Source organism: Oncorhynchus gorbuscha, linkage group LG21 (genome assembly GCF_021184085.1).
Source record: "Oncorhynchus gorbuscha isolate QuinsamMale2020 ecotype Even-year linkage group LG21, OgorEven_v1.0, whole genome shotgun sequence".
In the NCBI taxonomy this organism is placed as follows: Eukaryota; Metazoa; Chordata; class Actinopteri; order Salmoniformes; family Salmonidae; genus Oncorhynchus; species Oncorhynchus gorbuscha.
The window spans coordinates 15,807,133-16,067,758 of NC_060193.1; the positions used below are offsets into that span (position 1 = coordinate 15,807,133).

Below are 260,626 nucleotides of genomic sequence, written 5' to 3' on the forward strand. Positions count from 1 at the left end.
TCGTGTTGAGGGTCAGCGCGGCGAAGGTGTAGTTGCCTACCGCCGGCCTGTCAGGAAGTCTAGGATCCCGATGCAGAGGGGGGTGTTCAGTCCCAGGGTATTTTCTTGGTGATAATCTTGGAGGGGACGATGGTGTTGAACTCTGAGCTATAGTCTATGTACAGCATTCTCACATAGTTATTTCACGTCTTGTCCAGGTGGGAGAGGGCAGTGTGAAGTCCATTTGAGATTGTGTCATCTGTGGATCTGTAGTTTATGTGAATTGGCTGGCTGGGATGATGGTGTTGATGTGTGTCATGACCAGCCTTTCAAAGCACTTCATTAATGACAGATATGTTATAACAATATTCTGATATGAATAGGAGAACAGCAGCCAATCAGTCCCATGTCAGTTGAGTCCTGTTCTAGACCTAACTGTTATGTTGAGGGTCTCATTCTGTAGTCGCTTTTGCAGTTCATGCAGTTTCCTGTTCATGAAAGCACAAATAATATAGAGGAATAACATGAATTTATTTACATATCTAACCATAAAGTGAGTAAGTCAACCTTGTCCTATCTAGAATGACCTATTATCTAACCATAGTCCTATTAAAATAAAATACGGTCTATTACAGTGAAACTGCAGTATTTTAATCTGAACCAGTCCCCCATTGATAAACTGCATCTTAATGATTTATATGACTGATTCTCTGGTTATGGTTTGGGCAGTCATACGCTACGGACAACGAACACAATTGCATTTTGAATTAATAAAAATACCGTACCGAGATCCTGAGGCCCATTGTGAGGCCCATTTTTTTTGTTATCTGTGACCAACAGATGCATATCTGTATTCCCAGTCATGTGAAATCCATTGATTAGAGCCTAATGAATTTATTTCAATTGACTGATTTCCTCATAGGAACTGTATCTCAGTTAAACCTTTTAAATTGTTGCATGTTGCATTTATGTTTGTTCAGTATAGTTCCTCTCTCACAATTTACTATTTCAACATTCTATTAGAAATGTATCATTCTAGTTCCTCTCTAACAATCCACTATCTCAACATTATATTAAAAAGATATCACTCTAGTTCCTCAATCTAACAATCCACTATTTCAACATTCTATTAGAAAGATAATTCCTCTTAACAATCCACTATCTCAACCATTCTAGTTCCTCTTTAACAATCCACTATCTCAACATTATATTACAAAGATATCACTCTAGTTCCTCTTTAACAATCCACTATCTCAACATTCTATTAAAAAGATATCACTCTAGTTCCTCTTTAACAATCCACTATTTCAACATTCTATTAGAAATGTACCATTCTAGTTCCTCTTTAACAATCCACTATCTCAACATTATATTAAAAGATATCACTCTAGTTCCTCTCTAACAATCCACTATTTCAACATTCTATTAGAAATGTACCATTCTAGTTCCTCTTTAACAATCCACTATCTCAACATTCTATTAAAAAGATATCACTCTAGTTCCTCTTTAACAATCCACTATCTCAACATTCTATTAAAAAGATATCACTCTAGTTCCTCTTTAACAATCCACTATCTCAACATTATATTATATTAGAAAGATATCACTCTAGTTCCTCTTTAACAATCCACTATCTCAACATTATATTAGAAAGATATCACTCTAGTTCCTCTCTAACAATCCACTATCTCAACATTATATTAGAAAGATATCACTCTAGTTCCTCTCTAACAATCCACTATCTCAACATTATATTAGATAAAGATATCACTCTAGTTCCTCTTTAACAATCCACTATCTCAACATTATATTAGAAAGATATCACTCTAGTTCCTCTCTAACAATCCACTATCTCAACATTATATTAGAAAGATATCACTCTAGTTCCTCTTTAACAATCCACTATCTCAACATTCTATTAGAAAGATATCACTCTAGTTCCTCTTTAACAATCCACTATCTCAACATTCTATTAGAAAGATATCACTCTAGTTCCTCTTTAACAATCCACTATCTCAACATTATATTAGAAAGATATCACTCTAGTTCCTCTTTAACAATCCACTATCTCAACATTATATTAGAAAGATATCACTCTAGTTCCTCTCTAACAATCCACTATCTCCCCATTATTTCCTCTGAGCTCTACTAGGTTACAGTCCCTTGACAGTCCCAACATGCAAATCACTATTAACTGTTAGGGTCACTAACTGAAATATACAATATCTAATATTCTAATTCAACATATCTGAAGAAAACTGACATTGTCATGAGAAATTAGGAAACACTTTGGCCATAAACTAAATGTAACAGGTTGATGCTCTGCCTGTCTACAGTATTAATACTACACATATCTTTCAAAATAGGATTCTCTGTGGAGAACCATTGTTGAGGCCATGTGGAATATATTCAAAAGGAAATTGACTGAAAGTTATAAGATACTGTCTTCTCTTCCCTATAGCCCAGTAAATCATCATTATAGCCAGTTAACAATATTAATATTAACAATATTCCTTGAGTCTTTCTAATTTACATAATAAAAAAATCCCTATAAAGTCTCTCAGTTTAAGATAGAGATATCTGTTTTTTATCGTGGGTTACGTCTCAATCCGCTTATGTCGACCTTCCGCATCGGTGGTGGAAAGTGGCAGAGGGACAGTGCTGTTTCTCAGGCCAGGAGACATCACAGAAACCGGTCTTCTCACGAAAACGGCTGTACCACCAATGTGCCAACGTCTGTCTGTACCGTCTTCACAGTTTGGCCTACAAACTAATGTGACCCCACTATGGAAATGGGAGACTATCAAGAACACAATGGTGTTCTCTGTCTTGCTCTATGACCCCCAGAAGTGTCACGGGACTCGTTTGAAGGTTAACCTATAAAAACGAATGGAAGTATGGAGGTAGTTTTGTGGCAAAAACGGGGATAAATATGCATCCTAGATACACAATCCATGCCTCAATTGTCTCAAGGTGTAAAAATCCTTCTTTAACCTGTCTCCTACCCATCTACACTGAATGAAGTGGATTTAACAATTTACATCAATAATTGATGGATTAGGTCATTCTATGTCATGGAAAGAGCAAGTGGTCGTCATGTTTTATACACTCAGTGTATTCAGCCTTCTTCTGTTACATTTTCTTATAATATAATAATAATATATGCAATTCAGCAGACGCTTTTATCCAAAGTGACTTACAGTCATGTGTGCATACATTCTACGTATGGGTGGTCCCGGGAATCGAACCCACTACCCTGGCGTTACAAGCGCCATGCTCTACCAACTGAGCTACAGAATATAATCTCAACCCCCCCTTCCCCCATCTCCCAAAATGATTAAATGTTGTATTGTAAACAGATGTTTGAAAACAAATTAAACTATATAAATGAGAGAGAATAAAGAGTATCAGACTCACCTTTAGAAACTTCACTTTCTACTCCAGTATCTTGGTTCTGATTCTGATTGAATGTAACATCGGAGTTGACAATTTCACCAGACATTATCACTACTTTAAGCCCTCTTTCAGAGTGGAGACCAGAAGAGGAAGGCCCTCAACATCACACATGCTCACTCATTCAAATCCCATAAACACTCACGCAATCACATGTGCATGCAAGTGTGCATACACACACAGACAGACACACACACACTAGTAGTACACAAACGTATGCCTCACAGGTGTTCAACTGGCAGCTTCATTAAATAGTACCTGCAAAACACCAGTCTCAATGTCAACAGTGAAGTTGTGACTCTGTAATGTTGGCCTTCTAGGCAGAGTTTGGTAAAGAAAAAGCCATATCTCAGACTGGCCAGTAAAAAGAAATATTAAGATGGGCAAAAGAACACAGACACTGGACAGAGGAACTCTGAACTCACTCCTCTTTCTATTCTGGTTGGAGCCAGTTTGCGCTGTTCTGTGAAGGGAGTAGTACACAGCGTTGTACGAGATTTTCAGTTTCTTGGCAATTTCTCACATGGAATAGCCTTCATTTCTCAGAACAAGAATAGACTGACAAGTTTCAGAAGAAAGGTCTTTGTTTCTGGCCCATTTGAGCCTCTACCCACAAATGCTGATAATCCAGATACTCAACTAGTCAAAAAAAAAAGGCCAGTTTTATTGCTTCTTTAATAAGAACAACAGTTTTCAGCTGTGCTAACATACTCGCAAAGGGGTTTTCTAATGATCAATTAGCCTGTCAAAATGATAAACTTGGATTAGCTAACACATTGCGCCATTGGAACACAGGAGTGATGGTTGCTGATAATGAGCCTCTGTACGCCTATGTAGATCTGCCGTTTCCAGCTACAATAGTAATTTACTACATTAACAATGTCTACACTGTATTTCTGATCAATTTGATGTTATTTTAATGGACAAAAAATGTGGTTTTCTTTCAAAAACAAGGACATTTCTAAGTGACCCCAAACTTTTGAACGGTACTGTGTATATTTACATAATGCTTATTTTTATATCAAAGGAAGAAATTATGTTACCACGAGTAGCACCGTAGATGTTGAGATTAGCGAAATGCAAGACTTCACTCTCACACAGTCACACACAGTATCTGCACATATGCACGGGTTAATTTCATGTTCACAGTCTGGTAGTCACCTGACCAAAACAGAGGAGAAGTTGAGTCTCATGCTTCAACGTTCTTAGTTGTTGTGGAAATTGAACCACTATGCAGTTTACTTTCTACATCTACGTTAAATCGCAGTCTACCTTTAAACTCCACCTTTGTCTTATATTAATTTAGAAATACTGTCTAAGTATTTTACAAAAAGAAACCAGCAGGAATCAGTTTTCAACATTCAAGTCTTTTGTGAAATGTTTTCAGTAGGTGTTATAGGGGCCAGATGAGTGTTCCACCATGGAACTCAAAATAGAAAAGTTATGTTGTAAACCACATTCAGATTGACTTCTACTGATATATATATATATTTTTTTACCTTTATTTTGCTAGGCTTGTCAGTTAAGAACAAATTCTTATTTTCAATGATGGCCTAAGAACAGTGGGTTAACTGCCTGTTCAGGGGAAGAATGACAGGTTTGTACCTTGTCAGCTCAGGGATTCGAACTTGCAAACTCTCGGTTACTAGTCCAATGCTCTAACCACTAGGCTACACTGCCGTCCCATACAGAAGTGTTCCATGTCTGTACTATTATGATGAGATAGAGAGAGGAAGGAATAAGATGGCAGACCAAGTAGACTGAGGGCTTATGCTGTTGCTATGTGACCAACGACCATATTAGTGTCAATATTGTGATCCACTAGAATGTGTAGTTACAGGCCTGTCCCTGAAGGGGGCAATAAGAAACCCCATATGTTTACCTGGCTATACCAAATGAATGAAAATTAAACTTAACACTTTATCCTGGAAACCTAGTCACAGCTTTGAAACACCTCTCTGGTCTGTTGTAATGAACTCCCCACAGCTCCTCCTGAGGTACACACACACATACAGTACATGCAGGACACACAAACCACATACACACATCACACACCCACATACACACAGACCACACACATACACACAAACCACACACACACCCACATACACACAGACCACACACATACACACAAACCACACACACACCCACATACACACAGACCACACACATACACACAAACCACACACACACCCACATACACACAAACCACACACACATACACACAAACCACATACACACAAACCATACACACAGACCACACAAATACACACAAACCACACACACACCCACATACACACAAACCATACACACACACACGTGCACAATTCATGATCAACTAGACTGATCACATAAACAAACAAATTAAAACATATGTTACTACTAAACAGCTGTGTGTGTGTGTGTGTGTGTGAAGGGAGGGGTGGCTGCAACTGGTATATCTATCTATCTAGTTATCTATCTATCTAACTATCTAGTTATCTATCTATCTAACTATCTAGTTATCTATCTATCTAACTATCTAGTTATCTATCTATCTTTCTATGCAAATGTAACAAACGTCTCCACATTCTTATATCAAAGCACAAGCTCTCAACTCATCTCAGGTCTCTATTCTTGTTCCATCCTCCTTTCTTCCAATAATGAGGAAGGAACCAGTGAGGCAATGGAGCTAACCACCCTTAGCTAACAATAAGCAGAAGTTTGTCAAAAAATAAACACGGCTTTAACCGTTACTCTTTTTTTCTCTCAGTCTTCGTACATTTCTGTAGAAAGCTTCTCTCTCTCTATTTCTCTGTGTGACGGTGAAGAGACGTGAACTAATCGATCTGTCATCATATAGGAAGTAGAGGGGTTCGTCAGAAGAACTGTAGTTCAGAGTTCCAGCAGGACAGAATGGAGTCCACCTTGCTCTGTGTGTTACTCTGTAAGTACTGAGTGAGTGTGTTTGTGTATGAACACTAATTACCTGATTTACTAAACCTTTGATGGAAAAAAGGAATAAGACAATCATGTAAATTAAGACAGTTTCATGTTTTAATTTTTTGGTTTTATTCCTTATTGATAAAACAGTGCAAATGCTTATTAGTAAATTATACCAAAATGGGATTGCAGGACATGGTAAGTCTCTGGCCTTTTAAAGCTGCAGTCCGTAATTGAAACTGCCACAAAATGGCCACCCTGTCACTTGCTGTGGTATACAGCTGAGGAATTTTGCTAGGGGAATTCATTCATGTACAATATTTGTTTACACTGATATTGTTAACAAACATTGTCATAAAATAACAGTATATTATGTGTTATATTTTGAATTTATATAGCGCTTTTTAACCAACTGAGGTACTCAAAGCTACTTTACATAGTAGGGGGAAACTCACCTCTTCCACCAGCAATATGTTGCACCCACCTGGATGATGCAAGACAACCATTTGTGTGTCAGAACTCTCACCACACATCAGCTATTAGGTGGAGAGGTGAGGAGAGAGTGCCTTCAGAAAGTATTCATACCCCTTGACTAATTTCACATTTTGTTGTGTTAAAGCCTGAATTCAACATGTATTAAATTGTTTATTTTTCTCACCCATCTACACACAATACCCATAATGACAAAGTGAAAACATGTTTTTAGAAATGTTTGCAAGTCTATTGAAAATTAAATACAGAAATATCTTACATAATTATTCACACCCCTGAGTCATTACTTTATAGAATCAACTTTGATAGCGATTACAGCTGTGAGTTTTTCTGGGTAAGTCTAAGAGCTTTCCACACATGGACTGTGCAATATCTGGCGATTACTCTTTTTAAAATGATTCAAGCTCTGTCAAATTGGTTGTTGATCATTGCTAGACAACCATTTTCAGGTCTTGCCATAGATTTTCATGTAAAGTGAAAACTGTATCTCAGCCACTCAAGAACATTGACTATCCTCGTGGTAAGCAACTCCAATGTAGATTTGGCCTTGTGTTTTTGGTTACTGTCCTGCTGAAAGGTGAATTCATGTCCTGGGTCTGGTGGAAAGCAGACAACCAGTTTTTCTCTAGGATTTTGCCTGTGCTTAACTCTATTTTTTTTCCTGAAAAATTCCCCAGTCCTCGATTGCAAGCATACCCATAACATGATGCAGTCCCCACTTGAAAATATGAAGAGGGGTACTCATTATTAATGTATTGTCACGCCCTGGCCTTAGTTATCTGTGTTTTCTTTGTTATTTTGGTTAGGCCAGGGTGTGACATGGGTGATTTATTGTGTTTCGTCTTGTCTAGGGGTTTATTAGATTTATGGGGTTGTGTTCAGTGTAGTTGTCTAGGTAAGTCTATGGTTACCTAGAGTGGTTCTCAATCAGAGGCAGGTGTTTATCGTTGTTTCTGATTGGGAACCATATTTAGGCAGCCATATTCTTTGGGTAGTTTGTGGGTGGTTGTCTCCTGTGTTAGTGTTTGTGCCACATGGGACTGGTTTCGGGTTTTCACGTGTCTTGTTTTGTATTCTGTTCATGTAACGGTTCTCTGATTTAAAGAACCATGAACTTTAACCACGCTGCATATTGGTCCTCCGATCTTTCTCGCCTCTCCTCTTCGGAAGAAGAGGAGGAAATCCCTTACATGTATTGTATTTGCTCCAACCATAACACTCTGGATTCAGCACAAAAAACAGTATTGCTTTGCCACATTTTTTGCGGAATTACTTTGGTATGTTGTTGCAAACAGGATGCATGTTGTGGAATATTTGTATTCTGTACAGGCTTCCTTCTTTTCACTCTGTCAATTAGGTTAATATTGTGGAGTAGCTACAATGTTGTTGATCGATCCTCACATCCATTTAACTTTAATTTTAAAAAGTCACCATTGGCCTCATGGTGAAATCCCTGAGTAGTTTCCTTCCTCTCTGGCAAGTTAGTGAGGAAGGTGATAGAGGAATTCTAAATTCCTTTAATGTTTTAATTGCCAATACCAATTAGCACTCATTTCTAATTCATTTAATGAGTTGTAAGTTCATTAATTATGCATGAAGTAGATTGAGACCAGTCTTAAAAGCCAGGTTAAAGAGCGTTTTAATTCCAGAGAGTACTAACCCATACACAGATTTCCACAGGTTATAAACTCAAAATGACATCATCAGTTTCCCACGATAGCCCCGTTGTTTTTTTGTTTAGGTCCGGAGATGCTTTCTACTCCCCTCATAAACCAGACATTACAACCTGTCTAAAAGATACAGATTTCTCTCAACAATGGAATAAAACCCAAACATTCTTATCTTGTCTGAAAAGCTTTTTCTCCCCCCTTGACCTTCCCAAGAGGCACAGACAATCAAATTAGTTCTGCTTACATTTTCAGTAACAGCTTAACCAATAACCTTTACTTTTCATATCATAACATAATAGTATTAGAATAAATGGTTTCTAATCATTAACGAATACATAATTGATCATCTAATCTATATTTTCCACTATCAGAAGGACACCTGTTTCTTTCTAGTGACTGGGTGTATTGATACACCATCCAAAGTGTAATTACCAATTTCACCATGTTCAAATGGATATTCAAGTCTGCCTTTTAAAAAATTGTCCCATCTACCAATAGGTGCCCCTCTTTAAGAGATATTGGAAAACCTGGTCTTGTGGTTAAATCTGTGTTCGAAATTCACTTCTCAACTGAGGGGCCTTAAAACTAATAGTCTGTGTGGGGAACAGAGATGAGGAAGAAATGTAAAATCATGTTAAACACTATCATTGCACACATAGTGAGTCCATGCAACGTATTATGTGACTTGTTAAGCACAATTCACTTCTGAACTTATTTAGGCTTGCCATAACAAAGGGGTTGAATACTTATTGAATACTGAAATGCCTGCTTTTCATTTGTAAATAACTATGGGGTATTGTGTGTAGGCCAGTGACAAAGCATCTCAATCTAATACATTTGAAATTCAGGCTGTAACACAACAACATGTGTAAAAAGTCAAGGGGTGTGAATACTTTCTGAAGACACTGTATTATGCCAACTAGTAATGAGGGGGATGATGAGGTGGCTGTGATGGAAGGGGGCCAGGTTGGGAATGTTGCCATGACACCAGGGTTAACATCCCTAGTCTTATAATAAGTGACATGGGATTTTTAATAACCACAGAGTCAGGACAACCATTTAACTTCCTATCAAAAAGACAGAACATTAAGGGAAATGTCACCTAGACTGCCCTGGGATATCCTTAGACCAGAGGGAAGAGTGGCCCCTACTGACCCTCCAAAACCACTTCCAGCAGTCTCCCATCCAGAGACAGAGAAGGCCCGACCCTGCTTAGCTTCAGAAGCAAGCCAGCAGTGGGATGAAGGGTGGTATGCTGCTGGTACTGTAGGAGGCAACATGTAAAGTGACATGTGATAACAAACTACACATGTCATTAAACTACAAATATTTTAGCACATGAAAACATGATCTTGTGAAATAAATGAGACATGGGGTTACAGAATTCCAATGTGATACCATGAAACTAAATGTGATAACATTTTCACAACTAAAACAGCAAATTAAAATGTTATAATTTACAATTTTTTCACGTGAAAATTCAATTCTACAGAGTTAGGTTTTCCCATGTGAAAGTTTTTCACACGTGAAATTGTTGCAATTCACATGTGAGGTGGAAACGTAATTATTATTTTGTGAAAAGGTGGTGTTAATATAAATTTAATACATGTGAACATATGGTTTCAAGGTTTACCTGCCGTCTCTTGTTTTCACATGTGAAAATGTCAGCGCAACATGTGAAAACAGCTATTTCACATGTGAAAATGCAATTTTAATGTGAAAGCGCACATTTCACCTGAGTCTTTTTTGCAAGGTATGTAATTAGATGGTGTAGGAGTTTTAAGGTGGGTGACATGCTCTACATTTGACATGAACACTTCAATATGACCCCACCTGGGATTTGAAACTCAGAACCTCTACATTTGGGGTACGCTGATCTTTCTGCTGCACTAAAAAGTCTGTACAGTCGCATTTTCAGAAGTCCCCCACAGATGAATTGTTCACAAATGTCCATTAAGGTGTGGGCAGGGTAATTGTCGGTATCAGGCTGTGATGCAGTTAACATACTAGGCTGTAATGCAGCCCGACAGTGTGCTCTTGATGGTGCTCCTGTAGAATACTGTGAGGCCCCTTGGGAAAAGGCCGAATTTCATCAGCCTCCTGATGTTAAAGAGTTGCTGTCGAGCCCTTCTCACCACGGTGTCTGTGTGGTTTGACCATTTCAGCTCCTCTAACATATGTACACCAAGGAGCTTTAAGTTTTTGACCATCTCCACGGCAACCCCATTGATGAGGGTGGGGGCGTGTCCAACCTTGTTCCTCCTGAGGTCTGCAATCAGCTCCTTTATTTTGCTGAAGGTGAGGGAGTGGTTGTTTACCTGGCACTACATCGGCAAAGTGCCTACCTCCTCCGTGTATGGTGTCTCGCCGCTGTTGGTAATCAGGCCTACTACTGTTGTGTCGCCAGTGAACTTGATGATGGAGTAGGAACTGGTTGAGGCCATGCAGTCGTGGGTATACAGGGAGTACAGCAGATGACCAAGGATGCACCCTTGTGGGGCCCCTGTGTTGAGAATCCGTGTTGATGAGGTAATGTTGCGTATCTTCACCACCTGAGGGCTGCCCGTCAGGAAGTCCAGGACCCAGTTGCATAAGGAAGAGTTCAGTCCTGTGAGTTTTCTGGTGAGCTTAGAGGGCACTATGGTATTGATGGCCGAGCTGTAGTCAATGAACAGCATCCTCAGATATGCATTCCTCTTGTCCGGGTGTGTGAGGGCTGCTTGCAGTGAAATGGCGATTGTGCTGTCCGTGGATCTGTCAGGGCAGTAGGGGAAATGGAGAGGTTCGTGTGTGTCGGGGAGGCAGCATGTGATGTAGTCTTTGACAAGCCCCTCAAAGTATTTCATAATGATGGAATTGAGTGCAATGGGTCAGTAGTACATACACAGCTCTCAGCCACCTGAAGAAGAGGAATGCATATGTGAGGATTGGCAGGACAGAGAAGCTATGTCTGGTAGGACGAGAGGCGGGGGTGTGTGTCCGTTTGTAAATTACAGCTGGTGCACGATTTCTAATATTGAAGAAGTCTTGAGGTTTTGCTCACCTGAGGTAAAGTACATCATGATAATCTGTAGACCACACTATCTACCAAGAGAGTTCTCATCTATATCATTCGTAGCCACCACAAACCAATGCTGGCACTAAGACCGTACTCAACGAGCTGTATAAGGACATAAGCAAACAAGACAATGTGCATCCAGAAGCAGTGCACCTAGTGGCCGGGGACTTTAATGCAGTCAAACTTAAATCCGTTTTACCAAATATCTACCAGCATGTTGAATGTGCAACCAGAGGGAAAAAAACTCTAGACCACCTTTACTCCATACACAGAGATGCATACAAAGCTCTCCCTCGCCCTCCATTTGACAAATCTGACAATAATTCTATCCTCCCGACTCCTGCTTACTTGCAAAAACTAAAGCAGGAAGTACCAGTGACTCGCTCAATACAGAAGTGGTCAGATGACCAATGACATTGAGGAGTATACCACCTCAGTCATCATCTTCATCAATAAGTGCATCGACGACGTCGTCCCCACAGTGACAGTACGTGCATATCCCAACCTGAAGACATGGATTACAGGGTACATCCACACTGAGCTAAAGGCTAGAGCTGCAGCTTTCATGAAGCGGTACACTAATCCGGACACTTATATCTCACTATGCCCTCAGACGAACCATCAAATAGGCAAAGCGTATAGGGAGGAGGTCAGAGACCTGGCAGTGCGGTGCCTGTTCTTTTTATTTGACTATTTATTACTTTAGTTTATTGAGTAAATATTTTTTTAACTCTATCTTGAACTGGATTGTTGGTTAAGGGTTTGTAAGTAAGCATTTCACTGTAAGGTCTAAACCTGTTGTATTCGGTGCCTGTGACAAATACAATTTGATTTGATATGTGTAGTGTTCCAAAACATTTGATTTGTTGTGGAATCACATGTTTTTTCCTAATGAGGCAATTAAAAGTCATACTCTTTCAGAATGAATGGCTATTATTCATTTAAAAGGGCTAAAATCTTTGTGTAAATTTCAGATTGCACCTTTAAAATAAAGTACAGGAAGTATAAAGTATGTGTTGATCAGTAACATGAATATGGCATGTTGTAATTTATTTAGAGCTAATATTGGTGCAATGTGACTTTCTTTGTTGTAGTGCTGAATACACACATCAACTCTGGACACTCTGAAGATGATGATGGTAGATATTTGTTCACTTCATCAAGCCTCCATCTCTTAATGTTTCATCCTATTTCTTTATATGTGATTTTTAAAGTTGTTTTTGGCTGGACATATTTACAGTTTTTAGTGTCTCGAAATAACATGTGTATCATACTGGTTTGATTTTGTGCAGGAGTGGCGAAGGCTGTTCTGACCATACACCCCAACAGATCCCAGATATTCAGTGGAGAGTCTGTCACTCTCAGATGTGTCATACAGGGGGGAGGAGTCACTGACTGGAAATACACATGGCGCAAGATTGGTCATTCTGACTCCTCCAGTAAGAGGAATGAACATGAGGTCAGTGCTGCTAAGATTTCCGACAGTGGTGATTACAGATGTCTGGGTTCACATCAGCAGCAGGATTCTAAACGGAGTGATGTAGTAAGACTGACAGTGACACGTACGTCATCTTCTCTCTCATTCATCTGTGCCTCCATTTTTATAACCACTTGAATTTGGGCACCATTTTAAGGATGCTGTTTAGTTGTTTTAAAAATTTATGTTTTGTGTTTCTGTAGCTCTGCCCAAAGCTACACTGACTGTAGAACCAAACCCTGTGTTCCCTGGAGAGACAGTTACTCTGACGTGTTCAGTAGAGTCTGACAGTAGCTGGAACTATCAGTGGTACAAAGACAGGAATGATAATGTAGTATCCCAGTCTGGCAGACACACTATAACAGGAGACACTCTCACCATCAATGGAGCAACAGTGAATGAGGGTCCATACTGGTGTCAGGGAGCGAGAGACTCCAGACCCACTTCTTCATCCATCAGTGACCCTGTCACTATCACTGTCAATGGTGAGTAGTGTCATACAGACACTATTTATATTAAGTCAAGCATGATCTGTGTGTCAGTATTCATAGATATGATAGAAAAACAAAGACTTATTTCATTAAAGAAGTGTGGTGATCATACTTTGGAAAGATTGGTGCTCTAACTACATTTAATCATAATAGGACAGATTATATGTATGAAACAACTAACTACATTTAATCATGATAGATCAGATTCTATGTATGAATCAACTAGCTATATTTAATCATGATAGATCAGATTCTATGTATGACACAACTAACTACATGTAATCATGATAGATCAGATTCTATGTATGACACAACTAACTTAATGCGTCTTTCTACAGCTCTGCCTGTGGCCTCAGTGAGTGTCTCTCCTCCGGCTCTCCTCTACTCTGGAGAGACAGTCAGTCTGCAGTGTGTCATACCAGGCTACACAGACTGGAGGTACTACTGGTACAAAAACAACCAACACCTTCCTGATGAGACCAGTAAAGTCATAGATATCACCATCCCCAGCACTCAGATTGGTCAGGCTGGTCAGTACAGGTGTGAAGGGAACAGAGTGTCTAGACCCACATCTTCACTACCAAGTGATCCTGTCACTCTCACTGTAAAAGGTGAGTTACTTTGTTGTGCTTTATTGGTGTTGCTGACTATTTATATTGAGTCAATCAGGGTCTATGTGCCAGAATTCTTAGTTACAATGAGCTCTAAAATGATTGGGACAGTGAAACATGTTCTGTTGTTCTGTTAAGCAATAACAAACATGTTCATTTAGTATAGTACAGAGTCATTGTTAATACACCTATTTCTATTGAGAGGAGTCTGTCCCAAACACTGACTCATAGACTTCATGTTTGAACATAAAGGAAAACATTTATATAGAGGTTTCATCTTTGTATCTGTGCCATTATGGTGTCTGTTACAACACGGGCAGCACATCTACATGTTAATGTTGCATGTGCCATAATCTACCAACTGTGTTACAGAGGACAACCATGTGGGTAGTGGACACTTCAGGAAAAAGAGTAGAGTTTTGAGATGAATAGACAACAGGGGGGTTCCAACCCTCAAAGACCCCAAACATTGACATCTATTTGACCAAAACACTGCTACTACTACTATATACTACTCTACTGTATTGTACCCTGCTCTACTGAACTGTACCCTACTCAATTGTACTGTACTATACTGTACCCTACTCTACTGTACTCTACTGTACTGTCCCCTGCTCTACTGTACTCTACTGTACTGGACCCTACTCTGCTGTACTCTACTTTTCTGTCCCCTGCTCTACTGTACTCTACTGTACTGTACCCTACTCTGCTGTACTCTACTTTACTGTCCCCTGCTCTACTGTACTCTACTTTACTGTCCCCTGCTCTACTGTACTCTACTGTACTTTCCCCTACTCTACTATACTCTACTGTACTGTCCCCTGCTCTACTGTACTCTACTGTACTCTACTGTACTGGATCCTACTCTGCTGTACTCTACTTTACTGTCTCCTGCTCTACTGTACTCGACAGTACTCTACTGTACTGTCCCCTGCTCTACTGTACTCGACAGTACTCTACTTTACTGTCCCCTGCTCTACTGTACTCTACTGTACTGTCCCCTGCTCTGCTGTACTCTACTTTACTGTCTCCTGCTCTACTGTACTCGACAGTACTCTACTGTACTGTCCCCTGCTCTACTGTACGACAGTACTCTACTTTACTGTCCCCTGCTCTACTGTACCCTACTCTGCTGTACTCTACTTTACTGTCCCCTGCTCTACTGTACTCTACTGTACTGTCCCCTGCTCTACTGTACTCTACTGTACTGTCCCCTACTCTACTGTACTCTACTGTACTGTCCCCTGCTCTACTGTACTCTACTGTACTGGATCCTACTCTGCTGTACTCTACTTTACTGTCTCCTGCTCTACTGTACTCGACAGTACTCTACTGTACTGTCCCCTGCTCTACTGTACTCTACTGTACTGGATCCTACTCTGCTGTACTCTACTTTACTGTCTCCTGCTCTACTGTACTCGACAGTACTCTACTGTACTGTCCCCTGCTCTACTGTACGACAGTACTCTACTTTACTGTCCCCTGCTCTACTGTACCCTACTCTGCTGTACTCTACTTTACTGTCCCCTGCTCTACTGTACTCTACTGTACTGTCCCCTGCTCTACTGTACTCTACTGTACTGTCCCCTACTCTACTGTACTCTACTGTACTGTCCCCTGCTCTACTGTACTCTACTGTACTCTACTGTACTGGATCCTACTCTGCTGTACTCTACTGTCCCCTGCTCTACTGTACTCTACTGTACTGTACCCTACTCTGCTGTACTCTACTTTACTGTCCCCTGCTCTACTGTACTCTACTGTACTGTCCCCTGCTCTACTGTACTCTACTGTACTGTCCCCTACTCTACTGTACTCTACTGTACTGTCCCCTGCTCTACTGTACTCTACTGTACTCTACTGTACTGGATCCTACTCTGCTGTACTCTACTTTACTGTCTCCTGCTCTACTGTACTCGACAGTACTCTACTGTACTGTCCCCTGCTCTACTGTACTCTATTGTACTCTACTTTACTGTCCCCTGCTCTACTGTACTCTACTTTACTGTCCCCTGCTCTACTGTACTCTACTGTACTCAACTGTACTCTACTGTACTGTACCCTACTCTATTGTACTGTACTCTACTGAACTGTCCCAGATGACTACCATGTGGGTAGTGGACAAGTGCACAATTCAGGAAAAAGTGTAGAGTATTGAGATGTATAGCGAACTGGGAGGTTACAACCCTCCAAGACCCCAAACATTGCCATCTATTTGACCAAAACATTACTATTATATACTACTGTACTCTACTCTACTGTACTCAACTGTACTGTACCCTACTCTACTGTACTCTACTGTACTGTACTGTACCCTACTCTATTGTACTCTACTGTACTGTACCCTACTCTACTGTCCTCTGATGTAATGTACCCTACTCTACTGTACTCAACTGTACTGTACCCTACTCTACTGTACTCTACTCTACTGTACCCTACTCTACTGTACTGTACTGTACTGTGAACTGTACACTACTCTACTGTACTCTACTGTACTGTGAACTGTACCCTACTCTACTGTACTCTACTGTACTGTACCCTACTCTACTGTACTCTACTGTACTGTACCCTACTCTACTGTACTCTACTGTACTGTACCCTACTCTACTGTACTCTACTGTACTGTACTGTACCCTACTCTATTGTACTCTACTGTACTGTACCCTACTCTACTGTCCTCTGATGTAATGTACCCTACTCTACTGTACTCAACTGTACTGTACCCTACTCTACTGTACTGTACCCTACTCTACTGTACTCTACTGTACTGTACCCTACTCTACTGTACTCTACTGTACTGTACTGTACCCTACTCTACTGTACTCTACTGTACTGTACCCTACTCTACTGTACTCTACTGTACTGTACCCTACTCTACTGTACTCTACTGTACTGTACCCTACTCTACTGTACTGTACTCTACTGTACTGTACCCTACTCTACAGTACTCTACTGTACTGTACCCTACTCTACTGTACTGTACCCTACTCTACTATACAGTACCCTACTCTACAGTACTCTTCTGTACTGTACCTGCCTGTAAGATTGGTGCTCTAACTACATTTAATCATGATATAATCTGTTCTATGTATGAATCAACTAACTACATTTAATCATGATGGAGCAGATTCCATGTATGAATCAACTAACTACATTTAATCATGATAGATCAGATTCCATGTATGAAACAACTAACTACATTTAATCATGATAGATCAGATTCTATGTATGAATCAACTAGCTACATGTAATCATGATAGATCAGATTCTATGTATGAATCAACTAACTACATTTAATCATGATAGATCAGATTCTATGTATGACACAACTAACTTAATGCGTCTTTCTACAGCTCTGCCTGTGGCCTCAGTGAGTGTCTCTCCTCAGGGTCTCCTCTACTCTGGAGAGACAGTCAGTCTGCAGTGTGTCATACCAGGCTACACAGACTGGAGGTACTACTGGTACAAAAACAACCAACACCTTCCTGATGAGACCAGTAAAGTCATAGATATCACCATCCCCAGCACTCAGACTGGTCAGGCTGGTCAGTACAGGTGTGAAGGGAACAGAGTGTCTAGACCCACATCTTCACTACCAAGTGATCCTGTCACTCTCACTGTAAAAGGTGAGTTACTTTGTTGTGCTTTATTGGTGTTGCTGACTATTTATATTGAGTCAATCAGGGTCTGTGTGCCATAATTCTTAGTTACAATGAGCTCTAAAATTATTGGGACAGTGAAACATGTTCTGTTGTTCTGTTAAGCAATAACAAACATGTTCATTTAGTATAGTACAGAGTCATTGTTAATACACTTATTTCTATTGAGAGGAGTCTGTCCCAAACACTGACTCATAAACTTCATGTTTGAACATAAAGGAAAACATTTATATAGAGGTTTCATCTTTGTATCAGTGCCATTATGGTGTCTGTTACAACAACACAAGCAGCACATCTACATGTTAATGTTGCATGTGCCATAATATACCATCTGTGTTACAGAGGACCACCATGTGGGTAGTGGACACTTCAGGAAAAAGAGTAGAGTTTTGAGATGAACATGATAGATCAGATTCTATGTATGAATCAACAAGCTACATTTAATCATGATAGATCAGATTCTATGTATGACACAACTAACTTAACGCGTCTTTCTACAGCTCTGCCTGAGGCCTCAGTGAGTGTCTCTCCTCAGGGTCTCCTCTACTCTGGAGAAACAGTCAATCTGCAGTGTGTCATACCAGGCTACACAGACTGGATGTACCTCTGGTTCAGAGACAACCAACAGCTTCCCAGTCAGACCAGTAAAAGCATCACATTCCCCATCACTCAGACTGGTCAGTACAGATGTGAAGGGAAGAGGAGAGATCATCCCCAGAGGTCACAACCCAGTGATTATGTCACCATAATTGTCACTGGTAAGTTCCCTACAGTTGCTTGTATCACTATATCAGTGTAATATGAGATAGCCAATGTATGCGTCTAATCTCTGTTTCCTCAGCCTTTCCCAAAGCTACACTGTCTGTAGAGCCAAACCCTGCATTCCCTGGAGAGACAGTTACTCTGATGTGTTCAGTAGGGTCTGACAGTATCTGGAGCTATAAGTGGTACACAGACAGGAATGATAATGTAGTATCCCAGTCTGTCAGACACACTATAACAGGAGACACCCTCACTATCAGTAGAGCTGCTGAGTCTGACCAGGGTCTCTACTGGTGTCAGGGAGAGATCCAGTCCAGATCCATATCATCAATCAACAGTGATCCTGTCACTATCACCCTGAATGGTGAGTTACTTTGTAGTGTGTTTTTCTGTCATAGAGATGGACACTATTAATATATTTTTTTTACATACACTGAGTGTACAAAACATGAGGAACACCTTCCTAATATTGATTTGCACCCCATTTTGCCCCCAGAACAGCCTCAATTCATTGGGGCATGGACTCTAAAGGTTTCCAAAGCGTTCCACACGGATGCTAGCCCATGTTGACTCCAATGCTTCCCACAGTTGTGTGAAGTTGGCTGGATGTCCTTTGGGTGGTGCACCAATGTTGACTCATACGAGAAACTGTTAAGCGTGAAAAACCCAGCAGTGTTGCAGTTCTTGACACACTCAAACCGGTGCACTTGGAACCTACTACCAGACCCCTTTCAAAGGCACTTAAATATTTTGTCTTTCCCAGTCACCTTCTGAATGACAAACATACACAATACATGTCTCAATCGTCTCAAGGTTTAAAAATCCTTCTTTAACCTTTCTCCTCCCTTTCATCTACACTAATTGAAGTGGATTTAACAAGTGACATCAATAAGGGATCATCATTTTCACCTGGATTCACCTGGTCAGTCTGTCATGGAAAGAGCAGGTGTTCCTAATGTTTTGTACACTCAGTGTATGTCGACATGGTCTGTGTGCAAATGTTCCCTCTAATGTACTTCAGACAAGGAGGTGACTGAAAATCAGACGCTCTGCCTATTGGCTACTTAGCCTATTCAAGACCGTCTCAAAATACAACACTGCCCCTTTAAGACATAAAAAATAGCTCTTTACCTGACTCCTTTTTCAAAGATGGCTAGAAATGCACACATGTTGTGCTCTTGTAGGAAGCCACCAGTCCCCCATTGTTGAATGGCTCAGATCCATATTTTATGTGGCAATTGCTATTTACATAATAGGCCTACTGCAGCCCTGATAGGTTATGGCGCACCGGTCTGTGTAGGGTATGGGTCTGAGTTGTGCCTGTCAGTGTAATATAATCCTACACCAGTGTGCTCTGCCTACAGGAAAATCTCTTGCACAGTTAGTTTTGCAAACTATGGCTTGCATAGTTCGTGTTGTTTAGGTATGTCATATTGAAAGTGGCTAACATTGCGTTGATTCAATCACAATCCCCAAACTAGATCGCCATGTTGATAGTGTTAGCTAAATGGAAAATCAATCTCATGCTTCTTTGCTTGGGCTGATATTTCTTATGCACATGGTCGTGCCCCGTGCCCGCCTGCGCACAGTTTATAGGGGACATGTCCAGTGTGTATTTAAATCCAAAATATAAGTTACCATATTACTTACTAAAGTAAGACCCTACATTGGAAAGATTGGTGCTCTGACTACATTTGTGTTCATATTTAACTGTGTTTCCACAGCTCTACCCAGAGCATCAGTGAGTATCTCTCGTCAGTTTGTCCTCTACCCTGGAGATACAGTCACTCTGCAGTGTGACATATCAGACTACACAGACTGGACGTACTACTGGTTTATAGACAACCAACAGCTTCCCAGTCCGACCAGAAAAACCATCACCATCTCTCTCCCTGACCAGGCTGGTCAGTACCAGTGTGTTGGGATGAGGAGAGGTCGGCCCCAGATGTCATATTACAGCTCAGCTCTCCCCATCATCATCACTGGTGAGTACATATCTTTACATACATTTATCTAAGGATGAAAAACAATCTGATATGTCAGTCCTTACCTATTCTGCTGATAAGAGTGGGTCTTTTGTACTCATGGAATGGACCGTTTATATAAGTGAGTGTCAGAAGTCCCATCTCAGATTTTCTCTCGCCATGGTGAGCTCACTGTTTGTCTTCAATCTGGACTTTGTCAATTCAGAGCCAATGAGGGTTAATCTAAATACACATATATACACTGTAAATTCTAACTGAATGGAGTCAACATACCTGTCGCGATACGAAACCTTCAGCCCCGCCCCTTGGCCGGCAGCGGGGTGGCTAGAGGTAGTTAGCATCCCGTTCCCTGGATCGGACAGGGCACTATAGGTACTTCAGGGTATCTCGGTATACCCAGGACCGCTCGCGTAGCCCTGCCTCTCTTTCTATATCGAAGCGTTGTCCGCGTAGAGAGGTCTTTTGCCTTGTCACTCTCAACGGTCTAGCTCTAGCTGGGATGTGTGAACCCCACCTTTATCCTCTAGACTCTTTGTTTCACCACTAATTGGTCCTTGAGTTATTATTAAGCACTAGTCCTACCAGTCTCTATATGATTTCCCTGTGGTTGAGTGTTTCCCCTCTGTGATGTATCTAGTTTAAAGTGTGAAGACCTTTAGTCAACTTAGTCTCACTACTCTGCCCGTCGGCTATGTATCGCTTGGAAAATAAAACTTAGATAGATCGATAAGACAATTAAATGAATCACTACTGGACACACCTTCCTCTTTGTCTTTTAATAGTAACTTACTCTGTCATAGAGTACTGATCTCTGTTTCCAGTGTCCCGGTAGCGGGGAGTGTCAGAGTTGTTATCTCCCGTGGCGTTAACTGTCTTTGAGAGAACCGTTTACTCGAGACAAAATAAGACTACCGTTTATTTTTGAAAACACTCTGTTTTTTGTCTTTTACAATCAAACACACTTCAAAATACACAATTGTTACTCGGTCACACACAGCGTTAATCAAAAACATGCAATTGACTTAATGCTCTTATAAAATGCCTGGTACAATGATAACACTTATCTCTATATTAAATACTTGTAATAGTTATTTAATTACCTTTGAGAGATGACGAGGAGACCCACGAGATCAGGAGCAGAGTTTCAATCGGTCAGAGTTCTGTTTAGAATTTAGTTAGTAGCGACTCCCCTCTACTGGCTGAGATTGACTTGGAGTCGGTGCTTTACTAAATTGAGAGATTCAAGTTTGGCTCGGATGAGAGAACCCGCTGGTGATTCCCTGCCCCAAATGGAATATTCAAAAAAGTCTGTGTCCGCAACGAGGTCGCGATACTGAGCTCAATCGAGAGGCTACAGAGAACTCTCTGGATATATTTGCATCAGCACCCACGTACCTGGCGCAAAACCACAGGGTCAATTCAGACATCCATAAGAGAAAGCAAGGGATAACCTTAAGGACTAGAGTGCTCTCAACCCCGTTGAACTACCGCAGTGTCAGTGGCTCGCAACGAGGTCGCGATACTGAGCTCAATCGAGAGGCTACAAAGAACTCTCTGGATATATTTGCATCAGCACCCACGTACCTGGCGCAAAGCGACAAAACAGCTGATCGATAGTTAAACCCGTTGAACTACCGCAGTGTCCGCGGCTCGCAACGAGGTCGAGATGCTGAGCTCAATCGAGAGGCTACAGAGAACTCTCTGGATATATTTGCATCAGCACCCACGTACCTGGCGCAAAGCGACAAAACAGCTGATCGATAGTTAAACGGTATATCGGAGAGTCACTTCTCAGATCCAACAAGTTAGAATCTTAAGTAATTTGAGTCAGGTGTCAATTTACCCGAAGTCAAATGGTTGTCTAAATGAATTCAGAATTCAAGAAGTCAGCGCCAAAGTAATGGCAAATGTCTCTTTATATACCTTTTGATTCTCTGCACCCGATCTGCTGCTCCTCCCATTCCCTCAGAGCAGAGAGGGTGATGACATATCTTACAACAGGAAATACTTTTCTTACAGTGCATATATGGGCCTCTGGTTATGACAGTGCCCATTACTCTAGCAACAATGAGGAAACACTTTTCTTACAGTGCATATATGGGCCTCTGGTCATGACAGTGCCCTTACTCTATCAGCAATGAGTCTATCAGCTGTTCCCATTCAGAGGTGTCACTTGAGGCAGAGGGTGATTCTTCCTGCCTCCAGTCAGGTTCAGTAGTTGGTTGGCTTGAGTCGTCTTCTGGTGGCTTTGCCCAATCCGGTATTTCAGTAGGCGAGGTCATCTCTGTCTCTACCCTTGGTGGGTAAGACAGGGGAAGAGGACCAGGAGGTAGATCCATTTGGCGTTTTACTACATACCCATATGTAAAATATACCTTTATCACAATGTTACAGCAACAGCTGAATTACCAGGCATGTATCCACATAATTTCTGCTCCTCAGCTGTTTCCTCAGCTCTGCCCAAAGCTACACTGACTGTAAAACCCAACCCGGTGTTCCCTGGTGAGACAGTCACTCTGACGTGTTCAGTAGGGTCTGACAGTAGCTGGAGCTATCAGTGGTACAAATACAGGAATTATTATGTATTATCCCAGTCTGTCAGACACACTATAACAGGAGACACCCTCAACATCAGCAGAGTTGCTGAGTCTGACCAGGGTCTCTACTGGTGTCAGGGAGAGATCCAGTCCAGATCCATATCATCAATCAACAGTGATCTTGTCACTATCACCCTGAATGGTGAGTAACTTTGGTGGGCGATTAGAACTGGCTGGCAGTCGGCATTCCAATTCATCCCAAAGGTGTTCGATGGGGTAGAGGTCAGGGCTCTGTGCTGGCCAGTCAAGTTCTTCCACACCGATCTCGACAAGCCATTTATGTATGGACCTCGCTTTCTGTATGGGGGGCATTGTCATCCTAAAACAGGAAAGGGCCTTACCCACACTGTTGCCACTAAGTTGAAGGACAGAATCGTCCTGAATGTCATTGTATTCTGTAGCATTAAGATTTCCCTTCACTTGAATTAAGGGACCTAGCCCAAACCATGAAAAACAGACCCAGGAAATTATTCAACCTCCACCAAACGTTACAGTTGGCACTATCATTTGGGTGGGTAGCTTCCCCTGGCATCAGCCAAACCCAGATTTGACCGGTGGACATCACTCTAGAGAATCTGTTCCACTGCTCCAGCGTCCAATGGCTGTGAGCTTTACACCACTCCAGCCGACGCTTGGCATTGAGCATGGTTATCTTATGCTTGCATGCGGCTTCTCGGTCATGGAAACCCATATCCTGAAGCTCCCAACAAACATTTATTGTGCTGAGTTTGCTTCTAGAGGAAATTTGTAACGCAGTAGTTAGTGTTTCAACCGAGGACAGACTATTTTTACGCGCTCCTCACTTCAGCATTCGGCAGTCCTGTTCTGTGCGCTTGTATGGCCTACCACATTGCAGCTGAGCCGTTGTTGCTCCTAGATGTTTCCACTTCACAATAACAACACTTATAGTTGACCGGGGCAGCTCTAGCATGGCAGAAATTTGACGAACTGACTTGTTAGAAAGGTGGCATCCTATGACGGTGTTGCGTTGAAAGTCACTTAGCTCTTCAGTAAGGCCATTCTACTGCCAAGGTTTGTCTATGGAGATTGCATGGCTGTGTGCTTGATTTTATACACATCAGCAAGGGTGTGGCTGAAAAGGCCGAATCCACTAATTTGAAAGGGTGTCCACATACTTGTGCATATATAGTTTATATGTCTAAAATAATAGTTACCGTACTACTTACTGAAGTCAGATCCTACTTTGGAAAGATTGTTGCTCTGACTGCATTTGTCTTCATAAAACTGTTTCCACAGCTCTGCCCACGGCCTCAGTGAAGATAGTCACTCCACAGGGTCTCCTCTACCCTGGAGAGACAGTCACTCTGCAGTGTGACATATCAGACTACACAGACTGGACATACCGCTGGTTCAGAAACAATGAAGAGCTTCCCATTCAGACCAGAAAAAACATCGCCATCTCTCTCCCTGACCAGGCTGGTCAGTACCAGTGTGTTGGGATGAGGAGAGGTCGGCCCCAGATGTCAAATTACAGCTCAGCTCTCCCCATCATCATCACTGGTGAGTACATATCTTTACATAATTTACCTAAGGATGAAAAACCATCTTTGCTTGATTAACAATCTGATATGTCAGTCCTTACCCGTCCTGCTGATAAGAGTGGGTCGGTTGTACTCATGGAATGGACAGTTTATATAAATGACTTTCAGAAGTCCTATCTCAGATTTTCTCTCCCCATGGTGAGCTCACTGTTTGTCTTCAATCTGGACTTTGTAAATTCAGAGCCAATGAGGGTTAATCTAAATACAGATATATACACTGTAAATTCAGAGCCAATGAGGGTTAATCTAAATACAGATATATACACTGTAAATTCAGAGCCAATGAGGGTTAATCTAAATACAGATATATACACTGTAAATTCAGAGCCAATGAGGGTTAATCTAAATACAGATATATACACTGTAAATTCAGAGCCAATGAGGGTTAATCTAAATACAGATATATACACTGTAAATTCAGAGCCAATGAGGGTTAATCTAAATACAGATATATACACTGTAAATTCAGAGCCAATGAGGGTTAATCTAAATACAGATATATATACACTGTAAATTCAGAGCCAATGAGGGTTAATCTAAATACAGATATATACACTGTAAATTCAGAGCCAATGAGGGTTAATCTAAATACAGATATATACACTGTAAATTCAGAGCCAATGAGGGTTAATCTAAATACAGATATATACACTGTAAATTCAGAGCCAATGAGGGTTAATCTAAATACAGATATATACACTGTAAATTCAGAGCCAATGAGGGTTAATCTAAATACAGATATATACACTGTAAATTCTAACTGAATGGAGTCAACATATGTAAAATATACTTTCATCACAATGTTACAGCAACAACTGAATTACTAGGCATGTATCCACATGTGTTCTGCTCTGTTTCCTCAGCTCTGCCCAAAGCTACACTGACTGTAAAACCCAACCCTGTGTTCCCTGGAGAGACAGTCACTCTGACATGTTCAGTAGGATCTGACAGTATCTGGAGCTATAAATGGTACAAAGACAGGAATTATAATGTAGTATCCCAGTCTGGTTACAACTACATTGAAGTCTCTCACATCAGTAGAGCTGCTGAGTCTGACCAGGGTCAGTACTGGTGTGAAGGGAAAAGTGTGTCTAGACCCACATCTTCACAACCAAGTAATGCTATTACTCTTACTGTAAAAGGTGAGTTACTTTGTTATGTTGTCATACAGATAGACTCTGTTGTTGTTGTTGAGTCAATCATGTTTAATTTATCAAGTAAGATATTGAACCCTGCCCAAGTCTCCTTGCTTAATTAACGGTCATATTTTGTTCCTTCAACTCAGTGCAACAATTTAGAGTTACACTAAGGTAGACATGTTAAAGTGTTTTAGAAACCCTAATCGCGGTATTTTAACTGAACATGTAGGCTGCTCACCTGCACATACTCCTTTTAGAAGTAAGACTTATTTTGTACCTGCAGCCAATCACAATCACTCTCTTCTATCACTCTCACAATCACAGCTCCAGGCATTCCATGCTTTTCTTACCTCTTGTTCTGAGCACCTGAGATTTAATATGCAACCTGCCACACGTCAAATCAATTCTGATTTTGTGTGAGGACAATGTTCTATACGATGGTCCAAAAACTTGACGTATCCAATCGCGGCCGACGTTTTGTAAGCGAACCACTCAATTGTGTCCCTACGTTATATTGGCATCGAACACGCCACCCTCCATAGGAGAGGGGGTGACCGCGACAATGTATTGTTCAAATGCGCGGCTGCCTGGATCTTTAATTTCAAGATGCTTGCTGCCTTCAGTCTCAATGTAGACTTTGATCTGAAGCCATTCTAGTGATTATTGTGATTTTTCTATTCATTGTACATGTTTGTAGGCCCATGTAGTCACATTGTATCTATGATCATATGCTTTCATTTATGTTTTTATATTTATATCTTTAAATGGACCAATGATATCAAGCCACACCCTGCCATAATTACAGACACCTGTGTGTGTGCCCTTTGACACTCCTTTTCAAGTGTTTTACTCCACTAGCCAGCACCTCATCTAAACAGGTGTGTGTTTCTTTTGCCTCCAAGTGAGTCATGTAGACATTTTCTGTGTGTCTGTAGACTATTCTGCCTCACTGAATTTTAATCAGTTATCCACCAAGAGGACATATCATGCATCAGATCAGATTCCTGGTTTCCAGATGCATCACACACGTTTCTTGATTCCAACAGATAGTCGTCCGACGGCCACACTGAGTTCTGACAAAGAGGAAGTATTCGCAGGAGACAGCGTGACACTGAGCTGTACTGTAGAGTCTCCTGGATGGAAGTTTTACTGGTACAGACACAGACCAGACTCTACACCAGTAACCACAACCTCTGGATACTCCTACACACTCAGCTGGGTCAGTGTCTCTGATGGAGGACAGTACTGGTGCAGAGCTGGGAGAGGAGACCCAGTCTACTACACCCTGTACAGTGACCCAGTCCAGATAAACATTACTGGTGAGTCTAAAACAGTTTTATGATAAATGGCTGTTATTGTGGATAGAAAGTAATCTAGGGTATAATATTTTGTCAGATGACTTGAAGCTATATTCATGAGTTGACCTATTGATAAATAAATACATTTCAAATTGTGGAACTGTTTTTTGAGTTGTCTGTGTTGTGTCTATGCAGAGAGGCCTGTTGCTGTTCTGACCCTCCAACCCAACTGGACCCAGATATTCATTGGAGAGACTGTTACTATGAGATGTGACATACAGGGAGGAGGAGACTCTGACTGGAACTACAGATGGTATAAGAATAGTCAGGTAGTGATCCCCTTTAACACAAAGCCTGAGTACAGAATCAGTCCTGTCTACTGGTCTAACAGTGGTTCATATACCTGTGAGGGTATAAAGGGAAACAAGTTCTCCAAGACCAGTGATGCTGTACAACTAACCGTGTCTGGTAAGTCTATCTAATCATGTCAACATCTACATTGGTAAATACAATTATTGCTAAAACTGAAAGTTAGAAAACAGAAACCTGTCCTCTGACTGATCACAGATCAACCCAAGGCTGTCCTGAGTATCTTTCCTCAGTGGATGAACCCTGGAGACTCAGTAATGCTGAGCTGTGAAGTTGACAAGACGTCTACAGGCTGGAGGTTCTCCTGGTACAGGACTGTTCCCTACAGAGCTAGGTTACCCTCCCTATCAGACAAGTCTTACTCTCTACAGCCCCTATCTGACAATGTGACTAGTGAAGACTCCTACACTCTGATCCCTGCTGGTCCTACTCACACAGGAGGATATGTGTGTAGAGCTGGGAGAGGAGACCCAGTCTATGACACACTCTACAGTGAACCTCAGTTTCTCTGGTCAGGAGGTAACCAACTGCATTTAAACTGTATTAAATCATCTTTAAGTCACCCTCGTGTGTCTATATAACTATAGGGTTGACTCTGTCTCTCTTTGTTTCAGATCTGCAGCCTTCAGTGTCTCTTACAGTAAATCCCAACACAACTCAACACTTTACATCAAAGTCTCTCTCACTGAGCTGTGAGGAGAAGGGGAACTCTACTGGATGGAGACTGATGAGCTACAGAGAGAGAAGAGTGAAGTCAGGGTGTGTCTCTACCTGGAGATCAATAACAGAATCCACCTGCACCATCAGATCATTGACAACATGGTACAGTGGAGTGTTCTGGTGTGAGTCTGGATCAGGAGAGTACAGTAATGCTGTCAACATCACAGTAAATGGTATGTCTATAGTACAACACTCAATAACATTTTTACATATTGTAGCGACCCGGCCAGACAGCTGTGTGATATAAGGTATGCTTTTTGTTTGTTGTGTTGGACTTACCAGTACCCAGTGTTTGCGGGGTCCTACATGTCAGTTTACCTGCTATCTGCCAACCACGGGCGAGCCTGAAATGTTCCAGTGCCAGGCATCCTTGTGGTTTGTGGGGTGGCGGGAGGGTTTGGCATGGGTGTGGAAGGCCATGCTTAGCCATTGTTCTCTCTCTTAAGTTTTGCATTAACAAGAGATGGTCACTGTTATTTTAGGGAAGCTGCGAAAATTCGCAGCTTTTTGTTAAAAATCGCGCAACATTTCAGCGCCCTGCTATTCATGCCAGGAATATAGTATATGCATATGATTAGTATGTGTGGATAGAAAACACTCAGACGTTTCTAAAACTGGTTAAATCACGACTGACTATAACAGAACGTGCGTTTCATCGAAAAGTGCAGGAAAATCTGATCACTGAAAATGGAAAAAAATATCCATGCGCCACTTCCAAGGATTGTTAAAGGTGAACCGGATTAAATGAGGTTGAGGTTGCAATAGCTACAGCTTCCACATGTTTTCTAGAGTCTTGTCATTTGCCTACTCTTTGTTTCTTGGTCAAACAGACGCAAGGCAACGCATTTCTTCCGGTAGATTTATCCGGACAGCATTTCCAGACGGACACCAATAGAATTGACATCGCCTCGTGATCAATTTTATCGTTTATTAACGTGTACTAATACCTAAAGTTGCATTACAAAAGTATTTCGAAGTGTTTTGTGAAAGTTTATCGTCTACTTTTTTAATTTAAAAAAATTACGTTACGTTAGAAAACGCTATTTTTTTCCGTTGTTCACACAGTGTTCATAGATCGATATCTAGGCTATATATGAACCGATTTAATCGAAAAAAGACCCAAAATGATGTTTATGGGACATCTAGGAGTGCCAAGAAAGAAGCTCGTCAAAGGTAATGAATGTTTTATATTTTATTTCTGCGTTTTGAGTAGCCCCCGGCTATCGCAAAATCTGTCGTTAGGTGACGTTGAAGTATTTTGGGGGATACAAGCTATCAGATAATAGCTTCTCATGCTTTCGCCGAAAAGCATTTTACAAATCTGACTTGGTGGATAGATTCACAACGAGTGTAGCTTTAATTCAGCACATTGTATGTGCATTTTAATGAAAGTTTCAGTTTTATCAAAAACTATAGGTGGCGCACTTGAAATTTCCACTGATTTATGTTCCCACCTCGGAACCACGGCCCTAACATTATACTGTGACCCTTGATTTATTTGGCGTGGGCTACATTCAAACAGTAGCCTGTGTTGAGTTGGGTTAATAAACTGGGAATTCGTCAACTGAATCCTCTGTCTGGATATTTGTTAATTTATGATCTAGCCAGGTCATTACATTCTTGAACTGAATGATTGCATATCATAAAATACAAGCTCATAAGATGTTGATGTATTGTGAGTGATGACTCCAGATTGACAGTATTATTTATATTATGTGACACAGATGGTGATGTGATCCTGGAGAGTCCTGTCCATCCTGTGACTGAAAGAGACCCTGTGACTCTGTGCTGTAAATACCGGACAATCAAATCAAACTTCAAGCCTGATTTCTACAAAAACGGAGTACTCATCAAGAATGAGACCACAGGAGAGATGACCATCCCTACAGTATCCAAGTCAGATGAAGGATTCTATAAGTGTAAATCTGGTGAAGGAGAATCACCAGAGAGCTGGGTGACAGTGAGAGGTGACAAAATGTGTATGATCACAACGAAGTTACCTTTTTATTATCTGTGTTAAAAACGTGATTTAAGTGTTGATGTTAACTTCTTACGTAGTTATTGCACAATAATAACTTGTTATGGCTGGGGGCAGTATTGAGTAGCTTGGATGAATAAGGTGCCCAGAGTAAACTGCCTGCTACTCAGGCCCAGCTGCTAATATATGCATACTATTAGTGGGTTTCGATAGAAAACACTCTGAAGTTTCTAATACTGTTTGAATGATGTCTGTGAGTATAACATAACTCATATGGCAGGCAAAAACCTGAGAAAAAATCCAACCAGGAGGTTTGTAGTTTTTCAACTCATACCCTATCGAATATACAGTGGGATATTGGTCATATTGCACTTCCTAAGGCTTCCACTAGATGTCAACAGTCTTTAGAACCTTGTTTGATGCTTCTACTGTGATGCTTCTACTGTGATACAGGGGGGGAATGAGGGCTCTGAGTCATGGGTCTGGCAGAGTGCCATGAGCTGACCACGCACGTTCACGTGAGAGAGTTGGCTTGCGTTCCATTGCTGTTCTGAAGACAAAGGAATTCTCCGGTTGGAACATCATTGAAGATTTATGTTAAAAACATCCTAAAGATTGATTCTATACTTCGTTTGACATGTTTCTACAAACTGTAATATGACTTTTCGTCCGAACTTTCGCATGGACTTGCCCGCTCGTCATGAGTTTGGATTGTGTACTGAATGCGCGAACAAAAAGGAGGTATTTGCACATAAATGATGAACTTTATGGAACAAATCAAACATTTATTATGGAACTGGGATTCCTGGGAGTAAATTCTGATGAAGATCATCAAAGGTAAGTGAATATTTATAATGCTATTCTGACATCTGACTCCACAACATGGTGGATATCTTCATGGCTTGTTTGGGCTCTGAGCGCTGTCCTCAGATTATAGCATGGTGTGCTTTTTCCGTAAAGTTTTTTTGAAATCTGACACAGCGGTTGCATTAAGGAGAGGTTTATCTAAAGTTCCATGTGTAATAATTGTATCTTTTATCAATGTTTATTATAAGTATTTCTGTAAATTGATGTGGCTCTCTGCAAAATCACTGGATGTTTTGGAAGAAAAACATTACTGAACAACGCGCCAATGTAAACTGAGATTTTTTTATATAAATATGAACTTTATCGAACAAAACATACATGTATTGTGTAACATGAAGTCCTATGAGTGTCATCTGATGAAGATCATCAAAGGTTAGTGATTCATTTTAGCTCTATTTCTGATTATTTCTTACTCCTCTTTGGCTGGAAAAATGGCTGTTTTTCTGTGAATAAGTGCTGACCTAACATAATGATATGTTGTGCTTTCGTCATAAAGCCTTTTTGAGATCGGACAATATGTGGGATTAACAACAAATTTATCTTTAAAATGGTGTAAAACTTGTATGTCTGAGGAATTTTAATTATGAGATTTCTATTGTTTTGAATTTGGCGTCCTGCACTTTCACTGGCTGTTGTCATATTGATCCCGTTAACGGGATCCCAACCATGAGAAGTTTTTAATATAGTTTGCGATTTACAGACCTAGAAAATATGATCTTTTAACTAAATTGTCAAAAGACCGGCCAACCTGCTTTCTTTTCATGCTCTATACTGTAAAACCATATAACCTCTCTGAGTCTGTCATGTTCTCTCTCCAGTCTCGCCAGTCTCATTTAGTAGTTCGATTCCTGTATATATGTTCTACCTCAGTCTGATGGTGTTGTGCTGTTCCCTCTCCAGTCTCTCCAGTTGTATCTCCTGGATCCTCTACACCAGTCCTAGTAGGAGTGGTTGTGGGTCTGCTTGTTGCTGGTGTCCTACTGGTCATTCTCCTGGTCCTGCTCGTGAGATATCAAAACAGCAAAGGTGAGACTTTTACTATGTCTCATTTAATGGAAAATGTATTATTACGTTTGGAACAAAAATGTCTAAATAGAAATAGGTGAAGAAAGTTCAGTACATAACACAACGTGTTTGTCATTACAGGTTCCTGTTTCAACAGAATATTCTGGTGAGTACAGCTGTCTCTCAAGCATATTGATACATAAAGTATAACATCATCTTTGTGCTTCTTATGCTGAGTATCTCTCTCCCTGTAGGCCCCCTCAGCCCCAGAGCACCAACCGTGACCCCCAACAGGACCAAGGATCTGGGTATACACATCAGCAGCATGGTCAGTATCTCATTCCAAACCTCTACCACTCATCTCTATGTAACCTCATACACTGACTCATAAACATGTACTTTTTATAACATCCAGCTTTGGGGTCAAAATTTAAATTCTGGTGAATTCAGAAAGTAAACCAAATTAATTATTCTTCCTGAATTGACTGGAATATAAATGGAACTGACCCCAAGCCTGATAACATGTCCCAAGGCAACCATCCTAACTAACCTGTCTCTCTCTTCTTTGACCAACAGGTGACGCCAACATCTACGATACCATCAATTCCTCAGACAACAATGATAATGGTAGTGTAATGTAATGTTTTTCAGTATGAATGTGTAGTAGTCTGCTGCTCTTCATTTAATATGACATGTAGAGTTTGACTAAGTGGAGGTGTTTGTGTATTATGTCTCAGATGTTACTGGTGCTTCTGCTGCTGGACCAAGTCATGTGACTTGCACCCAGATTCAACTGAAAAAGTTGGACAACAAAAAGAAAGGTGACTCAACTATGACATACATTTATTTAAAAAATGTGCAGTGTGTCCAAGAAGAGTTAAAAGGTGTGGTATATGGCCAATATACCGAGGGCAACGGCTGTTGTTCTTAAGCATGGCGCAATGTGGAGTGCCTGGACACAGCCCTTAGCCGATGTATATTGGCCATATATCACAAACCCCCGAGGTGCCTTATTGCTATTATAAACTGGTTACCAATGTAATTAGAGCAATGTTTTTTCATATCCGTGGTATACGGTCTGATATACTACGGCTGTCAGACAATCAGCATTCGGGGGTTGAACCACCCAGTTTATACATCAAAATCATGCATGCTCTAGAATGCCCTTCAAGCCAATCAGAAATGAGTATTCAACAATGCCACGGTATAATGTTTTGTATAACTGTAAATGTTTTCTGATATTTTATTATCACCCCCTATGAAAACAGCAACGCCACCTGAGGCAGATTCAGTCTATTCTAAAGTAAAGCCATGCACAGCCCTCGGTAAGACTAAGGACTCGATTCAATCCCTATTGCGGAAGTTCAGTGAAAAAGGGGATGAAGGGAATGGTTGCAGTTTAACAGGCTCCTAACCAACTGTGCTATTTTGTGTTTTTTTTCGCATTGTTTGTAACTTATTGTGAACATAATGTTGCTGCTACCGTCTCTTATGACCGAAAATAACTTCTGGATATCAGAAAAGTGATTATTCACCTTGAACTGGATGACGATTTTTTTCGTTAATGAGTCCGATGCGAAGGACATACTCCATTCCATACTATCCTACTTACAGGACAATAAAAACTGTATCTTATGTTTCACCGATTAGTGGCTGAATGACGACACGGATCATTTACAGTTGGCTGGGTTTTCATGCATCGGCAGGACAAAACAGCTACCTCTGTAAAGACAAGGGTGGGGGGAGTGTGTGTCTTTGTGAATAACAGCTGGTGAGCGATGTCCTATATCTATGAAGTCTAGATCACCTTTACGCCACACACAGAGACACATACAAAGCTCTCCTTCGCCCTCCATTTGGCAAATCTGACCATAATTATATTCTCCAGATTAAACTAATGCAAGAAGTACCAGTGATTCGCTCAATTACTTAACTGGTCAGATGACGCGGATGCTACTCTACAGGACTGTTTTGCTAGCACAGACTGGAATATGTTCCGGGAGTCATCCAATGGCATTGAGGAGTATACCACCTGAGTCACCGGCATCATCAATAAGTGCATCAACGTCACATCCACAGCCACCGTACGTACATATCCCATCCAGAAGCCATGGATTACAGGCAACATCTGCACCGAGCTAAAAGCTAGAGCTGCCGCTTTCAAAGAGTGGGAGACAAATCCGGACGCTTAAAAGAAATCCCGCTATGCTCTCAGACTAACCATCAAACAGGCAAAGCATCAATACAGGACTGAGATTGAATCCTACTACACCGGCTCTGACGCTCATTGATTGTGGCAGGGCTTGCAAACTATTATGGACTACAATGGGAAACCCAGCTGCAAGTTTCCCAGATCCACAGATGCCCTTTCCCACCTGGACAAAAGGAACACGTTTGTGAGAATGCTTTCATTGATTACAGCTCAGCATTCAACACCATAGTGCCAACAAAGCTCCTCACTATGCTAAGGACCCCGGGGACTAAACACCTCCCTCTGCAACTGAATCCTGGACTTCCTGATGGACCACCCTCGGGTGGTAACGGGAGGCAACAACCCATCTGCCACACTGATCCTCAAAACGAGGGGCCCCTCAGGGTTGTGTGCTTTGTCCCCTACTGTACTCCCTGTTCACCCAAGAGTGTGTGCTCAAGCATAACTCCTACACCATCATTAAGTTTGCTGACAACACAAGTGGTATGCCTGATCACCGACCTCAATGATAGAATAGAATTACTCCCTATAAGCTGTCTCATCATTGTCGGTGGTCAGGCATATCACTGTTGTGTCATCAGCAAACTTAATTATGGTGTTGGAGGGGGTGGTCCATCAGGAAGTCCAACATCCAGTTGCAGAGGGTGGTGCCAGGACAACAAACTCTCCCTCAACTTGAGCAAGATGAAGGAGATGATCGTGGACTACAGGAAAAGGAGGGCTGAACACATCCCCATTCACATTGACGGGGCTGGAGTGGAGCAGGTTAGGTTAAGAGTTCAAGTTCCTTGGTCCACATCACCAACAAACTATCGTGGTCCAAACACACCAAGACAGTCGTGAAGAGGGCACAACAACACATTTTCCCCCTCAGGAGACTGAAAAGATTTGGCATGGGTCCACAGATCCTCAAAGTTACACAGCTGGACCATCGAGAGCATCCTGACCGTTTGCATCACCGCCTGGTATGGCAACTGCTCGGCATCTGACAGTAAGGCGCTACAGAGGGTAGTGCGTACAGCCCAGTACATCACTGGGGCCGAGCTTCTTGCCATCCAGGACCTATTTACTAGACGGTGTCAGAGGAAGGCCCAAAAAATTGTCAAAGACTCCAGTCACCCAATTCATTGACTGTTCTCTCTGCTACCGCACAGTAAGCAGTACAGGAGAGCCAAGTCTACATCCTAAAGGCTCTTTAACAGCTTCTACCCCAAGCCATAAGACTACTGCACAATTAATCAAAAGTCCACACAGACCTTTATTTTTACACTGCTGCTACTCGCTGTTTATTATCTATACATAGTCACTTTACCTACATGTACAAATGATCTCAACTACCCTGTACCCCCGCACATTGACTCGGTACCCCCTGTGTATAGCCTCGTTATTGTTATTTCATTACGTTACTTTTTAGTACATGTTTTACTTCAGTTTATTTAATAAATATTGTTTTAACTGTTTCTTTAACTGCATTGTTGGTTAAGAGCTTGTGAGTAAGCATTTCACGGTAAGGTCTACACTTGTATTCGGCGCATGTGACATACGATTTCATTTGTAGATGAAGGCTGGACTGGAATCTCTCAAATTCACTACTATGCTCTACACCTACATTACCTCTCTGAGATCTGATGGTATTGTGATGTTTGGGACAAAGAGACAGAATATGCGATTAGCTAATTTCTTAGGTTGTTGACTGTAAATGTCCACTGTCAGCAGGAGCTGGATCTGTTGACGTGACCTATGCTGAGGTTGACCTCCAAAGAAAGGCCAAAGCCAAGAAGAAGAGAGGTAAGACTGAACATCCCTCCCTCCATATTCCCCTTATCAGAACCTCCCATCTCTTTGACCCCATAGTGGATAAATGTATATATTATTCTGAATATAAGAAAATAGGTAAGACTGGACATCTCTCCTTCCATATTCCAACCATCATAATCCTCACTAACCTCGTACAACCATCCAGAAAGTTTTGCAAGTTTCTCTACACTGTAATACAAGGTTAAATCCTCACACCTCTTTGACCCTGTGTTGAATAGCTGTATATTATTCTGTATACACCTGGATATTTTTCTGGATGTTATTCTGTATATAACTGTTTATTATTCTGTTCATTATTCTAGATATTTTCTGTATATAACTCTATATTATTCTGTATATTACTGTGTACTATTCTGATGTGTATCCTCCTACAGAAACACCAAACCCACCAGAGACAGATTCAGTCTATTCTCTAGTGAAGACATACACAGTCCCCGGTAAGACTAAATCAGCAAATCTATTATAGTGTATGAAACTACACTATATCTCTCATATTCGAGTATATCTAAGTATGTCCTGACAAACTGGTGAGAAATGTTTCTGATCGCATGTTACATTTTTATCATCCATGTGACGAATGTTAGATCATAGTGTTGATGTTAACATACGTTTGGATTTGCACTCTCAAAGCAAATATTATTTTGCAACTAAATTGTCTGAAGATACAGGCTGGCCAATTGGGAAGCAGAATATGCATTAAGCTAATTCCATCCTAATTCCATTGTTGACTGGAAATGTCCATTGTCAGGAGCAGCAAGACCTGTTGATGTGACCTATGCTGAGGTTGATCTCCAAAAGAAGAACAAAGCCAAGAAGAAGAGAGGTAAGTCTGGACATCCCTCCCTCATATTCCCCTTATCAGAACCTCATATCTCTTTGACCCCATATTGAATAAATGGATGTTATTCTGTACATTATTCTGGGTATTATTTTCTTCATGATTCTGGATATAACTATTATATTATGCTGATGTTTATCCTCCTACAAAAACAGCAACCCCACCCGAGGCAGATTCAGTCTATTCTCAATTGAAGCCACGGTCATGCCCTGGTAAGAATAATAGCCATTTGTTATTGATACTAAAATGATATAAATATGGAACTAATGTTCTGATATCATATTCTAATGAATCTATTTGAAGTATATCTGTTTTATTTTTAGGGGATTTTTTTACATCATGCAGGTCCTTGAGGGAGATGGAGGGATAAATAACTTTGTGTGTGTAATGAACTTCGTCTGTTGTTTGAAGAGATTTAGACCGAAATGCAGCGTGTAGGTTACTCATGACATCTAATGAAGAAAATGCTGTACATGAAATAACTGAGAATACAAAACAACAAACGAGTCAAACTAATACAGCCTATCTGGTGACTAACACAAAGACAGGTACAATCACCCACGAAATACAACGCGCACTCAAGCTACCTAAATACGGTTCCCAATCCGAGACAACTAGAATCAGCTGACTCCAATTAGGAATCGCCTCAGGCAGCCAAGCCTAACTAGACACACCCCTAATAATACACACTCCCAATTAATACAAACCCAATACGAAATAACAACATAAAAACCCATGTCACACCCTGGCCTACCCAAACATATAACAAAAACACAAGATACAATGACCAAGGCGTGACAGAACCCCCCCCTAAGGTGCGGACTCCGGGACGCACCTCAAGAGCATAGGGAGGGTCCGGGTGGGCGTCTGTCCATGGTGGCGGTTCTGGCTCGGGACGTGGACCCCACTCCATAAAATGTCCTAGTTCCTCCCCTACGCGTCCTAGGATAATCCACCTTCTCTGCCGACCATGGCCTAATAGTCCTCACCCTGATCCCCACATAACTGAGGGGCAGCTCGGGACAGAGGGGCAGCTCGGGACAGAGGGGCAGCTCGGGACAGAGAGGGGCAGCTCGGGACAGAGAGGGGCAGCTCGGGACAGAGAGGGGCAGCTCGGGACAGAGAGGGGCAGCTCGGGACAGAGAGGGGCAGCTCGGTACAGAGAGGGAGCCCGGTACAGAGAGGGAGCTCAGGCAGGTAGTAGGCTCCGGTAAATCCTGGCTGGCTGGTGGACCTGGATGATTAAGGTTGTCTGGCCGATCTAGAAGATCTTGGCAGACTGGCACTTCTGGCGGATCCTGGCAGACTGGCACTTCTGGTGGATCCTGGCAGACTGGTGACGCTGGGCCGACAGGAGACTCCGGCAGCACAGGAGAGGAGAAAGGCTCTGGCTGAGCTGAACAGGCGGGAGACTCCAACAGCACAGGAGAGGAGAAAGGCTCTGGCTGAGCTGAACAGGCGGGAGACTCCAACAGCGCAGGAGAGGAGAACAGCTCTGGCTGCGCTAAACAGGCGAGGCGCACTGGACGCGCTGGGCCGACTGGGAGCACTGGTGGCGCTGGACAGACAGGAGATTCCGGCAGCGCAGGAGAGGAGAAAGGCTCTGGCTGCGCTAAACAGGCGGGAGACTCCGATAGCACAGGAGGGTAGAAAAGCACTGGCTGTGCTGAACAGGCGAGGCGTACTGGAGGCCTGGTGCGTGGTGCTGGAACTGGTGGTACTGGCGCGAGGACACGCACAGGAAGCCTGGTGCGGGGAGCTGCTACCGGAGGACTGGTGTGTAGAGGTGGCTCTGGATAGACCGGACCGTGCAGGCGCACTGGAGCTCTTGAGCACCGAGCCTGCCCAAGCATACCTGGCTTGATGCCCACTCTAGCCCGGCCAATAGGAAGTGCTGGTATGAGTCGCAGCTGGCTCTGCACCCGCACTGGAAACACCGTGCACTCCATAGCATAACACGGTGCCTGCCCGGTCTCTCTAGCCCAATGGTGAGCACAGGGAGTATGCGCAGGTTTCCTACCTGGCATAACTATTCTCCCTTCTAGCTCCCCCCCAATATTTTTTGGGGCTGTTTTTCCGGTTTCCAACTGCGTCGCCGTGCTGCCTCCTCATACATACGCCTCTCCGCTTTAGCTGCCTCTATTTCCTCCTTGGGACGGCGATATTCTCCCGGCTGCTCCCAGGGTCCTTGACCGTCTAATTCCTCCTCCCATGTCCAAATCTCCAAATGATGCATTCTCTCCCATTGCAACTGCTCTTCACGATTAGCCCTGCTAGGCTCAGGTCTGTTTCCTGACTCAGCCACTCTCTCTCTGCGCTTTCCCCTGTTACCTTCAGTTTTCGCTCTGTATAGCAATGCTTTCCTTCTCGATTCCATCCGTGTATAGCCCTCTTCGCATTGCTGTAGGGAATCCCAGGCGGGCTCTTGCACTCGCTCTGGGTTGGCTGCCCACCTGTCGATTTCTTCCCGTCGTATAATCCCTACTTCTGCCGCACGCTGCTCAGTCTGTGAATCGTGGTGGGTGATTCTGTAATGAACTTCGTCTGTTGTTTGAAGAGATTTAGACCGAAATGCAGCGTGTAGGTTACTCATGACATTTAATGAAGAAAATGCTGTACATGAAATAACTGAGAATACAAAACAACAAACGAGTGAAACTAATACAGCCTATCTGGTGACTAACACAAAGACAGGTACAATCACCCACGAAATACAACGCGCACTCAAGCTACCTAAATACGGTTCCCAATCCGAGACAACTAGAATCAGCTGACTCCAATTAGGCTTGGCTGCCTGAGGCGATTCCTAACTAGACACACCCCTAATAATACACACTCCCAATTAATACAAACCCAATACGAAATAACAACATAAAAACCCATGTCACACCCTGGCCTACCCAAACGTATAACAAAAACACAAGATACAATGACCAAGGCGTGACAGTGTGGTGATATGTTACAGGTACTTGAGGGAGATGGAGGGATAAATAACTTTGTGTGGTGATATGTTACAGGTCCTTGAGGGAGATGGAGGGACACATCATCAGAGGAGGAGCAGGAAATACCTGGGAATATAGATTATTCACACATGCGCGCACAGACACACAAGCACACCCACAGATACACACACACAAAGGATTTATATATATATATATCAACAAATATATTTGATTTAATATTGGTTTAACTGTGTATTACTGCAACAGGTTTTGAAACAATGATATGATGTTATGATTATTATCTGTAGCTACAGCAAGTGTATTGAGTTGTTGTGTTGTAAATCTATTGGCATGTATTGTCTTTGGTTTATTACTTCTGTCACTCAGATGATAGAATACTACACTACACAGCCAAAGGTATGTGGACACACATAAGTGGATTCTGCTATTATAGCCACACCCCTTGCTGACGGGTGTATACATTCGAGCACAGTAATGCGATCTCCAAAGACAAACATTGGCAGTAGAATGGCCGGTACTGATGAACTGTCACTTTCACAGTAGAACCGTTATTGGATGCCACCTTTTAAACAACTCCGTTTTTTACAATTTCTGCCCTCGTCAACTGCAAGTGCTGTTATTGGGAAGTGGAAACGTCTAGGAGCAACAACTGCTCGGCCGCGAAGTGGTAGGCCACACGAGCTCACAAAAGCAAAGTCAGCACAAGAACTGCTAGTCGGGAACTTCATGAAATGGGTTTCTATGGATGAGCAGTCGCACACAAGCTTAAGATCACCATGCACAATGCCAAGCATTAGCTGCAGTGGTGTAAAGCTCGCCACAATTGAACTCTGGAACATTGGAAATGTGTTCTCTGGAGTGATGAATCACGCTTCACCATCTGGGAGTCAGAAAGACGATTCTGGGTATTGCGGATGCAGGAGAACACTACCTGTCCCTATGCATCATAGTGAAACTGTAAAGTTTGGTGGGGAAGGAATAATGGTGTGGGGCTGTTTTTCATGGTTCGGGCTAGGCCCCTCAGTTCCTGTGAAAGGAAATCTTAACGCTACAGGATACAATGACACTCTATACAAATCTGTGCTTCAACTTTGTGGCAATAGTTTGGGGAAGGCCCTTTCCTGTTTCAGCATGACAATGCGCCCGTGCACAAAGCGAGATCTACCGAAGTGGTTTGTCGAGATTGTTGTGGAGGAATTTAACTGGCCTGCACAGAGCCCTGACCTCAACCTCATTGAACACCTTTGGAATGATTTGGAACGCCGACTGCGAGCCAGACCTAATCGCCCAACATCATTGTCCTACCTCACTAATGCTCTTGTGGCTGAATGGAAGCAATTCCCCACAGCAATTTTCCAACATCTAGTGGAAAGATATCCCATTAAAGTGGAGGCTATTATAGTAGCAAAAGGGGGGACCAACTCCAAATTAATGCCCTTGATTTTGGAATTAGATGGTTGACGAGCAAGTGTTCTCATACTTTTGGCCATATTGTGTATATACTGAACAAGAATATAAAACACAACATGTAAAGTGTTGGTCCCACGTTTCATGAGCTGAAATGTTTCATACACACAAAAAGATTTTTCTCCAAAATGTTTTGGGAAAATGTGTTTACATCCCTGTTAGTGAACATATCTCCTTTGCCAAGATAATCCGTATACCTGACAGCATGATCATTACACAGGTGGTGCTTGTGCTGGGGACAGTAAAATACTACTCTAAACTGTGCTGTTTTGTAACACAACACTATTGTAAGGGATCTCGTCCTCCTCTTCTGAGGAGGATAAGCGAGAAGGATCGGAGGACCAAAACGCAGCGTGGTAAGTGTCCATGATGTTTATTTTAAAACATAAACTGAACACTACGAAATACAAAACAATAAACGTGAAATGAACAAAACAGTTCCGTGTGACGACAAACACTGACACGGAAGAGAAACACCCACCACCAGAGGACCAGGCAGCGTGGTAACGGGCAGCAGCAGGAGAGGCAGCGATATTTGGAGAACTGGACTTGGGAGGAGATTCTGGACGGCAAAGGACCCTGGGCACAGCCAGGGGAATATCGCCGCTCCAAAGCAGAGCCGGGGGCGAATAGAGAGGCGGGGAAGTGTTTTTGTAACGAGTGTCGTCGTAGGTGGAAGGAGGTGAGGACCAAAGCACAGCGTGTTAAGAGTTCATGATGAAGTTTAATTAAAACTCAGGACACTAAACAATAAATGACAACGTGAATTTACCAAACCGAAACAGTACCGTATGGCCCAAACACTCACACGGAAACAAACACCCACAAACCAAAAGTGAAACCTAGGCTACCTAAAGTATGATTTTCAATCAGAGACAACTAACGACACCTGCCTCTGATTGAGAACCATACTAGGCCGAACACAAAAACCAACACAGAAAAACAAACAGACTGCCCACCCCAACTCACTCCCTGACCATACAAAAACAAAGAATAAAATAACAGAACTATGGTCGGAACGTGACAACAATGCCATAGATGTCTCAAGTTTTGAGGGAGCGTGTAATTGCCATGCTGACTGCAGGAATGTCCACCTGAGCTGTTGCTAGATAATTTAATGTTTATTTTTCCACCATAAGCCACCTCCAACGTTGTTTCAGAGAACCGTCTTCACAACTACGTGTAACCACGTCAGCCCAGGACTTCCACATCCGGCTTCTTCACCTGTGGGATGGTCTGAGACAAGCCACCCGGACACCTGATGAAACTCTGGGTTTCCACCAAAAAATGTGTCAGAAGCTGTCTTAGGGAAACGTAACTGTTTGCTCGTCGTCTTCACCAGGGTCTTGAACTGACTGCTCTTTGGTGTTGTAACGGACTTCAGAGGGCAATGCTCACCTTCGATGGCACGCTGAAGTGCTCTTCACAGATGAATAACGGTTAAAACTGTATTGGGTATGGCATCCTGTTTGTGAGCGGTTTGCTTTTGTCAACGTTGTGAACAGAGTGCCCCATGGTGGCAGTGTTTTTAATTGTATATTAATTATTGTTTTTTACATACATTTATTTAACTAGGCAAGTCAGTTAAGAACAAATTCAAATTTACAATGAAAGCCTAGGAACCGTGGGTTAACTGCCTTGTTCCGGGGCGTAATGAGTAGCCTTTCGGTTACTGGCCCAACACTCTAACTGTTATGGTAGGGGCAGGCATAATCTATGGACAACTAACACAATTTCATTTTTTATTGGCAATTTGAGATCCTGAGACCCATTGTATGCCATTAATCCGCCCCCTTCACCTCATGTTTCAGCATGATAATGCATCCTATGTCTCAAGGATCTGTACACATTTCCTGGAAGCTGAAAATGTCCCAGTTCTTCCATGGCCTGCATACTCACCAGACATGTCAGCCATTGAGCTTTCTTTGGGATATTCTGGAACGACATCTACAACAGTGTGTTCCAGTTCCTGCCAGTATCCAGCAACTTCACACAGCCATTGAAGAGGAGTGGGACAACATTCCACAGGCCACAATCAACAGCCTGATCAACACTGCCGCGCTGTATGAGGCAAATTGTGGTCCCACCCGATACTGACTGCTTTTCTGATCCATGCCCCTACATTTTTAAAAAGTATCTGTGACCAACAGATGCATATCTGCATTCCCAGTCGTTAGGGCCTAATGAATTTATTAAATACATTGACTAATTTACATGAACTGTAACTCAGTAAAATCTTTGAAATGGTTGCATGTTCAGTTTATATTTTAATTCACTGTATTAGTATATACATTTCACAGAATATTAGAATTATACACTTTTTTTAAAGACTACTTTTACAATATATTTGCTCTTGTATTTCACTTTTTTTTCAATCATCCACAAGAGGGGATGAATGCACAAGTAAACGGTTATAGTCAACTCATCCATACAACCGTCTTTCAGCCTTCCTTTCAGCCTAAAATAGTTTTTGAGCTCCCCAATGTGTGAGTTCAAGGGACAATCTGTGATTGGTACATACACTTTGGGAATCTTGAAGAATATAACCTGCAAATGCCTCGTGAGATTAGTTGCTGTTGCTGTCTTTTTTTTTTTTTTTTTTTTTTGATGTTATAAACATTTTTTTTTTTAAGAGATTAGTTGCCAATAGAGATTTTCATTCATTTTTAAATAAAGGTGTTGAAATGGACATTTCCTCTGTTTTATGAAGTATTTCTGAAAACACCTAGACAAAATAGAATGTTTCAGTGCTCAGTGTCCACTTTCACAGTATGTGAGAAACACCTCAAAACAAAGAGATCACGAAAGGGATCAATAGGGGACATTCACTACAGTATATTAATTGTCATGAATTAACCCAAAAAATATAAAATAATTTTACAGTACAATTTCCAGTTTTACTCTTCCCATCCAGTAATAAATATGTTTGTCATACATTCGAACACAATGAAATGTCAGTGACAAAAACATATTTGATCATGACTAAATGCATGGGATGTAAGGCTATGTGGTATTTACAGGCCCAGCTCTAAGGGGGTTTCTAAAAGACCAGGAACAATTCAGCTTCATGGCTTATCCTTGAAAACCAGTTACTGGTTATAGTTTTTGATTGAATACTGTCTTCCTCATTGAGTCTCTGGTCTGTGGGAGTGACCTCACAACAGCTCTGCCTCTGATGTGTACTGTAGGTAGGATTCTAGCTCGCTGTAGTTACAGTGTGTATTCATTTCATAACAGCACCTGTCAATTTTACTCTATTTGTGGGTGATACTGACAGTTGTGGAAATCTGTTTTCATTGAATCTATTTATATAACTGGTGACAGTGACTCTATTCTCATTTTTACATACTGTCTCTGCAGTCTGTTGTCCAAGGCAGGTAAATGATGTGGTGAGGTGTAGTAATATAAGGTATTACTCGCCTCCCTGCGGACCTGGCATCCTTTCACTCCCTCCTCTCTACATTTTCCTCTTCGGTCTCTGCTGCTAAAGCCACTTTCTACCACTCTAAATTCCAAGCATCTGCCTCTAACCCTAGGAAGCTCTTTGCCACCTTCGCCTCCCTCCTGAATCCTCCTCCCCCTCCCCCCTCCTCCCTCTCTGCAGAGGACTTCGTCAACCATTTTGAAAAGAAGGTCGAAGACATCCGATCCTCGTTTGCTAAGTCAAACGACACCGCTGGTTCTGCTCACACTGCCCTACCCTGTGCTCTGACCTCTTTCTCCCCTCTCTCTCCAGATGAAATCTCGCGTCTTGTGACGGCCGGCCGCCCAACAACCTGCCCGCTTGACCCTATCCCCTCCTCTCTTCTCCAGACCATTTCCAGAGACCTTCTCCCTTACCTCACCTCGCTCATCAACTCATCCCTGACCGCTGGCTACGTCCCTTCCGTCTTCAAGAGAGCGAGAGTTGCACCCCTTCTGAAAAAACCTACACTCGATCCCTCCGATGTCAACAACTACAGACCAGTATCCCTTCTTTCTTTTCTCTCCAAAACTCTTGAACGTGCCGTCCTTGGCCAGCTCTCCCGCTATCTCTCTCTGAATGACCTTCTTGATCCAAATCAGTCAGGTTTCAAGACTAGTCATTCAACTGAGACTGCTCTTCTCTGTATCACGGAGGCGCTCCGCACTGCTAAAGCTAACTCTCTCTCCTCTGCTCTCATCCTTCTAGACCTATCGGCTGCCTTCGATACTGTGAACCATCAGATCCTCCTCTCCACCCTCTCCGAGTTGGGCATCTCCGGCGCGGCCCACGCTTGGATTGCGTCCTACCTGACAGGTCGCTCCTACCAGGTGGCGTGGCGAGAATCTGTCTCCTCACCATGCGCTCTCACCACTGGTGTCCCCCAGGGCTCTGTTCTAGGCCCTCTCCTATTCTCGCTATACACCAAGTCACTTGGCTCCGTCATAACCTCACATGGTCTCTCCTATCATTGCTATGCAGACGACACACAATGAATCTTCTCCTTTCCCCCTTCTGATGACCAAGTGGTGAATCGCATCTCTGCATGTCTGGCAGACATATCAGTGTGGATGACGGATCACCACCTCAAGCTGAACCTCGGCAAGACGGAGCTGCTCTTCCTCCCGGGGAAGGACTGCCCGTTCCGTGATCTCGCCATCACGGTTGACAACTCCATTGTGTCCTCCTCCCAGAGCGCTAAGAACCTTGGCGTGATCCTGGACAACACCCTGTCGTTCTCAACTAACATGAAGGCGGTGGCCCGTTCCTGTAGGTTCATTCTCTACAACATCCGCAGAGTACGACCCTGCCTCACACAGGAAGCGGCGCAGGTCCTAATCCAGGCACTTGTCATCTCCCGTCTGGATTACTGCAACTCGCTGTTGGCTGGGCTCCCTGCCTGTGCCATTAACCCCCTACAACTCATCCAGAACGCCGCAGCCCGTCTGGTGTTCAACCTTCCCAAGTTCTCTCACGTCACCCCGCTCCTCCGCTCTCTCCACTGGCTTCCAGTTGATGCTCGCATCTGCTACAAGACCATGGTGCTTGCCTACGGAGCTGTGAGGGGAACGGCACCTCAGTACCTCCAGGCTCTGATCAGGCCCTACACCCAAACAAGGGCACTGCGTTCATCCACCTCTGGCCTGCTCGCCTCCCTTCCACTGAGGAAGTACAGTTCCCGCTCAGCTCAGTCAAAACTGTTCGCTGCTCTGGCCCCCCAATGGTGGAACAAACTCCCTCACGACGCCAGGACAGCGGAGTCAATCACCACCTTCCGGAGACACCTGAAACCCCACCTCTTTAAGGAATACCTAGGATAGGATAAAGTAATCCTTCTCACCCCCCCACACACCTTAAAAGATTTAGTTGCACTATTGTAAAGTGGCTGTTCCACTGGATGTCATAAGGTGAATGCACCAATTTGTACGACGCTCTGGATAAGAGCGTCTCCTAAATGACTTAAATGTAATGTAATGTAATGTATTAGTCTTTTGATCCTCTTTCATGGTTTTAAAATGACAAAATATCAACCAGTGTGTATGAACAATGCAACTACTAATACCTCTAACACTACCACTACTACTACTGTATCACCATGTCCTACAATACATTTTACAAATATCCGTATATCCCACTGTGTTATTCTAGCATGACTGAACAAAAAGAGAGATGTGTGTCAGTGCATCAATGTGGTGTTGTTGTCAGATACTGTGACAGATCTATGTAATGTGTTGCATGGAGAAGACATGTTGAGCTCTAGAATCTTCTTACTGAATAGTGTTTATTCCTCCTACTTCCATCAGTACACTCGTAACAACCTCATCATTACGAAACTTCTATTTGATCAAACAAGCAGCAAGTAAGCCGTTCAATTATTATTTTTCTTTTTTCTTATTGCCCTCCATACAAAAACAGTGAAAACACCACATGATGGAGAAGACAGATTTTTGGGACATGTATCTGTCTCGTTTCAACTCTTCCTCTCTGGTTTCTCTCAGTCTTGCCCTCTTCATGTAGAGAGGATAGGTTAAGCCTGATACAGAGGCTATTCCTTTTGGGCTGTTGCCTGTGTATATTTTGTAAATCTAGGCTACTAACTTGATATTTGGTACTTTATGGTGTCTTCCGGCGCTGACAGAGATGGCCGCCTCGCTTCGCGTTCCTAGGAAACTATGCAGTTTTTTTTTTTTTTTTACGTGTTATTTCTTACATTAGTACCCCAGGTCATCTTAAGTTTCATTACATACAGTCGAGAAGAACTACTGAATACAAGATGAGCGTCAACTCACCATCAGTACGACCAAGAATATGTTTTTTCGCGATGCGGATCCTGTGTTCTGCCTTTCAAACAGGACAACGGAATGGATCCCATGCAGCGACCCCAAAAAACGACTCAGAAAAAGAGGGAAACGAGGCGGTCTTCTGGTCAGACTCCGGAGACGGGCACATCGTGCACCAGTCCCTAGCATTCTTCTCGCCAATGTCCAGTCTCTTGACAACAAGGTTGATGAAATCCGAGCAAGGGTAGCATTCCAGAGGGACATCAGCGACTGTAACGTTCTTTGCTTCACGGAAACATGGCTCACTGGAGAGACACTATCGGAATCCGTGCAGCCAGCGGGTTTCTCCACGCATCGCGCCGACAGAAACAAACATCTTTCTGGTAAGAAGAGGGGCTGGGGCGTATGCCTCATGGCTAACGAGACATGGTGTGATGAAAGAAACATACAGGAACTCAAATCCTTCTGTTCACCTGATTTAGAATTCCTCACAATCAAATGTAGACCGCATTATCTACCAAGAGAATTCTCTTCGATTATAATCACAGCCGTATATATCGCCCCCAAGCAGACACATCGATGGCTCTGAACAAACTTTATTTGACTCTTTGCAAACTGGAATCCATTTATCCGGAGGCTGCTTTCATTGTTGCTGGGGATTTTAACAAGGCTAATCTGAAAACAAGACTCCCTAAATTTTATCAGCATATCGATTGCGCAACCAGGGGTGGAAAAATCTTGGATCATTGTTACTCTAACTTCCGCGACGCATATAAGGCCCTGCTCCGCCCTCCTTTCGGAAAATCTGACCACGACTCCATTTTGTTGATCCCTGCCTACAGACAGAAACTAAAACAAGAGGCCATCACGTGGACTGGGATATGTTTCGTATTGCGTCAGATAACAATATTGACAAATACGCTGATTCGGTGTGCGAGTTCATTAGAACGTGCATTGAAGATGTCGTTCCCATAGCAACGATTAAAACATTCCCTAACCAGAAACCGTGGATTGATGGCAGCATTTGCGTGAAACTGAAAGCGTGAACCACTGCTTTTAATCAGGGCAAGATGACTGGTAACATGACCGAATACAAACAGTGCAGCTATTCCCTCCGCAAGGCTATCAAACAAGCTAAGCGTCAGTACAGAGACAAAGTAGAATCTCAATTCAACGGCTCAGACACAAGAGGCATGTGGCAGGGTCTAGAGTCAATCACGGACTACAAGAAGAAATCCAGCCCAGTCACGGACCAGGATGTCTTGCTCCCAGGCAGACTAAATAACTTTTTTGCCCGCTTTGAGGACAAAACAGTGCCACTGACACGGCCTGCAACGATTACATGCGGACTCTCCTTCACTGCAGCCGAGGTGAGTAAGACATTTAAACGTGTTAACCCTCGCAAGGCTGCAGGCCCAGACGTCATCCCCAGCCGCGCCCTCTGAGCATGCGCAGACCAGCTGGCCGGTGTGTTTACGGACATATTCAATCAATCCCTATACCAGTCTGCTGTTCCCACATGCTTCAAGAGGGCCACCATTGTTCCTGTTCCCAAGAAAGCCAAGGTAACTGAGCTAAATGACTACCGCCCCGTAGCACTCACTTCCATCATCATGAAGTGCTTTGAGAGACTTGTCAAGGACCATATCACCCCCACCCTACCTGACACCCTAGACCCACTCCAATTTGCTTACCGCCCAAATAGGTCCACAGACGATGCAATCTCAACCACACTGCACACTGCCCTAACCCATCTGGACAAGAGGAATACCTACGTGAGAATGCTGTTCTGTTCATCAACTACAGCTCGGCATTCAACACCATAGTACCCTCCAAACTCGTCATCAAGCTCGAGACCCTGGGTCTCGACCCCGCCCTGTGCAACTGGGTACTGGACTTCCTGACGGGCCGCCCCCGGTGGTGAGGGTAGGCAACAACCTCTCCACCCCGCTGATCCCCAACACTGGGGCCCCACAAGGGTGCATTCTGAGCCCTCTCCTGTACTCCCTGTTCATGCACGACTGCGTAGCCACGCACGCCTCCAACTAAATCATCAAGTTTGCGGACGACACAACAGTGGTAGGCTTGATTACCAACAACGACGAGACGGCCTACAGGGAGGAGGTGAGGGCGCTCGGAGTGTGGTGTCAGGAAAATAACCTCACACTCAATGTCAACAAAACTAAGGAGATGATTGTGGACTTCAGGAAACAGCAGAGGGAACATCCCCTATCCACATCGATGGAACAGTAGTGGAGAGGGTAGCAAGTTTTAAGTTCCTCGGCATACACATCACAGACAAACTGAATTGGTCCACTCGCACAGACAGCATCGTGAAGAAGGCGCAGCAGCGCCTCTTCAACCTCAGGAGGCTGAAGAAATTCGGCTTGTCACCAAAAGCACTCACAAACTTCTACAGATGCACAACCGAGAGCATCCTGGCGGGCTGTATCACCGCCTGGTACGGCAACTGCTCAGCACACAACCGTAAGGCTCTCCAGAGGGTAGTGAGGTCTGCACAACGCATCACCGGGGGCAAACTACCTGCCCTCCAGGACACGATGGTACAGGAAGGCCATAAAGATCATCAAGGACATCAACCACCCGAGCCACTGCCTGTTCACCCCGCTATCATCCAAAAGGCGAGGTCAGTACAGGTGCATCAAAGCTGGGACCGAGAGACTGAAAAACAGCTTCTATCTCAAGGCCATCAGACTGTTAAACAGCCACCACTAACATTGAGTGGCTGCTGCCAACACACTGACACTGACTCAACTCCAGCCACTTTAATAATGGGAATTGATGGGAAATGATGTAAATATATCACTAGCCACTTTAAACCATGCTACCTTATATAATGTTACTTACCCTACATTATTCATGTCATATGCATACGTATATACTGTACTCTATATCATCGACTGCATCCTTATGTAATACATGTATCACAAGCCACTTTAACTATGCCACTTTGTTTACATACTCATCTCATATGTATATACTGTACTCGATACCATCTACTGTATCTTGCCTATGCTGCTCTGTACCATCACTCATTCATATATCCTTATGTACATATTCTTTATCCCCTTACACTGTGTATAAGACAGTAGTTTTGGAATTGTTAGTTAGATTACTTGTTGGTTATTAGTGCATTGTCGGAACTAGAAGCACAAGCATTTCGCTACACTCGCATTAACATCTGCTAACCATGTGTATGTGACAAATAACATTTGATTTGATTTGATTTGGATTTGACCTACTCTCTCACAGAGAGAGAGCTCCTAAACCTACTCTCTCACAGAGAGAGGGCTCCTAAACCTACTCTCTCACAGAGAGAGAGCTCCTAAACCTACTCTCTCACAGAGAGAGAGCTCCTAAACCTACTCTCTCACAGAGAGTATGTCCCTATTCCACATACAGTTCGTTTGTCGCCTTTTTGACCGTACAAAACAAAGGTTGGACCAGGTCAGTTGTTTGTGTGTGTGGGGCTTTTTGTGTTTAACAGAGAGATTAATGGCAATGTTATTTTTGTATACCGTATACTGTAGTTCACTTGGGTCCTGTGTAGCTCAGTTGGTAGAGCATGGTGCTTGTAACGCCAGGGTAGTGGGTTCTATCCCCGGGACCACCCATACGTAGAATGTATGCACACATGACTGTAAGTCGCTTTGGATAAAAGCGTCTGCTAAATGGCATATATTATTATTATTATATTATATTAATATCTCCTTTACAAATCAAATCCAAATCAAATCAAATCCAATTTTATTTGTCACATACACATGGTTAGCAGATGTTAATGCGAGTGTAGCGAAATGCTTGTGCTTCTAGTTCCGACAATGCAGTGATAACCAACAAGTAATCTAACTAACAATTCCAAAACTACTGTCTTATACAGTGTAAGAGGATGAGGAACATGTACATAAGGATATATGAATGAGTGATGGTACAGAGCAGCATACAGTAGATGGTATCGAGTACAGTATATACATATGAGATGAGTGTGTAGACAAAGTAAACAAAGTGGCATAGTTAAAGTGGCTAGTGATACATGTGTTACATAAGGATGCAGTCGATGATGTAGAGTACAGTATATACATATGAGATGAGTGTGTAGACAAAGTAAACAAAGTGGCATAGTTAAAGTGGCTAGTGATACATGTGTTACATAAGGATGCAGTCGATGATGTAGAGTACAGTATATACATATACATATGAGATGAATAATGTAGGGTAAGTAACATTATATAAGGTAGCATTGTTTAAAGTGGCTAGTGATATATTTACATCATTTCCCATCAATTCCCATTATTAAAATGGCTGGAGTTGGGTCAGTGTCAATGGCAGTGTGTTGGCAGCAGCCACTCAGTGTTAGTGGTGGCTGTTTAACAGTCTGATGGCCTTGAGATAGAAGCTGTTTTTCAGTCTCTCGGTCCCAGCTTTGATGCACCTGTACTGACCTCGCCTTCTGGATGATAGCGGGGTGAACAGGCAGTGGTTCGGGTGGTTGATGTCCTTGATGATCTTTATGGCCTTCCTGTAACAACGGGTGGTGTAGGTGTCCTGGAGGGCAGGTAGTTTGCCCCCGGTGATGCGTTGTGCAGTCCTCACTACCCTCTGGAGAGCCTTACGGTTGAGGGCGGAGCAGTTGCCGTACCAGGCGGTGATACAGCCCGCCAGGATGCTCTCGATTGTGCATCTGTAGAAGTTTGTGAGTGCTTTTGGTGACAAGCCGAATTTCTTCAGCCTCCTGAGGTTGAATAGGCGCTGCTGCGCCTTCTTCACGACGCTGTCAGTGTGAGTGGACCAATTCAGTTTGTCTATCACTCTGATCACTACTTTCCTGGGTTATTTGTTTGAACAGTTGGCAGACCTACCCTGTTTGTGCTGTAACGCAAGAACATTCACACACTGTTGACCTCCAAATAGCTCCTAAACCAAATGATAAATGTCACATGTGCCATGAAGTCAAACCTTTGACACCTTTCCACCTTTCCTAGTAAAACTACAGATTCTACTGAAAATGTAAACATGACCGGGTATTGTAAATGCAATATTGACTTTTATCCAAAAACGCCTTCCTCAGATCTTGTCCACCCACAGAAAGACCACAGTGTTGCTGTGTCCACTCCTTTTACAGAAAGAGGAAGTTGACTTGAGATAAACAGGACATGCTAATTTATTCTGTAAATCTTTAAAGCATCTGTAGCTTTCTTATTCTGACTAAAAAACATTTGTGTCACAGCCACAGGAACTGTAGGGAACACTGGACACTAACTTTGGAATGCAATGTTCCGATTGCAACTCTCAACTTAATATAGAGTGTTATGTAGTAGGTAGTTTAGTGTTCACACACGGTTAGGTAACACACTCAGGCACAGGCCGAGGGCATGAGACGTGAAAAAACTACCTCAGCTCGCATTCGGCTCAGTAGGAAAATAGTCTAGAGACGCTGCTGACACTGCTTGTGAGATGCCGGAAAAAAACCTTTTTTTTTAACCGTCCATCGACTCCTGCCGTGTCACCCAAACAAACAAAAACAGTCCCTCAGAGAATGATTGAGTGCACAACTGATAAATAGTTGCTTATAGATATGTCAGTTATGTGGCTAGCTGCCGGCTGAGACTGAGCTTCAGCTGTCTAATGAACAAGTCAACCACCAAACCCCTGAGAGGAGTTAGTTACTGTGGTTTTGACATATTCTCCTAAGCAGCAGTGTGACAGTGAGAGGTGAGAAGAGCTGTGTGTGTATATGAAGGGAGGGGGTGGCTGAAGATGTCCATTTCCTTTGTGGGCAGTGGCACAAATTAGGTTAACTAGCTGGGCCTGCATATATATATATATATATATATATATATATATATATATATATATATATATATATATCTCAGTATACAGAGAAAGCGTTTTTGACCATTTTTGATTCACAAGGGAATTTTTCAGCATGAAAAACCCAGCAGCATTAGAGTTCTTGAAACAAACCAGTGTGTCTGGCACTTGATACCAGACCCTGATCAAAGGTACTTAAATATTTAGTCTTGCCAGTTCACCCTCTGCGTGGCACACATACACAACCCACGTCTCAATTGTCTCAAGGCTTAAAAATCCTTATTTAACCTGTCTTCTCTCCTTCATCTACACTGATTGAAGTGGATTTCACCTGGATTAACCTGTTCAGTCTATGGCATGGAAAGAGCAGGTGTCCTTATTGTTTTGTACACTCAGTGTATGTCTTCCTGTCTGTCTGTCTGTCTTTCCGTATCCATCTATCTGTTCATAGGGCAACATGAAACAAACATCTCTTCTAGTTCCATCCTCTTTCCTCCAATAAAGAGGTTGGGGCCATGTAACTAACTTCGGAGATGGTCAGTGGGACAGAATGGAGAACACCTTGCTCTGTGTGCTACACTGAAAGTACTGTCCATGTATTATTGTCTGTACTGTAATGACTTTCTTTGTCTTTGTTGAATCTACTGTGGACACTGTGGTGAAGATGATGCTAGATATTCATTTATTTGATCAAACCTCCATCTTTATGTTTCATCCTCTTTGTCTCTGTCACTGCTTTTCCTTTCTCAGTCATATTTTATTTTAAAGAAATAGGTGATTCAATTGAAATAGGTGATTCAATTGAAATAGGTGATTCAATTGAAATAGGTGATTGATACACTATTTATATTGAGTCATTCATGATGTATATGTCAGTAATCAGTTGTGTTTGTATGCTCTGTGTAGAAACGTAAAACAAATGTGTTTTATTTGTCTCATGATACTGTAACAAGTATAAGGTAATGGTATTGTGTTCATTGTATCTATGCAGAGAAACCTGTTCTGACCATCCAGTACCCTGGAGAGACAGTTACTCTTACCTGTTCAATCGGGTATAAGAGTATATGTCAATTCCTGACATAATTCCTGACGTAATCCTTGTAAAAAAAAATGCCCTGTTTTAGGTCAGTTAGGATCGCCACTTTATTTTAAGAATGTGAAATGTCAGAATAATGGTAGAGAGAATTATTTATTTCAGCTTTTATTTATTTTATCACATTCCCAGCATGTCAGAAGTTTACATACACTCAATTAGTATTTGGTAGGATTGGTTTTAAATAGTTTAACTTGGGTCAAATGTTTCGGGTAGCCTTCCACAAGCTTCCCACAATGAGTTGGGTGAATTTTGGCCCATTCCTCCCGACAGAGCTGGTGTAACTGAGCCAGGTTTGTAAGGCCTCCTTGCTCACATACGCTTTTTCAGTTCTGCGCACAAATCTTCAATAGGGTTGAGGTCAGGGCTTTGTAATGGCCACTCCAATACCTTGACTTTGTTATCCTTAAGCCATTTTGCCACAACTTTGGAAGTATGCTTTGGAAGATCCATTTGCGACCAAGCTTTAACTTCCTGACTGATGTCTTGAGATGTTGCTTCAATATATCCACATAAATTTCCTCCCTCGTGATGCAATCTATTTTGTGAAGCGCACCAGTCCCTCCAGCAGCAAAGCACCTCCACAACATAACGCTGCCACCCCCGTCCTTCACAGTTGGGATGGTTTTCTTCGGCTTGCAAACCTTCCCCTTTTCCTCCAAACATAACGATGGTTATTATGGACAAACAGTTCTATAGGTTTCATCAGACAACAAGACATTTCTTCATGTGCAGTTGCAATACGTAGTCTGGCTTTTTTATGGCTGTTTTGGGGCAGTGGCTTCTTACTTGCTGAGCAGGTTATGTCAGGTTATGTCGATATAGGACTCGTTTTTACGGTGGATATAGATACTTTTGTACCTGTTTTCTTCCAGCATCTTCACAAGGTCCTTTGCTGTTGTTTTGCGATTGATTTGCACTTTTCGCACCAAAGTACGTTCATCTCTAGGAGACAGAACGCGTCTCCCTCCTGAGCAGTATGATGGCTGCGTGGTCCCATGGTGTTTATACTTGCGTACTGTTATTTGTACAGATGAAGGTGGTACTATCAAGCATTTGAAAATTACTCCGAAGGATGAACCAGACTTGTGGAGGTCTACAATTATTTTCTGAGGTCTTGGCTGATTTCTTTTGATTTCCCATGATGTCAAGCAAAGAGGCACTGAGTTCGAAGGTAGGCCTTGAAATACATCCACAGGTACACCTCCAATTTATTCAAATTATGTCATTTAGCCTATCAAAAGCTTCTAAAGCCATGACATAATTTTCTGGAATTTTCCAAGCTGTTTAAAGGCACAGTCAACTTAGTGTATGTAAACTTTTGACCCGCTGGAATTGTGATATAGTGAATTATAAGTGAAATAATCTGTCTGTAAACAATTGTTGGAAACATTACTTGTGTCATGCACAAAGTAGAGAGGTTGAAAAACAAGTTTTAATGACTCCAACCTAAGTGTATGTAAACTTCTGACTTCAACTGTATATTGGTCATATTGGTCAATGCTCCCATGTGGCGCACAATGGGATTGCCTTGCAGTTCTCCAGCTGTATCCACAGAAAGCGCACAATGTGCAATGCATGAGGGCAAGCGGCATGGGATGGGCCGCAGAGCCACGCACAGAAGATGGACCTAGCCCATGGGATACCCCGCCACACTGGGTCGCACAGAGCAACACTTTAAGGGGCATTGCACTAATAACGGCACTGACAAAGGAAACGTTCCCGCTGTTCTTAACCTCTTAGTCCGCCCCATCCCGGATCCGGGATCGTGACTACAACCTCAAGCTCATTACCATAACGCAAAATTAGCGATTTCTGAAAATTGCAAATTAAATGAAATAAATATGCCTGTCCTCAAGCTTATCCTTTTCTTAACAATCCTGTCGTCTCAGATTTTCAAAATATGCTTTAGAACCAGAGAAAATCAATAATTTGTGTAAGAGTGGTGATAGCTAGCTTAGCATTTAGCGTTAGCATTTAGCACGCAACATTCACAAAAACCAGCAAAGGGATCAAATAAAATAATTTACCTTTGAAGAACTTCAGATGTTTCAATGAGGAGACTCTCAGTTACTCAGTTGGTAGAGCATGGCGTTTGTAACGCCAGGGTAGTGGGTTCGATCCCCGGGACCACCCATACGTAGAATGTATGCACACATGACTGTAAGTCGCTTTGGATAAAAGCGTCTGCTAAATGGCATATATTATATTATTATTATGTCCAGTTTTTCCTGAAAGATGCTTGTGTAGGACACAACGTTCCGTTTTGTTACTATGCATTTGGCTACCGAAACTAACCGAAAATTCAGTCACCTAAACGTCAAACTTTTTTCCGAATTAACTCCATAATATCGACTGAAACATGGAAAACGTTGTTTGAATCAATCCTCAAGGAGTTTTGTCATATATCTCTTCATTGAAATGCCTTCCCTGGAAGCGTGCATTCTTCTCTGATTCGGATGGAAAAATACTGGTACCTGACTTTTGCGCACCAATTTCCACGCAGACACCGTGCGGGACACTTGGTAATTGTAGGCTCTTATGGTCAATCTTCCAATGATATGCCTACAAATACGTCACAATGCTGCAGACACCTGGGGGAAACGATAGGAAGTGTCCGTTCATTCCTGTCGCATTCACAGCCATATAAGGAGATCATGGAAAACATGCCTCCAGAAATCCTGTTGATTTCCTGGTCACTCAAACATCTTGGTTTTGCCTGTAGATTTTGTTCTATGGCACTCACAGTGAAAATCTTTGCAGTTCTGGAAACGTCAGAGTGTCTTCTTTCCAAAACTATCAATTCCAAGCATAGTCGAGCATCTTTTCGTGACAAAATATTGAGCTTAAAACGGGCACGTCTTTTTATCCAAAAATGAAATACTGCCCCTAGAGTCTTAACAGGTTTTAATAAAATAATGATACAAATACTCTTTCAAAATGCCATTGATTATTTGGTTATGGATCGATGATGAATTACTATGGGAATAAATATCACTGAATTACAGAAATATTTAAACAAAGTTAATGAAGGTAAACAAATTGTTGCTTACTGGAGAATACTCTTTCAAACACACACGGTCACGTTGCACAGCGTCATTATGGCTAATAGCAGGTAGCTGGACAATAAACTTTCCTAGACGGAGGGGTAGGGGGAGAATTCTACCGTCAAATGTATTTCTTAGTTCGGTTGGCTGTATAACAACCGGCCGTGATTGCTGCCTGCCATCCAGGACCTCTACAGGCGGTGTCAGAGGAAGGCCCTAAAAATTGTCAAAGACCCCAGCCACCCCAGGCATAGACTGTTCTCTCAACTACTGCATGGCAAGCGGTACCGGAGTGCTAAGTCTAGGACCAGAAGGCTTCTCAACAGTTTTTACCCCAAAGCCATAAGACTCCTGAACAGGTAATCAAATGGCTACCCGGACTATTTGCACTGTGTGCCCCCCAACCCCTCTTTTACGCTGCTGCTACTCTCTGTTTGTCATATATGCATAGTCACTTCAACTATATCTACATGTACATATTACCCCAATCAGCCTGACTAACCGTTTTCTGTACATAGCCTCGCTACTGTTATTTTCAACTGTCATTTTAGTGTTGTTTATATTTCTTTACTTACCTATTGTTCACCTAATAACTTTTTCTTGCACTATTGGTTAGAGCCTGTAAGTAAGCATTTCACTGTGACAAATAAACTTTGATTTGATTTGATTCGTTGCAATTTCACTTTAATCCACCAGAAAAGACAAAACAAATAATACAACAAAAAGTATTATTGTTATTATTACGTATCACACCCGACCGTGATTGGGAGTCCTTTAGGGTGGTGCACAATTGGCCCAGCATTTCTCACCTTCTAAAAACAGCAATTCATGTTTTGGCCTTTACAAATACTATTTTGGCATTTATTCAGATTACAATCGCTCATTTTAGTTTTTTTGAAAATGAAATAACCTCCAAAATATTGTTATATATTATCAAGTTGATGGCACAGTCATATACTGTAGCGGCACCTACATAAAGCCGAGTGACTCACTCATTCATGGCTTTGGATGAAAATAAATAAGCACCTACATTCTTTCTGATAGTCTTTAATAAAGAAATGTTTTGGTTATCCTGACCTGGACACCATGTACAGTATTATAATAGCCCGTTATGGGCTGCTAGCAGGACGATATACCTTTACCAACACCTCTCTGTATTTTCATACTTTGTGGATGGGGCCTCCCCAGTGGCGCAGCTGTCTAATCAAATCAAATCAAATGTTATTTGTCACATACACATGGTTAGCAGATGTGAATGTAGCGAAATGCTTGTGCTTCTAGTTCTGACAATGCAGTAATAACCAACAAGTAATCTAACCTAACAATTCCAAAACTACTACCTTATACACACAAGTGTAAAGAATATGTACATAAAGATATATGAATGAGTGATGGTACAGAACGGCATAGGCAAGATGCAGTAGATGGTATCGAGGACAGTATATACATATGAGATGAGTATTGTAAGGTATGTAAACGTTATATTATGTAGCATTGTTTGAAGTGGCTAGTGATACATTTTTACATCAATTTATATCAATTTCCATTATTAAATTGGCTGGAGTTGAGTCAGTATGTTGGCAGCAGCCACTCAATGTTAGTGGTGGCTGTTTAACAGTCTGATGGCCTTGAGATAGAAGCTGTTTTTCAGTCTCTCGGTCCCAGCTTTGATGCACCTGTACTGACCTCGCCTTCTGGATGATAGTGGGGTGAACAGGCAGTGGCTCGGGTGGTTGTTGTCCTTGATGACCTTTATGGCCTTCCTGTGACATCGGGTGGTGTAGGTGTCCTGGAGGGCAGGTATTTTGCCCCCAGTCATGCGTTGTGCAGACCTCACTACCCTCTGGAGAGCCTTACGGTTGTGGGAGGAGCAGTTGCCGTACCAGGCGGTGATACAGCCCGACAGGATGCTCTCAATTGTGCATCTGAAGAAGTTTGTGAGTGCTTTTGGTGACAAGCCGAATTTCTTCAGCCTCCTGAGGTTGAAGGGGCGCCTTCTTCACCACTCTGTCTGTGTGGGTGGACCAATTCAGTTTGTCCGTGATGTGTACGCCGAGGAACTTAAAACTTACTACCCTCTCCACCGCATCGCAATGCAAAATGCATTGCTACAGATACCCGTGCCGGTCTCCCGAGTCACGTCATATTTTTCGATACACTGTAGGCCTTCCGTAGGCAACATGAGTCTCACTAGTGTTGAGTAATGTGCTGTTAAAAGTGGTCTGTATTATTTATTTAAATTGATTCCCAATAGGATTTGAAGCAATAGCAATAACTATTTTAGCATAGTTTCGCCATTCTCTGATACAAGCATGGGGACTGTTCTTGATAAATCAATGAGATTTTTATGTTGACTGAAACGACCAGACACACACACACTGAAAAAAGACATTATCCTGATACACAGTAGAGTAGCAGTAGTGTGCGTGTGAAGAGAGAGGGAAGGAGGTGGGGGTGAAGATGTCTATTTGGGCTAAGTGGAACAACTGAGGTTAGCACCCTAGGCTTGAAGGGAGGCCTATAGTCAGTATCTATCCAGCTATCTATCTGTGCATTGTGGGCGGAGAGATGAAACAACCTTCTGCACATTATGATATCAAACTACAAGCTCTGATCTCATCTCAGGTATCTATTCTCATTTCACCCTCCTTTTATCCATTAAAGAGGAAGGAACCAGTGTGAGTCCATGTAGCGAATCACAAAATGTTTGTCAGAAAATAAACTCACCAGAAACTGTTACTCTTTTTTTTCACAGTCTTTGTACATTGCTGTAGAATGCTTCTCTCTATTTCTTTGTGTGACGGTAAAGAGGCGTGAACTAATCCGTCTGTCATCATATAGGAAGTAGAGGGGTTTGTCAGAAGAACTGTAGTTCAGAGTTCCAGCAGGACAGAATGGAGCCCACCTTGCTCTGTGTGTTACTCTGTAAGTACTGAGTGAGTGTGTTTGTGTATGAACACTAATTACCTGATTTACTAAACCTTTGATGGAAAAAAGGAATAAGACAATCATGTAAATTAAGACAGTTTCAGCTTTTTTGTGTTTTATTCCTTATTGATAAAGTGCAAATGCTTATTAGTAAATGGTACTAAAATGATATTGCAGGACATGGTACGTCTCTGGCCATTTTAAAGCTGCAGTCCAGTTTTAGATTTTTAGTTTGTTTTGTACCTTATTGATAATACAGTGCAAATACTTATTAGTAAATTACACTAAAGTTGGATAGCAGCAAATATGGTGTAGGTCTACAGATGAAGGATCTTAATTTGGTCACTCTTTTGTTGCTAAGAATTGTCGTTAACCACAGGAAATGCAGATTTGAACAGTATTGCACTTTTCATGTCGCCTAATTTTGGCCAGCTAATATCCTAACCACCAATCAAGCAACATGTTGGACTAAATGTTTAAATCCGGTTGCATATAGTTTAATTTAAGATCATATATCTGTATATGAGGTGGGGATGAATGACCACCCTACACTGAAGTACCATCTCTGTGAGAACCTGAGCTTGTAGAGCAGATGGTGTGGTGGTGTGGTGAGCATTTAACCAGGTCACCACTCAGGAACTAAAGAGTTGCTCTAACTCAGTGGTTGCTAAAAATACTGTCAATGACGATGAATGCAAAATGCTATATTTGTTGGATGTGTTCTGGTATCAAGTTGTGAATATTGTAAATGGTTGAGAGTTCCGCCTCTACAGATATAGTAAACTGTACTAAGAGATTGATGAGTGTTGACAAGCTATACCTCATGGTGCTATGGACAAAAGAGACTATCAAGACTGAAGACTAACAATGCTATTCATAAGGTTGTCTTTAGCTAACGTGGTACTATCTAGCTAGGCTATTAGCCAACTAGGTGAAAACTAGCTAGCTAGCACCAAAAGCTCACGGCTAATCATCAAATTGCACACGCAAAACCCGGTTCAGCAATGCTTTTCCCCCAAAGTTATTATGGGCCCTGTACCCCATGGGAAACAAACATTCTCAGGCAGCTCTCGATCAAGTCCAGTAAGTTTTGTAAGGTTTTACTGAGTAACGGCCTGTGCTGAGCTTAAGCCACACTCCTAGTCCTCACGGCTAATGAAAGCTAACTAACCGCCGTCTGGGTATAGCCATTTTAGCCGTTGTATTTAGTTCGCCTTGCATTGAGTTGCTTTGTGCCTACTAACTGAACCAGCCCCACTTTGTGGGGATTCGGTCCACGTGAGTTATTTTGCTTCAAGTGCTTGTTTGATGTTACCTCTTTGGCACCACTACCTCTGGTGAGCACGAGTCACCTGGCAACTGATGCACACTAATTACTGTCTACTATTACCAGTTGTGATTTAGGCATGTAAATATTGGTGGGGCCCCAAAAAAAGTGGGATGCATGCCAGCAAAGCCACTACTCAACACAACACTAAACAATACATTAATTGCACTGTAACGGTGACAAACGTACCCCACAAACTGTTAGGGCCTAAATAAAGCTGTCCCAACAGTAGAGTCACAACAGCAGTCCCAACACCTTACCACTGCTACACATGGCTATCAGCATAGCCTTGTCTGGCAGCGAAATAGTTAATTCAGCCTCATTTACTGCATTTAAAAAAAACATAGCTGATATGGCTTACCTGCTTAAACAAATGGTGTCTACTGACAATTGAGATGTATGAACTACAGCATAAGGGGACGACAAGTGGATAAGAGGCAATCCGCAATTTCAATTAAGACATTAATGAGCGAGCTAAGATGGACGTAGTCTATATAACTATTTGTTCAGCACTTTTGAAATGTAGTGACAGAATTCAGAACATGAGCCGTACATACAGTGTTCTCCCCGTACACCAAGTCAGAACTTTAGGATAAATAAAGGGGGCATATAAGCAGACAATGAAAGCTCTTACAATATTCGATGATTCCATTTCTCAAAAACAGGTTATAGGCTACATGTGCACCACCAAGTCACAACAGTAGATGAAATTAAGAGGTGAAAATGGACCACATTATTAGGGTGATGCACATGTTCTTCAAACAGCTTACTACACAACATACACTTAGTATTGCTTTCTTAGCTACAGTATACATATATCCCTGTCATATTACATCGTTTATGCAGCAGCATGCAATGCATTTTTGGACTCACCTTGTTGTGCTGTGTTCACTTGAACAGGAAGCTGGCTCGGCAGTCCTTCGTGGTCAAATTTTGTCATCAAACTTTGTCATCTCTGGAATTATGGCGCTTTCAAGACAACTGGGAACTCTGGAAAAAAAAGGTTGAATCATGATGACATCAGTGATCTTCGAGTCGTAGCTCTAGAAAGAGGCCCGAGTTGGATGAAAGTTCAAAACCTATGTTCCCAGTCGTAGCTCGATTTTCCAGTGTTCCCAGTTGTCTTAAACTCACTAAAGTCAGATTTTGCAGTTCTGAGTTAACAGTTGCTTTGATCAAGGCACAAATCATGCTTCATTGACAGCATGGCCACTGTTGATTGTTTATCATTTTAAACTAGGAAAATAGACCCCTAGTCTTAGACTTGGGACCACACAGCCACTCCCCTGAGTAGCAGGCTAATGATTGCTTTGCAATGCTTGCAGTTAAATTTGCGATTTCCAACTTGTGTAATGTTTATCTCCAAAGGCCGATGAGCATAGACACGTTTTATCTATAATTTCTCTTCATTATTTCTCTTCAGATGACAAGGATTAGAAAAGGATATGCCAGTAGATTGTCAACTTGATTCATGATCATGACTGCTACCTACGATTTTGAAAGGATTTGTCCAATCAAAGCTACTGTACATGATTTGACGTCCTTTTATCTGTGTCCAATGACCTTGAGGCTTCTTGGATGGGCAGTTCTAATGTAACTCTATGGCAGCACCCAAGGGGCTAGAATTTTAGAGCTCTACCCTTAGACTTGGTAGTGAAGTAGTGTCCCCGTGAGTGACAGAACACTGAGCCAATCACAGTACAACGCTCCGTATTTTCTGCTGGCTTGCTCCACCACCACAGAAAGCACTGAGCTAGGCTGAAACCCCTTCATTTTGGAGCTGCCTTACTCAAGAAAACAAAAAAGAGACCATGGTTGTGGTTGAATACTCAAACTAACCACACTAACCTACTATGTGTGATATATATTGAGTATGTAGTATGCTTGTTGGTCATTGTATGAGTTAGTATGCCAAATGTTCCCGGATGTCGTACTACATTTGCCGAATTACGAAGTATACACGCAGTGGACACTATTTCCGTACTTTTAGGGTCCATAATGCAATTCTTTAGAAAATGGGTGTGGCTTCACAACATTTTCAAATTTGAGGAAAAAGGTGGAAAATATGCAGCCGAAGTCCAACAAGAGCGGATACAAATTCATTGCTTTAACTAAATATGACTAAGCTAAGACAATGTTGAGCAATGTAGTAAAGTAATGACTTCTCAAATAAGTTACGCTAAACGTTATTTTGGCTGACAATGTGTTGGCTACGCTATGGTTACGAACCACATAGCATATCATAGCACTTCTGTATATTGCGCTGTAACGTACAATTGACCTTATTTTAGTGCCCAAAAAACGTCATACTTCCAGGTCAAAAGTAATATGAATATCATTGTAAAGTACAATTTCTCCCCTGTCCAGCAAAATCAATGACGAGACCGTCATGCCGCCCGGCTCTGCGTAATTAAAGAAGTCAATGAGCTCTGCGTAATTAAAGAAGTCAATGAGCTCTGTGTAATTAAAGAAGTCAATGAGCTCTGCGTAATTAAAGAAGGCAATGAGCTCTGCGTAATTAAAGAAGGCAATGAGCTCTGCGTAATTAAAGAAGGCAATGAGCTCTGCGTAACTAAAGAAGGCAATGAGCTCTGTCGAGTCTTTTTAAAAATAGCGGCTGGGGAAGTGAAAATTTGTGAAAGGGAAGGGGGAGATTAGCCATGTGGGAAAATAGCTTTTTCACCCGATCTGTCCAACGGTCTCTAAAATGTAAATAAAACACTATAAAGAGTTTGAAAGTGTCATTGCATACCTATTTGAAGATTTGTGTTGAATTTGAATCGGGCTTTTAGGGCGGTGCTAAAGTTATCTTCAGAAGTAAACAGCTGCTGTCGCGGCCTTTGAGAGTCATGATGGCTTGCAACGATGATGTAAAAATGTATGCATTCAGTTGTACAATTGACTAGGTATCCCCCTACCCTGTCCCGTTCTTGTTTTTAATGCGTGCTGTACATTACGCTATGACACGTCACAATTTAAACGTACAGCGTCTGAGGGCTCAGTTATTTAAACTTTTCTCCAAAACGATCGAGCCATTACCATGTCAGTCAACGCTTGGATAGAAACACACCCCAGATGTTGATGCCAACACAGTCGCTACAGTCCCATTAGTTTTCATTGCAGTCTCATTTGAATGTAGCCTCGCAAATTTGTTCCGAATGGGGTTAGTCAACAGTAGGTGACAGTATGTTAGCTAGCTAACAAACTTGTCTACATACTATCTACCTAACTACCCAACATAAATTGACTTGATTATTCACATTCTTACCTAAGTGGTATAGTCTTTGTGCGTTCTCAATGAACATAAATTAGCTCAGGCTATCTACTCTAATTTTAGAGCACTCTGGTCTGAGTGTGCCAGAGTGCAGAATAATTGATGAATTTGCGAATGCTCATCACCCGTTGAATATGGCCGGTGTCAGAAAACGTCAGCAAAAAAGTCTCATTAAATTGTTGCCAGCAGCACAGTTACAGTCACCAATGCTCTGGATAACATGAAAACAGCATAACCAGCTCTGCTGTGGTGAGTAAAATGGTCAGAGTAAAGTGTTCTCTCATTTGTGCCTGGAAGTAGCTCGCCAGTTAGCTTGTGATGTGGGCTTCACTGCTGTTGTGATGGTCAGAACGCTCAGATCAACCCCAGTCCTCTGCCAGTGTGCGCTCTGAATGCTCTGACTTCCAGCATCAACTTCCAGTAGACAGGCATGGTGCTACGCTAGTATGCTCAACTGAAAGGATACCGTTTGTTTACAGTATACTTCCATGGCTAAATAGTAAACTCAGCAACAAAAAAGAAACATACATTTTTCAGGACCCTGTCTTTCAAAGACAATTCATAAAAATCCAAATAACTTCACAGATCTTCATTGTAAAGGGTTTAAACACTGTTTCTCATGCTTGTTCAATGAACCATAAACAATTAATGAACATGTACCTGTGGAACGGTCGTTAAGAGGCCTTTCTACTGACTCTGAAAAACACCAAAAGAAAGATGCCCAGGGTCCCTGCTCATCTGCGTGAATGTGCCTTAGGCATGCTGCAAGAAGGCATGAGGACTGCAGATGTGGCCAGGGCAATAAATTGCAATGTCCGTACTGTGAGACGCCTAAGACAGCGCTACAGGGAGACAGGACGGACAGCTGATCGTCCTCACAGTGCCAGACCACGTGTAACAACATCTGCACAGGATCTGTACATCTGAACATCACACATGCAGGACAGGTACAGGATGGCAACAACTGCCCGAGTTACACCAGGAATGCACAATCCCTCCATCAGTGCGCAGACTGTCCGCAATAGGCTGAGAGAGGCTGGACTGAGGGCTTGTAGGCCTGTTGTAAGGCAGGTCCTCACCAGACATCACAGGCAAAAACGTTGCCTATGGGCACAAACCCACCATCGCTGGACCAGACAAGACTGGCAAAAAGTGCTCTTCGCTGACAAGTCGCGGTTTTGTCTCACCAGGGGTGATGGTCGGATTCGCGTTTATCGTCGAAGGAAATGAGCGTTACACCGAGGTCTGTACTCTGGAGTGGGATCGATTTGGAAGTGGACGGTCAGTCATGGTCTGGGGCGGTGTGTCACAGCATCATCGGACTGAGCTTGTTGTTATTGCAGGCAATCTCAATGCTGTGTATTACAGGGAAGACATCCTCCTCCCTCATGTGGTACCCTTCCTGCAGGCTCATCCTGACATGACCCTCCAGCATGACAATGCCACCAGCCATACTGCTCGTTCTGTGAGTGATTTCCTGCAAGACAGGAATGTCAGTGTTCTGCCATGGCCAACTAAAAGCCTGAATCTCAATCCCAATGAGCACGTCTGGGACCTGTTGGATCGGAGTGTGAGGGCTAGGGTCATTCCCCCCCAGAAATGTCCGGGAACTTGCAGGTGCCTTGGTGGAAGAGTAGGGTAACATCTCACAGCAAGAACTGGCAAATCTGGTGCAGTCCATGAGGAGGAGATGCACTGCAGTACTTAATGCAGCTATTGGCCACACCACATACTGACTGTGACTTTGGATTTGGACTCCCCCCTTTGTTCAGGGACACATTCCATTTCTGTTAGTCACATGTCTGTGGAACTTGTTCAGTTTATGTCTGTTGTTGAATCTTGTTATGTTCATATAAATATTTACATGTTATTAAGTTTTCTGAAAATAAATGCAGTTGACAGTGAGAGGACGTTTCTTTTTTTGCTGAGTTTATATAGTATGTATTATATACTCATTAAGTATGTACTATACAGTATGTTACTATGGGTTTTCGGACACAGCCCATGTTTCTATGCGGCTTTATTAACTGAATGATATACTTTTTACAATGTTTGCAAACTGATATATGACACATTAATGCCAAAATAACATACAAAACAAGCAAAAATGTGAGGCTCATAACAGGTTCTGCCCCACATTGTCAGGCCTGTCCAGTAATCCTGTTGTCCTGGTTTCCAGTGGTTTGCAGAAGTGGATGTCTTCTTTAATTGACCCCCCATAACCGTAACGGACATAAGACCAGGCGCTGTGCCAGGCCCGCCACATCTGTTGACTCATCCAGCTGTAACGTAGAATGTAGAATTACTGACCTAACATTGGATGTGCTCGTGGAAGCAGAACAATGTGTCGTCAACAGGTGCAGGTGTAGTACTGTTCGTAGATATACTACCAGTATAGCTGCTATGTGTCTCTGGATGTGGGCCTTACTTTAACCATTCATCAAAGACAGCCCGTATGTACACTCTCTGTTTTAGTGTTGACTTTCTCTTGGAGAAGAGTGTCAGCTCCTTAAGTACACTCTGTTTTACACTTGTTGACTTTCTCTTGGAGAAGAGTGTCATCTCCTTATGTACACTCTCTGTTTTAGTGTTGACTTTCTCTTGGAGAAGTGTGACATCTCCTTATGTACACTCTCTGTTTTAGTGTTGACTTTCTCTTGGAGAAGTGTGTCATCTCCTTATGTACACTCTCTGTTTTAGTGTTGACTTTCTCTTGGAGAAGTGTGTCATCTCCTTAAGTACACTCTCTGTTTTACACTTGTTGACTTTCTCTTGGAGAAGAGTGTCATCTCCTTATGTACACTCTCTGTTTTAGTGTTGACTTTCTCTTGGAGAAGTGTGTCATCTCCTTATGTACACTCTCTGTTTTAGTGTTGACTTTCTCTTGGAGAAGAGTGTCATCTCCTTATTAAGTACACTCTCTGTTTTAGTGTTGACTTTCTCTTGGAGAAGAGTGTCATCTCCTTATGTACACTCTCTGTTTTACACTCGTTGACTTTCTCTTGGAGAAGTGTGTCATCTCCTTAAGTACACTCTCTGTTTTACACTTGTTGACTTTCTCTTGGAGAAGTGTGTCATCTCCTTATGTACACTCTCTGTTTTAGTGTTGACTTTCTCTTGGAGAAGAGTGTCATCTCCTTAAGTACACTCTCTGTTTTAGTGTTGACTTTCTCTTGGAGAAGTGTGTCATCTCCTTATGTACACTCTCTGTTTTAGTGTTGACTTTCTCTTGGAGAAGTGTGTCATCTCCTTATGTACACTCTCTGTTTTAGTGTTGACTTTCTCTTGGAGAAGTGTGACATCTCCTTATGTACACTCTCTGTTTTAGTGTTGACTTTCTCTTGGAGAAGAGTGTCATCTCCTTATGTACACTCTCTGTTTTAGTGTTGACTTTCTCTTGGAGAAGTGGTATGACTAAACAGGTTGTTCCTTCCTACTCTCTGTTATCCATGGTCCTATGCTCCTTGCAGAATCTTTTGGACGGAGAGAAAGTTCACTGTTGTTCAGGTCCTTTAGTGAAAGACAGTGCAACAGTTTATCCACAGCTGTTGTGTTGTCTCTAAGGACACACGCGTGCAAGCGTGCATGCATGTGTGTGTGTATATGCGGGTGGATGCATGTAAGTGCGTACACGTGTGTGTTTGTTAAGTGGGGGGGTGGCTGAAGTTGTTAAATTTACTTGGTGATCAGTGGAACAACTGAAATTAGTTGGGTATGCTTGAAACCTGACAACTTAGCAAAGGGCCTATAAGCATCTGTTCTATTCTCGTTCCATCCTCCTTTCCTCCAGTAAAGAGGAAGGAACCGGTGTGACATCATGCAGTGTGGGGCCATACAGAGAAGTTGGTCAGAAATTAAATACGCCTTTAAGCACTGCTGTTTTTTCTCACAGTCTTTGTTCATTTCTGTAGAATGCTTTTCTCTCTATTCCTCTGTGTGACGGTAAAGAGGCGTGAACTAGAGGTCAACCGATTTATGATTTTTCAACTCCGATGCCGATTATTGGAGGACCCAAAAAAAAGTCGCTACCGATTAGTCGGCCGATTTTTTAACATTATTTTTTATTTGTAATAATGACAGTTACAACAATACTGAATGAACACTTATTTTAACTTAATATAATACATCAATACAATCAATTTAGCCTCAAATAAATAATGAAACATGTTCAATTTTGTTTAAATAATTGGAGAAGAAAGTAAAAGTGCAATATGTGCCATGTAAGAAAGCTAACGTTAAGTTATTTGCTCAGAACATGAGAACATATGAAAGTTGGTGGTTTCTTTTAACATGAATCTCCAATATTCCCAGGTAACAAATTTTAGGTTGTAGTTATTATAGGAATTATAGGACTATTTCTCTCTCTCTACCATTTGTATTTCGTTAACCTTTGACTATTGGATGTTCTTATAGGCACTTTAGTATTGCCAGTGTAACAGTTGTTATGCAGGTGAATGAGGACCCAAAAGCGACTTGGCGAAAACAGAGTCTTTAATCCAGTTTAAGGAAATAGCAATACTCCTAGACAAATCGGAGCGGTAAATAAAGCATAAGAAACAATTTCACTCGTAATCACGAGAACTGACTGGAGACTCGATAATGAACTGCAGGTTGCCTCGGGAAGGCACTTGACCGTAGCAGACTCAGACACCTGCTCACCACGCAGCATCTGAGGGAAACACGACACGACAGGGCGATACAAAGACACAGCACGGTGAACAGTATACAAGGATCCGACAGGACAGAAACGGAAAACAAGGGGAGAAATAGGGACTCTAATCAGGGGAAAAGATAGGGAACAGGTGTGGGAAGACTAAATGATTGATTAGGGGAATAGGAACAGCTGGGAGCAGGAACGGAACGATAGAGAGAAGAGAGAGAGAGAGGGAGAGAGAAAAAGGGAACGAACCTAAAAAGACCAGCAGGGGGAAAACGAACAGAAGGAAAAGCAAAATGACAAGACAATATAAGACAAAACATGACAGTACCCCCCCACTCACCGAGCGCCTCCTGGCGCACTCGAGGAGGAATCCTGGCGGCAACGGAGGAAATCATCAATCAGTGAACGGTCCAGCACGTCCCGAGACGGAACCAAACTCCTCTCCTCAGGACCGTAACCCTCCCAATCCACTAAGTATTGGTGACCCCGTCCCCGAGAACGCATGTCCATGATCCTACGTACCTTGTAAATAGGTGCGCTCTCGACAAGGACGGGGGGGGGGGGAAGACGAACGGGGGTGCGAAGAAAGGGCTTGACACAGGAGACATGGAAGACAGGATGGACGCGACGAAGATGTCGCGGAAGAAGCAGTCGCACAGCACAGGATTGACGACCTGGGAGACACGGAACGGACCAATGAACCGCGGAGTCAACTTACGAGAAGCTGTCGTAAGAGGAAGGTTGCGAGTGGAAAGCCACACTCTCTGGCCGCAACAATACCTTGGACTCTTAATCCTACGTTTATTGGCGGCTCTCACAGTCTGTGCCCTGTAACGGCAAAGTGCAGACCTCACCCTCCTCCAGGTGCGCTCACAACGTTGGACAAACGCTTGAGCGGAGGGAACGCTGGACTCGGCAAGCTGGGATGAGAACAGAGGAGGCTGGTAACCCAGACTACTCTGAAACGGAGATAACCCGGTAGCAGACGAAGGAAGCGAGTTGTGAGCGTATTCTGCCCAGGGGAGCTGTTCTGCCCAAGACGCAGGGTTTCTGAAAGAAAGGCTGCGTAGTATGCGACCAATCGTCTGATTGGCCCTCTCTGCTTGACCGTTAGACTGGGGATGAAACCCGGAAGAGAGACTGACGGACGCACCGATCAAACGACAGAACTCCCTCCAAAACTGTGACGTGAATTGCGGACCTCTGTCTGAAACGGCGTCTAACGGGAGGCCATGAATTCTGAACACATTCTCGATGATGATTTGTGCCGTCTCCTTAGCGGAAGGAAGTTTAGCGAGAGGAATGAAATGTGCCGCCTTAGAGAACCTATCGACAACCGTAAGAATCACAGTCTTCCCCGCAGACAAAGGCAGACCGGTAATGAAGTCTAGGGCGATGTGAGACCATGGTCGAGAAGGAATGGGGAGCGGTCTGAGACGACCGGCAGGAGGAGAGTTACCTGACTTAGTCTGCGCGCAGTCCGAACAAGCAGCCACGAAACGGCGCGTGTCACGCTCCTGAGTCGGCCACCAAAAGCGCTGGCGAATAGAAGCAAGAGTGCCTCGAACACCGGGATGACCAGCTAACTTGGCAGAGTGAGCCCACTGAAGAACAGCCAGACGAGTGGAAACAGGAACGAAAAGAAGGTTACTAGGACAAGCGCGCGGCGACGCAGTGTGCGTGAGTGCTTGCTTAACCTGTCTTTCAATTCCCCAGACTGTCAACCCGACAACACGCCCATAAGGAAGAATCCCCTCGGGATCAGTAGAAGCCACAGAAGAACTAAAAAGACGGGATAAGGCATCAGGCTTGGTGTTCTTGCTACCCGGACGGTAAGAAATCACAAACTCGAAACGAGCGAAAAATAACGCCCAACGAGCTTGACGAGCATTAAGTCGTTTGGCAGAACGGATGTACTCAAGGTTCTTATGGTCTGTCCAAACGACAAAAGGAACGGTCGCCCCCTCCAACCACTGTCGCCATTCGCCTAGGGCTAAGCGGATGGCGAGCAGTTCGCGGTTACCCACATCATAGTTGCGTTCAGATGGCGACAGGCGATGAGAAAAATAAGCGCAAGGATGAACCTTATCGTCAGACTGGAAGCGCTGGGATAGAATGGCTCCCACGCCTACCTCTGAAGCGTCAACCTCGACAATGAATTGTCTAGTGACGTCAGGAGTAACGAGGATAGGAGCGGACGTAAAACGTTCTTTTAGAAGATCAAAAGCTCCCTGGGCGGAACCGGACCACTTAAAACACGTCTTGACAGAAGTAAGAGCTGTGAGAGGGGCAGCAACTTGACCGAAATTACGAATGAAACGCCGATAGAAATTAGCGAAACCTAGAAAGCGCTGCAACTCGACACGTGACCTTGGAACGGGCCACTCACTGACAGCTTGGACCTTAGCGGAATCCATCTGAATGCCTTCAGCGGAAATAACAGAACCGAGAAAAGTAACGGAGGAGACATGAAAAGAGCACTTCTCAGCCTTCACGTAGAGACAATTCTCTAAAAGGCGCTGGAGAACACGTCGAACGTGCTGAACATGAATCTCGAGTGACGGTGAAAAAATCAGGATATCGTCAAGGTAGACAAAAACAAAGATGTTCAGCATGTCTCTCAGAACATCATTAACTAATGCCTGAAAAACAGCTGGCGCATTGGCGAGACCAAACGGCAGAACCCGGTACTCAAAATGCCCTAACGGAGTGTTAAACGCCGTTTTCCACTCGTCCCCCTCTCTGATGCGCACGAGATGGTAAGCGTTACGAAGGTCCAACTCAGTAAAGCACCTGGCTCCCTGCAGAATCTCGAAGGCTGATGACATAAGGGGAAGCGGATAACGATTCTTAACCGTTATGTCATTCAGCCCTCGATAATCCACGCAGGGGCGTAGAGTACCGTCCTTTTTCTTAAAAAAAAAAACCCCGCCCCGGCCGGAGAGGAAGAAGGCACTATGGTACCAGCGTCAAGAGACACAGACAAATAATCCTCGAGAGCCTTACGTTCGGGAGCCGACAGAGAGTATAGTCTACCCCGAGGAGGAGTGGTCCCCGGAAGGAGATCAATACTACAATCATACGACCGGTGAGGAGGAAGGGAGTTGGCTCGGGACCGACTGAAGACCGTGCGCAGATCATGATATTCCTCCGGCACTCCTGTCAAATCGCCAGGTTCCTCCTGAGAAGTGGGGACAGAAGAAATGGGAGGGATGGCAGACATTAAACACTTCACATGACAAGAAACGTTCCAGGATAGGATAGAATTACTAGACCAATTAATAGAAGGATTATGACATACTAGCCAGGGATGACCCAAAACAACAGGTGTAAAAGGTGAACGAAAAATCAAAAAAGAAATAGTCTCACTGTGGTTACCAGATACTGTGAGGGTTAAAGGTAGTGTCTCAAATCTGATACTGGGAAGATGACTACCATCTAAGGCGAACATGGGCGTAGGCTTGTCTAACTGTCTGAAAGGAATGTCATGTTTCCGAGCCCATGCTTCGTCCATGAAACAACCCTCAGCCCCAGAGTCTATCAAGGCACTGCATGTAGCACCCGAACCGGTCCAGCGTAGATGGACCGACATAGTAGTACAGGATCTAGATGGAGAGACCTGAGTAGTAACGCTCACCAGTAGCCCTCCGCTTACTGATGAGCTCTGGCTTTTACTGGACATGAATTGACAAAATGTCCATCAAATCCGCAATAGAGGCACAGGCGGTTGGTGATCCTCCGTTCCCTCTCCTTAGTCGAGATGCGAATACCTCCCAGCTGCATGGGCTCAGTCTCTGAGCCAGAGGAGGGAGATGGTTGCGATGCGGAGCAGGGAAACACCGTTGACGCGAGCTCTCTTCCACGAGCTTGGTGACGAAGATCTACCCGTCGTTCTATGCGGATGGCGAGAGCAATCAAAGAGTCCACACTGGAAGGAACCTCCCGGGAGAGAATCTCATCTTTAACCACTGCGTGGAGTCCCTCCAGAAAACGAGCGAGCAGCGCCGGCTCGTTCCAGTCACTAGAGGCAGCAAGAGTGCGAAACTCTATAGAGTAATCCGTTATGGATCGATCACCTTGGCATAGGGAAGCCAGGGCCCTAGAAGCCTCCCTACCAAAAACTGAACGGTCAAAAACCCGAATCATCTCCTCTTTAAAGTTCTGGTAATTGTTTGAACAATCAGCCCTTGCCTCCCAGATAGCTGTGCCCCACTCTCGAGCCCGGCCAGTAAGGAGTGAAATCACGTAAGCAACCCGAGCTCTCTCTCTAGAGTATGTGTTGGGTTGGAGAGAGAACACAATATCACACTGGGTGAGAAAGGAGCGGCACTCCTTGGGCTGCCCGGAGTAGCAAGGTGGGTTATTAACCCTAGGTTCCGGAGGCTCGGCAGACCAGGAAGTAACAGGTGGCACGAGACGAAGACTCTGGAACTGTCCAGAGAGGTCGGAAACCTGAGCGGCCAGGTTCTCCATGGCATGACGAGCAGCAGACAATTCCTGCTCGTGTCTGCCGAGCATGGCTCCTTGGATCTCGACGGCAGTGTTACGAGCGTCTGTAGTCGCTGGGTCCATTCTTTGGTCGGATCCTTCTGTTATGCAGGTGAATGAGGACCCAAAAGCGACTTGGCGAAAACAGAGTCTTTAATCCAGTTTAAGGAAATAGCAATACTCCTAGACAAATCGGAGCGGTAAATAAAGCATAAGAAACAATTTCACTCGTAATCACGAGAACTGACTGGAGACTCGATAATGAACTGCAGGTTGCCTCATGAAGGCACTTGACCGTAGCAGACTCAGACACCTGCTCACCACGCAGCATCTGAGGGAAACACGACACGACAGGGCGATACAAAGACACAGCACGGTGAACAGTATACAAGGATCCGACAGGACAGAAACGGAAAACAAGGGGAGAAATAGGGACTCTAATCAGGGGAAAAGATAGGGAACAGGTGTGGGAAGACTAAATGATTGATTAGGGGAATAGGAACAGCTGGGAGCAGGAACGGAACGATAGAGAGAAGAGAGAGAGAGAGGGAGAGAGAAAAAAGGGAACGAACCTAAAAAGACCAGCAGGGGGAAAACGAACAGAAGGAAAAGCAAAATGACAAGACAATATAAGACAAAACATGACAACAGTATAGCTTCCGTCCCTCTCCTCGCTCGAACCAGGAACACATCGACAACAGCCACCCTTGAAGTAGCGTTACCCATGCAGAACAAGGGAAACAACCACTCCAAGTCTCAGAGCGAGTGACGTTTGAAACGCTATTAGCGCGCACCCCGCTGACTAGCTAGCCATTTCACATCGGTTACACCAGCCTAACCTCGGGAGTTGATAGGCTTAAAGTCATAAACAGCTCAATGCTTGAAGCACAGCGAAGAGCTGCTGGCAAAACGCAGTAAAATGCTGTTTGAATGAATGCTTATGAGCCTGCTGGTGCCTACCATCGCTCAGTCAGACTGCTCTATCAAATCATAGACTTAGTTATAACATAACACACCGAAATTAGAGCATTAGGTCATTAATATGGTCAAATCCGGAAACTATCATCTCGAAAACAAGATGTTTATTCTTTCAGTGAAATACGGAACCGTTCCGTATTTGATCTAACGGTGGCATCCATACGTCTAAATATTCCTGTTACATTGCACAACCTTCAAAGTTATGTCATAATTACGTAGAATTCCGGTCAAATTAGGCATCCCAAACTGTTGCATATACACTGACTCTGCGTGCAATGAACTCAAGAGAAGTGACACAATTTCACCAGGTTAATATCGCCTGCTAACCTGGATTTCTTTTAGCTAAATATGCAGGTTTGAAAATATATACTTCTGTGTATTGATTTTAAGAAAGGCATTGATGTTCATGGTTAGGTACACATTGGAGCAATGACAATCTTTTTTCACGAATACGCACCGCATCGATTATATGCATAGCAGGACACGCTAGATAAACTAGTAATATCATCAACCATGTGTAGTTAACTAGTGATTATGATTGATTGATTTTTTTAATAAGATTATTTTAATGCTAGCTAGCAACTTACCTTGGCTTACTGCATTTGCGTAACAGGCAGGCTCCTCGTGTAGTGCAATGTAAAGCAGGTGGTTAGAACGTTGGACTAGTTTAGGTGTAAAAAAAACTATATTTAAAGAAAATCGGCCAAATCGGTGTCCAGAAATCCATATTTCCGATTGTTGTGAAAACTTGAAATCGGCCACAATTAATCGGCCATTCTGATTAATCGGTTGACATCTAGCGTGAACTAATCTTCATATAGGAAGTAGAGGGGTTTGCCAGAAGAACTGTAGTTCAGAGATCATCGTCAGGACAGAATGGAACACACCTTGCCTGCAGCAAAAGCCTCTATCCCATCCTCTGGCTAGGCAGAGTACTTGCCGTGCGGCCCTACCAACCCTTCCATGTATTCGTAATGGCCCTTCGCGTGAGTTGGGTTTGTTCCTTCGTTCATGTTGTCACTCCCTTATTTCCCGGTCTAGTGTGGGGCCTTGGTTAGATGAGTACTTTATTACTTTATGTTTATAGACTCTTCCTATACCCCCTTACCTTGTCTTCTTCTTTTATATATCAATACCTAATAACAGTAGTCTAGTATGGGGCCTTGGATAGATGAGGACTTTATTACTTTATGTTTATAGACTCTTCCTATACCCCCTTACCTTGTCTTCTTCTTTTATATATCAATACCTAATAACAGTAGTCTAGTATGAGGCCTTGGATAGATGAGGACTTTATTACTTTATGTTTATAGACTCTTCCTATACCCCTTACCTTGTCTTCTTCTTTTATATATCAATACCTAATAACAGTAGTCTAGTATGAGGCCTTGGATAGATGAGGACTTTATTACTTTATGTTTATAGACTCTTCCTATACCCCCTTACCTTGTCTTCTTCTTTTATATATCAATACCTAATAACAGTAGTCTAGTATGGGGCCTTGGATAGATGAGGACTTTATTACTTTATGTTTATAGACTCTTCCTATACCCCCTTACCTTGTCTTCTTCTTTTATATATCAATACCTAATAACAGTAGTCTAGTATGAGGCCTTGGATAGATGAGGACTTTATTACTTTATGTTTATAGACTCTTCCTATACCCCTTACCTTGTCTTCTTCTTTTATATATCAATACCTAATAACAGTAGTCTAGTATGAGGCCTTGGATAGATGAGGACTTTATTACTTTATGTTTATAGACTCTTCCTATACCCCCTTACCTTGTCTTCTTCTTTTATATATCAATACCTAATAACAGTAGTCTAGTATGAGGCCTTGGATAGATGAGGACTTTATTACTTTATGTTTATAGACTCTTCCTATACTCCCTTACCTTGTGTCTTCTTCTTTTATATATCAATACCTAATAACAGTAGTCTAGTATGAGGCCTTGGATAGATGAGTACTTTATTACTTTATGTTTATAGACTCTTCCTATACCCCCTTACCTTGTCTTCTTCTTTTATATATCAATACCTAATAACAGTAGTCTAGTATGAGGCCTTGGATAGATGAGGACTTTATTACTTTATGTTTATATATTCTTCCTATACCCCCTTACCTTGTCTTCTTCTTTTATATATCAATACCTAATAACAGTAGTCTAGTATGAGGCCTTGGATAGATGAGGACTTTATTACTTTATGTTTATAGACTCTTCCTATACCCCCTTACCTTGTCTTCTTCTTTTATATATCAATACCTAATAACAGTAGTCTAGTATGAGGCCTTGGATAGATGAGGACTTTATTACTTTATGTTTATAGACTCTTCCTATACCCCTTACCTTGTCTTCTTCTTTTATATATCAATACCTAATAACAGTAGTCTAGTATGAGGCCTTGGATAGATGAGGACTTTATTACTTTATGTTTATAGACTCTTCCTATACTCCCTTACCTTGTCTTCTTCTTTTATATATCAATACCTAATAACAGTAGTCTAGTATGAGGCCTTGGATAGATGAGGACTTTATTACTTTATGTTTATATATTCTTCCTATACCCCTTACCTTGTGTCTTCTTTTATATATCAATACCTAATAACAGTAGTCTAGTATGGGGCCTTGGATAGATGAGGACTTTATTACTTTATGTTTATAGACTCTTCCTATACCCCCTTACCTTGTCTTCTTCTTTTATATATCAATACCTAATAACAGTAGTCTAGTATGGGGCCTTGGATAGATGAGGACTTTATTACTTTATGTTTATATATTCTTCCTATACCCCCTTACCTTGTCTTCTTCTTTTATATATCAATACCTAATAACAGTAGTCTAGTATGGGGCCTTGGATAGATGAGGACTTTATTACTTTATGTTTATAGATTCTTCCTATACCCCTTACCTTGTGTCTTCTTCTTTTATATATCAATACCTAATAACAGTAGTCTAGTATGAGGCCTTGGATAGATGAGGACTTTATTACTTTATGTTTATAGATTCTTCCTATACCCCCTTACCTTGTCTTCTTCTTTTATATATCAATACCTAATAACAGTAGTCTAGTATGAGGCCTTGGATAGATGAGGACTTTATTACTTTATGTTTATATATTCTTCCTATACCCCCTTACCTTGTCTTCTTCTTTTATATATCAATACCTAATAACAGTAGTCTAGTATGGGGCCTTGGATAGATGAGGACTTTATTACTTTATGTTTATATATTCTTCCTATACCCCCTTACCTTGTCTTCTTCTTTTATATATCAATACCTAATAACAGTAGTCTAGTATGAGGCCTTGGATAGATGAGGACTTTATTACTTTATGTTTATATATTCTTCCTATACCCCCTTACCTTGTGTCTTCTTCTTTTATATATCAATACCTAATAACAGTAGTCTAGTATGAGGCCTTGGATAGATGAGGACTTTATTACTTTATGTTTATAGATTCTTCCTATACCCCCTTACCTTGTGTCTTCTTCTTTTATATATCAATACCTAATAACAGTAGTCTAGTATGAGGCCTTGGATAGATGAGGACTTTATTACTTTATGTTTATATATTCTTCCTATACCCCCTTACCTTGTCTTCTTCTTTTATATATCAATACCTAATAACAGTAGTCTAGTATGAGGCCTTGGATAGATGAGGACTTTATTACTTTATGTTTATAGACTCTTCCTATACTCCCTTACCTTGTGTCTTCTTCTTTTATATATCAATACCTAATAACAGTAGTCTAGTATGAGGCCTTGGATAGATGAGGACTTTATTACTTTATGTTTATATATCAATACCTAATAACAGTAGTCTAGTATGAGGCCTTGGATAGATGAGGACTTTATTACTTTATGTTTATATATTCTTCCTATACCCCTTACCTTTGTCTTCTTCTTTTATATATCAATACCTAATAACAGTAGTCTAGTATGAGGCCTTGGATAGATGAGGACTTTATTACTTTATGTTTATAGACTCTTCCTATACCCCCTTACCTTGTGTCTTCTTCTTTTATATATCAATACCTAATAACAGTAGTCTAGTATGAGGCCTTGGATAGATGAGGACTTTATTACTTTATGTTTATATATCAATACCTAATAACAGTAGTCTAGTATGGGGCCTTGGATAGATGAGGACTTTATTACTTTATGTTTATAGACTCTTCCTATACTCCCTTACCTTGTGTCTTCTTCTTTTATATATCAATACCTAATAACAGTAGTCTAGTATGGGCCTTGGATAGATGAGGACTTTATTACTTTATGTTTATAGACTCTTCCTATACCCCTTACCTTGTCTTCTTCTTTTATATATCAATACCTAATAACAGTAGTCTAGTATGAGGCCTTGGATAGATGAGGACTTTATTACTTTATGTTTATAGACTCTTCCTATACCCCCTTACCTTGTCTTCTTCTTTTATATATCAATACCTAATAACAGTAGTCTAGTATGAGGCCTTGGATAGATGAGGACTTTATTACTTTATGTTTATAGACTCTTCCTATACCCCCTTACCTTGTCTTCTTCTTTTATATATCAATACCTAATAACAGTAGTCTAGTATGAGGCCTTGGATAGATGAGGACTTTATTACTTTATGTTTATAGATTCTTCCTATACCCCTTACCTTGTCTTCTTCTTTTATATATCAATACCTAATAACAGTAGTCTAGTATGAGGCCTTGGATAGATGAGGACTTTATTACTTTATGTTTATAGACTCTTCCTATACCCCTTACCTTGTCTTCTTCTTTTATATATCAATACCTAATAACAGTAGTCTAGTATGAGGCCTTGGATAGATGAGGACTTTATTACTTTATGTTTATAGACTCTTCCTATACCCCCTTACCTTTGTCTTCTTCTTTTATATATCAATACCTAATAACAGTAGTCTAGTATGAGGCCTTGGATAGATGAGGACTTTATTACTTTATGTTTATAGACTCTTCCTATACCCCTTACCTTGTGTCTTCTTCTTTTATATATCAATACCTAATAACAGTAGTCTAGTATGAGGCCTTGGATAGATGAGGACTTTATTACTTTATGTTTATAGACTCTTCCTATACCCCCTTACCTTGTCTTCTTCTTTTATATATCAATACCTAATAACAGTAGTCTAGTATGAGGCCTTGGATAGATGAGGACTTTATTACTTTATGTTTATATATTCTTCCTATACCCCCTTACCTTGTCTTCTTCTTTTATATATCAATACCTAATAACAGTAGTCTAGTATGAGGCCTTGGATAGATGAGGACTTTATTACTTTATGTTTATAGACTCTTCCTATATCCCCTTAGTCTAGTATGCCTTGGATAGATGAGGACTTTATTGACTCTTCCTATACCCCTTACCTTGTCTTCTTCTTTTATATATCAATACCTAATAACAGTAGTCTAGTATGAGGCCTTGGATAGATGAGGACTTTATTACTTTATGTTTATAGACTCTTCCTATACCCCCTTACCTTGTCTTCTTCTTTTATATATCAATACCTAATAACAGTAGTCTAGTATGAGGCCTTGGATAGATGAGGACTTTATTACTTTATGTTTATAGACTCTTCCTATACTCCCTTACCTTGTGTCTTCTTCTTTTATATATCAATACCTAATAACAGTAGTCTAGTATGAGGCCTTGGATAGATGAGGACTTTATTACTTTATGTTTATATATTCTTCCTATACCCCCTTACCTTGTGTCTTCTTTTATATATCAATACCTAATAACAGTAGTCTAGTATGGGGCCTTGGATAGATGAGGACTTTATTACTTTATGTTTATAGACTCTTCCTATACCCCCTTACCTTGTCTTCTTCTTTTATATATCAATACCTAATAACAGTAGTCTAGTATGGGGCCTTGGATAGATGAGGACTTTATTACTTTATGTTTATATATTCTTCCTATACCCCCTTACCTTGTCTTCTTCTTTTATATATCAATACCTAATAACAGTAGTCTAGTATGGGGCCTTGGATAGATGAGGACTTTATTACTTTATGTTTATAGACTCTTCCTATACCCCCTTACCTTGTGTTCTTCTTTTATATATCAATACCTAATAACAGTAGTCTAGTATGAGGCCTTGGATAGATGAGGACTTTATTACTTTATGTTTATAGATTCTTCCTATACCCCCTTACCTTGTCTTCTTCTTTTATATATCAATACCTAATAACAGTAGTCTAGTGAGGCCTTGGATAGATGAGGACTTTATTACTTTATGTTTATATATTCTTCCTATACCCCCTTACCTTGTCTTCTTCTTTTATATATCAATACCTAATAACAGTAGTCTAGTATGGGGCCTTGGATAGATGTGAGGACTTTATTACTTTATGTTTATATATTCTTCCTATACCCCCTTACCTTGTCTTCTTCTTTTATATATCAATACCTAATAACAGTAGTCTAGTATGAGGCCTTGGATAGATGAGGACTTTATTACTTTATGTTTATATATTCTTCCTATACCCCCTTACCTTGTGTCTTCTTCTTTTATATATCAATACCTAATAACAGTAGTCTAGTATGAGGCCTTGGATAGATGAGGACTTTATTACTTTATGTTTATAGATTCTTCCTATACCCCTTACCTTGTGTCTTCTTCTTTTATATATCAATACCTAATAACAGTAGTCTAGTATGAGGCCTTGGATAGATGAGGACTTTATTACTTTATGTTTATATATTCTTCCTATACCCCCTTACCTTGTCTTCTTCTTTTATATATCAATACCTAATAACAGTAGTCTAGTATGAGGCCTTGGATAGATGAGGACTTTATTACTGTATGTTTATAGACTCTTCCTATACTCCCTTACCTTGTGTCTTCTTCTTTTATATATCAATACCTAATAACAGTAGTCTAGTATGATGCCTTGGATAGATGAGGACTTTATTACTTTATGTTTATAGATTCTTCCTATACCCCCTTACCTTGTGTCTTCTTCTTTTATATATCAATACCTAATAACAGTAGTCTAGTATGAGGCCTTGGATAGATGAGGACTTTATTACTTTATGTTTATATATTCTTCCTATACCCCCTTACCTTGTCTTCTTCTTTTATATATCAATACCTAATAACAGTAGTCTAGTATGAGGCCTTGGATAGATGAGGACTTTATTACTTTATGTTTATAGACTCTTCCTATACTCCCTTACCTTGTGTCTTCTTCTTTTATATATCAATACCTAATAACAGTAGTCTAGTATGAGGCCTTGGATAGATGAGGACTTTATTACTTTATGTTTCTTCTTTTATATATACCTTGGATAGATGAGGACTTTATTACTTTATGTTTATAATACCTAATAACAGTAGTCTAGTATGGGGCCTTGGATAGATGAGGACTTTATTACTTTATGTTTATAGACTCTTCCTATCCTATACCCCCTTACCTTGTCTTCTTCTTTTATATATCAATACCTAATAACAGTAGTCTAGTATGAGGCCTTGGATAGATGAGGACTTTATTACTTTATGTTTATATATTCTTCCTATACCCCTTACCTTGTGTCTTCTTTTATATATCAATACCTAATAACAGTAGTCTAGTATGAGGCCTTGGATAGATGAGGACTTTATTACTTTATGTTTATAGATTCTTCCTATACCCCTTACCTTGTGTCTTCTTTTATATATCAATACCTAATAACAGTAGTCTAGTATGAGGCCTTGGATAGATGAGGACTTTATTACTTTATGTTTATAGATTCTTCCTATACCCCCTTACCTTGTCTTCTTCTTTTATATATCAATACCTAATAACAGTAGTCTAGTATGGGGCCTTGGATAGATGAGGACTTTATTACTTTATGTTTATATATTCTTCCTATACTTCTTTTATATATCAATACCTTACCTTGTGTCTTCTTTTATATATCAATACCTAATAACAGTAGTCTAGTATGGGGCCTTGGATAGATGAGGACTTTATTACTTTATGTTTATATATTCTTCCTATACCCCCTTACCTTGTGTCTTCTTTTATATATCAATACCTAATAACAGTAGTCTAGTATGGGGCCTTGGATAGATGAGGACTTTATTACTTTATGTTTATATATTCTTCCTATACCCCCTTACCTTGTGTCTTCTTTTATATATCAATACCTAATAACAGTAGTCTAGTATGGGGCCTTGGATAGATGAGGACTTTATTACTTTATGTTTATAGACTCTTCCTATACCCCCTTACCTTGTCTTCTTCTCTATATATCAATACCTAATAACAGTAGTCTAGTATGGGGCCTTGGATAGATGAGGACTTTATTACTTTATGTTTATAGATTCTTCCTATACCCCCTTACCTTGTCTTCTTCTTTTATATATCAATACCTAATAACAGTAGTCTAGTATGAGGCCTTGGATAGATGAGGACTTTATTACTTTATGTTTATAGACTCTTCCTATACCCCCTTACCTTGTCTTCTTCTTTTATATATCAATAGCTAATAACAGTAGTCTAGTATGAGGCCTTGGATAGATGAGGACTTTATTACTTTATGTTTATAGATTCTTCCTATACCCCCTTACCTTGTGTCTTCTTCTTTTATATATCAATACCTAATAACAGTAGTCTAGTATGAGGCCTTGTATAGATGAGGACTTTATTACTTTATGTTTATATATTCTTCCTATACCCCCTTACCTTGTCTTCTTCTTTTATATATCAATACCTAATAACAGTAGTCTAGTATGAGGCCTTGGATAGATGAGGACTTTATTACTTTATGTTTATATATTCTTCCTATACCCCCTTACCTTGTCTTCTTCTTTTATATATCAATACCTAATAACAGTAGTCTAGTATGGGGCCTTGGATAGATGAGGACTTTATTACTTTATGTTTATATATCCTATACCCCTTACCTTGTCTTCTTCTTTTATATATCAATACCTAATAACAGTAGTCTAGTATGGGGCCTTGGATAGATGAGGACTTTATTACTTTATGTTTATAGACTCTTCCTATACCCCCTTACCTTGTCTTCTTCTTTTATATATCAATACCTAATAACAGTAGTCTAGTATGAGGCCTTGGATAGATGAGGACTTTATTACTTTATGTTTATATACTCTTCCTATAGGCCCCCTTACCTTGTCTTCTTCTTTTATATATCAATACCTAATAACAGTAGTCTAGTATGGGGCCTTGGATAGATGAGGACTTTATTACTTTATGTTTATAGATTCTTCCTATATTCTTCCCCCTTACCTTGTCTTCTTCTTTTATATATCAATACCTAATAACAGTAGTCTAGTATGAGGCCTTGGATAGATGAGGACTTTATTACTTTATGTTTATAGACTCTTCCTATACCCCCTTACCTTGTCTTCTTCTTTTATATATCAATACCTAATAACAGTAGTCTAGTATGAGGCCTTGGATAGATGAGGACTTTATTACTTTATGTTTATATATTCTTCCTATACCCCCTTACCTTGTCTTCTTCTTTTATATATCAATACCTAATAACAGTAGTCTAGTATGAGGCCTTGGATAGATGAGGACTTTATTACTTTATGTTTATAGATTCTTCCTATACCCCCTTACCTTGTGTCTTCTTCTTTTATATATCAATACCTAATAACTAATCTTCTGTTAGTTATTATGCTCGTCAGCTAGTAGTCACTTGGAAACTAGTATTGCTATATGTATTGACTTTTCCAAAGATATATTATTGTCCACACAATGAAATATTATTTAGTGCAATCACTTTAACCTATAACCAGGGTCACTTTCTGTTCAGTGAGAGTGTCAAAGGCGTTTGCTCTCCAGATCGTTAATCTGGCCTAGTTGTCAAAGTTTCAAGCTTTTCTTAAGTCACTCTGTTTTTTGTCTTATACACGTTATTACAATTCAATGGTCTTACAGTCCTAATACATTAATAATGCTCAATCAATCCTTAATGTGCTATGCTATGCCAAATAATATTCCACATATAATTTGCATAAAACACTCCTTTTAACTCTTAAACAAAGCAAATAGCTACTTGATGTCAAAGTAGTCCTGGAGGGCAGGTAGTTTGCTCCCGGTGATGCGTTGCGCAGACCTCACTACCCTCTGGAGAGCCTTACGGTTGTGGGCGGAGCAGTTGCCGTACCAGGCGGTGATACAGCCCGACAGGATGCTCTCGATTGTGCATCTGTAGAAGTTTGTGAGTACTTTTGGTGACAAGCCGAATTTCTTCAGCCTCCTGAGGTTGAATAGGTGCTGCTGCGCCTTCTTCACGATGCTGTCTGTGTGGGTGGACCAATTCAGTTTGTCTGTGATGTGTACGCCGAGGAACTTAAAACTTACTACCCTCTCCACTACTGTTCCATCGATGTGGATAGGGGGATGTTCCCTCTGCTGTTTCCTGAAGTCCACAATCATCTCCTTAGTTTTGTTGACGTTGAGTGTGAGGTTATTTTCCTGACATCACACTCCGAGGGCCCTCACCTCCTCCCTGTAGGCCGTCTCGTCGTTGTTGGTAATCAAGCCTACCACTGTTGTGTCGTCCGCAAACTTGATGATTGAGTTGCAGGCGTGCGTGGCCACGCAGTCGTGGGTGAACAGGGAGTACAGGAGAGGGCTCAGAACGCACCCTTGTGGGGCCCCAGTGTTGAGGATCAGCGGGGTGGAGATGTTGTTTACCTACCCTCACCACCTGGGGGCGGCCCGTCAGGAAGTCCAGTACCCAGTTGCACAGGGCGGGGTCGAGAGCCAGGGTCTCGAGCTTGATGATGAGTTTGGAGGGTACTATGGTGTTAAATGCTGAGCTGTAGTCGATGAACAGCATTCTCACATAGGTATTCCTCTTGTCCAGATGGGTTAGGGCAGTGTGCAGTGTGGTTGAGATTGCATCATCTGTGGACCTATTTGGGCAGTAAGCAAATTGGAGTGGGTCTAGGGTGTCAGGTAGGGTGGAGGTGATATGGTCCTTGACTAGTCTCTCAAAGCACTTCATGATGACGGAAGTGAGTGCTACGGGGCGGTAGTCGTTTAGCTCAGTTACCTTAGCTTTCTTGGGAACAGGAACAATGGTGGCCCTCTTGAAGCAGACTGGGATAGGGATTGATTGAATATGTCCGTAAACACACCAGCCAGCTGGTCTGCGCATGCTCTGAGGGCCAGGCTGAGGGCGCGGCTGGGGATGCCGTCTGGGCCTGCAGCCTTGCGAGGGTTAACACGTTTAAATGTTTTACTCACCTCGGCTCACCTCGGCTGCAGTGAAGGATTATGTAGCAGTTAGTCCAATGTTAGTTCCTTCAGCACTGATGCCCATAAGTATTCTTCCGTTGGGGCGTTGGTTTGGTAGGTCTGTTCATACCACTCCTCCTCAGTCTTCCTATAGGTTGGTTCTTGTTTAATGCCCAGTACTTGTAGTTCCCGTGCATTTGGCTCCCTCTGCTGGTCGCATGCTGTTGTGGCAGTTTCTTCTTTTATTCCCCAGTCAATAGTTGTTCTTAGAGCCCATATATGTGGCTCTGGATCTGGACCGGGCACTGAGGGAGGGGTCTGATCTGTTTTGGCTTTTGCCACATGAGTGAGAGTGTTTGTGTGTGAACACTAATAAACTGATATAGTAAGCCTTAGATTGAAAAATAAATAATACATTAATGTAAATTAAGATTGTTTCATGCTTTAGCTTTTTTGTGTTTTATACCTTATTGATAAAACAGTTTAAATGCTCATTAGTAAATGGTACTAAATTAGGATTGCAGGACATGGTGAGTCAGTGGCCATTTAAACTACCACTTAACGTCCACGCTGCCACTTGTTGTAAACGGATGGAGAATGGGGCTAGGGGAATTCATGTACATTGTTTGTTTACACTAACATTGTTAACAAACATTGTGTAGCTTTACCATTTAAGCTCCTCAGAGAATTGCACGCCAAGGAAATTGACATTTTTTGCCGTTTTCACGATGGCCCCGTTGATGAGGATGCCTGGTTCCTCCTGAAGTCCACAATGAGCTCCTTTGTTTTGCTGACGTTGAGGGAGAGGTGGTTTTCCTGGCACCAGAGTCAGAGTGCCTACCTCCTCCCTGTAGGCCCTCTCGTCGTTGTTGGTAATCAGGCCTTCTACTGCCATTTCATCAGCGAACTTGATGATGAGTTGGAACTGTGTGAAGCCATGCAGTTTTGGGAATACAGAGAGTAAGGGAGGGGACTAAGGACACATGCTTGTGGTGCCCCACGTGCAGAGGGCAGCGTGTCATTTAGTCCAGGACCCAGTTGCATAGGGAGGAGTTCAGTCCCAGGGATTTGAGATTTCTGGTGAGCTTAGACTGCACTATGGTATTTAAAGCTGAGCTGTAGTTGATGAACAGCATCCTCACAAATACACTCCTCTTGTCCAGGTGGATGAAGGCCCTGTGAAGTGAAATGGCGATTTGGTCGCCCGTGGATCTGTTAGGATGTAGGCCAATTGGAGAGGGTTGAGTGTGTCGGGGGGGGGGGGTGATCGAGTCTTTGAAAAGCCTCTCGAAGCACTTCATAATGACGGAAGTCAGTGTTATGGGTCAGTAGTCATTCAATTCAGTTACATGGTTTCACATGTGAAATTATATTTCACAAATGCAAAACATGGACATTTCAAACGTGAAATCATGTTTTTTCTGTAATGATAAGCTGAGGCAATTAAAAGTTATACTGTTCAAGGGTGAATGGCTATGTAGAAATCAGAGATTGCACCTTTAAATTAATGTACAGGACAGATTTGGTAATCAGTAACCTGAATATGGCATGTTGTTATTTATTTCAAGCTAATATTTGTGCAATGTGACTTTCTTTGTTTTAGTGCTGAATACATACATCAACTCTGGACACTCTGAAGATGATGGTAGATATTTGTTCTCTTCATCAAGACTCCCATCTCTTAATGCTTCATCATATTTCTTTATTTGTGATTTTTAAAGTTGATTTTGTCTGGACATGTTTTGAGTGTCTCAAAATAACATGTGTAAGGGAATTGTATCATGCTGGTTTGATTTTGTGCAGGAGTGTTCGAAGGTTGTTCTGACCATACACCCCAACAGCTCCCAGATATTCAATGGCTCTGTTCTTATAACCACTTGAAAGTGGGCCTCATTTAAAGGATGCTGTTTAGTTTTAAAAACACATGTTGTATGTTTCTGCAGCTCTGCTCAAAGCTACACTGACTGTAGAACCAAACCCTGTGTTCCCTGGAGAGACAGACGTGTTCAGAGTAACTGATTCTGACAGTATCTGGAACTATCAGTGGTACAAAGACAGGAAAGATAATTGTTACAGGAATTAAATTCCTCTGTTTTAATACCCAATTAAAATGAATCACTCTTTCAATTCATAAGAGTTTGTATGACCCTTATTTGTATAAAATGGACAGAGACCAGCCTTTGAAATCAACCAGATGTGTTTTTCTCGTGAGTACTGAACATGATACATTTTATCACAGGTTATAAACTGAAAATGACGTCAGCGTTTTCTAAATGTTCTGTCTCTTCTTGACACTGATAGAAAGGCTCTATAGTTCTCAAGCCTTCCCACCTCGCCTAGAGCCAAGGTCAGCCTGTGTAGATATAGTTAATAGATATAGTTAATTCATTTCTACCAAGGAACAGACAGTCATTGTTCTAATTCTTGATTATAATTACACACATTATATTCAGTACTAGGATTAAAAAGAAAATTCATACAAATACAGTAACATAATAGTATTCTGATTAGTCAGTCCTGATTGAAATGTATACATAATTAGTCATTATTGATAAAAATTCCCTTAACAATAATGTACTACCCCAGTCTGTCAAACACACTATAACAGGAGACACCCTCACCATCAGCACTCGGCGGTCCCGTTCTGTGCGCTTGTGTGGCCTACCATATTGCAGCCGTTGTTGCTCCTAAACGTTTCCACTTCACAATAACAACACTTACAGTTGACTACAGTTAGCTCTAGCATGGTAGAAATCTGACAAACTGACTTGTTAGACAGGTGGCATCCTATGACCGTGTATAACTGTTTCTACAGCTCTGCCCACGGCCTCAGTGAAGATAGTCACTCCACAGGGTCTCCTCTACCCTGGAGAGACAGTCACTCTGCAGTGTGACATATCAGGCTACAAAGACTGGACGTACCGCTGGTTCAGAGACAACCATCACCTTCCCAGTCAGACCAGTAAAGCCATAGATATCACCATCCCCATCACTCAGACTGGTCAGGTTTGTCAGTACAGGTGTGAGGGGCTGAGGACAGATCGGCCACAGAGGTCACAACCCAGTGATGTCGTCACCATCAGTGTCACTGGTAAGTTCACTATAGTCAGTATCACTATAACAGGTCAATTTGAAACAGCTCTAGTTATGTATCCAGTTTGGAATGCAGTAGTTAGTGTTTCAACCGAGGACAGACTATTTTTACTGGCTCGGCACTTCAGCACTCGGCGGTCCCATTCTGTGCGCTGGTGTGAACTACCATATTGCAGCCGTTGTTGCTCCTAGACGTTTCCACTTCACAATAACAGCACTTACAGTTGACCGGGTTAGCTCTATCATGGCAGAAATCTGAAAAACTGAGTTGTTAGACAGGTGGCATCCTATGACGGTGTCACATTGAAAGTCACTGAGCTCTTCAGTAAGGCCATTCTACTGCCAATGTTTGTCTATGGAGATTGCATGGCTGTGTGCTTGATTTTATACTCATGTCAGCAACGGGTGTGGCTGAAAAAGCCGAATCCAATCATTTGAAAGGGTGTCCACATACTTTTGCATATATAGTTTATATGTCTAAAATAATAGTTACCGTACTACTTACTGAAGTCAGATCATACTTTGGAAAGATTGTTGCTCTGACTGCATTTGTCTTTATATACATTTATGTGAATTCTAACTGAATTGAGTCAACATATGTCAAATATACTTTTATCACAATGTTACAGCATCAGCTGAATTACCAGACAGGTATCCAAATGTTTTGTACATTATTTTCACAGCTCTTCCCAAAACGACTCTGACTGTGAAGCCAAACCCTGCATTCACTGGAGAGACAGTCACTCTGATGTGTTCAGTTACGTATGACAGTAGATGGAACTATCAGCAGTACAAAGACTGGAATTATAATGTAGTGTCCCAGTCTGTCAGACACACTATAACAGGAAACACCTTCACTATCAGTAGAGCTGCTGAGTCTGACCAGGGTCAGTACTGGTGTGAAGGGGACAGAGCGTCTAGACCCATATCTTCACAACCAAGTGATCCTCTCACTCTCACTGTAAAGGTGAGTTACTTTGTGTTTTTGTCATAAAGATGGACACTATTTATATTGTGTCAGAATTCTTCGTTAAAGTATTGGGACAGTGTTGTTCTGTGAAGTCTCCAAACTCCAAAGCAAAAACAAACATATTGTTAAATAAGTTTAGTACAGAGTAATTGTTTATATACACACTGTATTTCTATTGAGAGGAGTCTGTCCTGTACACTGACTCCTAAACTTCATGTTTGAACATAAAGGAAAACATTTATATAGAGGTTTCATCTTTGTATCTGTGCCATTATGGTGTCTTTTACAACACGGGCAGCACATCTACATGTTAATGTTGCATGTGCCATAATCTACCAACTATGTTACAGAGGACCACCATGTGGGTAGTGGACACTTCAGGAAAAAGAGAAGAGTTTTGAGATGAATAGACAACAGGGGTTCCAACCCTCCAAGACCCCAAACATTGACAAACATTTGACCAAAACACTACTACTACTACAAACTTCTCTTCTGTACTGTACCCTACTATACTGGACTCTACTGTACTGTACCCTACTCCACTGTACTGTACTGTACCCTACTCTACTGTACTCTACTGTACTGTACCCTACTCTATTGTACTGTGCTCTACTGAACCGTGCCCTACTCTATTGTACTGTACTCTACTGAACTGTACCCTAATCTATTGTACTGTACTCTACTGAACTGTACCCTACTCTATTGTACTGTGCTCTACCCCAACTCTACCCTATTCTAGTGTACTGTACTGTACCCTACTCTATTGTACTGTAATCTAGTGAACTGGTCCCTACTCTATTGTACTATAATCTAGTGAACTGGAACCTACTCTATCGCACTGTGCTCATCTGAATTGTACCCTACTCTATTGTACTGTACTCTACTTTACTGTACCCTACTCTACTGTACCCTACTCTATTGTACTGTGCTCAACTGTACTGTACCCTACTCTATTGCACTGTACCCTAATCTACTGAAATGTACCCTACTCTATTGTACTGTACTCTACTGTACTGTACCCTACTCTATTGTACTCTACTGTACTGTACCTTACTCTACTGTACTCTACTGTACTGTACCCTACTCTATTGTACTGTACAGAACTGTACCCTAATCTATTGTACTGTACTCCACTGTACCCTACTCTATTTTACTGTGCTCTTCTGAACTGTACTCTACTGTACTCTAATTGAATGTTTTGCACTGTGCTCTACTGAACTGTACCCTACTCTATTGTACTGTAATCTAGGGAACTGGAACCTACTCTATCGCACTGTGCTCATCTGAATTGTACCCTACTCTATTGTACTGTACCCTACTCTATTGTACTGTGCTCCACTGTACTGCACTCTACTGAACTGTACCCTACTCTATTGTACTGTGCTCCACTGTACTGTACTCTACTGTACTCTAATTGAATGTTTTGCACTGTGCTCTAGTGAACTGGAACCTACTCTATTGCACTGTGCTCATCTAATTGTACCCTACTCTATTGTACTGTACTCTACTTTACTGTACCCTACACTACTGTACCCTACTATATTGTACTGTGCTCTACTGAACAATACCCTACCCTATTGCACTATCCTCTCCTTTACTGTACCTTACTCTATTGTACTGTGCTCTACTGAACTATACCCTGCTCTACTGAACTATACTCTACTCTATTGTACTGTACTGTACCCTACTCTATTGTACTGTGCTCAACTGTACTGTACCCTACTCTATTGCACTGTACCCTAATCTACTGAAATGTACCCTACTCTATTGTACTGTACTCTACTGTACTGTACCCTACTCTATTGTACTCTACTGTACTGTACCTTACTCTACTGTACTCTACTGTACTGTACTCCCTACTCTACTCTATTGTACTGTACAGAACTGTACCCTAATCTATTGTACTGTACTCCACTGTACCCTACTCTATTTTACTGTGCTCTTCTGAACTGTACTCTACTGTACTCTAATTGAATGTTTTGCACTGTGCTCTACTGAACTGTACCCTACTCTATTGTACTGTAATCTAGGGAACTGGAACCTACTCTATCGCACTGTGCTCATCTGAATTGTACCCTACTCTATTGTACTGTACCCTACTCTATTGTACTGTGCTCCACTGTACTGCACTCTACTGAACTGTACCCTACTCTATTGTACTGTGCTCCACTGTACTGTACTCTACTGTACTCTAATTGAATGTTTTGCACTGTGCTCTAGTGAACTGGAACCTACTCTATTGCACTGTGCTCATCTGATTGTACCCCCTACTCTATTGTACTGTACTCTACTTTACTGTACCCTACACTACTGTACCCTACTCTATTGTACTGTGCTCTACTGAACTATACCCTACTCTATTGCAAGGGCCTCTCCTTTACTGTACCTTACTCTATTGTACTGTGCTCTACTGAACTATACCCTGCTCTACTGAACTATACTCTACTCTATTGTACTGTACCCTACTCTATGGAACTGTACCTTACTCTATTGCACTGTGCTCTCCTTTACTGTACCTTACTCTATTGTACTGTGCTCTACTGTACTATACCCTACTCTATTGCACTGTCCTCTCCTTTACTGTACCTTACTCTATTGTACTGTGCTCTACTGAACTTTACCCTACTCTATTGTACTGTACCCTACTCTATTGTACTGTACTCTACTGAACTGTACCCTACTCTATTGTACTGTGCTCTACCCCAACTCTACCCTATTCTAGTGTACTGTACTGTACCCTACTCTATTGTACTGTAATCTAGTGAACTGGTCCCTACTCTATTGTACTATAATCTAGTGAACTGGAACCTACTCTATCGCACTGTGCTCATCTGAATTGTACCCTACTCTATTGTACTGTACTCTACTTTACTGTACCCTACTCTACTGTACCCTACTCTATTGTACTGTGCTCAACTGTACTGTACCCTACTCTATTGCACTGTACCCTAATCTACTGAACTGTTCCCTGCTCTATTGCACTGTCCTCTCCTTTACTGTACCTTACTCTATCGTACTGTGCTCAACTGTACTGTACCCTACTCTATTGCACTGTACCCTAATCTACTGAACTGGTCCCTACTCTATTGTGCTGTAATCTAGTGAACTGGAACCTACTCTATTGCACTGTGCTCATCTGAATTGTACCTACTCTATTGTACCTACTCTATTGTACTGTACTCTACTTTGCTGTACCCTACTCTACTGTACCCTACTCTATTGTACTGTGCTCTCTAATGAACTATACCCTACTCTATTGTACTGTACCCTACTCTATTGTACTGTACCCTACTCTACTGTACTGTGCCCTACTCTACTGTACCCTACACTATTGTACTGTGCTTTACTGAACTATACCCTACTCTATTGAACTGTACCTTACTCTATTGTACTGTACCCTACTCTACTTGTACTGTACCCTACTCTACTGTACCCTACACTATTGTACTGTGCTTTACTGAACTATACCCTACTCTATTGTACTGTACCCTACTCTATTGTACTGTACCCTACTCTATTGTACTGTGCCCTACTCTACTGTACCCTACACTATTGTACTGTGCTTTACTGAACTATACCCTACTCTATTGTACTGTACCCTACTCTATTGTACTGTACCCTACTCTACTATACCCTACTCTATTGTACTGTACCCTACTCTACTATACCCTACTCTATTGTACTGTACCCTGCTGTGCCCTGCTCTACTATACCCTACTCTATTGTACTGTACCCTACTCTCTACTACTCTGTTGTGCTGTGCCCCCTACTCTATTGTACTGTACCCTACTCTACTATACCCTACTCTATTGTACTGCACCCTACTCTACTATACCCTACTCTATTGTACTGTACCCTACTCTACTATACCCTACTCTATTGTACTATACCCTACTCTATTGTACTGTACCCTACTCTACTATACCCTACTCTATTGTACTGTACCCTACTCTACTATACCCTACTCTATTGTACTGTACCCTACTCTACTATACCCTACTCTATTGTACTGTACCCTACTCTATTGTACTGTACCCTACTCTACTGCCCTACTCTATTGTACTGTACCCTACTCTACTATACCCTACTATATTGTACTGTACCTTACTCTATTGTACTGTACCCTACTCTACTATACCCTACTCTATTGTACTGTACCCTACTCTATTGTACTGTACCCTACTGTACCTACTGTACCCTACTCTATTGTACTGTGCTCTACTGAACTATACCCTACTCTTTTGCACTGTCCTCTCCTTTACTGTACCTTACTCTATTGTACTTTGCTCTACTTTACTATACCCTACTCTATTGTACTGTACCCTACTCTTTTGTACTGTACCCTACTCTATTGTACTGTGCCCTACTGTACTATACCCTACTCTATTGCACTGTACCCTAATCTACTGAACTGTTCCCTGCTCTATTGTATTGGTTATCTTATGCTTGTGTGCGGCTTCCCAGCCATGGAAACCCATATCATGAAGCTCCCAACGAACATTTATTGTGCTGAGTTTGCTTCTAGAGGCAGTTTGGAATGCAGTAGTTAGTGTTTCAATGGAGGACAGACAATCTTTACGCGCTCCGCACTTCAGCACTCGGCGATCCCGTTCTGTGCGCTGGTGTAAACTACCATATTGCAGAAGTTGTTGCTCATAGATGTTTCCACTTCACAATAACAGCACTTACAGTTGACTACAGTTAGCTCTATCATTGCAGAAATCTGACAAACTGAGTTGTTAGACAGGTGGCATCCTATGACGGTGTCACATTGAAAGTCACTGAGCTCTTCAGTAAGGCCATTCTACTGCCAATGTTTGTCTATGGAGATTGCATGGCTGTGTGCTTGATTTTATACACATGTCAGCAACGGATGTGGCTGAAAAAGCCGAATCCACTAATTTGAAAGCGTGTCCACATACTTTTGCATATATAGTTTATATGTCTAAAATAATAGTTACCGTACTACTTACTGAAGTCAGATCATACTTTGGAAAGATTGTTGCTCTGACTGCATTTGTCTTTATATACATTTATGTGAATTCTAACTGAATTGAGTCAACATATTTCAAATATACTTTTATCACAATGTTACAGCATCAGCTGAATTACCAGACAGGTATCCAAATGTTTTGTACATTATTTTCACAGCTCTTCCCAAAACGACTCTGACTGTGAAGCCAAACCCTGCATTCACTGGAGAGACAGTCACTCTGATGTGTTCAGTTACGTATGACAGTAGATGGAACTATCAGCAGTACAAAGACTGGAATTATAATGTAGTGTCCCAGTCTGTCAGACACACTATAACAGGAAACACCTTCACTATCAGTAGAGCTGCTGAGTCTGACCAGGGTCAGTACTGGTGTGAAGGGGACAGAGCGTCTAGACCCATATCTTCACAACCAAGTGATCCTCTCACTCTCACTGTAAAAGGTGAGTTACTTTGTGTTTTTGTCATAAAGATGGACACTATTTATATTGTGTCAGAATTCTTCGTTAAAGTATTGGGACAGTGTTGTTCTGTGAAGTCTCCAAACTCCAAAGCAAAAACAAACATATTGTTAAATAAGTTTAGTACAGAGTAATTGTTTATATACACACTGTATTTCTATTGAGAGGAGTCTGTCCTGTACACTGACTCCTAAACTTCATGTTTGAACATAAAGGAAAACATTTATATAGAGGTTTCATCTTTGTATCTGTGCCATTATGGTGTCTTTTACAACACGGGCAGCACATCTACATGTTAATGTTGCATGTGCCATAATCTACCAACTATGTTACAGAGGACCACCATGTGGGTAGTGGACACTTCAGGAAAAAGAGAAGAGTTTTGAGATGAATAGACAACAGGGGGGTTCCAACCCTCCAAGACCCCAAACATTGACAAACATTTGACCAAAACACTACTACTACTACAAACTTCTCTTCTGTACTGTACCCTACTATACTGGACTCTACTGTACTGTACCCTACTCCACTGTACTGTACTGTACCCTACTCTACTGTACTCTACTGTACTGTACCCTACTCTATTGTACTGTGCTCTACTGAACCGTACCCTACTCTATTGTACTGTACTCTACTGAACTGTACCCTAATCTATTGTACTGTACTCTACTGAACTGTACCCTACTCTATTGTACTGTGCTCTACCCCAACTCTACCCTATTCTAGTGTACTGTACTGTACCCTACTCTATTGTACTGTAATCTAGTGAACTGGTCCCTACTCTATTGTACTATAATCTAGTGAACTGGAACCTACTCTATCGCACTGTGCTCATCTGAATTGTACCCTACTCTATTGTACTGTACTCTACTTTACTGTACCCTACTCTACTGTACCCTACTCTATTGTACTGTGCTCAACTGTACTGTACCCTACTCTATTGCACTGTACCCTAATCTACTGAAATGTACCCTACTCTATTGTACTGTACTCTACTGTACTGTACCCTACTCTATTGTACTCTACTGTACTGTACCTTACTCTACTGTACTCTACTGTACTGTACCCTACTCTATTGTACTGTACAGAACTGTACCCTAATCTATTGTACTGTACTCCACTGTACCCTACTCTATTTTACTGTGCTCTTCTGAACTGTACTCTACTGTACTCTAATTGAATGTTTTGCACTGTGCTCTACTGAACTGTACCCTACTCTATTGTACTGTAATCTAGGGAACTGGAACCTACTCTATCGCACTGTGCTCATCTGAATTGTACCCTACTCTATTGTACTGTACCCTACTCTATTGTACTGTGCTCCACTGTACTGCACTCTACTGAACTGTACCCTACTCTATTGTACTGTGCTCCACTGTACTGTACTCTACTGTACTCTAATTGAATGTTTTGCACTGTGCTCTAGTGAACTGGAACCTACTCTATTGCACTGTGCTCATCTGAATTGTACCCTACTCTATTGTACTGTACTCTACTTTACTGTACCCTACACTACTGTACCCTACTATATTGTACTGTGCTCTACTGAACAATACCCTACCCTATTGCACTATCCTCTCCTTTACTGTACCTTACTCTATTGTACTGTGCTCTACTGAACTATACCCTGCTCTACTGAACTATACTCTACTCTATTGTACTGTACCCTACTCTACTGTACCCTACTCTATTGTACTGTGCTCAACTGTACTGTACCCTACTCTATTGCACTGTACCCTAATCTACTGAAATGTACCCTACTCTATTGTACTGTACTCTACTGTACTGTACCCTACTCTATTGTACTCTACTGTACTGTACCTTACTCTACTGTACTCTACTGTACTGTACCCTACTCTATTGTACTGTACAGAACTGTACCCTAATCTATTGTACTGTACTCCACTGTACCCTACTCTATTTTACTGTGCTCTTCTGAACTGTACTCTACTGTACTCTAATTGAATGTTTTGCACTGTGCTCTACTGAACTGTACCCTACTCTATTGTACTGTAATCTAGGGAACTGGAACCTACTCTATCGCACTGTGCTCATCTGAATTGTACCCTACTCTATTGTACTGTACCCTACTCTATTGTACTGTGCTCCACTGTACTGCACTCTACTGAACTGTACCCTACTCTATTGTACTGTGCTCCACTGTACTGTACTCTACTGTACTCTAATTGAATGTTTTGCACTGTGCTCTAGTGAACTGGAACCTACTCTATTGCACTGTGCTCATCTGAATTGTACCCTACTCTATTGTACTGTACTCTACTTTACTGTACCCTACACTACTGTACCCTACTCTATTGTACTGTGCTCTACTGAACTATACCCTACTCTATTGCAAGGGCCTCTCCTTTACTGTACCTTACTCTATTGTACTGTGCTCTACTGAACTATACCCTGCTCTACTGAACTATACTCTACTCTATTGTACTGTACCCTACTCTATGGAACTGTACCTTACTCTATTGCACTGTGCTCTCCTTTACTGTACCTTACTCTATTGTACTGTGCTCTACTGTACTATACCCTACTCTATTGCACTGTCCTCTCCTTTACTGTACCTTACTCTATTGTACTGTGCTCTACTGAACTTTACCCTACTCTATTGTACTGTACCCTACTCTATTGTACTGTACTCTACTGAACTGTACCCTACTCTATTGTACTGTGCTCTACCCCAACTCTACCCTATTCTAGTGTACTGTACTGTACCCTACTCTATTGTACTGTAATCTAGTGAACTGGTCCCTACTCTATTGTACTATAATCTAGTGAACTGGAACCTACTCTATCGCACTGTGCTCATCTGAATTGTACCCTACTCTATTGTACTGTACTCTACTTTACTGTACCCTACTCTACTGTACCCTACTCTATTGTACTGTGCTCAACTGTACTGTACCCTACTCTATTGCACTGTACCCTAATCTACTGAAATGTACCCTACTCTATTGTACTGTACTCTACTGTACTGTACCCTACTCTATTGTACTCTACTGTACTGTACCTTACTCTACTGTACTCTACTGTACTGTACCCTACTCTATTGTACTGTACAGAACTGTACCCTAATCTATTGTACTGTACTCCACTGTACCCTACTCTATTTTACTGTGCTCTTCTGAACTGTACTCTACTGTACTCTAATTGAATGTTTTGCACTGTGCTCTACTGAACTGTACCCTACTCTATTGTACTGTAATCTAGGGAACTGGCTCTACTACCTACTCTATCGCACTGTGCTCATCTGAATTGTACCCTACTCTATTGTACTGTACCCTACTCTATTGTACTGTGCTCCACTGTACTGCACTCTACTGAACTGTACCCTACTCTATTGTACTGTGCTCCACTGTACTGTACTCTACTGTACTCTAATTGAATGTTTTGCACTGTGCTCTAGTGAACTGGAACCTACTCTATTGCACTGTGCTCATCTGAATTGTACCCTACTCTATTGTACTGTACTCTACTTTACTGTACCCTACACTACTGTACCCTACTATATTGTACTGTGCTCTACTGAACAATACCCTACCCTATTGCACTATCCTCTCCTTTACTGTACCTTACTCTATTGTACTGTGCTCTACTGAACTATACCCTGCTCTACTGAACTATACTCTACTCTATTGTACTGTACCCTACTCTATTGTACTGTACCATACTCTATTGTACTGTACCCTACTCTATTGTACTGTGCTCTACTGAACTATACCCTACTCTATTGCAAGGGCCTCTCCTTTACTGTACCTTACTCTATTGTACTGTGCTCTACTGAACTATACCCTGCTCTACTGAACTATACTCTACTCTATTGTACTGTACCCTACTCTATGGAACTGTACCTTACTCTATTGCACTGTGCTCTCCTTTACTGTACCTTACTCTATTGTACTGTGCTCTACTGTACTATACCCTACTCTATTGCACTGTCCTCTCCTTTACTGTACCTTACTCTATTGTACTGTGCTCTACTGAACTTTACCCTACTCTATTGTACTGTACCCTACTCTATTGTACTGTACTCTACTGAACTGTACCCTAGCCCATTGTACTGTACTCTACTGAACTATACCCTACTCTATTGTACTGTGCTCTACTGTACTTTACCCTACTCTATTGTACTGAACTCCACAGAACTGTACCCTAATCTATTGTACTGTACTCTGCTGATATATACCCTACTATTTGGTACTGTGCTCTCCTGTACTGTACCCTACTCTATTGTAGTGTGCTATACTTAACTCTACCCTATTCTAGTGTACTCTACTGTACTGTACCTTACTCTATTGTACTGTGCTCTACTGTACTATACCCTACACTATTGCACTGTCCTCTCCTTTACTGTACCTTACTCTATTGTACTGTGCTCTACTGTACTTTACCCTACTCTATTGCACTGTCCTCTCCTTTACTGTACCTTACTCTATTGTACTGTGCTCTACTGAACTATACCCTACTCTATTGCACTGTGCTCTAATCTTCTGTGCCCTACTCTTTTGTACTGTGCTCCACTGTACTGTACCCTACTCTATTGTACTGTGCTCCTCTGAACTGTACTCTACTGTACTCTAATTGAATGTTTTGCACTGTGCTCTACTGAACTGGACCCTACTCTATTGTACTGTACTCTACTGAAGTGGAACCTACTCTATTGCACTGTGCTAATCTGAATTGTACCCTACTCTATTGTACTGTACTCTACTTTACTGTACCCTACACTACTGTAACCTACTATAATGTACTGTGCTCTACTGAACTATACCCTACTCTATTGTACTCTACTGTACTGTACCCTACTCTATTGTACTGTGCTCTGCTCTACTATGCCCTACTCTATTGTACTGTGGTCTACTGAACTCTTCCCTATTCTAGTGTACTCTACTGTACTGTACCCTACTCTATTGTACTGTGCTCTACTGAACTATACTCTACTCTATTGCACTGTGCTCTGCTCTACTGTGCCCTACTCTATTGTACTGTACTCTACTAAACTATACTCTACTCTATTGCACTGTGCTCTGCTCTACTGTGCCCTACTCTATTGTACTGTGCTCAACTGAATTGTACCCTACTCTATTGCACTGTGCTCTTCTGAACTGTGCTCTACTGTACTCTAATTGAATGTTTTGCACTGTGCTCTGCTGAACTGGACCCTACTCTATTGTACTGTAATCTAGTGATTTGGAACCTACTCTATTGTACTGTACTCTACTTTACTGTACCCTACACTACTGTAACCTACTATAATGTACTGTGCTCTACTGAACTATACCCTACTCTATTGTACTCTACTGTACTGTACCCTACTCTATTGTACTGTGTACTCTATTGTACTGTGTGCTCTTCTATTCTGAACTATACCCTACTCTATTGCACTGTCCTCTCCTTAACTGTACCCTACTCTATTGTACTGTGCTCAACTGTACTGTACCCTACTCTATTGCACTGTACCCTAATCTACTGAACTGTTCCCTGCTCTATTGCACTGTCCTCTCCTTTACTGTACCTTACTCTATCGTACTGTGCTCAACTGTACTGTACCCTACTCTATTGCACTGTACCCTAATCTACTGAACTGGTCCCTACTCTATTGTGCTGTAATCTAGTGAACTGGAACCTACTCTATTGCACTGTGCTCATCTGAATTGTACCCTACTCTATTGTACTGTACTCTACTTTGCTGTACCCTACTCTACTGTACCCTACTCTATTGTACTGTGCTCTAATGAACTATACCCTACTCTATTGTACTGTACCCTACTCTATTGTACTGTACCCTACTCTATTGTACTGTACCCTACTCTACTGTACCCTACACTATTGTACTGTGCTTTACTGAACTATACCCTACTCTATTGTACTGTACCTTACTCTATTGTACTGTACCCTACTCTATTGTACTGTACCCTACTCTACTGTACCCTACACTATTGTACTGTGCTTTACTGAACTATACCCTACTCTATTGTACTGTACCCTACTCTATTGTACTGTACCCTACTCTATTGTACTGTACCCTACTCTACTGTACCCTACACTATTGTACTGTGCTTTACTGAACTATACCCTACTCTATTGTACTGTACCCTACTCTATTGTACTGTACCCTACTCTACTATACCCTACTCTATTGTACTGTACCCTACTCTACTATACCCTACTCTATTGTACTGTACCCTACTCTACTATACCCTACTCTATTGTACTGTACCCTACTCTACTATACCCTACTCTATTGTACTGTACCCTACTCTACTATACCCTACTCTATTGTACTGTACCCTACTCTACTATACCCTACTCTATTGTACTGTACCCTACTCTACTATACCCTACTCTATTGTACTATACCCTACTCTATTGTACTGTACCCTACTCTACTATACCCTACTCTATTGTACTGTACCCTACTCTACTATACCCTACTCTATTGTACTGTACCCTACTCTACTATACCCTACTCTATTGTACTGTACCCTACTCTATTGTACTGTACCCTACTCTACTGTACCCTACTCTATTGTACTGTACCCTACTCTACTATACCCTACTATATTGTACTGTACCTTACTCTATTGTACTGTACCCTACTCTACTATACCCTACTCTATTGTACTGTACCCTACTCTATTGTACTGTACCCTACTCTACTGTACCCTACTCTATTGTACTGTGCTCTACTGAACTATACCCTACTCTTTTGCACTGTCCTCTCCTTTACTGTACCTTACTCTATTGTACTTTGCTCTACTTTACTATACCCTACTCTATTGTACTGTACCCTACTCTATTGTACTGTACCCTACTCTATTGTACTGTGCCCTACTGTACTATACCCTACTCTATTGCACTGTACCCTGATCTACTGAACTGTTCCCTGCTCTATTGTATTGGTTATCTTATGCTTGTGTGCGGCTTCTCAGCCATGGAAACCCATATCATGAAGCTCCCAACAAACATTTATTGTGCTGAGTTTGCTTCTAGAGGCAGTTTGGAATGCAGTAGTTAGTGTTTCAATGGAGGACAGACAATCTTTACGTGCTCCGCACTTCAGCACTCGACGATCCCGTTCTGTGCGCTGGTGTGAACTACCATATTGCAGAAGTTGTTACTCATAGATGTTTCCACTTCACAATAACAGCACTTACAGTTGACTACAGTTAGCTCTATCATTGCAGAAATCTGACAAACTGAGTTGTTAGACAGGTGGCATCCTATGACGGTGTCACATTGAAAGTCACTGAGCTCTTCAGTAAGGCCATTCTACTGCCAATGTTTGTCTATGGAGATTGCATGGCTGTGTGCTTGATTTTATACACATGTCAGCAACGGATGTGGCTGAAAAAGCCGAATCCACTAATTTGAAAGCGTGTCCACATACTTTTGCATATATAGTTTATATGTCTAAAATAATAGTTACCGTACTACTTACTGAAGTCAGATCATACTTTGGAAAGATTGTTGCTCTGACTGCATTTGTCTTTATATACATTTATGTGAATTCTAACTGAATTGAGTCAACATATGTCAAATATACTTTTATCACAATGTTACAGCATCAGCTGAATTACCAGACAGGTATCCAAATGTTTTGTACATTATTTTCACAGCTCTTCCCAAAACTACTCTGACTGTGAAGCCAAACCCTGCATTCACTGGAGAGACAGTCACTCTGATGTGTTCAGTTACGTATGACAGTAGACGGAACTATCAGTGGTACAAAGACTGGAATTATAATGTAGTGTCCCAGTCTGTCAGACACACTATAACAGGAGACACCTTCACTATCAGTAGAGCTGCTGAGTCTGACCAGGGTCAGTACTGGTGTGAAGGGAACAGAGCGTCTAGACCCATATCTTCACAACCAAGTGATCCTGTCACTCTCACTGTAAAAGGTGAGTTACTTTCTGTTTTTGTCATAAAGATGGACACTATTTATATTGTGTCATAATTCTTCGTTAAAGTATTGGGACAGTGTTGTTCTGTGAAGTCTCCAAACTCCAAAGCAGTAACAAACATATTGTTAAATTAGTTTAGTACAAAGTAATTGTTTATATACACACTGTATTTCTATTGCGAGGAGTCTGTCCTGTACACTGACTCCTAAACTTCATGTTTGAACATAAAGGAAAACATTTATATAGAGGTTTCATCTTTGTATCTGTGCCATTATGGTGTCTTGTTAAAACACGGGCAGCACATCTACATGTTAATGTTGCATGTGCCATAATCTACCAACTGTGTTACAGAGGACCACCATGTGGGTAGTGGACACTTCAGGAAAAAGAGTAGAGTTTTGAGATGTATAGACAACAGGGGTTTCCAACCCTCCAAGACCCCAAACATTGACAAATATTTGACCAATACATTACTACTACTACTACACACTTCTCTTCTATACTGTACCCTGCTCTACTGGACTCTACTGTACTGTACCCTACTCTATTGTACTCTACTGTACCCTACTCTATTGTACTCTACTGTACTGAACTGTACCCTACTCTATTGTACTGTGCTCTACTGAACTGTACCCTACTCTATTGTACTGAATTCCACAGAACTGTACCCTACTCTATTGTACTCTACTCTACTGTACTGTACCCTACTCTATTGTACTCTACTGTACTGAACTGTACCCTACTCTATTGTACTGTGCTCTACTGTAATGTACCCTACTCTATTGTACTGTGTTCTACTGAACTGTACCCTACTCTATTGTACTGTGTTCTACTGAACTGTACCCTACTCTATTGTACTGTGTACCCTACTCTATTGTACTGTGCTCTACTGAACTATACCCTACTCTATTGCAAGGGCCTCTCCTTTACTGTACCTTACTCTATTGTACTGTGCTCTACTGAACTATACCCTGCTCTACTGAACTATACTCTACTCTATTGTACTGTACCCTACTCTATGGAACTGTACCTTACTCTATTGCACTGTGCTCTCCTTTACTGTACCTTACTCTATTGTACTGTGCTCTACTGTACTATACCCTACTCTATTGCACTGTCCTCTCCTTTACTGTACCTTACTCTATTGTACTGTGCTCTACTGAACTTTACCCTACTCTATTGTACTGTACCCTACTCTATTGTACTGTACTCTACTGAACTGTACCCTACCCCATTGTACTGTGCTCTACTGAACTATACCCTACTCTATTGTACTGTGCTCTACTGTACTTTACCCTACTCTATTGTACTGAACTCCACAGAACTGTACCCTAATCTATTGTACTGTACTCTGCTGATATATACCCTACTATTTGGTACTGTGCTCTCCTGTACTGTACCCTACTCTATTGTAGTGTGCTATACTTAACTCTACCCTATTCTAGTGTACTCTACTGTACTGTACCTTACTCTATTGTACTGTGCTCTACTGTACTATACCCTACACTATTGCACTGTCCTCTCCTTTACTGTACCTTACTCTATTGTACGGTGCTCTACTGTACTTTACCCTACTCTATTGCACTGTCCTCTCCTTTACTGTACCTTACTCTATTGTACTGTGCTCTACTGAACTATACCCTACTCTATTGCACTGTGCTCTAATCTTCTGTGCCCTACTCTTTTGTACTGTGCTCCACTGTACTGTACCCTACTCTATTGTACTGTGCTCCTCTGAACTGTACTCTACTGTACTCTAATTGAATGTTTTGCACTGTGCTCTACTGAACTGGACCCTACTCTATTGTACTGTACTCTACTGAAGTGGAACCTACTCTATTGCACTGTGCTAATCTGAATTGTACCCTACTCTATTGTACTGTACTCTACTTTACTGTACCCTACACTACTGTAACCTACTATAATGTACTGTGCTCTACTGAACTATACCCTACTCTATTGTACTCTACTGTACTGTACCCTACTCTATTGTACTGTGCTCTGCTCTACTATGCCCTACTCTATTGTACTGTGGTCTACTGAACTCTTCCCTATTCTAGTGTACTCTACTGTACTGTACCCTACTCTATTGTACTGTGCTCTACTGAACTATACTCTACTCTATTGCACTGTGCTCTGCTCTACTGTGCCCTACTCTATTGTACTGTACTCTACTAAACTATACTCTACTCTATTGCACTGTGCTCTGCTCTACTGTGCCCTACTCTATTGTACTGTGCTCAACTGAATTGTACCCTACTCTATTGCACTGTGCTCTTCTGAACTGTGCTCTACTGTACTCTAATTGAATGTTTTGCACTGTGCTCTGCTGAACTGGACCCTACTCTATTGTACTGTAATCTAGTGATTTGGAACCTACTCTATTGTACTGTACTCTACTTTACTGTACCCTACTCTACTGTACCCTACTATATTGTACTGTGCTCTACTGAACTATACCCTACTCTATTGCACTGTCCTCTCCTTAACTGTACCCTACTCTATTGTACTGTGCTCAACTGTACTGTACCCTACTCTATTGCACTGTACCCTAATCTACTGAACTGTTCCCTGCTCTATTGCACTGTCCTCTCCTTTACTGTACCTTACTCTATCGTACTGTGCTCAACTGTACTGTACCCTACTCTATTGCACTGTACCCTAATCTACTGAACTGGTCCCTACTCTATTGTGCTGTAATCTAGTGAACTGGAACCTACTCTATTGCACTGTGCTCATCTGAATTGTACCCTACTCTATTGTACTGTACTCTACTTTGCTGTACCCTACTCTACTGTACCCTACTCTATTGTACTGTGCTCTAATGAACTATACCCTACTCTATTGTACTGTACCCTACTCTATTGTACTGTACCCTACTCTATTGTACTGTACCCTACTCTACTGTACCCTACACTATTGTACTGTGCTTTACTGAACTATACCCTACTCTATTGTACTGTACCTTACTCTATTGTACTGTACCCTACTCTATTGTACTGTACCCTACTCTACTGTACCCTACACTATTGTACTGTGCTTTACTGAACTATACCCTACTCTATTGTACTGTACCCTACTCTATTGTACTGTACCCTACTCTATTGTACTGTACCCTACTCTACTGTACCCTACACTATTGTACTGTGCTTTACTGAACTATACCCTACTCTATTGTACTGTACCCTACTCTATTGTACTGTACCCTACTCTACTATACCCTACTCTATTGTACTGTACCCTACTCTACTATACCCTACTCTATTGTACTGTACCCTACTCTACTATACCCTACTCTATTGTACTGTACCCTACTCTACTATACCCTACTCTATTGTACTGTACCCTACTCTACTATACCCTACTCTATTGTACTGTACCCTACTCTACTATACCCTACTCTATTGTACTGCTACCCTACTCTACTATACCCTACTCTATTGTACTGTACCCTACTCTACTATACCCTACTCTATTGTACTATACCCTACTCTATTGTACTGTACCCTACTCTACTATACCCTACTCTATTGTACTGTACCCTACTCTACTATACCCTACTCTATTGTACTGTACCCTACTCTACTATACCCTACTCTATTGTACTGTACCCTACTCTATTGTACTGTGCCCTACTCTACTGTACCCTACTCTATTGTACTGTACCCTACTCTACTATACCCTACTATATTGTACTGTACCTTACTCTATTGTACTGTACCCTACTCTACTATACCCTACTCTATTGTACTGTACCATACTCTATTGTACTGTACCCTACTCTACTGTACCCTACTCTATTGTACTGTGCTCTACTGAACTATACCCTACTCTTTTGCACTGTCCTCTCCTTTACTGTACCTTACTCTATTGTACTTTGCTCTACTTTACTATACCCTACTCTATTGTACTGTACCCTACTCTATTGTACTGTACCCTACTCTATTGTACTGTGCCCTACTGTACTATACCCTACTCTATTGCACTGTACCCTGATCTACTGAACTGTTCCCTGCTCTATTGTATTGGTTATCTTATGCTTGTGTGCGGCTTCTCAGCCATGGAAACCCATATCATGAAGCTCCCAACAAACATTTATTGTGCTGAGTTTGCTTCTAGAGGCAGTTTGGAATGCAGTAGTTAGTGTTTCAATGGAGGACAGACAATCTTTACGTGCTCCGCACTTCAGCACTCGACGATCCCGTTCTGTGCGCTGGTGTGAACTACCATATTGCAGAAGTTGTTACTCATAGATGTTTCCACTTCACAATAACAGCACTTACAGTTGACTACAGTTAGCTCTATCATTGCAGAAATCTGACAAACTGAGTTGTTAGACAGGTGGCATCCTATGACGGTGTCACATTGAAAGTCACTGAGCTCTTCAGTAAGGCCATTCTACTGCCAATGTTTGTCTATGGAGATTGCATGGCTGTGTGCTTGATTTTATACACATGTCAGCAACGGATGTGGCTGAAAAAGCCGAATCCACTAATTTGAAAGCGTGTCCACATACTTTTGCATATATAGTTTATATGTCTAAAATAATAGTTACCGTACTACTTACTGAAGTCAGATCATACTTTGGAAAGATTGTTGCTCTGACTGCATTTGTCTTTATATACATTTATGTGAATTCTAACTGAATTGAGTCAACATATGTCAAATATACTTTTATCACAATGTTACAGCATCAGCTGAATTACCAGACAGGTATCCAAATGTTTTGTACATTATTTTCACAGCTCTTCCCAAAACTACTCTGACTGTGAAGCCAAACCCTGCATTCACTGGAGAGACAGTCACTCTGATGTGTTCAGTTACGTATGACAGTAGACGGAACTATCAGTGGTACAAAGACTGGAATTATAATGTAGTGTCCCAGTCTGTCAGACACACTATAACAGGAGACACCTTCACTATCAGTAGAGCTGCTGAGTCTGACCAGGGTCAGTACTGGTGTGAAGGGAACAGAGCGTCTAGACCCATATCTTCACAACCAAGTGATCCTGTCACTCTCACTGTAAAAGGTGAGTTACTTTCTGTTTTTGTCATAAAGATGGACACTATTTATATTGTGTCATAATTCTTCGTTAAAGTATTGGGACAGTGTTGTTCTGTGAAGTCTCCAAACTCCAAAGCAGTAACAAACATATTGTTAAATTAGTTTAGTACAAAGTAATTGTTTATATACACACTGTATTTCTATTGCGAGGAGTCTGTCCTGTACACTGACTCCTAAACTTCATGTTTGAACATAAAGGAAAACATTTATATAGAGGTTTCATCTTTGTATCTGTGCCATTATGGTGTCTTGTTAAAACACGGGCAGCACATCTACATGTTAATGTTGCATGTGCCATAATCTACCAACTGTGTTACAGAGGACCACCATGTGGGTAGTGGACACTTCAGGAAAAAGAGTAGAGTTTTGAGATGTATAGACAACAGGGGTTTCCAACCCTCCAAGACCCCAAACATTGACAAATATTTGACCAATACATTACTACTACTACTACACACTTCTCTTCTATACTGTACCCTGCTCTACTGGACTCTACTGTACTGTACCCTACTCTATTGTACTCTACTGTACCCTACTCTATTGTACTCTACTGTACTGAACTGTACCCTACTCTATTGTACTGTGCTCTACTGAACTGTACCCTACTCTATTGTACTGAATTCCACAGAACTGTACCCTACTCTATTGTACTCTACTCTACTGTACTGTACCCTACTCTATTGTACTCTACTGTACTGAACTGTACCCTACTCTATTGTACTGTGCTCTACTGTAATGTACCCTACTCTATTGTACTGTGTTCTACTGAACTGTACCCTACTCTATTGTACTGTGTTCTACTGAACTGTACCCTACTCTATTGTACTGTACCCTACTCTATTGTACTGTGCTCTACTGAACTATACCCTACTCTATTGCAAGGGCCTCTCCTTTACTGTACCTTACTCTATTGTACTGTGCTCTACTGAACTATACCCTGCTCTACTGAACTATACTCTACTCTATTGTACTGTACCCTACTCTATGGAACTGTACCTTACTCTATTGCACTGTGCTCTCCTTTACTGTACCTTACTCTATTGTACTGTGCTCTACTGTACTATACCCTACTCTATTGCACTGTCCTCTCCTTTACTGTACCTTACTCTATTGTACTGTGCTCTACTGAACTTTACCCTACTCTATTGTACTGTACCCTACTCTATTGTACTGTACTCTACTGAACTGTACCCTACCCCATTGTACTGTGCTCTACTGAACTATACCCTACTCTATTGTACTGTGCTCTACTGTACTTTACCCTACTCTATTGTACTGAACTCCACAGAACTGTACCCTAATCTATTGTACTGTACTCTGCTGATATATACCCTACTATTTGGTACTGTGCTCTCCTGTACTGTACCCTACTCTATTGTAGTGTGCTATACTTAACTCTACCCTATTCTAGTGTACTCTACTGTACTGTACCTTACTCTATTGTACTGTGCTCTACTGTACTATACCCTACACTATTGCACTGTCCTCTCCTTTACTGTACCTTACTCTATTGTACGGTGCTCTACTGTACTTTACCCTACTCTATTGCACTGTCCTCTCCTTTACTGTACCTTACTCTATTGTACTGTGCTCTACTGAACTATACCCTACTCTATTGCACTGTGCTCTAATCTTCTGTGCCCTACTCTTTTGTACTGTGCTCCACTGTACTGTACCCTACTCTATTGTACTGTGCTCCTCTGAACTGTACTCTACTGTACTCTAATTGAATGTTTTGCACTGTGCTCTACTGAACTGGACCCTACTCTATTGTACTGTACTCTACTGAAGTGGAACCTACTCTATTGCACTGTGCTAATCTGAATTGTACCCTACTCTATTGTACTGTACTCTACTTTACTGTACCCTACACTACTGTAACCTACTATAATGTACTGTGCTCTACTGAACTATACCCTACTCTATTGTACTCTACTGTACTGTACCCTACTCTATTGTACTGTGCTCTGCTCTACTATGCCCTACTCTATTGTACTGTGGTCTACTGAACTCTTCCCTATTCTAGTGTACTCTACTGTACTGTACCCTACTCTATTGTACTGTGCTCTACTGAACTATACTCTACTCTATTGCACTGTGCTCTGCTCTACTGTGCCCTACTCTATTGTACTGTACTCTACTAAACTATACTCTACTCTATTGCACTGTGCTCTGCTCTACTGTGCCCTACTCTATTGTACTGTGCTCAACTGAATTGTACCCTACTCTATTGCACTGTGCTCTTCTGAACTGTGCTCTACTGTACTCTAATTGAATGTTTTGCACTGTGCTCTGCTGAACTGGACCCTACTCTATTGTACTGTAATCTAGTGATTTGGAACCTACTCTATTGTACTGTACTCTACTTTACTGTACCCTACTCTACTGTACCCTACTATATTGTACTGTGCTCTACTGAACTATACCCTACTCTATTGCACTGTCCTCTCCTTAACTGTACCCTACTCTATTGTACTGTGCTCAACTGTACTGTACCCTACTCTATTGCACTGTACCCTAATCTACTGAACTGTTCCCTGCTCTATTGCACTGTCCTCTCCTTTACTGTACCTTACTCTATCGTACTGTGCTCAACTGTACTGTACCCTACTCTATTGCACTGTACCCTAATCTACTGAACTGGTCCCTACTCTATTGTGCTGTAATCTAGTGAACTGGAACCTACTCTATTGCACTGTGCTCATCTGAATTGTACCCTACTCTATTGTACTGTACTCTACTTTGCTGTACCCTACTCTACTGTACCCTACTCTATTGTACTGTGCTCTAATGAACTATACCCTACTCTATTGTACTGTACCCTACTCTATTGTACTGTACCCTACTCTATTGTACTGTACCCTACTCTACTGTACCCTACACTATTGTACTGTGCTTTACTGAACTATACCCTACTCTATTGTACTGTACCTTACTCTATTGTACTGTACCCTACTCTATTGTACTGTACCCTACTCTACTGTACCCTACACTATTGTACTGTGCTTTACTGAACTATACCCTACTCTATTGTACTGTACCCTACTCTATTGTACTGTACCATACTCTATTGTACTGTACCCTACTCTACTGTACCCTACACTATTGTACTGTGCTTTACTGAACTATACCCTACTCTATTGTACTGTACCCTACTCTATTGTACTGTACCCTACTCTACTATACCCTACTCTATTGTACTGTACCCTACTCTACTATACCCTACTCTATTGTACTGTACCCTACTCTACTATACCCTACTCTATTGTACTGTACCCTACTCTACTATACCCTACTCTCTATTGTACTGTACCCTACTCTACTATACCCTACTCTATTGTACTGTACCCTACTCTACTATACCCTACTCTATTGTACTGTACCCTACTCTACTATACCCTACTCTATTGTACTATACCCTACTCTACTATACCCTACTCTATTGTACTATACCCTACTCTATTGTACTGTACCCTACTCTACTATACCCTACTCTATTGTACTGTACCCTACTCTACTATACCCTACTCTATTGTACTGTACCCTACTCTACTATACCCTACTCTATTGTACTGTACCCTACTCTATTGTACTGTACCCTACTCTACTGTACCCTACTCTATTGTACTGTACCCTACTCTACTATACCCTACTATATTGTACTGTACCTTACTCTATTGTACTGTACCCTACTCTACTATACCCTACTCTATTGTACTGTACCATACTCTATTGTACTGTACCCTACTCTACTGTACCCTACTCTATTGTACTGTGCTCTACTGAACTATACCCTACTCTTTTGCACTGTCCTCTCCTTTACTGTACCTTACTCTATTGTACTTTGCTCTACTTTACTATACCCTACTCTATTGTACTGTACCCTACTCTATTGTACTGTACCCTACTCTATTGTACTGTGCCCTACTGTACTATACCCTACTCTATTGCACTGTACCCTGATCTACTGAACTGTTCCCTGCTCTATTGTATTGGTTATCTTATGCTTGTGTGCGGCTTCTCAGCCATGGAAACCCATATCATGAAGCTCCCAACAAACATTTATTGTGCTGAGTTTGCTTCTAGAGGCAGTTTGGAATGCAGTAGTTAGTGTTTCAATGGAGGACAGACAATCTTTACGTGCTCCGCACTTCAGCACTCGACGATCCCGTTCTGTGCGCTGGTGTGAACTACCATATTGCAGAAGTTGTTACTCATAGATGTTTCCACTTCACAATAACAGCACTTACAGTTGACTACAGTTAGCTCTATCATTGCAGAAATCTGACAAACTGAGTTGTTAGACAGGTGGCATCCTATGACGGTGTCACATTGAAAGTCACTGAGCTCTTCAGTAAGGCCATTCTACTGCCAATGTTTGTCTATGGAGATTGCATGGCTGTGTGCTTGATTTTATACACATGTCAGCAACGGATGTGGCTGAAAAAGCCGAATCCACTAATTTGAAAGCGTGTCCACATACTTTTGCATATATAGTTTATATGTCTAAAATAATAGTTACCGTACTACTTACTGAAGTCAGATCATACTTTGGAAAGATTGTTGCTCTGACTGCATTTGTCTTTATATACATTTATGTGAATTCTAACTGAATTGAGTCAACATATGTCAAATATACTTTTATCACAATGTTACAGCATCAGCTGAATTACCAGACAGGTATCCAAATGTTTTGTACATTATTTTCACAGCTCTTCCCAAAACTACTCTGACTGTGAAGCCAAACCCTGCATTCACTGGAGAGACAGTCACTCTGATGTGTTCAGTTACGTATGACAGTAGACGGAACTATCAGTGGTACAAAGACTGGAATTATAATGTAGTGTCCCAGTCTGTCAGACACACTATAACAGGAGACACCTTCACTATCAGTAGAGCTGCTGAGTCTGACCAGGGTCAGTACTGGTGTGAAGGGAACAGAGCGTCTAGACCCATATCTTCACAACCAAGTGATCCTGTCACTCTCACTGTAAAAGGTGAGTTACTTTCTGTTTTTGTCATAAAGATGGACACTATTTATATTGTGTCATAATTCTTCGTTAAAGTATTGGGACAGTGTTGTTCTGTGAAGTCTCCAAACTCCAAAGCAGTAACAAACATATTGTTAAATTAGTTTAGTACAAAGTAATTGTTTATATACACACTGTATTTCTATTGCGAGGAGTCTGTCCTGTACACTGACTCCTAAACTTCATGTTTGAACATAAAGGAAAACATTTATATAGAGGTTTCATCTTTGTATCTGTGCCATTATGGTGTCTTGTTAAAACACGGGCAGCACATCTACATGTTAATGTTGCATGTGCCATAATCTACCAACTGTGTTACAGAGGACCACCATGTGGGTAGTGGACACTTCAGGAAAAAGAGTAGAGTTTTGAGATGTATAGACAACAGGGGTTTCCAACCCTCCAAGACCCCAAACATTGACAAATATTTGACCAATACATTACTACTACTACTACACACTTCTCTTCTATACTGTACCCTGCTCTACTGGACTCTACTGTACTGTACCCTACTCTATTGTACTCTACTGTACCCTACTCTATTGTACTCTACTGTACTGAACTGTACCCTACTCTATTGTACTGTGCTCTACTGAACTGTACCCTACTCTATTGTACTGAATTCCACAGAACTGTACCCTACTCTATTGTACTCTACTCTACTGTACTGTACCCTACTCTATTGTACTCTACTGTACTGAACTGTACCCTACTCTATTGTACTGTGCTCTACTGTAATGTACCCTACTCTATTGTACTGTGTTCTACTGAACTGTACCCTACTCTATTGTACTGTGTTCTACTGAACTGTACCCTACTCTATTGTACTGTACCCTACTCTATTGTACTGTGCTCTACTGAACTATACCCTACTCTATTGCAAGGGCCTCTCCTTTACTGTACCTTACTCTATTGTACTGTGCTCTACTGAACTATACCCTGCTCTACTGAACTATACTCTACTCTATTGTACTGTACCCTACTCTATGGAACTGTAACTTACTCTATTGCACTGTGCTCTCCTTTACTGTACCTTACTCTATTGTACTGTGCTCTACTGTACTATACCCTACTCTATTGCACTGTCCTCTCCTTTACTGTACCTTACTCTATTGTACTGTGCTCTACTGAACTTTACCCTACTCTATTGTACTGTACCCTACTCTATTGTACTGTACTCTACTGAACTGTACCCTACCCCATTGTACTGTGCTCTACTGAACTATACCCTACTCTATTGTACTGTGCTCTACTGTACTTTACCCTACTCTATTGTACTGAACTCCACAGAACTGTACCCTAATCTATTGTACTGTACTCTGCTGATATATACCCTACTATTTGGTACTGTGCTCTCCTGTACTGTACCCTACTCTATTGTAGTGTGCTATACTTAACTCTACCCTATTCTAGTGTACTCTACTGTACTGTACCTTACTCTATTGTACTGTGCTCTACTGTACTATACCCTACACTATTGCACTGTCCTCTCCTTTACTGTACCTTACTCTATTGTACGGTGCTCTACTGTACTTTACCCTACTCTATTGCACTGTCCTCTCCTTTACTGTACCTTACTCTATTGTACTGTGATCTACTGAACTATACCCTACTCTATTGCACTGTGCTCTAATCTTCTGTGCCCTACTCTTTTGTACTGTGATCCACTGTACTGTACCCTACTCTATTGTACTGTGCTCCTCTGAACTGTACTCTACTGTACTCTAATTGAATGTTTTGCACTGTGCTCTACTGAACTGGACCCTACTCTATTGTACTGTACTCTACTGAAGTGGAACCTACTCTATTGCACTGTGTTAATCTGAATTGTACCCTACTCTATTGTACTGTACTCTACTTTACTGTACCCTACACTACTGTAACCTACTATAATGTACTGTGCTCTACTGAACTATACCCTACTCTATTGTACTCTACTGTACTGTACCCTACTCTATTGTACTGTGCTCTGCTCTACTATGCCCTACTCTATTGTACTGTGGTCTACTGAACTCTTCCCTATTCTAGTGTACTCTACTGTACTGTACCCTACTCTATTGTACTGTGCTCTACTGAACTATACTCTACTCTATTGCACTGTGCTCTGCTCTACTGTGCCCTACTCTATTGTACTGTACTCTACTAAACTATACTCTACTCTATTGCACTGTGCTCTGCTCTACTGTGCCCTACTCTATTGTACTGTGCTCAACTGAATTGTACCCTACTCTATTGCACTGTGCTCTTCTGAACTGTGCTCTACTGTACTCTAATTGAATGTTTTGCACTGTGCTCTGCTGAACTGGACCCTACTCTATTGTACTGTAATCTAGTGATTTGGAACCTACTCTATTGTACTGTACTCTACTTTACTGTACCCTACTCTACTGTACCCTACTATATTGTACTGTGCTCTACTGAACTATACCCTACTCTATTGCATTGTCCTCTCCTTAACTGTACCCTACTCTATTGTACTGTGCTCAACTGTACTGTACCCTACTCTATTGCACTGTACCCTAATCTACTGAACTGTTCCCTGCTCTATTGCACTGTCCTCTCCTTTACTGTACCTTACTCTATCGTACTGTGCTCAACTGTACTGTACCCTACTCTATTGCACTGTACCCTAATCTACTGAACTGGTCCCTACTCTATTGTGCTGTAATCTAGTGAACTGGAACCTACTCTATTGCACTGTGCTCATCTGAATTGTACCCTACTCTATTGTACTGTACTCTACTTTGCTGTACCCTACTCTACTGTACCCTACTCTATTGTACTGTGCTCTAATGAACTATACCCTACTCTATTGTACTGTACCCTACTCTATTGTACTGTACCCTACTCTATTGTACTGTACCCTACTCTACTGTACCCTACACTATTGTACTGTGCTTTACTGAACTATACCCTACTCTATTGTACTGTACCTTACTCTATTGTACTGTACCCTACTCTATTGTACTGTACCCTACTCTACTGTACCCTACACTATTGTACTGTGCTTTACTGAACTATACCCTACTCTATTGTACTGTACCCTACTCTATTGTACTGTACCCTACTCTACTATACCCTACTCTATTGTACTGTACCCTACTCTACTATACCCTACTCTATTGTACTGTACCCTACTCTACTATACCCTACTCTATTGTACTGTACCCTACTCTACTATACCCTACTCTATTGTACTGTACCCTACTCTACTATACCCTACTCTATTGTACTGTACCCTACTCTACTATACCCTACTCTATTGTACTATACCCTACTCTATTGTACTGTACCCTACTCTACTATACCCTACTCTATTGTACTGTACCCTACTCTACTATACCCTACTCTATTGTACTGTACCCTACTCTACTATACCCTACTCTATTGTACTGTACCCTACTCTATTGTACTGTACCCTACTCTACTGTACCCTACTCTATTGTACTGTGCTCTACTGAACTATACCCTACTCTTTTGCACTGTCCTCTCCTTTACTGTACCTTACTCTATTGTACTTTGCTCTACTTTACTATACCCTACTCTATTGTACTGTACCCTACTCTATTGTACTGTACCCTACTCTATTGTACTGTGCCCTACTGTACTATACCCTACTCTATTGCACTGTACCCTGATCTACTGAACTGTTCCCTGCTCTATTGTATTGGTTATCTTATGCTTGTGTGCGGCTTCTCAGCCATGGAAACCCATATCATGAAGCTCCCAACAAACATTTATTGTGCTGAGTTTGCTTCTAGAGGCAGTTTGGAATGCAGTAGTTAGTGTTTCAATGGAGGACAGACAATCTTTACGTGCTCCGCACTTCAGCACTCGACGATCCCGTTCTGTGCGCTGGTGTGAACTACCATATTGCAGAAGTTGTTACTCATAGATGTTTCCACTTCACAATAACAGCACTTACAGTTGACTACAGTTAGCTCTATCATTGCAGAAATCTGACAAACTGAGTTGTTAGACAGGTGGCATCCTATGACGGTGTCACATTGAAAGTCACTGAGCTCTTCAGTAAGGCCATTCTACTGCCAATGTTTGTCTATGGAGATTGCATGGCTGTGTGCTTGATTTTATACACATGTCAGCAACGGATGTGGCTGAAAAAGCCGAATCCACTAATTTGAAAGCGTGTCCACATACTTTTGCATATATAGTTTATATGTCTAAAATAATAGTTACCGTACTACTTACTGAAGTCAGATCATACTTTGGAAAGATTGTTGCTCTGACTGCATTTGTCTTTATATACATTTATGTGAATTCTAACTGAATTGAGTCAACATATGTCAAATATACTTTTATCACAATGTTACAGCATCAGCTGAATTACCAGACAGGTATCCAAATGTTTTGTACATTATTTTCACAGCTCTTCCCAAAACTACTCTGACTGTGAAGCCAAACCCTGCATTCACTGGAGAGACAGTCACTCTGATGTGTTCAGTTACGTATGACAGTAGACGGAACTATCAGTGGTACAAAGACTGGAATTATAATGTAGTGTCCCAGTCTGTCAGACACACTATAACAGGAGACACCTTCACTATCAGTAGAGCTGCTGAGTCTGACCAGGGTCAGTACTGGTGTGAAGGGAACAGAGCGTCTAGACCCATATCTTCACAACCAAGTGATCCTGTCACTCTCACTGTAAAAGGTGAGTTACTTTCTGTTTTTGTCATAAAGATGGACACTATTTATATTGTGTCATAATTCTTCGTTAAAGTATTGGGACAGTGTTGTTCTGTGAAGTCTCCAAACTCCAAAGCAGTAACAAACATATTGTTAAATTAGTTTAGTACAAAGTAATTGTTTATATACACACTGTATTTCTATTTCGAGGAGTCTGTCCTGTACACTGACTCCTAAACTTCATGTTTGAACATAAAGGAAAACATTTATATAGAGGTTTCATCTTTGTATCTGTGCCATTATGGTGTCTTGTTAAAACACGGGCAGCACATCTACATGTTAATGTTGCATGTGCCATAATCTACCAACTGTGTTACAGAGGACCACCATGTGGGTAGTGGACACTTCAGGAAAAAGAGTAGAGTTTTAAGATGTATAGACAACAGGGGGTTTCCAACCCTCCAAGACCCCAAACATTGACAAATATTTGACCAATACATTACTACTACTACTACACACTTCTCTTCTATACTGTACCCTGCTCTACTGGACTCTACTGTACTGTACCCTACTCTATTGTACTCTACTGTACCCTACTCTATTGTACTCTACTGTACTGAACTGTACCCTACTCTATTGTACTGTGCTCTACTGAACTGTACCCTACTCTATTGTACTGAATTCCACAGAACTGTACCCTACTCTATTGTACTCTACTCTACTGTACTGTACCCTACTCTATTGTACTCTACTGTACTGAACTGTACCCTACTCTATTGTACTGTGCTCTACTGTAATGTACCCTACTCTATTGTACTGTGTTCTACTGAACTGTACCCTACTCTATTGTACTGTGTTCTACTGAACTGTACCCTACTCTATTGTACTGAACTCCACAGAACTGTACCCTACTCTATTGTACTCTACTGTACTGTACCCTAGTCTATTGTACTGTGCGCTACTGAACTGTACCCTACTCTATTGTATTGTACTGTACTGTACCCTACTCTATTGTACTGTGCGCTACTAAACTGTACCCTACTCTATGGTACTGTACTGTACTGTACTGTACCCTACTCTATTGTACTGAACTCCACAGAACTGTACCCAAATCTATTGTACTGTAATCTGCTGATATATACCCTATTCTATTGTACTGTACTCTACTGCACTCTACCCTATTCTATTATACTCTACTGTACTGTACCCTTCTCTATTGTACTGTCCTCTACTGAACTATACCCTACTCTATTGCACTGTGCTCTGCTCTACTGTACCCTAATATATTGTACTGTACTCTACTGAACTGGACCCTACTCTATTGTACTGTACTCTACTGTACTCTAATTGAATGTTTTGCACTGTGCACTACTGAACTGGACCCTACTCTATTGTACTGTACTCTACTGTACTGTACTGTACTCTATTGCACTGTGCTCATCTGAATTGTACCCTACTCTATTGTACTGTGCTCAACTGTACTGTACCCTACTCTATTGCACTGTACCCTAATCTACTGAACTGTTCCCTGCTCTATTGCACTGTCCTCTGCTTTACTGTACCGTATTCTATCGTACTGTGCTCAACTGTACTGTACCCTACTCTATTGCACTGTACCCTAATCTACTGAACTGGTCCCTACTCTATTGTGCTGTAATCTAGTGAACTGGAACCTACTCTATTGCACTGTGCTCATCTGAATTGTACCCTACTCTATTGTACTGTACTCTACTGTACCCTACTCTACTGTACCCTACTATATTGTACTGTGCTCTACTGAACTATACCCTACCCTATTGCACTGTCCTCTCCTTTACTGTACCTTACTCTATTGTACTGTGCTCTACTGAACTATACCCTACTCTATTGTACTGTACCCTACTCTATTGTACTGTACCCTACTCTATTCTACTGTGCTCTACTGAACTATACCCTACTCTATTGTACTGTATCCTACTCTATTGTACTGTACCTTACTCTATTGTACTGTACCCTACTCTACTATACCCTACTCTATTGTACTGTACCTTACTCTATTGTACTGTACCCTACTCTATTGTACTGTACCCTACTCTACTGTACCCTACTCTATTGTACTGTGCTCTACTGAACTATACCCTACTCTTTTGCACTGTCCTCTCCTTTACTGTACCTTACTCTATTGTACTTTGCTCTACTTTACTATACCCTACTCTATTGTACTGTACCCTACTCTATTGTACTGTACCCTACTCTATTGTACTGTACCCTACTCTACTGAACTGTACCCTACTCTATTGTACTGTGCTCTACCCCAACTCTACCCTATTCTAGTGTACTGTACTGTACCCTACTCTATTGTACTGTAATCTAGTGAACTGGTCCCTACTCTATTGTACTATAATCTAGTGAACTGGAACCTACTCTATCGCACTGTGCTCATCTGAATTGTACCCTACTCTACTGTACCCTACTCTATTGTACTGTGCTCAACTGTACTGTACCCTACTCTATTGCACTGTACCCTAATCTACTGAAATGTACCCTACTCTATTGTACTGTACTCTACTGTACTGTACCCTACTCTATTGTAATCTACTGTACTGTACCTTACTCTACTGTACTCTACTGTACTGTACCCTACTCTATTGTACTGTACAGAACTGTACCCTAATCTATTGTACTGTACTCCACTGTACCCTACTCTATTTTACTGTGCTCTTCTGAACTGTACTCTACTGTACTCTAATTGAATGTTTTGCACTGTGCTCTACTGAACTGTACCCTACTCTATTGTACTGTAATCTAGGGAACTGGAACCTACTCTATCGCACTGTGCTCATCTGAATTGTACCCTACTCTATTGTACTGTACCCTACTCTATTGTACTGTGCTCCACTGTACTGCACTCTACTGAACTGTACCCTACTCTATTGCACTGTGCTCATCTGAATTGTACCCTACTCTATTGTACTGTACTCTACTTTACTGTACCCTACACTACTGTACCCTACTATATTGTACTGTGCACTACTGAACAATACCCTACCCTATTGCACTGTCCTCTCCTTTACTGTACCTTACTCTATTGTACTGTGCTCTACTGAACTATGCCCTACTCTATTGTACTGTACCCTACTCTATTGTACTGTACCATACTCTATTGCACTGTACCCTACTCTATTGTACTGTGCTCTACTGAACTATACTCTACTCTATTGCACTGTGCTCTCCTTTACTGTACCTTACTCTATTGTACTATGCTCTACTGTACTATACCCTACTCTATTGCACTGTCCTCTCCTTTACTGTACCTTACTCTATTGTACTGTGCTCTACTGAACTATACCCTACTCTATTGTACTGTACCCTTCTCTATTGTACTGTACTCTACTGAACTGTACCCTACCCTATTGTACTGTGCTCTACTGAACTATACCCTACTCTATTGTACTGTGCTCTACTGTACTTTACCCTACTCTATTGTACTGAACTCCACAGAACTGTACCCTAATCTATTGTACTGTACTCTGCTGATATATACCCTACTATTTTGTACTGTGCTCTCCTGTACTGTACCCTACTCTATTGTAGTGTGCTATACTTAACTCTACCCTATTCTAGTGTACTCTACTGTACTGTACCTTACTCTATTGTACTGTGCTCTACTGTACTATACCCTACTCTATTGCACTGTCCTCTCCTTTACTGTACCTTACTCTATTGTACTGTGCTCTACTGAACTATACTCTACTCTATTGCTCTGTGCTCTGCTCTACTGTGCCCTACTCGTATGTACTATGCTCTACTGAATTGTACCCTACTCTACTGAACTGTACCCTACTCTATTGTACTGTGCTCCACTGTACTGTACCCTACTCTATTGTACTGTGCTCAACTGAATTGTACCCTACTCTATTGCACTGTGCTCTTCTGAACTGTGCACTACTGTACTCTAATTGAATGTTTTGCACTGTGCTCTGCTGAACTGGACCCTACTCTATTGTACTGTACGCTACTGAACTGTACCCTACTCTATTGTACTGTACTCTACTGAACTGTACCCTACTCTATTGTACTGTGCTCTACTGAACTGTACCCTACTCTATTGTACTGTACGCTACTGAACTGTACCCTACTCTATTGTACTGTACTCTACTGAACTGTACCCTACTCTATTGTACTGTACTCTACTGAACTGTACCTTACTCTATTGTACTGTACCCTACTCTATTGTACTACTGAACTGTACCCTACTCTGTATTGTACTGAACTCTATTGTACTGTACTCTACTGAACTGTACTCTATTGTACTCTACTGAACTGTTCCCTACTCTATTGTACTGTACTCTACTGAACTGTACCCTACTCTATTGTACTGTACTCTACTGAACTGTACCCTACTCTATTGTACTGTACTCTACTGAACTGTACCCTACTCTACTGTACTGAACTCTTCCCTACTCTATTGTACTGTACTGTACCTACTCTATTGTACTGTACTCTACTGAACTGTACCCTACTCTATTGTACTGTACTGAACTGTACCCTACTCTATTGTGCTAACTGTACCCTATTCTAGTGTACTGTACTGTACTGAACTATTGTACTGTGCTCTACTACTATACCCTACTCTACTGTACTCTACTGAACTGTACCCTACTCTATTGTACTGTACTCTACTGAACTGTACCCTACTCTATTGTACTGTACTCTACTGAACTGTACCCTACTCTATTGTACTGTACTCTACTGTACCCTACTCTATTTTACTGTGCTCTTCTGAACTGTACTCTACTGTACTCTAATTGAATGTTTTGCACTGTGCTCTACTGAACTGTACCCTACTCTATTGTACTGTAATCTAGGGAACTGGAACCTACTCTATCGCACTGTGCTCATCTGAATTGTACCCTACTCTATTGTACTGTACCCTACTCTATTGTACTGTGCTCCACTGTACTGCACTCTACTGAACTGTACCCTACTCTATTGCACTGTGCTCATCTGAATTGTACCCTACTCTATTGTACTGTACTCTACTTTACTGTACCCTACACTACTGTACCCTACTATATTGTACTGTGCACTACTGAACAATACCCTACCCTATTGCACTGTCCTCTCCTTTACTGTACCTTACTCTATTGTACTGTGCTCTACTGAACTATGCCCTACTCTATTGTACTGTACCCTACTCTATTGTACTGTACCATACTCTATTGCACTGTACCCTACTCTATTGTACTGTGCTCTACTGAACTATACTCTACTCTATTGCACTGTGCTCTCCTTTACTGTACCTTACTCTATTGTACTATGCTCTACTGTACTATACCCTTCTCTATTGTACTGTACTCTACTGAACTGTACCCTACCCTATTGTACTGTGCTCTACTGAACTATACCCTACTCTATTGTACTGTGCTCTACTGTACTTTACCCTACTCTATTGTACTGAACTCCACAGAACTGTACCCTAATCTATTGTACTGTACTCTGCTGATATATACCCTACTATTTTGTACTGTGCTCTCCTGTACTGTACCCTACTCTATTGTAGTGTGCTATACTTAACTCTACCCTATTCTAGTGTACTCTACTGTACTGTACCTTACTCTATTGTACTGTGCTCTACTGTACTATACCCTACTCTATTGCACTGTCCTCTCCTTTACTGTACCTTACTCTATTGTACTGTGCTCTACTGAACTATACTCTACTCTATTGCACTGTGCTCTGCTCTACTGTGCCCTACTCGTATGTACTATGCTCTACTGAATTGTACCCTACTCTACTGAACTGTACCCTACTCTATTGTACTGTGCTCCACTGTACTGTACCCTACTCTATTGTACTGTGCTCAACTGAATTGTACCCTACTCTATTGCACTGTGCTCTTCTGAACTGTGCACTACTGTACTCTAATTGAATGTTTTGCACTGTGCTCTGCTGAACTGGACCCTACTCTATTGTACTGTACGCTACTGAACTGTACCCTACTCTATTGTACTGTACTCTACTGAACTGTACCCTACTCTATTGTACTGTGCTCTACTGAACTGTACCCTACTCTATTGTACTGTACGCTACTGAACTGTACCCTACTCTATTGTACTGTACTCTACTGAACTGTACCCTACTCTATTGTACTGTACTCTACTGAACTGTACCTTACTCTATTGTACTGTACGCTACTGAACTGTACTGTACTCTACTGAACCCTACTGTACTCTACTGAACTGTGTACTCTATTGTACTCTACTGAACTGTACCCTACTGTCTACTGAACTGTACCCTACTCTACTGAACTCTACGCTACTGAACTGTACCCTACTCTATTGTACCCTACTGAACTACCCTACTGTACTGTACTCTACTGAACTGTACCCTACTCTATTGTACTGTACTCTACTGAACTGTACCCTACTCTATTGTACTGTACTCTACTGAACTGTACCCTACTCTATTGTACTGTACTCTACTGAACTGTACCCTACTCTATTGTACTGTACTCTACTGAACTGTACCCTACTCTATTGTACTGTCCTCTACTGAACTGTACCCTACTCTATTGTACTGTACTCTACTGAACTGTACCCTAATCTATTGTACTGTACTCTACTGAACTGTACCCTACTGTATTGTCTACTGTACTGTACCCTACTACTGTAACTGTACCCTACTCTATTGTACTGTACTCTACTGAACTGTACCCTACTCTATTGTACTGTACTCTACTGAACTGTACCCTACTCTATTGTACTGTCCTCTACTGAACTGTACCCTACTCTATTGTACTGTACTCTACTGAACTGTACCCTAATCTATTGTACTGTACTCTACTGAACTGTACCCTACTGTATTGTACCCTACTGTATTGTACCCTACTGTACTGTACTCTACTGAACTCTTCCCTACTCTATTGCACTGTACTCTACTGAACTCTTCCCTACTCTATTGCACTATGCTCATCTGAACTGTAGAGCCAAACCCTGTGTTCCCTGAAGAGACAGTTACTCTGACGTGTTCAGTAGAGTCTGACAGTATCTGGAGCTATAAGTGGTACAAAGACAGGAATGATCATGTAGAGAGAAAGAGAAGAGGAGAGAGAAGATCCAGACCCACATCATCATCCATTAGTGATGATGTCTCTGTTACTGTGAATAGTGAGTCTTTTAGTTGTTGTTGCTGTTGTTGTTATCTTACTATTCAAACCTATTGAAATACCAACAGATTATCAGCCGTCGACATCACTGACTTCAGACAAAGAGGACGTATTCACAGGAGACAGAGTGACACTGAGCTGTACTGTAGAGTCTCCTGGATGGAAGATTTACTGGTACAGACATAGACCAGACTCTACACCAGTAACCACAACCTCTGGATACTCCTACACACTCAGCTGGGTCAGGGTCTCTGATGGAGGACAGTACTGGTGCAGAGCTGGGAGAGGAGACCCAGTCTACTACACTCTGTACAGTGACCCAGTCCAGATAAACATTACTGGTGAGTCTAAAACAGTTTTATGATAAAGGGCTGTTATTGTGGATAGAAAGTAATCTTGGGTATAATATTTTGTCTGCTCATTGTATCACAACAATTATAGCTATTTTGAAGCTATATTCATGAGTTGACCTATTGATAAATAAATACATTTCAAATTGTGCAACTGTTTATTCAGTTGTCTGTGTTGTGTCTGTGCAGAGAGGCCTGTTGCTGTTCTGACCCTCCAACCTAACTGGACCCAGATATTCATTAGAGAGACTGTTACTATGAGATGTGACATACAGGGAGGAGGAGACTCTGACTGGAACTACAGATGGTATAATAATAGTCAGTTAGTGATCACCTTTAACACAAAGCCTGAGTACAGAATCAGTCCTGTCTACTGGTCTAACAGTGGTTCATATACCTGTGAGGGTGTAAAGGGAGACAAGTTCTCCAAGACCAGTGATGCTGTACAACTGACTGTGTCTGGTAAGTCTATCTAATCATGTATATAATAAATTGGGTTCACTAGAATACTTTCTAAGACTGAAAGGTTGAAACCTGTCCTCTATCAAATCACAGATCAACCTCAACCTGTCCTGAGTATCTCTCCTCAGTGGCTGAACCCTGGAGACTCGGTGACTCTGAGCTGTGAAGTTGACAAGACGTCTACAGGCTGGAGGTTCTCCTGGTACAGGACTGTTCCCTACAGAGCTGGGTTACCCTCCCTATCAGACAAGTCTTACTCTCTACAGCCCCTATCTGACAATGTGACTAGTGAAGACTCCTACACTCTGATCCCTGCTGGTCCTACTCACACAGGAGGATATGTGTGTCGAGCTGGGAGAGGAGACCCAGTCTATGACACACTCTACAGTGAACCTCAGTTTCTCTGGTCAGGAGGTAACTAACTGCATTGAAACGGTATTGAATTATATTTAAGTCACCCTCATGTGTCTATATAACTATAGGTTTGACTGTCTCTCTTTGTTTCAGATCTGCAGCCTTCAGCGTCTCTTACAGTAAATCCCAACACAACTCAACACTTTACATCAAAGTCTCTCTCACTGACCTGTGAGCTGAAGGGGAACTCTACTGGATGGAGACTGAAGAGATACAGAGAGAGAAGAGTGAAGTCAGGGTGTGTCTCTACCTGGAGATCAATAACAAAATCCACCTGCACCATCAGATCATTGACAACATGGTACAGTGGAGTGTTCTGGTGTGAGTCTGGATCAGGAGAGTACAGTAATGCTGTCAACATCACAGTAAATGGTACATCTATTGTACAACATTCACTAATCTTTCATAAATACATGTGTAATAATATATTCAATTCTGTAACTGAATGACTGCATCTCATAAATACAAGCTCATAAGATGTTGATGTATTGTGAGTGATGACTCCAGATTGACAGTATTATTTATATTATGTTACACAGATGGTGATGTGATCCTGGAGAGTCCTGTCCATCCTGTGACTGAAGGAGACTCTGTGACTCTGACCTGTACATTTAGACATCAGGGAACAAATCCTAAACTCAATACTGATTTCTACAAAGATGGAACACTCATCAAGAATGAGACCACAGGAGAGATGACCATCCCTACAGTATCCAAGTCAGATGAAGGATTCTATAAGTGTAAATCTGGTGAAGGAGAATCACCAGAGAGCTGGGTGACAGTGAGAGGTGACAAAATGTGTATGATCACAACGAAGTTACCTTTTTATTATCTGTGTTAAAAACATGTGATTTAAGTATTAATGTTAAAATAGTTTTGGATTTACACTTCCCTAGAAAATATGATCTGTCAACTAAACTGTCAAAAGACGGGCCAGCCTACTTTATTTTCATGCTTTATACCATAAACCTATATATCATCTCTGTCTGTCCTGTTCTCTCACCAGTCTCTCCAGTTTCAGATCCATACAGGAATTGAACTACTTTATTTATTTTACAGAGTCTGATGGTGTTGTTCTGTTTCTCTCCAGTCGTAGCTCCTGGATCCTCTACATCAGTCCTAGTAGGAGTGGTTGTGGGTCTGCTTTTTGCTGGTGTTCTACTGGTCATTCTCCTGGTCTTGCTGGTGAGATATCAAAACAGAAAAGGTGAGACTTTTGAAATGTATCATTTAATATTATTATGTTTAGGATAAAAATGTCTAAATAAAAAGTAAAATAGTTGGAGAAGGTTCAGTACATAACACGATGTGTTTGTCATTACAGGTTCCTGTTTCAACAGAATATTCCGGTGAGTACACCTGTCTCTCAAGCATATTGATACATACAATATAACATCTTCTTTGTCTTCTTATGCTGAGTGTCTCTCTCCCTGTAGGCCCACTCAGCCTCAGAGCACCAACCATGACCCCCAACAGGACCAAGGATCTACCCAGGGTCAGACTCCTGATACTGTTTATACATGTCTACATGATCAGTCTCTCAGCCCAGACCTCTACCACTCCTCTCTATAACCTCATACACTGACTCATCTACATGCACTTTGTATAACAACCAGCTTTTGGGACAAAATCATTTACATTTCGGTCAATTCAGAAAGTAAACCAAATTCATTATTCTTCCTGAATTGACTGGAATTTAAATGGAATTGATCCCATTGATCCCAATTGATCCCTAGTCAATCTTAGGTTAACCAACCTAAAAATCTAAACAAAATATCTCTCTTCTTTGATCAACGGGTGACGCTAACATCTACGACACGATCAATTCCTCAGACAACAATGATAATGGTAGTGTAATGTAATGTTTTCAGTATGAATGTGTAGTAGTCTGCTGCTCTTCATTTAATATGACATGTAGAGTTTGACTAAGTGGAGGTGTTTCTGTATTATGTCTCAGATGTTGCTGGTGCTTCTGCTGCTGGACCAAGTCATATGACTTACGCCCAGATTCAACTGAAAAAGTTGGACAAGAAAAAGAAAGGTGACCCTCAACTGTGACAAATGTAGCAGTGTATCCCAGAGGGAAAAATAATCTAATGTAATGGTACTGAAAAGAGTTGTGTGAGAAAATGGCGCTGTGATTTGAGAACTGAAATACTGATGGTTGTTGTTGCTGCCTATCCTTATATATTCAGCAATAATTGGCTGTTCTGTAATTATTATTTTTTCATGGCAATTTACTACAAAACTGTAATCTACATTTCATGTAGATGTGTATACATAAATATATATTTACAAAATCTCTGCTCTTCCTTCTCCTCAGAAAAGAGAAATGATCCTAAAGACTATCCAGTCTACTCTGAGGTGAAGACAGGGAAAGCCACTGGTAAGACCCATTCTACAGGTTGGTAGTCATTAAAACCTTAGTTCATCATTTCTGAGTTTGGGATGAAGAGGCAGAATGTGCAATAATCTAAGTCCTTCATTTGTTGACTGGAAATGTCCATTGTCAGCAGCAGCAAGACCTGTTGATGTGACTTATGTTGAGGTTGACCTCCAAAAGAAGATCAAAACCAAGAAGAAGAGAGGTAAGACTGAACATCCCTCCTTCCAAATTCCACTTATCAGAACCTCACACCTCTTTGACCCCATAGTGGATAAATGTATAAATTATTCTGTATATAACTGTATATTATTCTGTTTATTATTCTAGATATTCATCTGTATATAACTTCATATTACTCTGTATGTCACTGTATATTATTCCATATATAACTGTATATTATTCCATATATAACTGTATAGAACTGTATATTACTCTGTATATTATTCCATATATATAACTCTATATTACTCTGTATGTAACTGTATATTATTCCCAATATAACTGTATATTACTCTGTATATTATTCCATATATAACTGTATATTACTCTGTATGTAACTGTATATTATTCCATATATAACTGTATATTACTCTGTATGTAACTGTATATTATTCCATATATAACTCTATATTACTCTGTATGTAACTGTATATTATTCCATATATAACTCTATATTACTCTGTATGTAACTGTATATTATTCCATATATAACTCTATATTACTCTGTATGTAACTGTATATTATTCCATATATAACTCTATATTACTCTGTATGTAACTGTATATTATTCCATATATAACTCTATATTACTCTGTATGTAACTGTATATTATTCCATATATAACTCTATATTACTCTGTATGTAACTGTATATTATTCCATATATAACTCTATATTACTCTGTATGTAACTGTATATTATTCCATATATAACTCTATATTACTCTGTATGTAACTGTATATTATTCCATATATAACTCTATATTACTCTGTATGTAACTGTATATTATTCCATATAGAACTGTATAGAACTGTATATTATTCTGTATATAACTGTATATTAGTCTGTTTTTGACTATATTATTCCGTAAATAAGTGTACACTATTCCTTATATTATTCCATATATAACTGTATATAATTCCATATAGAACTGTATAGAACTGTATATTATTCTGTATATAACTGTATATTAGTCTGTATATGATTATATTATTCCATAAATAACTGTACACTATTCCTTATATTATTCTGTATATAACTGTTATATTATTCTGATGTGTTATCCTCAACCCTACAGAAAAAGCAACCCCACCTGAGCCAGAATCTGTCTATTCTCTAGTGAAGCCATACACAGCCCCCGGTAAGATTAAATCAACAATCTATTAAACGGGTATGAAACTATATGTAAGTATGTCCTAACAAACTGGTGAGAAATGTTTCTGATCATGTTACCTTTTTATCATCAGTGTGATGAACTATGGGTTCTAGTGTTGATGTTAACATACGTTTGGATTTGCACTCTCAAAGCAAATATTATTTTGCAATTTGTTGACTGGAAATGTCCATTGTCATCAGCAGCTGGACCTGTTGATGTGACCTATGCTGAGGTTGATCTCCAAAAGAAGAACAAAGCCAAGAAGAAGAGAGGTAAGTCTGGACATCCCTCCCTCCATATTCCCCCTATCAGAACCTCGTAACTCTTTGACCCCATATTGAAAAGCTGGATATTATTCTGTATATTATTATGTATCTAACAGTTATATTATTCTGTATATTATTCTGTATCTAACGGTTATATTATTCTGTATATTATTATGTATCTAACGGTTATATTATTCTGTATATTATTCTGTATCTAACGGTTATATTATTCTGTATATTATTATGTATCTAACGGTTATATTATTCTGTATATTATTATGTATCTAACGGTTATATTATTCTGTATATTAATATAATAATAATAATAATAATAATAATAGTAATAATAATATATAATAATAATAATAATAATAAATAATAATAATAATAATAATAATAATATATGCCATTTAGCAGACGCTTTTATCCAAAGCGACTTACAGTCATGTGTGCATACATTCTACGTATGGGTGGATCTTCAATACCAGACAAAAACATTTCCTTACCCTTCAAACCCTTACACTGCTAGCTCCAGCCCCCTCTAACCAACATGGGCATGTTACAGTTTTACAATAAGGGCATGTTACGGTTTTACAATAAGGGCATGTTACTGTATTACAATAAGGGCATGTTACTGTATTACAATAAGGGCATGTTACTGTATTACAATAAGACATGTTACTGTATTACAATAAGACATGTTACTGTATTACAATAAGGGCATGTTACTGTATTACAATAAGACATGTTACTGTATTACAATAAGACATGTTACTGTATTACAATAAGGGCATGTTAAGGTATTACAATAAGACATGTTACTGTATTATAATAAGGGCATGTTAAGGTATTACAATAAGGGCATGTTACTGTATTACAATAAGGCACAGGCATGTTACTGTATTACAATAAGACATGGGCATGTTACTGTATTACAGTAAGACATGTTACGGTATTACAATAAGGGCATGTTACTGTATTACAGTAAGACGTGGGCATGTTACTGTATTACAATAAGACACAGGCATGTTACGGTATTACAGTAAGGCACAGGCATGTTACGGTATTACAATAAGACATGGGCATGTTACTGTATTACAATAAGACATGGGCATGTTACTGTATTACAATAAGACATGGGCATGTTACGGTATTACAATAAGACATGGGCATGTTACTGTATTACAATAAGACATGGGCATGTTACTGTATTACAATAAGGCACAGGCATGTTACGGTATTACAATAAGGGCATGTTACTGTATTACAGTAAGACATGTGCATGGTACTGTATTACAGTAAGACACAGGCTCAGAATATTATTCTGTATCTAACGGTTATATTATTCTGTATATAATTCTGTATATAACTGTTATGTTATTCTGTATATAATTCTTATATTGTTCTACATGTGTAAGCAATAAGTCCGGATGGGCCTCTTCTTAAGCACAATGCAACGCGGAGTGCCTCGATACAGCCGTTAGCCGTGGTATATTGGCCATATACCACAAACCCCCGAGGTGCCTTATTGCTATTATAAACTGCTTACCAACGGAGTTTGAGCAGTAAATATACATGTTTTGTCATACCCGTGGTATAATGTCTGATATATACCACGGATTTCAGCCAATCAGCATTCTGTATGTAACTGTTATATTATTATGTCCATAACTGCTATATTATTCTGTATATTATTCTGTATATATCTGTGTATTATTCTATACAGTGTTCTGTATATAACTGATATATATATTCTTACATTTACATTTACATTTAAGTTATTTAGCAGACGCTCTTATCCAGAGCGACTTACAAATTGGTGCATTCACCTTATGACATCCAGTGGAACAGCCACTTTACAATAGTGCATCTAAATATTTTAAGGGGGGGGGGGGTGAGAAGGATTACTTTATCCTATCCTAGGTATTCCTTAAAGAGGTGGGGTTTCAGGTGTCTCCGGAAGGTGGTGATTGACTCCGCTGTCCTGGCGTCGTGAGGGAGTTTGTTCCACCATTGGGGAGCCAGAGCAGCGAACAGTTTTGACTGGGCTGAGCGGGAACTGTACTTCCTCAGTGGTAGGGAGGCGACCAGGCCAGAGGTGGATGAACGCAGTGCCCTTGTTTGGGTGTAGGGCCTGATCAGAGCCTGGAGGTACTGAGATGCCGTTCCCCTCACAGCTCCGTAGGCAAGCACCATGGTCTTGTAGCGGATGCGAGCTTCAACTGGAAGCCAGTGGAGAGAGTGGAGGAGCGGGGTGACGTGAGAGAACTTGGGAAGGTTGAACACTAGACGGGCTGCGGCGTTCTGGATGAGTTGTAGGGGTTTAATGGCACAGGCAGGGAGCCCAGCCAACAGCGAGTTGCAATAATCCAGACGGGAGATGACAAGTGCCTGGATTAGGACCTGCGCCGCTTCCTGTGTGAGGCAGGGTCATACTCTGCGGATTCTGCATATTATTATGTATATATCTGTATATTATTCTGCATATTATTCTGTATATATCTGTATATTATTCTGCATATTATTCTGTATATATCTGTATATTATTCTGCATATTATTCTGTATATTATTATGCATATTATTTTGTATATTATTCTGTATATAAGTGTATATATTTCTATATATTACGCTGTATATATCATTGTAATATTTGGCATATTATTGTGTATATATCTGTATATTATTCTATATATAAGTGTATATTATTCTGTATATAAGTGTATATATTTCTATATATTACTCTGTGTATATCATTGTAATATTCTGCATATTATTATGTATATATCTCTATATTATTCTGTATATAAGTGCATATTATTCTGTATATAACCCTGTCCTCTATAGAAAGAGCAACCCCACCAGAGGCAGATTCAGTCTATTCTCGATTGAAGCCACGCTAATGCCCCGGTAAGACTAATAGCCATATGGTATTGATACTAAAATGATATAAATCTGGAACTAATTTTCTAATATCAAATTCTAATGTATCTATTTAAAGTACAGTGGGGCAAAAAAGTATTTAGTCAGCCACCAATTGTGCAAGTTCTCCCACTTAAAAAGATGAGAGAGGCCTGTAATTTTCATCATAGGTACACTTCAACTATGACAGACAAAATGAGAAAAAAATGTCCAGAAAATCACATTGTAGGATTTTTTTATTTTTTTATTTCCAAACTATGGTGGAAAATAAGTATTTGGTCAATAACAAAAGTTTATCTCAATACTTTGTTATATACCCTTTGTTGGCAATGACAGAGGTCAAACGTTTTCTGTAAGTCTTCACAAGGTTTTCACACACTGTTGCTGGTATTTTGGCCCATTCCTCCATGCAGATCTCCTCTAGAGCAGTGATGTTTTGGGGCTGTTGCTGGGCAACACGGACTTTCAACTCCCTCCAAAGATTTTCTATGGGGTTGAGATCTGGAGACTGGCTAGACCACTCCAGGACCTTGAAATGCTTCTTACGAAGCCACTCCTTCGTTGCCCGGGCGGTGTGTTTGGGATCATTGTCATGCTGAAAGACCCAGCCACGTTTCATCTTCAATGCCCTTGCTGATGGAAGGAGGTTTTCACTCAAAATCTCACGATACATGGCCCCATTCATTCTTTCCTTTACACGGATCAGTCGTCCTGGTCCCTTTGCAGAAAAACAGCCCCATGGCATGATGTTTCCACCCCCATGCTTCACAGAAGGTATGGTGTTCTTTGGATGCAACTCAGAATTCTTTGTCCTCCAAACACGACGAGTTGAGTTTTTACCAAAAAGTTATATTTTGGTTTCATCTGACCATATGACATTCTCCCAATCTTCTTCTGGATCATCCAAATGCTCTCTAGCAAACTTCAGACGGGCCTGGACATGTACTGGCTTCAGCAGGGGGACACGTCTGGCACTGCAGGATTTGAGTCCCTGGTGGCGTAGTGTGTTACTGATGGTAGGCTTTGTTACTTTGGTCCCAGCTCTCTGCAGGTCATTCACTAGGTCCCCTTGTGTGGTTCTGGGATTTTTGCTCAACGTTCTTGTGATCATTTTGACCAAACAGGGTGAGATCTTGCGTGGAGCCCCAGATCGAGGGAGATTATCAGTGGTCTTGTATGTCTTCCATTTCCTAATAATTGCTCCCACAGTTGATTTATTCAAACCAAGCTGCTTACCTATTGCAGATTCAGTCTTCTCAGCCTAGTTCAGGTCTACAATTTTGTTTCTGGTGTCCTTTGACAGCTCTTTGGTCTTGGCCATAGTGGAGTTTGGAGTGTGACTATTTGAGGTTATGGACAGGTGTCTTTTATACTGATAACAAGTTCAAACAGGTGCTATTAATACAGGTAACGAGTGGAGGACAGAAGAGCCTCTTAAAGAAGAAGTTACAGGTCTGTGAGAGCTAGAAATCTTGCTTGTTTGTAGGTGACCAAATACTTATTTTCCACCATCATTTGCAAATAAATTCATTAAAAATCCTACAATGTGATTTTCTGGATTTCTTTTCTCATTTTGTCTGTCATAGTTGAAGTGTACCTATGATGAAAATTACAGGCCTCTCTCATCATTTTAAGTGGGAGAACTTGCACAATTGGTGGCTGACTAAATACTTTTTTGCCCCACTGTATGTCTCTATGTATTATTCTTAGGGGATTGTTTTACTTCATGCAGGTCCTTGAGGGAGATGGAGGGATACATAACTTTGTGTGGTGATATGTTTCAGGTCCTTGAGGGAGATGGAGGGATACATAACTTTGTGTGGTGACATGTTACAGGTCCTTGTGGGAGATGGAGGGATAAATAACTTTGTGTGGTGATATGTTACAGGTCCTTGAGGGAGATGGAGGGATAAATAACTTTGTGTGGTGATATGTTACAGGTCCTTGAGGGAGATGGAGGGATAAATAACTTTGTGTGGTGATATGTTGCAGGTCCTTGAGGGAGATGGAGGGATAAATAACTTTGTGTGGTGATATGTTACAGGTCCTTGAGGGAGATGGAGGGATAAATAACTTTGTGTGGTGATATGTTACAGGTCCTTGAGGGAGATGGAGGGATAAATAACTTTGTGTGGTGATATGTTACAGGTCCTTGAGGGAGATGGAGGGATAAATAACTTTGTGTGGTGATATGTTACAGGTCCTTGAGGGAGATGGAGGGATAAATAACTTTGTGTGGTGATATGTTAGAGGTCCTTGTGGGAGATGGAGGGACACTTCATCAGAGGAGGAGCGGGATAAACCTGGGAATATGGATTATGCACACACACACACACGCAAGTGCACCCACGCGCAAGCGCACCCACGCAAGCGCCCTCACACATACACATAAGGATTTATATGTATATATAACAACATATATATTTGATTTAATATTGGTTTTTGTGTATAACTGCAACAGCTTTTTAAACAATGACATGGTGTTGTGGATATTATCTGCAGCTACAGTAATTGTATAAAAAAAGATTAACTATACATTTTGAGAATAATGAAACTGGAAGGGATGATAGATGATCAGGGAAGCAGATCTGATGACACCGAGGTCTGAGGAAGCATTGACGGTCTGATGATCCTATGAACAGAGGGAGCCGCTCAGAGTAGAAAGACAGTCAGGGTCCGTAGCCTCAGCAGCGCACCATGCTGGTGATGCTTAGCTTAGCTGGCTAGCCACTCCTCTCCACTAACTCTATGTAGCACCCACTTGGGTGATGCTATTATGCTGCCACAAAGATGCTGGAAGAATAACATTAGCAGTTAGAGTATCTTATCCATTAGTCCCAGCCATCTCCTCATGCAGTCCTCTCACTTCTTCTGCTTCTCTCCAGTGTTGTGACATTCTAGTCCATTCACATACACATAGTCTCCAAGCTAGCTTGTTAGATAGCAATTGAGCCAAAACTGGCAAATTCGAACTTTAAAATCATTATTGATGACCAATTAATTATGGATTCTAAATTACCAATCAAAAAACAAAAAGCTGATAGAAAAATGGCCAAACAAAAAAACTTAAAGGCCCAGTGCAGTCAAAAAATGTGATATCCTGTGTTGTGTGTATATACACTGAGTATACCAGACATTAGGAACTACTGCCTAATATTCAGTTTGCCCCTTCCCACTCAGTCCACTCCCAGACATTCATAGCATCATTCTTGTTTGACAAATTGCTCTTTGCTTAGAATTTTTTTTGTAAATGTTTTACCACAATCACAGTAAGATTCTTACTTGTTACCCAGAAATTATTTGATATCGAGATAAAAGTGGACCTTTAAAGACCACTAAATATGATTAAATGTACAAAACATTTATGAGAACGATCATCCATGGCTTCCATAGCGGCACCATCGTGGCTATTTTTATTTATTGTTTATGTTGTCAATGTCTGAAATGTATTATCTTTGATTCATTTTTCTGTCATCACATGATATAATAACATTTTTCTTTATGATTTTTACAGAATACTTTCAGTATTATACATGGTTTTTTTCTATTCAACTGTACTTTTTCAATATCTTTGCATTGCGCTTTTTTAATAAACTTAAGTTTTTCATCCACAAGATAGAATGAGTGGATGTTGTCATCATTGTCAACTCTTCCATACAACCTACTTTGTCCAGCCCTCCCTTCAGCCTAATCAAGTTATTGGGCTCGTCAACGTGTGAGTGAAAGGGTCAATCTGTGATTGGTACATCCATTTTGTGACTTTTAAATTAAAGACATGCTCTGGAAATTTGGAGACTACAAAGTACACTACATGACCAAAAGCATGTGGACACCTGAACATTGTTGAACATCTCATTCCATAATTATAGGCATTAATATGGACTTGGTCCCCCATTTGCTCCTCCACACTTCTGGGAAGGCTTTCCACTAGATGTTGGAACATTGCTGCCGGGACTTGTTTCCATTCAGCCACAAGAGCATTAGTGATGTCGAGCACTGATGTTGGCCGATTAGGCCTGGCTCACAGTCAGCGTTCTAATTCATCCCAAAGGTGTTTGATGGGGTTGAGGTCAGGGCTCTGTGCAGGCCAGTCAAGTTCTTACACACCGATCTTGACAAAACATTTCTGTATGGACCTCGCTTTGTGCACGGTGGCATTGTCATGCTGAAACAGGAGAGGGCCTTCCCCAAACTGTTGCCACAAAGTTGGAAGCACAGAATTGTCTAGAATGTTATTGTATGCTGTAGCGTTAAGATTTCCCTTCACTGGAACTAAAGGGCCTAGACCGAACCATGAAAAACAGCCCCAACCATTATTCCTCCTCCACCCAACTTTACAGTTGGCACTATGCATTGGGGCATAGTGCCATTTGGGGCATAGTGGCAACCCATTTCATGAAGCTCCAGATGAAAAGTTATTGTGCTGGCGTTGCTTCCAGAGGTAGTTTGGAACTCGGTAATGAGTGTTGCAACCGATGACACACGATTTTCATGCGCTTACGTGCTTCAGCACTCGGCGGTCCCGTTCTGTGAGGTTATGTGGCCTACCACTTCACGACTGAACCGTTGTTGCTCCTAGACGTTTCCACTTCACAATAACAGCACTTACAGTTGACCGGGGCAGTTTTAGCAGGGCAGAAATCTTTCTAAATGACTTGTTGGAAAGGTGGCATCCTATGATTGTGCCGCATTGAAAGTCACTGAGCTCTTCAGTAAGGCAATTCTACTGCCAATGTTTGGGTATGGTGATTGCATGGTTGTGTGCTTGATTTTATAGACCCGGGCGATTCCCTGATCCACCTCTACGCAGACGACACCATTCTGTATACTTCCGGCCCATCCTTGGACACTGTGCTATCTAACCTCCAAACGAGCTTCATTGCCATACAACACTCCTTCCGTGGCCTGCAACTGCTCTTAAACGCTAGTAAAACCAAATGCATGCTTTTCAACCCTTCGCTGCATGCAACCGCACGCCCGACTAGCATCACCACCCTGGATGGTTCTGACCTAGAATATGTGGACATCTATAAGTACCTAGGTGTCTGGCTAGACTGTAAATGTCATGTTTTGTCATATATTGTCATGTCTTGTCCTTGTGCTTCCTCTTCTATTCGTTTCCCCCTGCTGGTCTTATTAGGTTCTTTCCCTCTTTCTATCCCTCTCTCTCCCCCTCCCTCTCTCCCTCTCTCTCTCTCTCTCTCTCTATCGTTCCGTTCCTGCTCCCAGCTGTTCCTCATTCTCCTAACTACCTCATTTACTCTTTCACACCTGTTCCCTATTTTGCCCTCTGATTAGAGTCCCTATTTCTCCCTCTGTTTCTGCGTCTGTCCTTGCCGGATCCTTGTTTGATGTTTGCTGTGCTGTGTTCTTGTTCCGTCGTGTTTTTGCCTTCTTCAGATGCTGCGTGTGAGCAGGTGTCTATATCAGCTACGGCCTGCGCCTTCCCGAAGTGACCTGCAGTCTGTGGTCGCATCTCCTGTTGTTCCCCTCTTCTGACTAGAGGGTTTCAGTTTTCCTGTTTGGACTTCACCTGTGATAGTATCCAGGATAAACTCTGTTTCTGTTAAGTCGCTTTTGGGTCCTCATTCACCCGCATAACAGAAGGATCCGACCAAGAATGGACCCAGCGACTACGGATTCTCTCTACTCTGCTGTCGAGTTCCAGGGAGCGATGCTAGGCAGACACGAACAGGAATTGTCTGCTGCTCGACATGCCGTTGAGACCCTGGCTGCCCAAGTCTCCGGCCTCTCGGAGGAGATTCACAATCTCCGCCTCGATCCACCGGTTACCTCCTGGGCTTCCGGGTCTCCGGAGCCTAGAATTAATAACCCACCGTGCTACTCTGGGGAGCCTACTGAATGTCGCTCGTTCCTTACCCAGTGTGATATAGTGTTCTCTCTCCAGCCCCACACGTACTCCAGGGGTATTGCTCGGATCGCCTACGTCATATCACTCCTTACTGGACGGGCTCGGGAGTGGGGCACAGCTATCTGGGAGGCAAGGGCTGAGTGTACTAACGAGTATCAGAACTTTAAAGAGGAGATGATACGGGTTTTTGATCGTTCTGTTTTTGGGAAAGAAGCTTCCTGGTCCCTGTCTTCCCTATGTCAAGGTAATCGATCCATAACGGATTACTCTATAGAGTTTCGCACTCTTGCTGCCTCCAGTAACTGGAACGAGCAGGCGTTGCTCGCTCGTTTTCTGGAGGGACTCCACGCTAAGGTTAAGGATGAGATTCTCTCCCGGGAGGTTCCATCCAGCGTGGATTCTTTGATTGAACTCGCTATTCGCATTGAACGACGGGTAGATCTTCGTCACCGAGCTCATGGAAGAGAGCTCGCGTTAACTGTGTCCCCCTCTCCCGACACTACCATCTTTCCCCACTGACTCAGGTGTTGAGCCCATGCAGCTGGGAGGTATTCGCATCTCGACTAAGGAGAGGGAACGGAGAATCACCAACCGCCTCTGTCTCTATTGCGGTTCCGCTGGTCATTTTGTCATTTCATGTCCAGTTAAAGGCCAGAGCTCATCAGTAAGCGGAGGGCGACTGATAAGCGCTACTACTCTGTCCTCTCCGTCAAGTACCTGTACTACCTTGCCGGTCCATCTACGCTGGACCGGATCGGCAGCTTCCTGCAGTGCTTTAATAGACTCTGGGGCGGAGGGCTGTTTTATGGACGAAGCCTGGGCTCGGGAACATGACATTCCTCTCAGACAGTTAGGGGAGCCCACGGTCATGTTCGCCTTGGATGGTAGTCCTCTCCCCAGTATATTATGTGAAACACTACCTTTAACCCTCACAGTATCTGGTAACCATAGTGAGACCATTTATTTTTTGATTTTTTGTTCACCTTTTACACCTGTTGTTTTGGGTCATCCCTGGCTAGTGTGTCATAATCCTTCTTTTGATTGGTCTAGTAATTCTATCCTTTCCTGGAACGTTTCTTGTCATGTGAAATGTTTAATGTCTGCTATTCCTCCTGTTTCTTCTGCTCCCTCTTCACAGGAGGAACCTGGTGATTTGACAGGAGGGCCGGAGGAATATCATGATCTGCGCAATGTCTTCAGTCGGTCTAGAGCCACCTCCCTTCCTCCTCACCGGTCGTATGATTGTTGTACTGATCTCCTCAAGAAGCGTTTTGCATCCGCTCCTATCCTTGTTGCACCTGACGTCACTAAACAGTTCATTGTCGAGGTAGATGCGTCGGGGGTGGGTGTGGGAGCCATTCTGTCCCAGCGCTCCCATACTGACGATGGGGTCCACCCTTGCGCGTATTTTTCTCATCGCCTGTCGCCGTCGGAACGTAACTATGATGTGGCTAACCGCGAACTGCTCGCCATCCGTTTAGCCCTAGGCGAATGGCGACAGTGGTTGGAGGGGGCGACCGTTCCTTTTGTCGTTTGGACTGACCAAAAGAACCTTGAGTACATCCGTTCTGCCAAACGACTCAATGCGCGTCAAGCTCGTTGGGCGTTGTTTTTCGCTCGTTTCGAGTTCGTGATTTCTTATCGCCCGGGTACTAAGAACACCAAGCCTGATGCTTTATTCAGTCTCTTCAGTTCTTCTGTAGCGTCTACCGACCCCGAGGGGATTCTCCCTGAGGGGCGTGTTGTCGGGTTGAATGTCTGGGGAATTGAGAGACAGGTCAAGCAAGCACTCACTCACACTCCGTCGCCGCGCGCTTGTCCTAGTAACCTTCTTTTCGTTCCTGTCTCTACTCGTCTGGCTGTTCTTCAGTGGGCTCACTCTGCCAAGTTAGCTGGCCACCCCGGCGTTCGGGGTACGCTTGCTTCTATTCGCCAGCGGTTTTGGTGGCCTACTCAGGAGCGTGACACGCGCCGTTTCGTGGCTGCTTGTTCGGACTGCGTGCAGAATAAGTCCGGTAACTTTTTTTCTGCTTCTGCTCCTGGCCTTGCTGGGTCTCAGTCTGTCCCCAGCCACCGCATCTCTCCTGCCCTTGCTGTGTCTCAGTCTGTCCCCTGCCACCGCATCTCTCCTGGTCCTGCTCCTGCACTTGCTGTGTCTCAGTCTGTCCACAGCCACCGCCTCTCTCCTGTTCCTGGTCTTAGCCTTGCTGTGTCTCAGTCTGTCCCTAGTTGTTACTCTCCTGGCCTGTTTGGTCCTGATTGCTCTAACGCTTACAGTTCTCTACCCATGTCTCATTTTTATAAGAGTAATAGCCCTAGATTCCCTCTTCATCGTCTCCCGTTACGGTCCTGAGGAGAGGAGTTGGGTTCTTTCTCGGGACGTGCTGGACCGTTTGTTGATCAATGATTTCCTCCGTTGCTGCCAGGGTTCCTCCTCGAGTGCGCCAGGAGGCGCTCGGTGAGTGGGGGGGTACTGTCATGTTTTGTCATATATTGTCATGTCTTGTCCTTGTGCTTCCTCTTCTATTCGTTTCCCCCTGCTGGTCTTATTAGGTTCTTTCCCTCTTTCTATCCCTCTCTCTCCCCCTCCCTCTCTCCCTCTCTCTCTCTCTCTCTCTCTATCGTTCCGTTCCTGCTCCCAGCTGTTCCTCATTCTCCTAACTACCTCATTTACTCTTTCACACCTGTTCCCTATTTTGCCCTCTGATTAGAGTCCCTATTTCTCCCTCTGTTTCTGTGTCTGTCCTTGTCGGATCCTTGTTTGATGTTTGCTGTGCTGTGTTCTTGTTCCGTCGTGTTTTTGCCTTCTTCAGATGCTGCGTGTGAGCAGGTGTCTATATCAGCTACGGCCTGCGCCTTCCCGAAGCGACCTGCAGTCTGTGGTCGCATCTCCTGTTGTTCCCCTCTTCTGACTAGAGGGTTTCAGTTTTCCTGTTTGGACTTTACCTGTGATAGTATCCAGGATTATCGTTTTTCTTAAAGACTGGAATAAACTCTGTTTCTGTTAAGTCGCTTTTGGGTCCTCATTCACCCGCATAACAGTAAACTCTCCTTCCAGACTCATATCAAACATCTCCAATCTAAAATCAAATCTAGAGCTGGCTTTCTATTCCGCAACAAAGCCTCCTTCACTCACACCGCCAAACTTACCCTAGTAAAACAGACTATCCTACCAATCCTCGACTTCGGCGATGTCATCAAAAAAATAGCTTCCAACACTCTACTAAGCAAACTGGATGCAATTTATCACAGTGCCATCCGTTTTGTTACTACAGCACCTTATACCACCCACCACTGCGACCTGTATGCTCTAGTCGGTTGGTCTTCGCTACATATTCGTCGCCAGACCCACTGGCTCCAGGTCATCTGCAAGTCCATGCTAGGTAAAGCTCCGCCTTATCTCAGTTCACTGGTCACGATGGCAACACCCACCCGTAGCACGCGCTCCAGCAGGTGTATCTCACTGATCATCCCTAAAGCCAACACCTCATTTGGCCGCCTTTCGTTCCAGTTCTCTGCTGCCTGTGACTGGAACGAATTGCAAAAATCGCTGAAGTTGGAGACTTTTATCTCTCTCACCAACTTCAAACATCTGCTATCTGACCAGCTAACCGATCGCTGCAGCTGTACATAGCCTATCGGTAAATAGCCCACCCAATTTACCTACCTCATCCCCATACTGTTAATATTTATTTACTTTTCTGCTCTTTTGCACACCAATATCTCTACCTGTACATGACCATCTGATCATTTATCACTCCAGTGTTAATCTGGTGTGGCTGAAACAGTCAAATCCACTCATTTGAAGGGGTGTCCACATGCTTTTGTAAATATACTGTAGTGTATTATGTAGTATGAGCAGAAGTACTGTCTTAGCCTAATTAGTAAGGAAGTCTGGGGGTTTTCTGGAAGCTGTGCTGCACCATTTTCCCTTAATTTTCCCCACATGGGCAAGCCCCCTAGCAATTTGAGTTCAACCAATGAGCCTCAGCCCCTTGCCATATGAGTGACATCTAGCAAGAGGTACATCATGCACCCACAGCAGAGTGAGAGAGAGCAATCTGCACATACAGTGGGGCAAAAAAGTATTTAGTCAGCCACCAATTGTGCAAGTTCTCCTACTTAACAAGATGAGAGAGGCCTGTAATTTTCATCATAGGTACACTTAAACTATGACAGACAAAATGAGGGGGGAAAAAAATCCAGAAAATTACATTTGTAGGATTTTTATTTGCAAATTATGGTGGAAAATAAGTATTCGGTCAATAACAAAAGTTTATCTCAATACTTTGTTATATAACCTTTGTTGGCAATGACAGAGGTCAAACGTTTTCTGTAAGTCTTCACAAGGTTTTCACACACTGTTGCTGGTATTTTGGCCCATTCCTCCATGCAGATCTCCTCTAGAGCAGTGATGTTTTGGGGTTGTTGCTGGGCAACACAGACTTTCAACTCAGAGGCCACTCCTTCGTTGCCCAGGCGGTGTGTTTGGGATCATTGTCATGCTGAAAGACCCAGCCACGTTTCATCTTCAATGCCCTTGCTGATGGAAGGAGGTTTTCACTCAAAATCTCATGATACATGGCCCCATTCATTCTTTCATTTACACGGATCAGTCGTCCTGGTCCCTTTGCAGAAAAACAGCCCCAAAGCATGATGTTTCCACCCCCATGCTTCACAGTAGGTATGGTGTTCTTTGGATGCAACTCAGCATTCTTTGTCCTCCAAACACGACGAGTTGAATTTTTACAAAAATTTATATTTTGGTTTCATCTGACCATATGACATTCTCCCAATCTTCTTCTGGATCATCCAGAAGAGCCCCAGATCGAGGGAGATTATCAGTGGTCTTGTATGTCTTCCATTTCCTAATAATTGCTCACACAGTTGATTTATTCAAACCAAGCTGCTTACCTATTGCAGATTCAGTCTTCCCAGCCTGGTGCAAGTCTACAATTTTGTTTCTGGTGTCCTTTGACAGCTCTTTGGTCTTGGCCATAGTGGAGTTTGGAGTGTGACTGTTTGAGGTTGTGGACAGGTGTATTTTATACTGATAACAAGTTCAAACATGTGCCATTAATACAGGTAACTAGTGGAGGACAGAGGAGCCTCTTAAAGAAGAAGTTACAGGTCTGTGAGAGCCAGAAATCTTGCTTGTTTGTAGGTGACCAAATACTTATTTTCCACCATAATTTGCAAATAAATTCATTAAAAATCCTACAATGTGATTTTCTGAATTTTTTTTTCTCTCATTTTGTCTGTCATAGTTGAAGTGTACCTATGATGACAATTACAGGCCTCTCTCATCTTTTTAAGTGGGAGAACTTGCACAATTGGTGGCTGACTAAATACTTTTTGCCCCACTGTATGTGACATAATACGCAGTTTCAAGGACCACTTTTGGCTCATAAGCGATACTTTCACAACTACTTGCTAAAAAGTATACAAGCGTTGGGGAATCTCTTTAAGAATATATACCCATTGAATCTTGAAGAATGTAACTTAACCTTAACCTCATGAGCTTAGTTCAACTGCTGTACCCTATCAGCTGAAGACCCATTGAGATTTTCATAATGACTTTTTAGGGAAGGGTGTGCCTGAAAAGGACAGTTTTCTAATGTCATATCCTCTCTGCAGCAGTTCTGTTGAGCTGGTTAGTACTGGTACTGTGTATCACTTCCTCTTTACCAAACCAGGAAAAGTGCTGGGGTGGCAACATTTCAGTTTCAAACACATAGCTGACAGCAAAACTCTATAATTGAATGTCTGGCATTACATTGGAATACCCCTGATAATAAAACATAATATAATAGTATATACTATATTAAAATAGTATATACTATTATAGATAGACTAGAAGAGCAATGTCAAAAATGTATTTAATTCATTTTAGAATAAGGCTGTAATGTAACTAAATGTGGAAAAGGTCAAGGGGTCAGAATACTTTCCACAGTGTGTCTGTGTGTGTGTGTCACGGAGACCACCAGACAGGAAGTGACACAAGATGTTACCTGAAACGTAGAAGGGGACCTTTGTCAGTAAGCTAGGACCCACTTCCTCCCAAAAACACACAAGTTGCCGGGTTTTTCATGTACCTCAGCCACACTGAACAATGAGCATGCAGGAGAACTCATGCAAACCTTCTGCAGGCATACGACACCTACATGAAAATCACACAGACACTGTTCTGATACCATCAGCCTGATCTGTACAGTAAAAGACCCCAAACACACCCACTCCTCATGGTCTATCTCTCAAGCTGAGTGAAGGGGTATTTTCAGAGAATGACTATAGAGTGTGACTTCCTTTTTAACTAACATACCGGGAGTATTCTAGAACAGCAGCGCTCCTCAAAGGAAATCTCTTCTTTCTCTTCTCTACTCTACTCAGTGTGTGTTTGTGGGTCTAACTAGCTACCAGTCAATCACTTAGAGATAGTGAGGACGTACAGCCAGAGGAAACAGACACACAACTCCTAACAGAGATGTCTGGTGGTCCCCTCTCCTCCTTCTCCAAACAGGGAATACTCCTACTCTCTATCCTCCACTATGGTTAGTATTGTATGGAATCTTTACTTTCTGTTTCTCATGTTTTGTATCAGTAACATTTGCTTGCATGATAAAGTTAGGATTAAACGGTTAACTTCCTTGTTGCTTTTAACTAACTTTAACCCTTATCCTAACCTTAACCTTTACACTAAACATTATTTTAAACCTAACCTTAACCTTTACACTAAACATTATTTTAAACCTAACCTTAACCTTTACACTAAACATTATTTTAAACCTAACCTTAACCTAACCTTAGCAAGCATATGCTTATCAAATGATAGTTTGTTGATAGTTTGACCATCTGTAGATCATCTACAGTGCATTCAGAATGTATTCAGACTCCTTCCCCTTTTCCACATTTTCATAAGTTACAGCCTTGTTCTAAAATGGAATAAATAAATACAAATGCTCATCAATCTACACACAATACTTCATAATGACAATGCGAAAACAGGGTTTTAGATTTTCTTTTAAATATATTAAATAGTGAAGAAACGGATTCCTTACTTACATAAGTATTCAGACCATTTACCGTGAGACTCGAAATTGAGCTCAGGTGCATCCTGTTTCCATTGATCATCCTTGAGATGTTTTTACAACTTGCCAGTCCACCTGTGGTAAATTAAATTGATTGGACATAATTTGGAAAGGCACACACCTGTCTACATAAGGTCCCACAGTTGTTAGAGCAAAAACCAAACCATGAGGTCGAAGGAATTGTCCGTAGAGCTCCGAGACAGGATTGTGTCGAGGCACAGATCTGGTGAAGGGTACCAAAAGTCTGCAGCATTGAAGGTTGCCAAGAACACAGTGGCCTCGATCATTCTTAAATGGAGGAAATTGGAACCACCAAAACTCTTCCTAGAGCTGGCCTTGGTCATGGAGGTGACAAAGAACCACATGGTCATTCTGACATAGCTCCAGAGTTCCTCTGTGGAGATGGTTGTCCTTCTGGAAGTTTCTCCCATCTTTGCAGCATCTCACCAATTAGGCCTTTATGGTAGAGCGGCCAGACAGAAGCCACTCCCCAGTAAAAGGCACATGACAGCCCTCTTGGAGTTTGCCAACCATCACATTTGGAAGAAACGTGGAGCCATCCATGGTGGTGGCAGCATCATGCTGTGGGAATGTTTTTCAGCGTCAAATACGGGGATGCTAGTCAAGATCGAGGGAAAGACGAACAGAGCAAAGTATCATTTACATTACATTTAAGTCATTTAGCAGACGCTCTTATCCAGAGCGACTTACAAATTGGTGCATTCACCTTATGACATCCAGTGGGACAGTCACTTAACAATAGTGCATCTAAAACTTAGGGGGGGTGGGGTGAGAGGGATTACTTAACCTATCCTAGGTATTCCTTAAAGAGGTGGGGTTTCAGGTGTCTCCGGAAGGTGGTGATTGACTCCGCTGTCCTGGCGTCGTGAGGGAGTTTGTTCCACCATTGGGGGGCCAGGGCAGCGAACAGTTTTGACTGGGCTGAGCGGGAGCTGTACTTCCTCAGTGGTAGGGAGGCGAGCAGGCCAGAGGTGGATGAACGCAGTGCCCTAGTATAAAGAGATCCTTCATGAAAACCTACTCCAGAGTACTCAGGACCTCAGACTGGGGCGAAGACAGCCAAGACAACGCAGGAGTGGCTTTGGGACAAGTCTCTGAATGTCCTTGAGTGGTTCAGCCAGAGCTCGGACTTCAACCCGATTGAACATCTCTGGAGAGACCTCATAATAGCTGTGCAGTGACTCTCCCCATCCAACTGGACAGAGCTTGAGAGGATCTGCAGAGAAGACTGGGAGGAAAGCACAAGTACAGGTGTGCCAAGATTGTAGAGTCAAAACAAAGAAGAATCGAGGCTGTAATCGCTGCCAAAGGTGCTTCAACAAAGTACTGAGTAAAGGGTCTGAATACTTATGTAAATGTGATATTTGAGGGAGGGTTTTATATATACATTTGCACACATTTATTAAAACCTGTTTATGTTTTGTCATTGTAGGGTATTGTGTAGATTTGATGATGGGAAAAACATGTTTTTATCCATTTTAGAATAACGCTGTAATGTAACAAGTGTGGAAAAAGTAAAGTGGTCTGAATGTTACATGTTACATGTTGTTTATACGTTGTTACATGTTGTTTATACGTATGTATATGTTGTTTATACGTATGTATATGTTGTTTATATGTTGTTACATGTTGTTTATATGTTGTTACATGTTGTTTATACATTGTTACATGTTGTTTATACGTATGTATATGTTGTAATAATATTAATAGTTCAAATAATAATAACAATTATAATAATAGTAATAATAATAATACATGTTATTTAGTACATGGTATTTAATACATGGTATATAACGCTTTTCAAGGATCCAAGGTCTCTTACATGTGATGGTTGCATATCCACATAAACTCAGCAAAAAAGAAACATCGTCTCACTGTCAACTGCATTTATTTTCAGCAAACTTAACAAGTGTAAATATTTGTATGAACATAGCAAGATTCAAAAACTGAGACATAAACTGAACAAGTTCACACAGACATGTGACTAACAGAAATTGAATAATGTGTCCCTGAACAACGGGGGGGGGGTCAAAATCAATAGTAACAGTCAGTATCTGGTGTGGCCACCAGATGCATTAAGTACTGCAGTGCATCTCCTCCTCATGGAGATTGTGCATCCAATTTGGCCGTTCTTGCTGTGAGATGTTACCCCACTCTTCCACAATGGCACCTGCAAGTTCCCGGACATTTCTGAAGGGAATGGCCCCAGCCCTCACCCTCCGATCCAACAGGTCCCAGACGTGCTAAATGGGATTGGCTCTTCTCTGGCCATGGCAGAACACTGAAATTCCTGTCTTGCAGGAAATCTCGCACAGAACGAGCAGTATGGCTGGTGGCATTGTCATGCTGGAGGGTCATGTCAGGATGAGCCTGCAGGAAGGGTACTCGTGAGGGAGGAAGATGTCTTCCTTGTAACGCAGAGCGTTGAGATTGCCTGCAATGACAACAAGCTCAGTCTGATGATGCTGTGACACACCGCCCCAGACCATGACGGACCCTCCACCTCCAAATCGATCCCGCTCCAGAGTGCAGGCCTCGGTGTAGCGCTCATTCCTTCAACGATATAAGCAAATCCGCACATTCACGCAGATGAGCAGGGACCCTGGGCATCTTTCTTTTGGTGTTTTTCAGAGTGAATTGAAAGGCCTCTTTAGTGCCCTATGTACCGTTCCACAGGTGCATGTTCATTAATTGTTTATGGTTCATTGAACAAGCATAGGAAACAGTGTTTAAAGATCTGTGAAGTTATTTTGATTTTTTACTAATTATCTTTGAAAGACAGGGTACTGAAAAAGAGAAGTTGATTTTTATGCTGAGTTCAGTTTGTACGTGAGCAGAGGAGCATATATTGATAATGATCCACCCCCACTTCTCTTTTCCTGTAATCTCATCGTGTTCTGCTGAATGTGGGGGAGGAGTGGACTTGAATAAAGTAGAGTATGAAACCCATTAAATAATGAAATCCATTATTATCTATTTGGTGGTGGGGTAAGACTTTAGATTGCAGTCTATTATTGTGTTATTATTTGTGTAGGCACACTGTAGGCACACTGTGTACAGTGTAACATGAGTAATTACAATACTTTCTACACTCTACTTTAATTAACAATAATTACACAGTAATTAGAGCCCTGTAGTGACAAGTGTAACCATTGATCAATGTCAGAATGTCATGTTGTGTATTTGTGTGTTTCAGGTGTGGGTATTTCTCTGTTCAACAAAGCAGTGGGGGACTCAGTGGAGCTGCCCTCAGGCTTAGAAAGGGAAGGTATCAAGTCAATGGAGTGGAAGTATAAAAAAATGGTCATTGCAGAATTTGATGGGAGCATTTCCTTACCAAGATCACAGTTTAAGGGGAGACTAGAGATGAACGACAGTAACTTCAGTTTAATAATAAGAGAACTGACACTGCAAGACTCAGGGGAATTTCTCGTTTCTGCCGCATCAAACAAAGGAGGACAGATTCCAACCAAGACCATCCATCTTCAAGTCCATGGTAGGCTGCTTTGTGCTTTTTCAAGGTTTTATCTTGTATAGTCTTTCTCCTGAAGGTATGGTCCATTTAGAATGATTATCTCTCTCTCTCTTTGTTTCTCTCTCTGTTTCTATCTCTCTCAGAGCCTATATCCAAGGTGGAGATCCAGAAGGAGATCACGCTATTGGCCAACCAGTCCTGTTCAGTGTGGCTGCTGTGCAACGTGTCAGTCGGCTCCAACCTCTCCTACACCTGGGAGAGAGGGAATGAGACGTACAGGGACGACGAGCAGATACACTTCTCTCTGTCACCAGCAGACGGAGACATCAGTGTAACCTGCACTGCCTCCAACTCAGTCAGTGAGAAATCTGCCTCGGTAACAGTAAAGTGTAGTAATGACACAACCACCCCAGGTAACTAAATATCATAATAATGACATTGGGTAGATGTAATATACAGTATTATGTAATACATGTGAGAACATTGGGTAGATATAATATACAGTATTATGTAATACATGTGAGGACATTGGTTAGATATAATATACAGTATTATGTAATATATGTGAGGACATTGGGTAGATATAATATACAGTATTATGTAATACATGTGAGGACATTGGGTAGATATAATATACAGTATTATGTAATACATGTGAGGACATTGGGTAGATATAATATACAGTATTATGTAATACATGTGATGACATTGGGTAGATATAATATACAGTATTATGTAATACATGTGAGGACATTGGGTAGATGTAATATACAGTATTATGTAGTACATGTGAGGACATTGGGTAGATATAATATACAGTATTATGTAATACATGTGAGGACATTGGGTAGATATAATATACAGTTGTAACGGCGTTCTTCGTTTGTGGAAAGAAGAGAGTCGGACCGAAATGCAGCTTGTTTGTTAATCATGATCTTTAATGAAGAAAACGAAACGATACATGAAATAACTCAATACAAAAACAACAAACGGAACGAGAAACCTAATTACAGCCTATCTGGTGAAACTACACAAAGACAGGAACAATCACCCACAAAATACAAAGCGAAACCAGGCTACCTAAATACGGTTCCCAATCAGAGACAACGAGAATCACCTGACTCTGATTGAGAAGCGCCTCAGGCAGCCAAGCCCATACAACACCCCTACTCAGCCGCAATCCCAATAATACAAAAACCCCAATACGAAATACAACAACATAAACCCATGTCACACCCTGGCCTGACCAAATATATAACGAAAACACAAAATACAATGACCAAGGCGTGACAACAGTATTATGTAATACATGTGAGGACATTGGGTAGATATAATATACAGTATTATGTAATACATGTGAGGACATTGGGTAGATATAATATACAGTATTATGTAATACATGTGAGGACATTGGGTAGATATAATATACAGTATTATGTAATACATGTGAGGACATTGGGTAGATATAATATACAGTATTATGTAATACATGTGAGGACATTGGGTAGATATAATATACAGTATTATGTAATACATGTGAGGACATTGGGTAGATACAATATACAGTATTATGTAATACATGTGAGGACATTGGGTAGATGTAATACTGAACTCTGTAGGCTTTAGCATATTGCATAGTGTAATCCAGTAGTTCCCAGCTCCAGTCCTCCAGTACCCTCAACAGTACACATTTTTATTGAAGCTCCGGTGACAAGCACATATGATTCTACTTGTCATTAATCATCAGGCCCTCAATGAGTTAATTCAGTTTTTTTTGTCAGGGCTACAACATCAAATGTGTGCTGTTGGGGGTACTAGAGGACTGGAGCTGGAAACCACTTCAGTATTTCTTAATCCTGGTCCTGGGGACCCGAATTGGTGCACATTTAGGTTAATGCCATAACACTACACACATGATTCCACTAAGGTATGATGATGAGTTGATTAGTGGAATCATGTCTAGGCAAGAAATAAAACGTGGACCCCTTTGGGTCTCCATGAGCAGGTTTCAGAAACACCAGTCTAATCACATCTGTGTTATAGAGTATAATACATGGATGGAGTGGTATAGGATCTACATCATGGTACCAGTAGGCGTCGCTGTGTTGCTGGTCCTCACTGTAGCTGTGGCAGTGAATTACTGCAGGGGGTGCTGTAACACGGGTATGTACAGCATAGGGGTCTCATCCTTACTTAAAGGGACATTTAAGGCTTTTATTCTTAGTATCCCTTAACCCAAAATGTTGGCCTTAGGAATATTATGGATATCAGAAAAAGTGTGTGGAACCTCATAAGTGTGTAATTTATTCATTCTTGGGTATGTTTGTAGATCTCCGGTTTGGTATCTATCTGATTGTTTGATATATTGTTATTGTCATACACAGCTGATCTAACTGACGACACAAGAATGAAAGATGTGAGTATGCATTGCCATTATTATGTATCTGAATGTGTCTAAGCCCATGTGGGTCGTTCCACCCACGGTTGCAAAGGGAGGAAATATTGCTGGAAACTTTCGAAGTTTACCAGTAAACTACCAGAATTTTGGTAACTTTCAAGGTTGTTATGTAATTTATGTAACTAGTGCCCCTTTTGGGTATTTTTGTAATGGCTTTCTTCGTTTGTTGAAAGAGAGTCGGACCGAAATGCAGCGTGGTGGTTACTCATGTCTTTAATGAAAAAAGCGATACATGAAATAACTATATAAATACAAAAACAACAAACGGAACATGAAACCTATTACAGCCTATCTGGTGAAACTACACAGAGACAGGAACAATCACCCACAAAATACAAAGTGAAACCCAGGCTACCTAAATACGGTTCCCCATCAGAGACAACAAGAATCACCTGACTCTGATTGAGAACCGCCTCAGGCAGCCAAGCCTATACTAGACACACCCCTAATCAACCACAATCCCAATGCCTACAAAAACCCCAATACGACAACACAATAAACCCATGTCACACCCTGGCCTGAACAAATCATTAAAGAAAACACAAATTACTAAGACCAAGGCTTGACAATTTTAGATTTTCACAGGTGTCTACAATTATCTCTGGCCCCCTGTGTGGCCTTATTACATGTAAAATATATGAAATCATTAAATAAGATGATTTTAAAATGCAAAAATTGAATCACAAAGCTGTAAAAATATATCTGAAATATAACATTGATGTAAAATATGAGGGTTTCAGCATGAAATATCCTTTATAAGTGAGGAGTGAATATTTCATTAATAACAGAACGACGTAAATGCAGACACAGGAAGAAACTGAGGAAGTGACAGACAGGGGAGGCAATCAATAAGTAATCAAGTCCAGTGGAGTCCCATGAAACACTGACGGCGAGTAACGATGGTGACAGGTGTGCGTAATGATGGCACCCTCGAGCACCAGAGAGGGGGAGCTGGAGCAGGTGTGACATTATATTTGTTTTACACACTTAAAATAAAAATGGTGTCATACTGTTGTCTGTTGTGAAAAATGGTAATAGAAGAGTTACAGAGTTAATTGCTATTTAAAAATAAAAATGTATTACTATATTTTCTCTTGAACCATATGGTCTATCCACTAGAAACTCACAGACAATATGGACACAGCAGAGGTGTAAAGTACTTCAAGGTACTACTTAAGTCGTTTTTGGGGGTATCTGCACTTTACTTAACTATTTATATTTTTGACAACTTTTTATTTTACTCTGCTATATTCCTAAAGAAAATAATGCACTTTTTACTCCATACATTTTCCCTGACACCCAAAAGTACTCGTTACATTTTGAATACATAGCAGGCCAGGAAAATGGTCCTACTCATGCACTTATCAAGGGAACATCCCTGGTCATCCTTACTGCCTCTGATTTGGGGGACTCACCAAACACAAATACTTTGCTTGTAAATTATGTCTGAGTGTTGGAGTGTGCCCAAGGCTATCAGTAAATTTAAAAAACAAGAAAATTGTGCCATCTGGTTAGCTTAATATAAGGAATTTGAAATGATTCATACTTTGACTTTTGATATTTTAGCAATTAGCAATTTGATATTTGAGCAATTACCTTTCATACTTAAGTATATTTAAAACCAAATACTTTTAATCGTCGTATTTTACTGGGTGACTTTCACTTTTACTTGAGTCATTTTCTACTAAGTTACCTTTACTTCTACTCAAGTATGACAATTGGGAACTTTTTCCACCACTGTGACACAGATATATATATAAAAAAAGAATACTATATGTAATATATATTTTTTAAAGTTATTCAAATATAAATGGCCAAATTTACCATAGATTGCCATATATATTCTGATGACTACCAAAATTACTGAAGATTCAGAAAACTTTGGTAAATGATCAGTAGTTTTGTAACCCTAGTTCTACCAATTCAGTGCCTTTTGAGAAAGCGTATCTTGGTCAAAAGAAAGTTTTAGATTTCACAAAAGTTTAACATTCTGTCATAAAAAGCAGGTTCAACTCCCTGAAAACACGTTTTCCAATCTCAAGAGGTATTTTTTTAAATAAATACCATAGTAAGTGAATATTAAGTGTGTTTCCTCCGACACATTGTTGCGGCTAGCTTCCGGGTTAAGCGAGCAGTGTGTCAAGAAGCAGTGAAGCTTGGCAGGGTGGTGTTTGGAGGACGCATGGCTCTCGACCTTCGTTCTCTAGAGTCCGTATGGGGGTTGCAGCAATGAAACAAGACGGTAGCTAACAATTGGATATCACGAAAAAGGGGGTAAATTAAAAAAACGAAAACATCTTCCTAGAAGGCACAGGGTGCACGAAGGGACATGTCAAAATGTTGTATTTTGCCACTTTAGCAAAATTGTATTCATATAAAAATGCAGATTTATGGAATTCTCCACGTAGTCTAAAGGGTACTTCATGTAATATCACAGCCTTTTAAAATTACAATTTACAATTTCTACATAAACTATTATTGGGATGTTCCTCTGAATACTTACAGCTGAAGTCAGAAGTTTACATACACTTTGGTTGGAGTCATTAAAACTGGGTTTTCAACCACTCCACACATTTCTTGTTAACAAATTATAGTTTTGGCAAGACGGTTAGGACATCTACTTTGTGCATGACACAAGTAATTTTTCCAACAATTGTTTACAGACAGATTATTTCACTTATAATTCACTGTATCACAATTCCAGTGGGTCAGAAGTTTACATACACTAAGTTGACTGTGCCTTTAAACAGCCTCGAAAATTCCAGAAAATTATGTCATGACTTTAGAAGCTGCTGATAGGCTAAATTACATCATTTGAGTCAATTAGAGGTGTACCTGTGGATGTATTTCAAGGCCTACCTTCAAACTCACTGCCAATTGTAGACCTCCACACGTCTGGTTTATCCTTGGGAGCAATTTCCAAATGCTTGAAGGTACCACGTTCAGCTGTACAAACAATAGTACACAAGTATAAACAACATGGGACCATGCAGTCATCATACCGCTCAGGAAGGAGACCCGTTCTGTCTCCTAGAGATGAACAACATGGGACCACGCAGCCATCATACCGCTCAGGAAGGAGACGCGTTCTGTCTCCTAGAGATGAACAACATGGGACCACGCAGCCATCATACTGCTCAGGAAGGAGACACAATCTGTCTCCTAGAGTTGAACGTACTTTGGTGTGAAAAGTGCAATCAATCTCAGAACAACAGCAAAGGACCTTGTGAAGATGCTGGAGGAAACAGTTACAAAAGTATCTATATCCACTGTAAAACGAGTCCTATATCGACATAACCTGAAAGGCCGCTCAGCAAGGAAGAAGCCACTGCTCCAAAACCACCATAAAAAGCCAGACTACGGTTTGCAACTGCACATGGGGACAAAGATTGCACTTTTTTGAGATTTGTCCTCTGGTCTGATAAAACAAAAATATAACTTTTTGGCCATAATGACCATCGTTATGTTTGGAGGAAAATGAGGGAGGCTTGCAAGCTGAAGAATACCATCCCAACCGTGAAGCACGGGGGTGGCAGCATCATGTTGAGGGGGTGATTTGCTGCAGGAGGGACTGGTGCACTTTACAAAAATGGATGGCATCAAGAAGGAGGAATATAATTTGGATATATTGAAGCAACATCTCAAGCCATCAGTCAGGAAGTTAAAGCTTGGTAGCAAATGGGTCTTCCAAATGAACAATGACCCCAAGCATACTTCCAAAGTTGTGGCAAAATGGCTTAAGGACAACAAAGTCAAGGTATTGGAGTGGCCATCACAAAGCCCTGACCTCAAACCTATAGAACATTTGTGGAGAGAACTGAAAAAGAGTATGCGAGCAAGGAGTCCTACAAACCAGACTCAGTTACACCAGCTCTGTCAGGAGGAATGGCCTCAACTTACTATGGGAAGATTGTGGAAGGCTACCCAAAACATTTGACACAAATTAAACAATTTAAAGGCAATTTTACCAAATACTAATTGAGTGCATATACATTTCTGACCCACAAGGAATGTGATGAAATAAATAAAGCTGAAATAAATCATTCTCTCTACTATTATTCTGACATTTCACATTCTAAAAATAAAGTGGTGACCCTAACTGACCTAAGACAGGTCATTTGTACTAGGATTAAATTTCATGAATTGTGAAAACTGAGTTTAAATGTATTTGACTAAGGTGTATGCAAACTTCCGACTTCAACTGTATGTATCAACTGGTAAATCTGGAGACTGTCTCTGATGTGCAGGCACTCTTTCGTGGAACGACCCATGTTTGTGTACTGTATTACACTACACTGTGTACTGTAATTGTTGATTGCTGTGTATTTTTTAGCAGTATTTTTGTGTTTTTGTGCAATGTTCATCCATTTTGTTTCTTGGTTTAAGTACCTTTTTCTGCTTTTATTCCAGACAAGAACAAACAGTCAGGTAATGTCCATCTATGAGACCGTAGAAGATCTGGCCGTCCCAATTCTGAAAATGGTGAGGGCGAGACATGGTCATACCTGATATCTTTGAACATAAATGAAATAATACAGTCTCTGTGTGAAAGGGAGACCATGTAGTCTACTTGGAAATTGTCTACATTTCATAATGCTGAAACAGTTTGTTCTTGGTTGCTTTTAACATTTAGCCGCAGACTCTATATGACAAGATCACATTTGGACGCCAGCCAGAAGAACCCTCTTCTTCCTACCAGGAAGTACTGTGAGCTGAACAGGATGTGGTCATAAGCTGGGCTTCTATAGATATAGAACCCTCTGCATCCTCTGCGTCTTCTGCATCCTACATGTGTACCTTCTGTAATAGATGTTACCGTTTCATTTCATCACAACCTGCACATTTCTGTTTTTATTTTCTTACTTGTTCAGAACTGCAACCTTCATCTGTTCATGGTCATTGTGTGGTACAACTTGTTATTTCCAAGAAAGTCTGTGTTACATAACTTTTTGTTAGGTTCTATTGCATTCTATTGTTGCATGAACTGTTTATATTTGTGTATTAATGACTAATGGCAATTCAAAACTATATTCTTAAAGATTGCCGGTGTTTCTGTTTGGAAACAAGTTATTTATGTTTGTATGTATTTTAGTTTAGATGTGTCTATTGTACAGTAAAATGTTTTACATTCCACAGACATGCTTTGTAGAAATCATATAGGCCACATTCACATCAATTCATCATACACTCACAAACTATTGTTGTTGTTGTTGTGTGAAATCAGACAATGAATAGACCTTATTAATACAATAAGACCGTCTTTACATATTGAGAAAAGGGAGAGAACATCCTAATAAATACAACGATTTGTAGAAATCATAAAAATAAAAAAAAGCTAGCCTTTGCTTTCCTGATTAATGTCCTCCTTGCCTGGTCTGTGAGTTTTGGTGGGTGGTACTCTCTGGCAAGGTTATTGTGGTGGCATATTCTTTCCATTTTTTAATAATGGATTTAATGGTGCTCCGCGGGATGTTCAAAGTTTCTGATATTTTTTTATTTATAACCTAACCCTGATCTGTACTTCTCCACAACTTGTCCCTGACCTGTTTGGAGAGCTCCTTGGTCTTTATGGTGTCGCTTGCTTGGTCGTGCCCCTTGCTTAGTGGTGTTGCAGACTCTGGGGCCTTTCAGAACAGGTGTATATTTATTTTTATAAATGTTTTATTTATTTCACCTTTATTTAACCAGGTAGGCCAGTTGAGAACAAGTTCTCATTTACAACTGAGACCTGGCCATGATAAAGCAAAACAGTGCGACAGAAACAACACAGAATTCCACATGGAATAAACACATGTACAGTCAATAACACAATAGTGTGCAAATGAAGTAAGATTAGGGAGGTGAGACAATATATAGGCCACAGTGGCAAAATAATTACAATTTAGCAATTAAACACTGGAGTGATAGATGAGTAGAAGATGAATGTGCAAGTAGAAATACTGGTGTACAAAGGAGCAATACAATATGGGGATGAGGTAGTTGGGTGGGCTATTTACAGATGGGCTATGTACAGGTGCAATGATCTGTAAGCTGCTCTGACAGCTGATGCTTAAAGTTAGTGAGGGAGATATGAGTCTCCAACTTCAGGGATTTTTGCAATTTGTTCCAGTCATTGGCAGCAGAGAACTGGAAGGAAAGGCGGCCAAAGCAGGAGTTGGCTTTGAGGGTGACCAGTGAAATATACCTGCTGGAGCGTGTGCTACGGGTGGGTGCTGCTATTGTGACCAGTGAGCTGAGGTAAGGTGGGGATTTACCTAGCAAAGACGTATAGATAACCTGGAGCCAGCCGTAGTAAAATGCTTCTTGAAATTCTCGATTATCGTAGATTTATCGATGGTGACAGTGTTTCCTAGCCTCAGTGCAGTGGGCAGCAGGGAGGAGGTGCTCTTATTCTCCATGGACTTTACAGTGTCCCAGAACATTTTGGAGTTTATGCTACAGGATGCAAAAAAAAGTCTGAAAAAGCTAGCCTTTGCTTTCCTGCCTGTGCATATTGGTTCCTAACTTTCCTGAAAAGTTGCATATACTGAGATCATGTGACAGAGGCTGGAGTTTTGGTTTGACAGCTCCTATGTTCAGCTCCTCTCTATAGGTTGGCTGGAGTTTTGGTTTGACAGCTCCTATGTTCAGCTCCTCTCTATAGGTTGGCTGGAGTTTTGGTTTGACAGCTCCTATGTTCAGCTCCTCTCTATAGGTTGGCTGGAGTTTTGGTTTGACAGCTCCGATGTTCAGCTCCTCTCTATAGGTTGGCTGGAGTTTTGGTTTGACAGCTCCTATGTTCAGCTCCTCTCTATAGGTTGGCTGGAGTTTTGGTTTGACAGCTCCTATGTTCAGCTCCTCTCTATAGGTAGGCTGGAGTTTTGGTTTGACAGCTCCTATGTTCAGCTCCTCTCTATAGGTAGGCTGGAGTTGTGGTTTGTCGGCTACGATGTTCAACTCCTCTCTATAGGTTGGCTGGAGTTTTGGTTTGACAGCTCCGATGTTCAGCTCCTCTCTATAGGTAGGCTGGAGTTTTGGTTTGACGGCTACGATGTTCAACTCCTCTCTATAGGTAGGCTGGAGTTTTGGTTTGACGGCTACGATGTTCAACTCCTCTCTATAGGTTGGCTGGAGTTTTGTTTTGACAGCTCCGATGTTCAGCTCCTCTCTATAGGTAGGCTGGAGTTTTGGTTTGACGGCTACGATGTTCAACTCCTCTCTATAGGTAGGCTGGAGTTTTGGTTTGACGGCTACGATGTTCAACTCCTCTCTATAGGTAGGCTGGAGTTTTTTTCAACTCCCGAAAGTGTAGGACACAACTTGTTGATGCTTCGACTCCTGTAAAAATGCCCAAAAATAGACATGTGATGTACATACCCACTGGTCAAACACTGGTTGAATCAACATTGTCTCCATGTCAATTCAACCAAAACAATATGTTTGAGGAGATTGAATCAACGTGGAAAAGTGATTGTATTTGCAAAAAAATCATCAATGTAAGGGCATTTCATCTTTTTTTTCACCTAATTTTTCACCTAAATCCAATAGCATGCAGATTTTTGGGGGTTGATTTCATGTTGAATTCACAATAGTTGACAACTGATTGATGTCTGTGCCCAGTGTGAAGTATATTCTAAAGAAAAGCTACTTACTTGTTGAACCTGATTGATAGGCATGTGAGGGACTCTATGATAGACATGAAAAACAAGGCAGTCAGTGATATCTTCTATTTTGCACCTAGTACACAAAAGATTGAGTCTGCATTTCAGCTTGAATAGAAATTCAAATGTGTTGTCATTCAATTCCCACTCACCTCTGAAAATATATGTTAAAAGACATCCGAACAGAAATCCTAAGAGCAATTTTATGATCCCGGGGACGCGGTTCTCCCCCTCCACCACCACGTCAGGCTTTGACTGTTCATCTGAAGACGTAGGGAGAGAAAAAAATAGTATGGTAGCAAGGTAAGAACACAAATAAAGACTCAGATTCCTCGCCCAAAGATTGATGAATACACCAGTTTTTCCTGGTCAGGTCATGTGTTATTGGAATATATACTGGCCCTAGAAATGACTGTACCTTGGCATATCTCCCTCACAACCTTAGAGGCGTTAGTGAGCCCGTTGCTGGCAGTACAGATGAAGATGACATTTCTGTTGGGGCTGTAAGACGCCCAGACAACAGAGACGTTGGCATTGGGACCCCCCCTCCAGAAGGAGCCGTCAAACGAAGCTTCTGGCTCCCAAGAAAATCTGGTGTCCTTCACCGAAGAGGAGCACTGAAGAGCCATCACACAGTGTCCGTCCTTCAGAACGCTGAAGACCTTTTGAACACTAGGCTCAACGAGACGCTCTGGACATTTGAAGAGAAACAAAGGAAGGTCTTGTAAATAGATAACACATTTTACATTAGAAAAAAATGCAATGAAATTTGAATAAAGTAGAGATATCTTTTCTTTTTTTTAAATTCTTTTTTTTAACCTTTATTCTACTAGGCAAGTCAGTTAAGAACAAATTCTTATTTTCAATGACGGCCTAGGAACAGTGGGTTAACTGCTTGTTCAGGGGCAGAACGACAGATGTATACCTTGTCAGCTCGGGGATTCGAACATGCAACCTTTCGGTTACTAGTCCAACGCTCTAACCATAAAAATGAACACTGAAAATATTTTAAAGAATAGTTTTGCCTATAATAGGCTAGCAAACTAGTGAAATGTACAAAACGTGAAATTCCCAAACTCTGGAGGGTGATTTATGCCCAACGAGTTACATTTTTGGGGACTCTTGACATTTTTGGCTCACTTTGCGCCCCTTGAGGCAAATCTTGTATAGATCTTACAGAGTGCTCCTTTAAAACAGGGCACAGTTGTGACTGAGACTTTTACCTGTCACAGTGAGCGGTACCTTACTGATCTGCTGCTCCCCCTGACTGTGTGTGAGGAGAACAGAGTAAACCAGTTCATCCCCTCTCTGAACATCTCTGATCTCCAAGTCACCAGACGAGGTGTTGAGACTCAGTCGACTCTTAAACTTCCCGAACCATTCTGTGTTGCTATTTCTGCTCCTGAATGTTGCGATCCAGGTGTCGTTGTTGTATATGGACCACGTTATCTTGGTGATGTGCCAGGATGGATTGGCTCCAGAGGATAAGGTGACAGACTCTCCCAGGTAGCCAATGGTATCTCCCATCACCACTGAAAAATAACAATCAATCTGTTACTGTAATAAAATGTCCGTTCTGATGGTGGTGTTTACAGGAATAACTAGATGAATCATTTATATAATAGTAATATAACAGTATATGTTTCTCTTTGGATATAAAATAATCACCATCATCAATATTCTGATGGTATTAACCTAAATGACTATATACATTATTAGCTAAATTAATTATTATTCAGCAGAAGAAACTGCAAAGCAGGTTGTATGATAACTGTAAATGAAATGAAACAGGAATAGTATAGATTTAGGACACATATGACATCATTCACATGACCATGTTTTTTAAATCTGGAACTTTCTCTGAGTTTCCTTTTTCTGTTTCGATCATGTGGTGAGACTTTCGCAATACATATCAAATGGAGGATTTGGTATCTTAACCTTAAACACATTGTATCAAAGCTAGAACAATGTTGTCAAGACACAGAACTCTGTGGCCTTTTGAAAAACAGGAAACACATTTTTCCAAATGTATTTGCCTTCTCAAAACCTAAATGCATTCATCCACACTAAATTATACTTCAAAATTGCATATTCATTCAACAAAAGAACACGACTTCCTGCAACAGGATGAACGCAACCATACTTATCTCTTGAGTCCAAGCAGACAAAACAGTATGTTTTAAAAATCCCATTAGATCAATACATTTTTTTTTGCAGTCACTAAATCATGATGTTCAAAATTGGAAGTATAACTATTCAAAGGTGCAACATTATGGGAAATGTCTCTCCATTTTATGCATAGATCACCAAACAATGTCATACACATCAAATCAAATGTTATTACTGATTCTGAAGTATTAAAATAAGAACATTGTGTGCAGGATTCATTCATCGGTATCATCACAATTCAATTCCATGTTTTCAAAAGAAAGGTTGGTTTTCTCGTAGTTTTGTAGACTTTCCATTGGCATATGGAAACACAATGCACAATAGAAATAGAAAGGAAAGGTGCATAGAATGGAGCAACACAACTGAATCTTTAGGCCTCAATCCACACCAAAGCAACGCTCTATAATGGAAGGTCACAATGACTTAGGTGTAACCCACAGTTACATATAGGTAACCCAACTCAAGTCTCTTTTTTGTTACCTTTATTTAACTAGGCAAGTCAGTTAAGAACAAATTCTTATTTTCAATGACAGTGGGTTAACTGCCTGTTCAGGGGCAGAATGACAGATTTGTACCTTGTCAGCTTGGGGATTTGAACTTGAAACCTTTCGGTTACTAGTCCACCGCTCTAACCACTAGGCTACCCTGCTGCCCCATATCTTGTCTAGATCTTTCCATATATTGAACATGGTTTGACACTGATGGAATGATTTACAATTCCATGCAGTAATATTTATTTACTGATTGTCGGGAACAGTGAATAAAATTGCACACATTTCTCTTCTGATGAAAACAATGTGTTTATGTTCTGTGACTAAAACACTTAGCAGTGAATTGTGTTTTCAGTTATGACATTCGTATTTAATATTTTGGAAAAGGTGGTATGCAAGTCAGGGACAAAGTCAAGAAACTGATCAGAAGTTCTATACATGTATTTGATCAGTTGATCATTGCTGTTCTGCTATAGATACAGTACGTTAAACGCGATTGAGAAAAACTATAATACTAGATGTGATATGGACAGAGGGAAGTTGACTGTATACCTTGATGTTTGCTACACACCATCAGTGGTGGAAAAAGTACCCAATTGTCATACTTGACCAAAAGTGAAAGAAAATGACTCAAGTAAAAGTGAATGTCACCCAGTTAAATTCTACTTGAGTAAAAGTCTAAAAGTATTTGGTTTTAAATATTCTCTTAATAAGTGTGTGAATTGGAATAAGTTCTGTCCTGCTAAGCATTTGAAATGTAATAGTACCGTTGGGTGTCAGGGAAAATGTATGGAGTAAAAATGATTTCATTTTCATTAGGAATGTAGTGGAGTAAAAGTCAAAGTTGTCAAAAATATAAATAGTAAAGTACAATATAGATACCCCCAAAAACTACTTTAGTAGTACTTTAAAGTATTTTTACTTAATGAAGTACTTTACACCACAGCACACCATTAGATTTCTTAAAGTGAAAAAGGTGACATCGTGGCAAGTGCCCTCGTCAGGGTTTGAGGTCAATCCCATTTAAATTTAGGAGATCATTTGAAAGTCCAAATCAAAGATTTTCTTTAAATTTCAGTAATATAATTTCAATTGACATCCTAGATTGAAATGGAATTCACCTCAATCCTGCCTCTTGTAGCTAATTTCTGAAAGATGACAGACAATATCAACAACAACAGACATTTATCAACACTACCAAGAAAAATGGAAAAGTACAGTAATCAGCCTACCTGATAAGACTGTTAGGAGAGAGAGAACTAAAAGAGCCTACCTGATAAGACTGTTAGGAGAGAGAGAACTAAACGTTCTACGCGTATCATCTTCAACAGGACTTTTAAAATGGACCCTGTTCGTCTCTGACATAGCGTCTTACTTATAGCGTCAACTTCCTATTTCTGCTATTTACAGCGCCTCCAGAAAGTGTTCACACCTCTTGACTTTTTCCACATTTTGTTGTGTTACAGCCTGAATTTAAAATGGATTCAATTGACATTTTGTGTCACTGATCAACACACAATAGCCCATCATGTCAAAGTGGAATTTTCTTTGTATAAAATGTTATTAAATAAAAAATGTCTTAAGTCAATAAGTATTCAACCTTTTTATGCCAAGCCTAAATAAAAATTAAAATGTGCTTAACAAATTGCATAATAAGTTGCATAGACTTATTCTGTGTTCAGTAATAGTGTTTAACATGATTTTTGAATGACTACCTCATCTCTGTACCCCACACATACAATTATCTGCAAGATCCCTCAGTAGAGCAGTGAATTTCAAGCACAGATTCAAGCACAAAGACAACCGAGGTGTTTCAATGCCTCGCAAAGAAGGGCACCAATTGGTAGATGTGTTAAAAATAAAACAAAATAAAAAGCAGCCACTGAATATCCCTTTGAGGTGAAGTTACTAATTAGGCTTTGAATGGTGTATATATACAACCAGTCACGACAAAGATACAGGTGTCCTTCCTAAGTCAGTTGCCGGAGAGGAAGGAAACTGCTCAGGGATTTCATCATGGGGGTAATGGGGATTTAAAACTGTTAGAGAGTTTAATGGTTGTGATATAAAAAAAACTGAGGATGGATCAACAACATTGTAGTTACTCCACAATACTAACCTAAATGACAGTGAAAAGAAGGAAGCCTGTACAGAATACAAATATTTGAAAACATGCATCCTGTTTGAGAAAGGTACTTAAGTAATACTGCAAAAACTTTGGCAAATAATTAAAATTTTCGTCCTGAATACAAAGTGTTATGTTTGGGACAAATCCAACACAACACATTACCGAGTACCACTCTTCATATTTTCAAGCATGCTGGTGGCTGCATCATGTTATGGGTATGCTTGTCATCGGCAAGAACTAGGGAGTTTTTAGTATAAAAAGAAATGGAATACAGCTATAAGCACAGGCACAGTCCTAGAGGAAAACCTGGTTCAGTCTGCTTTCCAACAGACACTGGGAGACAAATTCACAGAGCAGCAGGACAACAACCTAAAACACAAGGCCAAATTTACAGTGGAGTTGCTTTAAAAGATGACATTGAATGGTCTAGTAAATTTCTTGTTGTTGCCTAAATCGGCTTTGAAAATCTATGTCAACACTTAAAAATGTCTAGCAATAATCAAAAATCAACTTGAAATAGCTTGAAGAATTTAAAAAAGAATAATGGGAAAATATTGTACATTTCAACTGTGCAAAGCTTTAGAGACTAATCCCAAAACACTCACAGCTGTAATCGCCGGCAAAGGTGCTTCTACAAAGTATTGACTCAGGGGTGTGAATACTTACTGTATGTAAATTAGATACTAATGTATTTAATGTTTTATACATTTGCCAAAAGATCTAAAAACATGACTTTGTCATTATGGGGAATTGTGTGCAAGCCAAAAAAAGTAGCGCACACAGTTCTTTGTGAATAAATGATTCCTTAGCATGAACTCGAACTATGAAAATAATGATCAATATCATCCCAATACGAGGCTAGCAGAAACAAAAAGAGGCTCATTTGAGAACTATTCTAGGGCACGTGTTATAAGCCTATCAAGGGGTATAACAGAAACTTCCCTCTCCCACCCCCCCCTTTTCACAGTAGTTAACCACAGTCATTTTCTGTTAAACTTGCACCTGCAAAATGTTCAGTGGAGGAAAAAGTACACAATTGTCCTACTTGAGTAACAGTAAAGATACCTTGATTGAAAATGGCTCAAGTAAAAGTTACCCAGTAAAATACTACTTGAATAAAAGTCTAAAAGTATTTTGGTTGAGTATCAAGGAAGGAAAAAATACAGATACCCCCAAAAACAACTTACTGTAAGTGGTATTTAAAAATATTTTTACTGAAGTACTTTACACCACTGAAAATGTTCAGAGAGGTGATGACGGCCCAGGGGAAGCAGTTGATACACTATTTAACACCATTTATTGATTCATATTAGCAGAATTGAGACGTGTTTGAGTAGAGGAAGTATCTTCTGCGTGACCGGCGTAACACTTCTCGTTTCAACCCCTTTTTCCACAGAACTGACTGACATTTAAACAGCAAATGAATCATGCCCCCCACACACACCCACGCAGAGCTTCCATGACAATGTGGTCTGTAGGGTCTCTCTGCTGACGTGAAACTTCCCTCCTGTTTGCAAACCATGTTGAGGTCAACTCTGCTCTCACTAAGAACATACAGTACATCGTGATAGAGCGCGAGAGAGCAAGAAAGAGCGAGAGAGAAACAGACAGACAGAGAGAGGGGGGGGGGGTTAGGGGTCTTTAAACAACACCACATAGCATCATATCAAGAGATCATTTATTAAAAAGGCTGTAACAATTTTGTCCTAAAATGATCCAATATTAAAACATTTTTTCAACTTCAAATGTCTTTACATCACATTGGTCTTAAAAAACAAGGTTGGGGACTTCACTTCGACATGAAATGAAACAAAAGAAAATGCAGCAAAAAATGTAACTTTACAAAACGTCATGTACCTACATGCATCAGGGTTCATAATGAAATGGTCTAATAAACATACCGTACACATGTAAAAAAAAAGGGATCAAACCATTTATACACAACAGACTACTGTAGCTGTTAGCCGCCAAAAAGGACAAGAGCCATTGTGTGTGCAGGACCTATTAGGACTGTTACTGATATTCACCTCAGCCTGTGAATCGAAACAAATCATTAAGCACAATTTTTCCATATTAGTCACATCTTAGTCACACCTTAGTCACACCACGTACTCAACACAAGAGGCTGCTGAGGGGAGGACGGCTCATAATAACAGCTGTGATGGAGAGAATGGAAAGGTATCAAATACGGAAACCATGTGTTTGAGGAGTTCGATACTATTCCATTCCAGTCATTACTATGAGCCCGTCCTCCCAAATAAGGAGCCACCAACCTCCTGTGACAACGGTGTTTTTATTATTTTGTACTTCTGTGTTTTGGTCACATGTTCAGAACACTAGTCATGTGGTACACTATGGCTGTGTCCCAAGTATCGCTCCTTCCTCAAAGATGTCACTTGACTTGTTCACGTCCCTTCACCGATGTGATGACTGGTATATGAAACATGGTGGAAACTCCCTCTAGCCCATGCCTTTACCAATCCAATGCTTTTAGACTTGTGGGAAGTAGTACAAAATTGCACACTTCAGGAGAAAATAGATGTTATTGGGACGCGCCCCTGTATCTGGACTTGAGTGGGATTTGGCACAAAAAAAAACTAAATAATGTCTCATGACAAGTGGTTCTGTTTTCTTGTATCTGTTCCTCCTCCTTCATTATAAAACCAACACTGGAATACAGATAAAAAGTCCAACATAATATTATCCATTAACGTCACAAAAACATTGTATTTCTTAATAAAAAGAAATGAAAAGCTGGTTAGTGTTTCACCTAAACATTCGTCAGCTGTCTCTTGAAGAACCCACAGTAAGCAGATTTAGTCCAATGAAAATAACAGTCCGTTTATTGGTCTATTCAGTGATATTTCAATCACCTGATTGGTTGATGTAGTAGCTGATTTGCAACTACAGTTTTTACTTGAAACTGGACTTTTCTAGTTATTTTTCATACATGTAAGTGTTCCTATTCACATGTATCTGTTCGTTGAGCCAATACTGCTTAACAGCCCATCAGCTTATTGGTTAGTAACATCAGGGGCGCAAATGAGGTATTAGAAGTGGGGGGGACCTAATTATTATTATGTTCATTTTTGGTCTGATAAACACTCCAAACAGCCTATCCAACCACTCGGAGGTGTCCGCATGGTCCTAACGCACACCGTTGCCTCGTTTTGTATCACATTCCAATGATAAAACTGGGGAGCACAAAATGCAATTTCAGAATGTGTGTGTGTGGGGGGGGGGCATGTTCCCCCGTCCCCAGTGAAAGTTGCGCCCCTGAGTAACATAGTAATGTCAACTTCAATAGGCTGGTTGTGAATTTAGTGCAGTTATTGCCAAGGAATGACAAACATACTGGTCCCAATGACTGTAACAAAGTAACACACACACACACACAGTTAATTAAACAGGACGGCCAGAGGTCTCTCCTCCAGCCCTTGGTGGCACATACATTTCCACTGCTTTGTGTGAAAAGAGATAGCTGTCTAGACAGTGCTACATCTAGGATGCGTCTGAAATAACCCTCCATTCCCTATAAAGTGCACTACTTTTGACCAGGGCCCATAGAAAATAGGGTACAAATGTAGCGTACTATATAGAGAATAGGGTGCGTATATATGCTGTGGATGCAGAACCAAGAAAGTCTACTATGAGTTTTTCTAACCAAAATCCGGGGATTTTGAGAAAACACAGCAATTGTGTTGCGTTGAACAGTCATCATCATCATCGTAAAGGGTTTGGGGTAGCTTTAAATCACATAAGGTGGTTATTACATCGTTATAAACAGAGCTATGAGCTGTATTAAGGTCTGTGTAAGTGTAATAACTCCCTAGGACTCTGCACAGTCTTGGTAACAGTATCAAGCTTACATGGTGTCAACACACTCAAGTCTAGGTGAAGTGTCTGATTGGATTGCGGAATGTCTGATTGGTCAGTTAAAAACAGTAAGAGAGGACCCAGAGAGTTGGGCTCTGAGTAAAATTTAAAATGTGTCACTCTCTCGGTTCCTTTCCCCATCTCATATTCTCTCTAGCTCTCTTCATTCTCTCCTTCTTTCTTTCTTCACCTTTGCGTCTTCTCTCCCGCTCTCGCAGAGGTCAACGCTGAGAGTTGGGCTTTGAGCAAATTTGAAACATATTCTCTTTTCCTCACTCGTATCATCTCTTCTCCCACCTCTATCCTTTAATTTCTTAATTTAATTTTGTCTTCTCTCCATTTCTACACAGAGGTCTCCGACTGCAGCCTCATGACGAACTTGTGGCTCTTGGGGTCGATAAACTCCTCCCCCAGGTGGAGGAATGGGAGGGGCGCCACAGTGACGACCAGGGAGAAGTCGAGTCGGCGCAGGGAGAAAACCAGACCCGGGCGCAGAGCGGACGTCACCGGCTCCTCGCTCACCAGGGTCCACTGGCGCCCCCTACCATTCTCCCGTTGGTACTGCATGGTAGGGCCTGGGGAGAGGTAGCGCTCTAGAAAGGCCTGACAGAAACACACAGAGAGAATGAGATAAGACAGTCTGACAGGGTGCCACATCTTGTCATATCGAAAGTGGGGCAACAGCCATGGGTTCACTTTCACTCAGGGGAATGTTAAGTAGGCTAGATATGATTCATCGAGTGAATCAGGCTTATTCTAATCCCGTTATGGTCATGAATACCTCAAGTTGAATATTAGGTCATGTATGGCTGTTATTTTTAGTGGTCATGTCAAGGGTATAGAGATCACATCAAGAGTGTATGAATCTAAGGGGCCATGTTGTAAGTGTGTAGGGCTTATATTAAGGGTGTAGAGGCTATATGAAGGGTGTAGGGGCTATATGAAGGGTTTAGGGGCTATATGAAGGGTTTAGGGGCTCACCTTGGGGGTCATGTTAAGGGAGTAGTGGTCAGGTTAAGGGTGTAGTGGCTCACCATGGGGGTCATGTTGTGCGTGATACAGAACTGCAGGTGGTTGATAATGCTCTCCATGCTGTGATAAGGCTGCTGGCGCGTGGTCCTCAGGTACTTCTGCATGGCCCGGGCCATGGGGGCGAAGATGGCCTGAGCCGCCTCCCGGGGGTCCATCACCTCACGGGGGTGTTTGGGGGAAGTGGCGGCCGGCTCGTCGTCCTGGAGACGCTTGATGTGCGTGAAAGCCTCCTCTACCGCCACCACCAGCCTGGGAGGAGGTAGGGCATGTGTTATAGATGTGACGTTTTAGACTGGCATACACTTCCTGTATGCCTTGTCTTGGGGGCACCAATGGCAGCCTTTTTAAGCATAAATGGCAAGTCTTAAGTACTGCCACCCCTGTCTGACAAGCTCAGTGTGTCTCCTCTCCTCACCTGGCCTTGCGCTTGCGGACTCTGCGCTCCATCTCTGCCTCCTCGTAGTAATACTCGTTGTGGGAGTTGTCTCTCCTGCGGGCCGCCGCAGCGATCATCGCTCTGGACTGACCTGTCGAGTTATTGGTGCTGTTCTCTGGAGGATCAAGCAATCAACATTAAAAAACTGTGCTATTCATTGAGCAAAGAAATGGTATCACTATTGGAAGACAATAAAGACAGGGGTGAAAAGTGACTGAGGGAAAAAGGGATGAGAGGAGGAGACGAGGAAGGAAGGATAGTCTTACCTTCTCCCAGAGTGTAGACTTTGAAGCCAGAAGTCTTCTTAGAGAGGATGGACTTGGGCAGGTTGAGGAGAGCAGGGTTGTAGACTGGGAAATCACTGTAGTACTGGTCCAGCACCCACACTGCTGCTCTCTGGATACTGGAGAGAGAGACACACGGGAACCTTTAATGACCTGACATTACTATTTCAAAATGTGTTTTATTCATTTAATTAGGTAAGTCAGTTAATAACACATTCTTATTCGTTTGACCTACACCGGCCAAACCGGGACAACTGTGCGCCATCCTATGGGACTCCCAATCACGGCCGGCTGTGATACAGCCTGGATTCAAACCAGGGTGTCTGTAGTGCCTTAGACCGCTGTGCCACACGGGAGTCATCAACACTAAGATCAACATCATCCTCATCAACATTACCACCATTTTCATCATTGTAATTATCCCTTCTGCAACGTATTCAAACATCAGACAAACGTTTAACCTTCAATAGTGGCACCTGTAGCACAGACTACAGGACATATGTGGTACTGCAGCTATTATCAATCACCTGTCAGCTTCAGCGCCCCTCTAAACCCACTAGGGTGGGAAGCAGATAACTAGTGGAGCAAACACAACCTCTCCCATTGGACCATACTCATAAGTGCCATCCAAATAGCTTGATGCAACCTAAACACTCACCATACAAATGACACACATATGCAAATAGCCCCAACAAACAGGCTGATGAGGTAATGCAGGTTTCAGTTCAGCTGACTGAAATGCTAACGGTCTCTGAAACTAGCACCAAAGCTGAGATTATGGTATGAAACATGCAAATTAACACCCCAAAAAATAGCACCTGCAGATACAGGAAAACCACACTAACACACTCAAACACACACATGAACAAACTCACATTCCATGCTTTATGAAAAACTACACATGCACAAACAACATTGATGAAACGTCACAAACACACCCACCTGAGGTGTCCCACGTTGTAGAAGCGACTAGCCCCGTCTGTGGTGCGCACCATCTTGAGGCAGAAGGCAGGCTGCAGGTGTCTGACCTCCAGCAGCACTAAGGCCAGGTACTGGATGAAGAGCAGCGCGTCCACCAGCGACGCCGCGTACCCCACGATACCCCTGTAGTCCCTCTCCCGGGGCTCCAGCACGCGCACGCCGTAGAACAGCCAGTAGGACGCTACGAAGAGGAAGACGAGCGCCAGCAGCAGGCAGCGGAAGACGTAGAGGCGGGGCAGGGTGGCGCCCGGCGGGCGCAGGAACAGAGCCCAGGTGGAGATGAGGAGGACCAGGAGTTTGAAGGCCAGTGAGACGTAGAGGCCCTCGCAGGGCGTGCCGCAGGGCTCCAGGGACTCACGCCACAGCAGCTGGGGCAGAGCCAGGAAGGCCAGGGGAGTGACCAGGGCGAAGAGGCCCAGGACGGCGCCCAACGCAGGGCCCAGGAAACGACGGCATTCCAACGGGGAGGACTCCTCGAGCTCCTTGGAGACGCGGGTCAAGTCCTCGTTAGAGACGCTGTGTTCTGACGTGCCAGTCTGCACGGTGGTGGTCTCACCCCAGTTATCGTCCTGGAGTAGAGAGGTAGAGAGCGAGAGAGAGATTATTTGAGCATATGTTTGGAGGTCATAGGGAGAGGAAATATTACCTGAACAAATGAAACAAGAGGGTAATGAGAAGGAGACAGATTAGAGAAAGACAGAGAGAAAGTCAAGTAAAGGTGGAGGATGACAGAATACAGACAGATAGATTGGTCAGGGTAGTGATGGGAAATGTATTGTAGGAAAGGACTGAACTCTGACCCTGTCATCTCCACGGGTGGACTCTGTGTCCAGTAGAGGCTCTCCGGGGGGCCTGGATGGTGACTGACTTGTCTCCACGACTACTGCCGTCTCTGCTTTTGGAGCGGTGCCTGTCTCGCCTATCCCTGAACATCACACACAGAGACAGAGGGTTAACCCTAATACAGGTCCTACTTCCTAGAGGTTAACCAAACCCCATCGTCTAAAATATCACACACACTCAAAGCTTCTGTAACGTAGGATATGTGGTCACACGCAAGTTAAAGTGCATTTACAAGAGACTGAGTGTGTTTGAGTGTGTGTTCTGTATAAGTATACACTGAGTGTACAAAACATTCCTAATATTGAGTTGCACCCCCCCTTTTCCCTCAGAACAGCCTCAATTCGTCAGGGCATGGACTCTACAAGGTGTTGAAAGCGTTCAACAGGGATGCTGGCCCATGTTCTCCAATGCTTCCCACAGTTGTGTCAAGTTGGGTGGATGTCCTTTGGGTGGTGAACCATTTTCACCACGGGACACTGTTGAGCTGTAAAAAACCCAGCAGCGTTGCAGTTTTGACACAAACCTGGCACCTACCCGTTCAAAAGCACGTCAATCTTTTGTCTCACCCTCTGAATGGCACACATACACAATCCGTGTCTCAATTATCTCAAGGCTTCAAACTCCTTATTTAACCTGCCTCCTCCCCTTCAATAAGTGTAGATGAAGTGGATTTAACCAGGGACATCAATAAGGGATCATTGATTTCACCTGGGAAGTCTATATCATGGAAAGTGCAGGTTTTCTTAATGTTTGCTACACTCAGTGTATACAGTGCCTTGCGAAAGTATTCGGCCCCCTTGAACTTTGCGACCTTTTGCCACATTTCACGCTTCAAACATAAAGATATAAAACTGTATTTTTTTGTGAAGAATCAACAACAAGTGGGACACAATCATGAAGTGGAACGACATTTATTGGATATTTCAAACTTTTTTAACATATCAAAAACTGACAAATTGGGCGTGCAAAATTATTCAGCCCCCTTAAGTTAATACGTTGTAGCGCCACCTTTTGCTGCAATTACAGCTGTAAGTCGCTTGGGGTATGTCTCTATCAGTTTTGCACATCGAGAGACTGAATTTTTTCCCATTCCTCCTTGCAAAACAGCTCGAGCTCAGTGAGGTTGGATGGAGAGCATTTGTGAACAGCAGTTTTCAGTTCTTTCCACAGATTCTCGATTGGATTCAGGTCTGGACTTTGACTTGGCCATTCTAAAACCTGGATATGTTTATTTTTGAACCATTCCATTGTAGATTTTGCTTTATGTTTTGGATCATTGTCTTGTTGGAAGACAAATTTCCGTCCCAGTCTCAGGTCTTTTGCAGACTCCATCAGGTTTTCTTCCAGAATGGTCCTGTATTTGGCTCCATCCATCTTCCCATCAATTTTAACCATCTTCCCTGTCCCTGCTGAAGAAAAGCAGGCCCAAACCATGATGCTGCCACCACCATGTTTGACAGTGGGGATGGTGTGTTTAGGGTGTTGCTTTTACGCCAAACATAACGTTTTGCATTGTTGCCAAAAAGTTCAATTTTGGTTTCATCTGACCAGAGCACCTTCTTCCACATGTTTGGTGTGTCTCCCAGGTGGCTTGTGCCAAACTTTAAACAACACTTTTTATGGATATCTTTAAGAAATGGCTTTCTTCTTGCCACTCTTCCATAAAGGCCAGATTTGTGCAATATACGACTGATTGTTGTCCTATGGACAGAGTCTCCCACCTCAGCTGTAGATCTCTGCAGTTCATCCAGAGTGATCATGGGCCTCTTGGCTGCATCTCTGATCAGTCTTCTCCTTGTATGAGCTGAAAGTTTAGAGGGATGGCCAGGTCTTGGTAGATTTGCAGTGGTCTGATACTCCTTCCATTTCAATATTATCGCTTGCACAGTGCTCCTTGGGATGTTTAAAGCTTGGGAAATCTTTTTGTATCCAAATCCGGCTTTAAACTTCTTCACAACAGTATCTCGGACCTGCCTGGTGTGTTCCTTGTTCTTCATGATGCTCTCTGCGCTTTTAACGGACCTCTGAGACTATCACAGTGCAGGTGCATTTATATGGAGACTTGATTACACACAGGTGGATTGTATTTATCATCATTAGTCATTTAGGTCAACATTGGATCATTCAGAGATCCTCACTGAACTTCTGGAGAGAGTTTGCTGCACTGAAAGTAAAGGGGCTGAATAATTTTGCACGCCCAATTTTTCAGTTTTTGATTTGTTAAAAAAGTTTGAAATATCCAATAAATGTCGTTCCACTTCATGATTGTGTCCCACTTGTTGTTGATTCTTCACAAAAAAATACAGTTTTATATCTTTATGTTTGAAGCCTGAAATGTGGCAAAAGGTCGCAAAGTTCAAGGGGGCCGAATACTTTCGCAAGGCACTGTATATCATGTATGTGTTACCCACCTGTGCTTCCTGGAGCTGCGGGAGTGCGAGGACTTATAGGAGTAGCCTGAATACTGCGACTCGTTGTCCATGTCGGAGGCCGGTGGGCGGGGTTTGCCCCTGTGGGTCCCTCCTCCCCCCGTGCCGCGTTCCCCGGCTCCGCCCAGCTGACTCTTGCGGTGGCTGATGGACTTGGAGGAGAGGGCCAGAGGCAGGCGGAGGAGCTCAACCTTACTCCTGAGGGAATCTATCTTGGAGGCCGGAGGAGAGGGGGAGGACAGACCTGACGGCAGGAGGGAGAGGAAGAGCAAAGGGAGAGAGAAGGAGGGGAGAGAGGGGGGAGGAAGAGAGCGAGAAAGAGAGGAAGAGATATAATACTGTTTATTAATCAAATCACACTTTATTTGTCACATGCGATGACTAAAACAAGTGTAGACCTCACCGGGAAATGATTACTTACAAGCCCTTTACCAACAGCGCAGTTCTAGAAGAGTTAAGAAAAGATTTGCCAAATAAACTAAAAGTTAAAAAATTATAAAAAGTAACACAATAACGAGGCTATATACAGGGGGTACCGGTACTGAGTCAGTGTGCGGGTGTACAGGTTAGAGGTCATTTGTTCATGTAGGTAGGGGTGAAGTGACTATGCATAGATAATAAACAGCGAGTAGCAGCAGTGTACAAAACAAATTGGGGGTCAATGTAATCATGATTAATTGTTCAGCAGTCTTTTGGCTGGGGGGGTAGAAGCTGTTAAGGAGCCTTTTGGTCCTAGACTTGGCGTTCCGGTGCCGCTTGCCGCGCGGTAGCAGAGAAACAGTCTATGACTTGGGTGACATAATATGAACATATTATTACCATGTAATGTATTTTATTACCATGTTAGTAGTCCTATCAGATAGGCATGCTGTCACAACAGGACTGAAGGGGAGGTCGTGGAAAACACCAGAGCTCAAAGGGCTGTAACCTTGATATAGCGCTCTTTAAATAGGATTCCAAACAATAATGTCGGTCTGGGATAGTGTCATGAAACAACTCAGTGAGTTGTCAGCTTGCTTTCGTCCGATAAATTCAGATTATTTCACAGCCTGTGTCACAAGACACACATGGAAGGAAGGATGTTCCATCATTGGGAGCTGGGTTGGAATAAGAGTTGGGTTAAAATAAAGTCCTTTCTCGAAGCAGCTGAAGAAGCCTCACGATGAAGTTGTGGAAGGACTTCAGAGGTTTTACCTCTATGGTATCCCCCTGTGGTACAAACCCAATATTACCCCTCATACGGTAGTTCAGATGGAAAATACACACCATTTAACAGCAACAAATTAGTTTCACCAAGCTGACAGGAGCTTGTTACTGCCTTTCATATTCCTGTTTGTGCATGCACTACACACACACACTACACACACACACTAGAAACACACAGACACTGCATTCCCCTACCATCCCCTGTGGTCTCCGGGGCAACAGAGCTTGGCTATTACTATGGGGATGAATGAGAGACAATGGGTGAGGGGATGGGGGCTTGTTGCCATGGTGACCTGACTATCAACTCCCCACCCTCTCTCTCCCTTGCCTCTTCGTCTAGAAGCACTCGATCAGAAACATTTTTTTCCCATTTTGATTCCGCTAGAATGTGTTGCAAAGACCAATGTCCAATGCCATTTTAGCCAGACCACTATGGCACTGATTCCTAATGTGATAATGTGTAGTGAATAACCACCTCTGCACTCTATTTCTGTCATTCTCACTCCAATTCACTCAACTGTTTATGGGACCACATAATAGGTTTCATGTGAGAGTAAGACATGAGCTCCCTGGTTAAAAACACACACACACACACACACACACACACACACACACACACACACACACACACACACACACACACACACACACACACACACTATTCATACAAATGCCAATGACATTAGCTAGAATTCGACACAGGGTTTGTAGAGGCCTAAGAGGCATGATGTGAGTTACGACCAAACCATTTGAAAAGCAACAAGAACAATGTGAGGCCTTTTGCAGAAACACCTACCCAGAAAAATCAAGTGTGTACCCCGGCATTTTAACCATTGAATGAAATCGCAGAAGAAGAACGAAACGCTTATAAGCGACAGCAACCCACATCTAAAAACAGACGTGGCCATGTATCACTCCCAGGGGAATAGGGTTGTTTTGAGAAGAACTGAGCTACACGAACCTAGCAGGAACCATAGGTCTAATCAAACTAATCACAACAGACAGCTTCAGAAACAGAAGGATGCTAGGAAGTTATACATTGGGATATTAACATTGCTAACAGAGGGTGTAAGTTGATAGTAATGTCAGCCGTAAAGGTTATTATAACTTGAGGATGCCTGGAGCACCATTACTGAATTCAGAGTTCACCCTCTGAACTGTTTAGAGCGGCTGGCATTGCTTCCCAAGCAGCAAGGTATTATTGATTGGTGTGTGGTCATGGGTGTGTGTTGTAGCCTATTGACATTACATGCACTATTATTATCCATTTCCTCTGACCCATTTAACACCAACCACCTTCATTTGACCTTTATTTAACTAGGGAAGTCAGTTAAGAACAAATTCTTATTTTCAATGAGGGCCTAGGAACAGTGGGTGAACTGCCTTGTTCAGGGGCAGAACGACAGATTTGTGACTTCAAAACACTTCAAGATTGTTTTATGGGCTAAAAACAACCAAATGTGGGTTATTTGGTAACCCAGCACTGGTTAAATAGTAGACAGAACATGTTATTTTGACCCAGCCAGGTGGGTTGCGTTGGAATTACCCAAACATGGGTTCATTTAGCCATCAGCTGGGTATTTTTACTCTCACGCTGGGTTGACCTAGCAGCTGGGTCTTTTTTAATATAACCCTTAGGTTCTGTTCAGGAGGCGTGACTTATTAGGGGTGTGTCTTTCAGCTAGCTCTTATTGGTCACCCATGAGAGTAAATGTCATTCCCGTTCTTCATGTTAAGTTTACATAGTGCAAATGCAGACTTTTAAAATTATTTTACACGTTATGGTACACCACCTTATTGTATCACAACAATAGGCTTTTAGGGAATTCATACACTTCTGTAAGGATCATAAAATGTTTAAATGTTCAACCTTGGCATGTGATAACTATACAGCAGAACAGATGAACAGGAATGACATTTAGTCTCATGGGTGGCTAAAAATAACTATCTGAAAGCCACGCCCCTACTAAATTAGGCCTCCAATCTTCTGATCTGACCTGCTGGGTCATATCTCAATAACCTAGCAGTTTTTTTTAAAGAAAACGACCCAACGAAGTGACCCAACACCTGCAACCCAGCAATTAGGTCAACCAAACAAACCAGCTTTTTTTGTGTGTGTAATAGGCTTTAAAAGTTATACAGTCCCAGGTGGCACTGCTGTGTCTGAATGCCTGCGGCTCCCATCCCTTCCACAGGCCTAGATGAAAGCCTCGGTGAGGTAGTCGGGATCTGGGGGGTGGCGCCGCCTCGGCACAGAAGAACGAGGTTAATCGACCCACAGGCTTCATGGGGCCTATCCATTACGCACTGGCTCATTCCGCTGGTTGACACAATGAGCCGCATGCAACTCAACTCAGACACGCAGGAATTACGAAAGGGTGAGAATAGCCTATTTTACTGTAAACCTATTATTGGTGTTTACCCAAAATATTACGTTTCTCGGTAAAGGTTCATACGAGGCGACATGTCAAACCTAGTCTTGAAATAATGTATCAAGTCTCACGCCCATGCAGCACCACGGAGATGTGGGTTGTCGATACAGATTTTAATTAAGGGACTAGGCTACATTGAGTCTGGTTGGAAAACCACAGCATGCTGCATTCATCAACAAACTACTCTAAACCAGTTTTATACATGTGCGCATATTTGGCACACGTACGTAAAAGTGCAATTTGGGTGGAAAACTTAAAAGTTGTTGCCTGGAGACATGCAATTCAAACTCATGATATTCAAATCTGACATTACTTTCTGACAGAACCGCAAATCAAGCCAGATTGGCGCATTACCTGTAAAACAATGTCGACGGATGAAGTTATAATTAAATATGCAAATAAATTGGCCTATTGTCCTTTCCATCAATGCCACTTCATTAATCATAAACAACCAGCCAGCAATTCAAGGACTTGAATTGAAATAAACGGTCTCTGAGTGCTTTAAGAGGCAGTGACTGACAAACCTGGCAGGAGAAAGATGTTTTAATGAATTTTAACAAAAAAAATAACACTCCGAGCAGTTCAGAAAGCTTACCTTTATTTTCAAATGTGCTACCCAAATTGGTAAAAAGGGAATTGTAGCCAAAAAATCTCGACACAAAGAAAATCCCAAACAGTGATTCAAATCAGGCGGCTGGGATGTACACATATCCACATTCAGTTTCCTTCCCAACTACACCTTTCAGGGACGAAGGGTATGTAACGTAATCGCTCTTCAAATACGATATCCTTTTCTCAGATGAAAATCATCCAGGCTATACAAAAACACGAGACGCATCCCATTCTCGGTTTCTGCATCTGTTCTTCGCTGGGAGCCCCGCTGCGTGTGTGAAGACGGACATTCATCACCGAGAGGGGTGCGCAAGACAGTTAAACGCTCCACATGATACGCAAAGCTGTTGTTACATTAATAATCACATAATAAAATTCATAGAGAAAATCCAAGTGTATGTTATATCAGGTAAATTATATCAATTCCATTTCGCAGTTATGCGAAGTCAAAATATATTGCGCTTTTGTTCTGTGGTTCCGTTTAACGGCAAAACAATGCCGCCGGGTATGGGACAAACGCCCGCTCCCCTATCCAAAGGGCGAAAATCCGCTACAAGGTCCCTTCAGCCAGTTTTTATTTTGGTTTCTGTGTCCTAGTATGGAAACGGTTACCCTCTGTCTTTCTGGATAACTAGGTTTCGATTAGTTTTTCATTCATTCAAAACCCTCTTGCTCTTTGCTTTCCAACCGTAAAATCAATGGCCGGCCTCCCTTCACTCACTGGAGTCCTCAAAAACGACGCTCCGCCTCCTTACTCCTCCACCGCCCCTCTCTGTCTCTATCTCCCCTCCCCCTGGTTCTGTTAATTCTCACCTTCACTTTCGCTGGTAGACGGGCCGAGTGCAGGGCATAATCCTTGCTCCCATTTCACCTCTATGAAGGACAATCACAGGACTGCAGTTTGTCCAATGAGTTTTACTACAGACGCTTAGTCCTAATCCTCCCCAAACTGTCCTTTTAATTTAAAGCTGCCTCTGACCCGTGGATGCTCCTCTATCTAACAGATGTAGGCCTATTCCACGTATTCTGTGCTCCAGAATTAGGCCTATGACCCAAAACCCTACACTTATTTATTAATTACATGTCCGAGCTCTTGAATGTAACCAAATATGAATTTGGACAGACATATAGATAGGCATGTGCAGCATTATAAAACACATGTTTAAACACACTTTACTCTGACATGCATTGTCTGCTCGACTGGAAAGTGCCTTAGGCCTACTCAGAAACCTACCACCCATGCATGCACTAGTCCCCATAAAGGTATAATATATCCTCTTCCAACTCCATCATGTGAATCTCAATTGTTTTTCGCTCTCCTCACCTCCTTTTCAAAACGCATGTGACCTTAGACCACTGCTCCCGACCACTGCATCTCAGTGCGAGAGGCATCACTACAGTCCCTGGTTTGAATCCAGGCTGAGTCACATCCGGCTGTGATTGGGAGTCCCCTAGGACAATTGGCCCAGCGTCGTCAGGGTTTGGCTGGGGTAGGCCATCATCATAAATAAGAATGTATTCTTAATTGACTTGCCTTGTTAAATAAAAGGTTAAAAAATATATAAAAACATTTCAATTGGAAAAAGTCTGTGGTTCCTCCCCTCATACACCACATGACCAAAAGTATGTGGACACCTGCTCATCAAACATCTCATTCCAAAATCATGGGCATTAATATGGAGTCCCCCCTTTGCTGCTATAACAACCTCCACTCTTCTGGGAAGGATTTCCACTAGATGTTGGAACATTGCTGTGGGGACTTGCTGCCATTCAGCTACAAGAGCATTAGTGAGGTCGGGCACTGATGTTGGGTGATTAGGCCTGGATCGCAGTCTTCTTTCCAATTTATTCCAAAGGTGTTTGATAGGGTTGAGGTCAGAGCTCTGTGCAGGCCAGTCAAGTTCTTCTACACCGGCCTCGACAAACCATTTCTTTATGGACCTCGCTTTGTGCACAGGGGCATTGTCATGCTGAAACAGGAAAAAGCATTCCCCAAACTGTTGCCCCAAAGTCTAGAATGTCATTCTATGCTATAGTGTTAAGATTTCCCTTCGCTGGAAATAAGAGGCCTACCCCGAACCATTATTCTTCCTACACCAAACTTTACAGTTGGCACTAAGCATTTGGGCATGTAGCGTTCTCCTGGCATCTGCCAAACCCAGATTTGTCCGTCAGTCTGCCAGATGGTGAAGTGTGATTCATCACTCCAGAGAACGCTTTTCCACTGTTCCGGAGTCCAATGACAGCGAGAGTTACACCCCTCCAGCCAATGCTTTGCATTGTGCATGTTGATATTAGGCTTGTGTGCGGTGCGGCTGCTCGGCCAAGGAAACACATTTCATGAAGCTCCCAACAAACAGTTACTGTGCTGACGTTGCTTCCAGAGGCAGTTTGGAACTCGGTAGTGAGTGTTGCAAATGAGGACAGATTATTTTTACTCACTATTCGCTTCAGCGGTCCTGTTCTGTGAGCTTGTTGCAGCCCCAGTATACCACTTTGCTGTTTGCTCTTAGAGGTTGCTACTTCACAGTAACAGCACTTACAGTTGACCGGGGCAGCTCTAGCAGGTCAGAAATGGGATGAACTGACTTGTTAGAAAGGTGGAATCCTATGACGGTGTTGCGTTGAAAGTCATTGAGCGCTTCAGTAAGACCATTCTACTGCCAATGTTTGTCTATGGAGATTGCATGGCAGTGTGCTCGATTTTATACACCTGTAATGGGAGTGGCTGTAATAGCCAAATGTCCACATAATTGTCCACATGATTTTGTATATATTGTGTACCTTCTCCTCCAATGCATTTTGAGAAGGAAGCAGGAGAGAGGACGTGAGCAGTCAAGGAAATACAATTTAGATTCACCCATCATGTTAGTGGACAAAGGTCCGTTTGGATTTCCCCTACTGAATATAATATTTCCTGGCCCTCAACATCAATACTTGGCTTACTTTTCTTAAGCCCTTGGCTCCTTTCCTAGAAGGTGAATAAAGTAGGCCATTCTGGGCAATTTTTCCCAGGTCAAACCAATTGAGGCTGCTCACTGTCACCTCCACAGCTCTCCTCAAAGTGGTCAACTTCAATGATACGGGAGGCCCTAAAAGACAATACATTTGTCGGGCCCTTGAGAGAGAAATTGGCCTGATATTTCTGTACTCAATAGTGGATGTATAATGTGTGAATAAATATGCTTACTGGTAGCTTCATTTGATTCAGGATCTGTAAATGTTCATGGTAGAGTTAGTTTCTTTCTCATATCAACGAAGGTGAGCGAGTTAGGACTCAATCCTTTTTTCAAAGTTATTATTTTTAATGTCACAATACACATGAATCTGCAACACGACTTAATTTTCCTTCTTCGCAGCTAACAACCGCACCATTTATTCAAACGTGAGAGAAAATAAATGTACACTTTTTTTCGTATCTACAAAAATAAAATCAAAAGAAAGGACAAAGGCTTTCCAGGAAAAATACAAGATTGTGATTTCTATATTACATAAGTGAACGAGATGAACAGAGAAAATAATCATTAAAGACATGTGTATGCCCTAGTTTGTTGTGCAGCGGTTTGACAAAGGGAGGAACCATCAGTTCTAACCTCTAAAAGAGAGAGATGGTTAGAGAACTCAAGACAGAAATGTAGGAAAAACACAGACAAAAGACCAGAAGAAAAATAACTAACTCAAAAGAGTTGGGTAAATGAATGTTGAGCTAAGAGACAGAATGAAAGTAAGAGTCTGGAATCGTCCACCATGCCAAGGTAAACAAAAAAATCTGCATCCCCTCTGGAGCCCCAACACGCACTGTAGTGTTACACAGACATATTGTACGCTGACCACACAAACACACACACAGTAGTGTCACACAGACATATCGTACACTGACCACACACACACACAGTAGTGTCACACAGACATATCATACACTGACCACACACACACACAGTAGTGTCACACAGACATATCATACACTGACCACACACACACACAGTAGTGTCACACAGACATATCATACACTGACCACACACACACACTGTAGTGTCACACAGACATATTGTACACTGACCACACACAAACACACACACTTTAGTCCCAGACATATCGTATGCTGACCACACACACACTGTAGTGTCACACAGACATATCGTATACTGACACCACACACAATGTAGTGTCACACAGACATATCGTACGCTGACCACACACACACAGTAGTGTCACACAGACATACCGTATGCTGACAACACACACACTGTAGTGTCACACAGACATATCGTACGCTGACCACACACACACACACACCGTACGCTGACCACACACACACATACCGTACGCTGACCACACACACATATATCGTACGCTGACCACACACACATATATCGTACTCTGACCACACACTTAGAGGGTTAACAGACTTCCTCTCCCAATGAATACAAGTCGTCTGTGCAAAAGGTGTCTTTCAGTCCAAACCTATGCCACTCTGTATGAAGGAACATCCCTTCATGGTTTTTTTGTGCCAGTACAGCAAACACTAGTATTACACACACAATACAGTAGAGCGTTCTTTAGGAAACGATGACGACATGATAGACATCTGTGCATTCATTGAACATGTATCCTTTTTCGTAGTGGTCATCGCTGTATGTCTAGGAGTAGCGCTGCAGACGAGACAACAGCCCTTCAGTAGAGAACAGTGCGGTAGTGGTGTTACCACGGCGCGTTACTGAGGTCACCGGGAAGATGTTGTCGCTACAGACAACCCATCCCGTAGCTTAGCAGCTGTACATACATGCAGGACTTGCTGCATACGTCAGAATGACTGACCGACCACCATCTTGGTTATCCCTTAACAACAACACACCTCTTCCTTCATGGCGTTTCTCTCCTGTGTGATTATCAAACATATGTATCACATAACATGAATGATTTTATGGATGAATGAGGACTGTGCATGTTGTGATCTCTTTACTCCTTCCTTCCTTCCTCTTGGCCCAGTGCAATAAACCTGAATATATATAGCTATATAGACACAGTCCTTCGATCAGCCTCCATGGCAGGCATACTGTAAAGCAACCAGCGGTAGAGAACTACCATCTTGGCTCAAACTAGGTGCAGCTTTGACTCCCAATAGAGCCGGTGATCTGTCCAGTGTCCTATCCCTCACCAATCCAATCAGCTTTGGCGTATGGATACATGAGAGGACGCATTGTGGGTAAAGTGCCGGGTTCCTTGTCCAGTCGTTATTTTGTCAAAACATCAGTCACTTCTCAACTCTCTCCCTTGAACCCAGTGTTCTTTTCAAAGTATACTAACTTCTCCTTCCAATGTAGACAACCTTATTCATTCCATTCAACATTTTATCCTTGACATTACTCAATTTAGATTCCTCTCACTTCTTGTACTCTCTTTGCTTCTTCACACAACTGTTTCATCACTGCTTCTCTCCATTTCCCCCCTTCATCTGTCCATCCTCTCGTCCCGGGACTCTTTCCTGCTCCGCAGAGGTCAGAGTTCACCCTAACTCCATGCTGGGGGCAGCCCCTTGGGTGTCAGGGGGCAGGGGCATCAGTCCTGCATCAATTCCTGGTCTCCCAGGGAAACGCCAACGACACCCCGGTACTTTCTGGATTCTGCTCCCATGAGCAGTGCGTGCTGGGATTGGGCTGATGGTGAGGGGTGTGAGAGGGGGTTAGGGGGTAAAGGTTGGGGTCCCAGTCCATCAGTGTGTGTGTGCGTATGTCTACGGCAGGGTGGGAGTAAGTCCTCGCTGAAATGACAACGTTAGAATCCAGTGGACAGGATCTTCAGCTTGGCTGGCTCTGCTGGGCTCGCCTCCTTTCCTGGAGGGAGAGAGAGAGAGAGAGAGAGAGAGAGAGAGAGAGAGAGAGAGAGAGAGGGAGAGATATGTCAATAACAGAACTGATGTAAACACAGACAAACACAAACCAACAACCAGAAAAGGTCCATATTGAATTTGAAGGTTTAAGAAATGCCTTTATGAAATGTGGTATCCAGACCAAATCTTTCCACAAAACCTCTTCTGTATGACCCTGACCTCTTCTATCTATCCCCTGAACTCACCGTCTCCTGGGTCCCGGTTCAGAAACGGTGTCCTGACGACGGTTGCCTGGATATGAAAGAGGTCACCAGACTCTGGATTGACAGGTGGCTCTCTCAGTGTTTTCAGGAGCTGGTGATGAGCTGTCTCTATGTCCTGGGGGGGGTTATGAGGGGAGAAAACGACAAGGAAAGATTAGCATGGAAATAACGTCCAAGTGTGTGTGTGTGTGTTTAAAACGCCTTACCCTCAGCTGGTGCAGCTTTCTCATCAACTCCTCGATGGTGTGGAAAATGTCATCCACGTTTTTGATTATATGGCTCTGGAGGCTCTTTTGTGATTGACTCTGCCCTTCCTGCCGACTCAGATTTCCCCTCTCCGATTGATTGTCCGCAGACATGATGGAAGCGACCTGCCCTTCTTTCTCATGAGTCTGTACGGGCGATGAAATCACTTCCTGTTCCAGATCAGGAAGTTCAGTGGTGGTCGGGGTGGGGGGGTCGTTGACCTCATCTGTGTGACTCTCGTCCAGCAGTCCCTCTCCCTGCTCCGTAGGCATCGCCAGATAGAACACGTTTCCTGCAGCACAGTGGGTTTACATTTACATTTACATTTAAGTCATTTAGCAGACGCTCTTATCCAGAGCGACTTACAAATTGGTGCATTCACCTTATGACATCCAGTGGAACAGCCACTTTACAATAGTGCATCTAAATATTTTAAGGGGGGAGGGGGGTGAGAAGGATTACTTTATCCTATCCTAAGTATTCCTTAAAGAGGTGGGGTTTCAGGTGTCTCCGGAAGGTGGTGATTGACTCCGCTGTCCTGGCGTCGTGAGGGAGTTTGTTCCACCATTGGGGAGCCAGAGCAGCGAACAGTTTTGACTGGGCTGAGCGGGAACTGTACTTCCTCAGTGGTAGGGAGACGAGCAGGCCAGAGGTGGATGAACGCAGTGCCCTTATTTGGGTGTAGGGCCTGATCAGAGCCTGGAGGTACTGAGGTGCCGTTCCCCTCACAGCTCCGTAGGCAAGCACCATGGTCTTGTAGCGGATGCGAGCTTCAACTGGAAGCCAGTGGAGAGAGCGGAGGAGCGGGGTGACGTGAGAGAACTTGGGAAGGTTGAACACTAGACGGGCTGCGGCGTTCTGGATGAGTTGTAGGGGTTTAATGGCACAGGCAGGGAGCCCAGCCAACAGCGAGTTGCAGTAATCCAGACGGGAGATGACAAGTGCCTGGATTAGGACCTGCGCCGCTTCCTGTGTGAGGCAAGGTCGTACTCTGCGGATGTTGTAGAGCATGAACCTACAGGAACGGGCCACCGCCTTGATGTTAGTTGAGAACGACAGGGTGTTGTCCAGGATCACGCCAAGGTTCTTAGCACTCTGGGAGGAGGACACAATGGAGTTGTCAACCGTGATGGCGAGATCATGGAACGGGCAGTCCTTCCCCGGGAGGAAGAGCAGCTCCGTCTTGCCGAAGTTCAGCTTGAGATGGTGATCCGTCATCCACACTGATATGTCTGCTAGACATGCAGAGATGCGATTCGCCACCTGGTCATCAGAAGGGGGAAAGGAGAAGATTAATTGTGTGTCGTCTGCATAGCAATGATAGGAGAGACCATGTGAGGTTATGACAGAGCCAAGTGACTTGGTGTATAGCGAGAATAGGAGAGGGCCTAGAACAGAGCCCTGGGGACACCAGTGGTGAGAGCGCGTGGTGAGGAGACAGATTCTCGCCACGCCACCTGGTAGGAGCGACCTGTCAGGTAGGACGCAATCCAAGCGTGGGCCGCGCCAGAGATGCCCAACTCGGAGAGGGTGGAGAGGAGGATCTGATGGTTCACAGTATCGAAGGCAGCCGATAGGTCTAGAAGGATGAGAGCAGAGGAGAGAGAGTTAGCTTTAGCGGTGCGGAGCGCCTCCGTGATACAGAGAAGAGCAGTCTCAGTTGAATGACTAGTCTTGAAACCTGACTGATTTGGATCAAGAAGGTCATTCTGAGAGAGATAGCGGGAGAGCTGACCAAGGACGGCACGTTCAAGAGTTTTGGAGAGAAAAGAAAGAAGGGATACTGGTCTGTAGTTGTTAACATCGGAGGGATCGAGTGTAGGTTTTTTCAGAAGGGGTGCAACTCTCGCTCTCTTGAAGACGGAAGGGACGTAGCCAGCGGTCAGGGATAAGTTGATGAGCGAGGTGAGGTAAGGGAGAAGGTCTCCGGAAATGGTCTGGAGAAGAGAGGAGGGGATAGGGTCGAAAGCGGGCAGGTTGTTGGGCGGCCGGCCGTCACAAGACGCGAGATTTCATCTGGAGAGAGAGGGGAGAAAGAGGTCAGAGCACAGGGTAGGGCAGTGTGAGCAGAACCAGCAGTGTCGTTTGACTTAGCAAACGAGGATCGGATGTCGTCGACCTTCTTTTCAAAATGGTTGACGAAGTCATCTGCAGAGAGGGAGGAGGGGGGTAGGGGGAGGAGGATTCAGGAGAGAGGAGAAGGTGGCAAAGAGCTTCCTAGGGTTAGAGGCAGATGCTTGAAATTTAGAGTGGTAGAAAGTGGTTTTAGCAGCAGAGACAGAGGAGGAAAATGTAGAGAGGAGGGAGCGAAAGGATGCCAGGTCCGCAGGGAGGCGGAGTTTTCCTCCATTTCCGCTCGGCTGCCCGGAGCCCTGTTCTGTGAGCTCGCAATGAGTCGTCAAGCCACGGAGCGGGAGGGAGGAAGCCGGCCTGGAAGATAGGGGACATAGAGAGTCAAAGGATGCAGAAAGGGAGGAGAGGAGCGTTGAGGAGGCAGAATCAGGAGATAGGTTGGAGAAGGTTTGAGCAGAGGGAAGAGATGATAGGATGGAAGAGGAGAGACGGGGGAGAGAGAGCGATGCGATACCATCCGAGTAGGGGCAGTGTGGGAAGTGTTGGATGAGAGCGAGAGGGAAAAGGATACAAGGTAGTGGTCGGAGACTTGGAGGGAGTTGCAATGAGGTTAGTGGAAGAACAGCATCTAGTAAAGATGAGGTCGAGCGTATTGCCTGCCTTGTGAGTAGGGGGGGAAGGTGAGAGGGTGAGGTCAAAAGAGGAGAGGAGTGGAAAGAAGGAGGCAGAGAGGAATGAGTCAAAGGTAGATGTGGGGAGGTTAAAGTCGCCCAGAACTGTGAGAGGTGAGCCGTCCTCAGGAAAGGAGCTTATCAATGCATCAAGCTCATTGATGAACTCTCCGAGGGGACCTGGAGGGCGATAAATGATAAGGATGTTAAGCTTGAAAGGGCTGGTAACTGTGACAGCATGAAATTCAAAGGAGGCGATAGACAGATGGGTAAGGGGAGAAAGAGAGAATGACCACTTGGGAGAGATAAGGATCCCGATGCCACCACCCCGCTGACCAGAAGCTCTCGGGGTGTGCGAGAACACGTGGGCGGACGAAGAGAGAGCAGTAGGAGTAGCAGTGTTATCTGTGGTGATCCATGTTTCTGTCAGTGCCAAGAAGTCGAGGGACTGGAGGGAGGCATAGGCTGAGATGAACTCTGCCTTGTTGGCCGCAGATCGGCAGTTCCAGAGGCTACCGGAGACCTGGAACTCCACGTGGGTCGTGCGCGCTGGGACCACCATGCGGCCACGCGGTGTGGAGCGTTTGTATGGTCTGTGCAGAGAGGAGAGAACAGGGATAGACAGACACATAGTTGACAGGCTACAGAAGAGGCTACGCTAATGCAAGGAGATTGGAATGACAAGTGGACTACACGTCTCGAATGTTCAGAAAGTTAAGCTTACGTAGCAAGAATCTTATTGACTAAAATGATTCAAATGATACAGTACTGCTGAAGTAGGCTAGCTGGCAGTGGCTGCGTTGTTGACTTTGTAGGCTAGCTGGCAGTGGATGCGTTGTTGACACTACACTAATCAAGTCGTTTCGTTGAGTGTAATAGTTTCTACAGTGCTGCTATTCGGGGCTAGCTGGCTAGCTAGCAGTGTTGATTAAACGTTGCGTTAAAAGAACGACAATAGCTGGCTAGCTAACCTAGAAAATCGCTCTAGACTACACAATTATCTTTGATACACAGACGGCTATGTAGCTAGCTATGTAGCTAGCTACGATCAAACAAATCAAACCGAGTTACAGAGTTGCAATGAGCACCCGCGGGAACAAAAGTCAAATCTCCATGTTAAATTGACACTACAACTGTGAAATCTTATAGTATGCAGCTAGAGGGTTGTGTTCAGTAGGTATGAATTGGAAAACGTTTTAAAAAATGGAAAAACGAAAGTGAGTGTTCTTATTGGACAAATTCAGGAAGAACCATACGATCTAAGTTTCAAAATAGTTCTCTGGACACGACTCTGGTGTAGTAGTCACAAACCTCAGACAGAGAGACTTGGACCTAATGGAAGATATTCATGAAGGTTTGAAGAGGACAAATAGACTGACGACTGGAGCATTACCCCGTACACTGGCCTCGCCTCTCGGCTCAGGTGATTGGTCAGAGTGGAGGGTGGCATCTTCAGTGATGTCATCAGGGATAGAAGGGGAGCCCACAACCACTGCTGAGGACAGATGGAGTGAAAGAGTGAGTGGAAGTGGAAAGAGGTGATATTGTATGAGAGTGTGACAGACAGAATGAGATCCGAAAACCCGATCAGCTGAATCTAACAGAGGAGTGTGACCATGCAGAAGGTAAAGGAGGAGTGTGACCATGCAGAAGGTAAAGGAAGAGTGTGACCATGCAGAAGGTAAAGGAAGAGTGTGACCATGCAGAAGGTAAAGGAAGAGTGTGACCATGCAGAAGGTAAAGGAAGAGTGTGACCATGCAGAAGGTAAAGGAAGAGTGTGACCATGCAGAAGGTAAAGGAAGAGTGTGACCATGCAGAAGGTAAAGGAAGAGTGTGACCATGCAGAAGGTAAAGGAAGAGTGTGACCATGCAGAAGGTAAAGGAAGAGTGTGACCATGCAGAAGGTAGAGTGTGACCATGCAGAAGGTAAAGGAAGAGTGTGACCATGCAGAAGGTAAAGGAAGAGTGTGACCATGCAGAAGGTAAAGGAGGAGTGTGACCATGCAGAAGGTAAAGGAAGAGTGTGACCATGCAGAAGGTAAAGGAAGAGTGTGACCATGCAGAAGGTAGAGTGTGACCATGCAGAAGGTAAAGGAGGAGTGTGACCATGCAGAAGGTAAAGGAAGAGTGTGACCATGCAGAAGGTAAAGGAAGAGTGTGACCATGCAGAAGGTAAAGGAAGAGTGTGACCATGCAGAAGGTAAAGGAAGAGTGTGACCATGCAGAAGGTAAAGGAAGAGTGTGACCATGCAGTAAAGGTAGAGTGTGACCATGCAGAAGGTAAAGGAAGAGTGTGACCATGCAGAAGGTAAAGGAAGAGTGTGACCATGCAGAAGGTAAAGGAGGAGTGTGACCATGCAGAAGGTAAAGGAAGAGTGTGACCATGCAGAAGGTAAAGGAAGAGTGTGACCATGCAGAAGGTAAAGGAAGAGTGTGACCATGCAGAAGGTAAAGGAAGAGTGTGACCATGCAGAAGGTGGAGTGTGACCATGCAGAAGGTAAAGGAGGAGTGTGACCATGCAGAAGGTGGAGTGTGACCATGCAGAAGGTGGAGTGTGACCATGCAGAAGATAAAGGAAGAGTGTGACCATGCAGAAGGTAAAGGAGGAGTGTGACCATGCAGAAGGTAAAGGAGGAGTGTGACCATGCAGAAGGTAAAGGAGGAGTGTGACCATGCAGAAAGTGGAGTGTGACCATGCAGAAAGTGGAGTGTGACCATGCAGAAGGAGGAGTGTGACCATGCAGAAGGTGGAGTGTGACCATGCAGAAGGAGGAGTGTGACCATGCAGAAGGTAAAGGAGGAGTGTGACCATGCAGAAGGTAAAGGAGGAGTGTGACCATGCAGAAGGTAAAGGAGGAGTGTGACCATGCAGAAGGTGGAGTGTGACCATGCAGAAGGTGGAGTGTGACCATGCAGAAGGTGGAGTGTGACCATGCAGAAGGTGGAGTGTGACCATGCAGAAGGTGGAGTGTGACCATGCAGAAGGTGGAGTGTGACCATGCAGAAGGTAAAGGATGAGTGTGACCATGCAGAAGGTAAAGGATGAGTGTGACCATGCAGAAGGTAAAGGATGAGTGTGACCATGCAGAAGGTAAAGGAGGAGTGTGACCATGCAGAAGGTAAAGGTGGAGTGTGACCATGCAGAAGGTGGAGTGTGACCATGCAGAAGGTGGAGTGTGACCATGCAGAAGGTGGAGTGTGACCATGCAGAAGGTGGAGTGTGACCATGCAGAAGGTGGAGTGTGACCATGCAGAAGGTAAAGGAGGAGTGTGACCATGCAGAAGGTAAAGGTGGAAGGTGGAGTGTGACCATGCAGAAGGTGGAGTGTGACCATGCAGAAGGTGGAGTGTGACCATGCAGAAGGTGGAGTGTGACCATGCAGAAGGTGGAGTGTGACCATGCAGAAGGTGGAGTGTGACCATGCAGAAGGTAAAGGAGGAGTGTGACCATGCAGAAGGTAAAGGTGGAGTGTGACCATGCAGAAGGTAAAGGAGGAGTGTGACCATGCAGAAGGTAAAGGAGGAGTGTGACCATGCAGAAGGTAAAGGAGGAGTGTGACCATGCAGAAGGTAAAGGAGGAGTGTGACCATGCAGAAGGTAAAGGAGGAGTGTGACCATGCAGAAGGTAAAGGAGGAGTGTGACCATGCAGAAGGTAAAGGAGGAGTGTGACCATGCAGAAGGTATGGGTGAAGTGTGTATTATCAAACATTCAGATGTCATTCTGTAGAGTCTGACTTCATTTGATCATATTAGACACTAACGTGGCTCCACAAAGAAACAAGCAGTAATTTAATGAAAATGGACAACAATATTAGGTTACTGTCTAAATCTTCTGTCCTCGTTTACCTTTCCTCACGACAAGCACACTGGGGCACTCCACCTCCGAGGGCGGGGCTTCTGCGTGCTCAGCCTCCCATTGGCTGGGACTGACGCCAAGGAGAGTCTCAGAGGACAGTGGCCTCTGGTGGTCATTGAACGGGCTCCTCTCATTGGCTGCCTCGTTTGTGGGCGTGCCATCTGAGCCGTGACTCCACCCATCTTCCAGGTCACGGAAAATCAGCTGCCTTAGCGTCTCCACTGTAAAGGCAGAAAAGTGGTATTGAATAAGTGGAAAGTTGATTCTCAACCAAACACATTCTAGTGACGCTAGTACATACGTATACAAAATAATATTTGAATATGTTCAAGTCAAGTCTGTTGCTTTCTCACCGTCTTCAAGAGCTGCCTCTGCTACTCCAATTCGTCGCTTGACGTAGTCCTGCCCATCCCCGCAGAAGAAAGCTCCTGATTGGTCCGTTGGTGTGGTGCGTGTGAGCTCGTTATCCTCATCGTTAGGGGAGTCCGTCTCCATGAAAACAACCTGCTCCGTCATCGAGTCGTCTAGGGAGATTAAAGATCATCAATGTGATGAACGACAGAGCAGAGTTGGGGAATGATAGAGAATATTACTGTACAGAAATATCCTACAGAAATAAATATTTATATCTGTAGTCACTATAATCCACTCCAAAAACATACACTTCCTTACTAACACAATTTGTCTCACCTGATTGATAGACATGGCTGCCAGTTGAGACAGGGGAAGCGTTGCCAAGACTTGGGGAGCTGAGAGAGAGATAAAGAAGAGAGAGGGTGAGAGGAGAGAGAGGGCGAGGAATGAGTGAAGACAGATCAATGAGATGGAATCAGTACTGCTTAAGACAACTATAGCGAATGGTCTGCATTGCTATCAGAGTCTACAGATTTTCAATGTTAATTGTTCGAAACGGGCCAGTGTAAGGATTACTCACAAAATAGGTGTGGATCTGTTATTGGTCGAAGGTGAGGAGCCAGCAACCAATGAGATGGTCTTTTCAAGTTGGTCCTTCCAGCTGTTAAAAATATAAATAAAATGGCACTCAAAACGTCCACCAAAGCTTTTCCATGTGATGAGTAAAATGCTGCAGGTTAAAATCCTGAAGAACCTCTATCATGTATATTATCTGTAAACTAATCTCTATTCCTGGTATAGATATGGATGATGTAGATGTGCTCACATGTTTTTCTCTGAGGACGTCCCCGCTACCAGTTCATAGATCTTTCTCTCTGTGGTGCTGATGACGTACAGGGCCTTGTTGTCTGAGGGAATCAGACACAATCAAACCATCATCATCATCACCACAGGGATAATAAAGCCATTATCTTATTATCTTGCAAAATGATTGAGATCCCATTTCCTGTTATTACATTGTTGTTACAGCATTAAACTGTTGACTAAATCTAACCCAGATCACTGATTCATCTATACACAACCATTGGCCACTCCACACTTTGTCCCATAACCCCTGACCTCTAACCTCTTACCTGTGGCCACAGAGCGCACCAGGAGGGAGTCTAGCTGGACCACGGGGCTGAAGGAGGCCTTGGTGTCCCCGCTACCACCTCCTCCTCCCCCCAGCCAGCGGGACGGGCAGCGCAGTAGCAGCCGGTCGTCTGGACCTCTCTGGAGCAGAACCAGCAGGTCTGATAGCAGCAGGGCCTGGATCTCTGAGAGATGAAGGAGAACCAGAACCATACGGTTAGAACCCTTACAGAACACTGAACACTAGAACTTAGAACCTGCAGGTCTGACAGCAGTAGGGCCTGGATCTCTGGGAGGGAAAATAAATCAAGTCAAAGATAGTCACCCAAAAAGTTAACAAGGCACAAATGATTCAACTCCCAGTGTATTATCTGGTTACTGAAGCAACAATACAGCAGAATCAGAACAGTGACTCCAATATGGAATACATGTCTGGGACAGTGTCTCCCGGGGTCTCTCGCAGCTGATTCCTTTTAGCTCTGGACAGAGGAGGCAACAGAATCTAAAGCACAACAGTTCTATCTGTGGAAGTGTTGTGGGTCTTACCTAAAGTTTTGTCTTTATTGACTTTCCAGGTGAGAGGACCCTCATGGATCATTGTCTTACTGGTCAGGTCCAGACTCTGACAGGACAGAGGACATCATCAGAATAAAGCTGTTATACTATGTGTTGGAGGAAGAGACTAACTTTGAAGAGGTGGTCAATACTAACTTTGAAGAGGTGGTCAATACTAACGTTGAAGAGGTGGTCAATACTAACGTTGAAGAGGTGGTCAATACTAACTTTGAAGAGGTGGTCAATACTAACTTTGAAGAGGTGGTCAATACTAACGTTGAAGAGGTGGTCAATACTAACTTTGAAGAGGTGGTAAATACTAACGTTGAAGAGGTGGTAAATACTAACGTTGAAGAGGTGGTAAATACTAACGTTGAAGAGGTGGTAAATACTAACGTTGAAGAGGTGGTCAATACTAACGTTGAAGAGGTGGTCAATACTAACGTTGAAGAGGTGGTCAATACTAACTTTGAAGAGGTGGTCAATACTAACGTTGAAGAGGTGGTAAATACTAACGTTGAAGAGGTGGTCAATACTAACGTTGAAGAGGTGGTCAATACTAACGTTGAAGAGGTGGTCAATACTAACGTTGAAGAGGTGGTCAATACTAACTTTGAAGAGGTGGTCAATACTAACGTTGAAGAGGTGGTAAATACTAACGTTGAAGAGGTGGTAAATACTAACTTTGAAGAGGTGGTCAATACTAACGTTGAAGAGGAGGAAAATACTAAAAACTCTGAAGAGGAGAAGTCAATACTGAACTGTTGAAGAGGAGGTCCAGCCTGCGCTGGATTGGAAAATAGTCGTTGAAGGTGTTCAGTCTCCTGACTACTTCATTGAAGAGGAGAAAATCTAACTTTGAAGAGGTGGTAAATACACGTTGGAGAGGCGGGAGGTCTGTGGAGCCAGCTGTAGGAAGACGTTACACCCAGTGATATCACAACATCAAATAGGACCAGTTAGTTCAAAGCAGTAGCTATTCCTAAAACACTAAGACTAACCTACTCGCATAACTACTAAGACTAACCTACTCACATAACTACTAAGACGAACCTACTCACCTAACTACTAAGACTAACCTACTCGCATAACTACTAAGACTAACCTACTCACCTAACTACTAAGACTAACCTACTCGCCTAACTACTAAGACAAACCTACTCGCCTAACTACTAAGACTAACCTGGAGAGGCGGGAACTACTAAGACTGGAACCAGCTGTAGGAACTACTAAGACTAACCTGATATCACAAACTCAAGACTAACCTAGTTCAAACTACTAAGACTAACATATCACAAACTACTAAGACTAACATATCACCTAACTACTAAGACTAACATATCACCAACTACTAAGACTAACATATCACAAACTGCTAAGACTAACATATCACCTAACTACTAAGACTAACATATCACCTAACTACTAAGACTAACATATCACCTAACTACTAAGACTAACATATCACCTAACTACTAAGACTAACATATCACCTAACTACTAAGACTAACATATCACCTAACTACTAAGATTAACATATACTCACCATAACTACTAAGACTAACTAACTACTAAGACTAACTACTAAGACTAACATACTCACATAACTACTAAGACTAACATATCACCTAACTACTAAGACTAACATATCACCTAACTACTAAGACTAACTACTAAGACTAACATATCACCTAACTACTAAGACTAACATATCACAAACTGCTAAGACTAACATATCACCTAACTACTAAGACTAACATATCACCTAACTACTAAGACTAACATATCACCTAACTACTAAGACTAACATATCACCTAACTACTAAGACTAACATATCACCAACTACTAAGACTAACATATCACAAACTACTAAGACTAACATATCACCTAACTACTAAGACTAACATATCACCCAACTACTAAGACTAACATATCACCTAACTACTAAGACTAACATATCACCAACTACTAAGACTAACATATCACCTAACTACTAAGACTAACATATCACCTAACTACTAAGACTAACATATCACCTAACTACTAAGACTAACATATCACCTAACTACTAAGACTAACATATCACCAACTACTAAGACTAACATATCACCTAACTACTAAGACTAACATATCACCTAACTACTAAGACTAACATATCACCAACTACTAAGACTAACATATCACCAACTACTAAGACTAACATATCACCTAACTACTAAGACTAACATATCACCTAACTACTAAGACTAACATATCACCTAACTACTAAGACTAACATATCACCAACTACTAAGACTAACATATCACCAACTACTAAGACTAACATATCACCTAACTACTAAGACTAACATATCACCAACTACTAAGACTAACATATCACCAACTACTAAGACTAACATATCACCTAACTACTAAGACTAACATATCACCAACTACTAAGACTAACATATCACCTAACTACTAAGACTAACTAATATCACATATCACCAACTACTAAGACTAACATATCACCAACTACTAAGACTAACATATCACCTAACTACTAAGATTAACATATCACCAACTACTAAGACTAACATATAATCTAACAGTAACTTAATGAAAACCACTGGTGCTAAACTGTCAGACTATCAGTGTGTGTGATGTTGTCCAGTAACAGAGGGTACTTGGTGAGTATGAGTGTGAGAGAATCTCTATATAAATGAGAAAGAGAGATATGGAGGCGGATGATGGATCCTACGTACGCTCTGTGTGTTTGATGATGTTGTCCAGTAACAGAGGATACTTGGTGAGTCTCTGTGTCTCAGACACCAGCAGGTCCTTCAGCTGCAGCCTCCTACAGTGAGGACTGGCCTCACACTCCTGACAATACATCCATCAAACAATCAAATCAATTAATGGAAAAGCCATTGTGACTGCATGTATGTGTGTTACCTGGGTGATGCGTGTGTGTTACCTGGGTGATGAGTGTGTGTTACCTGGGTGATGCGTCTGTTACCTGGGTAATGCGTCTGTTACCTGGATGATATGTGTGAAGCGGGGGTCTTTGCGCTGCTTGTTCTTAATGAGTTCCAGAGCCTGAGACTGCTGGCTGCACAGGTGGGACGCCTGCTCCTGAAACTCCTCCCCCGCCACGCCCTCAAACTAACACACAGGTACACACCGATATCCCAGTCAAAACACAACACTACACAATATACACTGAGTGTACAAAACATTAAGGACACCTGCTCTGTCCATGACAGACTGACCAGGTGAAATCTATGATCCCTTATTAAAGTCACTTGTTAAATTCACTTCAATCAGTGTAAATGAAGGGGAGGAAACAGGTTAAAGAAGGATTTTTACGCCTTTTTGACAATTGAGACATGGATTTTAGTTTAGTTTATTAATTCGACCATTTAAAAAAAACAAGCACACATAAAACTTGAAAAAGCCATACGTGCACATGAATAAAATCATGGAGGATAACACACAATACAGTCTGGGACTTATTTCCATTGTGGTCCTCTTGAGACAAGATGACTACTGGACAAGGTGGAACACAGTATGGCAGTGAAATAATACAACAACAAGAGAAGAAGAACCTCCATCTCATCATTCCAGTTACATCATAGGGGTTATTCATATGGGCACAGAAGACATCAAACATATGTTTAAAGCTGCCCAGAGAGGATGTTGTTTTTATGGGCAGAGGCAACTCATTCCATTCTGAGGCTCCAGTATACAAGTATACGTGGATTGTGTATGTGTGCCATTCAGAGGGTGAATGGGCAAGACAAACTATTTAAGTACTTTCGAACGGGGTACGGTAGTAGGTGCCAGGTGCACCGGTTTGTGTCAAGAACTGCAACGCTGCTGGGTTTTTCACATTCAACAGTTCCCCGTGTGTATCAAGAATGGTCCACCACACAAAGAACATGCAGCCACCTTGATAACTGTGGGAAGCATTGGAGTCAACATGGGCCAGCATCCCTGTGGAACGCTTTTAACACCTTGTAGAGTCCCTGCACAACCAATTGAGGCTGTTGAGGGCAAAGGGGGGAAGGGTACAACTCAATATTAGGAAGGTGTTCCTAATGTTCAGGTTCACTCAATAAGCATATGATTGAAAACTATTGGACAGGTGTTATCAACAGCTGAGCCCTCAAACTGACCACTAACAGCGTAACACTCCATCTCACTGATGAACATGCTATAACTCTGCTAAATATGGAAATATGCGACCAATAACATTTGATTTGAAGGGATAGTAAAACAAAGACTGAGGGAGGGAGAGATGACATTTTTGACATTTGAGTCAATTAGCAGACACTCTTATCCAGAGCGACTTACAGTAGTGGGTTGATACATTTACATACTGGTCCCCCTGGGAATAGAACCCACAACCCTGGCGTTGCAAGCACCATGCTGTACCAACTGAGCCACACGGGACTGGGATGATATGATTAGCTAGTTCAACTCACCCTGGCCAGCATGATGTCACCGATGCCCTGAACGATGGGAGATTCCCTTTTCTTCTTCATGGCTTCACACAGGCTCACTGCAACGCAATAACAACGGTGGAACAACGTTGATTAAACAATAAAATCATTGAAGCAACATTGATCAAACACAATAACATTGAGCTTAACGTCAGTGAGACTGACTACTAAATCAAAGACAACGCTTAAACAGTGCTTCTCTACCATGCAGCACCTAAATCTACCAAAACATTATGTTTACACAGCGATGCCACAAACAGAGAACCTTCTTAATGCAACACAATCTTATCAGATCTTTAAATCCACATGGCCTGAATACCTATTGACAGAACTGAGAAACACACACTGACCATGTAGTTGGTAGACCTGAGGCAGGTTGGGGAAGATGCAGGCCAGCTCGTCAGAGCTCAGAACACACCTCATCTTCTGGAAGAACACCTGATCCAACACCCTGAGAGTACGCAGGTGAGACGCCTCTGTCGTCAACAACTCTGAGGAGAGAGGAGAGACGACGGAGGGAGGGAGGGAGGGAGGGAGGAATGGCGGGAGAGGTGAGAGGAAGGGGGAGACACAGAGAAGAATGTAAATATAACAATCTAATAATATTTCCTTCTGAAAATAACAGAATAGAAGTTGTTAGTTCCAGTCAGATATACAGTGGCTATGTTTAGACAGGATATAGGAACAGTTGTAGAAGCATAAGGTTTTCACATGTTCCTCTCAGCCTGAATGTATCCTTGCACATTCCTCTGCTGCTACCCAAAGGTCAAGCAGTGGATGTTTACCGTAAATGACGGCCTGTCGGTCCACCTCTCGGGGACAGAGTGTAGCCAGGACCTGAGGGGCCACTGTCTCTTGCCAGTTGTGACTGTCCACCACGTCGTCCTCTAGGGCTGGGGCATCAGGGAGCAGGGCCACCGGGGACTCCTCAAACCTGCACACGCGCGTGCGCGTGCAGAAGCACACAGAGAGAGATGTTTTAATATACTTCCAGGTCGATCAAAGTTGAAGACCTCAGTAGGTTGTAGTGATGACTTACTGTCGTCTAGACGACCGAGGGGTGTATGGAGGCGTGGGGTTCTCCAAGGATCTGAGGAGGAAAAAAACAATCAGATCTGGTTCTATTTTGTTGTCTTTATTCTGTGCTACAATGCTGCTGCTCAACCTCGTCAGGAGCATGTGGATCCTACAGTGTGTTCCGAAACAGTGTCTGTGTGTGAGTTTGTGCAATGTGTGTGGTTTCAGATGTGTGTATGAGCAAGACGTGTGTGTGTAGTCTCACCGTGCTGAGCTACTGGTGGCTGAGGAGGAGGCGCTGTGGTGTAGGGGTCTCAGGCCCGGCCCCTCTATCTCCTCCCCACAGTCCTCCATGTCCACGTCGCTACGGGAACGAGGGACTGTCTCCACTCCTGAAGACCCGCCCCGCCGACGCCCCTCCCCCTGCGCCTTCAGAGACTCACTACGAGCCAGACGCACCGACACCATAGGGCTGAGAAAGAGACAATGAGAGAGGAAAAGAGAGAGAGAAACACATAAGTAAACATGTACAATCTTGACACACAAACAATTGTGCACAATAGACCTGACACTCTCTTTCTCTCTCTCTCTGATACCTGTCCATGCTGTCCTCTCCCAGGCTGCTGGAGGACAGTCTCTGGAGGTCTCCCTCGTCCCCCTCCTCCCCGGGGATCTCTGGGTCGTTCTCAAACTGCTGGATGATGTTCCTCACACTGCCAGGACGCACTGAGAGGAGACGAGACAGGGGACACATACAGAACATCAAATCAATCTAATGTATTTTATAAAGCAGCAGTTGTTACAGTGTGCTTTACTGATACCCAGCCTAAAACCCCAAAGTGAAAGCAATAACAGTACATCAAGTCTCTTTGAATAAAAGAAAGTGTTTGCTAAATGGCATTTATTATTATATACTATCATGTTTTAAAATAAGCTGAGAAAACACTGGAAAAAAAACCAAGATAAAATAAGATATTCAAAAGAATAAATGACACACCTTCAGTGGGAGACAAGGGGACATGGAACGCTGGGAAATCAAAGTGAAGCAAAAGAAAACATGAGACAAAAAAATATCAACGAGGGTCAAAACGAAGGATGAGATAATGGGAATTAAATCATACTGTTACGATGAAAACAGAATGTGTGTGTGTATGTTTGTCTGTGTGTCTGTCTTGGTGTGTGTGTGTAGTTACTGGACTGGGAGGTGCTCCTGGGCTTGCCGATATACTTCAGGATGGGGTTTCTCTTCCTGTCCTCTCCATCCTTCTCTTTCTTTGCACTGCTCGGCTGTAGAAGTAAACAATAGTAAAGCTCTGATGTAAAACAATCATTTCAAGCACATCTTGGACATTGAGACATTTTTTTTTTTTGCATAGTAAAAATTAAAGCAAACGTTTCTTTTTGGACAAGTGCCTACTGAATATGACCCAGAACACAGTATTCGACCTCCAGCTCCTACCTTCTTGGTCTTGGGGAAAAAGGATAGCCACTTCTCCTTCTCAGTGCTGAGTCCTGGAAACACCCTGGAGTCCCTCAGCTTAATGCCCGAGTGACGGAGGTACAACAGCACCGCAGAGGCTAGAGGAGAACTGAGGAGGGAGAGGGAAGGAAAGAGAGAGGCAGTGTGAGGGCGAGAGAGAGAGGCAGTGTGAGGGCGAGAGAGAGAGGCAGTGTGAGGGCGAGAGAGAGGCAGTGTGAGGGCGAGAGAGAGGCAGTGTGAGGGCGAGAGAGAGGCAGTGTGAGGGCGAGAGAGAGGCAGTGTGAGGGCGAGAGAGAGAGGCAGTGTGAGGGCGAGAGAGAGGCAGTGTGAGGGCGAGAGGCAGTGTGAGGGCGAGAGAGAGGCAGTGTGAGGGCGAGAGAGAGGCAGAGAGGGGAGAGAGGGGGAGGGCGAGAGAGAGGCAGTGTGAGGGCGAGAGAGAGAGGGAGGGCAGAGGGAGGGCGAGAGAGAGAGGCAGTGAGAGAGGGGGAGGCGAGAGAGGCAGTGTGAGGGCGAGAGAGAGAGGCAGTGTGAGGGCGAGAGGGAGGCGAGAGAGAGGGGAGAGAGAGAGGGTGAGAGAGAGGCAGTGTGAGGGCGAGAGAGAGGCGAGAGAGAGAGGCAGTGTGAGGGCGAGAGAGAGGCAGTGTGAGGGCGAGAGAGGGGAGAGGCAGTGAGAGGCAGTATGAGAGAGAGGCAGTGTGAGGGCGAGAGAGAGGGGGAGAGCGAGAGAGAGAGTGTGAGGCAGTGTGAGGGGGAGCGAGAGAGAGGCAGTGTGAGGGCGAGAGAGATGGGGGAGGGCGAGAGAGAGGCAGTGTGAGGGCGAGAGAGAGGGGGAGGGGAGAGAGAGGCAGTGTGAGGGCGAGAGAGAGAGACAGTGTGAGGGCGAGAGAGAGGCAGTGTGAGGGCGAGAGAGAGGCAGTGTGAGGGTGAGAGGCAGGGAGGGCGAGAGAGAGGCAGTGTGAGGGCGAGAGAGAGAGGCAGTGTGAGGGCGAGAGAGGGAGGCAGTGTGAGGGCGAGAGAGAGGCAGTGTGAGGGCGAGAGAGAGGCAGTGTGAGGGCGAGAGAGAGGCAGTGTGAGGGCGAGAGAGAGGCAGTGTGAGGGCGAGAGAGAGACAGTGTGAGGGCGAGAGAGAGACAGTGTGAGGGCGAGAGAGAGACAGTGTGAGGGCGAGAGAGAGGCAGTGTGAGGGTGAGAGAGATACAGTGTGAGGGCGAGAGAGAGAGAGGCAGTGTGAGGGCGAGAGAGAGAGGCAGTGTGAGGGCGAGAGAGATGGGGGAGGGCGAGAGAGAGAGGCAGTGTGAGGGCGAGAGAGAGACAGTGTGAGGGCGAGAGAGAGGTAGTGTGAGGGTGAGAGAGAGGGGGAGGGCGAGAGAGAGAGGCAGTGTGAGGGCGAGAGAGAGACAGTGTGAGGGCGAGAGAGAGGCAGTGTGAGGGCGAGAGAGAGGCAGTGTGAGGGCGAGGGAGAGAGAGAGAGGCAGTGTGAGGGGCGAGAGAGAGGGGGAGGGCGAGAGAGAGGGGGGGAGGGCGAGAGAGAGGCAGTGTGAGGGCGAGAGAGAGGGGGAGGGGGAGAGAGAGAAGCAGTGTGAGGGCGAGAGAGAGAGACAGTGTGAGGGCGAGAGAGAGGCAGTGTGGGCGAGAGAGAGGCAGTGTGAGGGTGAGAGAGAGGGAGGGCGAGAGAGAGAGGCAGTGTGAGGGCGAGAGAGAGAGGCAGTGTGAGGGCGAGAGAGATGGGGGAGGGCGAGAGAGAGGGGGAGGGCGAGAGAGAGGCAGTGTGAGGGCGAGAGAGAGGCAGTGTGAGGGCGAGAGAGAGGCAGTGTGAGGGCGAGAGAGAGAGGCAGTGTGAGGGCGAGAGAGAGACAGTGTGAGGGCGAGAGAGAGACAGTGTGAGGGCGAGAGAGAGACAGTGTGAGGGCGAGAGAGAGGCAGTGTGAGGGTGAGAGAGAGACAGTGTGAGGGCGAGAGAGAGAGAGGCAGTGTGAGGGCGAGAGAGAGAGGCAGTGTGAGGGCGAGAGAGAGGGGGAGGGCGAGAGAGACAGTGTGAGGCGAGAGAGAGGTAGTGTGAGGGTGAGAGAGAGGGGGAGGGCGAGAGAGAGAGGCAGTGTGAGGGCGAGAGAGAGACAGTGTGAGGGCGAGAGAGAGGCAGTGTGAGGGCGAGAGAGAGGCAGTGTGAGGGCGAGAGAGAGAGAGAGGCAGTGTGAGGGCGAGAGAGAGGGGGAGGGAGAGAGAGGGGGAGGGCGAGAGAGAGAGGCAGTGTGAGGGCGAGAGAGGGGGAGAGCGAGAGAGAGAGGCAGTGTGAGGGCGAGAGAGAGGCAGTGTGAGGCGAGAGGGGGAGGGCGAGAGAGAGAGGCAGTATGAGGGCGAGAGAGGCAGTGTGAGGGCGAGAGAGAGGGGGAGGCGAGAGAGAGAGGCAGTGTGAGGGCGAGAGAGAGGGGGAGGGGAGAGAGAGGGGGAGGGCGAGAGAGAGGCAGTGTGAGGGCGAGAGAGAGGGGGGAGGGCGAGAGAGAGGCAGTGTGAGGGCGAGAGAGAGGGGGAGGGTGAGAGAGAGAAGCAGTGTGAGGGCGAGAGAGAGAGACAGTGTGAGGGCGAGAGAGAGGCAGTGTGAGGGCGAGAGAGAGGCAGTGTGAGGGCGAGAGAGAGGCAGTGTGAGGGGTGAGAGAGAGAGGCAGTGTGAGGGCGAGAGAGAGAGGCAGTGTGAGGGTGAGAGAGATGGGGGAGGGCGAGAGAGAGGGGGGAGGGCGAGAGAGAGGCAGTGTGAGGGCGAGAGAGAGGCAGTGTGAGGGCGAGAGAGAGGCAGTGTGAGGGCGAGAGAGAGGGGGAGGGCGAGAGAGAGAGGCAGTGTGAGGGCGAGAGAGAGACAGTGTGAGGGCGAGAGAGAGACAGTGTGAGGGCGAGAGAGAGACAGTGTGAGGGTGAGAGAGAGACAGTGTGAGGGCGAGAGAGAGGCAGTGTGAGGGCGAGAGAGAGAGGCAGTGTGAGGGCGAGAGAGATGGGGGAGGGCGAGAGAGAGAGGCAGTGTGAGGGCGAGAGAGAGACAGTGTGAGGGCGAGAGAGAGGTAGTGTGAGGGTGAGAGAGAGGGGGAGGGCGAGAGAGAGAGGCAGTGTGAGGGCGAGAGAGAGACAGTGTGAGGGCGAGAGAGAGGCAGTGTGAGGGCGAGAGAGAGGCAGTGTGAGGGCGAGAGAGAGAGGCAGTGTGAGGGCGAGAGAGAGGGGGGAGGGCGAGAGAGAGAGGCAGTGGGAGGGCGAGAGAAAGAGGCAGTGTGAAAGCAAGAGAGAGGCAGTGTGAAAGCAAGAGAGAGGCAGTATGAGGGCGAGAGAGAAGGGGGAGGGCGAGAGAGAGAGGCAGTGTGAGGGCGAGAGAGAGAGGCAGTGTGAAAGCAAGAGAGAGGCAGTATGAGGGCGAGAGAGAGAGGGGAGGGCGAGAGAGAGAGGCAGTGTGAGGGCGAGAGAGAGAGGCAGTGTGAGGGCGAGAGAGAGAGGCAGTGTGAGGGCGAGAGAGAGAGGCAGTGTGAAAGCAAGAGAGAGGCAGTGTGAGGGCGAGAGAGAAGGGGGAGGGCGAGAGAGAGAGGCAGTGTGAAAGCAAGAGAGAGGCAGTATGAGGGCGAGAGAGAAGGGGGAGGGCGAGAGAGAGAGGCAGTGTGAGGGCGAGAGAGAGGCAGTGTGAAAGCAAGAGAGAGGCAGTATGAGGGCGAGAGAGAAGGGGGAGGGCGAGAGAGAGAGGCAGTGTGAGGGCGAGAGAGAAGGGGAGGGCGAGAGAGAGCAGAGGCAGTGGGAGGGCGAGAGAGCAGTGTGAGGGCGAGAGGGGCAGTGGGCGAGAGGCAGAGAGGCAGTGAAGGAAAGCAAGAGAGAGGCAGTGTGAGAGAGAGAGGCAGTGAGAGAGAGAGAGAGGCAGTGTGAGGGCGAGAGGGCGAGAGAGAGGCAGTGTGAGGGCGAGGGCGAGAGAGAGAGGCAGGCGAGAGAGAGAGGCAGTGTGAGAGAGAGAGGCAGTGTGAGAGAGAGAGAGAGGCAGTGTGAGGGCGAGAGGGCGAGAGAGAGAGGCAGTGTGAGGGCGAGGGCGAGAGAGAGAGGCAGTGTGAGGGCGAGGGCGAGAGAGGGGGGAGGGCGAGCGAGTGTGAAAAAGGTAACGGGGAAGAGAAAGAAACAGGGGAAAGTGAGAAAGAAAGAGAAACAGACAAAGAAAGGAAGAGAAATGACAAAATGGAGAAGGGTACGTTTACACAAACAAACAAGCATTATTATTCAATCACGTTCCAGCAACAGACATGAGACGCTCCGACTTTTATTACCTTCTGTCGTCTTCGTGCTTCGAGCTGCAACACACAGAAAAACAACTGTTAGCTTCTTCACTCTCGCACTCTTCTGCACAAAAACAACAACCTCTCTTTTAATAAGGTCTCTGGCTTAGTTCCAAAGTGGCTCGGTCCTGTTGAACAAGGTGCAAAATAAATAAATCCTTGCTAATAAAAAACAAGGTGACCTGTTTTGTATCTACCTAGCAGTGAGTCATGTGATAAGAGTGAGTAGGTGTGTGTAACAAACATCATGTGGGTAGGGCGGCCGCGGCTCGAGGTTACCTGCAAAGCCTCCCGAGTGATCAGTGATCACACTCTGACCTTTGGTACGGTGAGATGTTGAGGCTAGTTGAGCTCCCTGTACTGCCAGCTGGCTCGGTCACTGTCCTACCGTAGTTACTGTTTTGCTATGCTAATACTGAACCATCGCAGCAAAGCACAAAAGTAACAATGTGTGTTATTTGTTGCAATCTTAGCAGTCCTACTTACTGTGTCTCCCTTAGAATGCATTGCATATATAGGGGCCCCAGACTTTTTCCTGATAAGGTCACATGGGATAAACATGTTGTATCGTAGCTAGACGGCCCAACTCACAGTATCTCCCAGAGAGCAGTGACCTGTCTGTCCACCACCTGTTTCTCCTTGGCTGGGTCTCCATCCAGGTGCTGTAGGTCTCCCTCTCCAAACAGAGAGCCCAAACCCATCATCTGCTTGTTCCTACACAAACACATGCGCCAGAGCACACAAGGTCAAAGGTCACACAACTTTCAATACACACAAAACAGCTGGGACGAAAAACTGAAAATGATCCAAACCGACCGATCCTCTCGTCGCAGGCATTATGCTGATATCGTTCCCGAGCTGACAAGGTAAAACTACGTCGTTCTGCCAGTTAACCCACTGTTCCCCGGGCAGCGATGACGTGGATGTCGATTAAGGCAGTTTCATATACACACACTGTCAAACACAATACACCCCTCCAGATGATTCAGCTTGACCCATAGACTGTACTGTACCTGTAGTCCTGTATTTGGTCCTGAATGTCAGGCAGCACCTGCTGTTGGAGCTCAGACAGTGGTCCCCTGATGTCCTCCTGGGCATGGAGACGACTCTCTGAGACAGGACACAACACCTCACAGTAAGACTTACTACAGACTGAACTAGAATCACAACCCTGTACTGACAGAGTTAAGACTGACCACTTTACACAACTACCATTACTGGTCATGCGCTGGAGGGGTTTGTAAACTACCAGGCAAATCGAACCCAGTGTGTTAAGGCAGACGGTTGTAAGTCTGACACCATAGAGCTGCAATCAGGTGTTCCTCAAGGATCCATTTTAGGTCCCCTGTGGTTTATTATCTAGATCAACAACATTGGGAGACATATTGAGACATTTTTATGCAGGTGACACTGTTTACTTATTAAGTGGCAACAATTTCCCTTTAGCTTTTGGCAAAGCTCAAACGGCTTTAAAACATCATTCAAAAGAATCTGGAAGATTTGAAGCTTGTTCTGAATTCCTGTAAAACAAAATGCATGGTATTTTCCAAGAGTAAACACTCTGAAAACCATGTAATTAGTACCTTGGAAGGACATTCTATAGAGCACGTCAAAACGTACAAATAACTGGGATGAGAAGTTGAGCTTGTTTTTCCTTTGCAGTCAGAAAATAGTTGATTAGTTGTGCTTTTCTATGGTGATACTGTTCATGTCCTCAAGCTCTATACTGAAAGCTCTTGACTGTGTATCATGCAGCCTTATTTTTGTCACCAATCGCTACAGTGCTGTCGAGTGGACATCACTAGCAACACGCAGGCTCAAACACCACTCATTTTATCTATGCTCTCTTCTAACTCGAAATTAAAACAAGCTCTGATCTTAATCTGTTTTATACTAACAGTCCCAAAAATGTTTACAGAGCATGGAAAAAGGTCATTTCATTACTCAGCCCCCCCTGGTTGTGGAATTCCCTCCCAGCCAACCTAAAACCCCAGGACCTGGTGTCCCTGGAGGAGGTCAAAGGGCAAATAGATGAACAGGTTGTTGAGACATGTAGCTGTTTCTAGTTGTCACCCCGTGTCACTAGATTGCGTTGCCTTCTGTGAGGAAACATGTTTTACTTCACACACCTGCACTGTTTGCTGTTGTATTTGTGCTGTTGCCAGTCTTCTGTCTGTTTTGTCTTACATTGTTGTTTTTTATTGTCTTACATTGCTGTTTTTTATTGTAACCCTCGTCCCCACAGGAGGCCTTTGGCTTCTTGCCAGGCCATCAATGCAAATAACAATTTGTTCTTAATTGACGTGGCTGGTTAAAGAAAGGTTAACTCAAAATAAAACCATCACAGTAACGTTAGTATGTTGTGTTGGATCTTACCGATATCAGCCAGGTACTCTTCTCGTACTCTGATTTTTAACGGCTGAAAATTAAATAAAAAAATGTAAGGAACCGTAACTACAACCGTTACTACAAGAGTACTTTTAAAATCTTGCAAGATTATTAAATGGTCCGGTCTAATTGATTAAGACTAATTCACCAAATGAATTAACTGAATAAACCAATGAGAGACGCACAGCGTCAGGGTCCAGGAAGTGGGAGCAGATCTGAGGCGCGAGGACACGGGCGTCTTTAGGGCTGGAGCCCAGGTAGGCCTCCACCGACAGGTAGAACAGCTGTTGTAGAGAGACGACACACACACACCAGATTAGTTCCCGTGTTAGAGGTGGAACAACAGTCAATAGCAGTCCTTAGGGTCAGAGTACTGACCAGTGGGTTGGGATCCAGTAGCTGGCTGAAGACATATCTCATGAACACTGTCATATGGGCCGGTCTCGACTTGAGAAGCTCTATGTCCTGAAATGGACCGTCCATCTAAAGTAGGGAAAGACAGAGGAAGGGGAAAGAGAGGGAGAGAGACGTAGAGAGAGAGAGGGAGATTCATATAGTTCCACAGATGTGAGATGCAGGATACATAGATGAGGTAAGTGATGTTTGCTGATAAAGACTGTCTCACCTCATTGAGTGCATAGCTGTCGTCCTCTTCCTCCTCTTCCTCGGGGCCAATGATCTGAGTCTTCCCAGCCTGCCAAAAGACAGGTCACAAACGTCAGGATTAGGAAAATAAAACCTTTGGCATGTGTGTGTGTGTAGTTGTGTAGGAGACATTGTTCACATCACTGACTCAGACTAGACGGTATATATGCAGTGCATGTGTGCAAATCTTCTCACTGAATCAGAATGTGTGTGTGTGTGTGTGTGTGTGTTTGTGAGTGGAAGAGTGTGTGTGTGTTGGTATCACCGAGTCAGAGAAGGTGTGTGTGCCGGAGCCCTGTCTCCAGCGTAGGGGGGTCCTGAAGAAGGAGGGGGAGGAGTGGGGGCTCTCACAGGTCTGGGGGAGAAGGGGGTGGAGGGGTGAGAAGGACCATCTCTCCCCTCTCTCTCATCAGTCATTCATAAAGGTCTGGAGCATCTGGTGCTGACATTACTTACCTCAAAGTCTCCTTCACTTGAGTCCACCGACAGCCGAGCTGCCGATAAATGGAGAAATCATATACATTTGTACAGTGGTGGGAAAAGTACCCAATTGTCATACTTGAGTAAAAGTAAATACACCTTGGACACTGATCCTGATAGAAAATGACTCAAGTAAAAGTCACCCAGTAAAATACTACTTGAGTAAAATGATTTGGTTTAAAATATACTTAAATATAAAAAAAATATGTAATTGCAAAAATATGCTTCAGTATCAAAAGTTAAAGTATAAATCGTTTATCATTCCTTATATTACGCAAACCAGAGGGCACAATTTTCTTGTCATTTTTTTTGTTTTACTGATAGCATGGGCTCCAACACTTAGACATAATTTACAAACAAAGCATTTGTGTTTCGTGAGTCCGCAAGATCAGAGGAAATAGGGATGACCTGGAATGTTCTCTTTATAAGTGTGTGAATTACACGATTTTCCTGTCCTGCTAAGCATTCAAAATGTAACAAGTTCTTATGGGTGTCAGGGAAAATGTATGGAGTAAAAAGTACATTATTTTAGTGAAGTAAAAGTTCTCAAAAATATAAATAGTAGAGTACAGATACCCAAAAAATCTACTTAAGTAGTACTTGATTTATTTAAGTACTTTACACCAGTGCATTTGTATCATAAAAACGCACACAACTCAGAGAATCATAGACAAACAAATCCAATACAAACCATCTCCTGCTATTACATAGTTGGACACAGCTTCGGGGCGAGTTCCATCCTTGAGAGACAAAGAAATAACAAATAACAAACGTTATAAACTAAGGTAATGACAATCTAATATATAGTATCTAGTGGGGACATGAGAGATCTAGTTAAGCGTTGTTAGGGGTCTGTTGTCATGCACACAGGCATCTCACCAGATCTTGCTTGATTTTAACCCGCACTTGTTGGGTGCGCCTCTTGGCACTATCGATTCGCTCCTCCAGTGATGGGGAGGGGTTCCGTGACAGCTCCTCCATCAAGTCCTGCGGGATTGGTCGGAGTGACATTATCAGAGGCACTGATAATGGTCAATGATGATTGGTCAAACTAAATAGATACTCTCATAAACAGTGTCCTTACTAGAGGTCGACCGATTAATCGGAATGGCAGATTAATTAGGGCCGTTTTCAAGTTTTCATAACAATCGGAAATCAGTCATTTTTTTACACCTTTAATTCATCTTTATTTAACTAGGCAAGTCAGTTAAGAACACATTCTTATTTTCAATGACTGCCTTGGAACGGTGGGTTAACTGCCTTGTTCAGGGGCAGAACAACAGATTTTTACCTTGTCAGCTCAGGGATTCAATCTTGCAACCTTACGGTTAACTAGTCCAACGCTCTAACCACCTGCCTCACGCCGCCTCTCCTTCCAGTTCTCTGCTGCCAATGACTGGAACGAACTACAAAAATCTCTGGAATTGGAAACACTTATCTCCCTCACTAGCTTTAAGCACCAACTGTCAGCAGATGAGCAGCTCACAGATTACTGCACCTGTACATAGCCCACCTATAATTTAGCCCAAACAACTACCTCTTTCCCCACTGTATTTATTTTATTTATTTATTTATTTAGCTCCTTTGCACCCCATTACTTTTATTTCTACTTTGCACATTATTCCATTGCAAATCTACCATTCCAGTGTTTTACTTGCTATATTGTATTTACTTTGCCACCATGGCCTTTTTTTGCCTTTACCTCCCTTATCTCACCTCATTTGCTCACATCGTATATAGACTTGTTTATACTGTATTATTGACTGTATGTTTGTTTTACTCCATGTGTAACTCTGTGTCGTTGTATCTGTCGAACTGCTTTGCTTTATCTTGGCCAGGTCGCAATTGTAAATGAGAACTTGTTCTCAACTTGCCTACCTGGTTAACTAAAGGTGAAATAAATAAATAAACAAGAAGCCCACCTGTTACACGAATGCAGTAAGAAGCCAAGGTAAGTTGCTAGCTAGCATTAAACTTAATCAATCAAAATCACTAGTTATAACTACACATGGTTGATGATATTACTAGTTTATCTAGTGTGTCCTACGTTGCATATAATCGATGCAGTGCGGATTCGCGAAAAAGGACTGTCGTTGCTCCAATGTGTACCTAACCATGAACATCAATGCCTTTCTTAAAATCAATACACAGAAGTAGATATTTTTAAACCTGCATATTTAGCTAAAAGAAATCCAGGTTAGCAGGCAATATTAACCAGGTGAAATTGTGTCACTTCTCTTGCGTTCATTGCACGCAGAGTCAGGGTACATGCAACAGTTTGGTCCGCCTGGCTCGTTGTGAACTAATTTGTCCGAATTTTACGTAATTATGACATAACATTGAAGGTTGTGCAATGTAACAGGAATATTTAGACTGATGGATGCCACCCGTTAGATAAAATACGGAACGGTTTCGTATTTCACTGAAAGAATAAACGTCTTGTTTTTGAGATTATAGTTTCCGGATTCGACCATATTAATGACCTAAGGCTCACATTTCTGTGTGTTATTATGTTATAATTAAGTCTATGATTTGATAGAGCAGTCTGACTGAGCGGTGGTAGGCAGCAGCAGGCTCGTAAGCATTCATTCAAACAGCACTTTTGTGCGTTTTGCCAGCAGCTCTGCTGTTTATGACTTCAAGCCTATCAACTCCCGAGATGAGGCTGGTGTAACCGATGTGAAATGGCTAGCTAGTTATCGGGGTGCGCGCTAATAGCGTTTCAACCGTCACTCGCTCTGAGACTTGGGGTGGTTGTTCCCCTTGCTCTGCATAGGTAACGCTGCTTCGAGGGTGGCTGTTGTGTTCCTGGTTCGAGCCCAGGTAGGAGTGACGAGAGATACAGAAGCTATACTGTTACACTAGCAATACTAAAGTGCCTATAAGAACATCCAATAGTCAAAGGTATATGAAATACAAATGGTATAGTGAGAAATAGTTCTATAATTCCTATAATAACTACAACCTAAAACTTCTTACCTGGGAATATTGAAGACTCATGCTAAAAGGAACACCCAGCTATCATATGTTCTCATGTTCTGAGCAAGGAACTTAAATGTTAGCTTTCTTACATGGCACATATTGCACCTTTACTTTCTTCTCCAACACTTTGTTTTTGCATTATTTAAACCAAATTTAACATGTTTCATTATTTATTTGAGGTTAAATTGATTTTATTGTTGTAATTGTCTTTTTTGTTTTTTTCATATATTTTTTTAATCGCCCGATCAAAATCGGTATCGGCTTTTTTTGTACCTCAATAATCGGTATCGGCGTTGAAAAATCATAATCGGTCGACCACTAGTCCTTACCATTGCATATTCAGTGGGCCACAACAGTACAGCTAGAATGCAACATATAGAACAGGTATGTCTATATTCCAGATCAGTGTCCATTCTAAGTGGGTTTGATTGTATGGGTTTGCAACATTTCTCCATATTCCCAGGTTTTCCAAAAATCTTGGATGGAGAATTACAGATTTCCTAACAATTCTCTACTGATTCTGGGAATCGTTTAACAGAGACTTGAAACCCTGTGACTTAAATTTGATTTTTATTTATTTTGAATTTTCACTTCCTTGTTTATATTGTCACGATCAGCAAGGCCCCGCCCCAAAATAATTTTCCAAGGCCGGGAAAAACCAGACCCCGCCCGAGCGCACCCCTGAAAACGAGCGCACCCTATGACTGTTACCTGGAGCTCAGCCTCTCCCTGTTCCAACATGTTCCTGAGGATCTGAGTGGCGTGTTTCTGTACATCTAGGTTCTAACACAATGACAGAAGAGGAGAGGGAAAAGAAACGTTAGGCTCCTCCTTGTTGACCCATGTTATACCACATTGGTTTGAACATCTGGTCAGTATTATGGTCAAGCTGGTATACCAGTCAGTATTTGTAAGGCAATGGTCCAGGAACAGTATTTATAAAGTGTCTGAGAATAGGAGTCCATATAATCTTATTCCTTATGATCCAAAATGTATAACTGATCCTAGATCAGTACTCGTTGTCTGAGACGCTTTATGAATACAGACCCAGGTGTGGTGCTCACCTGTAGTGGTTTGTTGATTCTTTGGGAGGGGGTGCTGGTAAGTCCGGGGGGCAGGGGTGGAGGTGGTGGTGGCGGGGCTTCACCTCCCAGTGACGTCCTCTGATTGGGTAAGAGGTCAGCGGGGAGGGGTTGTAGGACGAGGGCGGCTGCTGAAGGGGGCGGTCCTTGAAGTGTCAGGGCAACATACGGCCCAGCTGGAAAGAAAGAAAAATAAAAAGAGAGAAAGAAAGAAGGAAAGGAGAAAGAAAGAAAGCGAAAGAACGAAAGAAAGAGAGAAAGAGAGAATGAAAAATAAAGAAAGAGAAAGAAAAAAAGAGAAAGATAATTTAATAAACAGCTGTTGGCAATGACATTTTACTGACAGCATAGACCTACAGTCATCATAACCTTAACCATCATCGTTACAGAAACCAGTGACACTCACACTTGATGAGCTTCACCACCTCCTGGTGAGACATGGACGACACCAGCGAGCCGTTCACCTGAGAAAGAAAGAGAGAAGGCAGACTAAGTCTGCTGATTGTATTGAGTCTCTGATGACCGAGACAGAGATGGTTTTTAGTTTAAGTTTGAAATGAGGCGTAACCTTTATGATTCTGTCTCCCTCGTGGACCCCTGCCTTGACTGCTGCACCACCTGCATGAAGAAACAGGTGAGAAACATTCCAGAACCATCATATAAGACCTGTAGAAATCAAGTCAGTTACTGTGTGGATGTGTGTCTGACCTGGTCGGACATTCTGCACCAGCTTGATCCTCTCGCCACACACGGTGAAGCCAAACCCCAGCTGGTCTTTCTGTACCACCACACATCTCTGAACCAGACCTGGACCTGAGAGAGGGAGGGGGAGAGAGAGGGAAAGAGGGGGAGGTGAGAGATACGAGAGGGAGATGGAGAGAGACAAAGAAAAGGGAGTTGAAGAGAGAGATAAAGAGGGAAAGAAATAGAGAAGTAGAGAGATGAGAGATGAGAGACAGAGATAGAGAGAGAGAGATTAAGAGAAGACCATTCAAGTCAGTTGGGCATACCATGAACCAGTACTAAACTGCTATATGAAATCACATTTTCAAATCCAATTTTATTTGTCACATGCGCCGAATACAACAGGTGTTACCGTGAAATGCTTACTTACAAGCCCTTAACCAACAATGCAGTTCAAGAAATAGAGTTAAGAAAATATTTACGAAACAAACTAAAGTAAAAAATATAAAGTAACACGTACATAAAAAGTCTATATACAGGAGCTACCGGTACCGAGTCAAAGTGCAGGGTAGAGGTTAGTCGAGGTAGTTTGTACATATAGGTTTGGGTATGCCACATCTGTGCTACAAACCTAGCCTCATAATTACCAGATGGATCCATGAAACATTCATGTAAGCTTGTGAGATCAGATGACTTGTGAGGCTACTACAAACCCCATGTACCTGTGTTCTCAGGGGGGATGTCAGCTGGAGGCTCCCTCTGCTGGCCGCTGGAGGTGTTGCGCTCCGAGTCTCCTATCGTCAGGCTGCTTAGCCTGGAGGGAAAAGCAGGACATGAGGAACATGAGACAAAGTAGGGTGAAGTCGCCCCTAGACGCTTGATCTGGGGTCCATTCAACATTTCCCCCACCAATGGTTAAGGTTAAAACTGGGGGAGGGAAAGCTGATCCTAGATGAGTACATAGGGGAAACGTCACCCCAGAACATGTGAGACACACATAGGCTACACTATTGAAGGAGGTTGTGAGGAAAGAAGGAGAGGGATGTCTGGCAGGAGGATGGGGGGCAGGAGGAAAGAAGGAGAGGGATGTCTGGCAGGAGGACGGAGGGCGTGAGGAAAGAAGGAGAGGGATGTCACGCCCTCCTTCAACAGTGTAGCCTATTTGTGTCTCACATGTTCTGGGGTGACGTTTCCCATATGTACTCATCTAGGATCAGCTTCCCCTCCCCCAGTATTAACCTTAACCATTGGTGGGAGAAATGCTGAACAGACCCAAGATCAAGCATCTAGGGGCGTAAAGAAGGAGAGGGATGTCTGGCAGGAGGACAGAGGGCGTGAGGAAAGAAGGAGAGGGATGTCTGGCAGGAGGATGGAGGGCGTGAGGAAAGAAGGAGAGGGATGTCTGGCAGGAGGATGGAGGGCGTGAGGAAAGAAGGAGAGAGATGTCTGGCAGGAGGACGGAGGGCGTGAGGAAAGAAGGAGAGGGATGTCTGGCAGGAAGGAGGGCATGAGGAAAGAAGGAGAGGGATGTCTGGCAGGAGGACGGAGGGCGTGAGGAAAGAAGGAGAGGGATGTCTGGCAGGAAGGAGGGCATGAGGAAAGAAGGAGAGGGATGTCTGCAGGAGGTAGGAGAAGGAGGGTGTGAGGATAGAAAGAGAGAGAAAGGAGGGCTAGAGAAGATGAGATGGAGTGAGGTAGTAGGAGGAGAGAGTAAAGAGGAGTGGTATAGGGCAGGGACACAGAGTCTGCATCTCAAGTCGCCTTTCCCTGGATCCTATCTCCTTGCCTCCTTCTAGACCATATTGGAGAAGGTCCAAGATCCCCCTCCACTCAGACCTTCTTCTCCAATACATTTTGAGAAGGAGGCGAGGAGACCATTTTCCATCAGAATTTGCAAATAAATTAGTTAAAAATCCTACAATGCGATTTTCTAGATTTTTTTCTTCTCATTTTGTCTGTCATAGTTGAAGTGTACCTACGATGAAAATTACAGGCCTCATCTTTTTAAGTGGGAGAACTTGCACAAATGGTGGCTGACTAAATACTTTTTTGCCCCACTGTAGGTGGGTGGAAGGAGAGGAGAGGAGAGGACACCAGGGGGTAGATAGATGGACAGAGTGCCAGGACTATAGGTGGGTGGAAGGAGAGGACACCAGGGGGTAGATAGATGGACAGAGTGCCAGGACTATAGGTGGGTGGAAAGAGAGGACACCGGGGGGTAGATAGATGGACAGAGTGCCAGGACTATAGGTGGGTGGAAGGAGAGGACACCAGGGGGTAGATAGATGGACAGAGTGCCAGGACTATAGGTGGGTGGAAGGAGAGGACACCGGGGGGTAGATAGATGGACAGAGTGCCAGGGCTATAGGTGGGTGGAAGGAGAGGACACCGGGGGGTAGATAGATGGACAGAGTGCCAGGGCTATAGGTGGGTGGAAGGAGAGGACACCAGGGGGTAGATAGATGGACAGAGTGCCAGGACTATAGGTGGGTAGAAGGAGAGGACACCAGGGGGTAGATAGATGGACAGAGTACCAGGACTATAGGAGGGTGGAAGGAGAGGACACCAGGGGGTAGATAGATGGACAGAGTACCAGGGCTTGGAGGAGAGATCGTGTGAGGAGAGACTGCTGGAAGTGCAGTACTGTAATCTGTGCTTAGTTTCTACGAAGCTCAACAAACTGAGCAGAAAACTCACCAAGCAGCAAAAGGGCTGAAAGCGAAGCGTCAGAAAGAGAGGGAACAATAGAGAATACAGAAAGGGACCAAGAGAGAAAAGGAAAGAAAAGGAGTTTAGGATAAAGTAGAAGACTTAAAGTGGAGAAACACTGACAGACAGGAGATACGGCTGGGAGATGTGGCCTAGCAATCAGATCTCCATTATTTCAAACTTATGGGCAAATCACTATATATAAATATACGTTTTTTTAATGTTCTCTCTAAATAAGCGTTGTTGTACAATGAAAGGTCAAATACCCTGCATTTCAAACAGTCATCAATAATCTAATGAATTCAGGGTTTGTGAAGTTATACCCAGGCTAAATATGAGCTTTCCACAAAAATAAGACCCACTAATAACTGAATGACTTTATCAAAATAGTTTAACCTCTCCAACTGTTTGAAAAACATGTTAGCCTGTCCACCTTGTTCAGATGTTGAAACCAAGTGGCCTACCTTATTCCTCAGAATGAGAACGAGTTGCCAATTCCTTATATAACTGTTCTTTATGCTTATTGCACATTTATAAAACACAGACTAGACAGCTAGTATAACAGTCTTTGGCTAAAATGCTGCTAGCGGTACGTGGTAACCCAATGCAGATTATTCGTTATCCAGAATCAATGTTAATTGATACTTTCGTTTTATTAGTGTCTGTTCTGTGGACAATTTGAGGAGTTGAGACTTAAAATGGAAGAGTTCATTTATCCTCTATTACAGCAAAAATAATGTCTCAATGTGTTTTGGGATCCATATGACCTACTCTGTTGGACCAAACCTCAAATGCAAATAGCGGAAGATGTGATCTCTCAACATTGAAGAATTTGTTCTTAACTGACTTGCCTAGTTAAATAAATGTATAAATAAATTGTTGGCGTGAGGCAGGGGGAGGGGCTTGGTCTGTGTGTATACCATAGAGGAAGAGGCTAAGCTAGAGGTTTCACTCTCGCTAAAATATGTCCAAAATAAGCTGTGTTTCTATAGGCTTATTTTGGACCTAAACTTGTCGCCTGACTTCCCGACTTTGGGACAACGATTCCCAGACAGACAGACAGACAGGCAGACAGGCACACAGAATAATGGGCAGTGAGCCATAAAGGACGTCACATCAAAGGTGATAAAGCTGCCTCCCAGCTGAGAATAGCCCTGTACAGAAGGCTAAGCTGAGGGGATCCCAATTTAACACAACATCCAACAGAGATGCAGAAGCTTACAACTAGGCCTTCAATTAGTAATGGTAGAAGCAATAGGCTAATTAAGCAATAAGCCACGAGGGGCTGTGTGTGGTATTTTGCCAAAGGCTAAGTGCTGTTCTTAAGCAAGACAACGCAGAGTGCCTGGATACAGTCCTTAGCCGTGGTATATTGGTCATATCGTATACCCTTGAAGTGGCTCTTTGCTATTGTAAACTGGTTACCAATGTAATTTGAACAATAAAAAGTTATTTATCATACCCAATCAGCATTCAGGGTTCAAACCACTTTATAATATATTATGTTCAAATATCAGGGTTCTCCCCAGGATGTTTTAACAAGGTGGTACTTATTTATTTTCATTACAAAGTGGCACAGGTAGTCCACAAGGTAGCGCAGTGTCAATCTTGCACAATTTAGGGAGAACCTTGATAATAGTCACTGGCTGCCTATCTGTAGTCACTGCCTCTCCCCTTCTCAAAGCACATTGCATTTCCCTCCCCTCTGATATACTCCCCCAAGGCATTTTGGGAAGGATACAAGGAGAGGACATGAAGAATCAAGGAAATACATTTGTCCCATCTGTCATTAGCACCACCATCACCAGCAGTCAGTCCTACCTGTCCAGTGTTGAGGTGGGGGTGCGGAGACTCATGACTGCAGACGGCTCGAGCGCGTCCGTGTCCTCTCCGGCGGTCCAATTAGGTCACAGCAGGGTGACCATCTCCTTTGTTCTTCAAATTTCTTCCGCAGAGTTCCACAGTGCTGCCGCCTGCCACGTTTCAACTCCTCACGTCAGCTAGTGGGGAGCTTATTCCGTTCAGAGACTGTTCTGAGCACCTTCCTCATGTTTTCACAGGCAATCTCCAAGTACCTTACAGTAGACAGTTGAAATGGGGACCCAGGCAAATTGATACAGTGTTAGAACTATCTAGTGCCACAGGAAAATATTAGAAATAGCTGGTGGGTGGGAGACACCTTCAAGCAAGATGCATGAAATTCAGACACCACTGACTGTGCAATGTCTACTTTGTTCATTCAGTCTTAAGACAGTGTCATTACATAGCAATCAACATGAACAAAACAATTTAACAAAACCATTGTTTTTAAAGGTAAAAGGCTTGTTGTTGTGTTTCCCGTCTATTTTTTTCCTGTTGTTTTTTTTCTCTTTACTTATCGATTGTTTACCTAATACATTTTTTAACTTAAAAATTGCACTCTTGGTTAGAGCCTGTAAGTAAGCATTTCACTGTAAGGTCTACCTACACCTGTTGTAGTCAGCGCACGTGACAAATAAACTTTGATTTGACGTGATAATAATAATTTAACGTCACAATAACTTTTCATCAATTAAGAGCTGGTGACAGTGATGCTTGGTTCGCTGTCTGATATCTATGTAAACAGCTCCTATTCTACTTTCTGAGATACATCAGCTGGTAAGCATCCAAAACGAAGGACACAAATGCAATTCAAACTAGTATCCCAACATTAATATCATTCAAATCTAAATAACGTTTGAAATTATATTATTCTAGTTTATTATGTTGACACTGCCAAGCCAATTAACGTCAGCTAACGTTAGACCACTCTACTCGCATTATCCTCAGTAAATTTGTTTCCATCCCCTGCGAGCTAAATTTAGTTACAGAGTCCTTAATGCTAGTTTACTGGTGTGGCTCATCCAGATGACCAATAGTACATGTTTGTCTGTTTTAAAGAACTTGGCTAACGCTCAATGTGGGTCCAGTGGACTGTTCCGAGGAGCTGGCTAACTGCAACATTGATATTGCACAATTCAACCCGTCTCGTTCAATACATGGTGCAGATTACCTAGCGAAGTGTGCAGTTTGTTATCTAGCTTGTTTGAGAGAAGACTATCCGCTGTAAACAGAATGGCATCTGACCTGACTGGACGTTGCACTGCAACACGACACCACTAGCTTGCAATTGTGGCTAGAAGCTGGAGCCTGTGTATTGCTAGTTAGCAATGCAAAGTTAGTTAGCTACTTTGCCAGGGCTAGCTGTTGGCATGTCAGTGAACGATGCAAGGGAATGTTTCTGATGAACTATCCCAAGCAGACAAGCGACTAGCTTGCTGATGTTATTGACATCCAGGATAAAATGCAGTGATGTTTGCTAGCTAACTAACGTCAGTTAGCGCCTTACATCAAGTTAGCCATAACCATAAGGCTGGCTTACCGTCATGTCAAGCTCTATAGACAAATATTGTTTTGATGTAAATGAAACACTTGCTGTTGCCAACAAAATGCAGCACTCACTTGTGTAGAGAATATTTGTTTTTTGATAAGCTAATAATGTCTGGTTACCTAGTTAATTCTGATAGAGGCCGAATGCCATCCGCGACATCACCTACGCTCTGTGACGGCACAAGCGCGTTCCGTCGTCTATGACGGGGTCTAGCTGAAGCTAAAGAATGAGCCTGCCACTCAAATACATCCGCAAGGTAGAATCTGAAACGCTGCGACTGAGGCCAGTTATCCTTCTTGAATGTCATAATATGTCCAGTGCCCTATTCGTAACAATGTGTTCATTACATTACATTTACATTTAAGTCATTTAGCAGACGCTCTTATCCATTAAACTCGCATTCATTTCTTTATGGAAAGACAGTCCCATTCGATTCGTCGTGGCTTTCCAAACAACTCGCTTCATATGATCAAACTGGTTCATTCCATTAGGTGAGATCCCATTGTCCTATATTTCCTCGCATTCCCTGATTAATCCACATTTCTGATTGCATTAATATGTTCATGTATTTAATTGCAGCCTTCAAACCGATGTTCCATATTATGTTGTTATTAGCTAGCTAGTCCTCTCCCAGACAGTATTTGGTAGTTGTGTATGGATATCAAACCATGTCCGAAGAGCAAGACAAACACAAGACGTCACCAACTGGTCATACTCCAATATTGCAACACTCCATACAGAATGACCGGTCACCAGAATTACCAGTATTGTATCAATACAGCCCATTAACAGCTAAAACGTTTTGTATAATTTGCTGGACCCCAGGCGGTGTAAGATCTGACCTACGTCAGCGACACCTAGGCACAGGAATGCGACCTATGTCTGCAACTAGGGGCTGAACCAGGACACAAAGTTTTGGAACGTTTAGATATGCAGTATGTGTTAACATGCCTCACCGACATGTAGAACAAGGAATCATTGTTGATTCTATTTGTATTTGTATTTAAACTGAGCAATCATGGGAGAAGGGCCTTGGTCCTGGAGGTGACCAAGAACCCGATGGTCACTCTGACAGAGCTCCAGAGTTTGACTCTGTGGAGATGGGAGAACCTTCCAGAAGGACAACCATCTCTGCAGTACTTCACTAATCAGGTCTTTTTGGTAGAGTGGCCAGACAGAAGCCACTCCTCGGTACATGACAGCCCGCTTGGAGTTTGCCAAAAGGCACCTGAAGGACTCGCAGGCCATGATAAATAAGATTCTCTGGTCTGATGAAACCAATAATTATCGGGGTGGCAGCATCATGCTGTGGGGATGTTTTTCAGCGGCAGGGACTGGGAGACTAGTCAGGATCAAGTGAAAGATGATCGGAGCAAAGTACAGAGAGATCCTGAATGAAAACCTGCTCCAGATCGCTGAGGACCTCAGACTAGGGCGAAGGTCGCCTTCCAACAGGACAACGACCCTAAGCACACAGCCAGAGCCCAGACTTGAACCCGATCGAACATCTCTGAAGAGACCTGAAAATAGCTGTGCAGCGATGCACCCAATCCAAGGTGACGGAGTTAGAGAAGATCTGCAGAGAAGGATGTGAGAAACTCCCCAAAAACATGTGTGCCAAGCTTGTATCATCATACCCAAGAAGACTCGAGACTGTAATCACTTCCAAAGGTGCTTCAACAAAGTACTGAGTAAAGGGTCTGAATACTTATGTAAATGTGATATTTCTGTTTTTTATTAGTAATACATTTTTTAAATATAAATAACAACTGTTTTTGCTTTGTCATTATGGGGTGTTGTGTGTAGATTGATGAAAAATAACAATTTAATCAATTTTAGAATAAGGCTGTAACTTAACAGAATTTGGAAAAAGTCTGAATGTACATTATAGCAATCCGTAAGTTTATAACGTGCACGCAACCATTGGTTGATGCATGCAACGTCTAAGCACAGGAGCGCGACCATAACCTACTCTTTAAATACAAGGGGACATTCCAGAACATCGCCGATGGGGGCATGAGGATGAAGGTTTGAATTCATGACTTACTACCAAATGTCGCATGGGGATTTGTGAGTGGGCCACATGAGATTGGTGGCATCTTAATTGGGGAGGACGGACTCTTGGTAATGGCTGGAGCGGAATCTGTGGAATGGTATCAAACACATGGTTTCTATTTGTTTGATGCCATTCCATTTGCTCCGTTCCAGACATTATTATGAGCCGTCCTTCCCTCTGCAGCCTCCACTGGTCTAGGTCCCTCTAGATCTGAGATGTAGACATTAGTTCAGCTTCCTGTGTATTTCTCCCTCGTCCCAGAGAAGAAGGGAGGCTCTTAAAGAGCTCTTCTCTGGCTAATAGACCAAGTAATGAGGGATTTATAGTAACAAGGCATTAGGGAAGCCAGGCTTAGAGCTAAACACACTGAAGAGGAATGTGTTGCTGAGAAGCATATGATGAGGATGATTGTGAAGTATCAGACTGATGCTATCAGTGTACGTTGCATTCAGTTAATTCAATGAAAACATTTGATGAGTATATTAAACGTGAATCAAACTCTGCGTCCCAAATGGCACCCTATTCCCATATACAGTGCACTACTTTTTACCAGGCCCCATATGGCTCCGGGTCAAGAGTAGTACCCTATATAGTGAGTAGGTTGTCTTTTCAGACACCGGCAATGTCTAGGAAGGCTAGTCCGATTTAGGAGAATCTTAGCTTTGGCCCAATGAAAAAGGATGACGCTGAGAGACTAGTGGTGAGCTGTGAGACTGACACCAACGCCACCAGAGGGCGACGACGTCAGACTGAATGCAAGGAGTGCATCTCAATTGTAATTCCTTGACTCCTCGCATCCTCTCTTCTTGCCTCCCTCTCAAAATGGAGGAATCAAGGAAATACAATTTAGATTTACCCCAGGGCTTTCTATCTCCTCATTACTGTGTGTATACTGACTAGCCTAGTACAAGTTACAGCTGGAATAGCTTTCTCTGACTGTCTTATCTTTTTTTGTGTGAGCACAAGTGTACTGGAGGAGTAGAACGTGATCAGGAAAAGGAGATGAGGTGATCAATTACTAGACCTAACACTAAGGAGCTGGGTTTTATTCATTAGTGCACACCACAGCAAAGTGTTTTACACTGTAGTAGGTGCATGGCATGTACCCGACCGCAGCAAAACATTTTGCAATGGACAACAAAAACAAGGGTTTCTTGTTGGACAAGTTGAGGTAGTCCCTTCCAATGTTCCCTTTAAGCTGCGCACGTACTCGGGTGTGCAGCTTCCCAGGGACTGCTGTGCAGAAGAAATATAAAGCCAAGCAGAGAAGCACGAAGTTCTGGAGTTTTCCCCATTAGTTGACAATACCAACATTTCCCTTTACTGTGGGAATTGTAATCGAATCAACACAATATTAGTCACTTTCAATTCAACATACCGAAACAAAACAAAAACTATGCAAGGCTTAGTATGCAAAACTAACTAGACAAGAAATGTTGTTGTAGGCAGAACGCATCAGAGTAGGATTCTATTGCATTGGCAGGCTTGGCTCAGGCCCGTACTCTGCACAGACCAGTGCGCCATAACCAATCAGAGCTGCACTAGGCCTATATGCAAATAGACCATTGCCAAATATGGATTTGTGCCATTCACTTTGAACTGGACGGTTTTACTGAATGAGTGGTCGAGATTATTATAACTTGGTTTGAGACCAAAGCAAGAGCTGCATGTAGCCACGTGCATATTTGTTCATATTCTTTGCTAGGTAGTGAGTTATTAGCACAGTTATTGCTAATTTGTAGTCAGGAATATGGGAGTGATTGCTTCCTACAAGAGCCCAAAACGTGCACATTTCTAGCCATCTTTGAAAAGGGAGTCAGGTAAAGTGTTTCTTTGTGTCTTAAAGGGGCAGCGTTGTATTTTGAGGCCTGCTTGAATAAGCTAAGTAGCCAATTGGCAGAAGGTAGCATAATTTGTCTTATTCTCTGTAATACTATAATGGACGTAATAAATTAATTGTATTTGGTAAAGGGGTTTCTTGCATCAAACAACACAATGTTTTCAGTCACCTCCTTGTCTGAAGGACAAGTGGATAAACAGGTTAATGTCAAGCCTTGCATGTTTTTTCTAAAGTCTCATGGAATTAAGGCCTACATTGAATAACACACATTGGCTGCTACTGTAGGCTGAATGATGGAACCGCTATTTCCATGTTCAAATGTTACATGATACATTTTATCCATTGTTTTTATGGTAGGCCACTCTGCTAGGCCTAAATTATGATCAAATACCCACAGTAGCGCACTTGACCACTGTTAAAACAGTACATTAAAGCGGGTACAGACTCAGTGTTCACAAACATGTGCTGGAAGTTGCACAGAAATCTCGCAAGGTTCAAGTTTGCGCTCAGCAGACCTGAAATTTTCTCAGTGCCGAAACATTAGAGGGAACATTGGCAGTGATGACAGTAGATATCACTATAAATCAATGATCAAACCAAGATGGCGTAGCAGTCAGACGTATTTGTCCCATCGTGTCTTGTCGTGTCCCATGTATATATATTTTTCTTCGCATATCTTTTTATATATTTCTAAACCCTTACTGCAAAATACTCTCCTGCAACCCACCTCACCCAATGTGGTGTGGACCTGCTTTTTCTCTAAAGTATTTTTCTCTGCCTCTATTACTGGAATCTCTCCAACATAAACTAGCCTCTTCAAAGGGGGAGACACTCTAGACCCAAACTGCTACAGACCTATATCTATACTACCCTGCATCTCTAAGGTCTTCGAAAGCCAAGTTAACAAACAGATTACTGACCATTTTGAATCACATCATACCTTCTCCGCTATGCAATCTGGTTTCCGAGCTGGTCATGGGTGCACCTCAGCCACGCTCAAGGTCCTTAACGATATCATAACCGCCATCGATAAGAGACATTACTGTGCAGCGGTATTCATCGACCTGGCCAAGGCTTTCGACTCTGTCAATCACCACATTCTTATTGGCAGACTCGATAGCCTTGGTTTCTCAAATGATTGCCTCGCCTGGTTCACCAACTACTTCTCTGATAGAGTTCAGTGTTTCAAATCGGAGGGCCTGTTGTCTGGACCTCTGGCAGTCTCTATGGGGGTGCCACAGGGTTCAATTCTCAGGCCGACTCTCTTCTCTGTATACATCAATGATGTCGCTCTTGCTGCTGGTGATTCTCTGATCCACCTCTACGCAGACGACACCATTCTGTATACTTCTGGCCCTTCTTTGGACACTGTGTTAACTAACCTCCACACGAGCCATACAACTCTCCTTCCGTGGCCTCCAACTGCTCTTACACGCAAATAAATGCATGCTATTCAACCGATCATTGCCCGCACCTGCCCGCCCATCCAGCATCACTACTCTGGACGGCTCTGACTTAGAATACGTGGATAACTACAAATACCTAGGTGTCTGGCTAGACTGTACACTCTCCTTCCAGACTCACATTAAGCATCTCCAATCCAATTAAATCTAGAATCGGCTTCCTATTTCGCGACAAAGCTTCCTTCACTCATGCTGCCAAACATACCCTCGTAAAACTGACCATCCTACCGATCCTTGACTTTGGCGATGTCATCTATAAAATAGCCTCCAACACTCTACTCAGCAAACTGGATGTAGTCTATCACAGTGCCATCCGTTTTGCCACCAAAGCCCCATACACTACTCACCACTGCGACCTATACGCTCTCATTGGCTGGCCCTCGCTTCATACTCGTCGCCAAACCCACTGGCTACAGGTTATCTACAAGTCTCTGCTAGGTAAAGCCCCGCACTATCTCAGCTCGCTGGTCACCATAGCAGCATCTACTCGTAGTACACTCTCCAGCAGGTATATCTCACTGGTCACCCCCAAAGCCAATTCCTCCTTTGGTCGCCTTTCCTTCCAGTTATCTGCTGCCACTGACTGGAATGAACTGCAAAAATCACTGAAGCTGGAGATTCCCATCTCCCTCACTAGCTTTAAGAACCAGCTGTCAGAGCAGCTCACAGATCACTGCACCTGTTCATAGCCCATCTGTATACAGCCCATCTATCTACCTCATCCCCATACTGTATTTATTTATTTTGCTCCTTTTGCACCACAGTATCTCTACTTGCACATCCATCTCTTGCACATCTACCATTCCAGTGTTTAATTGCCATATTGTAATTACTTCGCCACCATGGCCTATTTATTGCCTTAACTCCCTTATTTGACCTAATTTGCACTCACTGTATATAGACTTTTTTTTCTACTGTATTATTGACTGTATGTTTTGTTCGTTCTGTGTGTAACTCTGTGTTGTTGTATGTGTTGAACTGCTATGCTTTATCTTGGCTAGGTCGCAGTTGCAAATGAGAACTTGTTCTTCAACTAGCTTACCTGGTTAAATAAAGGTGAAATAAAAAAATAAAAAATAAAAATGATGACAGTAGATATCCCTATATATACATGGTGACAGTCAGTGGAACTACAGTATATATAAATGAAAATATGTCAACCAATGCTCTAGACTTCTAAATAGCTCAGTGGTTTTCCTTATTCAGTCTTGTTCTTAGGGAAGATCAAGGGTAGGATTAATGTGATTGGTTGGATGAAAGGTCAACAGTCAGTGGGTGGAGCTTACAGCAACCAGTGAGAGTGAAAATAATAAAGGCCTTACTAGGAGTCAGATTAATTTAAAGATTTAAAGTTGCACACTAGGAGTCAGATTGGTGGTGGGTGAGGTGTCATGCAGGTGAATGAGGACCCAAAAGCGACTTGGCGAAAACAGAGTCTTTAATCCAGTAAAGCAAATCTACAATCATAAGACATAATTCCACTCGTAATGACGAGAACAGACTGGAGACTCGATCAAGAACTGCAGGTTGCCTCGGGAAGGCACTTGAACGTAGCAGACTCAGACACCTGCTCACCACGCAGCATCTGAGGGAAACACGACACGACAGGGCGATACACAGACACAGCACGGTGAACAATAGACAAGGATCCGACAGGGCAGAAACGGAAAACAAGGGGAGAAATAGGGACTCTAATCAGGGAAAAGGATAGGGAACAGGTGTGGGAAGACTAAATGATTGATTAGGGGAATAGGAACAGCTGGGAGCAGGAACGGAACGATAGAGAGAAGAGAGAGAGGAAGAGAGAGAGAAAAAGGGGAACAAACCTAAAAAAGACCAGCAGGGGGAAAACGAACAGAGGGAAAAGCAAAATGACAAGACAATCTAAGACAAAACATGACAGTACCCCCCACTCACCGAGCGCCTCCTGGCGCACTCGAGGAGGAATCCTGGCGGCAACGGAGGAAATCATCAATAAGTGAACGGTCCAGCACGTCCCGAGACGGAACCCAACTCCTCTCCTCAGGACCGTAACCCTCCCAATCCACTAAGTATTGGTGACCCCGTCCCCGAGAACGCATGTCCATGATCCTACGTACCTTGTAAATAGGTGCGCTCTCGACAAGGACGGGAGGGGGAGGGAAGACGAACGGGGGTGCGAAGAAAGGGCTTGACACAGGAGACATGGAAGACAGGATGGACGCGACGAAGATGTCGCGGAAGAAGCAGTCGCACAGCGACAGGATTGACGACCTGGGAGACACGGAACGGACCAATGAACCGCGGAGTCAACTTACGAGAAGCTGTCGTAAGAGGAAGGTTGCGAGTGGAAAGCCACACTCTCTGGCCGCAACAATACCTAGGACTCTTAATCCTACGTTTATTGGCGGCTCTCACAGTCTGTGCCCTGTAACGGCAAAGTGCAGACCTCACCCTCCTCCAGGTGCGCTCACAACGTTGGACAAACGCTTGAGCGGAGGGAACGCTGGACTCGGCAAGCTGGGATGAGAACAGAGGAGGCTGGTAACCCAGACTACTCTGAAACGGAGATAACCCGGTAGCAGACGAAGGAAGCGAGTTGTGAGCGTATTCTGCCCAGGGGAGCTGTTCTGCCCAAGACGCAGGGTTTCTGAAAGAAAGGCTGCGTAGTATGCGACCAATCGTCTGATTGGCCCTCTCTGCTTGACCGTTAGACTGGGGATGAAACCCGGAAGAGAGACTGACGGACGCACCAATCAAACGACAGAACTCCCTCCAAAACTGTGACGTGAATTGCGGGCCTCTGTCTGAAACGGCGTCTAACGGGAGGCCATGAATTCTGAACACATTCTCGATGATGATTTGTGCCGTCTCCTTAGCGGAAGGAAGTTTAGCGAGGGGAATGAAATGTGCCGCCTTAGAGAACCTATCGACAACCGTAAGAATCACAGTCTTCCCCGCAGACAAAGGCAGACCGGTAATGAAGTCTAGGGCGATGTGAGACCATGGTCGAGAAGGAATGGGGAGCGGTCTGAGACGACCGGCAGGAGGAGAGTTACCCGACTTAGTCTGCGCGCAGTCCGAACAAGCAGCCACGAAACGGCGCGTGTCACGCTCCTGAGTCGGCCACCAAAAGCGCTGGCGAATAGACGCAAGAGTGCCTCGAACACCGGGATGACCAGCTAACTTGGCAGAGTGAGCCCACTGAAGAACAGCCAGACGAGTGGAAACAGGAACGAAAAGGAGGTTACTAGGACAAGCGCGCGGCGACGCAGTGTGCGTGAGTGCTTGCTTAACCTGTCTTTCAATTCCCCAGACTGTCAACCCGACAACACGCCCATAAGGAAGAATCCCCTCGGGATCAGTAGAAGCCACAGAAGAACTAAACAGACGGGATAAGGCATCAGGCTTGGTGTTCTTGCTACCCGGACGGTAAGAAATCACAAACTCGAAACGAGCGAAAAACAACGCCCAACGAGCTTGACGGGCATTAAGTCGTTTGGCAGAACGGATGTACTCAAGGTTCTTATGGTCTGTCCAAACGACAAAAGGAACGGTCGCCCCCTCCAACCACTGTCGCCATTCGCCTAGGGCTAAGCGGATGGCGAGCAGTTCGCATCATAGTTGCGTTCAGATGGCGACAGGCGATGAGAAAAATAAGCGCAAGGATGAACCTTATCGTCAGACTGGAAGCGCTGGGATAGAATGGCTCCCACGCCTACCTCTGAAGCGTCAACCTCGACAATGAATTGTCTAGTGACGTCAGGAGTAACGAGGATAGGAGCGGACGTAAAACGTTCTTTTAGAAGATCAAAAGCTCCCTGGGCGGAACCGGACCACTTAAAACACGTCTTGACAGAAGTAAGAGCTGTGAGGGGCAGCAACTTGACCGAAATTACGAATGAAACGCCGATAGAAATTAGCGAAACCTAGAAAGCGCTGCAACTCGACACGTGACCTTGGAACGGGCCAATCACTGACAGCTTGGACCTTAGCGGAATCCATCTGAATGCCTTCAGCGGAAATAACGGAACCGAGAAAAGTAACGGAGGAGACATGAAAAGAGCACTTCTCAGCCTTCACGTAGAGACAATTCTCTAAAAGGCGCTGTAGAACACGTCGAACGTGCTGAACATGAATCTCGAGTGACGGTGAAAAAATCAGGATATCGTCAAGATAGACAAAAACAAAGATGTTCAGCATGTCTCTCAGAACATCATTAACTAATGCCTGAAAAACAGCTGGCGCATTGGCGAGACCAAACGGCAGAACCCGGTACTCAAAATGCCCTAACGGAGTGTTAAACGCCGTTTTCCACTCGTCCCCCTCTCTGATGCGCACGAGATGGTAAGCGTTACGAAGGTCCAACTTAGTAAAGCACCTGGCTCCCTGCAGAATCTCGAAGGCTGATGACATAAGGGGAAGCGGATAACGATTCTTAACCGTTATGTCATTCAGCCCTCGATAATCCACGCAGGGGCGCAGAGTACCGTCCTTCTTCTTAACAAAAAGAACCCCGCCCCGGCCGGAGAGGAAGAAGGCACTATGGTACCGGCGTCAAGAGACACAGATAAATAATCCTCGAGAGCCTTACGTTCGGGAGCCGACAGAGAGTATAGTCTACCCCGAGGAGGAGTGGTCCCCGGAAGGAGATCAATACTACAATCATACGACCGGTGAGGAGGAAGGGAGTTGGCTCGGGACCGACTGAAGACCGTGCGCAGATCATGATATTCCTCCGGCACTCCTGTCAAATCGCCAGGTTCCTCCTGAGAAGTGGGGACAGAAGAAATGGGAGGGATGGCAGACATTAAACACTTCACATGACAAGAAACGTTCCAGGATAGGATAGAATTACTAGACCAATTAATAGAAGGATTATGACATACTAGCCAGGGATGACCCAAAACAACAGGTGTAAAAGGTGAACGAAAAATCAAAAAAGAAATAGTCTCACTGTGGTTACCAGATACTGTGAGTGTTAAAGGTAGTGTCTCAAATCTGATACTGGGAAGATGACTACCATCTAAGGCAAACATGGGCGTAGGCTTGTCTAACTGTCTGAAAGGAATGTCATGTTTCCGAGCCCATGCTTCGTCCATGAAACAACCCTCAGCCCCAGAGTCAATCAAGGCACTGCATGTAGCACCCGAACCGGTCCAGCGTAGATGGACCGACATAGTAGTACAGGATCTAGATGAAGAGACCTGAGTAGTAGCGCTCACCAGTAGCCCTCCGCTTACTGATGAGCTCTGGCCTTTACTGGACATGAATTGACAAAATGTCCATCAAATCCGCAATAGAGGCACAGGCGGTTGGTGATCCTCCGTTCCCTCTCCTTAGTCGAGATGCGAATACCTCCCAGCTGCATGGGCTCAGTCTCTGAGCCAGAGGAGGGAGATGGTTGCGATGCGGAGCAGGGAAACACCGTTGACGCGAGCTCTCTTCCACGAGCTTGGTGACGAAGATCTACCCGTCGTTCTATGCGGATGGCGAGAGCAATCAAAGAGTCCACACTGGAAGGAACCTCCCGAGAGAGAATCTCATCTTTGACCACTGCGTGGAGTCCCTCCAGAAAACGAGCGAGCAGCGCCGGCTCGTTCCAGTCACTAGAGGCAGCAAGAGTGCGAAACTCTATAGAGTAATCCGTTATGGATCGATCACCTTGGCATAGGGAAGCCAGGGCCCTAGAAGCCTCCCTACCAAAAACTGAACGGTCAAAAACCCGAATCATCTCCTCTTTAAAGTTCTGGTAATTGTTTGAACAATCAGCCCTTGCCTCCCAGATAGCTGTGCCCCACTCTCGAGCCCGGCCAGTAAGGAGTGAAATGACGTAAGCAACCCGAGCTCTCTCTCTAGAGTATGTGTTGGGTTGGAGAGAGAACACAATATCACACTGGGTGAGAAAGGAGCGGCACTCCGTGGGCTGCCCGGAGTAGCAAGGTGGGTTATTAACCCTAGGTTCCGGAGGCTCGGCAGGCCAGGAAGTAACAGGTGGCACGAGACGAAGACTCTGGAACTGTCCAGAGAGGTCGGAAACCTGAGCGGCCAGGTTCTCCACGGCATGGCGAGCAGCAGACAATTCCTGCTCGTGTCTGCCGAGCATGGCTCCTTGGATCTCGACGGCAGTGTTACGAGCGTCTGTAGTCGCTGGGTCCATTCTTTGGTCGGATCCTTCTGTCATGCAGGTGAATGAGGACCCAAAAGCGACTTGGCGAAAACAGAGTCTTTAATCCAGTAAAGCAAATCTACAATCATAAGACATAATTCCACTCGTAATGACGAGAACAGACTGGAGACTCGATCAAGAACTGCAGGTTGCCTCGGGAAGGCACTTGAACGTAGCAGACTCAGACACCTGCTCACCACGCAGCATCTGAGGGAAACACGACACGACAGGGCGATACACAGACACAGCACGGTGAACAATAGACAAGGATCCGACAGGGCAGAAACGGAAAACAAGGGGAGAAATAGGGACTCTAATCAGGGAAAAGGATAGGGAACAGGTGTGGGAAGACTAAATGATTGATTAGGGGAATAGGAACAGCTGGGAGCAGGAACGGAACGATAGAGAGAAGAGAGAGAGGAAGAGAGAGAGAAAAAGGGGAACAAACCTAAAAAGACCAGCAGGGGGAAAACGAACAGAGGGAAAAGCAAAATGACAAGACAATCTAAGACAAAACATGACATGAGGAGTGTAACAAGCAGGTTGCCATACACAAAGGCCCAAATTTCAAATCGACCCCTAACCTCTACACCCTATGGGACTTGTGGAGATCTCACTGGATTTGACAGGTGTAAGCAATATGGTAATAGCTCCACCTCGCCCTGTAATAGGCTAGGTGGAAGGTACACCATATTGCACCTTATACCACACAAATGTCCACAAGTGTATAGGGTCTAGGGCTTAGGGGGTCGATTTGGCCAATGTCCCTGTGCATAAACTTAACCAATCATATATATTTCTTCCCTTGAGGGAGATCTGCTCTTATATCAATATGATTGGAATTGCTTGCTTAAACTCAACCAATCGCATTTCTTGCCTAAACTTAACCATTCACATTGTGTCTGCCCTCGAGGTAGAGATGCTCTAAGAACAAGATATTGTAATGTACACAGAAATATCCATCAGATTGTGAACAAGTAGCTTGTTTATTGTTTTTGCAAGCAATTCAATCAACAGAGTGGGGAATACATGCCAGGTCACAGTCCCACTTTAATCATTTAAAAGAGTAAATACCAAAAAATATCACAGTGATCCACAATTTCACAATTGAGCTGATGGCACACTGATCAATCAAAAGATATTAAGCTGTGAGAAATCTATCTTGGTAAATAATATTTTATGAGCCTCTTCTCAGTCTCCAGTTGTTTCAACTTATACAATGTTATAATGACATGTTATAATCATTCATATTTTATATAATGTCATGTTCTCTTTTTGTGTGCTCTTTTTTCCAATTTGACTCATTACATAATTTAGATTGATAGGAAAGTATTTGTCTTGTAATTATTTGAAAATATCAGACATTCAATTAAACATTTGCTGCTGTTAACTAGGACCTGTTATAACGTTTGATTTCTCTGAACATTTTTTATTTGTTTGAAGATTCAGTTCTGCTGCTACTGCTCCTCCTCTTGCTCCCAGTGCTCCTCCTGCTGCTACTGCTCCTCCTCTTGCTCCCAGTGCTCCTCCTGCTGCTACTGCTCCTCCTCTTGCTCCCAGTGCTCCTCCTGCTGCTACTGCTCCTCCTCTTGCTCCCAGTGCTCCTCCTGCTGCTACTGCTCCTCCTCTTGCGCCCAGTGCTCCTCCTGCTGCTACTGCTTCTCTCCCTTCTCCTATTGCTGCTGCTCCTCTTCCTCCTGCTACTGCTGCTCCTGCTACTGCTCCTCCTCTTGCGCCCAGTGCTCCTCCTGCTGCAACTGCTTCTCTCCCTACTCCTATTGCTGCTGCTCCTCTTCCTCCTGCTACTGCTGCTCCTGCTACTGCTGCTCCTCCTGCTGCTACTGCTGCTGCTGCTCCTCCAGCTAATCATACTAATGCTACTCCTTATCCTCCTAAAGTTATTAGTGGCATTGCAATAATTTAGAGTACTAATGTTAATGGCTCTGCAACTCCAATGAAACTCCTAACATTACACTTGCTGCTACGTTTTTCAGTGTTTTCTGAAGTTTCTTCCACGCTCTTCTCTTGGCTTCATTTCTGTTCTCTTCCCTCAACATCTGTCCATTTGACTCCTCCTCAAGACTCTTTACCTTTGCTTGTATGTCTCCCTCCATTTCTTGGAGCATCTCGTTGGTGTAGAAGCCTCCTCCGTTCTCTCTCACCATCTTCTCTATGGTGTTGAGTAACTCTGCTACTTGGTACTGGTAGTTCCTGTACTGACCCTGCTGACTGTTGTTCCAGAATTCATTATCAATGACGTGACAGCAGCCTCCACATTTCTCCACGAGCTCACTCAGGTTCTTATTAGCTATCACAAAATTCCCAATGGTTTTTACATTTCAGCTGGTAACCATAAGTGAAGAGAACTGTGGCATATTTGAAGTCCTCTGGTGAAAAACATTCCTCAATTTTTGTGATGACTTGTTCCTCGTGGACTGTGTACCTGTCCACTCTAAGCACAATGAGGAAGGCATGTGGCCCCGGAGAACACTCTACAATACATCTCACTAGTTTAAAAGTTAATAAACAAAATGTATAAACAGTAAATCTACTAAATTACATGAATCAATTGCTAAAAGAACTACAGGCAATGAATAATACTCACCCTCCATACTTGACAATAAGTGCAATATTTTTCTGTCCAAGTGTGGAAACTTGTATTTGTTTGATCCAAAAAAGTGGAGAAATGTAAAAGCTCTCTAAGTCACTTTTTTTTCCTTTCTGTTAAGTTGTATCTGAAGATTAAGTTCAGAGAAAATGTCCCACTTTGTTAACTTAATTGATCTTCCTAGATTATCAGGTGTGTCTTTAGAATACCTTGACGGTGAGACTCCTGTACACTTCTTATTTGTCCTGAGAGACAATGACCAAAAATATGGCTTAGTTTTCTTTATTTACTTACCCCAGAGCAAGCATTAGCATTGCTGTGGGATAAACAATGAGAGGGGTAGGAGCTATGGCAGCATGTTTCAAAGAGCATGACCAAGTCCTCAATGTCACTTCAAACCTTCAAAGTATCATACGTTTCACATATAGAATATTGGAGGGTATTATATGAATTCTGGTGGATATTATAGGAATTCTGGTATAACTACTTTTCTGAGAATACACACCAATACAGGACTATGTATGTGTACATTCAAAGAGTAGCTGGTTTCTGTATTGCAGATCTACCAAGTATTCATACCACTTATGTACATACTTTAATGAGCTGTTTTGACAGCAACTATGCATACATCTAAGGTCATTTAGAATTTGTATACAGTAATACCTGTTATACAATTAGGTATTATCAGAGGTGAGTACATAAGGGACTCCATCTCTGCAGGTGATCTGTCTCTCAGGTCAACATTACTGCTACCGGTCCCGGTTCACCCTCTGGGGGTATCGGTAACTTGTTATGTCTCCAGAGAAAACTAGATAAAAGATCCTATTTATCTAAATACTATAGGTGGAGACAGGTGTTTTTTTGGGGGGATCAAAATAAGTCCATATTTATACTAACATTGAACAACCGTTTAGATGTATTAAGAACAAGTGGATTTATTCATGTAAAATTGAATACAACACCTTTGCGGTGTGATCAAAAATATGCCTTTGAATTCAAAATGACCCCAGTCGGTAGCTTAAGGGTTAATTGCAAGACCAATCTATGATTGGTGCATCCATTTTGGGACTTTTAAATGAATTACATAAACCAATTGATTCTCAAAGAACACAACTTATAAATGCCTCATGAGCTCAGTTCAACTGTCATATCCCATCAGAATCCAACATTCACACTTCTTTTACACCATATGAAACAGAGTTTATTCGCTATATAGAAGAAACACAGTATCGGTGGACATTAGCAGAGCACCTCAACCAGACACTCAGACTTTGACCGGCTGATCAGATCACAGATATGGCGGTGTGCAAATGACTTTTCAAAATGCCTGTGACGTAGCAACGGTACATCATTAATGAGACAAACTCTCTCACGAAGTGACGGCAAGCAGCAAGTTTGTTTACAATCATCTAGCACTTAATGGTGTGAAATACATGAATACATAAACACATACATAGGTGACATACATACATAGCTCAGTTGGTAGAGCATGGCGCTTGTAACGCCAGGGTAGTGGGTTCGATCCCCGGGACCACCCATACGTAGAATGTATGCACACATGACTGTAAGTCGCTTTGGATAAAAGCGTCTGCTAATGGCATATATTATTATTATATTATTATTATATATACATACTCAGAACTGCATTGTTGGTGAAGGGCTTGTAAGTAAGCATTTCACCGTAAGGTCTACCTGATGTAGACGCATGTGAAAAATAACATTTGATATGATTTGACCTATTGCACTTCACCCTCAACTGACACACATCATCATTCATGAAACTTATAACCAAAGTTGTACCCCTGGCTACTCCACCTACCTACACCAATGATGCCCCCTAGTACCAGACTCCACAGCTCACAACAGTGGCACACAGTCAGCGCAGGAGAAGGCTAACATTGTCATCTTGTGTGACTCCTCCAACAGCAAGTTCTTCAGTGAAAGATGACTATTTGAAGGGTAAAAGGTTAATACGATCTAGTGCCCAACAACACATTCTGCCCTGGGACTCTGCCCTGTCAGAACGCACCCTGGGAGAAACCATTCACATCATCATCCATAAAAGGAACAAGTGACATCAGCACAGGAAGGATTACATTTACATTACATTTAAGTCATTTAGCAGACGCTCTTATCCAGAGCGACTTACAATGTAGCCAAGGTTTTCACCCAAGTGGCAATAACAGCAACACACGAATACCCCACTGCCAAAATCATCCTCTACATTCTTCTGCTGAGAATGGACTTCTGTGCCCATGTACAAAATCTACCTACAGTATAGGACAAAGGTGCCCTTCCCCCAACAGGTCTGACAAGTTTTCATACATTGTGCTGCCATCCTGTTAGAAGGTAACAGTTTATTTTATTACAATGGTTAAATTGGATTTTCATTGTGTTCAATGGTGTTATTTGCCCCCTAGTGGCGCTTTCTGGTACTTAGAAAGACGAAGCAAACAGGAAGTACAGAATTAGTTTTGCACGCATAGAAGCAGCTACAAACAACGCTAAGGTGCAGGTCTTTCAATGTAGTTATTTCTTGTCACGCTTCAGCCTTGGAAAAATATTTGTTTGTAAGTTCGATTCAAGCATTTATCTAATGATGATAATCTTGTTATTGATAGAGTTGCTTACATATCAATGTTGGTTGCATTTACTCACAAATTGCAAGGCCTTTAATGTATGTCGTTAGCTGTATTACTTTGCTCATGCGTCATGCAAACTAATTGTAAAATATACAATACTGTAGTTTTGTTACTGTTTCTAGTGTAATATGATTTGTTATTCTACATAGATGGTTATACATTATTAGAGTAATGAAAGGAGGCAATTACCATATGGTTAACAATTAGCTATATGGTTTGGCATCATGCCAGATGCATGGTACCTTAGCGCGTGCTTTGTATTTATGCAACTTCAAATGTTTAACGTACAGCTACAGTATGTCGGTGTGAATTGAATACTAAAGTATATTCTTTTCTGTATTTTGCAGTTTCACAACATAAACGTTTTCAATATATTCATTCAAGAAAAGTCACGCCTTGGGAGTTTTATTGAAGACTTAGTTGTTAGCTATCTGTCTAGTTTTGCATGGGAACGCAACTCAAGGGCAGAATATACATTCATAACATATTTTGAATAACGGCTTTATAAAGGGAGAGTAACTTCCTTGAGTAACTTCCTTGAATAACTTCCTTGAATAACTTCCTTGAATAACTTCCTTGAATAACTTCCTTGAATGAGACACAGGGACAATTGTTCAGTTGATCAGATCAGTTGTTCAGAAAAACTGCCTACTGAGCCGTAACACCACTGAGACGCAAACATAGTTTATTATATAGCATAAACACTCATTTAGGAAATATAATATGAAACACACAGTTTAGAAAGTGGAAATACAGTATTAGTGAACATCACTATAGAACCTCAACCAGACACTCGTCATGCATAAACTGTTCATTTGGAAAGTATTCAGACCCCTTGACCTTTTACACATTTTATTCCCTCATTAATCTACAAACAATACCCCATATAATGATGAAGTGAAAACAGATTGTTAGAAATGTTTGCAAATGTTTTAAAACAAACAAATAAAACAGATAACTTATTTACATAACTAGACCCTTTGCTATGAGACTCGAAATTGAGCTCAGCTGCATGCTCTTCCCATTGATCATCCTTGAAATATTTCTACAACTACATTGGAGTCCACCTGTGGTAAATTCAAATTATTGGAAATTATTTGGAAAGGCACAGACCTGTCTATATAAGGTCCCACATTTGACAGTGCACGTCAGAGTAAAAATCAAGCCATGAAGTCAAAGGAATTGTCCCTAGAGCTCCGAGACCGTGTTGTGTCAAGGCAAAGATCTGGGAAAGGGTACCAAAAATGTCTGCAGCATTGAAGGACTCAAGAACACAGTGGCCTCCATCATTTTGAAATGGAAGAAGTTTGGAACCACCAAGACTCTTCTTAGAGCTGGCCGCCTGGCCAAACAGAGCAATCAGGGGGGGAGGGCCTTGATCAGGGAGGTGACCAAGAACCCAATAGTCACTCTGACAGAGTTCCTCTGTGGAGATGGGAGACCTTCCAAAAGGAAAACCATCTCTGCAGTACTCCACCAATAAGGCTTTTATTGTAGAGTGGCCAGACGTGAAGCCACTACTCAGTTAACGGCACATGACAGCTCGCTTGGAGTTTACACCAAAAGGACTCTCAGACCATGAAACAAGATTCTATGGTCTGATGAATCCAAGATTGAACTCTTTGGCCTGAATACCAAGCGTCACATCTGAAAGAAATCTGGCACCATCTCTATGTGACACTCCCCATCCAACCTGACAGAGCTTCAAAGGATCTGCAGAGAAGAATGTGAGAAACTCCCCAAATATAGGTGTGCCAAGCTTGTAGCGTCATACCCAAGAAGACTCAAGGCTGTAATCGCTGCCAAAGGAGCTTCAACAAAATACTGAGTAAAGGGTTTGTAAATGTAAATGTGATATTTCATTTTTTTTTTTTTTCACACTGTATAGATTTATGAGTAAAAAAAAACTATTTAATACATTTTATAATAATGCTGTAATGTAACAACATGTGGAAAAAGTCAAGGGGTCTGAATACTTTGCATGCAGAATAAACACAGTATCAGTGGACACCAGCAGAACACCTCAACCAGACACTCAGATTCCCTGACAGGCTGATCAGATCATACGGATACGTTGGTGGAAAACATACTTTTCAAAATGGCTGTGGTACAACGTTAACGTGACAAACTCTCTCGCAAAGAGACACCAAGCAGCAAGTTTGTTTGCAATAATCTAACAATAACCTATGTTTTATTTTTTAGTTGTTATATTTAACCTTTAACAGGCTAAAATGTAAAAACATGATGATTTCAGGTTAATTTGATATGTAAAGTCGTTTTGTATGCGATAGGAATATGTGGATGCAGCATAAACAACACATTTGGTGTGTTTTGTTTTGATGTACCTCTTCCATCTTGGCTATTAAGTGTGTATGTCAAAGGATATGAACACTTTCTGAAGGCAAAGGGTATGAAATAAGTCAAAGGGTATGAAATAAGGCAAAGGGTATGAAATAAGTCAAAGGGTATGAACACTTTCTGAAGGCAAAGGGTATGAAATAAGTCAAAGGGTATGAACACTTTCTGAAGGCAAAGGGTATGAAATAAGGCAAAGGGTATGAAATAAGTCAAAGGGTATGAACACTTTCTGAAGGCAAAGGGTATGAAATAAGTCAAAGGGTATGAACACTTTCTGAAGGCAAAGGGTATGAAATAAGTCAAAGGGTATGAACACTTTCTGAAGGCAAAGGGTATGAAATAAGTCAAAGGGTATGAACACTTTCTGAAGGCAAAGGGTATGAAATAAGTCAAAGGATATGAACACTTTCTGAAGGCAAAGGGTATGAAATAAGTCAAAGGGTATGAACACTTTCTGAAGGCAAAGGGTATGAAATAAGTCAAAGGGTATGAACACTTTCTGAAGGCACTGAATTACAATATAACAAAGAAAATGTATACTACCAAGCCTTTCATTGTCTTCATACAAACCAGACATTCAAATCAACTTCAACTCATGGAAAAGTAAAGGATGGCGTTCAACTAAAAGTACCAGATAGCAGCATTTTAAAGGGGATGTTTACTTCATGCAAAGGTTAAGAATAATGACGGCCTACCCCGGCCTCCCCTAACCTGGACAACGCTGGGCCAACTGTGCGCCGCCCTAAGTGTTACACAGCCTGGGATCAAACCAGGGTCTATAGTGACACCTCTAGCACTGAAATGCAGTGTTTTAGACCACTATGCCTCTCGGGAGCCATTATATCCACATTGCAGAACAGTTTTTTAAACCATTTTTTATCAGCCCAACTTTAGCCTAAATAATACATGATCTACAGTTTGATATTTCATCCACAGTGACACAGAACTGTCTTTTAATTTGCTTGGTGAAGATAAAGGTAATGTAACAATACTTTTACATTGTCAAAGAGCAACTGAATACATTTTACACGATAGTTTCTCTCCCTCCTCTCCCACACATTGACAAACACCAGGCGTGCGGAGTAGGCCAGGTAGAGCAGGAAGTTGAGAGTGGTGAGCACGGCAACCGTCACCAGTGTGGGCCGCTGCCAGGTCTGGGGGCAGTTGTAACCAATGTTTGGCATATGGTGATCTTAGGCTTGTGTGCAGCTGCTCGGCCATGGAAACCCATTTCATAAAGCTCCCGACGAACAGTTCTTGTGGCATTCTGGAACTCGATAGTGAGTGTTGCAACCGAGGACAGACGATTGTTATGAGCTACATGCTTTCTTCACTCTGCAGTCCCGTTCTGTGAGCTTGTGTGGCCTACCACTTCGTTGCTCCTAGACATTTTCACTTCACAATAACATCAGTTACAGTTGACTGGGGAATCTCTAGCAGGGCATACATTTCATTAACTGACTTATCCAATGACGGTGCCACATTGAAAGTCACTGAACACTTCAGTAAGGCCATTCTACTGCCAATATTTGTCTATGGAGACTGAAATAGCCAAATCCACTCATTTAAAGGGGTGTCTCCATACTTTTGTATATATAGTGTACATTATCTCAGGAATTCATATGCAAAAAAAACCAAATCTCTTTCTAATCTTGAAATCATGAGAGGTAGGGAGGAGGGCTTTATGGGTTTGGTTGAGTTCAGGATCAGGCTCAACTGTTGCGATTGAGGAACCATGTAAATGGATTAATACCTTTAGGCTCCACTGTTGAGATTGAGGAACGTTGTAAACAGTGTCGTGGAAATTCTAGTTAAAAGAGAGACTGCGGATTCTTCAAACAATCAAACTTGAATTTTGATTAATTATTGCCATAATGGAGCTGGTCAACCACGACCCGTAGAGATCTTTGAGAGCCCAACGAGCATAACTGAGACACCGCATTTTATAGTTAAGACATCCTCCTGAATACGTGACAAACAACAGATGTGTGGAATGGGTCAAAAGATTAGGATTTGTATGAAATAAATGAATAATTCACAGATATAATCTGCTGTGAAGGCTGTTCCCATTGTATAGAAACCAGGGTTTGGACCCCAAGACGAGGTTCTTCTTATCAGCTCTCCATACCGGAGCCATCTCCTCCCTGGTACCTCATAGTACACAACCTCCAATTCAATATATGGAATGCCGGCTGTAGATATCCCCAAGCCATCATAGAGTTGAAGTCGGAAGTTTACATACACCTTAGCCAAATACGTTTAAACTCAGTTTTTCACAATTCCTGACATTTAATCCTAGTAAAAATTCCCTGTCTTAGGTTAGTTAGGATCACCACTTTATTTTAAGAATGTGAAATGTCAGAATAATAGTAGAGAGAATGATTTATTTCAGCTTTTATTTCTTTCATCACAATCCCAGTGGGTCAGAAGTTTACATACACTCAATTAGTACATTTACATTTAGTAGCATTGCGTTTAAATTGTTTAACTTGGGTCAAATGTTTTGGGTAGCCTTCCACAAGCTTCCCACAATAAGTTGGGTGAATTTTGGCCCATTCCTCCTGAGAGCTGGTGTAACTGAATCCGGTTTGTAGGACTCCTTGCTCGCACACGCTTTTTCAGTTCTGCACACAAATGGTTTGAGGTCAGGGCTTTGTGATGGCCACTCCAAAACCTTGACTTTGTTGTCCTTAAGCTATTTAGCCAAAACTTTGGAAGTATGCTTGGGGTCATCGTCTATTTGGAAAACCCATTTGCGACCAAGCTTTAACTTCCTGACTGATGTCTTGAGATGTTGCTTCAATATATCCACATCATTTCCCCCCCTCATGATGCCATCTATTTTGTGAAGTGCACCAGTCCCTCCTGCAGCAAATAACCCCCATAACATGATGCTGCCTCCACCCCCGTGCTTCACGGTTGGGATTGTGTTCTTCGGCTTGCAAGCTTATGTCGATATTTGACTCATTTTACTGTGGATATAGATAGTGTTCTACCTGTTTCCTCTAGCATCTTCACAAGGTGATTTTCCCATGATGCCAAGCAAAGAGGCACTGAGTTTGAAGATAGGCCTTGAAATACATCCACAGGTACACCTGCATTTGACTCAAATGATGTCAATTAGCCTATCAGAAGCTTCTAAAGCCATGACATCATTTTCTGTGATTTTCGAGGCTGTTTAAAGGCACAGTCAACTTAGTGTATGTACATTTCTGACCCACTGGAATTGTGATACAGTGAATTATAAGTGAAATAATCTGTCTGTAAACAATTGTTGGAAAAATTTGCAGCAAATACAGTAAAGGAGGCAGCAGTGAACACCCCTAAAGCAGTACTCTTGAATCCAGGTGTACTGGTTATGGTGGAATATGTAGTGGAGTGATATCTAAACGTGCAGCAAGTTACAGCAGTCTACTATCTGTTAGAGGAAAAATCCACCCTAAACCCTAATCCAAAATCTTCCCTAATAAACCCCTAAATCTAATAATTTGTGAGAACAAATGTTTATTTTTTTCATTATAATAAGGTTGGTAGCAATACAAGACAATGGTTGTGGAAATCTGTTGCAGCTCAAGTCAACATCTAATTTTATTTGTCACATACACATGGTTAGCAGATGTTAAGTCGACTATACAACCCACAATGCAATGCTCTCTCTATGGGCTGGGTGGCAAGCTAGTAAACGTAGCTACACACAATAATGCAAAAGTCAATATCAGCATGTGAAGTAGCTAGTTAGCTGTAAAATAACCTAAACAAAGTGCACTATCAATTTAGCAGTCTACAAACTCACCATGTTCAACCTGCAGATCGATGTTGGGGCGGCAGGGTAGCCTAGTGGTTAGAGCGTTGGACTAGTAACCGAAAGGTTGCAAGTTCGAATCCCTGAGCTAACAAGGTACAAATCTGTCGTTCTGCCCCTGAACAGGCAGTTAACCCACTGAAAATAAGAATTTGTTCTTAACTGACTTGCCTAGTAAAATAAAGGTAATAAATACAAATGTTCCTTGCAGAGTGTTCCTTTGCAACAGCACCATGCAATGCTCTCTGGACTGAGGAGGCAGACAAAAAAAGAGAAACGGGTCTGTCATTGGCCTCATCAATAAGTGCATCGATGATGTCGTCCCCACAGTGACCATACCCCAACCAGAAGTCATGATTTATATGCAGCATCAGCACTGAGCTAAAGGCTAGAGCTGCCTCTTTCAAGGAGCGGGACTCTAACCCGGAAGCTAATAAAAAATCTCGCTATGCCCTCCGACGAACCATCAAACAGGCAAGCGTCAATACAGGACTAAGATTGAGTCGTACTATACTAGCTCTGATGCTCGTCGGCGGTGGCAGGGCCTGCAAACCATTACAGACTACAAAGGGATGCATAGCCGAGAGCTGCTCAGTGACATGAGCCTACCGGATGAGCTAAACTACTTCTATGCTCGCTTCGAGGCAAATAACACTGAGACATGCATGAGAGCACCAGCTGTCAACATTCACAAGGCCGCAGGGCCAGACGGATTACCAGGATGTGTACCGCGAGCATGCGCTGACCAACTAGCAAGTGTCTTCACTGACATGTTCAACCTCTCCCTGTCCGAGACTGTAATACCAACATGTTTTAAGCAGACCACCATAGTGCCTGTGCCCAAGAACACTAAGGTAACCTTGCTAAATGACTACCGACCTGCAGCACTCACATCTGTAGCCATGAAGTGCTTTGAAAGGCTGGTCATGGCTCACATCAACACTGTCATCCCAGAAACCTTAGACCCACTCCAATTTGCATACCGCCCCAACAGATCCACAGATGATACAGTCTCTATTGCACTCCACACTGCCCTTTCCCACCTGGACAAAAGGAACACCTATGTGAGAATGCTATTCATTGACTAGAGCGTAGTGTTCAACACCATAGTGCCCTCAAAGCTCATCAATAAGCTAAGGACCCTGGAACTAAACACCTTCCTCTCCAACTGGATCCTGGACTTCCTGACGGGCCGCCCCCAGGTGGTGAGGGTAGGTAACAACACATCCGCCACGCTGATCCTCAACACGGGGGGCCCCTCAGGGGTACGTGCTCAACCCCCTCCTGTTCTCCCTGTTCACTCATGACTGCATGGCCAGGCATGACTCCAACACCACCATTACATTTGGTGATGACACAGCAGTGGTAGACCTGATCACCAACAACAACAAAATAGCCTGTAGGGAGGAGGTCAGAGACCTGGCTGTTTGGTGCAAGACAAAGGAGATGATTGTGGACTACAGGAAAAAGAGGACCGAGCATGCCCCCATTCTCATCGACAGGGCTGCAGGGGAGCAGGTTGAGAGCTTCAAGTACCTTGGTGTCCACATCACCAACAAACTAACATGGTCCAAGCACACCATGACAGTCATGAAGCTGGCACGACAAAACCTATTCCCCCTCAGGAGACTGAAAAGATTTGGCATGAGTCCTCAGATCCTCAAAAGGTTCTACAGCTGCACCATCGACAGCATCCTGACTGGTTGCATCACTGCCTGGTACGGCAACTGCTCGGCCTCCGACCGTGAGACACTATAGAGGGTAGTGCAAATGGCCCAGTACATCACTGGGGCCAAGCTTCCTGCCATCCAGGACCTCTATACCAGGCGATGTCAGAGGAAGGCCCTAAGAATAGTCAAAGGCTCCAGCCAACCTAGTCATAGACTGTTCTCTCTGCTACCACACAGCAAGCGGTACCGGAGCATCAAGTCAAGGTCCAAGAGGCTTCTAAACAGCTTCTACCCCCAAGCCATAAGACTCCTGAACATCCAGTCAAATGGCTACCCAGACTATTTGCGTTGCCCCCCCTCCCCTCTCCACACCACTGCCACTCTCTGTTGTCATCTATGCATAGTCACTTTAATTAACTCTACCTACATGTACATTCTACCTCAACGAACCAGTGCCCCTGCACATTGACTCTGTATCGGCAACCCCCTGTATATATTGTCGTTTTTTACTTCTGCTCTTTAATTACTTGTTTCTTTTCTCTTGTTCTTATCTGTATTTTTTTAAACTGTTGGTTAGGGGTTCATCAGGAAGTATTTCACTGTAAGGTCTACACCTGTTGTATTCGGCGCATGCAACTAATAAAATGTGATTTGATGCACACACACACACACATGATAACATACTCACTATATACACACATACACATTTATTTAGTGCTGTAGATGTGTAGTAGTGGTGGAGTAGGGGCCTGAGGGCACACAATGTTTTAATTGTATATACTGCCTTAATTTTGCTGGATCCCCTTAATGGGGAACCATAATAAATACAAACTCAGTAACTCAGCTTTTTTTCAATGAAATCTTTGGAAATCTGCGGTGTTTCAAATCCACTATCAGAGGAAACAAATCTGATCTTAGTCTCTGTGTCATCTGTCTGGTGTAATTTCAGAAGAAGCCAGCTACTCAAAGTCCTAGGAGGATCTTAGTTTTGGCCCAATGAAAAGGGATGAAGCTGAGACAAACGAGTGGTGAGTTGTGAGACTGACAGCAAACACCAATGCCAATAGAGGGAGTTGGCATCAAGGAGGACATGGCTTATCCTTTCAGCCTGACTTCAAGGAGTGCATCTGAATAAATTTTATTTCCTTGATTCCTCTCGTCCTTTCTCCTTGCCTCCTTCTCAAAGCGCAATGGAGAAGAAGAGATAGGGGAGGAACCTCCAATCTTCTGCACCAGTGTGCTTTAAGGAGGAGACTAGGAGGGAGGATGGGAGGAATCTAGGAACTAAAATTGACATTCACCCCAGGGCTTTCTATCTCTGTGTATACTGACTAGCCTAGTACAAGTCACAGCTAGAAGAGTTTTCTCTCTCTGACTGTCATATCATCATTAGTGTGAGAATAAATGTACTGGAGTAGAACATGTGACTAGGAGGGCGATGTGGTAATCAATTAACAGGCCTAACAACCAAAATAAGCCGGGTTGTATTTATTAGTGCTTAACGTAGCAAACATGTATTGCACCATAGCAAAAGGTTTTACACCGTAGCAAAAGGTTATACACCGTAGCAAAAGGTTATACACCGTAGCAAAAGGTTATACACCGTAGCAAAAGGTTTTACACCGTAGCAAAAGGTTTTACACCGTAGCAAAAGGTTATACACCGTAGCAAAAGGTTTTACACCGTAGCAAAAGGTTATACACCGTAGCAAAAGGTTATACACCGTAGCAAAAGGTTATACACCGTAGCAAAAGGTTTTACACCGTAGCAAAAGGTTATACACCGTAGCAAAAGGTTTTACACCATAGCAAAATGTTTTACACCATAGCAAAAGGTTATACACCATAGCAAAACGTTATACACCATAGCAACATGTTTTGCACCCTAGCAAAATGTTTTACACCATAGCAAAACGTTAGACACCGTAGCAAAATGTTTTACACCATAGCAAAATGTTTTACACCGTAGCAAAATGTTTTACACCGTAGCAAAACTTTAAACACTGTAGCAAAATGTTTTACACCATAGCAAAATGTTTTACACCATAGCAAAAGGTTATACACCATAGCAAAATGTTTTACACCGTAGCAATGGAAAACAAGTTTCTGTTTGGACCAATTGAGGTAGACCCTCTCAGTTTCAACCCTTTTGCTTTAGTGTCGTCCTAGTGAATATGACAACCCTGCTCTCAGGCTTATAAAAATTTACAGAGAGTCATGTTGATGGAATGTGTGTACCAAACTAGGAGTGTATGTCCTCAGGTACAGACAGAAAATAACTGGCTGGGAACCATTTCCAAGAACTGCTCTCATGTATAGAAACGTAAAACCGAAAGTCATGCTAATAGTTTCTGTTTCACAGTTCTGGATGCTCTGTGAATCACCTGGCCCTAAATCTCTCTTTGTTTCTTATGTTCTTGCAGAACACTGGATAAGGACAGGATAACACTGATCCCCTCCTCAGACACAACTAAAGATTCTGAGCAAGTGAACTTCTACTGTATTCCTACTGTATTAATATTGTATTACAGTACATGTTCCCCACTCCCCTGTATAACACCTCCCACCATGCCGTTGATAGTGTTGCTCATCTCCCAGCTGCTGTGGGTGCGTGTGGCTGCCCTGTTGATCTCCTGCATCATCTTCAGTGTGTCGGTCCACGGGGCCTCCCTCGCCGGGGTGGGAGACTGGTGTGTGTTCTGCTGGGCTTTCAGCTTCACTAGAACCCTGCTGGTGCTGCTGATGGAGCACTTTGGCTTCCAGGCCCGAGGCCCCGTCTCCTGGAATAACTTCCCTATCACCATGGCCTGCTACGCCACCCTGCTCTGGACTCTCTGCCTCCATCATCTTCCCCGTCTACTTCCTCAAGGGCCAGCAGAACCACAGGGAGGCCTGAACAAACGCATCTTCTCCAAAGTCTTCTCCTGCCTGGTCACGTGGCCTACCTGTGGGAGGTGACCCTGACACGGGCGCTGCAGGGTGAGGTGGCGGGCTGCATGGCCACGGCTCCAAGCCTGCTCAAGATGTGAAAGACCTTCATGGCCTGCATCATACTCATGCTGGTCAGCGACCTGGTGTCGTACGATCAACACGCAGCTCTCCAGTGGTGCATGGCAGTCTACTGTATCTGTCTGTGGGTGTGGGTGTGGTGGTGCTGTGTGTTGGGAAGTGTATTGGCTGCCTCCCATTCCCCTTTACACGCTTCCTGTCAGCCTACGGTCTCCTGGCTGTTGTCATTTACCTGACCGCCACCATCATCTGTTCCGTGTTCCAGTTTGACAAGCGTTCCAACCGTCCCCAAACCTGGCAGCAGCCCACACTGGTGACGGTTGACGTGCTCACCGCTCTCAACTTCCTGCTCTACCTGGCTGACCTGGCCTACTCCGCACACTTGGTGTTTGTCAGTGTGTGAGAGAGGAGGGAGAGAAACTACTATGTAAAATGTATTCAGTTGCTCTTTGAAAATGTGAATTTTTCTCTTTATCTTCACCATGCAAATGAAAAGACAGCTCAATAATATCTGACTGTAGATAATGTAATATGTGGGCTTCAGTTAGGATAATATATATATTTTTTTTAACAACAATGCTGGAATGTGAATATACCTGCACCATCAGAGGCATATTTCAGAAATTTCACCTATGTATTTCATTACATGAGTTATTGTTAGATGATTGTCACTTTAACGATGTAACGTTGCAACAGCACAGGCATTTTGAAAAGTTATTTTCCACCAAGGTATCTATATGATGTGATCATCCTGTCAGAGTCTCTGAGTGTCTGTTTGAGCTGCTCTGCTAGTGTTTTGAAGCTAAAATAAATGTGTCTGCCTTGTTTGATGCTCTTTAATGCAGTCTAATCTTAAGCCATTTTGGAACAACTTTGGAAGTAAGCTTGGGATCATTGTCCATTTGGAAGACCCGTTTGCGACCAAGTTTTAACTGATGTCTTGAGATGTTCCTTCAATATATCCACATAATTTTCCTCTCTCATGATGCCATCTATTTTGTGAAGTGCACCGGTCCTTCCTACAGCAAAGCACCCCCACAACATGATGCTACCACCCACCTTGCTTCATGTTTGGGATGGTGTTCTTCGGGTTGCAAGCCTCCCCCTTTTTCCTCCAAACATAACGATGGTCATTATGGCCAAACAGCTCTACTTTTGCTTCATCAGACCAGAGGATATTTCTCCAAAAACATACAATCTTTGTCCCCATGTGCAGTTGCAAACCGTGTCTGGCTTTTTTATGGCGGTTTTGGAGCAGTGGCTTCTTCCTTGCTGAGCGGCCTATCAGGTTATGTCAATATAGGACTGTTATAGATACTATAGATACAATATAGGATTGGTATAGATACTTTTGTACCTGTTTCCTCCAGCATCTTCACAAGGTCCTTTGATGTTGTTCTGGGATTGTTCTGGGATTGATTTGCACTTTTCGCACCAAACTACATTAATCCCTAGGAGACAGAAGTGTCTCCTTTCTGTGCGGTATGATGGCTGCGTGGTCCCATGGTGTTTATACTTGCGTACTATTGATTGTACAGATCACCATGGTACCTTCAGCCATTTGGAAATTGTTCCCAAGGATGAACCAGACTTGTGAAGGTCTACAATTTATTTTCTGAGGTCTTGGCTGATATCTTTTTATTTTCCCATGATGTCAAGCAAAGAGGCACTGAGTTTGAAGGTAGGTCTTGAAATACATCCACAGGTACACCTTCAATTGACTCAAATTATGTCAATTAGCTTTAAAAGCCATCATTTTCTGGATTTTCCAAGCTGTTTAACGGCACAGTCAATTTAGTGTATGTAAACGTCTGACCCACTGGAATTGTGATACATTGAGTTATAAGTGAAATAATCTGTCTGTAAACAATTGTTGGAAAAATTACTTAAGTAGATGTCCTAACCGACTTTCCAAAACTATAGTTTGTTAACAAGAAGTTTGTGGAGTGGTTGAAAAACTAGTTTTAATGACTCCAACCTAAGTGTATGTAAACTTCCGACTTCAACTGTAAGTATTCAGACCCTTTACTGAATACTTTGTTGAAGAACCTTTGGCAGTGATTACGACCTCGAGCTTCTTTGGTATGACGCTACAAGCTTGGCACACCTGTATTTGGGGAGTTTCTCCCATTCTTCTCTGCAGATCCTCTCAAGCTCTGTCAGGTTGGACGTGGAGCGTTGCTGCACGATGTGGATGTGATGATAGATTGTGAAACAGCCAGACATGGGCTGGGCAAGTATCTGACTCACCTGTGTGTGCATGGGTGGGTGTGTCAACCTTATCTTTATGACAAGGAGGGATCATTACACATGAACACTGCATTATACAAAGATGCATTATTTCAGGAATGCTGTGCTCCTACATTCAATATTGTTTATCTTCACATTACTGACTTCTAGACTATGGAGTCCTTGACTAGAGGAACTAGGTGCAGGTGGTTATGATGTGAGGTTGTTTCAGAAGCCTGGGACGGACTACAAATATTTAAGTGTCAAACGGCGGAAAAGTGGCACATTTATATGGTTTAGTGGATTATATGGGATAGTTCATGATTTTGGCAGTGAGGCCCTTTATCTACTTCCCCAGAGTCAGATGAACTTGTTTTGCTAAGGTGCGTTAGTGCAATGACAGGAATTGCTAGCATGCTAGCTGGTCCTGTAGACTTCCAGTCATAGCGTTAACACTAGTTAGTATTGGCATGTGAAACGACCTATTAACTTCCTTCATATTTGATGCAGACACATAAAAAAGGGATCCATGGGTTCATATGACTCTGGGGAAGGAGATCAAATAATTTGATGATGCCAGAAAGTCACCTTAAAGTTTGATCCTGAGATTAACACTTATATTTATTCTGCTACAAATGAGAAGTGTACAGGAGGAGTCTCACCATAGAGATACTCTATAGAGAATCTAGGAAGATCCATTTAGTTAACAAAGTGGGACATTTTCTCTTTACTTAAACTAGATACAATATAACAGAGAGAGAGAGAAGTTGCTCAGAAAGTTCCTATGTTCCTTTACTCTTTTGGATAAAAAAACAATAGTCAAGTTTGCTTATATGGAAAAATATTGCACTTATTCGACAAGGATGGACAGTGAGTATCTTCTTATTCATTGTTTATAGTTTATGGGGGAATTGTGACATGTAGTTTTGTTGATTCATGTAGTTATTGTTCATGAACTCATTTTCATTAAAAGGGCAACCAGCAGTTACTTTTGGAGATTTAATTAAATTAATGATATTTATCCATTGATTATTGACGAATATAACATATATATGCCTCATGAGCTTAGTTCAACTGTCGCACCCCATCAAAACCCCAAATGCACAGCTTGTTTCACTCCAAAGTTTGTCAACAATGTAAATGTGATCAAATATTGTTTATCCTCAAAACATGGTTAAAACTATGGGCCCACCCCTCAGCTGTTTACCAACGCAGAGGTGTGGTGAGACTTTGTTATTTTTCAATTAAGGACTCTAGCTTTAAAGTATTATTTAAGGTACAATTCATTACGAGAAAGTAGTTAACAATTAATGGGATCCTTTAGAGATCTTTGTGATTATACATGTATATTACTATAAATAATATGTCCAGTGTGTTAATGAAAATACATTTAAGTCATAATGACAACCCCTCCTCCCTATAGAGTCAAACCAAAGGAGGATTGTGCTGCTGGGGAAAACAGGATGGGGAAAAAGCAGTGCAGGAAACACCATCTTTGGAGGAGATGAAGAGTTCAAGATAGACAGTTCAGCCAAGTCCAAAACACAAAAGTGTGAAACAAAGACCAAGATCATCAATGGAAGAAAGGTCACTGTAGTAGACACACCTGGACTCTATGACACAAACATCCCTGAAGAGGAGCTGAAACCTGAACTAGTGAGATGTATTGTAGAATGTTCTCCAGGGCCACATGCCTTTCTCATTGTGCTTAGAGTGGACAGGTACACAGTCCACAAGGAAAGAGTCATTGCAGAAATTGAGGAATGTTTTTCACCAGAGGCCTTCAAATATGCCACAGTTCTCTTCACTCATGGTTACCAGCTCAAAGGTAGAGCCATTGATGATTTTGTGAAAACTAATGAGAAATTGAGTGAGCTTGTGGAGAAATGTGGTGGCCGCAGTCATGTCATTGATAATGAATTCTGGAACAACAGTCAGCAGAGTCAGTACAGCAACCAGTACCATGTAGCAGAGTTACTCAACACCATAGAGAAGATGGTGAGAGAGAATGGAGGAGGATGTTACACCAACGAGTTGCTCAAAGCAGTGAAGCGGGAAATAAAAGTAGAGATAGAAAGTATTACAGAGGAGTCAAAAGGCCAGAAGTCACCGGAAGAGATCAAAGAACAGGCCACTGAAAATGTGTGGAAGAGACTCCTGATTAAATTGACAGGGATAGCAACAGGTACAATAGTGGCAGCTCTCCTTGGGGTTGAAGTGGCAGTAGCATTAGTTCGCTCAGTACTTGGTAAGATTCCCACGGTAACTGAACTTGAGGCAGGAGGACTAGGAGCAGCAATAACAGTAAGCATAGCTGGAGGACTTGTTGCTGGGGGAGCAATAGGAGGGGGGATGATAGGAGCTACTGCAGCAGAGGATGCAGAGACACCAGGAGAGGCAGCAAAGAAAGCAGCTGAGGCAGTCTGTGAGGTGGGTAAGTATATCCTGGAGGAGGGTAAAGGTATTTTGGACAGTGTAAGAAGTGTGTCAGAGGGGTACAGCAAACTGAGTTTGAGTGAAGAAAAGAAGTAGCAGGAGCACTCTAGGTATTCAGAAAACAGGTGAAATGAGTGAATGAGTGTTAACAACCTCTGTTTCAATAGTTTACTAAACACAACAGTCAGTACCATACCACAGAAGAAGAAAAACTGTTCAAACAAATCAAACCTTATAACATGTCATTGTTTTAACATAATTATAATAGCACATTTTTTATTTCAGTGTTTTAACAGAATTACAGTAGCAAATGTTTGATTGCTATTTTCAAATGATTAAATGAAAAATGAAAATTTCCTTTCAATGTAAATCATGTAATGAGTCAAGTAAAAAATACCACAAAAAAAACACATACTGTATATGTAACTGATGTGAAATGGCTAGCTAGTTAGTGGTGGTCCGCACTAATAGCGTTTCGATCGGTGACGTCACTCGCTCTGAGACCTTGAAGTAGTGGTTCCCCTTGCTCTGCAAGGGCCGTGGCTTTTGTGGAGCGATGGGTAACGATGCTTCGTGGGTGACTGTTGTTGATGTGTGCTGGTTCGAGCCCGGGTATGGGCGAGGGAACGGACTAAAATGATACTGTTCCATTTTTAACATGCATGACTACATCTCTGTTGTTATAATGTTGTATGAGTTGAATAAACTGGAGACAGAGAAGCTGCTCATAAAATCATATTTACCACAATGTTGATTTTATATCAGGGTTTCCCTTTTCACAGCTTGCGAGCTTTTAGTTTATGTAATGTAGTCAGTGACATCAGCTATTACCAGCATTGTGGAAATGTTAAGTTTCTTCACTCAAAAATCTTCCTATTTTATTATGATCACTATGGTATTGTCTGTATTTACTATTTTTAATGATTGCGACTTTAGGAATGTGGACTGGCATGTATTCTACACTGATTTAATTACTTGCGAAAACAAAATAGCGAATTGTTCACAATCTGTTGGATATTCATGTGTACATTAAAACAGTCATTTATTTTAAAGCATAAGAGGTATTTAGAGCATATTAGAGTTTTCCTTATTCAGTATCTTGTTCAGGGCAGCTCTATCTCAAAGGCAGAAAGTAATGTGAAAGTTTAAGTTTAGGCAAGAAATGTGATTGGTTGAGTTCAAGCAAGCAATTCCAATCATCCTGTTATAAGAGCAGATCTGCCTCAAGGGCAGAAAATGAATGTGATTGTTTAAGTTTAGGCACAAGGAACCCACGTGTTACCCCCACCACCACCCAACCCCATCACCCACCACCCACCCCCATCACCCACCACCACCCACCCCCATCACCCACCACCACCCACCCCCATCACCCACCACCAACCCATTTCCCACCACCAACCTTGCCTGGTGCAGTTGTGTAAAGTACGTACCCAAGTAAAACATACTCTAAAGTACTACTCTGATGGAAATGATAATGTTTGTGATTTTCTAATAACCAATTTCTGTGTTATATTTGTGCTTTTCTATAAACCCATTTCTGTGTTATATTTGTGCTTTTCTATAAACCCATTTCTGTGTTATATTTGTGCTTTTCTATAAACCCATTTCTGTGTTATATTTGTGCTTTTCTATAAACCCATTTCTGTGTTATATTTGTGCTTTTCTATAAACCCATTTCTGTGTTCATGCAAGTGACTGATTGAATGAATCCTCACTATCAGTATCTGCAATTTGGCAGTACGCCCAGAACCTTGTTTAGAGAAATGGATGTATCTGTTTCAAGGTCTCAGCTTAGAGAGAAGAAGCCTCGTGAGGTATTGGTCTGTCACATGCATGACCCAGTATTTGTCGTCACATGAATGAAGCAAACATTCATTCTAAATGATGAATAAACTAAATCATGCCAATAGAACGTGCCAGTATCTAAGGGAAGTAACGGGACTGCCCCGTTTGAGCTCACTTCAGACCAGTACTTTACGCATCTTAGTTTGACTGTGACCTCTCCAGCTTGCTAACAATGAACAATGTTTCATTTCAGAATGACTTTGAGTGTCCCTGTGTAAGATCTTCCACAGCACAACTGAAGTAGTTTGGGGGGGGGTGTCTGTACTCTGTACTATTTATATTTTGGACAACTTTTACTTTTTACTTCACTACATTCCTAAAGAAAAGTATGTACTTTTTACTCCATACATTTTCGCTGACAACCAAAAACACGTTTGAATGCCTATCAGGATAGGAAAGGTAGCAAATATTTTATTTCAATGTTTTACAGAATTACAATAGCAAATGTTTGATTGCTATTTTCAAATGATTCAAATATTTAATTTCAATGTAAATGATGTAATGAGTAGAATGAAAAATAACACACAGAAAATGGCACCCAAAATGACTACATGTATTTTGGAGTTGTAGAGAGATGACCAGATTTTGGCAAACTATACATACTGCTGCACACAAAATACTAGCTGTACAGTTTCATATGAACCTGTGTCTCTATCTTCTTAATGCCCAGCAGGACTTTGTTATTTATCCAGACAGAGAAAATGTGTTTATGACTATCACATACTTTGCTAAGAAATGTATTCTCCTACTGTGGGCATCTAATTCTTCTCCTACATTTAAAATGTGGACTGACCAGATTGTTGACTTTCTCCCTCTTGAAAAGCCTACTTATGACCTCCACAAGAGACAGCCCAGGTTTGATAGACTCTGGTTTCCACTACTCAACTATATTTCAAATTGGACACAGTGAATGGGCTGATTAGGGAAATGAGTGTATATACATGTTGTGTAAGGTGCTGTAAAAAAATGATGCTTTGCTCATTATCTCAGCTAAAGCTGGAAATACACTACCGGTCAAAAGTTTTAGAACAGCTACTCATTCAAGGGTTTTTCTTTATTTGTACTATTTTCTACATTGTAGAATAATAGTGAAGACATCAAAACTATGAAAAAAACATATGGAGTCATGTAGTAACCAAAAAATATATATTTAATATTTGAGATTCTTCAAATAGCCACACTTTGCCTTGATGACAGCTTTGCACACTCTTGGAATTCTCTCAACCAGCTTCACCTGGAATGCTTTTCCAACCGTCTTGAAGGAGTTCCCACATATGCTGAGCACTTGGTGGCGGCTTTTCCTTCTCTCTGCAGTCCGACTCATCCCGAACCATCTCAATTTGGTTGAGGTCGGAGGATTGTGGAGGCCAGGTCATCTGATGCATCACTCTCCTTCTTGTTCAAAAAATAATAATTCACATCAATCTACACACAAAGCGAAAACTGTTTTTTAGAAATGTTTGCATATTTATTGAAAATAAAAAACAAATACCTTATTTACTTAGGTATTCAAACCCTTTGCTATGGTCTGATGAAACCAAGATTGAACCCTGAATGTCAAGTATCACGTCTGGAGGAAACCAGGCACCATCCCTACGGTGAAGCATGGCGGTGGCAGCATCATGTTATGGGGATGTTTTTCAGCGGCAGGGACTGGGAGACTAGTCAAGATTGAGGGAAAGATGAATGGAGCAATGTACAGAGAGAGATCCTTGATGAAAACCTGCTCCAGAGCGCTCTGGACCTCAGACTGGAGCCAAGGTTCACCTTCCAACAGAACAATGACCAAAAGGACACAAACAAGACAACGCAGGAGTGGCTTCGGGACAAGTCTCTGAATGTCCTTGAGTGGCGCAGCCAGAGCCCAGACTTGAACCCGATCGAACACCTCTGGAGAGACCTGAAAATAGCTGTGCAGCGACTCTCCCCACCCAAACTGACAGCGCTTGAGATGATCTGCAGAGAAGAATGGGAGAAACTCCCCAAATACAGGTGTGCCAATCTTTTTTGCAACAAGGCACTAAAGTAATACTGCAAAAAAAAATGTGCCAAAGCAATTCACTTTTGTCCTGAATACAAAGTGTTATGTTGGGGGCAAATCCAGTACTGAGTACCACTGTCCATATTTTCAAGCATTGTGTTAGCTGCATTATGTTGTGGGTATGCTTGTAATCATTCAGGACTGGGAAGTTTTTCAGGGTAAAAATAAACAGAGTAGAGCTAAGCACAGGCAAGAAAGAGGAAAACCTGGTTCTGTCTGCTTTCCAACAGACACTGGGAGACAAATTCACCTTTCAGCAGGACAATAACCTAAAACATGTTGTCAAATATATACTGGAGTTGCTTACCAAGACGACACTGAATGTTTCCTAGTGGCCTAGTTACAGTTTTGACTTAAATCAGCTTCATAATCTATGGCAAGACTTAATAATGGCTGTCTATCAATGATCAATAACCAACTTGACAGAGCTTGAAAAAGGTAAAAATAATAATGCAAAAAGGCAGCTGAAAGAATCACGACTGTAATCACTCTTAGATACTTACCCTGAAAGAATAACGGCTGTAATCACTCTTAGATACTTACCCTGAAAGAATAACGGCTGTAATCACTCTTAGATACTTACCCTGAAAGAATCACGACTGTAATCACTCTTAGATACTTACCCTGAAAGAATCACGGCTGTAATCACTCTTAGATACTTACCCTGAAAGAATAACGGCTGTAATCACTCTTAGATACTTACCCTGAAAGAATAACGGCTGTAATCACTCTTAGAGACTTACCCTGAAAGAATAACGGCTGTAATCACTCTTAGAGACTTACCCTGAAAGAATAACGGCTGTAATCACTCTTAGAGACTTACCCTGAAAGAATCACGGCTGTAATCACTCTTAGAGACTTACCCTGAAAGAATCACGGCTGTAATCACTCTTAGAGACTTACCCTGAAAGAATAACGGCTGTAATCACTCTTAGAGACTTACCCTGAAAGAATAACGGCTGTAATCACTCTTAGAGACTTACCCTGAAAGAATAACGGCTGTAATCACTCTTAGAGACTTACCCTGAAAGAATAACGGCTGTAATCACTCTTAGAGACTTACCCTGAAAGAATCACGGCTGTAATCACTCTTAGAGACTTACCCTGAAAGAATCACGGCTGTAATCACTCTTAGAGACTTACCCTGAAAGAATAACGGCTGTAATCACTCTTAGATACTTACCCTGAAAGAATAACGGCTGTAATCACTCTTAGAGACTTACCCTGAAAGAATAACGGCTGTAATCACTCTTAGAGACTTACCCTGAAAGAATAACGGCTGTAATCACTCTTAGAGACTTACCCTGAAAGAATCACGGCTGTAATCACTCTTAGAGACTTACCCTGAAAGAATCACGGCTGTAATCACTCTTAGAGACTTACCCTGAAAGAATAACGGCTGTAATCACTCTTAGATACTTACCCTGAAAGAATAACGGCTGTAATCACTCTTAGAGACTTACCCTGAAAGAATAACGGCTGTAATCACTCTTAGAGACTTACCCTGAAAGAATAACGGCTGTAATCACTCTTAGAGACTTACCCTGAAAGAATAACGGCTGTAATCACTCTTAGAGACTTACCCTGAAAGAATCACGGCTGTAATCACTCTTAGAGACTTACCCTGAAAGAATAACGGCTGTAATCACCCTGAAAGAATAACGGCTGTAATCTTAGATACTTACCCTGAAAGAATAACGGCTGTAATCACTCTTAGAGACTTACCCTGAAAGAATAACGGCTGTAATCACTCTTAGACTTACCCTGAAAGAACTTAATCACTCTTAGAGACCCTGAAAGAATAACGGCTGTAATCACTCTTAGAGACTTACCCTGAAAGAATCACGGCTGTAATCACTCTTAGAGACTTACCCTGAAAGAATCACGGCTGTAATCACTCTTAGAGACTTACCCTGAAAGAAAACGGCTGTAATCACTCTTAGAGACTTACCCTGAAAGAATCACAGCTGTAATCACTCTTAGAGACTTACCCTGAAAGAATCACGGCTGTAATCACTCTTAGAGACTTACCCTGAAAGAATAACGGCTGTAATCACTCTTAGAGACTTACCCTGAAAGAATCACGGCTGTAATCACTCTTAGAGACTTACCCTGAAAGAATCACGGCTGTGATCACTCTTAGAGACTTACCCTGAAAGAATAACGGCTGTAATCACTCTTAGAGACTTACCCTGAAAGAATAACGGCTGTAATCACTCTTAGAGACTTACCTGAAAGAATCAGTAATCACTCTTAGAGACTTACCCTGAAAGAATCACAGCTGTAATCACTCTTAGAGACTTACCCTGAAAGAATCACGGCTGTAATCGCTCTTAGAGACTTACCCTGAAAGAATCACGGCTGTAATCACTCTTAAGAGACTTTACTCTAAGAGACTTACCTTGAAAGAATCACGGCTGTAATCACTCTTAGTGACTTACCCTGAAAGAATCACGGCTGTAATCACTCTTAGAGACTTACCCTGAAAGAATCACGGCTGTAATCACTCTTAGAGACTTACCCTGAAAGAATCATGGCTGTAATCACTCTTAGAGACTTACCCTGAAAGAATAACGGCTGTGATCACTCTTAGATACTTACCCTGAAAGAATAACGGCTGTAATCACTCTTAGATACTTACCCTGAAAGAATAACGGCTGTAATCACTCTTAGATACTTACCCTGAAAGAATAACGGCTGTAATCACTCTTAGAGACTTACCCTGAAAGAATCACGGCTGTAATCACTCTTAGAGACTTACCCTGAAAGAATAACGGCTGTGATCACTCTTAGAGACTTACCCTGAAAGAATAACGGCTGTAATCACTCTTAGAGACTTACCCTGAAAGAATACGGCTGTAATCACTCTTAGAGACTTACCCCTGTGAGATACTTACCCTGAAAGAATCACGGCTGTAATCACTCTTAGAGACTTACCCTGAAAGAATCACGGCTGTAATCACTCTTAGAGACTTACCCTGAAAGAATAACGGCTGTAATCACTCTTAGAGACTTACCCTGAAAGAATAACGGCTGTAATCACTCTTAGAGACTTACCCTGAAAGAAAGTAATCACTCTTAGAGACTTACCCTGAAAGAATCACGGCTGTAATCACTCTTAGAGACTTACCCTGAAAGAATAACGGCTGTAATCACTCTTAGATACTTACCCTGAAAGAATAACGGCTGTAATCACTCTTAGAGACTTACCCTGAAAGAATAACGGCTGTAATCACTCTTAGAGACTTACCCTGAAAGAATAACGGCTGTAATCACTCTTAGAGACTTACCCTGAAAGAATCACGGCTGTAATCACTCTTAGAGACTTACCCTGAAAGAATCACGGCTGTAATCACTCTTAGAGACTTACCCTGAAAGAATACGGCTGTAATCACTCTTAGAGACTTACCCTGAAAGAATAACGGCTGTAATCACTCTTAGAGACTTACCCTGAAAGAATAACGGCTGTAATCACTCTTAGAGACTTACCCTGAAAGAATAACGGCTGTAATCACTCTTAGAGACTTACCCTGAAAGAATCACGGCTGTAATCACTCTTAGAGACTTACCCTGAAAGAATCACGGCTGTAATCACTCTTAGAGACTTACCCTGAAAGAATCACGGCTGTAATCACTCTTAGAGACTTACCCTGAAAGAATCACGGCTGTAATCACTCTTAGAGACTTACCCTGAAAGAATCACGGCTGTAATCACTCTTAGAGACTTACCCTGAAAGAATCACGGCTGTAATCACTCTTAGAGACTTACCCTGAAAGAATCACAGCTGTAATCACTCTTAGAGACTTACCCTGAAAGAATCACGGCTGTAATCACTCTTAGAGACTTACCCTGAAAGAATCACGGCTGTAATCACTCTTAGAGACTTACCCTGAAAGAATCACGGCTGTGATCACTCTTAGAGACTTACTCTGAAAGAATCACGGCTGTGATCACTCTTAGAGACTTACCCTGAAAGAATCACGGCTGTAATCACTCTTAGAGACTTACCCTGAAAGAATAACGGCTGTGATCACTCTTAGAGACTTACCTGAAAGAATCACGGCTGTAATCACTCTTAGAGACTTACCCTGAAAGAATCACAGCTGTAATCACTCTTAGAGACTTACCCTGAAAGAATCGCGGCTGTAATCACTCTTAGAGACTTACCCTGAAAGAATCACGGCTGTAATCACTCTTAGAGACTTACCCTGAAAGAATCACGGCTGTAATCACTCTTAGAGACTTACCCTGAAAGAATCACGGCTGTAATCACTCTTAAGAGACTTACCCTGAAAGAATCACGGCTGTAATCACTCTTAAGAGACTTACCTTGAAAGAATCACGGCTGTAATCACTCTTAGTGACTTACCCTGAAAGAATCACGGCTGTA

At 42.5% G+C, this 260,626-nt stretch overlaps 7 protein-coding genes and 1 pseudogene across 16 annotated transcripts; 5 read left to right on the forward strand and 3 right to left on the reverse strand.

Annotated features, from left to right (window-relative positions):
* The first annotated feature begins 6,154 nt into the window (after positions 1-6,154).
* Positions 6,155-40,260, forward strand: LOC124008792 (titin-like). 7 transcript variants are annotated; one of them, XM_046320345.1, is made up of 26 exons: positions 6,155-6,358; positions 12,669-12,713; positions 12,867-13,136; positions 13,255-13,536; positions 13,881-14,153; positions 17,507-17,779; positions 18,313-18,570; positions 18,654-18,938; positions 20,299-20,559; positions 24,414-24,677; positions 25,582-25,860; positions 26,904-27,176; positions 27,351-27,623; positions 27,723-28,043; positions 28,139-28,417; positions 29,969-30,223; positions 31,990-32,115; positions 32,236-32,260; positions 32,349-32,422; positions 32,671-32,721; positions 32,832-32,915; positions 36,020-36,094; positions 36,499-36,561; positions 36,879-36,947; positions 37,118-37,174; positions 39,980-40,260. In XM_046320345.1, the coding sequence occupies exons 1-26, from the start codon at positions 6,328-6,330 to the stop codon at positions 39,985-39,987; spliced, it is 4,554 nt and encodes a 1,517-aa protein (XP_046176301.1). In that variant the 5' UTR covers positions 6,155-6,327; the 3' UTR covers positions 39,988-40,260. The 7 variants fall into 7 exon arrangements, with proteins under 7 accessions (XP_046176301.1, XP_046176302.1, XP_046176298.1 ...); XM_046320346.1 differs by lacking the exon at positions 39,980-40,260 and adding an exon at positions 37,308-37,329; XM_046320342.1 differs by having other exon boundaries at positions 6,156-6,358; positions 36,873-36,947.
* A 20,231-nt stretch (positions 40,261-60,491) lies between these two features.
* Positions 60,492-137,594, forward strand: LOC124008794 (obscurin-like). The gene is made up of 21 exons (XM_046320349.1): positions 60,492-60,532; positions 88,087-88,128; positions 103,632-103,916; positions 108,665-108,949; positions 113,697-113,981; positions 118,402-118,686; positions 125,877-126,149; positions 126,348-126,620; positions 126,714-127,034; positions 127,128-127,406; positions 127,574-127,834; positions 128,125-128,241; positions 128,359-128,383; positions 128,471-128,529; positions 128,992-129,075; positions 129,358-129,438; positions 129,548-129,622; positions 130,717-130,779; positions 130,995-131,066; positions 133,906-133,968; positions 136,181-137,594. The coding sequence occupies exons 1-20, from the start codon at positions 60,502-60,504 to the stop codon at positions 133,959-133,961; spliced, it is 3,252 nt and encodes a 1,083-aa protein (XP_046176305.1). The 5' UTR covers positions 60,492-60,501; the 3' UTR covers positions 133,962-133,968; positions 136,181-137,594.
* Positions 137,595-146,156: 8,562 nt separating this feature from the next.
* On the forward strand, positions 146,157-158,248 carry LOC124008753 (SLAM family member 8-like). Its single transcript, XM_046320281.1, has 7 exons — positions 146,157-146,403; positions 150,158-150,457; positions 150,580-150,849; positions 152,480-152,599; positions 152,821-152,852; positions 157,305-157,376; positions 157,528-158,248. The coding sequence occupies exons 1-7, from the start codon at positions 146,337-146,339 to the stop codon at positions 157,603-157,605; spliced, it is 939 nt and encodes a 312-aa protein (XP_046176237.1). The 5' UTR covers positions 146,157-146,336; the 3' UTR covers positions 157,606-158,248.
* Positions 158,249-159,312: 1,064 nt separating this feature from the next.
* Positions 159,313-164,577, reverse strand: LOC124008452. Of its 4 annotated transcripts, none has more exons than XM_046319743.1 (7): positions 164,468-164,577; positions 161,758-162,066; positions 160,953-161,225; positions 160,687-160,797; positions 160,526-160,559; positions 160,140-160,211; positions 159,313-159,986 (listed from the first exon to the last, which is right to left on the reverse strand). In XM_046319743.1, exons 1-7 carry the CDS (start codon positions 164,514-164,516, stop codon positions 159,980-159,982), a joined length of 855 nt encoding a protein of 284 aa, XP_046175699.1. In that variant the 5' UTR covers positions 164,517-164,577; the 3' UTR covers positions 159,313-159,979. The 4 variants fall into 4 exon arrangements, with proteins under 4 accessions (XP_046175699.1, XP_046175698.1, XP_046175697.1 ...); XM_046319742.1 differs by having other exon boundaries at positions 159,313-160,088; XM_046319741.1 differs by having other exon boundaries at positions 159,313-160,211.
* A 2,406-nt stretch (positions 164,578-166,983) lies between these two features.
* LOC124008604 (vang-like protein 2) lies at positions 166,984-180,159 on the reverse strand. Its single transcript, XM_046320006.1, is given in 9 exon segments — positions 166,984-169,801; positions 170,233-170,479; positions 170,646-170,781; positions 170,933-171,069; positions 171,893-172,500; positions 172,732-172,779; positions 172,781-172,856; positions 175,186-175,447; positions 179,437-180,159. Coding segments are annotated over 8 exon segments (1,584 nt in total). The 5' UTR covers positions 175,257-175,447; positions 179,437-180,159; the 3' UTR covers positions 166,984-169,540.
* A 5,045-nt stretch (positions 180,160-185,204) lies between these two features.
* On the reverse strand, positions 185,205-220,821 carry LOC124008894 (rho guanine nucleotide exchange factor 11-like). Its single transcript, XM_046320491.1, has 43 exons — positions 220,206-220,821; positions 218,499-218,752; positions 214,691-214,782; positions 213,993-214,097; positions 213,853-213,902; positions 213,691-213,748; positions 213,267-213,460; positions 212,914-212,985; positions 210,100-210,207; positions 209,912-209,960; positions 209,197-209,234; positions 209,006-209,095; positions 208,721-208,789; positions 208,474-208,578; positions 208,281-208,379; positions 208,084-208,126; positions 206,721-206,817; positions 206,299-206,421; positions 205,699-205,722; positions 201,398-201,527; positions 201,132-201,225; positions 200,936-200,965; positions 200,535-200,664; positions 200,204-200,410; positions 199,961-200,011; positions 199,707-199,855; positions 199,272-199,412; positions 198,904-198,980; positions 197,456-197,581; positions 197,182-197,299; positions 195,294-195,345; positions 194,593-195,172; positions 194,428-194,503; positions 193,884-194,066; positions 193,577-193,658; positions 193,331-193,411; positions 193,087-193,145; positions 192,750-192,920; positions 192,387-192,617; positions 189,930-190,031; positions 185,753-186,084; positions 185,529-185,661; positions 185,205-185,287 (listed from the first exon to the last, which is right to left on the reverse strand). Exons 2-43 carry the CDS (start codon positions 218,531-218,533, stop codon positions 185,229-185,231), a joined length of 4,845 nt encoding a protein of 1,614 aa, XP_046176447.1. The 5' UTR covers positions 218,534-218,752; positions 220,206-220,821; the 3' UTR covers positions 185,205-185,228.
* Positions 220,822-247,240: 26,419 nt separating this feature from the next.
* LOC124007837 lies at positions 247,241-248,156 on the forward strand (annotated as a pseudogene).
* A 2,617-nt stretch (positions 248,157-250,773) lies between these two features.
* LOC124008896 (GTPase IMAP family member 9-like) lies at positions 250,774-252,442 on the forward strand. The gene is made up of 2 exons (XM_046320492.1): positions 250,774-250,780; positions 251,334-252,442. Exons 1-2 carry the CDS (start codon positions 250,774-250,776, stop codon positions 252,440-252,442), a joined length of 1,116 nt encoding a protein of 371 aa, XP_046176448.1.
* Positions 252,443-260,626: the final 8,184 nt, after the last annotated feature.

Coding starts and splice junctions, on each gene's coding strand:
- LOC124008452 (XM_046319743.1), bottom strand. CDS start 164,516: ATGATACGCGTAGAACGTTTAGTTCTCTCTCTCCTAACAGTCTTATCA. Junction 160,560..160,686: donor TTTAACATATATTTTCAGAG/GTGAGTGGGAAT, acceptor TGTCTATCATAG/AGTCCCTCACATGCCTATCA. Junction 160,212..160,525: donor CTATCAATCAGGTTCAACAA/GTAAGTAGCTTT, acceptor GCATTTTTACAG/GAGTCGAAGCATCAACAAGT.
- LOC124008894 (XM_046320491.1), bottom strand. CDS start 218,533: ATGAGTCTCCGCACCCCCACCTCAACACTGGACAG. Junction 200,411..200,534: donor GGAGAGGACAGCATGGACAG/GTATCAGAGAGA, acceptor TCTCTTTCTCAG/CCCTATGGTGTCGGTGCGTC. Junction 197,300..197,455: donor GCTTCACACATATCATCCAG/GTAACAGACGCA, acceptor ATGTATTGTCAG/GAGTGTGAGGCCAGTCCTCA.
- LOC124008794 (XM_046320349.1), top strand. CDS start 60,502: ATGGAGCCCACCTTGCTCTGTGTGTTACTCT. Junction 60,533..88,086: donor CTTGCTCTGTGTGTTACTCT/GTAAGTACTGAG, acceptor TCTTTGTTTTAG/TGCTGAATACATACATCAAC. Junction 103,917..108,664: donor TGTCACTCTCACTGTAAAAG/GTGAGTTACTTT, acceptor TTATTTTCACAG/CTCTTCCCAAAACTACTCTG.
- LOC124008753 (XM_046320281.1), top strand. CDS start 146,337: ATGTCTGGTGGTCCCCTCTCCTCCTTCTCCAAACAGGGAATACTCCTA. Junction 152,600..152,820: donor CAGGGGGTGCTGTAACACGG/GTATGTACAGCA, acceptor TGTCATACACAG/CTGATCTAACTGACGACACA. Junction 152,853..157,304: donor ACGACACAAGAATGAAAGAT/GTGAGTATGCAT, acceptor CTTTTATTCCAG/ACAAGAACAAACAGTCAGGT.
- LOC124008792 (XM_046320342.1), top strand. CDS start 6,328: ATGGAGTCCACCTTGCTCTGTGTGTTACTCT. Junction 30,224..31,989: donor AGTGAGAGGTGACAAAATGT/GTATGATCACAA, acceptor TTCCCTCTCCAG/TCTCTCCAGTTGTATCTCCT. Junction 36,562..36,872: donor GAAGACATACACAGTCCCCG/GTAAGACTAAAT, acceptor GTCCATTGTCAG/GAGCAGCAAGACCTGTTGAT.